The sequence below is a fragment of the Triticum urartu genome, chromosome 5A (genome assembly GCF_056163025.1).
Source record: "Triticum urartu cultivar PI428250 chromosome 5A, HENAU_Tu73, whole genome shotgun sequence".
Classification (NCBI taxonomy): Eukaryota; Viridiplantae; Streptophyta; class Magnoliopsida; order Poales; family Poaceae; genus Triticum; species Triticum urartu.
In genome coordinates this window covers 527997856-528274213 of record NC_141877.1, presented here as the reverse complement: position 1 = coordinate 528274213, position 276358 = coordinate 527997856, and the positions used below count along the sequence as shown (strand labels likewise).

Below are 276358 nucleotides of genomic sequence, written 5' to 3'. Positions count from 1 at the left end.
CATATGGGCCAAGGAGGACACGAAACGCAAAAGTCTGGGCATCCCAGACCCCTTGGCAGAGTTCACCGTCCCGCGGGAGCATGACGTCCTCAGGGCCCGGTACGATTGGGACCCAGTCAATAAGGTTTTTGAGACGGACCCGGTCACGACGGAGTTCATGAGACTGCTGGTAATTTTAGTTTCTGATCAATTCGACTACACGTTTAGTCATATTTGTAAGGGATAATTATATTTATGCCCCTAGTTGTGTCCCACTCGTCTGTTTTACCCCTAATTCCCAAAAGTCACCGGTTCTATCCAAATCACTTTGCTCCTTTATGCTTTTGCCCTTTGACCGTTTGACCGTCAGTTTGAAAACTTCATAACTAATTCATACTAAATCAGAAAAATTCAAATAAGATACCAAAATGTTCAGAAAAACATCACCTATATGTCAGTGTCATTTGCATCCATGAAAAAAGTGTTGGAAAGTGCCCATCCGAGTTTTAGCTCTTATGCTACCACCATGAATTGTAAAATCTTAAAAAGTTCAAAAAATTCAAAAATAATTTCATGGCAAAGAATGACAAATGTTTTAAGTGTCTGCCAAGTTTCATCAGGGAATAACGTTCATGGGTGCCGCAGCAAAAAAAACAATCAGCACTCCAAAATAGATTTTTTTGCCACGACTTCCACGAATGTCGTTCCCTAATGAAACTTGGCAAGCACTTAGAACACTTGTCGTTCTTTGCCACCATATTTTTTTGAATTTTTTTGAATTTTTTTAGAGTTACTATTCATGGTGGTATCAAAAGAGCTAAAACTCGGATGTGCACTTTCCAACACTTTTTTCATGAATGCAAATGACACTGACATATAGGTGATGTTTTTCTGAACATTTTGGTATCTTATTTGCATTTTTTTGATTTTGTATGAATTAGTTATGAAGTTTTCAAACTGACGGTCAAATGGTCAAAGGGCAAAAGCATAAGAGGATCAAAGTGACTTGGACAGAACTGGTGACTTTTGGGAATTAGGGGTAAAACAGACGAGTGGGACACAACTAGGGGCATAAATCTAATTATCCCTATTTGCAAACGATCCTTGTTCCTTTTGTAGAGAGAGAGCAACACAGTATTGCGGCCGAAAGCGACTCGCCGTCTGAGGCGTTGGCGTGGCCCAAGTGGGACACCCCATTCAACTGGGCCTTGAACATATTGAAACGACTCCCAGTGGACACTCGGCCATCGTATGGACACGTGCACGGTGTTGGAGACGGCACCACGTGGAAGAAGTACTACCGTGAGACCACGGAGGAGAGAAAGGAAAGACAGAGGTTAACTGAAGAAAAATTGACAAGAAGGTTGAGATTGCGGTTGAGAAGAAATCAGCTGAGACAGTCGCAACAGCGGTAGCTACCGCAAAACAGGCGATTGCAGATTCATGTGGTGTCTTGGTTCCGATCGTCGTCAGTTGGAGCAGGCAAAATCCAAATAAAAATGCAGTGGACTTTCCCCTTGCCGACTTCTTCGGGAGTAGCTCGACTAGCATTGCACCAGCACCTGCTCCAGCACCTGATCATGCATCGGCTCTCGTACCAGCTCCTGCACCGGCTCTCGCACCTGCTCATAACAACCTGTCCTCCATCTTGAATGTGCTCGGCAGTGCTTCTTCTCTGGCTGAGCTTGACACCCTCACGGTACCTGTCACACCGGCCCTTTTCAATAAATATATAATCTCCCGTTTCCGTTGCCTTTCAGGTGACTCATGTCGCAGACATGTCTTTGTAGGCCGACGTAACCTCGTGCACCATTTTGTACACCATCAGCGACCAGAAGGTGGACGTGGGAAAGGCGACGATAATGAAGCCGAAGGAACAATTATTCCACAGCCGGCCGATCCCCCCTGACGTCTTCAAGGTTTCCGTGGCCAGTGTCAAACCGGGCCACGAGAATTTGGCTCCTCCAGTACTAGGGGGGATGACGACGAGACCCCGCGGTGGCTTGACGATTGCAAGGGGTGGTCCTGTTGTGGCCAAAGAGTCTGCTTCGTCTGGAGGCGGCCAGGAGCACACCCACGACCATGCAGCCTCAGCAAGGTATGAACATCAACACCCCACCTACCCAATTAGCGTCGCCTGTCATGCTGGGTGATAGCAGACTGGGTGAGGAAGAGGCTCCATTAGTCACGGGTGACGTCACCATAGATGAGGATGAGGATGACAATGACACTCAACAATATCTCAATACTGGCGCCTACGATGACGGAGGATTGATGGCTCAGCAGTATGAGTACTCAGCGTTTGAGCATCATGAGTCGGTGCCTGAATTGCCGCCTCCGGAGGCTGAACATATTATAGACGACCTTCCACCAAAGAAGCATATGAAGAGAGCAAGGAAAGGCAACAATAAAGCTGCTGCTATGATCCAGCCGCCTCCGCAGCCTCGAGTTCAAGACCATATACCTGTCCCCGGTGCGGCGAAATACCATATCCCGGTGAACCAATCCTACCTAAGGCATCGGTAGAGGCCATACACGACAATCTAAGGAGACTTCATGATGATGTGCTGCGGAGAGAGAAAAGTCTCATCGCCTCGGAAAATCCAGGATACCCACTCTACGTGGTTAACATGTCGCGGCAAAGGTTGTACGTCGACACATTCCCCGCGGAGAAGTTCTTCCTTCGATTCGATTACATCTTCGACATGTCTCACTTGAAGAAGTTGGATTTTATGTTTGTCCGCCTTTATGCCTTGTACATGAACTACATCATCAAGATTGAGAAGATACCTTATATCTGTGTCGCTGACCCATACTTCATGCACGAGGGCTTCTTGGTAGTCTGCGCAAAGCACCGTGAATAGGCGAGGGATTACATCATCGATTTCATGGTCGCCAATAAGGACAAGGAGACGATTCTCGTGCCTTATCATCCCCTGTAAGTCACCCACGCGGATATCCTTCCTTCGGTTTCAATCATTCATTTGCATGGTGGAGGCTAATTAATTTGAGGTGTACTTATTTTGTGGAGCGGCGGGCGCGCGGTCCTCATCATCCTTTACCCCCGATACTCCCATTCTCTTTACTTGGACTCATCGAAGAACATGAACAAAAAGGATTACACCCACATCAAGTCTGTTCTTGACAATGCTATCTTTTTCTACGGCGTACGAGGTGGAGAGATCAAGACCAAGAAGGAAAGTAAAGGCAGGCCCGCCTTCGGCCATAAGACCGACTTCTGCTGCATCCAGCAACCGAGTGATACTCTTAGTGATGGATTCTATGTCCTACACCACATGCTGGAGTACATACGGGATCAACAGAACCTTCGCATGTCACCTACATCCGGCGATGCACATATTCTGCAATGGGCAAAGAACATAGGAGATATCCTAGATCATCGACTTCGAGTTGAGTTCTATCACATCCAGGGTGAACTTGCCCAAGTCATCATGAAGGAGGACCTCGAAAAAACAGGGACATTCTACGAGGAAGGGCAAATGTCGCGGGAAGACGTCCGAACACGCGTAGCCGCTCAGTGTCTCGACCTGAAGCCTTTCACTAAGCTCGGGGACTATCTCCCTGACTTGGATGGCTGGCACTACATGTTGGAGTGATTGTCGATATATGACAATGTGTCCATTTAGTCCATACTTTCTGAATGAAGAAACTTTGAGTTATGCACGACAAAACTTTATTTGTGATGTAATTAAACCGTCCACCTCAACTAGCGAAGATCACTCTAGTTAGGGCATTTTGGTACGATGAACTTTGTTATTTACGCTTATGATATGTTGCTTCTATTTTGCCAAGTCTTTCTCTTTCTGTTGCTCAACTATATATGTTGCATATCATTGACTCATGTGATGATGCAGGTGCATAGATCATCGATGACGAAGAAGTGCTACACTAGGAGTATACGACGAGTGGCCGGAGTGTCAGTCCCAGGTGTACCGGTTTCCGGTTTCTGAGTGACAACCAGTAGTTAGTTTAGGTTCACGCTAGTGCGAGAGAGGGATACGAACCGACGCCTTAAGAAGTACTACATTATGTATGATGAGACATGTCATGTAACTTGTATAGCTATATCGTGATTATGATGTGATGACATGATTTGTGTTGGATGATATGATGAGACTATTATGTGTATGATAAGACGAGCATATTGCATGTTTATGATATGATTATAATACTGTTAAAACATATACAAAAACATCACAAATATGCGGAAAAAAGATATGAGAAAATATAGTAGCAGCACTCTTTAGCGCCGGACAGGAAAACGCTACTGCTAAAGCACTTAGCAGTAGCGCTGGTAAGGGGAGCGTTGCTGCTAATTAGGTATAGCGGTAGCGCGTTTCAACTCGCGCTACTGCTACATGTTAGCTGTAGAGCCTTATCAGTAGCGCGGGTACCCGCGCTACTGCTAGGCTTTTCCCTAGTAGTGTATTCTTCAAAACCCTCGACCATTTTCTCAAATCCAAATATGTCCTATCGGCCCCATCGATTTGATTCATCCGGCGCCACCGAGTTCACTTGGCATAGCCATAGCCAGAAACCCTAATCAGTTCGGTCTCATCGATAGGGATCTCGGTCTCATCGAGATGGGATTGCAAACTCTCTGTTTCCCTTCGTAACATTTCCGTCTCACCGAAATGAGCAATTGGTCCCACTAAGTTCATAGTGCAAACTCTCTGTTTCCCTTTTGTAACGTTTCGGTATCACCGAAAGGAGCAATCGGTCCACCGAGTTTGCCAGACCAACTCTCTATTTGCTTATTACTGAAATCGGTCTCACCGAGTTGAAGTAATAGAGATCAAGTTTTGCCCTAACCCTAACTCATCGGTCCCACCGAGTTGATCATGTCGGTCTCACCGAAAAGCCTAACATTCACATTTTGAACTGAATCAGTCTCACCGAGTTCATACATTCGGTTAGACTGAGTTGGCTCTTATGTGTGTAGCGGTTAGATTTTGTGTGGAGGCTATATATACCCCTCCACCCTCCTCTCCATCAGTGAGAGAGCCATCAGAACGTGCCTACACTTCCAGCATTCATTTTCTGAGAGAGAACCACCTACTCATGTGTTGAGACCAAGACATTCCAATCCAACCACAAGAATTTTGATCTCTAGCCTTCCCCAAGTTGCTTTCCACTCAAATCATCTTTCCACCATAGCCAAATCTGTGAGAGAGAGTTGAGTGTTGGGGAGACTATCATTTGAAGCACAAGAGCAAGGAGTTCATCATCAACACACCATCTATTACCTTTTGGAGAGTGGTGTCTCCTAGATTGGCTAGGTGTCACTTGGGAGCCTCCGTCAAGATTGTGGAGTTGAACCAGGGAGTTTGTAAGGGCAAGGAGATCTCCTACTTCGTGAAGATCTACCCAAGTGAGGCAAGTACTTCATGGGCGATGGCCATGATGGGATAGACAAGGTTGCTTCTTCGTTGACCCTTCGTGGGTGGAGCCCTCCGTGGACTCGCACAACCGTTACCCTTTCTGGGTTGAAGTCTCCATCAACGTGGATGTACTATAGCACCACCTATCGGAACCACGCCAAAAATCTTCGTGTCTACATTGCGTTTGCCTTTCCAAACCCCTCCCTTTACCTTCATATGCAATGTTTTACATTCCGCTGCTATAATCTTAGAATTGCATGTGTAGGTTGATTGCTTGACTTGTGCTAAGTTGTTAAAATCTGCCAAGACTTAAAATTGGGAAAAAGCTAGATTTTTATTTGGTCAAGTAGTCTAATCACCCCCCTCTAGACCTACTTTCGATCCTACAGTAGTGTACTGCCGGACCCCTCCCCCCACCCCCACCCCACACACAGACACACACATCCCGCACCACCACAGCCGCTCTGAGGTATGTCAAACTTTTTCTGCAGTGAACATGTGACCAAAGGCGGAGTGTCGTGTTAAAATTAAAAAATAGACATCATTCCACCATTTTTATACATTGATTGATCTCCTAGGGATTTAATGTGTAAAAAACAAATTTGAGCTACATGTGCACCAAAATGGATTGCAAAATCATATGTGTCCTTGGGAGCTTGTTTCCTTGTGTAAGATATTTCAAAATATTGAGAATATATATTTTAAAATTCAGTAAATCCAAAACTTAGTTGAAATTCATGAAACTTATCGTGGTGTCATATATGGACACCAGTAGACTGTGATCTTGTATTTTTTCATCAATGAGACCCATTTTGATATAATCTTCTTAGAAACGGGAGATTATTAAAAACTGGCAACCAATATCTCATACGGATTATTTATTCAGACCATGTACGTTAGACTGTGCCATGCTTCAGTTAAGTAGTAAAGCGGTAGAATGAATCATCAATAAAGCAAAAAATATACGTGCTACCACACTCCTCGTGTGCCGTGCGAGCAGGCGTGAGTTGACGGGACACATGCGAGTGATGTCTACTACACAACCTTCTTCTTGTAGACGTTGTTGAGCCTCCAGGTGCAGAGATTTGTAGGACAGTAGCAAATTTCCCTCAAGTGGATGACCTAAGGTTTATCAATCCGTAGGAGGCGTAGGATGAAGATGGTCTCTCTCAAGCAACCCTGCAACCAAATAACAAAGAGTCTCTTGTGTCCCCAACACACCTAATACAATAGTAGATTGTATAGGTGCACTAGTTCGGCGAAGAGATGGTGATACAAGTGCAATATGGATGATAGATATAGGTTTTTGTAATCTGAAAATATAAAAACAGCAAGGTAGCAAGTGATAAAAGTGAGCGTAAACGGTATTGCAATGGTAGGAAACAAGGCCTAGGGTTCATACTTTCGCTAGTGTAAGTTCCCTCAACAATAATATCATAATTGGATCACATAACTATACCTCAACATGCAACAAAGAGTCACTCCAAAGTCACTAATAGCGGAGAACAAACGAAGAGATTATGGTAGGGTACAAAACCACCTCAAAGTTATTCTTTCCAATCAATCCGTTGGGCTATTCCTATAAGTGTCACAAACAGCCCTAGAGTTCGTACTTGAATAACACCTTAAGACACAAATCAACCAAAACCCTAATGTCACCTAGATACTCCAATGTCACCTCAAGTATCCATGGGTATGATTATACGATATGCATGACACAATCCTAGATTCATCTATTCAACCAACACATAGAACCTCAAAGAGTGCCCCAAAGTTCCTACCGGAGAATCATGACGAAAATGTGTGCCAACCCCTATGCATAGGTTCATGGGCGGAACCCGCAAGTTGATCACCAAAACATACATCAAGCGAATCACGTGGTATCCCATTGTCACCACAGATACGCACGACAAGACATACATCAAGTGTTCTCAAATCTATAAAGACTCAATCCGATAAGATAACTTCAAAGGGGAAACTCAATTCATTACAAGAGAGTAGAGGGGGAAGAAAACATCATAGGATCCAACTATAATAGCAAAGCTCGCGATACATCAAGATCGTATCACCTCAAGAACACGAGAGAGAGAGATCAAACACATAGCTACTGGTACATACCCTCAGCCCCGAGGGAGAACTACTCCCTCCTCGTCATGGAGAGCACCGGGATGATGAAGATGGCAACCGGAGAGGGATTGCCCCCTCCAGCAGGGTGCCGGAACGGGTCTAGATTGGCTTTCGATGGCTACGGAAGCTTCTGGCGGCGGAACTCCCGATCTATTGTGTGTTCTGGAAGTTTTAGGATACGTAGGTATATATGGGCGAAAGAAGCATGTGGTGGACCGAAGGGGGGCCACGAGGCAGGGGGCGCGCCCCCACCCTCGTGGGCACCTCCCTTCTTTCCTGATGTGCACTCCAAGCTTTTCCGGTAGCTTTCCTTCCAAAAATAACATCTCCAGTTGATTTCGTTCCGTTCCGACTCCGTTTGATATTCCTTTTCTTCGAAACACTGAAATAGGCAAAAAAATAGTAAATCTGGGTTGGGCCTCCGGTTAATAGGTTAGTCCCAAAAATAATATAAAAGTGGATAATAAAGCCCAATATTGCCCAAAACAGTAGATAACATAGCATGGAGCAATCAAAAATTATAGATACGTTGGAGACGTATCAAGCATCCCCAAGCTTAATTCCCGCTCGTCCTCGAGTAGGTAAATGATAAAAACAGAATTTTTGATGCGGAGTGCTACTTGGCATAATTTCAATGCAATTCTTCTTAATTGTGGTATGAATATTCAGATTTGAAAGATTCAAGACAAAAGTTCATATTGACATAAAAATGATAATACTTCAAGCATACTAACTAAGCAATTATATCTTCTCAAAATAACACGGCCAAAGAAAGTTCATCCCTACAAAATCATATAGTTTAGTCATGCTCCATTTTCGTCACACAAGAATGCTCTCATCATGCACAACCCCGATGACAAGCCAAGCAATTGTTTCATACTTTAGTAATCTCAAACTCATAAACCTTCACGCAATACATGAGTGCGAGCCATGGACATAGCACTATGGGTGGAATAGAATATGATGATGGGGGTTATGTGGAGAAGACAAAAAGGATAAAGTCTCACATCAACGAGGCTAATCAATGGGCTATGGAGATGCCCACGGATTAATGTTAATGCAAGGAGTAGGGATTGCCATGCAACAGATGCACTAGAGCTATAAATGTATGAAAGCTCAACAAAAGAAACTAAGTGGGTGTGCATCCAACTTGCTTGCTCACGAAGACCTAGGGCACTTGAGGAGGCCCATTGTTGGAATATACAAGCCAAGTTCTATAATGAAAAATTCCCACTAGTATATGAAAGTGACAAAACAAGAGACTCTCTACTATGAAGATCATGGTGCTACTTTGAAGCACAAGTGTGGTAAAAGGATAGTAGCATTGCCCCTTCTCTCTTTTTCTCTCATTTTTTTGGGCCTTCTCTTTTTTATGGCCTTTCTCTTTTTTGGGCCTTTTTATGGCCTTTCTCTTTTTTTATTCATTACTTGGGACAATGCTCTAATAATGATGATCATCACACTTCTATTTATTCACAACTCAATGATTACAACTAGATACTAGAACAAGGATGACTCTATATGAATGCCTCCGGCGGTGTACCGGGATATGCAATGAACCAAGAGTGACATGTATGAAAGAATTATGAAGTGGCTTTGCCACAAATACTATGTCAACTACATGATCATGAAAAGCAATATGACAATGATAAATGTGTCATGATGAACGGAATGATGGAAAGTTGCATGGCAATATATCTCGGAATGGCTATGGAAATGCCATAATAGGTAGGTATGGTGGCTGTTTTGAGGAAGATATAAGGAGGTTTATGTGTGACAGAGCGTATCATATCACGGGGTTTGGATGCACCAGCGAAGTTTGCGCCAACTCTCAATGTGAGAAAGGGCAATGCACGGTACCGAAGAGGCTAGCAAGGATGGAAGGGTGAGAGTGCGTATAATCCATGGACTCAACATTAGTCATAAAGAACTCACATACTTATTGCAAAAATCTACAAGTCATCAAAAACCTCGGCACTACGCGCATGCTCCTAGGGGGATAGATTGGTAGGAAAATACCATCGCTCATCCCCGACCGCCACTCATAAGGAAGACAATCAAATAACACCTCATGTTTCAAATTTGTTACACAATGTTTACCATACGTGCATGCTACGGGACTTGCAGACTTAAACACAAGTATTCCTAAAATTCACAACTAATCAACTAGCACGACTTTGATATTATTACCTCCATATCTCAAAATAATCGTCAAGCATCAAACTTCTCTTAGTATTCAATACACTCATAAGAAAGTTTTATTATTAATCTTGAATACCCAGCATATTAGGACTAAGCACATTACCATGCTGTTTAAGACTCTCAAAATAATCTAAGTGAAGCATGAGAGTTCGTCTATTTCTTCAAAATAAAACTACCACCATGCTCTAAAAGATATAAGTGAAGCACTAGAGCAAACGACAAACTACTTCGAATGATGTAAGTGAAGATCAATGAGTAGTCGAATAATTATGCAACTATCTAAAGACTCTCTAACATTTAATAATTTCAGATCTTGAAATTTTATTCAAGCAGCAAGCAAAACTAAATAAAATGACATTCTAAGAATGGCAAACATCATGTGAAGAAGCAAAAACTTAGGATCAACTGATACTAACCGATAGTTGTTGAAGAAGAAAGGTGGGATGCCAACCGGGGCATCCCCAAGCTTAGACGCTTGAGACTTCTTGAAATATTATCTTGGGGTGCCTTGGGCATCCCCAATCTTGAGCTTTTGTGTCTCCTTAATTCCTCTCATATCACGGTCTCCCTAAATCTCAAAAGTTTCATCCACACAAAACTCAACAAGGACTCGTGAGATAAGTTAGTATAAACCATTGCCAAAACCTTATCATACTCTACTGTAGAAAATCACTAAAAATATTATTCAACATTGGATACTAAACGCCTTTGCATATTTAATAGTCCTATCCTCAAATAGAATCATTAAATAAGCAAACATATGCAAACAATGCAAACATAACAGCAATCTGCCTAAACAGGACAGTCTGTAAAGAATGCACCAACATCCATACTTAACTAGCTCCAAAAATAATGAAAGAAAATTCCCACTGTAGTAAATTTATCAGATCTTAATATGCAAAAGGTTTCAACATTTTATCACATTCTGACTTTTCTAGGGAATTATTGCAACAGCGGTAAACTTTCTGTTTTCAAACAGCAACATGAAGACTTGTAAAATAGGCATAGTAAAGACTATCAATGCCACTTTTATTGAAATAAAAGATGCAAAAAATTGTTCTAAATAACAGCAATAAAATCCTAACAAAATAAATTGATGCTCCAAGCAAAACACATATCATGTGGTGAATAAAAATATAGCTCCAAGTAAAGTTACCGATGAACGTAGACGAACGAGGGGATGCCTTCCGGGGCATCCCCAAGCTTAGGCTCTTGGTTGTCCTTGAATATTACCTTGGGGTGCCTTGGGAATCCCCAAGCTTAGGCTCTTTCCACTCCTTATTCCATAGTCCATCGAATCCTTACCCAAAACTTGAAAACTTCACAACACAAAACTTAACAGAAAACTCGTAAGCTCCGTTAGTATAAGAAAATAAATCACCACTTAAAGGTACTGTAATGAACTCATTATTTATTTATATTGGTGTTAAACCTACTGTATTCCAACTTCTCTATATTTTATAAACTCTTTTACTAGCCATAGATTCATCAAAATAAGTAGACAACACATGAAAAACAGAATCTGTCAAAAACAGAACAGTCTGTAGTAATCTGGATAAAAAGTATACTTATGGAACTCATAAAATTCTCAAATAACTTGATGTACCTGAGGAATTTATCTATTAATCATCTGAAAAAATAATTAACTAAATATCACTCTCCAAATAAAAATGGCAGCAATTCTCGTGAGCGCTAAAGTTTCTGTTTTTTACAGCATGATCAACAAGACTTTCCCCAAGTCTTCCCAAAGGTTCTACTTGGCACAAACACTAATTAAAACCATAAAACCACATCTAAACAGAGGCTAGATGAATTATTTATTATTAAACAGGAACAAAAATCAAGGAACAAAAATAAAATTGGGTTGCCTCCCAACAAGCGCTATCGTTTAACGCCCCTAGCTAGGCATGATGATTTCAATGATGCTCACATAAAGGATAAGAATTGAAACATAAAGAGAGCATCATGAAGAATATGACTAGAACATTTAAGCCTAACATACTTCCTATGCATAGGGATTTTGAGAGCAAACAACTTCTGGGAACAATAATCAACTAGCATAGGAAGGCAAGACAAGCATAACTTTGAAACTTTAAGCACATAGAGAGGAGACTTGATATTATTGCAATTCCTACAAGCATATATTCCTCCCTCATAATAATTTTCAGTAGCATTAGGAATGAATTCAACAATATAACCAGCACCTAAAGCATTCTTTTCATGATATACAACCATAGAATTTTTATTACTCTCCACATAAGCAAATTTCTTCTTAATCGGAATAGTGGGAGTATCATAAGAGACTTGAATACTATAAATTGTTTCCACATTAAAAGAGTAATGTTCAGAAAAAGGGTAATCATAATCATGACAAGTTTTATACATATAATCATCACTACTTTTTATAGCATATGTATCATCACAATAATTATCATAAGTAGGAGGCATGCTATCATCATTATAAATTTGCATATTAAAACTTGGGAGACTAAAAATATCATCTTCATTAAGCATAGCATCCCCAAGCTTGGGACAAACATTAATTGCAGCAAATATATTCTCAAAAACATCATCTTCATCAAACATAGCATCCCCAAGCTTGGGCCTTTTCATATCATAAGCATAATCACTCTCATCATTAATAGTATAGGTAGCACCAATAGTATAGCAATTATCATATTCGTCCAAGCAAGTGCCGAAAAGATTTCCAAGATCATAAGAAGTATCATTATCTTCCACAATTATATTTTCATGAGGCACAATATTAATAGGAGCAGCTTTATTTGGGAGAGATATCTTTTTACCTCTCTTCCTTTTTCTTTTCTTCTTCTTCACCATATCATGTGTGGGTTCAATCCTCTTTTTGGAGCCCCTTATTAATGAGATTGGTTGAATAGGAGGCTCCTCCTCATTACCTGATTCATCATAAGAAATAATAGGAGGATATTGGTAAGTCTCTTCCCTTTCATTAGTATTCTCTTCATCTTCTTTTTGTTTTGTTTTCTTTATGTAATTGGCGATATAAGGATTTTCAATGCAATTCACCGTACAATACATATAAATTTCGTCTAGGTCAAAATGAAGAACTCTATCAAGGGCAAAATTTGGAATATCCTTAGTTATACATTTCATTTCTTCATAGCCCATAAGCAAACTAAGTTCATTATAATGTGCAAGGGAAATCAAGTCATCACAATTTTTGGACATGATTAGATCATGAAACAATTTGCATCGGATAATTAAATGACCACGTTCATTACAAAGCTCACAAGTATGGCCAAGAAAATTTAAATTTTCAGCACAATCATCTAGGTCTTCTTGCAACAATTTAGTTTCTAAGTACTTATGCTTCTTGCAATATCTATCTTCTCTATTTGGTGTGTACTTACAAACCCAATGCACTACACAAAAATTGACATGTTTATAGGAGGCATTTTCATCATAACTAGTGCAATCATCATTAGTGTCATGGATATTCAAGGAATTCATATTAACAACATTGCAATCATGCTCATCATTCAAATATTTAGTGCCAAACATTTTATAGATTTCTTCTTCTAGCACTTGAGCACAATTATCCTTTCCATCATACTCATGAAAGATTTTAAAAAGGTGAAGCGTATGAGACAAACTCAATTCCATTTTTTTATATAGTTTTCTTTTATAAACTAAACTAGTGATAAAACAAGAAACTAAAAGACTCGATTGCAAGATCTAAAGATATACCTTCAAGCACTAACCTCCCCGGCAACGGCGCCAGAAAAGAGCTTGATGTCTACTACACAACCTTCTTCTTGTAGACATTGTCGGGCCTCCAAGTGCAGAGGTTTGTAGGACAGTAGCAAATTTCCCTCAAGTGGATGACCTAAGGTTTATCAATCCGTAGGAGGCGTAGTATGAAGATGGTCTCTCTCAAGCAACCCTGCAACCAAATAACAAAGAGTCTCTTGTGTCCCCAACACACCCAATACAATAGTATATTGTATAGGTGCACTAGTTTGGCGAAGAGATGGTGATACAAGTGCAATATGGATGATAGATATAGGTTTTTGTAATCTGAAAATATAAAAACAGCAATGTAGCAAGCGATAAAAGTGAGCGTAAACGTATTGCAATGGTAGGAAACAAGGCCTAGGGTTCATACTTTCGCTAGTGTAAGTTCCCTCAACAATAATATCATAATTGGATCACATAACTATACCTCAACATGCAACAAAGAGTCACTCCAAAGTCACTAATAGCGGAGAAAAAACGAAGAGATTATGGTAGAGTACGAAACCACCTCAAAGTTATTCTTTCCAATCAATCCGTTGGGTTATTCCTATAAGTGTCACAAACAGCCCTAGAGTTCGTACTAGAATAACACCTTAAGACACAAATCAACCAAAACCCTAATGTCACCTAGATACTCCAATGTCACCTCAAGTATCCGTGGGTATGATTATACAATATGCATCACACAATCTCAGATTCATCTATTCAACCAACACATAGAACCTCAAAGAGTGCCCCAAAGTTTCTACTGGAGAATCACGACGAAAACATGTGCCAACCCCTATGCATAGGTTCATGGGCAGAACCCGCAAGTTGATCACCAAAACATACATCAAGTGAATCACGTGGTATCCCATTGTCACCACAGATATGCACGGCAAGACATACATCAAGTGTTCTCAAATCTATAAAGACTCAATCCGATAAGATAACTTCAAAGGGGAAACTCAATTCATTACAAGAGAGTAGAGGGGGGAGAAAACATCATAGGATCCAACTATAATAGCAAAGCTCACGATACATCAATATCGTATCACCTCAAGAACACGAGAGAGAGAGAGAGAGATCAAACACATAGCTACTGGTACATACCCTCAGCCCCGAGGGAGAACTACTCCCTCCTCGTCATGGAGAGCACCGGGATGATGAAGATGGCCACCGGAGAGGGATTGCCCCCTCCGGCAGGGTGCCGGAACGGGTCTAGATTGGCTTTCAGTGGCTATGGAGGCTTCTGGCGGCGGAACTCCCGATCTATTGTGTGTTCTGGAAGTTTTAAGATACGTAGGTATATATGGGTGAAAGAAGCACGTCGGTGGACCGAAGGGGGGGCCACGAGGCAGGGGGGGCGCGCCCTAGGGGGTGGGCGCGCCCCCCACGCTCGTGGGCACCTCCCTTCTTTCCTGACGTGCACTCCAAGCTTTTCCGATAGCTTTCCTTCCAAAAATAACTTCTCCAGTTGATTTCGTTCCGTTTCGACTCCGTTTGATATTCCTTTTCTTCAAAACACTGAAATAGGCAAAAAACAACAAATCTGGGTTGGGCCTCCGATTAATAGGTTAGTCCCAAAAATAATATAAAAGTGGATAATAAAGCCCAATATTGCCCAAAACAGTAGATAACATAGCATGGAGCAATCAAAAAATTATAGATACGTTGGAGACGTATCAGCGAGCAGTCCACCGCGTAGGCATACCAGGAGGCGTGTGTGCAGGTGTGCGTATTGACGAGAGGCGTGCGAGTAGTTGTGTGAAATAATGGTAGGAATGGCAGAAGTACGTCGCGCAGGCTCACCGGGAGGCGAGACAGCTTTTGACCCCCGCCCGCCTCGCTCCCACTGGTCCGTATTAATTGCGCGCGCGAGCTGCCAGCTATAATAGGCGGCCGCACCCCTAGTCCATAGTGGTCTAAGTCGCCCCCTTCCTTTCTTTCAAAGGGGGAAAAGGGAAGGAGAGGGAGAGGGAGAAGGAAAGGGGGGGCCGCGCCCCCTTCCCCTTGTCCAATTTGGACAGCCCAGGGGGGTGCCTCCCCTTGTGGGCTCTCCTCTCTCTCCCCTATGGCCCATGTAGGCCCATTATTTCCCCGGGGGGTGAGGCCCCCTATTATAGCTGGCAGCTCGCGCGTGGCCCTTGGCCGGCCTCCTCCCCTCCTCCTTTATATACGGGGGCGGGGGGGCGGGGGGGCATCCCAAAGGACACCAGTTGTTTCTTAGCCGTGTGCGGTGCCCTCCTCCGCAATTTACTCCTCCGGTCATATTGTCGTAGTTCTTAGGCGAAGCCCTGCGTGGATCACATCACCATCACGGTCACCACGCCGTTGTGCTGACGAAACTCTCCCTCGACACTTTTATGGATCAAGAGTTCAAGGGACGTCATCGAGCTGAATGTGTGCAGAACTTGGAGGTGTCATACGTTCGGTGCTTGATCGGTTGGATCGCAAAGACGTTCGACTACATCAACCGCGTTAAGCTAAGGCTTCCGCTTTCGGTCTACGAGGGTACGTGTACACACTCTCCCCCTCTCGTTGCTATGCATGTCCTAGATAGATCTTGCATGATCGTAGGATTTTTTTTGAAATTGCATGCTACGTTCCCCAACAGTGGCATCCGAGCGAGGTCTATGCGTAGATGACATGCACGAGTAGAACACAAAGAGTTGTGGGCGATCATAGTCATACTGCTTACCACCAGCGTCTTATTTTCATTCAGCGGTATTGTTGGATGAAGCGGCCTGGACCAACCTTACATGACCACGTTCATGAGACCGGTTCCACCGGCAGACATGCAACTTGTTTTGCATAAAGGTGGCTGCCGGGTGTCTGTTTCTCCAACTTTAGTTGAATCGAATTTGACTAGGCCGGTCCATGTTGAAGGTTAAAATAGCACACTTGACGAAAAATCATTGTGGTTTTGATGTGTAGGTAAGAACGGTTCTTACTAGAAGCCCATAACAGCCACGTAAAACTTGCAACAACAAAGTAGAGGACGTCTAACTTGTTTTTGCAGGGCATATTGTGATGTGATATGGTCAAGACATGATGTGATATATTTTGATGTATGAGATGATCATGTTTTGTAAAAGTTATCGGCAACTGGCAGGAGCCTTATGGTTGTCGCTTTATTGTATGAAATGCAATCACCATGTAATTGCTTTAATTTATCACTATGCGTTAGCGATAGTTCTAGAAACAATAGTTGATGAGACGACAACGACTCTACGATGGAGATCAAGGTGTCCAGCCAGTGACGATGGAGATCATGACGGTGCTTTGGAGATGGATATCAAAGGCACAAGATGATGATGGCCATATCATGTCACATATTTTGATTGCATGTGATGTTTATCTTTTATGCATCTTATTTTGCTTAGTACAACGGTAGCATTATAAGATGATCCCTTACTAAATTTCAAGGTATAAGTGTTCTCCCTGAGTATGCACCGTTTCGACAGTTCGTCGTGCCGAGACACCACGTGATGATTGGGTGTGATAAGCTCTACGTTCACATACAACGGGTGCAAGACAGTTTTGCATGTGCAGAATACTCGGGTTAAACTTGACGAACCTAGCATGTACAGACATGGCCTCGGAACACTGAGACCAAAAGGTCGAATGTGAATCATATAGTAGATGTTACCAACATATAGATGTTTGATACGTCTCCAACGTATCTATAATTTTTGATTGTTCCATGCTATTATATTATCTGTTTTGGGTGTTAATGGGTTTATTTTACACTTTTATATTATTTTTGGGACTAACCTATTAACCGGAGGCCCAGCCCAAATTGCTATTTTCTTGCCTATTTCAGTGTTTCAAAGAAAAGGAATATCAAACGGAGTCCAAACAGAATGAAACCTTCGGAAGAGTTATTTTTGGAACGGAAGCAATCCATGACACTTGGAGTAGACGTCAGGGAAGCTTCGAGGTGGCCACGAGGCAGGGAGGTGTGTGTAACACCCCGGATATGATTTACCTAATATGTACTCCAACTCTTGCCGTTTCCGGCACTAAGTTATTTTATTTTCTCGGGTTCGGGTTTTTGTCTCCGTGTGTGGTTGTTGTTGTCATGCATCTCATATCATGTCATCATGTGCATTGCATTTGCATACGTGTTCGTCTCATGCATCCGAGCATTTTCCCCGTTTTCCGTTTTGCATTCCGGTGCTCCGTTCTCCTTCGGTGGTCATTTCTACCTTTCTTTCGTGTGTGGGGGTTAAACATTTCCAGATTGGACCAAGACTTGCCAAGCGGCCTTGGTTTACTACTGGTAGACCGCCTGTCAAGTTTCGTACCATTTGGACTTCGTTTGATGCTCCAACGGTTAACCGAGGGACCAAAAAGGCCTCGTGTGTGTTGCAGCCCAACACCCCTCCATTTTGGCCCAAAACCCACCAAAACCCTCTCCATCATCTAGAGCGTTCAATCATGATCGCGTGGCCGAAAACCACACCTCATTTGGACTCTCCTAGCTCCCTCTAGGCCTATATATAGCTCCTTCCCGAAAAATTCGGATCTCTTCCCCGAAACCCTAGCCCTCTTCTTCCTCCGTGCGCCGGACAACGTCCGTCGGCGTCGGACGTGTCCACTGCGCCCGCCGCCGCCACGTGGCGCCTTCCCATTCGCCGCCGCCACCGCGCCCACATCGCCGCCGCGCGGGCCCTCCTGGGCCCGGAGAGAGCCCTCCCGGCCCACGCGCGCGTCGCCGCCCCGCGCCTTCGTCCTCCCCGCGTCCGGCGACCAAGCCGCTGCACCGCGTCCGAGCCGGCCAGCCCCGCTGCCTCTCCTCCACGCCGGCGAGCTCGTCGCCCGGCCGGCCCCGGCGAGCTCCGCCGCCCCGCCGCGGTTCCTCGACACCGGCGACCCGGCCGAGCCTCGCCCCCTCATCGTCCGGCGGCCCAGCGCCCTCCGCCGTCCTCCTCCTCGACCTCCGACCTCGGCTCCGGCGATGTTGAACATCGGGAGGCGTGCCAGCTACAATAACTCCGGCGAGATCCGATCTAGATCTGGAAACCCTAGGGGTTGACTTTCTCGTTCCTAACCCTATTTATTTTGCTATGTTCATCGTGCCACACCCCTGGTCCATAGTGGTTTAAGTCGCCCCCTTCCGTTCTTTCAGAGGGGGAAAAGGGAGGGAGAGGGAGAGGGAGAAGGAAAGGGGGGGCCGCGCCCCTTCCCCTTGTCCAATTTGGATAGCCCAGGGGGGCGCCTCCCCTTGTGGGCTCGCCTCTCTCTCCCCTATGGCCCATGTAGGCCCATTATTTCCCCGGGGGGTGAGGCCGCCTATTATAGCTGGCAGCTCGCGCGTGGCCCTTGGCCGGCCTCCTCCCCTCCTCCTTTATATACGGGGGCGGGGGGGGGGGCATCCCTAATGACACCAGTTGTTTCTTAGCCGTGTGCGGTGCCCTCCTCCGCAATTTACTCCTCCGATCATATTGTCGTAGTGCTTAGGCGAAGCCCTGCGTGGATCACATCACCATCACGGTCACCACGCCGTTGTGCTGACGAAACTCTCCCTCGACACTTTTATGGATCAAGAGTTCGAGAGACGTCATCGAGCTGAATGTGTGCAGAACTTGGAGGTGTCATACGTTCGGTGCTTGATCGGTTGGATCGCGAAGATGTTCGACTACATCAACCGCGTTAAGCTAACGCTTCCGCTTTCGGTCTACGAGGGTACGTGTACACACTCTCCCCCTCTCGTTGCTATGCATGTCCTAGATAGATCTTGCGTGATCGTAGGAATTTTTTTGAAATTGCATGCTACGTTCCCCAACAGTGGCATCCGAGCGAGGTCTATGCATAGATGACATGCACGAGTAGAACACAAAGAGTTGTGGGCGATCATAGTCATACTGCTTACCACCAACGTCTTATTTTCATTCGGCGGTATTGTTGGATGAAGTGTCCTGGACCAACCTTACATGACCACGTTCATGAGACCGGTTCCACCGGCAGACATGCAACTTGTTTTGCATAAAGGTGGCTGCCGGGTGTCTGTTTCTCCAACTTTAGTTGAATCGAATTTGACTAGGCCGGTCCATGTTGAAGGTTAAAATAGCACACTTGACGAAAAATCATTGTGGTTTTGATGTGTAGGTAAGAACGGTTCTTACTAGAAGCCCATAACAGCCACGTAAAACTTGCAACAACAAAGTAGAGGACGTCTAACTTGTTTTTGCAGGGCATATTGTGATGTGATATGGTCAAGACATGATGTGATATATTTTGATGTATGAGATGATCATGTTTTGTAAAAGTTATCGGCAACTGGCAGGAGCCTTATGGTTGTCGCTTTATTGTATGAAATACAATCACCATGTAATTGCTTTAATTTATCACTATGCGTTAGCGATAGTTATAGAAACAATAGTTGATGAGACGACAACGAATCTACGATGGAGATCATGACGGTGCTTTGGAGATGGATATCAAAGGCACAAGATGATGATGGCCATATCATGTCACATATTTTGATTGCATGTGATGTTTATCTTTTATGCATCTTATTTTTCTTAGTACAACGGTAGCATTATAAGATGATCCCTTACTAAATTTCAAGGTATAAGTGTTCTCCCTGAGTATGCACCGTTTCGACAGTTCGTCGTGCCGAGACACCACGTGATGATCGGGTGTGATAAGCTCTACGTTCACATACAACGGGTGCAAGACAGTTTTGCATGTGCAGAATACTCGGGTTAAACTTGACGAACCTAGCATGTACAGACATGGCCTCGGAACACTGATACCAAAAGGTCGAATGTGAATCATATAGTAGATGTTACCAACATATAGATGTTTGATACGTCTCCAACGTATCTATAATTTTTGATTGTTCCATGCTATTATATTATCTATTTTGGGTGTTAATGGGTTTATTTTACACTTTTATATTATTTTTGGGACTAACCTATTAACCGGAGGCCCAGCCCAAATTGCTATTTTCTTGCCTATTTCAGTGTTTCGAAGAAAAGGAATATCAAACGGAGTCCAAACAGAATGAAACCTTCGGAAGAGTTATTTTTGGAACGGAAGCAATCCACGAGACTTGGAGTAGACGTCAGGGAATCTTCAAGGTGGCCACGAGGCAGGGAGGTGTGTGTAATACCCCGGATATGATTTACCTAATATGTACTCCAACTCTTGCCGTTTCCGGCGCTAAGTTATTTTATTTTCTCGGGTTCGGGTTTTTGTCTCTGTGTGTGGTTGTTGTTGTTGTCATGCATCTCATATCATGTCATCATGTGCATTGCATTTGCATACGTGTTCGTCTCATGCACCCGAGCATTTTCCCCGTTTTCCGTTTTGCATTCCGGCGCTCCGTTCTCCTCCGATGGTCATTTCTACCTTTCTTACATGTGTTTATCAATATGCCATATGTTCATGTTGTTTCCTAGTGATCCGTGCCCCTTTTGAGGGTGATCAGTAAGGATGATTTGTTAATATTGTAGTGCTCTATCCATCCATGTCTTTGTTTGCAATTATGGAGCACCCTAGCTTGAGTCAATCGAGCTCTACTTTTGCTATTTCGTGAATCTGGGCAGATTGTCTACTTGTTAGCAATTTTGCCGAGGATGTTGTAGTTGATCCGTGCATGCTATGTTAGTGTTCTTGCCATGTATAGCTTGTATAATGTGTATTCTTTGTGGGTGTATGCTTAGATTGTCTTGACATGATCTGTAGTGAGTGCATCGAGTTCGTAAACATGCCTACTTGATATCTAATTTGCATGCTCTAGTTTTTTCACTAATTCTGTGATCTGATTAGTTTTTTGTCATGTTCACATGCTTGCAATTGTATCTTTGCAGGCAAGATGATCATACCCTCGAAATCACTTCTATCTTTGCTTTGCTAGATGCTCGCTCTTTTGCTATGCCTATGCTACGATGCCTACCACTTTCTTATCTTGCCTCCCAAATTGTCATGTCAAACCTCTAACCCACCATGTCCTAGCAAACCGTTGATTGGCTATGTTACCGCTTTGCTCAGCCCCTCTTATAGCGTTGCTAGTTGCAGGTGAAGATGGGAGACCGTTCCTTGTTGGAACATTATTTTCTTGTTGGGATATCATTATATTATCTTGTTATCTTAATGCATCTATATACTTGGTAAAGGGTGGAAGGCTCGGCCTTTTGCATAGTGTTTTGTTCCACTCTTGCCGCCCTAGTTTCCGTCATATCGGTGTTATGTTACCGGATTTTTGCGTTCCTTACGCGGTTGGGTGATAATGGGAACCCCTTGACAGTTCGCCTTGAATAAAGCTTTTCCAGTAGTGCCCAACCTTGGTTTTACCATTTGCCACCTAGCCTCTTTTTCCCTTGGGTTTCCGGAGCCCGAGGGTCATCTTATTTTAATCCCCCCGGGCCAGTGCTCCTCTGAGTGTTGGTCCAACCGAGCGATGTCCGAGGCTACCAGGGGCAACTCTGGGCTGGCCTACCCGACGTCTGGCTCATCTGAGTGTGCCCTGTGAACGAGATATGTGCAGCTCCTATCGGGATTTGTCGGCACATTCGGGCGTTGTTGCTGGATTTGTTTTAACTTGTCGAAGTGTCTTGTAGAACCGGGATACCGAGCCTGATCGGAATGTCTCGGGAGAAGGTATATCCTTCATTGACCATGAGAGCTTGTCATGGGCTAAGTTGGGACTCCCCTGCAGGGATTTGAAGTTTCGAAAGCCGTGCCCGCGGTTATGGGCAGATGGGAATTTGTTAATGTCCGGTTGTAGATAACTTGAACCTTAACTTAATTAAAATGAATCAACTGTGTGAGTTACCGTGATGGTCTCTTCTCGGCGGAGTCCGGGAAGTGAACACAGTGTTGGAGTAATGCTTGCCGCAGGTTGTTCTCTAGTTATGCATTCGCGCTTTGCCTTCTCTTCTCGCTCTCATTTGCGAATAGGTTAGTCACCATATCATGCTAGTCGCTTGCTGCAGCTCCACATATTTACCTTGCCTTACCTATAAGCTTAAATAGTCTTGATCGCGAGGGTGCGAGATTGCTGAGTCCCTGTGGCTCACAGATTACTTCCAAACCATATGCAGGGCCAGACGACTCCGTTCCAGATGACGCGCTTGAGCTCAAGTGGGAGTTCGATGAGGACTCACGCTGTTACTATGTGTCTTTCCCTGATGATCAGTAGTGGTGCCCAGTTGGGGCGATCGGGACCGTGTCGCATGTTGGGTTGATCTTTTATTTTGGCACCGTAGTCGGGCCATGAGTGATTGGATGATGTAATGCTATTTATGTACTTTGTTTGACGTGGCGAGTGTAAGCCAACTATGTACCTTCCCTTTTATTATTTGTATTACACGGGATGTTGTGAAGATTGCCTAACTTGCGACATTGCTTTCAATGCAGTTATGCCTCTAAGTCGTGCTTCGACACGTAGGAGATATAGCCGCATCGAGGGCGTTACAAGTTGGTAATCAGAGCCTTCCCCGACCTTTGGAGCCCCCACTGCTTGATCGTTTTTAGCAGCTGAATTGAGTCTAGAAAAAAATGTTTTGAGTCATTTAGGAATTATATATCGGAGAGTTTAGGAATACTTTTTACTCCCCAGTCCCTTCATCGCTCTGGTAAGGCATCCTGACATAGAGTTTTTACTCTTCTCTTCTCAAATTTCACTAAATTTTTTTTAGGATCACGCGGGTATCTTGGAATCGTTCCGATGGATTTGTGACGAGAACATTGTTCTTGGTGCCTCCTGTCATTTAGGGGTTGTGGCAGTGTCCCGGGGAGTTGAGCTCCGAGGTGTTGTCATCACAATTTTATCGTTGCAGTTCTGGAATACCTGAGTTTAGTACGCCGACATTGAAAATCTCTTTTATGCAGTTGTTGGTGAGATAACCTCGACGCCACCCAGTACTGGGGCGGGAGTTCGGGAGTATTGCCATAACTTGTATAACGAATGCTTTTCGAAGGTTGAGGTAGACGGTTTCCGAAGTTTTTCTCAGTTATTTTTTGAATGATGGATACAGCTGGATGTAGGATTTGCTAGATTTGGGTGAGATATAATGCTTCCCCTGTATCCCCAACACCTGATTGCATAATCGGAAAGGTTCGGGAGTTTCATAGGTGGGAATTCTTGTAGCTCTAGTTCTTCTTCCACGGATATTTGGTTTGAGATTGGGATTTCTTACCGAGTATTCGTTCTTGTTCCGTACCTTGTTGATTTATTCCTCTACCTAAATTCTAGTGGCTTCTCAATTTATGGATATGTGACCATTTCAAGTGGAATGCATTCATTCTTATGTTCGGATGTGAAGACTATATGTTGCAATTTCAACCCGCTTGATTCAACTTCAATTTTATCTGTCAATGTGCTAACGGATGTCACCCTCTTCAGGATGGCTCCCGCTAAGAGCAGCAATCAAAATTAGAATCAGAATCAGGATCCGCCACCACCCCCTCCTCCTCCGGAGGCATGGCAAGCTGTGATGGCCGCAACCAATGCAAACACGCAGTTGATCATGCAAATTCTTCAAGAGCGCAATCAAGCGAACCAAGGCAACCAAGGCAACAATCAGAATCACTTTGCTACACTCAACCAGTTCCTTGCTAACGGGCCAAAGAATTTCAGCAATTGTGTTGAGGCAACTGATGCTGACGATTGGCTCGTGGACTTATGCAAGCATTTCGAGTGCAGTAACGTCAAGCCTGAGGGCTTTGTCAAGTTCTCTTCCTTCCAACTCAAAGACCAAGCTGCAGAATGGTTCCAGCAGTACAAGGATTCCAGAGGTGGCCGTGTGATTACCTGGGATGAATTCCGTCAAGACTTCAAAGCTCATCATATTCCGCAGAGCGTGGTTGAAAGCAAGCGTGAGGAATTCCGCAACCTGAAGCAAGGCTCTTTGTCTGTCTATGACTACAACAAGTTGTTTCAGAAGCTCGCCCGCTTTGCTAAGCAGGACGTCCCTGACGAGAAGAGCATGATATACCAGTTCAGGGGTGGTCTCAGAGAAGAAATCCAGCTAGCTCTTGTTCTCTTTGAGCCCTTGAGGTACGATGAGTTCTACAACATGGCATTGAAGTAAGAGGCTGCCCAGCTGAGGTGTGATGCTTCCAAGAAGCGAGTCAGAGATACTACTCCTTCTTCCTCTACTCAAGTGGCCAAGCAGCAAAAGTATTGGCTTCCTCCTCCTCCGTTCCGTCAGCCGTATCAGAAAAGCAAAGGTGGCAGTGGATCTTCCCACCCACCCAACCTTGGCTTTCAGAATAAGACTTCGTCTCAAGCTCCAAGATCGAGGGCTCCGTATCACCGTCCGCTTTCAGAGGTCGCGTGCAACAAGTGCCAACAAAAGGGTCACTATGCCAACAAATGCTTCAATCAGAGGCGTCTCCCTCCTCCTCCTATGAGATCGGCAAGTACAGCTGTGGTCAAGCATAACCCCAAGTCTACCAAGGTCAACTTGATGAATGCAGCTCAGGCAGAGGACTCATCAGATGTCATCATGGGTAACCTTCCTGTTAACGATATTCCTGCAAAAGTTCTTTTTGACACTGGTGCATCGCATTGTTTCATCTCAAGACCATTTGTTTCTAAGCATGAGTTGCCTTTACAAGATTTGCCTAGTCAGTTATCTGCTGTTTCTCCAGGTAAATTCATGAATGCAAGCGCTATGGCCCCGAATGTTACTATCATGTTGGGCGACTACAAGTTCCTTTCTTCTCCGGTGGTTCTTGGCAACTCGGATATTGATCTTATTCTCGGAATGGATTGGCTTTCTAAGCACAAGGCGCATCTTGATTGTGCTGCCAGGCAGATTCAATTGACTCATTCGTCTGAGGATGTAATTGTCTTTGCCGCTCGTGATGATACAATCCGTCTGTTTTCTCTCAATGAGAAGGGTGAACTGGATGCCATCTCGCAAATTCCAGTCGTTTGCGAATATCAAGACATCTTTCCAGAAGAGCTTCCAGGAATGCCTCCGCACCGGCCAGTTGAATTCGTCATCGATCTTGAGCCTGGCATGGAACCGGTTTGCAAACGTCCCTACAAGCTCGGACCTGAAGAGTTGAAGGAGCTGAAGAAGCAACTCGATATTCAAGAGCGAATGGGTCTCATCCGACCTAGTTCTTCTCCGTGGGGTTGTGGAGTTCTTTTTGTGAAGAAGAAGGATGGAACGGACCGACTTTGTGTTGACTACCGTCCATTGAACAAGAAGACTATCAAGAACAAGTACCCACTTTCCAACATCAACGAGCTGTTCGAACAACTCAAGGGTGCCCAAGTATTCTCCAAGCTTGATCTCCGTATGGGCTATCACCAGATTCGAATCCGTGAGCAAGATATTCCCAAGACGGCTTTCAGGACAAGCTATGGTTCATATGAATACACTGTCATGTCTTTTGGCCTCATCAACGCTCCTCCGACTTTCTCTCGCATGATGAACTTCATCTTCAACGCCTACACCAATGACTTCGTTTTGGTCTATCTCGACGACATTCTGGTCTTTTCGAAGAACAAGGAAGATCATGCCAAGCACTTGCGTTTGGTGCTCGATAAGCTCAGGGAACATCAGTTCTACACCAAGTTCTCTAAGTGCGAATTTTGGCTCGATGAGGTTCTATATCTTGGGCATATCATCTCTGCCAAGGGCATTGCGGTGAATCCTGAGAAGGTGTCTACAATTATGAATTGGGAACCACCTCAGAACGTGAAGCAACTCCGTAGCTTCCTCGGTCTCGCAAGCTACTGTCGAAGGTTCGTGGAGAACTTTTCAAAGATCGCGAAGCCTCTCTCAAATCTTCTCCAGAAGCACGTCAAGTACGTTTGGTCTCCGGAGTGTGACATTGCTTTCAACACTTTGAAAGAGAAATTGGTCGCTGCTCCAGTTCTGACTCCTCCTGATGAATCCAAACCGTTCGAGGTCTTCTGCGATGCCTCTCTCCAAGGTCTCGGTGCAGTGTTGATGCAAGAGAAGAAAGTTGTGGCTTATACCTCTTGCCAGTTGAAGCCCAACGAGAAGAACTACCCCACTCATGACCTCGAGTTGGCTGCAGTTGTGCATGCTCTTTTGACTTGGAGACATCTCTTATTGGGAAGAAAAGTGGACATTTTCACTGACCACAAGAGTCTCAAGTATATCTTCACTCAGCCTAATCTCAACCTCAGGCAGACTCGCTGGGTCGAAATGATTCAAGAGTATAATCCGAGTATCGAGTATACTCCAGGCAAGGCCAATGTGATTGCTGATGCATTGAGCAGGAAGGCTTATTGCAACAGTCTTATTCTGAAGCCTTATCAACCCGAGCTTTGTGAAGCTTTCCGCAAACTTAATCTGCAAGTTTTTCCTCAAGGTTTCCTCACCAACCTTCAAGTCTCTCCTACCTTGGAAGACCAGATTCGCCAAGCTCAGCTTCTTGATGCTATGGTGAAGAAGGTGAAGATTGGATTGCCAAGAGTCAACCCAAGTACAAGTGCTACCGCCTTGATGACAAGGACACTCTCTTCTTCGAGGATCGTATTGTTGTGCCCAAAGGTGATCTTCATAAGGTTATCATGAACGAGGCTCACAATTCACTCCTCTCCATCCACTCTAGGAGCACGAAGATGTATCAGGACCTCAAGCAGGCTTATTGGTGGACTCGAGTGAAGCGCGAGATTGCTCAGTTCGTGAACGAGTGTGATGTCTGCAGAAGAGGGAAGGCAGAACACCAAAGGCCAGCTAGTCTCCTCCAACCTCTTGCCATTCCAGAATGGAAGTTTGACCACATTGAGATGGACTTCGTGACTGGGTTTCCAAAGTACAAGCGTGGCAATGATGCTATATTCGTTGTCATCGACAAACTCACTAAAGTGGCTCACTTTCTGCCTATCAAAGAGTTAATCACTGCGGCTCAATTGGCGGAGCTCTATACCTCTCGGAATGTCTCTCTACACGGTATTCCACAGGTGATCTCTTCAGACCGTGGCGGCATCTTTACCTCCAAGTTTTGGGATTCTTTTCGGAAGGCCATGGGCTCCAACATCCGCTTCAGCACAACTTTCCATCCTCAAACTAGCAGTCAAGTCGAGCATGTCAATCAGATTCTTGAAGATATTCTCAGGGCTTATGTGATCTCCTTCGGCATGAAGTGGGAAGATTGTCTTCCATATGCTGAATTCTCCTACAACAACAGTTTTCAAGCAAGTTCGGGCAAGGCCCCATTCGAAATCCTGTATGGCAGGAAGTGCCATACCCCTCTCAACTGGTCTGAAACCGGCAAACATCAACTTCTGGGAAATGACTTAATCACAGAGGCAGAGGAGATGTGCAAAGTCATTCGAGACAACCTCAAAGCAGCACAATCGCACCAGAAGAGCTACTATGATAGTGGAGGGTACTCGTCGCTTCGGTATCAAAGGGAAGCTTGCCCTAGATACGTGGGACCTTTCAAGATCGTCAGTAAGAGAGGCGATCTCGCCTATCAACTCGAGCTTCCTTCAAACTTTGCAAATGTGCATGACGTGTTCCATGTCTCTCAGCTCCGCAAGTGCTTCAAGACTCCTGACCGCACCGTCTACTTTGAAGACATTGATCTCCAAGAAGATCTCTCTTATCGTGAGCACCCCGTTGCTATTCTTGAAGAGACTGTACGCAAGACTCGCAATAAGTCAATCAAATTCCTCAAAGTCAAGTGGTCACACCATTCCGACCGTGAAGCCACTTGGGAACACGAGGATCACCTCTGTTCTGAGTACCCGGCGTTCTTCCAGTCCTAAATCTCGGGACGAGATCCTTTCGTAGTGGTGGAGTGTTGTAACACCCCGGATATGATTTACCTAATATGTACTCCAACTCTTGCCGTTTCCGGCGCTAAGTTATTTTATTTTCTCGGGTTCGGGTTTTTGTCTCCGTATGTGGTTGTTGTTGTCATGCATCTCATATCATGTCATCATGTGCATTGCATTTGCATACGTGTTCGTCTCATGCATCCGAGCATTTTCCCCGTTTTCCGTTTTGCATTCCGGCGCTCCGTTCTCCTCCGATGGTCATTTCTACCTTTCTTACATGTGTGGGGGTTAAACATTTCCGGATTGGACCGAGACTTGCCAAGCGGCCTGGGTTTACTACCAGTAGACCGCCTGCCAAGTTTCGTACCATTTGGACTTCGTTTGATGCTCCAACGATTAACCGAGGGACCGAAAATGCCTCGTGTGTGTTGCAGCCCAACACCCCTCCATTTTGGCCCCAAACCCACCAAAACCCTCTCCATCATCTAGAGCGTTCGATCACGATCGCGTGGCTGAAAACCGCACCTCATTTGGACTCTCCTAGCTCCCTCTAGGCCTATATATAGCTCCTTCCCGAAAAATTCGGATCTCTTCCCCGAAACCCTAGCCCTCTTCTTCCTCCGTGCGCCGGACGTGTCCACTGCGCCCGCCGCCGCCACGTGGCGCCTTCCCATTCGCCGCCGCCACCGCGCCCACATCGCCGCCGCGTGGGCCCGCCTGGGCCCGGAGAGAGCCCTCCCGGCCCACGCGCGCGTCGCCGCCCCGCGCCTTCGTCCTCCCCGCGTCCGGCGACCAAGCCGCCGCGCCGCGTCCGAGCCGGCCAGCCCCGCCGCTTCTCCTCCATGCCGGCGAGCTCGTCGCCCGGCCGGCCCCGGCGACCTCCGCCGCCCCGCCGCGGTTCCTCGACGCCGGCGACCCGGCCGCGCCTCGCCCCCTCGTCGTCCGGCGGCCCGCCGCCCTCCGCCGTCCTCCTCCTTGACCTCCGACCTCGGCTCCGGCGACGTTGAACATCGGGAGGCGCGCCAGCTATAGTAACTCCGGCGAGATCCGATCTGGATCTGGAAACCCTAGGGGTTGACTTTCTCGTTCCTAACCCTATTTATTTTGCTATGTTCATCGTGCCATAACTTTGCATCCGTAGATCCGTTTTGGGCGTGTAGCATATCAGGATGTTCGTCTTAGAGAGTACATCATTTCATCTCATTGCGTCATTTTCATCTGAGTTCATATTGATGCCCGGAATGCTGTTGGAAGAGTGCTATTTGAGATAATTGCCAGATCTGCTGCTCCAAATAGCTATTTGTCATTTTTGCCATGATTATTGTGTGCATGATATGCCCATGAGCTCTACATATGTTTTGTTATATGCTTTGTCATCTTTCCAGAGGTGCAATCCATGTATTTTTGTGATGTGTTTGGTGACTAGCACAAGCTTGCAAAGTGGTGCATTTGTTAATGCTGATTTCAGGGACTTAGCAATTCCACCAAGTCCTTGATCTGTTTTTATCAATATGCCATATGTTCATGTTGTTTCCTAGTGATCCGTGCCCCTTTTGAGGGTGATCAGTAAGGATGATTTGTTAATCTTGTAGTGCTCTATCCATCCATGTCTTTGTTTGTAATTATGGAGCACCCTAGCTTGAGTCAATCGAGCTCTACTTTTGCTATTTCGTGAATCTGGGCAGATTGTCTACTTGTTAGCGATTTTGCCGAGGATGTTGTAGTTGATCCGTGCATGCTATGTTAGTGTTCTTGCCATGTCTAGCTTGTATAATGTGTATTCTTGATGGGTGTATGCTTATATTGTCTTGACATGCTCTGTAGTGAGTGTATCGAGTTCGTAAACATGCCTACTTGATATCTGATTTGCATGCTCCAGTTTTTTCACTAAGTCTGTGATCTGATTATGTTTTTGCCATGTTCACATGCTTGCAATTGTAGTTTCTGATCCCTTTTGGCTCAAGGTCACTAAGGGACTTTTGTTAAGCTCTTTGAGTAGCTCCATGCCATGCTTTACTTTGCCATGTTAAGTTCCTGTAGCTTATAGTTTTCTTGCTCCAAATTGTACTACCTGATCTGAAATTCCAGACAAGTGTTACTTTCACTAAGTCTGAAATTTGTTTACCAATTGCACTTTTGCCATGCTTGTTTGAACCTGTTAATGGATCATTTGGCCGTAGCTCAGTGTTCATCTTTTGTTAAACTTTATGAGTGGATCCCTGCCATGTATTTTGTTGCCTTGTTTGAGTGATGTAGCATGTTCATCTTGTTTCCTTTAGATGGCTACTTGCTGTATATCACAGACCGGTGCCATATTTGAATTGCTTGCCATTTCCAAACCGTGTCTCCGATTCCGGCGTTCTTTATATCGTTTTCAAGCGAAATCATGTCACCTTTCCAGTGGAACACTTTGATTTCCAAGTTGAGGCCATGTTCATTCATTCCTTGTCAAATCTTGCATATGCATCACATATCGCATCCCGCATAGCATACCATGTTTGCATCATGTTGTTTGAGCTTTGCACGTGGTTGATTGTGTCCTTTTGCTTGTTTGTCTTGTTTGGGTAGAGCCGGGAGACGAGTTCGCTAACGAGGAGCCCGTTGAGTTTGCTTTCGAGGATCCAGTCAACTCTGACAACTTTGCAGGCAAGATGATCATACCCTCGAAATCACTTCTATCTTTGCTTTGCTAGATGCTCGCTCTTTTGCTATGCCTATGCTATGATGCCTACCACTTGCTTATCTTTCCTACCAAATTGCCATGTCAAACCTCTAACCCACCATGTCCTAGCAAACCGTTGATTGGCTATGTTACCGCTTTGCTCAGCCCCTCTTATAGCGTTGCTAGTTGCAGGTGAAGATGGGAGACCGTTCCTTGTTGGAACATTATTTTCTTGTTGGGATATCATTATATTATCTTGTTATCTTAATGCATCTATATACTTGGTAAAGGGTGGAAGGCTCGGCCTTTTGCCTAGTGTTTTGTTCCACTCTTGCCGCCCTAGTTTTCGTCATATCGGTGTTATGTTCCCGGATTTTTGTGTTCCTTACGCAGTTGGGTGATAATGGGAACCCCTTGACAGTTCGGCTTGAATAAAGCTTTTCCAGCAATGCCCAACCTTGGTTTTACCATTTGCCACCTAGCCTCTTTTTCCCTTGGGTTTCCGGAGCCCGAGGGTCATCTTATTTTAACCCCCCCGGGCCAGTGCTCCTCTGAGTGTTGGTCCAACCGAGCGATGTCCGGGGCTACCAGGGGCAACTCTGGGCTGGACTAACCGACGTCTGGCTCATCTGAGTGTGCCCTGAGAACGAGATATGTGCAGCTCCTATCGGGATTTGTCGGCACATTCGGGCGGTGTTGCTGGATTTGTTTTAACTTGTCGAAGTGTCTTGTAGAACCGGGATACCGAGCCTGATCGGAATGTCTCGGGAGAAGGTATATCCTTCGTTGACCGTGAGAGCTTGTCATGGGCTAAGTTGGGACTCCCCTGCAGGGATTTGAACTTCCGAAAGCCGTGCCCGCGGTTATGGGCAGATGAGAATTTGTTAATGTCCGGTTGTAGATAACTTGAACCTTAACTTAATTAAAATGAATCAACTGTGTGAGTTACCGTGATGGTCTCTTCTCGGCGGAGTCCGGGAAGTGAACACGGTGTTGGAGTAATGCTTGCCGCAGGTTGTTCTCTAGTTATGCGTTCGCGCTTTGCCTTCTCTTCTCGCTCTCATTTGCGAATAGGTTAGTCACCATATCATGCTAGTCGCTTGCTGCAGCTCCACATATTTACCTTGCCTTACCTATAAGCTTAAATAGTCTTGATCGCGAGGGTGCGAGATTGCTGAGTCCATGTGGCTCACAGATTACTTCCAAACCAGATGCAGGGCCAGACGACTCCGTTCCAGATGACGCGCTTGAGCTCAAGTGGGAGTTCGACGAGGACTCACGCCATTACTATGTGTCTTTCCCTGATGATCAGTAGTGGTGCCCAGTTGGGGCGATCGGGACCGTGTCGCATGTTGGGTTGATCTTTTATTTTGGCACCGTAGTCGGGCCATGAGTGATTGGATGATGTAATGCTATTTATGTACTTTGTTTGACGTGGCGAGTGTAAGCCAACTATGTACCTTCCCTTTTATTATTTGTATTACATGAGATGTTGTGAAGATTGGCTAACTTGCAACATTGCTTTCAATGCGGTTATGCCTCTAAGTCGTGCTTCGACACGTAGGAGATATAGCCGCATCGAGGGCGTTACAGTGTGCCTGCCCCCTGGGCGCGCCCCACCCTCGTGGGCCCCTCGTGGCTCCCCTAACCGACTTCTTTTGCCTATATATGTCCATATACCCTAAAAACACCGGGGAGCAGAATAAATTGGGAGTTCTGCCGCCAGAAGCCTCCATAGCCACCAAAAACCAATCTAGACCCCTTCCAGCACCCTGCCGGAGGGGGGAATCCCTCTCTGGTGCCAATCTTCATCATCCCGGTGCTCTCCATGACGAGGAGGGAGTAGTTCACCCTCAGGGATGAGGGTATGTACCAGTAGCTATGTGTTTGATCTCTCTCTCCCGTTTTCTTGAGGTGGTACGATCTTGAGTATCGCGAGCTTTGCTAATATAGTTGGATCTTAAGATGTTTCTCCCCCTCTACTCTCTTGTGATGAATTGAGTTTTCCTTTTGAAGTTATCTTATCGGATTGAGTCTTTAAGGATTTGAGAACACTTGATGTATGTCTTGCATGTGCTTATCTGTGGTGACATTGGGATATCATGTGATCCACTTGATGTATGTCTTTGTGATCAACTTGCGAGTTCCGTGACCTCGTGAACTTATGCATAGGGGTTGGCACACGTTTTCATCTTGACTCTCCGGTAGAAACTTTGGGGCACTCTTTGAAGTTCTTTGTGTTGGTTGAATAGATGAATCTGAGATTGTGTGATGCATATCGTATAATCATACCCACGGATACTTGAGGTGACATTGGAGTATCTAGGTGACATTAGGGTTTTTTGTTGATTTGTGTCTTAAGGTGTTATTCTAGTACAAACTCTATGATAGATTGAACGAAAAGAATAGCTTCGTGTTATTTTACTATGGACTCTTGAATAGATCGATCAGAAAGAATAACTTTGAGGTGGTTTCGTACCCTACCATAATCTCTTCATTTGCTCTCCGCTATTAGTAACTTTGGAGTGACTCTTTGTTGCATGTTGAGGGATAGTTATATGATCCAATTATGTTATTATTGTTGAGAGGACTTGCACTAGTGAAAGTATGAACCCTAGGCCCTATTTCAACACATTGCAATACCGTTTGTGCTTACTTTTATCATTAGCTACCTTGCTGTTTTTATATTTTCAGATTACAAAAACCTATATCTACTATCCATATTGCACTTGTATCACCATCTCTTCGCCGAACTAGTGCACCTATACAATTTACCGTTGTATTGGGTGTGTTGGGGACACAAGAGACTCTTTGTTATTTGGTTGCAGGGTTTCTTGAGAGAGACCATCTTCATCCTACGCCTCCCACGGATTGATAAACCTTAGGTCATGCACTTGAGGGGAATTTGCTACTGTCCTACAAACCTCTGCACTTGGAGGCCCAACAACGTCTACAAGAAGAAGGTTGTGTAGTAGACATCAAGCTCTTTTCTGGCGCCGTTGCAGATGAGGTTAGCGCTTGAAGGTATATCTTTAGAACTTGCAATCGAATCTTTTTGTTTCTTGTTTTAGCACTAGTTTAGTTTATAAAATAAAACTACAAAAAATGGAATTGAGTTTGCCTCATATGCTTCACCTTTTTAATATCTTTCGTGAGAATGATGGAAAGGAAAATTGTGCTCAAGTGCTAGAAGAAGAAGTCTATAAAGTGTTTGGCACTAAATCTTTGAATGATGAGCATGATTGCAATGTTGTTAGTTGAAGGAAATATGCCCTAGAGGCAATAATAAAGTTATTATTTATTTCCTTATTTCATGATAAATGTTTATTATTCATGCTAGAATTGTATTAACCGGAAACATAATACATGTGTGAATACATAGACAACCAGAGTGTCACTAGTATGCCTCTACTTGACTAGCTCGTTAATCAAAGATGGTTATGTTTCCTAACCATGAACGAAGTGTTGTTATTTGATTAACGAGGTCACATCATTAGTTGAATGATCTGATTGACATGACCCATTCCATTAGCTTAGCACCTGATCGTTTAGTATATTGCTATTGCTTTCTTCATGACTTATACATGTTCCTATGACTATGAGATTATGCAACTCCCGTTTGCCGGAGGAACACTTTGGGTGCTACCAAACGTCACAACGTAACTGGGTGATTATAAAGGAGCATTACAGGTGTCTCCAAAGGTAGATGTTGGGTTGGCGTATTTCGAGATTAGGATTTGTCACTCCGATTGTCGGAGAGGTATCTCTGGGCCCTCTCGGTAATGCACATCACATAAGCCTTGCAAGCATTACAACTAATATGTTAGTTGTGAGATGATGTATTACGGAACGAGTAAAGAGACTTGCCGGTAACGAGATTGAACTAGGTATTGGATACCGACGATCGAATCTCGGGCAAGTAACATACCGATGACAAAGGGAACAACGTATGTTGTTATGCGGTCTGACCGATAAAGATCTTCGTAGAATATGTAGGAGCCAATATGGGCATCCAGGTCCCGCTATTGGTTATTGACCGGAGACGTGTCTCGGTCATGTCTACATTGTTCTCGAACCCGTAGGGTCCGCACGCTTAAGGTTACGATGACAGTTATATTATGAGTTTATGCATTTTGATGTACCGAAGGTTGTTCGGAGTCCAGGATGTGATCACGGACATGACGAGGAGTCTCGAAATGGTCGAGACGTAAAGATTGATATATTGGAAGCCTATGTTTGGATATCGGAAGTGTTCCGGGTGAAATCGGGATTTTACCGGAGTACCGGGAGGTTACCGGAACCCCCCGGGAGCCATATGGGCCTTAATGGGCTTTAGTGGAAAGGAGAAAGGGGCAGCCCAAGGTGGCTGCGCACCTCCCCCCTCCCCTAGTCCTATTAGGACTAGGAGAAGGTGGCCGGCCCCCCTCTCCCTCTTTCCCCCTCGGGGAATCCTAGTCCAACTAGGATTGGGGGGGGGAGTCCTACTCCCGGAAGGAGTAGGACTCCTCCTGCGCCCTCCTCCTGGCCGGCGCCCCCTCCCCCTTGGCTCCTTTATATACTGAGGCAGAGGCACCCCAGAGACACACAAGTTGATCCACGTGATCTATTCCTTAGCCGTGTGCGGTGCCCCCAGCCACCATATTCCTCGATAATACTGTAGCGGAGTTTAGGCGAAGCCCTGCTGCTGTAGTACATCAAGATCGTCACCACGCCGTCGTGCTGACGGAACTCTTCCCCGACACTTTGCTGGATCGGAGTCCGGGGATCGTCATCGAGCTGAAAGTGTGCTCGAACTCGGAGGCGCCGTAGTTTCGGTGCTTGATCGGTTGGATCGTGAAGACGTACAACTACTTCCTCTACGCTGCGTCAATGCTTCCGCAGTCGGTCTGCGTGGGTACGTAGACAACACTCTCCCCTCTCGTTGCTATGCATCACATGATCTTGCGTGTGCGTATAATTTTTTTTGAAATTACTACGAAACCCAACAGTGGTATCAGAGCCTAGGTTATTTATGTTGATGTTATATGCACGAGTAGAACACAAGAGAGTTGTGGGCGATATAAGTCATACTGCCTACCAACATGTCATACTTTGGTTCAGTGGCATTGTTGGACGAGACGACCCGGACCAACATTACGCGTACGCTTACGCGAGACCGGTTCCCCCGACGTGCTTTGCACACAGGTGGCTTGCGGGCGACTGTCTCTCCAACTTTAGTTGAACCAAGTGTGGCTACGCCCGGTCCTTGCGAAGGTTAAAACGGAGTCTATTTGACGAACTATCATTGTGGTTTTGATGCGTAGGTGAGATTGGTTCTTACTTAAGCCCGTAGCAGCCACGTAAAACTTGCAACAACAAAGTAGAGGACGTCTAACTTGTTTTTGCAGGGCATGTTGTGATGTGATATGGTCAAGGCATGATGCTGAATTTTATTGTATGAGATGATCATGTTTTGTAACCGAGTTATCGGCAACTGGCAGGAGCCATATGGTTGTCGCTTTATTGTATGCAATGAAATCGCGATGTAATGCTTTACTTTATTACTAAGCGGTAGTGATAGTCGTGGAAGCATAAGATTGGCGAGACGACAACGATGCTACGATGGACATCAAGGTGTCGCGCTGGTGACGATGGTGATCATAACGGTGCTTCGGAGATGGAGATCACAAGCACAAGATGATGATGGCCATATCGTATCACTTATATTGATTGCATGTGATGTTTATCCTTTTATGCATCTTATCTTGCTTTGATTGACGGTAGCATTATAAGATGATCTCTCACTAAATTATCAAGATGTGTTCTCCCTGAGTATGCACCGTTGCCAAAGTTCGTCGTGCCCAGACACCACGTGATGATCGGGTGTGATAAGCTCTACGTCCATCTACAACGGGTGCAAGCCAGTTTTGCACACGCAGAATACTCAGGTTAAACTTGACGAGCCTAGCATATGCAGATATGGCCTCGGAACACGGAGACCGAAAGGTCGAGCGTGAATCATATAGTAGATACGATCAACATAACGATGTTCACCATTGAAAACTACTCCATCTCACGTGATGATCGGTTATGGTTTAGTTGATTTGGATCACGTAATCACTTAGAAGATTAGAGGGATGTCTATCTAAGTGGGAGTTCTTAAGTAATTTGATTAATTGAACTTAAATTTATCATGAACTTAGTCCTGATAGTATTTTGCAAATTATGTTGTAGATCAATAGCTTGCGTTGTTGCTTTCATATGTTTATTTTGATATGTTCCTAGAGAAAAATTGTGTTGAAAGATGTTAGTAGCAATGATGCGGATTGGATCCGTGATCTGAGGTTTATCCTCATTGCTGCACAGAAGAATTATGTCCTTGATGCACCGCTAGGTGACAGACCTATTGCAGGAGCAGATGCAGACGTTATGAACGTTTGGCTAGCTCAATATGATGACTACTTGATAGTTTAGTGCACCATGCTTAACGGCCTAGAATCGGGACTTCAAAGACGTTTTGAACGTCATGGACCATATGAGATGTTCCAGGAATTGAAGTTAATACTTCAAGCAAATACCCGAGTTGAGAGATATGAAATATCCAACAAGTTCTATAGCTAAAAGATGGAGGAGAATCGCTCAACTAGTGAGCATGTGCTCAGATTGTCTGGGTACTACAATCGCTTGAATCAAGTGGGAGTTAATCTTCCAGATAAAATAGTGATTGACAAAATTCTCTAGTCACCATCACCAAGTTAGTAGAACTTCGTGATGAACTATAATATGCAAGGGATGACTAAAGTGATTCCCAAGCTCTTCGTGATGTTGAAATCGACGAAGGTAGAAATCAAGAAAGAGCATCAAGTGTTGATGGTAGATAAGACCACTAGTTTCAATAAAAGGGCAAAGGGAAGAAGGGGAACTTCAAGAAGAACGACAAGCAAGTTGCTGCTCAAGTGAAGAAGCCCAAGTCTGGTCCTAAGCCTGAGACTAAGTGTTTCTACTGCAAAGGGACTGGTCACTAGAAGCGGAACTACCCCAAGTGATTGGCAGATAAGAAGGATGGCAAAGTGAACATAAGTATATTTGATATACATGTTATTGATGTGTACTTTACTAGTGTTTATAGCAACCCCTCAGTATTTGATACTAGTTCAGTTGCTAAGATTAGTAACTCGAAACGGGAGTTTCAGAATAAACAGAGACTAGTTAAGGGTGAAGTGACGATGTGTGTTGGAAGTGGTTCCAAGATTGATATGATCATCATCACACACTCCCCTATACTTTCGGGATTAGTGTTGAACCTAAATAAGTGTTATTTGGTTTTTGCGTTGAGCATGAATATGATTTGATCATGTTTATTGCAATACGGTTATTCATTAAAGTCAGAGAATAATTGTTGTTCTGTTTACATGAATAAAACCTTCGATGGTCATACACCCAATGAAACAAGTTCATTGGATCTCGATCGTAGTGATACACATATTCATAATATTGAAACCAAAAGATGCGAAGTTAATAATGATAGTGCAACTTATTTGTAGCACTGCCGTTTAGGTCATATTGGTGTAAAGCGCATGAAGAAACTCCATGCTGATGGGATTTTGGAACCACTTGATTATGAATCACTTGGTACTTGCGAACCGTGCCTCATGGGCAAGATGACTAAAACACCATTCTCCGGTACTATGGAGAGAGCAACAGATTTGTTGCAAATCATACATACCGATGTATGTGGTCCGATGAATATTGAGGCTCGTGGCGGATATCATTATTTTCTCACCTTCACAGATGATTTAAGCAGATATGGGTATATCTACTTAATGAAACATAAGTCTGAAACGTTTGAAAAGTTCAAAGAATTTCAGAGTGAAGTGGAAAATCATCGTGACAAGAAAATAAAGTTTCTACGATCTGATCGCGGAGACAAATATTTGAGTTACGAGTTTGGTCTTCAAGTAAAACAATGTGGAATAGTTTCACAAACTCATGCCACATGGAACACCACAGCATAATGGTGTGTCCGAACGTCATAACCGTACTTTATTGGATATAGTGCAATCTATGATGTCTCTTACCGATCTACCACTATCGTTTTGGGGTTATGCATTAGAGACAGCTGCATTCACGTTAAATAGGGCACCATCTAAATCCTTTGAGACGACACCGTGTGAACTATGGTTTGGCAAGAAACCTAAGCTGTCGTTTCTTAAAGTTTGGGGTTGCGATGCTTATATGAAAAAGTTTCATCCTGATAAGCTCAAACTCAAATCGGAGAAGTGCGTCTTCATAGGATATCCAAAGGAAACTATTGGATACACCTTCTATCACAGATCCGAAGGCAAGACTTTTGTTGCTAAATTCAGAAACTTTCTGGAGAAGGAGTTTCTCTCGAAAGAAGTGAGTGGGAGGAAAGTAGAACTTGACGAGATAACTGTACCTGCTCCCTTATTGGAAAGTAGTACATCACAGAAAACTGTTTCTGTGACACCTACACCAGTTAGTGAGGAAGCTAATGATGATGATCATGAAACTTCAGAACAAGATACTACTGAACCTCGTAGATCAACCAGAGTAAGATCCGCGCCAGAGTGGTACGGTAATCCTGTTCTGGAAGTCATGCTACTAGATCATGATGAACCTACGAACTATGAAGAAGCGAAGGTGAGCCCAGATTCCGCAAAGTGGCTTGAAGCCATGAAATCTGAGATATGATCCATCACTACTGGAATCAGCTAATTTGCCATCTGCCAGCTCTTTGCCGTCTGCTAGCTGACGGCAAAGAAGCTCTTTGCCATCAGCTACCAAAAAGCAGACGACAAAGATCAGGTTGACGGCAAAGAAGCTCTTTGCCGTCCGCCAGCAGACGGCAAAGAATCTTTGCCGTCAGCTAGCAGACGGCAAAGAGAGAGGTGGCCCCCACCCCCCGCCCGTTTGGGAAGAACTTAACGGCCCACCTCTTTGCCGTCTGCCAGCAGACGGCAAAGAGGCAAAAGGGCGAACGGCAAAGAGGGGCGGACGGCAAAGAGGGCAGTATCTAACGGCCCGTACCCCCTGCCCCTCTCTGTTCTCTCCTCGCCCCGCCACCACTTCCCACCCCACCGCCGCCCGCCGCGCGCCGCCGCCTCTCGCCCCCGCCCCGTCGCCGCCGCCGCCCCGCCCCCCGTCGCCCCGTCGGCCCCCCGCCCCGCCCCCCGCCGCCCCGGCCCCCCGCCGCCCCGGCGCCCCGCCGCCCCGCCGCCCCGCGCCCCACCGCCCCGGGCCCGGCCCCCCGCCGCCCCAGGCCGCCCCGGCCAGCTCCTCCACCGCCCCGCCCCCCTCCTCCACCGGCCCTGCCCCAGGTGAGCCCCCCTCCTTTTTTCTGTTTTTTTCTTTTTTAGTTTTAGTTTTAGTTTAGATTTAGTTTTAGTTTTAGTTTTAGGTTTAGTTTTAGTTTAGTTTTAGGTTTAGATTTAGTTTTTTCCTTTTTTTCTGTTTTATTAGTTTTAGGTTTATGTTTAGTTCAGATTTAGTTTTAGTTTTAGTTTTAGGTTTAGTTTAGTTTGAGGAAAGAAGAAGAAGAAGAGAAAAAGAGGAGAGGAGGAGAAGAAGAAGAGGAAAAAGGAAAGGAAGAAGAAGAAGAGGAGGAGGAGAAGAAAAAAGAAGAAGAGGAAGAAGAAGAAGAAGAAAAAAGAGGAGAGGAGGAGAAGAAGAAGAGGAAAAAGGAAAGAAGAAGAAGAAGAAGAAGAAGAAGAAGAAGAAGAAGAAGAAGGAAGAAAAGGAAGAAAAGGAAGAATATGTAGAAGAAGAAAAGGAAAAAAAGAGGAAAAAACCCCGACCCGACACGGCACCCCGACCCCGACCCGGCACCCCGACACGACACCCCGACCCCGACCCCGACACCCCGACCCCGACCCCGACACCCTGACCCCGAGCCTGACCCGACACCCCGACCCCGACACCGACACGGCACCTCGACCCCGACCCGGCACCCCGACCTGACACCCCGACACCGACACGACACCCCGACCCCGACACCGACACGACACCCCGACACCGACACCCTCGACCCGGCACCCCGACCAGACACCCCGACCCTGAGACCCCGACCCCGAGCCTGACCCGACACCCCGACCCCGAGACCCCGACCCCGACCCGGCACCCAACCCGACACCCCGACCCCGGGCCTGACCCGACACCCCGACCCCGACACTGACACGGCACCCCGACCCCGAGACCCCGACCCCGAGCCGGACCCGACACCCCGACCCCGACACCGACACGGCACCCCGACCCCGACCCGGCACCCCGACCCGACACCCCGACCCCGAGACCCCGACACGGCACCCCGACACCGACAGGACACCCCGACCACCGACACCTCCCGAAAAGGTGTTCTTTGGCCTTCCAGAGGCCGACGGGGTCATATATTTGTGAATTATTAGTTAGGTCATATATTTTTCGATTTTGTTATGAAAAACATCATATATAATTGTGTTGATCGTGTAGTTTTAAATGTGCAGTTGTTTCATCGCTGCGAGGTTTGGTGTTCGACGACCTCGCCGTGCGTTTGACGAGCTCTGCCCCTTCGTTCGTGGGTGAGCACAAATGACAAGTCCTCCTCCCCCATTAATTATTTGATCTATTCCGATGAAACTTGATAGCTAGCTATATATGTGTCTTGAATCATCAATATGCGTAACCAATATGTGTCTCCCGTTCGAAAGCGTCATAGTTATAAATATGCATGCATTTGCATATTTATAACCTTGATTCTTTCGAATTGTCCAACGCTATCCATGGACAGCCCGAGTATGTGTAGATTGGGTTCGTTTTCCCATATGCTTTGCTCCGGATCCGACGCATATATTTCGTCAGTGCCTCCCCTGTTGTTCTCCGGGTACACATCCTCTCTGTTTATTGCAGAGACGTGTATCAGGAGAACAGCGGGGAGGTGCTGCCGAAATTTTGCGTCGGATCCGGAGCATAGCATGGGAAAATAAACCCAATCTACACATACACGGGTGGGATTAGGACCTATCATTACCTATTAGAGTGTAGGTTGCATGGACGTAATAAAATTGACAAAGTAGATCAACTGATGAATATATACATGGTGAATTACATATATAATTGTTGTGTGTCCAGTAGCTCTGAAAGTCAAGATGAGTGACCGTGCTTGGATGTATACCGGTCACACTGGTCAGAACAAATGGAGCGCTGAATGGTTCACAAAAACTAAGGGGTTTGTGCAAGCCGCATTTGCAAATGGCCAAAAGAAAACCTGGTGCCCCTGTTTCCGGTGCGGCAATTGGGAAAAGAAGACAGAGGCTGAAATGGGCAAACACCTGCAGAAGAGTGGTTTTACGCCCGATTATACGGTGTGGACATTTCATGGTGAGTCTGCCCAACGTGACCGAGCTGAGGTGGATCATCGTCGCACCGACGAGCATGGTACCGGGATGGAAAACATGGTGCAAGGCTATGATGATGCTCGGGATTCGGACGAGGAGATGGAGGAATCTGCAAAGGCCTTCAATGAAATGTTGGAGTCTTCAAAACGTCCGCTCCACGAGCACACTGAGCTTTGTCAGTTGGATGCCATCTCACAAGTAATGGCTCTGAAGGCTCAGTTCAACTTGGGCAGAGAATGCTATGACGCAATTATGACAGTATTTGGACGCTTTCTACCCAAAGGCCATGTAATGCCTGCAAACCTGTACCAGTCGGACAAAATCCTCCGTGCACTGAAGATGCCCTATGAGAAGATACATGCCTGTGAGAAAGGATGTGCCTTATTTAGGCTTGACTATGCGGACTTGAACTATTGTCCCATTTGCAAGTCTTCCAGGTATATTGTGGTAGACAACGGTATGGGTGAGAAGACACAGACCAAAATCCCCGTTAGTGTTCTTCGGTATATGCCAATCGTAGCAAGACTTCAACGTCTTTTCATGGTTGAAGAGACGGCCAGACAGATGACATGGCACAAAACAGGCAAAAGAACCGAACTAGATGCAGATGGGAATCTGATGATGGTACACACATCGGATGGTGTTGCGTGGAAAAAGTTTGATGAATTACATGCTGACAAAGCGGCAGATCCGAGGCATCCTTGAGTCGGCATCAACACGGATGGGTTCAGTGTGTTTGGTATGACGGCAACCCAATACAGTTGTTGGCCCGTATTTGTCTTTCCACTCAATCTCCCCCCGGACAGATTATGCAAAGAAAGAACATTTTCCCGACGTTGATAATTCCAGGACCCAACTATCCGGGCAAAAATATGAATGTGTACATGCAGCCACTTAAGGACGAATTGCAAGAAGCCTGGGATAATGGGTTCAAGACATACGACGCCTTTAGCAAACGAAACTTCATAATGCGTGTCTGGTACATGTACTCGACGCATGACTTGCCGGCGTATGCGCTATTCGTTGGCTGGTGTGTGCATGGAAGGTTCCCGTGCCCCACATGCAAGGGAGCTCTTGAGTTTCGTTGGCTTCAGGCCGGTCGCAAGTTTTCTTGCTTCGACATGCATAGACAGTTCCTGGATCCTCGCCATAAGTTCAGGAAAGACAAGAAGAACTTCATCAGGGGTAGAGTTGTCAAAAACTCTGCACCACCTGCATTGACAGGCCAATAGACCCTGGATCAGTTAAACGCTCTCGAGCCAGATCCACAACGTCCAGGGTACTTCAAGGGGTATAATACTAAGCACGCGTGGACTCACAAAACATGCTTATGGGATCTGCCTTACTTCAAAGACCTCCTTTGCCCACACAACATCGACGTGATGCACACTGAGAAGAATATCGCCGAGGCACTTTTTGGTACATTGTTCGGCATAGATGGGAAGTCAAAGGATAATACTAAGGCTAGAGTCGATCTGGAGGCGCTATGTGATAGGCCGTTACAAAACATGAAAGAACCGAAAGGAAAGCAGAACTGGATGAAGCCAAAGGCATGGTTCAATCTTGGAAGGCCAGCTATGAGGGAAATTCTCTTGTGGATGCAACAGCAGTTGATGTTCCCCGATGGGTATGCAGCGAATCTAAAGAGGGGAGCGAATCTTGATAAACTGAAGATATTTGGTCTCAAGAGTCATGATTGGCACATATGAATTGAGCGGGTAATGCCGGTGATGTTGCGTGGCTTCATCCCTGAGGATGAATGGCTAGTACTGGCAGAACTCAGCTATTTCTTCCGTGTTCTTTGTGCGAAAGAACTATCGCCTGGCGTGCTAGAAGAAATGGAAGAGTTGGCGCCGGAGTTGATCTGCAAGTTAGAGAAGATCTTTCCACCGGGCTTCTTTAATCCAATGCAGCATTTGATTTTGCATCTCCCGACCGAGGCAAGATTGGGGGGGCCCGTGCAAAATCGTTGGTGCTACCCAACTGAGAGGATGCAGAAGACGCTTCGAGAAAAATGTAAAAATAAACGTAGAATTGAAGCATCGATGGCTGAGGCATTCATCACAGAGGAGGCGGCAAACTTCGTAACAGCGCACTACGAAGCCAAAAATCGTCATTTGCATAATCCGAAGCCTCGGTACAATGCTGGCGAGCCTAAAAAGGGTGGATCCAACCTCAGCCTATTCAAAGGGAATCTCGCACCAGCTAGTGTTTCACATCCAGTATCTTTGGATAACGAAGAATGGCGGACCATTTCGTTGTATATCTTCAACAACCTGATAGAAGTGCGGCCGTACATCGAGTAAGTTCTCGGTACATTGTTTCGCAACTTCTATTTCCTTTGAACTACTCTTATTCCTGGATATGTCATACAGTCGATACATCACCATATTCTCGTATGGAGCGGAGATCCAAAAGGATTCCGTCGAAGAGTATGAGCTTCTCGCAAAGCAAGGAGGTGGCTATCCCGGTTTCATCTCTTGGTTCAAACAAACGGTAATTTCTATTAGACAATTTCATATCATTCGCTAATTTGTGCATAATGCAACAATCCTTTCATATTAAACTTGTAGGCTAATTCAGAGTCTATGGACACCGAATTGAGACAAGACGCTAATGGTTTTGACTATAAGGTCCGTTCATTTGACAAGTACGACATCAACGGGTATCGCTTTCGTACCTATGGCAAAGAGCTATCTATGGCCGACCGAAAGTCAACAAATTGTTGTTTATCTGCTATCGGCGAAGGAGGTACCGAGTATTATGGGAGAGTTGAAGCAATTTATGAACTTCTGTTCTATGGTGAAAATCCACCGAATGTCGTAGTCTTCAAATGTTATTGGTTTCAGCCGAAGGAGACTAGAAGGACTCATGAACATGTAGGGCTAGTTGAAATCAACCAAAGCACTCATTTAGATGTTCCTGATGTCTATATTATGGCTCAACAGGCGACCCAAGTATTCTATCTACCGTGGGCCTGCCAAACTAATCCAAATCTGAAAGGTTGGGATGTCGTTTATGAAGTGCCGCCACGTGCTAGACTTTCTCCCCCAAAGGAAGAGGATTATGAACCTCACATTAACCCAGACACATATGAAGGAGAATTCTTCCAAGAGACACGTCTTTCCAAAAAGCGTTTCAAGAACCGCTATACTTCACCCCAAAACATTGAAGTAGACAGCGACAATGAATCCGACATCACCCCAGAGGAGGAACAAGAAGAGCCGGAACAAGAAGAGGTTACTGCTGCGGATGACCTGTCAATGCTTGACCGATTACGTCAAGGTGGCCTTGCACATGTTGATGCCAATGAACCCTATGAGCCCGTCATTGATTATAGTGATGATGATGATTATGCATTTATCGATGATACTGATCGAGATTATTAGTAGTGTCAGGTATTACATTTTTTTATGTTGTACTTGATGATGATACACTTAAGTGATACACATATTATTATTCATGTCGGTCTTTTTTTATGTTGTACTAATTTCGTTTACTGTTTGTCATGGCAGGTGTTGAAAGATGGTGGGCGCTGGTCGGGAGCGTGGTCTGAGGTCTTCCATTTCAGACGCACCTCTCCGCCGAGCGTTGCTGGACAGTATGGCCACACCGCCAGGCCCTTCTTCGTCGACCGTGGTGCCCAGCAGGGGACGAGGTAGGAAGAGAGGAGGTGGGGCACGTGGTCGTGGGAGAGGAGGTAGGGTGACTGCTACGGCGCCTTCCTCGCCGCCACCCCCAGCCGTTTCACCCGAGCACGTGACTGCTAGGGTGGACTCGTCCGAGGAGGAGGCTACACGGACTCCGGTCCACGAGCCTCCGGTCCACGGGTCTTGGGCCCACGAGCCTCGGGTCGACTGGCCTTCGGCCCACGAGAGTTCGGCCCACGTGACCCCGGAGGAGCACACGTCCGGATGGGGTACCTGGCCGGATCAGCCCGAGGAGCCGAGTGGCCATGCTGATGATGGCGGGGAGCCGACTGATCTTGAGGAGGAGGGGGGCACCGTCTACCAGCGTGGTGCTACACGGCTCCCGTCCGTGCCGGTGACCCGCGAGCAGAGGTGGTTGATTTTCCCTGATGGGGAGAGGTACGTAAGTGCATTTAATATTTTTGTACCTTGTGCATTCACGTTTTTTCAAATAACTAATGCGTTGGCCTTGTCATGCTGCAGGGGTTGGGACCACCATCATAGTGTCCGCCGGCCCAACTCCGTCCTTGGAGTTCTTTGCCGGCAAAACTTCCCGGGGTTTGTCACGTTGCCTGGTGAGGGTCGGCTTCCAGAGCTTGGATTGAGCTGGGAGCACTACATGGCTGCCCCGGCCCCGCCGGATGAGATTATCGACGGTGTCGTGTGCAACACGAGGGCAGACATGGTGATCAGAAAGTTCTGGGTAATTTCTCCTTTACACATTTAAAAATCTTCAACTAGCTAGTTATTAATTGTACTAATCAATATTGTCTCATTTGATTGCAGACATTCTACAGGTGTGAGGAGGGATACGAGGAGGACGCGGCACATGTTATCGAGAATGTCTGCAAGCGCCTACTCCAGAACTTACGGCACGAGGCTCGGGTGCAGGCTGTTCGAGACTACTACGCCTTGCGTGGTATCAAGAAGACCAAGCCGGCGTGCCACGATAAGTTCCTGAGTAAGGAGCAGTACATGAAGGTAATTCTTAAGGCCTTCTCTACTTAAGTTCCTTCATTTAGTAATTCTTAGCCGTAGCGCTCAAGTTTCTATTTGCTAACTTAGGCGCCTCCGAGATGGTGTGCGGATCGGATGGATTGTTGGGAGGTGTTGGTCGATGAGTGGTGCTCACAACGATGGCTAGCCCTCCACAATGAGGCCAAGGACAAACGTGCCCAAATGGAAGGTGTGCCACACCATCAAGGCAGCTCCAACTTATATCAGTTCGGGCGCAACTGGGTATGTGGTTTGCTTCATGATTCATGCAATTCATTCATCATGCTAGCTTGAGCCCTTTAATTACTAATTTTCATTGTTTCTCTCTTTCAGCCACGCTACAATAAGGCGGATAAGGTGCCAGAGGTGTACGACCTGTATGCCATGGCCCACACTGCCTCTTTCAAGAAAGTCAGTGGCAGACGGCAAAGAACCTGCCATGTAGTGACGTGTAGATGACATCATACGGCGGACGGCAAAGACACTAGAAAGTTTGCCGTCAGCGGCGGACGGCAAAGGCCTGCCGTTAGCCACTTAACGGACTGACAGCGCAATTATTGCCGTCCGCCTTCTTTGCCGTCTGCCGCGCTCTCTTTGCCGTCTGCGGCGGACGGCAAAGACTTTGCCATCAGTAGCAGACGGCAAAGTAGCTGTTTACCGAAGCCTACTTTGCCGGAGCCTTTTGCCGTCCGCGGCTGACGGCAAAGGCCTTTGCCGTCCGCCGTTCATGCCTTTGCCGTCCGCCGTGGCAGACGGCAAAGTAGCTGATTCCTGTAGTGCATGTATGAGAACAAAGTATGGGCTTTGGTTGACTTGCCCGATGATCGGCAAGCCATAGAAAATAAATGGATCTTCAAGAGGAAGACGGACGGTGATAGTAGTGTTACTATCTACAAAGCTAGAATTGTCGCAAAAGGTTTTCAACAAGTTCAAGGTGTTGACTACGATGAGATTTTCTCACTCGTATCTATGCTTAAGTCTGTCCGAATCATGTTAGCAATTGCCGCATTTTATGAAATCTGGCAAATGGATAAACAAAACTGCATTCCTTAATGGATTTACTAAAGAAGAGTTGTATATGATGCAACTAGAAGGTTTTGTCGATCCTAAAGGTGTTAACTAAATATGCAAGCTCCAGCGATCCATCTATGGACTGGTGCAAGAATCTCGGAGTTGGAATGTACGCTTTGATAAGTTGATCAAAGCATATAGTTTTATAAAGACTTGCAGTGAAGGCTGTATTTACAAGAAAGTGAGTGGGAGCACTACAACATTTCTGATAAGTATATGTGAATGACATATTATTGATCGGAAATAATGTAGAATTATTCTGCAAAGCATAAAGGAGTGTTTGAAAGGAGTTTTTCAAAGAAAGACCTCGGTGAAGCTGCTTACATATTGAGTATCAAGATCTATAGAGATAGATCAAGACACTTGATAAGTTTTTTCAATGAGTACATACCTTGACAAGATTTTGAAGTAGTTCAAAATGGAACAGTCAAAGAAAAGGTTTCTTGCCTGTGTTACAAGGTGTGAAGTTGAGTAAGACTCAAAGCCCGACCACGGCAGAAGATAGAAAGAGAATGAAAGTCATTCCCTATGCCTCAGTCATAGGTTCTATAAAGTATGCCATGCTGTATACCAGATCTATTGTATGCCCTACCACTGAGTTTGGCAAGGGAGTACGATAGTGATCTAGGAGTAGATCACTGGACAACGGTCAAAATTATCCTTAGTGGAATAAGGATATGTTTCTTGATTATGGAAGTGAAAAAAAAGGTTCGTCGTAAAGGGTTACGCCGATGCAAGTTTTGACACTAATCTAGATGACTCTAAGTCTCGGTCTAGATACATATTGAAAGTGGGAGCAATTAGCTAGAGTAGCTCCATGCAGAGCATTGTTGACATAGAAATTTGCAAAATACATGCGGATCTGAATGTGGCAGACCCGTTGACTAAGATTCTCTCACAAGCAAAACATGATCACACCTTAGTACTCCTTGGGTGTTAATCACATAGCGATGTGAACTAGATTACTGAATCTAGTAAACCCTTTGGGTGTTGGTCACATGGCGATGTGAACTATGGGTGTTAATCACATGATGATGTGAACTATCGATGTTAATCACATGGTGATGTGATCTAGATTATTGACTCTAGTGCAAGTGGGAGACTGAAGGAAATATGCCCTAGAGGCAATAATAAAGTTATTATTTATTTCCTTATTTCATGATAAATGTTTATTATTCATGCTAGAATTGTATTAACCGGAAACATAATACATGTGTGAATACATAGACAACCAGAGTGTCACTAGTATGCCTCTACTTGACTAGCTCGTTAATCAAAGATGGTTATGTTTCCTAACCATGAACAAAGTGTTGTTATTTGATTAACGAGGTCACATCATTAGTTGAATGATCTGATTGACATGACCCATTCCATTAGCTTAGCACCCGATCGTTTAGTATATTGCTATTGCTTTCTTCATGACTTATACATGTTCCTATGACTATGAGATTATGCAACTCCCGTTTTCCGGAGGAACACTTTGGGTGCTACCAAACGTCACAACGTAACTGGGTGATTATAAAGGAGCATTACAGGTGTCTCCAAAGGTAGATGTTGGGTTGGCGTATTTCAAGATTAGGATTTGTCACTCCGATTGTCGGAGAGGTATCTCTAGGCCCTCTCGGTAATGCACATCACATAAGCCTTGCAAGCATTACAACTAATATGTTAGTTGTGAGATGATGTATTACGGAACGAGTAAAGAGACTTACCGGTAACGAGATTGAACTAGGTATTGGATACCGACGATCGAATCTCGGGCAAGTAACATACCGATGACAAAGGGAACAACGTATGTTGTTATGCGGTCTGACCGATAAAGATCTTCGTAGAATATGTAGGAGCCAATATGGGCATCCAGGTCCCGCTATTGGTTATTGACCGGAGATGTGTCTCGGTCATGTCTACATTGTTCTCGAACCCGTAGGGTCCGCACGCTTAAGGTTACGATGACAATTATATTATGAGTTTATGCATTTTGATGTACCGAAGGTTGTTCGAGTCCCGGATGTGATCACGGACATGACGAGGAGTCTCGAAATGGTCGAGACGTAAAGATTGATATATTGGAAGCCTATGTTTGCATATCGGAAGTGTTCTGGGTGAAATCGGGATTTTACCGGAGTACCGGGAGGTTACCGGAACCCCCCGGGAGCCATATGGGCCTTAATGGGCTTTAGTGGAAAGGAGAAAGGGGCAGCCCAAGGTGGCTGCGCACCTCCCCCTCCCCTAGTCCTATTAGGACTAGGAGAAGGTGGCTGGCCCCCCTCTCCCTCTTTCCCCCTCGGGGAATCCTAGTCTAACTAGGATTGGGGGGGAGTCCTACTCCCGGAAGGAGTAGGACTCCTCCTGCGCCCTCCTCCTGGCCGGCGCCCCCCTCCCCCTTGGCTCCTTTATATACTGAGGCAGAGGCACCCCAGAGACACACAAGTTGATCCACGTGATCTATTCCTTAGCCGTGTGCGGTGCCCCCAGCCACCATATTCCTCGATAATACTGTAGCGGAGTTTAGGCGAAGCCCTGCTGCTGTAGTACATCAAGATCATCACCACGCCGTCGTGCTGACGGAACTCTTCCCCGACACTTTGCTGGATCGGAGTCCGGGGATCGTCATCGAGCTGAACGTGTGCTCGAACTCGGAGGCGCCGTAGTTTCGGTGCTTGATCGGTTGAATCGTGAAGACGTACAACTACTTCCTCTACGTTGCGTCAACGCTTCCGCAGTCGGTCTGCATGGGTACGTAGACAACACTCTCCCCTCTCGTTGCTATGCATCACATGATCTTGCGTGTGCGTAGAATTTTTTTTGAAATTACGACGAAACCCAACATTAGTATGAACTCCTTGAGTATCCATAGTACTAATGATGATTGCACTAGTCATGATGAAAATGTCTCTTATAAGCATGTCAACTTTTGTGGAATATATAGAGCCTGCAAGTACACACCAATTAGGGAAAATAGATTTTGCAAGAGGCATAAGTATTTGGAAACTAAATGGTTGCAAGAGAGGCTAGATGTTTGTGCTAAAAATTTAAAATTTCTTCACCATACTTGTGAACTTTGCAATGAACATGGTCATTTAAATCTCAAATGCAAATTGTTTCATGATCGTATCGTGTCCAAAAATTGTGATGATTTGATTTCCCTTGCACATCATAATGAACTTAGTTTGCTTTTGGGTTATGAAGAAATGAAACGTATAACTAAGCATATTCCAGAATATAACCTTGAGAAATTCCTGGATATTGATCTAGAAGAAATATTTATGTATTGTGCGGTGAATTGCATTGAAAATCCTTATATTGCCAATTACATAAAGAAATTAAAACAAATAGAAGATGAAGAGAATACTAATGAAAGGTAAGAGGCTTCCCAATATCCTCCTATTATTTCTTATGATGAGCCAGGTAACGAGGAGGAGCCTTCTATTCAACCAATCTCATTAATAAGGAGCTCCAAAAAGAGGATTAAACCCACACATGATGTGAAGAAGAAAAAGAAAAGACGGAGAACCAAGGGTAAAAATGTATCCCTCCCAAATGATGTTGCTCCTATTACTCATTGTGATGATGATAATTGTTATACTATTGGTGCTATCCATACTATTAATGATGAGAGTGATTATGCTTATGATATGAAAAGGCCCAAGCTTGGGGATGCTATGTTTGATGAGAATGACATGTTTGAGAATATATTTGCTGCAATTAGTGTTTTTCCCAAGCTTGGGGATGCTATGTTTAATGAATATGATATTTCTAGCCTCCCAAGTTTTGATGAGCAAATTTATTATGACGATACCATGCCTCCTATGTATGATGGTTATATTGATGAAAGTGGGTTTGGAAGAGTGTCAACTTTAGGAAGTAATCATCCCACTATTTTGGAGGATGTTGAATCTTATTTTGACAATTATGAAAGTGGATTTGGAGAGGTCATGACTTTATTTAGTAATGATTCCACTATCTTGGAAGAGGTTTCAATCGATTATGATGAGAACAAAGTTGCTACTTATGATAATTATTGTGATGATATGTCTGCTATAAAAAGTAGTGATGATTATATTAAAACTTGTCATGATTATGATTACCCTTTTCTGAACATTACTCTTTTAATGTGGAAACAATTTATAGTATTCGAGTCTCTTATGATACTCCCACTATTACGAATGAGAAGAATTTTGCTTGTGTGGAGAGTAATAAAATTTCTATGCTTGTAGATCATGAAAAGAATGCTGTATGTGATGGTTATATTGTTGAATTCATTCATGATGCTACTGAAATTTATTACGAGGGAGGAATATATGCTTGTAGGAGTTGCAATAATATCAAGTTTCCTCTATATGTGCTTAAAGTTTTGAAGTTATGCTTGTTTTACCTTCCTATGCAAGTTGATTCTTGTTCCCACAAGTTGTTTGCACACAAAATCCATATGCATAGGAAGTGGGTTAGACTTAAATGTGCTAGTAATATTCTTCATGATGCTCTCTTTACGTTACAATTCTTATCTTTTATGTGAGCATCATTGAAATCATCATGCCTAGCTAGGGGCGTTAAACGATAGCGCTTGTTGGGAGGCAACCCAATTTTTATTTTGTTCCTTGCTTTTTGATTCTGTTTAGTAATAAATAATTGATCTAGCCTCTGTTTAGATGTGGTTTTATGCTTTTAATTAGTGTTTTTCCCAAGTATAACCGTTGGGAAGACTTGGGGAAAGTCTTTTTGATCTTGCTGTAAAAACAGAAACTTTAGCGGTCATGATATTTGCTGCCATTTTTTACTGGAGAGTGCTATTTAGTTAATTATTTTCGAAGATGATTAATAGATAAATTCCTCACGTCAAGAAATTTATTTTAGAATTTTTGGGTTTCCAGAAGTGGTCGAAACCTACAGATTACTACAGACTGTTCTGTTTTTTACAGATTCTGTTTTTCGTGTGTTGTTTGCTTATTTTGATGAATCTATGGCTAGTATAAGAGTTTATAAACCATAGAGAAGTTGGAATAAATTAGGTTTAACACCAATATAAATAAATAATGAGTTCATTACAGTACCTTGAAGTGGTGGTTTGTTTTCTTTTTACTAACGGAGCTCATGAAGATTTTCTTTTAAGTTTTGTGTTGTGAAGTTTTCAAGTTTTGGGTAAGGATTTGATGGATTATGGAACAAGGAGTGGAAAGAGCCTAATCTTGGGGATTCCTAAGGCACCCCAAGGTAAAATCCAAGGACACCAAAAAGCCTAAGCTTGGGGATGCCCCGGAAGGCATCCCCTCTTTCGTCTTCGTCTATCGGTAACTTTACTTGGAGCTATATTTTTATTCGCCACATGATATGTGTTTTGCTTGGAGCGTCTTGTATGATTTGAGTCTTTGATTTTTAGTTTACCACAATCATCCTTGCTGTACACACCTTTTGGTAGAGACACACATGAATTGGAATTTATTAGAATACTCTATGTGCTTGACTTATATCTTTTGAGCTATACAATTTTTTCTCTAGTGCTTCGCTTATATCTTTTAGAGCATGGCGGTGGTTTTATTTTATAGAAATAATTGATCTCTCATGCTTCACTTATATCATTTTGAGAGACCTTTAGAACAGCATGGTAATTCACTTTGGCTATAAATTTTAAATGCTAAGAGAAGTTGGATGCTTGATAGATGGTTTTGAGATATAAAGGTGGTAATATTAGAAGTGTGCTAGTTGAGTAAATCTGAAATTGATGAATACTTGTGTTGAAGTTGGCAAGTCCCATAGCATGCACGTATGGTGAATGTTATGTGACAAATTCGAAGCATGGGGTGTTATTTGATTGCTTTCCTTATGAGTGGCGGTCGGGGACGAGCGATGGTCTTTTCCTACCAATCTATCCCCCTAGGAGGATGCGCGTAGTGCTTGGTTTTGATGACTTGTAGATTTTTGCAATAAGTATGTGAGTTCTTTATGACTAATGTTGAGTCCATGGATTATACGCACTCTCACCCTTCCATCATTGCTAGCCTCTTCGGTACCGTGCATTGCCCTTTCCCACCTTGAGAGTTGGTGCAAACTTCGCCGGTGCATCCAAACCCCGTGATATGATACACTCTATCACACATAAGCCTCCTTATATCTTCCTCAAAATAGCCACCATACCTACCTATTATGGCATTTCCATAGCCATTCCGAGATATATTGCCATGCAACTTTCCAGCGTTCCATTTATTATGACACGCATCATCATTGTCATATTGCTTTGCATGATCATGTAGTTGACATCGTATTTGTGGCAAAGCCACTGTTCATAATTTTTTCATACATGTCACTCTTGATTCATCGCAATCCCGGTACACCGCCGGAGGCATTCACATAGAGTCATATTTTGTTCTAAGTATCGAGTTGTAATTCTTGAGTTGTAAGAAAATAAAAGTGTGATGATCATTATTAGAGCATTGTCCCATGTGAGGAAAGGATGATGGAGACTATGATTCCCCCCACAAGTCGGGATGAGACTCCGGACGAAAGATAAAAAATAAAAATGGAGAAAGAAAAGAGGCCAAAAAAAGAAGGCCCAAAAAAAGGAAAAAAATGAAAATAAATGAGAGAAAAAGAGAGAAGGGACAATGTTACTATCCCTTTTCCACACTTGTGCTTCAAAGTAGCACCATGATCTTCATGATAGAGAGTCTCTTATTTTGTCACTTTCATATACTAGTGGGAATTTTTCATTATAGAACTTGGCTTGTATATTCCAAAGATGGGCTTCCTCAAATGCCCTAGGTTTTCGTGAGCAAGCGAGTTGGATGCACACCCACTTAGTTTCATTGATGAGCTTTCATATATTTATAACTCTAGTGCATCCGTTGCATGGCAATCCCTACTCCTTGCATTGACATCAATCGGTGGGCATCTCCATAGCCCATTGATTAGCCGCGTCAATGTGAGACTTTCTCCCTTTTTGTCTTCTCACACAACCTCAATCATCATATTCTATTCCACCCATAGTCTATGTCCATGGCTCGCGCTCATATATTGCGTGAAAGTTGAAAGAGTTTGAAAAGGCTAAGTATGAAACAATTGCTTGGCTTGTCATCGGGGTTGTGCATGACAAGAGCATTTCGTGTGACGAAAATGAAGCATGGACAAACTATATGACTTTGTAGGGATAAGTTTTCTTTGGCTATGGTATTTTGATAAGACATAATTGCTTGATTAGCATACTTGGAGTATTACTATTTTTATATCAACAATAAACTTTTATCTTGAATCTTTCGGATCTAAACATTCTTGCCACAATAGCGAAAAATACATTGAAGAATATTCTAGAAAGCATTCCACATCAAAAATTCTGTTTTTATCATTTACCTACTCGAGGACGAGCATTCCACATCAAAAAGAGGTAGCAAAGCAACCGTGAGTACTCATCCAAAGTACTCGCAAGACTTACATTAGATCTAAACTAAGTATGCATCTGTATCAAACGAATGGGTTGTACCTGTGGACTAAACTACATAATGCCAGAAGAGAAGGGGAAAGCCTAGCCTATCAAAGACTAGCATCTTCAAGCATCTTGCAGCATATATAAGAGTACATATCAACATAATGTAAAGTAGTAGTAGTGTTATCAACCTCGGCCAGAGATCCTTTCTCGCCTCCCTGCAAGAAAGCAATCCCAGAGCCATACTATCCATTTCTCATATCCAGCTCTCATCTCAAGTATCTAGTTCTAGCTGTATCGATCGGGATATGATGTCTACTACACAACCTTCTTCTTGTAGATGTTGTTGGGCCTCCAAGTGCAGAGGTTTGTAGGACAGTAGCAAATTTCCCTCAAGTAGATGACATAAGGTTTATCAATCCGTAGGAGGCGTAGGATGAAGATGGTCTCTCTCAAGCAACCCTGCAACCAAATAACAAAGAGTCTCTTGTGTCCCCAACACACCCAATACAATGGTAAATTGTATAGGTGCACTAGTTCGGCGAAGTGATAGTGATACAAGTGGTATATGGATGGTAGATAAAGATTTTTGTAATATGAAAATATAAAAACAGCAAGGTAACTAATGATAAAAGTGAGAACAAACGGTATTGCAATGCTAGGAAACAAGGCCTAGGGTTCATACTTTCACTAGTGAAAGTCCTCTCAACAATAATAACATAATTGGATCATATAACTATCCCTCAACATGCAACAAAGAGTCACTCCAAAGTCACTAATAGCAGAGAACAAACGAAGAGATTATGGTAGGGTACGAAACCACCTCAAAGTTATCCTTTCTGATCGATCTACTCAAGAGTCCATAGTAAAATAACACAAAGCTATTCTTTCCGTACAATCTATCACAGAGTTTGTACTAGAATAACACCTTAAGACACAAATCAACCAAAACCCTAATGTCACCTAGATACTCCAATGTCACCTCAAGTATCCGTGGGTATGATTATACGATATGCATCACACAATCTTAGATTCATCTATTCAACCAACACAAAGAACTTCAAAGAGTGCCCCAAAGTTCCTACCGGAGAGTCAAGACGAAAACGTGTGCCAACCCCTATGCATAGGTTCATGGGAGGAACTTGCAAGTTGATCACCAAAACATACATCAAGTGGATCAATAGAATACCCCATTGTCACCATGGGTATCCCACGCAAGACATACATCAAGTGTTCTCAAATCCTTAAAGACTCAATCCGATAAGATAACTTCAAAGGGAAAACTCAATCCATTACAAGAGAGTAGAGGGGGATAAACATCATAAGATCCAACTATAATAGTAAAGCTCGCGATACATCAAGATTGTACCACCTCAAGAACACGAGAGAGAGAGAGAGAGATCAAACACATAGCTACTGGTACATACCCTCACCCCCGAGGGAGAACTACTCCCTCCTCGTCATGGAGAGCACCGGGATGATGAAGATGGCCACCGGAGAGGGATTCCCCCTCCGGCAGGGTGCCGGAACGGGTCTAGATTGGTTTTCGATGGCTACGAAGGCTTCTGGCGGCGGAACTCCCGATCTATTCTGCTCCCAAAGTTTTTAGGGTATATGGGTATATATAGGAGGAAGAAGTATGTTGGTGGATCTCCGGGCTGTCCACGACGCAGGGGGCATGCCCAAGGGGCCCCCATCCTCGTGGGCAGCCCGGGACTCTCCTGGTCCATCTCCAATACTCCGTGGGCTTCTTCTAGTCCAAAAATATGTTCTGTGAAGTTTCAGGTCAATTGGACTCCGTTTGGTTTTCCTTTTCTGCGATACTCTAAAACAAGGAAAAAACAGAAACTGGCACTGGGCTCTGGGTTAATAGGTTAGTCCCAAAAATAATATAAAAGTGTATAATAAAGCCCATAAACATTCAAAACAGATAATATAATAGCATGGAACAATCAAAAATTATAGATACGTTGGAGATGTATGAACACCCCCAAGCTTAATTCATGCTCGTCCTCGAGTAGGTAAATGATAAAAACAGAATTTTTGATTTGGAATGCTACCTAACATATTTATCCATACAATTCTCTTTATTGTGGCAAGAATATTCAGATTCATAAGATTCAAGACAAAAGTATAATATTGACATGAAAATAATAATACTTCAAGCATACTAACAAAGCAATTATGTCTTCTCAAAATATCATGGCCAAAGAAAGCTATCCCTACAAAATCATATAGTCTGGCTATGCTCCATCTTCACCACACAACGTATTTAAATCATGCACAACCCCGATGACAAGCCAAGCAATTGTTTCATACTTTTGATGTTCTCAAACCTTTTCAATCTTCACACAATACATGAGCGTGAGCCATGGATATAGCACTATATGTGGAATAGAATGGTGGTTGTGGAGAAGACAAAAAGGAAGAAGATAGTCTCACATCAACTAGGCGTATCAACGAGCTATGGAGATGCCCATTAATAGATATCAATGTGAGTGAGTAGGGATTGCCATGCAACGGATGCACTAGAGCTATAAGTATATGAAAGCTCAACAAAAGGAACTAAGTGGGTGTGCATCCAACTTTCTTGCTCACGAAGACCTTGGGGCACTTGAGGAGGCCCATTGTTGGAATATACAAGCCAAGTTCTATAATGAATATTTCCCACTAGTATATGAAAGTGACAAAACAAGAGACTCTCTATCATGAATATCATGGTGCTACTTTGAAGCACAAGTGTGGTAAAAGGATAGTAGCATTGTCCCTTTTATTTTTTATTTGGCCTTTCTTTTTTTGGGGCCTTTCTCTTTTTTTGGGACAATACTCTATGAATGATGATCATCACACTTCTATTTATTTACAACTCGATACTAGAACAAAGTATGACTCTATATGAATGCCTCCGGTGGTATACCGGGATAGCAATGATGCATGAGTGACATGTATGAAAGAATTATGAACGGTGGCTTTGCCACAAATACAATGTCAACTACATGAACGGTGGCTTTGCGACAAATACAATGTCAACTACATGATCATGGAAAGCAATATGACAATGATGGAGCGTGTCATAGTAAACTGAACGGTGGAAAGTTGCATGGCAATATATCTCAGAATGGCTATGGAAATGTCATGATAGATAGGTATGGTGGCTGTTTTGAGGAAGGTATATGGTGGTTGTATGATACCGGTGAAAGGTGCGCGGTATTAGAGAGCCTAGCAATGGTGGAAGGGTGAGAGTGCGTATAATCCATGGACTCAACATTAGTCATAAAGAACTCACATACTTATTGCAAAAATCTATTAGTTATCGAAACAAAGTACCATGCGCATTCTCCTAGGGGGATATATTGGTAGGAAAAGACCATCGCTCGTCCCCGACCGCCACTCATAAGGAGGACAATCAATAAACAAATCATGCTCCGACTTCGTCACATAACGGTTCACCATACGTGCATGCTACGGGAATCACAAACTTCAACACAAGTATTTCTCAAATTCACAACTACTCAACTAGCATCACTCTAATATCACCATCTCCATATCTCAAAACAATTATCAAGTATCAAACTTCTCATAGTAATCAATGCACTCTATATGAAAGTTTTTATTATATCCCTCTTGGATGCCCATCATATTAGGTCTAAATTCATAACCAAAGAAAATTACCATGCTGTTTAGGACTCTCAAAATAATATAAGTGAAGCATGAGAGTTCATATATTTCTTCAAAATAAAACCACCGCCGTGCTCTAAAAGGGATATAAGTGAAGCACTAGAGCAAACGACAAACTACTCTGAAAGATATAAGTGAAGATCAATGAGTAGTTTAATAATTATGCAACTATGTGAAGACTCTCTAACATTTAATAATTTCAGATCTTGATATTTTGTTCAAACAGCAAGCAAAACAAAATAAAATAAAATGGCGCTCCAAGCAAAACACATATCATGTGGTGAATAAAAATATAGCTCCAAGTAAAGTTACCGATGAATGAAGACGAAAGAGGGGATGCCATCCGGGGCATCCCCAAGATTAGGCTCTTGGTTGTCCTTGAATATTACCTTGGGGTGCCTTGGGAATCCCCAAGCTTCGGCTCTTTCCACTTCTTATTCCATAGTCCATCAAAACTTAACCCAAAACTTGAAAACTTCACAACACAAAACTCAAAATAGAAAATCCTGTGAGCTCCGTTAGCGAAAGAAAAGAAAACACCACATCAAGGTACTGTAATGAACTCATTCTTGATTTATATTGGTGTTAAACCTACTGTATTCCAACTTCTCTATGGTTCATACCCTCCGATACTACTCATAGATTCATCAAAATATGCAAACAACACACGAAAAACAGAATCTGTCAAAAACCGAATAGTCTGTAGTAATCTGTAACTAACGCAAAGTTATGGAACCCCCAAAATTCTAAAATAAATTTCTGGAAGTTAGGAATTTATCTATTAATCATCTTCAAAAATAATTAACTAATTATCACTCTCCAACTAAAAATGGCAGCAATTCTCGTGAGCGCTAAAGTTTCTGTTTTTTACAGCAAGATCAACAAGACTTTCCCCAAGTCTTCCCAACGGTTCTACTTGGCACAAACACTAATTAATACATAAAAACTCAATAATAAAAGAGGCTAGATAAATTATTTATTTCTAAACAGGAGCAAAAAGCAAGGAACAAAAATAAAGTTGGGTTGCTTCCCAACAAGCGCTATCGTTTAACGCCCCTAGCTAGGCATGATGATTTCAATGATGCTCACATAAAGGATAAGAATTGAAACATAAAGAGAGCATCATGAAGAATATGACTAGCACATTTAAGACTAACACACTTTATATGCATAGGGATTTTGTGAGCAAACAACTTATAGGAACAATAATCAACTTGCATAGGAAGGTAAAACAAGCATAACTTCAAAACTTTAAGCACATAGAGAGGAAACTTGATATTATTGCAATTCCCAGAAGCATATGTTACTCCCTCATAATAATTTTCAGTAGAATCATGAATGAATTCAACAATATAACTATCACATAAATCATTCTTTTCATGATCTACAAGCATAGAAAATTTACTACTCTCTACATAAGCAAAATTCTTCTCAATCGGAATAGTGGGAGTATCATAAGAGACTCGAATACTATAAATTGTTTCCACATTAAAAGAGTAATGTTCAGAAAAGGGGTAACCATAATCATGACAAGTTTTATAAATATAATCATCACTACTTTTTATAGCATACGTGTCATCACAATAATCATCATAAGTAGCAACTTTGTTCTCATCATAATCGATTGAAACCTCTTCCAAGATAGTGGAATCATCACTAAATAAAGTCATGACCTCTCCAAATCCAATTTCATAATTATCATAATAAGATTCAACATCCTCCAAAATAGTGGGATCATTACTTCCTAAAGTTTACACTCTTCCAAACCCACTTTCATCAATATAATCATCATAAGTAGGAGGCATGCTAGCATCATTATAAATTTGCCTATCAATTCTTGGGAGATAAAAATATCATCTTCATTAAACGTAGCATCCCCAAGCTTGGGACAAACATTAATTGCAGCAAATATATTCTCAAAAACACCATCTTCATCAAACATAGCATCCCCAAGCTTGAGCCTTTTCATATCATAAGCATAGTCTCTCTCATCATCAATAGTATGGATAGTACCAATGGTATAGCAATTATCATATTCTTCCAAGCAAGTGCCAAAAAGATTTTCAAGATCATAAGAAGTATCATTATCTTCCCAATCATAATCATCACAACAAGCAATAGGCATAATGAGATCATCATCAAGTGCATCATATTCCACAACTATATTTTCATGAGGCACAACCGTAATAGGAGCAGCATTATTTGGGAGAGATATCTTTTTACCTCTCCTACTTTTTCTTTTCTTCTTCTTCACCACATCATGCGTGGGTTCAATCCTATTTTTGGAGCTCCTTATTAATGAGATTGGTTGAATAGAAGGCTCCTCCTCTTTACCTAATTCATCATAAGAAATAATAGGAGGATATGGGGAAGTCTCTTCCCTTTCATTAGTATTCTCTTCATCTTCTATTTGTTTTATTTTCTTTATGTAATTGGCAATATAAGTATTTTCAATACAATTCACATCACAATACATATAAATTTCTTCTAGATCAATATCGAGGAATTTCTCGAGGTTATATTCTGGAATAATCTTAGTTTAACGTTTCATTTCTTCATAACCCAAAGGCAAACTAAGTTCATTATAATGTGCAAGGGAAATCAAGTCATCACAATTTTTGGACACGATTCGATCATGAAACAATTTGCATTTGATATTTAAATGACCATGTTCATTGCAAAGTTCACAAGTATGACTAAGAAATTTTAAATTTTCAGCAATAACATTTAGCCTTTCTTGCAACCATTTAGTTTCTAAATGCTTATGCCTCTTGCAATATATATCTTCCCTATTTGGTGTGTTCTTGCAAACCCAATGCACTCCACAAAAATTGACATGTTTATAGGAAGCATTTTCATCATAACTAGTGCAATCATCATTAGTACTATGGATATTCAAGGAGTTCATACTAACAACATTGCAATCATGCTCATTATTCAAACATTTAGTGCCAAAAATTTTAATGCATTCTTCTTCTAACACTTTGGCACAATTTCCCTTTCCATCATACTCACGAAAGATATTAAAAAGATGAAGCGTATGAGGCAAACTCAATTCCATTTTTTTGTAATTTTCTTTTATAAACTAAACTAGTGGTAAAACAAGAAACAAAAAGATTCGATTGCAAGATCTAAAGATATACCTTCAAGCGCTAACCTCCCTGGCAACAGCGCCAGAAAAGAGCTTGATGTCTACTACACAACCTTCTTCTTGTAGACGTTGTTGGGCCTCCAAGTGCAGAGGTTTGTCGGATAGTAGCAAATTTCCCTCAAGTAGATGACCTAAGGTATATCAATCCGTAGGAGGCGTAGGATGAAGATGGTCTCTCTCAAGCAACCCTGCAACCAAATAACAAAGAGTATCTTGTGTCCCCAACACACCCAATACAATGGTAAATTGTATAGGTGCACTAGTTCGATGAAGAGATAGTGATACAAGTGGTATACGAATGGTAGATAAAGGTTTTTGTAATCTGAAAATATAAAAACAGCAAGGTAACTAATGATAAAAGTGAGCACAAACGGTATTGCAATGCTAGGAAACAAGGCCTAGGGTTCATACTTTCACTAGTGCAAGTCCTCTCAACAATAATAACATAATTGGATCATATAACTATCCCTCAACATGCAACAAAGAGTCACTCCAAAGTCACTAATAGCGGAGAACAAACGAAGAGATTATGGTAGGGTAGGAAACCACCTCAAAATTATCCTTTCTGATCGATCTATTCAAGAGTCCATAGTAAAACAACACGAAGCTATTCTTTCCGTTTAATCTATCATAGAGTTCGTACTAGAATAACACCTTAAGACACAAATCAACCAAAACCCTAATGTCACCTAGATACTCCAATGTCACCTCAAGTATCCGTGGGTATGATTATACGATATGCATCACACAATCTCAGATTCATCTATTCAACCAACACAAAGAACTTCAAAGAGTGCCCCAAAGTTCCTACCAGAGAGTCAAGATGAAAACGTGTGCCAACCCCTATGCATAGGTTCATGGGAGGAACCAACCCGCAAATTGATCACCAAAACATACATCAAGTGGATCAATAGAATACCCCATTATCACCACGGGTATCCCACACAAGACATACATCAAGTGTTCTCAAATCCTTAAAGACTCAATCCGATAAGATAACTTCAAAGGGAAAACTCAATCCATTACAAGAGAGTAGAGGGGGAGAAACATCATAAGATCCAACTATAATAGCAAAGCTCACGATACATCAAGATCGTACCACCTCAAGAACACGAGAGAGAGAGAGATCAAACACATAGCTACTGGTACATACCCTCACCCCCAAGGGAGAACTACTCCCTCCTCGTCATGGAGAGCACCGGGATGATGAAGATGGCCACCGGAGAGGGATTCCCCCTCCGGCAGGGTGCCGGAACGGGTCTAGATTGGTTTTCGGTGGCTACGGAGGCTTCTGGCGGCGGAACTCGAGATCTATTCTGCTCCCCGAAGTTATTAGGGTATATGGGTATATATAGGAGGAAGAAGTACGTCGGTGGATCTCTGGGCTGTCCACGAGGCAGGGGGCGCGCCCAGGGGGGTGGGCGTGCCCCCACCCTCGTGGGCAGCCCGGGACTCTCCTGGTCCATCTCTGATACTCCGTGGGCTTCTTCTGGTCCAAAAATAAGTTCCGTGAAGTTTCAGGTCAATTGGACTCCGTTTGATTTTCCTTTTCCGCGGTACTCTAAAACAAGGGAAAAACAGAAACTGGCACGGGGCTCTGGGTTAATAGGTTAGTCCCCAAAATAATATAATAGTGTATAATAAAGCCCATAAACATCCAAAACAGATAATATAATAGCATGGAACAATAAAAAATTATAGATATGTTGGAGACGTATCAGGATACAACTCCAAGTGTCCGTTACCGTAGGACAGGCTATCGATAGATGTTTTCTTCCCTGCAGGGGTGCACCAACTTACCCACCATGCTCGATTAACTCCGGTGGGACACACTTTCCTGGGCCTTGCCCGGCCTCGGCCAAACAATACGCCGCAACCCGACCTAGGCTTAATAGAGAGGTCAAGCACGCAGGACTAAACCTATGCCCCCAGGGGTCATGGGCCATCACCCCAGGAACTCCTACACGTTGTGAATGCGGCCGGTGAGCAGACCTAACTACCTCCTTCAAAAAGGCATGTGCTTACCAGTCCAACCCGGCGCGCGCCGCTTAGTCGCTGACGTCTATTAAGCTTCGGCTGATGCATACGACGTAGAACGCCCATACTATGCCCACGTGATGGTTAGTGCTATCAGGCCAGAGGCCCCTCGGATCAAATATCCAAACCGTTAGTGTGTTGATAGTGCGGTCACGAGCAGAGACTCAGGAAAGATGTGACCCCATCGCCCCGTCTCGGGTACTTGCGGCAAGGGCTAAGAATGCCCAGCCACACCTCGTGTTCAACTCTCGGGTACCCTCCAGGTCAAACCATCTCCACATCACTCGCGACCCCTCAAGGTCGACCTGCCTTACCAAGTAACAGTTGTAAAGTCCAAGTATCCGTGTGACCAAACATCAAGGGAAAAAACCCGAGGAATCACCCCCGGTGAATTCCACTCGATGCAATCATCAAGGTGAACGTAAGAGGATCCACCCTCGAGGTTCACACTTGAGGGGTTTCAAGATAGAGCTGTATCGGAAGTGGTTAAGGAGGAAACCACCCTCGATGACTATGACCGAATAGCTACACTACATAGGTCTCATCAGGAGTGATGTAAGAGGTTCCACCCTCAGCACTCGATGGTAACTCTGCAGAGTCGTACAACTAGGGGGTGATACGTGTCCGTCGTATCTACTTTTCCAAACACTTTAGCCCTTGTTTTGGACTCTAACTTGCATGCTTTGAATGGAACTAACCCAGTCTGACGCTGTTTTCAGCAGAATTGCCATGGTGTTATTTATGTGCAGAAACAAAAGTTCTCGGAATGACCTGAAACTTCACGGAACATCTTTTCGGAAATAATAAAAAATCCTTGCAAAAGATGAAGACCAGGGGGCCCACACCCTAGCAACGAGGGTGGCGGGCGCGCCCCCTACCTCATGGGCCCCCTGGAGCTCCTCCGACCTCGACTCCCACTCTATATATTTGCTTTCGGGGAGAAAAAATAAAGGAGAAGGATTGATCGCGTTTTACGATACGGAGCCGCCGCCAAGCCCTAAAACCTCTCGGGAGGGCTGAGTTGGAGTCCGTTCGGGGCTCCGGAGAGGGGAATCCGTCGCCATCGTCATCATCAACCTTCCTCCATCACCAATTTCATGATGCTCACCGCCGTGCGTGAGTAATTCCATCGTAGGCTTGCTAGACGGTGATGGGTTGGATGAGATTTATCATGTAATCGAGTCAGCTTTGTTAGGGTTTGATCCCTAGTATCCACTATGTTCTGAGATTGATGTTGCTATGACTTTGCTATGCTTAATGCTTGTCACTAGGGCCCGAGTGCCATGATTTCAGATCTGAACCTATTATGTTTTCATCAATATATGAGAGTTCTTGATCCTATCTTGCAAGTCTATAGTCACCGATTATGTGTTATGATCCGTTAACCCTGAAGTGACAATAATCGGGATACTTACCGGTGAAGACTGTAGTTTGAGGAGTTCATGTATTCACTATGTGTTAATGCTTTGGTCCGGTACTCTATTAAAAGGAGGCCTTAATATCCCTTAGTTCCGCTAGGACCCCGCTGCCACGGGAGGGTAGGACAAAAGATGGCATGCAAGTTCTTTTCCATAAGCACGTATGAATATATTCGAAATACATGCCTACATTACATTGATGAATTGGAGCTAGTTCTGTGTCACCCTAGGTTATGACTGTTACATGATGAACCGTATCCGGCATAATTCTCCATCACTGATCCATTGCATACGAGCTTTCCATATATTGTTCTTTGCTTATTTACTTTTCCGTTGCTATTGCTATCATCATTACAAAATACCAAAAACATTACTTTTGCTACCGTTACCGTTTGCTACCATTACCACTACTATCATATTACTTTGCTACTAAATACTTTGGTGCAGATATTAAGTTTCCAGGTGTGGTTGAATTGACAACTCAGCTGCTAATACTTGAGAATATTCTTTGGCTCCCCTTGTGTCAAATCAATAAATTTGGGTTGAATACTTTACCCTCGAAAACTATTGCGATCCCCTATACTTGTGGGTTATTAGGGGGGTGATGTGCGGTGTCGGGGCCTGGACGTCGATCACGTTGATCGAGTCATCGAACATAAAGCGGGGCAACTAGGACAAGGTGGGGGTCACTGATGGATCACTAACCAACCTATACTAAGCAGTTTAGGATAAGCAGGTAAGGTATGAAAGCAGGTAACAATAACAAGCTATGCATCAGAGTAGGATCATACAGAAAGCAGTAGCAGTTCTAATGCAAGCATGAGAGGGAAAGAAATGGGCGATATCGGAATGCTCAAGGGCGGTTTGCTTGCCTGGAAGCCCTGCTGTAAAGGAAGAAGATTCGTCGGTGATGTAGTTAATCACAGGGGCATCAGCAGCGGTCTCGGGGTCTATCAGAGAAGGAGAGGGGGAAGAAACAGTAAATATAAGGCACACATATGCATGACATGACAATAAGCAGCACTAGGCGTGTTCTAACGTAGTACTACGCGATACCGGCGAAGGGGGACAACATCCGGGAATGTTTTCCCGAAGTTTGGCATATTCAGACAGACGAAACATAGGGGAAAGGTTACATGTTCGCTATGCTAGGGGCACATGGTGGATGAACGGATCGCGTATTCGAATACGTCTCGTCGTTCTAAGCAACTTTCATGTATAAAGTATTTCCATCCGAGCTACGGATTAGTTTCTATTAATTTCCAAAGTTTTAAATCATTTTCAGAACTAACAGAATCAATTTAAATAGATAAAAGCCATTACTATGTAGGCATGATATCAGCATGATGTCATCAGTCAACAGTCTGTTTGACTGGTCAAACTAGCACGTGGGTCCCGGTTGTTATTGACTAACACTAATTAACAGTTTAATTAGTTGATAAGTTAATTGGGTTAATTAATAGGATTAATTAAGTTAATTAACTAATTTTAATTATTATTATTACTTCTTTTGTTTAACCCTTTTATTTTCGTTTTTCTATACCATTACAGGGACAGACCCCACGTGCCATAGGCACAAAGGCCAAAACGGGCTAACGGGCGAAACGGGGCAGAGCCCCAGGGTGCGGTCGCGGGCGCCGGGCATCGGGCACTGGAGCACGCAGCACCGCGGGCGAGCGTAGGCAGGTGCGGAGGCTGGAGAGGAGGCCACGGTGCGGGGAGGCGGCGGACGGAGAGGAGGCCATGGTGCGGGGAGGCGGCGGACGCCGGCGAAGGCAGCCGCGCGGGGATGGGGAGCAGACCCGGCCGCAGCCAGAGTCAGGCATGGGAGGGCAACGACCTGGGAGCGTGGTGAGCGCGCACCGAGGAAGGTGGCAGTGCGCGGGCGCACACGTCGGGCATGGTCGAGGCGCAGGCGGCGCGAGCAACGGTGAGCACAACAACAGAGGGAGGAGGAGGCCGGTGGGGTTCCTCACCCTCGTTGTAGGGGAGACTCGGGGAGGCCGGCGGTGAGCAGCCCGACGACGACGACGTGCGGCGGGGGGTTTAGGGCGGCCATGGACGGAGCACAGACGGAGCTTGAGGAAGACGAACGCGGTGCGGCATGGAGAGGAAGGAGGCGAGGCGGTCCGGTGGCGTCGTGGTTCCGGCGAGGGGGCTCCGAGCGGCGGCGGCAGCATCGAGGCCGAGCCCCAGTTCCAGTTCAGGGGCGGAGGGGACGAGGCGGTGCGCGGACGGGAGTCGGGGGCGAGGTGAGGCACTACTGCGACGGGGACGGGCGCCCTGGGCGCGGGCGGGCTTCCAGATCGAGCGGGGCAGGGGGTCGTGCGAGAGAGATGGGATCGTGGGGGTGGGGAAGTGGATCAGGGGTCGAGCGTGGGGCTCTCCCCTGGCGGCACTGTAGGGAGAGGGTGGGGTTCGGGGCAGTCTAGGTTAGGTCGGGGGCTGGGGGAGTTATACGGGGCGGCTAGGCCGGTTGGCTACTGGGCCGGTTGGCCCAACGCGAGGGGAGGGGTTGTTTCTTTTTTCTTTAACAAAAAAATGCTATGCAATATTTGAGCTGCCAAAAGGAGTTCTGTAAAATGTGGGACTTGACCAAATAAATACATTACAATATTTGGCACTTGCCACAAAAAGTTTGGGAGGAGTTTGAATTGATTTGGATTTTTCACAAATGGAAAAGCATTTAAAAATGCCGATTTGGGACTGCATTAATTCCCAGAGGAAATTAGCTATCTCAAATGATGTTGAATCACTCATGACATTTAGTTAGTGAAAAATTGCAACCCAGCAAACATTTTTGTTTTACTGTTTGGAGAAATAATTTATTTGACTTTATTTTAAAATTGAATTTGAATTGGTTTTGAATCAAAGTGAGATTAGCAACGGTAACAATGATGACTTGGCATCATTAGTAGGGGATTACTATAGCTTTATTATCCGGGCGTTACAATTCTCCTCCACTACAAGAAATCTCGTCCCGGGATTTAAGAGGTGGAGTAAGGGGAAGCTATAAGGACGATTGTCTGAAAGGATCAGCATCCGGTAGTTATCTCAAGGAAGGAGATTTTTAGAAGCACCAGGACCTATCGAGAGTGCTATACGGAGATTCAACAAGTTCTAACCAGGTAGGCATCCAACTGATGCCTAAAATAGGTGATGAAGGGGTTCAGAGCAAAGAAGAAGAATGTTGCCTCTGATACCGAAATGAAACATGGTGAGGAAGTTAGCTCGTGTATTACATATGAAGCTGAGTGCCAAGAATATTTCAGAATCAATGTTGTACAGGAGAGTCAGGTTCCGATCCTGTGGAACTGTGGGTTATGAGCCCACCATGTGGTTTAAAAGCAGGAATGCGCTAAGATTTGCACAGTCAAGATAGCAAGGTATGTCAGAGGATAGCCTATCAGTTATGTTGGCAACAACGTTGGTACCAAGGGCGAGGGACGAAGAGAACCATTTTCCTGCTCGTCGAAACGAGGCGGACCAATAGGCAAAGTTCTCGTCCATCGGTGGTTACCGGAATATCGTCAACAATAGTAACAGGGTCTTACTGACCGAGTTGTACACCATGATGTTTACATAAGCAGGGAGATATTACTGCTGATGTCATATAGATCACAGAAAGGTTAAACAAAACAATGGAAAGGAAATTATGTTTATCAGATTAAACAAAACAATGGAAGGGAAAATGTGTTTAAACACATATTTCAGGGGTATATCCTTCCCAAGGACAAGCGGGCCATGATATCCATGACAGGATATAACGTACAAAACCATTTAGGTTAGGGGAGAGGAAGTTCATGACATTACCCAAACAACGGTGTTTGAATAATTGATAGAGGAAATTTAGCATGGTGCTTCAAATGTTCTTATTGATGATCAGAGAACCACACACATCCTCTGAGATAGCATTGACATGGCCATCAAGTAAGGGTCAAAATTTGGATGAACAAAGGATCCATTAGGGAAAACTTATAGAATAAGTCTTACGATTTCCTCATGGAAGATTCACTAACCTTGCTAAGAAGGGAACTATAACAATAGGTCCAACGGCCAGGTGTTCTAGGCATGACATCATCTTACCGGGTCATATAAAAGACCAATGTTATAACTCTTGGAATTTATGTTCCAACCATCATATCCGACCGAGATTCAGATCTGATTGGGGTTAGGATACCTCAGACTCAGGATGCCTGAGAAGAAAAATGTGCGACACAAATTGAGGAGAAGAAATCGTAAGATTCTCATGAAATGAACTATGGAAGCGAGTTCTGATATAAGAGTTCATTAGTAAACCATGGAGAGGATGAGGAGGTGGCTGATGGACTCAGCGGCAATTCATTGAGGTTTCCAAAAAGATGGATTTGCACAATTAAGTGAACGAGGTGATCGCATCGGACACACTTAAGTATATAACGAGGTATGTACGATGAGAACATCCACAATTAAATATTGAACGAAAATGCACCTGGAAATATGGACGAAGTAGGATGATCAAATTTAGAATGGTGATTCGATAACGAAACTATCGACCAATCTCTTAGAAACAATAGGGTTGCTAGAGATATTAAATTATCACAACAGAGTTCACTCAACACGGGGGACAAGAAAAGAATGGTGAGGGTGATAAGTATCACTTGTATCGAGAATTCTCAAGACGTGGTGAAATTTCCACGACATCCTTGCATAATAGATGGTAATACTCCAGGGTAGAACTGTGACACCCCAAAAATTTAAACATGTTTTGTTTATTAAAAGTTTGCCAGGAAATTAAATTTTTCATTTTCTGGTTTTCCTTTGATTTCAGAACCATTCTTTTCTTCGATATTGTGGAGTTTCTACCAAGTGGAAACTTTCCAAATGTGTTGATGGACTTGTGAACCCTCTCAAGGAAAACATTTCCTTTATCAGTGGATTTAATTATATAATTATTCTTCCCTAATCTTTATTTCTTGAAAATGGTTTCCTATGGTTTTAGGGTCCCATTTGAACTGCAACCCTTTGATAAATTTATTTAAAATTCCAACCAAAATTTGGTGATGTCATGTGATGTTTTAAAATCACTTTTATGCAAAAATATATTTCATTCATTTAATATTTTGAGCTCTACACCATTTTTTTAAATCTGGTCCAGTGGGCAATTTTGCACTACAACCTATTTAAATATTTCTTTAAAACTTCCACCAAAATTATGGGATGTTCATAGGAGTATATTATTCAACCTTATGCAAAAAAACCATTGATGTTCTTTGAAAAATTTGAGTGAATCAACCTCATCTTCATTCTGGCCCAGTTAGGTGTTTTCTATTGCATCCCTATTCAATTTTTGCTCTAGTGACCATGAGCTTTCTCCTGCTTGTAGTACACCATACCAAACCCTTAAGTCCAGGAGGTTGGACTCGTTGGAGCATGTTTGGTACATAAAATGATGCCCTTAACTTTCTGTCCAGAATTGGTTTTCTTAAAATCTTGCATTAACAAGTTTATAGTTTTGCCAAACTGACCTTACCATCCTCTTTATCATCCAAAGAGACCCCAACCTGGAGTCTTTGGCCACTAGAGGGGATGCCTAGAGGCTCCTGATATTCTGTCGAACACCTTGAGTTCATGAACAGAATTGACATGCTCAGGAGTTTGCATTACAGACTTGCCACAGCAGCCAAACGAGCATGTCCACAAGCATCCCAGCTACCACTAGCCTAGATCTGTTGGTCACCAGCCTCTCCTATGCCCTCTAGCACACGCTGGCATTTCGGCAAACACATAGCATGCGTGAGCTGGGTGCGCCCAGAGCGTGCGTTTTGCACATGCATGCGCCCGAGCCGCCGCGTCGCACCCCTGGCCCTTGCTCGCCTGCAGAGCCACACCACGACCTCATCCACTCACCAGAACACTCCAAGACGCCCCTGGAACCCCACCGCGCCGTCGTCAGGTCAGCCACGGTGGCTAGCGGCCGGCCACAGTGGGTTCCTGCCGTGGACGGCGCCACCCAAGCCATGCGCGCGCGCCAGCTCGCCACTGGTACAGAACCCACTCGTCAGCTAGCTTCTGCCGCCATCCCCAACCCCGCCACGCCGCCCTGGCCGCTACAGAACGGCGGTTTGCCGGCGACCTTATCCACTGTCGCAGAACCGACATGGCTGCGCTATATAAGGAGCCCCCGAGCTCGTCCAGGCCCTCAAGCAACCTCATACCACCTCTCTCACTCCCTCACTGATCCTCCCATAGCAGTAGAAAGACCAGAGATGGTCGTCTTCTTCTTCTCCGGCAACCACAGCCGCCGCCACTGTCTCGATCATTCCGGCGCCACCAGGGCCTCCCCCTCTCCACTCTCTTCACCAGAAGCCCTCTCTTCATCTTGTGAATCCATCCCCATACTTAATTTTGATCAGGAGCCGCGGGAGGCAAGAGCCCCGCCCTGCCCGACGGCCATCGTCCGCTGCGGAGCTCGCCGCCGGCGACTCCATCCACCCTAGGGACCATAGCGACCACCGAAGGGACCGCCTCGACCCCCTGAGCCCGCGGATGGCCCCGGTTTCTCAAACGGTGCCGCCGTTCGCCAGCGAGCATCGCCGGAGTGCCGCCTCTGTACGGCTGGAGGAGATGACGCGCATGACGACTAGTCAAACCTGACTAGTGGGCCAGGCAGGCCCACGGTCAGTGACCCGTAACCTCGCCATGTGGATAAGTGGAGACGGGTTCCGTCAGAGTTGCTTTTCTGCGTGTAAAGCGCTTTCCACTAAATACGCTTTCGACATCATAGCCCTTCCGTGCGCCGAGCGATTGGGCTTGGCCCAGTAACACTAGGCGGCTATACTGCGCCCAGGGCGCGTTTCTGCTCAGCCCATCATAGTAAGCTCCATTTCCTTTTTCTTTTCCAGCAGATTTCAAATAATTCCGCAGAAGCCATTTCACATCCGAAGTCTATGATTCAAATTTCTGCCTACTCCTAAAATCATGCTCTATTTATCAGGATAGGGTGAACATTTTGCCTAAGCCTGGTTTTCGCTAGATCTAATAAATAGTCCAGTTCCTTGATTATTCCAGCTTAGTAAATCCATAGGAAAATCATATGAACTCCAAATGACTTGCTTCTTTTTCTGTTATTTCTCAAATTTCATCTAGTTTATTTTTGTATTTATTTTGAAATTTTCGAAAAAACTTTTATGTGCTGTTTTGGAATTGTGTGGTAATTAGAATATTTTGAAAATTGGAAATGGAGGGGAGATATAACTTTCAAAATTTTTGGAGAGCACCTCACCTCTCCACGCCTTGAAGGCAAGCATTCTGAACCCGGGAATAATATTTCTGTGTGTTGTTTAATTTGGTTACAACACCACCCTGTCTTGAAATTTCCGTTATTTATTGGGGTGATGTGATCCTACTCGTAAGTGCATGTTAATGATACCGTGCTTTTGAACATTGATATGTTGTGATAGTGGTCACCCTCATATAGCCTTCATGCCTACCGGAAGGAAACCGGGAAAGCCTCTGTCTTGGGTAGACACGATGCTTGTCTCCAGTTCCTCGTCGAGATAGTTGTGTCCGGTATGGCATGATGAGGTATGATGAGTGGTGATTCTGTCTGTTGGATTGAAATATATTTGTTATGCTAATCATGCAGGGAATGCCTAAACCTCCTGAGTCGACCATAGATCGAGTCTTGTTCCGGTAACCCCCATACTTGTATCGTACTACCACTTGTCCCTGCCATAGGTAGGGTACGGTTCAGTAAGTTGTCAACCCCTTTCCTAGAACACACCGTACAGAGAGGCCATGGTGGAAGATACCGGCTGCATCCGGTAGGCATGCCACCTGGTCCGGGGGCATGTGTGTTTCGGTTGTAGCCGAAGGGGTAGCTCCCCTAGTTTGCGCGCGGTATAAATTTTGTGATCCCATGCTAGACAAGGTTGTAGCCTCCCCACTTAGAGTTTCGCTTAACATGTGTCAAGGGTGATTCCAGACACCGGTGAGTTAGGCTGGTGTGTGCGGTCAGGTGTGTTTTCAATCAAAAGACCGTGGACGGAATTAGTCCCGGTGGACTAAAGGAATCCGTTGCTAGTGGGTAAAGAGTACACCCTCTGCAGAGATTAAATCTATTCGAATAGCCGTGTCCATGGTTAAGGACTACAGTTTGGGATGGGTCAAGTGTCGGTCTTAGTGTCGGTCTTCGGAGGAAAAACTACTAAACCAGAACATTGATCATGACCTGTGACATATGATGATTATGATTATTATTGTGGACTAATCTTTTGTATTATTTGAAATTAACGAGTATCCCTGGGACGGTTCTACCTCCTGGATATTCACTGTGATTATTCTTATATAAGCCCTTTATGTGGTGTCGCTCAGACACCCGACTGTGGCATGCTTATTATTTCAATTACTTATAAGCCCTTTATGTGGTGTCGCTCAGACGCCCGACTGTGGCATGCCTGTTATATCTTTTATATATAAGCCCTTTATGTGGTGTCGCTCATATGCCCGACTGAGGCATGCTTTATATTATTATCCCTTCGAGGCGTCGCTCCAGACACCCGATCGGTGCATTCTATTTCTATTCTCGGATTGCCTATTCATGTTTATATAACCCGCATTCGCGCATCATGAATTTTATATCGTGACTATCTTAGTGATTATGGGATGTTTCAGAGCTTGATTATCACCCACTATATTATACCTGTGTTCATAATATTTGCGAGTACATTCAAAGTAATCACTGGCTTGTCCCTGGCTATTGTCTTGGTCAGATTCCTTGCATGGAAAGGAGCGTTGCGGTGACAGCCCCGGAACCTATGCAATTGGAGACAGCAGCCTCGTGAAGATAGGAGTTACCCTGGTCAGCTGTTCCTGTGGGAAATGGAGTCCCATAGCCAATGGTGAACCACAAACCGCTTCCGCCATCAACCACTAGAAACCATTTTGTTGTACTCATAGGCCAGAATGGTCTTGTACTACATATGATGCACTTTGCTTGGAGTTTCTGTATCAAGTTGGTGCCTCATCAGCTAACAGTAATCCTGGGGCTGGAGAGCACAAGGGCCATTTTTTGGGAAATTAATGTCCCGAAAATCCGGTCCTGACAAACTTGGTATCAGAGCCAGGCTGACCATTGGCTAATCCTATCCTAGCCAGGTCGAAAAACCTAGGAAACCAACCCACCTGACCTGAACCCAACCCCGGCCAAGCTTCTCGCGTAAGATAGCCACACAGTGAACCTGACTCCTTTTTGCAGTCAGTGCCCAACCTATCAACCTAGCCTGTCGATCACGCGCGAGTGACCAACGCCTAAATAGTCCTTTTCGCAAGCGTGCGAAGGAAGACTCCGTCCCCTTTTTCTATAAAAAGGGCACGCTAGCCTCAACCCAGCACAGCACAGCCTCTGCCCCAAACCAAGCTATAATGCCTGGCCCCATTGTTCACAATAAGACCGCAGCAACCAACCTTGGAGGTTTTGTGACCGTGCTAGCAAACCTCACCCTCCGTGCCTTTGCATTAGAAGAGCCCCCAGAATATGTTGTGTACCAAGGGTCCATGAGCGGTGAGAGCCATCAATTCTGGGCCACTGTGCACGTCTATGGTAGGGGTCTATCGCCAGAATGCCCCTACAGGTTCACTGGAAGGACAACTTTCTTTGAGCCACAAGCCATCCAACTAGCTCCTCGAGAGGCTATAGTTCAACTCCGGCACTTGTCGCCTAGAGTTAACTGCCGCTCCTTCTACTACCACCCTAGCCGTGACGAGTATGGTAGACCACCCCAAGTTGCCAACGGAGACCATGAGACAGACCCTCCATTATTGCATCTGGTGCACTATGTAAGTGCACTAGAGGGACTGTTCGATCAAATCACCCTTGATCTGATCGCAACTCGTGGAGAACTGGTTCGCCGAACCCCGGCAAGAAGGGAAGGTGAGCCCGACGCCGACAACCTAGTCGTGCTGTTCGGACAATCGATCGAGCCCCTGAGATCTGCCCCAGCCATCGACCAAGGTGCTTTGATGACCCTAGAAGTGCTTCGTCGCCTTTTGGGAACACGCTCCAACGGGATTGTGGCCAACAACCCCCGTGATGGTCATCATCACTACCCCGACCCTACAGTTCCTCAGCCCCCTGCAGCTAACTCCGACGGTGAAACCCGTGGAGAAACCTCGGCGTCCACAAGGCACGCCCGCCTAGATATAAACGAGGTGGACTAACTCACTCGAGTAGTACCGAGTCTCAGTATGTCCACACCCTGTAATTGTGTGATCTTGTATCGCCACAACGTTGTTTGCTGGTGTGCCCCTATATTAAATTGTAGCCATGCATGAGTGCGTTGGTGTACGACTGCATTTTTAATACCGGGCGTAGCTACCTAAAACCAACCCTGACGACACCCACAGTAAAGCATCGCTTTTGTGAGATGTGTGTATCTATGGCATTGACCCCGACCCCATAGAGTAGAACCGACAAACCAGTTGCCCCTCACCGCGGTAAATAACCCAGCCCAATTGCTATATAAAAGGCCACCTCGTGACCTTGCCAAGTACCTCTCATCTTGTGGGCAACCCTCACAACCATTTCTTGCCATGCCGAGCCCTAGCATTTATCTGAGAACCCCAGATGCAACCCCGGGTAGCTTTGTTAAAATATTGTGGGAATTTACCTGCAGTACCATGGGTTCTACCCAGCTACCCCAGTACGAGCTGCTCAAGTCGAGGATCACCTCATCCACCTCGAAGTATTGGGCAATAGTGCACATCCCTCCCGTAAACTCAAACCAAGACCCAACGGAAGTCTCCTTCCTGGGGAAATCTATGCCGACTCCGCAAATGGCCATAGAAGCTGCTGCACATGAAGCACTTGTTCGCCTTCGATTCGCGGTGCCTTATGCCAGCGAACGAGGGTATTACTACTTCCCGAGTCGAGCAGCACCCGGAGGAGTAACATCTTTTCCCGGGGGACGAATTGAGAGAGACCCAGTACTGGCCAACCTTGTCCAGTGTGTCATCGCTCAAGAGCGTTTGACCCAGCGAGTAATGGGTTATCTCCAGAGCTTCGCTGATTTAAATCCTCAGATCGCCATCGGCAGACCACTGAGGCCCGACCAGGAGAGACGCATTCATCGGCTGGTCAATCCGCTTCCCCCGATAGAAGAAGAGTGTGTCCCAGTACCAGAGACGTTTTCTCGGGACCCCGTCCAGTTGCCGTTTTCATTATAGACGTCACTGCTATGTTTATTATTGCAACATTTATTTTTGTGTTGTAAATTATGCGTGGTACCCTGAGTTTGTGCGACGAGTCAATTATTTGGTTGCAATTATTATGAGTAGTTTTTGCTGTTGTTAATTTTGATTAACTAATTTTTTCACTCGTGAAAAATCCCAAAGTGAGATTTCTCTTCCCTGAGTTACTGCAATGCATATCTCCTCCCCACAAAGATTTTATTCACGCAGCACCATCGCAGCAGACTCGCAACCACAACCACTCGAACACATGCACCAATTGCAAACCACGTAGCCGTGTTGCATCTAACTGATCACCTCCCTACCACACCACAGTCTCTGAAGGAGAGATTAGTGGATGATCATCCGGGTACGAGTTACCTCCAGCACACCGACAACAGTTAGCACCTGACACCACACCTAATCCTCGTGATCACCGCCACCGCGGAGAGCCAACACTCGAGCGGCAACATCGGGACGATCATCGAGGATCATCGCGCACAAGAGCACGGAGAGCCCCAGCAATGCCGCCAGCCCTCTGCACACAAGGATCACGTACCAGTCCGGAACCGGCCCCGCCATTAGAGCCTCGTCTCAAGCTTCTGTAATCAGAAATGGAGAAGGAGGAAGGAGAAGCGAGGCCAGGTGTGAGGAAGAAGAGAGGAGCACCTCGACCGTTTTATAGCTCAAGCTCGGTGCACGGTGGGCGAAGTCCACCAGCGCTGCTCATTGCCCGATCGCCGGTGTTCGGAAGCGAATCCGCGAGCAGTGCCGATAGCCCGCTGGCCCGCGAGGTGAGTGCACACTGCACCGGCAGCTAGCACGCCGCGCACTACAGCAGGTACGACCTAGATGCCATACGCGCTAGACGTCGCCGGTGGAGAAAGCGCGGGAAAGCGCGCGGGAGAGAGGAAGAAGAGAGAACCAGAGGAAGAAGAAGAGGCTGACAGTGGGCCCCGGGTCCACCTGTCAGCCAGAGAGAGCACTGTGCCCTCGGGTATGACTAGCGTATTTTAGAATTTAGAATCTATTCTAAATTTACTATATCCAACATAGAAATCTCTCGTTTTTTCCCTAACCGTGGATTTTTCCATGCAGCGCCAGTGTTCCACACTGTGGTTTCACACCACTTATTGCCCTCTCACTGTAGCCACATTTTATTGCATATATTTTCTTAAAACAGCTTTTAGCAAATCTCGAGGACGAGATTTTTTCTTATGGGGGGCAGTGTTGTGACACCCCAAAAATTTAAACATGTTTTGTTTATTAGAAGTTTGCCAGGAAATTAAATTTTCCATTTTCTGGTTTTCCTTTGATTTCAGAACCATTCTTTTCTTTGATATTCTGGAGTTTCTACCAAGTGGAAACTTTCCAAATGTGTTGATGGACTTGTGAACCGTCTCAAGAAAAAAAAATTCCTTTATCAGTGGATTTAATTATATAATTATTCTTCCCTGGTCTTTATTTCTTGAAAATGGTTTCTTATGGTTTTAGGGTCCCATTTGAACTGCAACCCTTTGATAAATTTATTTCAAATTCCAACCAAAATTTGGAGATGTCATGTGATGTTTTTAAATCACTTTTATGCAAAAATATATTTCATTCATTTAATATTTTGAGCTCTACACCATTTTTTTAAAATCTGGTCCAGTGGGCAATTTTGCACTACAACCTATTTAAATATTTCTTGAAAACTTCCACCAAAATTATGGGATGTTCATAGGAGTATATTATTCAACCTTATGCAAAAAACCCATTGATGTTCTTTGAAAAATTTGAGTGAATCAACCTCATCTTCATTCTGGCACAGTTAGGTGTTTTCTACTGCATCCCTATTCAATTTTTCTCTAGTGACCATGAGCTTTCTCCTGCTTGTAGTACACCATACCAAACCCTTAAGTCCAGGAGGTTGGACTCATTGGAGCATGTTTGGTACATAAAATGATGCCCTTAACTTTCTGTCCAGAATTGGTTTTCTTAAAATCTTGCATTAACAAGTTTATAGTTTTGCCAAACTGACCTTACCATCCTCTTTATCATCCAAAGAGACCCCAACCTGGAGTCTTTGGCCACTAGAGGGGATGCCTAGAGGCTCCTGACATTCTGTCGAACACCTTGAGTTCATGAACAGAATTGACATGCTCATGAGTTTGCACTACAGACTTGCCACAGCAGCCAAACGAGCATGTCCACTAGCATCCCAGCTACCACTAGCCTAGATATGTTGGTCACCAGCCTCTCCTATGCCCTCCAGAGCGTGCCTTTTGCACGTGCGTGCGCCCGAGCTGCCGCGTCGCGCCCCTGGTCCTTGCTCGCCTGTAGAGCCACACCCCGACCTCATCCACTCACCAGAACACTCCAAGACGCCCCTGGAACCCCACCGCGCCGTCGTCAGGTCGGCCACGGCGGTTAGCGGCCGGCCACAGAGGGTTCCTGCCGTGGACGGCGCCACCCAAGCCATGCGCGCGCGCCAGCTCGCCACTGGTACAGAACCCACTCGTCAGCTAGCTTCTGCCGCCATCCCCAACCCCGCCACGTCGCCCTGGCCGCTACGGAACGGCGGTTTACTGGCGACCTTATCCACTGCCGCGGAACTGACATGGCTGTGCTATATAAGGAGCCCCCGAGCTCGTTCAGGCCCTCAAGCAACCTCATACCACCTCTCTCACTCCCTCACCGATCCTCCCGTAATAGTAGAAAGACCAGAGATGGTCGTCTTCTTCTTCTCCGGCAACCACAGCCGCCGCCACTGTCTCGATCATTCCGGCGCCACCAGGGCCTCCTCCTCTCCACTCTCTTCACCAGAAGCCCTCTCTTCATCTCGTGAATCCATCCCCATACTCGATTTTGATCAGGAGCCGTGGGAGGCAAGAGCCCTACCCTGCCCGACGGCCACCGTCCGTTGCGGAGCTCGCCGCCAGCGACTGCGTCCACCCCAGGGTCCATAGCGACCACCGAAGGGACCGCCTCGACCCCATGAGCCCGCGGATGGCCCCGGTTTCTCAAACGGTGCCGCCGTTCACCGGCGAGAATCGCTGGAGTGCCGCCTCTGTACGGCCAAAGGAGAGGGCGCGCACAGCGACCAGTCAAACCTTACTAGTGGGCCAGGCAGGCCCACGGTCAGTGACCCATAACCCCGCCAGGTGGATAAGTGGAGACGGGTTCCGTCGGAGTTGCTTTTCTGCGTGTAAAGCGCTTTCCACTTAATACGCTTTCGACATCGTAGCCCTTCCGCGCGCCGAGCGATTGGGCTTGGCCCAGTAACGCTAGGCGGCTATACTGCGCCCAGGGCGCGTTTCTGCTCAGCCCATCACAGTAAGCTCCATTTCCTTTTTCTTTTCCAGCAGATTTCAAATAATTCCACAGAAGCCATTTCACATCCGAATTCTATGATTCAAATTTCCGCCTACTCCTAAAATCATGCTCTATTTATCCGGATATGGTGAACATTTTGCCTAATCCTGGTTTTCGCTGGATCTAATAAATAGTCCAGTTCCTTGATTATTCCAGCTTAGTAAATCCATAGGAAAATCATATGAACTCCAAATGACTTGATTCTTTTTCTGTTATTTCTCAAATTTCATCTAGTTTATTTTTGTATTTATTTCGAAATTTTCCAAACAACTTTTATGTACTGTTTTGGAATTGTGTGGTAATTAGAATATTTTGAAAATAGGAAATGGAGGGGAGATATAACTTCCAAAAGTTTTGGAGAGCACCTCACCTCTCCACACCTTGAAGGCAAGCATTCTAAACCCGGGCATAATATTGCCGTGTGTTGTTTAATTTGGTTACAACACCACCCTGTCTCGAAATTTCCGTTATTTATTGGGGTGATATGATCCTACTCGTAAGTGCATGTTAATGATACCGTGCTTTTGAACATTGATATGTTGTGATAGTGGTCACCCTCATATAGCCTTCATGCCTACCGGAAGGAAACCGGGAAAGCCTCTGTCTTGGGTAGACACGATGCTTGTCTCCAGTTCCTCGTCGAGACAGTTGTGTCCGGTATGGCATGATGAGGTATGATGAGTGGTGATTCTGTCTGTTGGATTGAAATATATTTGTTATGCTAATCGTGCAGGGAATGCCTAAACCTCCTGAGTCGACCATAGATCGAGTCTTGTTTCGGTAACCCCCATACTTGTATCGTACTTCCACTTGTCCTTGCCATAGGTAGGGTACGGTTCAGTAAGTTGTCAACCCCTTTCCTAGCACACACCATATAGAGATGCCATGGTGGAAGATACCGGCTGCATCCGGTAGGCATGCCACCTGGTCCGGGGGCATGGGTGTTTCGGTTGTAGCCGAAGGGGTAGCTCCCCTAGTTTGCGCGCGGTATAAATTTTGTGATCCCATGCTAGACGAGGTTGTAGCCTCCCCACTTAGAGTTTCGCTTAACAGGTGTCAAGGGTGATTCCAGACACCGGTGAGTTAGGCTGGTGTGTGCGGTCAGGTGTGTTTTCAATCAAAAGACCGTGGACAGAATTAGTCCCGGTGGACTAAAGGAATCCGTTGCTAGTGGGTAAAGAGTACACCCTCTGCAGAGATTAAATCTATTCGAATAGTCGTGTCCATGGTTAAGGACTACAGTTTGGGATGGGTCAAGTGTCGGTCTTAGTGTCGGTCTTCGGAGGAAAAACTACTAAACCAGAACATTGATCATGACCTGTGACATATGATGATTATGATTATTATTGTGGACTAATCTATTGTATTATTTGAAATTAACGAGTATCCCTGGGACGGTTCTACCTCCTGGATATTCACTGTGATTATTCTTATATAAGCCCTTTATGTGGTGTCGCTCAGACACCCGACTGTGGCATGCTTATTATTTCAATTACTTATAAGCCCTTTATGTGGCGTCGCTCAGACGCCCGACTGTGGCATGCCTGTTATATCTTTTATATATAAGCCCTTTATGTGGTGTCGCTCATATGCCCGACTGAGGCATGCTTTATATTATTATCCCTTCGAGGCGTCGCTCCAGACACCCGATCGGTGCATTCTATTTCTATTCTCGGATTGCCTATTCATGTTTATATAACCCGCATTCGCGCATCATGAATTTTATATCGTGACTATCTTAGTGATTATGGGATGTTTCAGAGCTTGATTATCACCCACTATATTATACCTGTGTTCATAATGTTTGTGAGTACATTCAAAGTACTCACTGGCTTGTCCCTGGCTATTGTCTTGGCCAGATTCCTTGCGTGGAAAGGAGCGTTGCGGTGACAGCCCCGGAACGTACGCAATTGGAGACAGCAGCCTCGCGAAGATAGGAGTTACCCTGGTCAGCTGTTCCTGTGGGAAATGGAGTCCCATAGCCAATGGTGAACCACAAACCGCTTCCGCCATCAACCACTAGAAACCATTTTGTTGTACTCATAGGCCAGAATGGTCTTGTATTACATATGATGTACTTTGCTTGGAGTTTCTGTATCAAGTTGGTGCCTCATCAGCTAACAGTAATCCTGGGGCTGGTGAGCACAAGGGCCATTTTCTGGGAAATTAATGTCCCGAAAATCCGGTCCTGACAAGAACATAACACAAGCTGGATAGAAAGGAACTCAAGGTACAACACAAAACAAAAACAAGTTTTGTGTTGGAGGGGATGCAATAATGTTGTAGATGATAACCCAAACCATTGAGGGCAAAGAATGGTATTTCTCATCAAGAATTCGATAGATATCTTGGAAGACCTCGGAATGTTGATGATGATCACGACACATTTGTCGAGAGGTTTCAAGAAGATGTAACCGATCGGCGATGACATCAAGTCAACGTTATGATGAAGTGAAAAGTTATTGAAACGATGGGTGCGACACCAAGTCGAAATCAAGCTTGTTGCTCAAGGACAAATGATATGACGAGGAAGATCGACATAAGCTTAGCTCATCGTCAAAAATTCTATTTCGGGAAGAAGGATCAGGTAGCATAGTCAAAATTTAGCACGATAATGACATAGTCGGCCAGGCTAGGAATGACTTGAAGGCTTATTAAACTCGTAAGAAATGAAAATTACTAAGAGTTATAGGATCGGAGTGCAGAATTGATTCAACCTATTCACTTATCGATGCCCTCGAGTGATTAATAACTCAGATCATGGGGGAAATCTGAAATCGGTGAGAAGCAATACTAGATGAAGACTCATAGGGATCAACATAGTTCTTTGATATTCTCGAGGTACCGGAGGGTAATACTCGAAGGAAGATCAAAATAGAGGTTGCGGAGATGCATTGATCTGCAGAAGACAAGTGATTTAACTTGTCCGGGAAATGGAATTGAAGGGGAACAATCATGGTGAGAACCACGGTTGCAAAGGACCAAACATAGATACCATATGAACTTATAATAAGGGGGTTATTATATCACAAGAAGCTTCCATGATAAGTTCCACATTAGGTCCATGGGCATGAACACAAAGTTCAAGGTCGACTCCCACTTCTCCAATGCATAACCTATCATTCACCTCTCATTTTCGATGGAGTTGTAGTGTTAAAAATTTATCTGGTAAATCACCAGGAGAATATGACTCGTGAAAACTCTTGGGTTTGTACAGATTAGGGAAGGCATTGGTCCAACCCATCGGGTATCTTAGGAACATATACTATAAAGTTCAGAAGTAAATAACTCAAGCTCGAAAGCAGAGAATCGTTGCCCATATCAGAGAATAGGATTTACCAATGGCATTATGTATCAGGGAAAGAACTTCTCGAGGTTTTTGTATACAAAGGACACTGTCGGATGATAACTCAACAAAGGATCTGACGGTCCACAACGGAGCTGATGTGAGCATCGGCACACAATCAGAAGAAGAAAAAATGCAAGGGGATCATATTATAGAAACAACTGACTAACTCAAGGCTCAAATGCAAAGGAATTATGAATTCCAAGAAAAGGGATCATAAGCAATGCTTTGATTAGGGATGGATAAGTTGAATAGTCTTAGGGGTACAATCGATGGCAATTTGATTGGTCGAGATCCAGCTCATGTTTAAAATGACGTCAGAGCTTGATACATCTCCATCGTATCTATAATTTTTGATTGTTCCATGCCAATATTCTACAACTTTCATATACTTTTGGCAACTTTTTATACTATTTTTGGGACTAACATATTGATCCAGTGCCGAGTGCCAGTTCCTGTTTGTTGCATTTTTTTGTTTCACAGAATATCCATATCAAACGGAGTCCAAATGGGATAAAAACTGACGGAGATTTTTTTGGAATATATGTGATTTTTGGGAAGAAAAATCCACGCGAGACGGTGCCCGAGGGAGGCACAAGGCAGGGGGCGCGCCCCACCCCCTGGGCGTGCCCCTGACCCTCATGGCCACCCCGTAAGGCGGTTGATGCCCTTCTTTCACCTCAAGAAAGCTAATATCCGGATAGAGACCATGTTAAAATTTCAGCCCAATCGAAGTTACGGATCTCCGGGAATATAAGAAACGGTGAAAGGGCAGAATCTGAGAACATAGAAACAGAGAGAGACAGAGAGACAGATCCAATCTCGGAGGGGCTCTCACCCCTCCCATGCCATGGAGGCCATGGAACAGAGGGGAAAACCTTCTCCCATCGAGGGAGGAGGTCAAGGAAGAAGAAGAAGGAGGGGGGCTCTCTCCTCCTCGCTTCTGGGGGCGCTGGAGTGCCACCGGGGGCCATCATCATCACTGCAATCTTCACCAACAACTTCAGCGTCATCATCAACAACTCTTCCCCCCTCTATGCAGCAGTGTAGCCCCTCTCTTACCCGCTGTAATCTCTACTTAAACATGGTGCTCAACGCTATATATTATTTCCCAATGATGTATGGCTATCCTATGATGTTTGAGTAGGTCCGTTTTGTCCTATGGGTTATTTGATGATCGTGATTGGTTTGAGTTGCATGTTTTATTATTGGTGCTTGATACGTCTCTGTCGTATCTATAATTTTTTATTGTTCCATGCCAATATTATACAACTTTCATATACTTTTGGCAACTTTTTGTACTATTTTTGGGACTAACATATTGATCGAGTGCCCAGTCACTACAAAAAAATACACTTCCGTGATGATACGTGTTTGTCACAGTAGGTCGGGTTTTTTTCATGCATGTACATCCATGACAAATTTATGACAGAATCAAGATAGTCATACCTGTGCTATCGTAGAAGTGTTACATGACATTGCCAAAATTATCATCACAGAAGTGTCCACTTCCATGACGATAAATCGTGGTGACCGACACGTGGCATCCACCGTAACGGAACGCCGTTAAGCTATCGGGTCAGATTTTGGATCCGATAACCCGTTAACAGCCACGACCAATGCCGATTTTCCACGTGTAAAATTCTCATTGGCTGACGGATCCACGCGTCAGCTCCGTGTTGGCACAGGTGTCACTCATCCAACGGTCGAGATGGGCCTATGATATGTTGACACGTGGACCGGCCCAAAAGTGGCCCACAAAGTTTAAATGGGCCGGCCCAACCGAAGGCCCATAAGATTTAGCGGACCATAATGGGCCGACCCAGCTAAAGGCCCACAAAATTTATCGGACCATAATGGGCCGGCCCAGCTAAAGGCCCACACGATTTTGCAGACCATAATGGGCCGGCCCAGCTAAAGGCCCACAAGTTTTTGCGGACCACAATGGGCCGGCCTAGCTAAAGGCCCACAAGATTCTACTGACCATAATGGGCCGGCCCAGCTAAAGGCCCAACATTCTCTATCAAATCGGCCCGTCAACGGCCTGTCCTAAACTTTTCATCAACGCGGCCCATGGTCACTTCTGGCCCGTTAACAATCCGCTAAGTAATTGGGCCGAATTACGACCCAGTGTATTTCCAGCCTGTTAAAGGTCCGGCTTCATTTGGGCCCATTTACAGGCCATCAAAACTTTTGGCCCATAAACGACCATGAAGGATTTGGGTCATATTCGTCCATGTCTCACATTCGGCCTGTTAGAGGCCCACTATAGCTTTGAGCCACTTTCGGCCTGTTGTCATTTTCGGCCTGTTAACGCCGGACGTAAACCATGGGCCATATGTGGCCCAATGTCATATCGGGCCCATTAACGACCCATATAAAAATGACGATAATCTAGCCCGACCGAAGTTCCGGCCTATTAAAGGCCCGTGTATTAGGTCGGCGCATTTACGGCCTGTCCGAATTTTGGCCTGTCAAAGATCCGCATCATAAATGGGCCACCATTTCGGCCTGCTAAGTCCAGTGGGTTATTTGGCACAATCGGGCCCAATCTCACTTTCGGTCTATTAAAGGCCCATGTTTTTTATGGGCTCGAGATATTTACACCTATAAACGGCCTATTTTTACTGAGGGCCCAAATTATGTTTAGGCCTGTTAAAGGCCCACTATGGGCACAGGCCTACCAGAAAAATATGAAAGCTTATGCTGATTTAGGCCCGGATATTTTTAGTGGGCTACATGCCAATTTCGGCCCGTAATCGTTTTTAGCCCAATTGGAATGGGCCCGGTGAATGTTGGCATGTTGGGCTCCTACAAAGCTTTCGGCCAAATACATTACTAAGATAAACCTACACTATACAAAAATAGCATCGTAATTACTGCAGCCTAAGGTAGCATCATAAATGTTGTATCACAACAAAATAAATTCCAACCATACAACAAAAGGCTTGTTGGCATAAAGTTTACAGTCCTTCCAGATAAAAGCACCATCAGATGTATAGAAGCACAGATCATTTGACCTGAGTGCTAATGTTTCAGGCTATAGAATCTGATGGAGCAGCACGATCTCCACCTTTTTTCCGCCATTGCTCTTGAACAACGAAGCGAATGTCTGATAGTCTGGTTTCAAAACCATTCATATCTTGACGACATTTCTCAACCACTATTCTTGTTTCCGAAACAACGTCCATTAGGGATTGGACTTGTGTCTGGAGCACAGATATATCACTCTGTCTAGCAGGAAGATTTTGTTCAGTAGGTGATTTGGACGAGGTTACCTTGACAACCAACCCAGAATTATGCAGGAAGGTGCTTTTTGCACTGTTAGTGGAGAGATACTGACGCACTGCAGCAAGAGGTGACATTGTGCCTGTAGTAGCCTCGTCACCTTCAGGTGGTTGTGGTTGTTCAATCATTTGTTCCATAGCTTCCTGAAAGTTTGAACTTGTAAATTAGTGTACCAGATAAGTTACTAATGAGACAAAAACAAACAAAGTAGGTTAAATGTTTATACATAACTTATTTTGGTGAACTACCGTAATACATTAGCATGTAGTGTAGTGCCAACTACATAATAAAATCACTTTCAGAACATATGTCCATGTAGCATGCCTACTGTATTTTCTATTTCCTCACATCCGTTGACATCTAAGGATAAAGAGACATGGTTTAAAGTAGGATGAACATAGTATGACATCATTCATATCATGGGCAAACAGATATAAAACAAACATGCTATTTTATCATTGTGTGCGCACGTGAACATAACAACTAGATTACAGATCAAGACCAAAAGAATATCCTTCATCTCTTTTAAACCATGTAAGGTGAAATGATACATTAAGACAACTATGAATAAAAGTGAACAGAGTAACTGACATTGGCTGCAAACCAAGTAGTTAAATGAACACATCACAGTACCAATCAGTTCAAGGCAGGAGGAGTAAGGACTTACAACAGCGGCTTGAACTGGTGTGCTCATGCCCTTCATCTTGCTGGTGTGGAAATCCTTGAAGATTTGCACTGCATTCGGTTCAGGTTCTTTTTGGTCCGCACGGGCTTTCCTCTGTATTTGGAACAAGTCAATATAGATACGATAATATGGCACAAAAAGAAGAAGGAAGTAGCAGCTATTTATAAGAGCCTCGCGGTGTGCAATATAGCAACGAGATCCTGTTGTCTGTTGGAATTTCATTTTAGAACGGTTGGTTTTGTTCTTCAAACAGTTAGCCTAGAAGAAGATACACTTGTAAGGCACATACATAAATACAAGTTCAATATGTGGTCTGATCAAATACATATAGCCTACCTGATATTTTGGATCAGACCAGTGTTTAACGAGGGCTGTCTAGTCTTCATCTATAATATATTCCACTGGAGATGTTTGGGCGATTTCATTGTTAGCCTTGCCTTCAAAGTGAGATTTTCTAAGGTGGTACCGATACTGTCGCAGAGCAGACTGAAAAACATGAGTGCATGCTTATTTAGTTGCATCATCTTTCAGATCCAACTTGAACCTCATATGTTGAAAAAAGAATGTGAGTCTTATTAGGAGGAAGCTAGAAAGTATGGGATAGAGCAAGACAATATTACTAATTGCGATGAATAACATTACTTATGGATAAATGGTCAAGGAAGGTGTTAAACTAGGTATTGTCTTTCTCATTCCTGTACTGGATCCACGTTGGGAGGATACGTGAATGACACCTAACGGCAACGGTTGCCTCTGATACTAACTTGGCTGACTCTGTAGCATCACATGGCCTTTTTAAACCTGCCTCAAAATGGATCTCCATTCTTCCTCCTTTAGATTTTGTTAATCTGTCAAGCATTATCCCTGATGTCCGTCTCCGCTTGCGCCGTGGTGCTAGTTCAACAACGAATATGGAAAGTGTTAGTGTACATCAAACTGTGAGAGTACATATAAAGGAGCATGCAACTGCAACTTGACTCGGTCAGGTACCGTCTTGGTGTTGATGCTCATGAGGTTCATCTGATCTTGCCAAGTCCTGTTGTGTCAGCAGTGCTTCGGAAGTAGTGTTAGGTGTGAAGGCAGCTTGGGAACTGGTCAGTTTTGGAGCAAACGAACGAGTAACTGGTTGAGATGCTGGTACAGTTGAAGCGGATGCTGCAGCTGGTGGAGCAGGTGATACTGTGTTTGTAGATTTAGCCAGTGGACTTGGACCTTCTACTGCACTATAAGTACCAGCAGAATCTCGATGGCAAAACCTTTTCCGTTTCACCCGACGAGTAACAACACTCCCTACTATATTATTTTCCTTGCTCTTTTTTGACTTTGCCATGTCAAGCTATACCCACAACACAAAAGAATAAAATCACTCTTCAGAACTCATTGATGCATGATACAGACAAGCAATACTTTGATGTAAGACAACCGTATGACGATGGAATATGTAAGAAAAACTGGACGGCATGACATATTCACAGCTACGATGTGCAAACTAAGCAGAAGGATTTTCAAGAAAACAGAAGTAATGCAAGCTAGACACCATATGAGAGATGCAACCAATATTACTCCTCCAAGTTAAAAGTGTCTTGTCATAAGTGGCAATTCGAAAAATTAGAAGTAGTACAACGTAGAAATCAATGCAAGATACAACCACTATCAAACTGCCATGTTAAAAGTGTCCAATCATGAGTGACTGATGCGGGATACACAACAGCAGTACTTTGATGTAAGAACATGGTATGATAGATAGATCCAGTGTATTCTAGACGCAGAAAGCCATGTCATATGCACATGTATAACGTATAAACTCAGCAGGTGCAATTTAATCAAAATAGAAGAAATACAGGCTAGACAACATATGCAACATGAAACCAATTATCACACTGTCAACTTAGAGCAAGCACCTGCGATGGTGGAGTACGGGAGATGAACTCATCATGTAGACTTGGGACTTCAACTTCATTAGCAGTAGCAGTGGCAAATCTAGAGAGTCTCTGTTTGTGTTGGATCGGAGGACCACCAACATCCCCTAACTTACTCTTTTCCTTCCTATTTTCTGATATTGCCTTATGAAGTCAAAACCACAAGAAGATGAATAAAATTAGCTCTGCATAACTGGTTGATGCATGATATAGACAAACACTACTTTGATGTAAGGCAAGCGCAGGATAGGAGGATGGAATATATACAAAAAAAGACAGCGTTTCATATTCACACGTACGATAGGAGGATGGAATATGTATGAAAAAGCAGTAAGCGGAAGGCATTTCAACAAAATTAGAAGAAATGAAATCTAGGCACCATATGAACATGCAACCAATATCACTCTATCAGGTAAAAAGTGTCTCGTCATAAGTGCCATTTCAAGAAATTAGAAGCAGTACAAGCTAGAAGACAATGCAAGATGCAACCTACATCACAGTCCCAAGTTAAATGTGTCTTATGGGTAAGTGATCGTTGCAGGTATAAGTTGTAAGCTACGCAAATGCAATTCAACATAATCAGAAGCAATACAAACTAGAAATCATACGGAAAACGCAACCACGTATAACAGTTCCAAGTAAGAGCAAGCACCTGTGATGGTGGAGTAGGGGAGATGTGCTCATCATGTACACGTATGTTCTAGAAACAGGAACACGTGTCATATTCACAGGCATTATGTGTAAAGTAAGCAGATGCAATTCAAGTTAGAAGCAATACAAGCTAGACATCATACGCAACATGCAACCACATATAATAGTGTCAAGTTAGAGCAAGCACCTGTGATGGTGGAGTAGGGGAGATGTGCTCATCATCTGCACAGCTACGTTGACTGTCTAGCCTTGTGTTGTCTTACGAATCTTGTTGGGAGGATGGCGGAGTAGAATCTATAGAGACCCCCTGTTTGAGTTGCTCCGAAGGACCACCATCATCCACTGCCGGACTAATTTCCTTCAGCCGTAATGATTTTGCATTGTGAAGTCAAACCGATAAGAAAAAGGAATAAAATTTGCTCTTCAGAACTCATTCATGCATGATACTGACGAACACTACTCGGATGAAAGGCAAACACATGATGCGAGGATGGAATATGTATGAAAAACAGGATGGTGTGACATATTCACACCTATGATGTGGTAACTAAGCAGAAGGCATTTCAACAAATTAGAAGCACTGCAAGCTAGACACCATATGAAAGATGCAACCAATATCACTCTGGCAAGTTCAAACTGTATGGCGTTTCAAAAAATTAGAAGCAGTACATGCTAGAAATCATATGCAAGACACAACCAATATCACAGTGGCGACTTAAAGGTGCCTTATCATAAGTGACTGATGCGGGATATGCAAGAATAGTAGTCTGATGTAGAAACAGGAACACATGTCATATTCACATGCATTATGTGTAAAGTAAGCAGATGCAATTCAACAAAGTTAGAAGCAATACAAGCTAGACATCATACGCAACATGCAACCACATATAATAGTGCCAAGTTAGAGCAAGCACCTGTGATGGTGGAGTAGGGGAGATGTGCTCATCATCTACACATCTACGTTGACTGTCTAGCCTTGCGTTGTCTTGCAAATCTTGTTGGGAGGATGGCAGAGTAGAATATGTAGAGAACCTCCATTTCAGTTGCTTGGAAGGACCACCATCATCCAATGCCTTGCCAATTTCCTTCAGCTTTATTGAATTTGCATTGTGAGGTCATACTGACAAGAAAAAGGAATATCATTCGCTCTTCAGAACTCATTCATGCATGATACTGACGAACAGTACTCTGATGGAAGGCAAAGTCATGATACGAGGATGGAATATGTACGAAAAAATGGATGGCTTGACATATTCACACCTATGATGTGGTAACTAAGCAGAAGGCACTTCAACAAATTAGAAACACTGCAAGACACCATATGGAAGGTGCAATCAATATCACTCTGCCAAGTTAAAACTATCTCGTCATAGGTGGCGTTCATCAAACTAGAAGCAATACATGCTAGAAATCATATTCAAGACTCAAACCAATATCACACTGCCAACTTAAAGGTGTCCCATCATAAGTGACTGATGCAGGACACACAAGAAGAGTAGTTTCATGTAAGAACATGGTGTGATAGACAGATATAGTATGTACCAAAAACAGGAAAGCGTGTCATATTGACATGTATCATGTGTAAGCTAAGCATATGCAGTTTACACTAATTAGGAGCAATACGAGCTAGGCACCGTATGCAACATGCAACCAGATATCACACTGCCAAGTTAGAGCAAGAACCTTGGATGGTGGAGTAGGGGAGCGGAGACTTCGACCTTGTAATGCACAATCAGTACAAGGAGAATTGGTACAGATGCTCCGTTTACGTTGCTGCAGAGGACCACCATCATCGCCTTCCTTACTCTTTTCCTTCGCCTTTCTTGATTTTGCCTTGTCAAGTCAAACCCAAAAGAAAAAGGAATAAAATTTGCTCTTCAGAACTCATTGGTGCATGATACTAACGAACACTACTTTCATGTAAGGCAGCCGCATGATAGGAGGATGGAATATGTATGAAAAAAAAGACGGCGTGACATATTGACATGTATGATGTATAAAGTGTAAACTAAGCACAAGGTGCTTGAACTTGTTAGAATTGATGCAAGCTAGAAACCATATGAAAGATGAAACCAATATCACTCTGCCAAATTAAAAGGGTGCCCTAACAAATGTATTTGACCAAATTAGAAGCAATACATGACAACATGCTAGAAATAATATGCAATATGCAACGAATAAAGGTGACTCATCATAAGTGATTGATGAAGGATACAGAAGAGAGGTGGTTTCATGTAAGAACAAGGTTAACACATAGGTGTAGTGTGTACCAAAAATAGGAAGGCATGTCATATTCATAGGTATAGTGTGTAAACTAAGCAGATGCAATTTACCCTAATTAGAAGCATTACAAGCTAGACACCGTACGCAACATGCAACCACATATCACACTGCGAAGTTGGAGCAAGCACCTGTGATGGTGGTGTAGGGGAAGGGCGGTCTTCTGGTATAGAGCTACGTTCAATATCTTCATTTAGGCTTGCTGTTTCTTGAGAATCATGTGTAGAGGATGAAATTGCATTCTTTATAAGAGTATTGTGTCTCATATTAACCCACACGCGTGACTGTCTCATCATAAGCGATAGACGCAGGATACACAAGAACAGTAGTTTGATGTAAGAACATGGTGTGATAGGCAGATGTAGTATGTACCAAAAACAGGAAGGCGTGTCATATTCACATGTATAATGTGTAAGCTAAGGAGATGCAATTTAACAAATTAGGAGCATTGATGAGGGATACACAAGAAAAGTAGTTTGATGTAAGAACATGGTTAATAGAAAGACGTAGTATGTACCAAAAACAGGAAGACATGTCATATTCACAGGTATAATGTGTTAACTAAGCAGATGCAATTTACCCTAATTAGAAGCATTACAAGGTAGACACCATATGCAACATGCAACCACATATCACACTGCCAAGTAAGAGCAAGCACCTGCGATGGTGGTGTGGGGGAATTGCAGTGATCAACTAGAGAGCTACGTTGACTATCTTCATTTAGCCTGGCTGTTTCTTGAGAATCATGTGGGGAGGATGATACTGCACTCTTTAAACTAGTAGGGCATCTCACAGTAACCCACTTGGGTGACTGTCTCATCATAACTGATTGACAAGGGATACAAAAGAGCATTAGTTTGATGTACGAACATGGTTAATAGACATATGTAGTATGTATCAAAAACAGGAAGGCATGTTATTATCAAAGGTATAATGTGTAAAGTAAGCAGATGCAATTTAACCAAATTGGAAGCAATACAAGCTAGACACCATATGCAACATGCAACCACATTTGACAGTGCGAAGTTAAAGCAAGCACCTAGGATGGTTGTGTGTGGCAATTGAGATCATCAACTTCAGAGCTACATTTACTGTCTCCAACTGCTCACACTGCACCCATTAGAGCGCTGAAACGCTTAGTGCTTATCTTTGAATTACACTGGAGTGACTTCTGTCTTTTCTTTTCTGCATTCATCAAAACTGCGTCAGAGTCTGAAATACCCATGCATAAAAAAACAACAGTGTAAGTATGGGTGAAGTGTGTGCACAATTAGTATAGTCTAAAGGTAGCAGATAGCAGGTCGGTGAGAAATAAATGACGGGAGACATATGATAGCTCTACAACATGCATGGCACACTAAATTACTACAGGATTCTATGAAAATAACAGTCGACTGAAAGCAAATAGGTCAGTCCATTTTTCCTGCACCGTCCGATGTACAAAGAACGGGCAGATTGCCTTCATCTACCTCCAGCCAGTCAGTGTTGACGATCTTCCTCGAAACGCCAGCGACCACCAGCCCAGTATTCCTCCCCTGCCGGCGCCCTCCCCTCAACCTCACCGCACCGCCGTGCTTGGCACCGCCCCCCGGCCATCCATTCAAGCCCTGCCGACCTCCAGATCGGGCGCAAGCAGCTCCTACGCACCACACCCCTATGATAGACACTGATGCACCACTTCCCCGAGGAACAGGCGGACTAGGTGCTCCGCGTGCCTAAGCGGGTGCTGCTTCTTTTAATTGTGGTTCGACTGACCCTAAATTGAAATCCAGGCGGGCTACTGACCTCTAGCAAAGGTGAAATAGTAAAAGGGAGGAAACCTTGTGCATTTAGTATCACGAAGAATATGCAATAAGAAGCGCTCAACTAGTTTCTTTCGTGGGATGAATACGGTGTGAGTGGAGACGTAAGATTTGCATGAATAAGGGAAGATGAGTACCTATTTTTGCTGGCAGTGTTGTGTCCTCCTTCTGTTTTTCCGACAATCTTCTTGTTGTTCGTCGGAAACCAGAAGTTGTGGAAGACGGTGCAGCCTTGGACAAACCCATGGCCAAGTTGTTGAGTGTGGTGCGGTGGCCGTCTGTCGGCGGCGGGGAAGCAGATCCGAGGCGGCGAACGACGGCGTAGCGGGAACAGCTCCGGTGCGGTGGACGGTTGCGACAGTGGAGCCGCAGCACTGAGGCACAGGACGGCGTGGTCGGAGTGGTTCTGGTACGGCGCACGTCGGCGTCGGCGTCGTGGAGGCAGCTCTGCCTCGGCTTCAGCTGCTAAGTCCTTGAGGGCGTTGCGGTTGCGGTTGTGGTTGCGTTTGACGACGACGTCGGGGTACCGGCTCCGGCGTGATGGAGGAGGGCGGCGGTGGATTGGCCGCTATGGGGTGGAGGACGGAGGAGGTTGGGGTTTCGCGGCTGGTGGGGAGAGCGTTTTCGCGCCCACGAAGTATGAATGGGGAAACGGAGGGAGGCGGGGAACTAAGGGGGAGCAATGTTTCGGTTTGAGACGCGCTTGTTTGAAATTTGGGGAAAGTTACAAACTTCGCCCCCATCTTAAATTTCGGACATATTGCGGGTTGGGGGTAGGACAGTCATGTCAGGTGTCCCAAATGTGGGCAGGATAGATTTTGGCCGAGCGCATGGGTAGGCGCCCACGGCATATGAATGCTTCTCGGAGGCAGTTGGGACTGGCGTCTTGGTGAAGTTACAAACCTACCCCGGTTTAGACCTTTGGACATCGGGCCGATAGGCTACACGGGACAGAGTCAGGAGAGTAATTTCCTACCACCAAAACATTAGTCTCGTGCGGTTTCGGGTGACCAGAGGCCTATTTGGCGCTTCGTTCAATATTTGGGAGCAGAAGCATTAACATTTTCGGTTCTCTTGAATTGAACTTTCAGGATTTGTCAAACTTCACAAATCTTTACTCTTGAAAATCCTAAATATATGATTATTTTGGAATGGAGGGGGTACATTTGAATATACATTGTACACGAGTATATATTAAAAAATATGCAACTTACCTCAGTTCATGCATGGTTCCAGATATAATCTCCTTGGTTGCAAAAAAAGTTAGATATGCGTATGAATATATATAGCATGTTCAAACTCACAACAATGATTGATGCCCCCTTTTACATCTTATTTACAAATGCCATTATCTCGGGTTCAAATAGATGAATGCACTTCCTATGAATTCGAATCTTCGAAACCCCCTTTATGTTGAAATCGACATGTATTCTATTTTGTAGCTAGTAATTTGGAATGTATCCATGCAAGTGACAAATGTATAAAGTGCTTCACACTAACAACATGGAGTGCACTAATTAATGTTTATATATGAATTGCAACAGCATCCATTGCCTGTATTTCAAACCGCTCTCACTCTATGGATCGATAATATGAAATAAACACATGCACATGCTAGAATTCAATAGAGTATGGGTGTCTGATAGACCGATTTTCGTCCATACGCAATTTCCAAAATTCATGATCTCATCCAAAAATAATAATGCCATTTATATTTTAATTTAATGCGTAGAACCGCCTTTTACACGTAGATGCACTATGCCTCGCCCCGTTCTCACAAACGCGTTATATATCTCTCTATCTAACGCATAAGTGCACACACTTTATATGCATCGGCATTTCTCTTTCACACATGCTCAGAATCTCTCTCATGGTGTCGGGGTGTCTCACGCACATGCTCTCTCTGTTTCTCTCTCTCTCTTTCTGACTACTATGTACCACTCTTTTCACTAATCTCAGTTGGAAAACACTATTTCTCTCACATGCATATATACACATGCACAATCTCTACTAGCCTTCTATACGCACATATATGTGCCTACGTGTCTCCCGCACGCACATTATCTTTAGGCCTCTCTCGCACACATTGCCCCCCCGACACACCTCTCTCTTAGTAGTTGGCAGATATGATTTCATCATATCATTCGGTAGGATATCCCTGGCTGTTAGGCTGGATGGTAATACGAGGCAAAGTTTTGCCCTAGTTCGGATCGGACACTTGCAGTTGAAGAAAGAGCCTACTCCTGGTACTGTATATTAGTGATAGGGGTGTGTACAAAGTACACGTGACTACCAGACATTGTGCGTGTGTGTATACTATCGACGAACTAGCCCCCAAGCTTGTATAACATACTAAGGGCCTAGGATTACAAATCATATATAGTCGGCTTATCACCAGTGGGGATAGAGTCCTCCGTGACTCTGATAGCTTCGTGTTGTACGCCGAGTCCTCCACATGGGTCTTCGTATAACACGTCTCGGTCCAACCTATACGTGGCGCAGGATGGAACCGACCCATGAGTCTTCATGTTGACCCACCACAACTAGAAATGATGTGCCCACCACACCACACACGCAATTGACCACTAAGAAAATAAGCATATACAATAGTACAACGGTATCTAGCTCATGATACATCTCCATATTTTGTTGATGACACTGACGGACTTTGCATTTGATGCGTGCTCCGTATTTTGTTGACGACACTTACAGTCATTGTATTTGAAGCGAAAGCACGATATGGTCACTGGACTTCAGAATAAGCTCATCATGGTCACCACATACATTTTGTCGTGCTAACCAACATGTGGTTGGATGGTTAGAGGACAATGGTTTCTCGAGCCCACCAAGGTTAAAGTCCTGGTGCTTGCATGTATCTTGTGTTAATTTCAGTATTTTCCGGCGATGTACGTTCAGTGGGAGGAGACGTTCCACTCGACTACGAGGCACCTATGGTGACTTCGCAAAATCTCAAGATCATATATGTTGGCCCACTCTCTCGAAGGTGCTCATAGGGGTAGGGTTCGCGTGTGTGCGCTTATAGCGGTGAGTGCTTGCGCGTATATATGAGACCTTGTGTCTGTACCGTGTTAAAAAAATACATATCATGATTATATGGTCACTGGCTCACCCGTACAACTTCGTATTTTGTTGATGACACAATCAATTGACCAGTCAAACGTTCCACGCGGCGCAACTAGTGTTGCACCATTGGGGCGCGTAACCATGGGGCCCATATGTCAGCCCGTATATGAAAGAAAGAAATGGTAGTTTGAGTATGTACCGTGTTAATAAAATAGGAGTACATTTTAGGGTGATCATACGGTCACTAGCTCACCATACAGCTCCGTAATTTGTTGATAACACGATCAATTGACCAGTCAAATGGTCCACATTCAGGAGCGCACATTACCATAGGGCCCACCCGTCAGCGCGTATATGAAGGACAGAAATGGTAGTAAATTAGTGGTCGGTGGGTATTTGAAGTCGTGAGACCTCTGGTTGGCAGTCACCGGCGGTTGGGGGGCGTTCATTGGGTGGTGGGGTGGGGATCCCCGGAGAAAAAGCTCAGCGGGAGGGGGGGCTAGAGGGATGGCCGGTGCGGCGGTGGACCGGCGGTGGGGAGTGGTTTCGGGGAGGGCGGGCCGGCCGCAGGCGGCGGGGGCTGGCGGTTCGGCCGGTGGTGACTGGCGGCTCAGGGGGGGTGGAGTTTGATGATAAACTGAAGGCCCTTGATTTCGTATCCAACGGCTGGAAAATCTAATGACCAGAGATGAAAAAGTCAATCGACTGACATGTAGCCTCACCCTACACGTACACATGCACGCACGCAAGACACGCACGCATGTAGGCGTGCAACACTCACACGTACACACGCACGCATGATGCCGTGCAACACCGACATGTACACATGCACTCACGAACACACGCACGTACGCACCCATGCATGCAACACTGAAACGTACCCTTGCACGCACGCAACACTCGCACGCCTGCATGCACACAACACATGAGGCAAGACACACGCTCAACCTATACGTGCATGCACCCTTTGTTAAGCACATGGATTGTTACAGGTATTAATCAATCTTATTTGTGATAAGCAGAACATTGATGTTTGCAGCGGTCTTTATGAATCACAACGTATTGAACGAGCTATCAGCATAGTAGGCTTATCTACATGAAAAAGACGATGTCACACTCAATGGACAATCATCGATTTATGAAATGCCCGCTTCTGACCGCCCTGGCCCACGAAAGGTTCCTCTGTTGTGCGCTGCCTGCGTTGGGTCACTAACATGCAGGCCATGCACCCAAAGAGCCCACACGTCAGTGGAAGAACAGCATGGTGTCCTAGGTCAGAGTCGAGGGCGCCACCCGCGGCACGCCCGGCTGAACACGCCTCCGTGCCGCATTCAAACGCCTCCATGAAACCCGCCCGTGTGGAAGCCGAGAAACCCACTCTGGACACACATCCGTTCATGACCGGGCCGGTGTTAAACGCAACACCGGCCGAGCTCCTCCCGCCCGCCGCCTATTTAATCTCCTATTTAAACGAGGCAAAACGCTGGCCAAGAATCGCACACCTCCGCCGCTCCCCTATCTCCTCCACCATTTTTCCACTCTTACAATGGCTTACGAAGAGTAGTTATTCCGCATCCAAGCCGGCTGGGTAGCCCGCCGGATACGAGCTATGCAGCTCGCTGATCCACCTCCCTCCCCTCGCCCGACGGAGCTAGTTTCCGCCCCAAGCCGGCGCGTGGTTCAACAACTCTCCTCTCCAGGGCAGCTCAACGAGGAGCGGCGCACGGGCGTCGTTGCTGCCGTCCACGCCGCTGCCTCGTACCGCGTCTCCCGTTTATGTGGCCGAGACTCCCATGCCGGCGGCCGCTCCATGCAAGCGACAGAAGCCGGGTGTGCGGAGAGCGACGAGTCGGTGGCCAGCGCCTCCGCGTCCGCCGCCATCATCGAGGAGAAGTAGAACACGGGAGGCCATCGCCGCTTGGGTCCCATGAAGGCCACCGCGGAGGCGACGCCAGCGTACACAACAGGTGTCTTGCCGGATCCTTTTGTTGCGAGGACCTTCTTCGACCCCGCATGAGCTCCACGGAAGAGGGGAATGTTAGGATGAACTCGAGCCGGTGCCGGCCATGGCGAAGTAGTAGCCGGTTATGAACTCGAACCGGCGCCGGCCACCATCATCTTCGGCACCAGCCAATGATATCAGTCAGGCATTGGGGAAGCGAGCCGTCCTTTGCTCTGAAGCATATACCTCCGGGGCTCCCGGCAGTCCGAAGATCGTGCTGCCGGACATGAGGAACACAAATCGATCGGCGGGCGACCATTTAGGACAGGTATTATATACATGTGCTGTCTAGAACTAGCACCGCGTAGTTCATTTGAATGTAATGAAATCCATCATGTTTGTATGAAAATCCGGTATTTTATATGATTTTCGTCGTTGTTTATATGAAATATTAGTTTGTCTACGTGTTTGCGTGAATTTCGTCCGGTTGGTTGAGTTGCTGTCATAATGTGTGCGGCTACGGTTGGATGGCGTAATTTGCGGGTCGTCGGTCGGTCTGCGGGCGGCTCGGGCGGCGTTGTGGGACAAAAAACACACCCCGTGCGAGCTCGTCTCCAACATGCGCGCTGGAGTATGCATGACAACATGAGCACCCGAGCCATTGCTCGTTCATCGGTAGCAAAGGCACCGGTGGACAAAAGGGTCGCTAATATTTTGGCTACCCCGGGCAAGATCCAAACAGCCCCTCCCAACAGATTCAAATCCCTCGTTCGCCGTGGAATTTCGCCATGTGTTGTTTTCATGGGCTAGCAAGATGCCCGTGCATTGCACGGAACATCAAGATGCATTTTTTTACAAACTCCCGCATGCATGCAAGGGATAATTAATGTCCTCCTTTGCTAGTACCACGAGGCAAACACCATTAATATTGCATCGATTAGTGTTAGTGGCCTTGTATATCTAAAAATTGTAATTTTTATAGTGGCCCCTTGTATATAAAAATGGAGGGAGAAAGATGAGAGATAAGGTGAGGAGGAGTGGGGCGTGGTGGTGACTGGTGGTCGGACTGGGCGGAGGCATGGGGATGGACGGCGCATTATGTCTAGGTTTGTATCTCTCTCACACACCCACGTAGGTGGGGGACGTGCACGAAGAGAAGAGGTACACGCACGGCGCACGTACTCCCGTCTCTTTCCCAACCACACCCGCGCGGGTACACGGTGGAGCTCATTTCTGTACAAAAAAGGCAGCCCACATGGTAATTTGGCACGTGTACTGCTTGTCCACTTGGTGGAGGGAGGATCGTCTACCACGGGTGAACAAACAAATTGTGACTTGATGCGTTATGTTAAATTAAAAAAAAAGAGGCAAACCATGTGGGGCCTACCTTAGAGGCAAGGCTCTATACACTGGAGTACTTTTGATGTGTCCCATCAACTCGTAGAACGAGGAGAAGCTTGCTTAGTACGCCCTCTCCCCCGCCCACGGGCGCGGTGGCTCGCAGGATGAGGTGAAGCTTGCTTACGAGTAGTAGTAGTAGTAGTAGTAGTAGTAGTACTGTACATCTTTACGCCCGCTCCCTCGCCCACGCGCGCGATGGCTCGCAGCACGAGGAGAAAATTTTACTACCCCCTCCATTTACTCCTCGTCCCTACTACGTACTTTGGTTAGTACTCCCTCCATTTACTTATACAAGGCCACTATAAAAAATACATTTTGCATCTATACAAGGCCACAAATAGTAATCGAGACAAAAGTTACTACTCCCTCCTTTCCAGTTTATGGCTCAATTTCAAAATCTCTCCAACCAAGGTAGACGGTGAGTGGTCGAATTAATTTCGTAGTTTGCACAAATAATTAGTTTGCTCATTTTTCTCAAGAAGTTATGTTTACCGAGGCATTAATTAGAACAAATGCATGAATGACCACTAAATTTCCATGAACTTGTACATGCATTGGTTAGTTTCCTCTTGACACTGCTTGCGTCGGGTGATCTAACGCACCTCGAAATCCAACATGTAATGGTACTACTACTAGTATAGTAGAATTGAGACTTATCAAACGGAAAAACGAATGTTTTTTAGATGAGCCCTATAAACCCTAGTGGGTACGTACTCCACAAAAACAGATTTTTCCAAAACTAAGTCGCTCCCTTTCATGAATTCTGTAGTATACTCCTCCGTCGACGCTCCCTTTCATGAATTCTGTACTTCCTGTCGCTGACATGTGGGACATATAGCAACCGGGTCGACGTGTCAAGCACCAAATAACAGTGCAGAACAGCAGGGGGACGCACCCCACTCGTACCGACCCAGTAGTAGTAATGAGCAATGAGACGTCAAATCACAATGCCGCACCTTCCCAGACGGACGAAGCAACCATTATTTCACACTTCGGTTCGCCATCATCTCAAACCATGTAGTGTTGCTTCTGCCTCAAGAGGGACACGCGCATCGCCTTGGTACATCATGACACGTGCGACCGCATGACAGGCCATGCTCCCTCGCCGATCGCTCGGTAAAATCACCTCATTTTTACTATACTTCCTCCGTATCGGTTTACTACATGGCATGCACGTCATTCTAGGTTGAGAATTTAACTGGCTATATATGTGATGAACAGTACTCTAGCCTTTTAAAAATGTATACTTTTGTACAGTAGTACTATCGATGGATTGTGTAACGCCCTCGATGCGGCTATATCTCCTACGCGTCGAAGCACGACTTAGAGGCATAACCGCAACGAGGGCGTTACAAGTTGGTATTAGAGCCGACCCTAGCGGTTGCACGAATGTTTGCGGACATGTGCTCGGTCATGTTGTTCATGACGTTTGTGACCCATCATGGCACACGGCATGGTACATGTACCGGACTGGATGCACAGACGTATGTGCCAAGAGGGAACGTTCCTGTGGCCCGACGAGGACGTCAGTTCCTCTGAGTGGGGGTGTATGTGATAGCCTGGCTTATTAGGGATGATAGACTACTCATATCAATAAGGAATTCCTTCTTTTCCGGGAGCCCATTCGGACAGAACTCCAAAGTTAAGCGTGCTCAGCTTGGAGTAGTGTCAGGATGGGTGACCGACCGGGAAGTTGCTCCCGGGTGCGCACGAGTGAGGACAAAGTGCGCAGAAAAGACTACTATTGATCTGTGGGGCCAGTCTAGATCCCGCCAGGAGTAATGACCACCGGCGGGTGTGTCCGGGGCGTTACAGATTGCGCCATGGAGCAAAAATTGAAATTAAAAAAAGGTGGTACATATAGAGAGCGCTCGTCGCCAAATTATGCATATAGTACTATTAAAAAAGCTACTACGTGCTTAATTGGGGTGCTAAATTCTATTAAAGAAATACTAGTAGTATGTACATACTGAAGAGTTAAAGTAACGAGAAGAAACATAACATAGTTCTGCTGGGGGCTCAGCACAACACACCCCTCAAATTAAAGTAAGCACACCTGAAATTAAACTATGCAACTAATCCAGTAGACACTACATTAGAAGTTTAGAACCACCATGAGCAACGACACTGCCACCTTACTTGAAGTCCTCGTCCACGTCCTCGACTTTGTCCTTGTCCCTCTCCCTCTTGGCCGATACTTCTTTGCTTGAACCGCACACTTGGTTGTTGCTCTTCATCCAACCCTTGTAGATATTGAAACAAAGGTAGCCATCCATTGCAGCGTAGTGGATGTGGTCTATATCTAGTACATTCCGCTGCCATGCATGAAGATGAAACATGTAATGAGGTTTCTCCAGTTTATGGTACGAAGGATGAACCATGGCTCCTGCCAGGGTCAGCATTGAAGGCTGACGAGAGGGCACCAGCCGATTCTTCTGGAGGTCGAAGGGGTTTCCTACAACGAGGCCTATCCGACCCAGGACTTCTTTGTCGTTCTTAAAGTCTACAGTAACGAATTTCACTGTTTTGTCCCTGAGGAAGTTCTTAAAATCCTGGCACTCAATGTTGGCATGGCATATGTGGTAGACCAAGCAAACGTTATGTACGCAAACCTGGATCATGGCGGGCTTCTTCCTCTCTTCATCCTTTAGATCCTTCTCTGGTCCCAGGACTGTGGTGTACTCAACATCTAGCCCAGCGACCCACTCATCATCTGAGTTTTTGAACATGCGTCTGAAGCGAGAAAGGCATCCTTTCACCGTTGCGAAAGAACGGGTGTAGATGACGTCGAACTCATCGCCAGTGATGGTTCTAACCTTGTACTCACTGCCGATCATGGAGATTTGGGACGCCATGGATTTGGGAGGAGGGTTAGGATTAGTGGAACTGCCGTAATGTGAATGGACAGGATGACTAGGAGCGAACCGCCGTAGTATTGAAGGACGTGCGGGGACGAGTAGGAGCGAACTGCCTACGTGCGAATGGCAGGGTAGTGGCTTTCCATTCTCCCATGACACAGGCTTCCGAGAGCCCTTGGATCTGAGCTCAAACGGTTGCATGGTGTGATTCTAGAGGGTTATTCTGCAAATTTTCAGCCACTTAGCATGCGACCGTTTGATCTCAGATCCAAGGGCTGCCAGCAGCCCGTATCATGGTCGCGCCTACCACGACCGTCGTGTCGCTCGTGCGGTCGCGCCCTTGGAAATTTAACACGGTGCGTTAGGCTGTCTGATGTTGGCATGTCATACATAGTCATCACTTAGTCACTCATACTACAACAAGGTTGGCTATACGTGTATTTTTTTACCCCTCTCTATCTCTTTCTTCGTACTCCCTCCGTCCCATAATATAAGAACGTTTTTGACACTAGTGTAGTGCCAAAAACGTTCTTATATTATGGGACACATGGAGTACTAGTATTTATTGCATTTGCCAAGGAGTGACCTCTTCCAATGAAATGGTGTTGCTAAGTTTGCTTCATTTAATTTGCTATAGACTCAAAATTGTCTTTTCACCTAGGTACACACACTTAGCACCGTTTCTTCCTTGGGTCACCAAACTAGTGTCTCTCTTCTTTATTAACTTGCCACATCAGACTTTATGCCTATGTGGCAAGCTTAAGCACCTGTAGGAGCAAGTAAAAGTAAGTACAATAGTGCGCTTTACATGGCATTTTTGCATATGTGGAGGAAAGAGAGGCAAGGAAAAAGTGGAGAAGTGGGCTCTCATGCAAGAGCCAGCCTCTACTACATGGTGGAGCATTGGGAGAGGCACCTGTATGGAGGTGGTCAGGAATCGGGAGACTCACGCCGGTCGTAGCGCCGCAGTTAAAATGATAATGGCAAGTCAAATCACGGGGCCCCACCTGTCCAGCAGTAACTCACTGTCAAATCACACATCCCTACGTTTGCAGCAGCGTACTCCCTCGTCTTCTCGCTTCTCTATCGAACCGACTTGGTGGAACTGCCCCGCCTACCGCGCAGGAAAAGCCCCGCCCTCGACTTTTAAATACAACTACATCCGCTTAAGAATCCAATGATACACTTTTTGTGAAATAGTAACTCATATTTAGTTAGTCAAATGGATGAACTAGAACTACGTGCAGGCCCTATAAAGCGAGACGCCTAAAAAAACCGAGATGGAGAGGGTAGTTCAGCACGTATCTTTTTAGATCAATATAGTCGAGATTCACCAAGGAGCAAAACCAAGTGGTAGGCCGCTCCTGTCGTGTTGGCGTAGCAACTCAAGTAGGGTCAGTCCGCACACGAAATGACGACACACTTAACAGGACCCCTTTGGCCAACATGTGGCTCATCCACCGTCTTGTTCCACTTGCGATGCACCAAATTACAGTTCCGAGCAGCGGTTGGAATTGGAGGCACCTCGATCATAGCACTGCAATAGTAGAAAATGAGCGATGAGGGGTCAAATCACAAAGCCCCACCTTTCTTGCATTTAAGCTGGACGGGTGAAGCAACCATCATTTCACTCTAGGGCGCAAGAGCATAAAGAAAAGAGAAAACAATGATGCGTGCGGCAGCTACCTAGGGCACCCTAGGTTAGGGGTCTCCACTACAGCTCCTTTTTTTGAAAGCGCCTCCACTGCAAATCGGCTTCTCCCTCGTCCTCTTGAAGAAAACCGATGATGAGTGCGGTGGTAGGGTTTGTAGGAGTACTACGGCATGCGGGGCCACATCGTAGTAAATGGGTTTGACTCGACGCCTTAAATATGTGTGGGCCGCTTGGTTTTACGGGAACGAGGCAGCATTTTGGGTTCGGGGACCAGTAGAGATATAGTACGTACAAAAAATTGTGGACGTAGGTTCGACCGAAAGGCAATGATGCATGGGCCCTGCATTTTGATATACCCGGAGCCGCGTGAAATTTTCTACTCTACTCAAAACTAGTAAGATACACATGTATTGAACGCATGAGATTTCGAAACCAAATTATGAATAAATACACACTATAGCATGTAAAGCTTTGAGTCATATATGCATGATGTAGATGTTCGTTTAGTTCTTATACTTCATCTCATTCAAAATCAATTAGTTTTATAAAAATGTTAAGATTCATGGGGTTGTGCATTGTAAATCATAAAGTAAAAAACAAATAATTGCAATTCATTTAGAAAAAAATAATCAATTATGATACAGAAGATTCTAGAACAAAGGAGAAGTGCTTGTGTTTTGAGGTTTGTGCATTATGCTTAAGTTCAACCATGGAGTCTTCTAAATTTTACATGTGGCAGATCTGGTGGAATGTTGATGATATCCAACGGACAGTAGTGCTTAGATTTGCCTATCTCTGCACTGTCGGGTTAGCTTCATCCAGCGACCATCTTTCAAAGTTATTGGCACACTATATAGTTCTTGTGCCATAGTTGCATGGTTTGGAAAAAAGCTACTAGTGGGTTGTACTATCTATTTAGGAATAGAAGATGTATACATGGAAGTTGTAGGGAAAGAGATGACATGGAGCATCTCAATTCCTATGAGTAGGGATTGGAAAAGAGATGTCATTTGGTTCACATCATAAGAACTTTTCCATTGAATATAGAGATGACATGTATCTCAATTCCTGAGGAGGGATTAGAAAAGAGATGTAATTTGGTTCATATCATAGGAACTTCTCAATTGAATATACGCTAATGCTTATTTTCCTTTGAAATTAAGGGAGTATAGGAATCCATTCATATGAACCAAGTGGCTCTAAAGCTATAGAAATGATATCATGTTTATTTCCTTTGAAATGTGGAGTATATGAATCTATTCCTATGAACCAATTGGCTCTAAAGGAAAAAACCCTATAAAGATCGTATCATATAGAGTTCCTATGATATTCCTCGACACTAAATGATGCTTGAAATTGCTGCGGGTGATACAATGGTCTTTCTTTATAGACTCCTCACCCATCTTTATAGTTACTTCTCGAAGATGAATGAAATGATATATACATGGTATTCTACGTGTGCAATTTGGTACACGAAAACTCGGTAAAAGTTTGCGAGGTTCGAATTTTCAATAAAGCTATATGCACTGCATTTCGGAACGGAGGGAGCATACGGCAGTTGCTAACACTCACGTGGAAGATTTGTGTGTAGGAGGAGTGGCTGTTCTGTTAAATGACATGGCAAAACTGACACTGTTGGATGCCGATCTAACGGTTCTTACGGCATTCGTCAGGAAAAGGCTTGTGGCGAACGTTTGTTGGATAATGATTTACGGACACATGCATTGCAGTGATACATGCCCCCCTCTCTCTCACGCACACACACCCTCACGAGTCACGACTCTCCCGAGTCCTCTCGCAGACTCGCACGTCACACACACCGTCTATCTGCAGGTAGACGTCACGCACATATTGCTCTTCACACCCTACCCTCAGAACTTCCAAAAAACAAAAGACGGCGTGCACATTTTATTTTAGCTCACATGTCACACACTTATACTATTACTCTTGCGGCGAACGTTCTTTGGGCATAGTATATTGTACTCTCACGAAGAGAAGTGGTGCACGCACGCACTATTTCTCTCACACCCACTCGCGGGTACATGTAGGAGCGCATTTTTTTGAAGCTGGTAAGACAAAATCATTCCACTATATATAAAAGCAGGAGCCTTAGCGCTTGCTTTACTAGGGTTCCTCTCGTTCACTCTCTCATGCTCTCCAGATCTAAGCAACACATAGGTGGCCACACTCTCTCTCAGCTCACGGATGGTCACAAATCCGGCTGGACAACCTCGACCGGGGCAGGGGTGTAGGTGCACCGTTCACGCTGTCATCGGCGGCGAGGGAGGAGACCAATGACTGCCCGCGCGTCCCGATCGGCGGCCGTGCCGTTCTCTCCAAGAGAGCGCCGACTCGGGATGGCCTCCGACCCCTTCTTCCTCCCTGCGGTATTGTGGCCAAGATGCAGCCTCCCGACACCGTCTTGGCCACATGCCGACGACCCTCAGGTATATATTCCTTCGAAACCTGCCTTGCTCTACTGCCCCAGCTCCGTTCGTGTGGATCCTTTTCTACTTCCGTCTGTTGTTCCAAAGCCACCTAGACTTCTACTATTATTAGAAGTAAAGCTAGTTCATACAGTCGACTCAAAGCGTTGGTTCAAATAGGGAAGAAAGTGGGAAAGTTGTAGCATGAATCTAGGGCTTGGTTCTAAGAGGAAATGGGGGAAAGTAGTAATATCTGTCACTGCTTAAATAACTGTATTTCGTATTTGCGCAAACAGGGATGTTTGTCTACATATCGTTTCGGGATGTCTGTCTCCGTATCATTTCTATCCGCGCAATCAAAAGCACACACCTCAGTTTTAGTACAACTGTGCAAAATGAGATGGCTATCCCTCGTTGCCGTCGTCTAACCTCCCGTCTTCAAGGTATCCCTACATTGGTAGTAACTAAGGTAGAATGACCAACGCAATCTAAAAGAAGTTGATTCGTACATTTTACTTCCTGATTGCAGTGCAGGGACGAGCGAAAACAACTGCATCCTAGTCCGGAATGCACTTTCTACCAGTTCATCCATGGACCGAGGACTAGCTGGCACGACTGCACGGCGGTTTTCTGGACAGGTGCGCGGACAAGAGGCATTGTGGTCTGCTTATTTCTGCAAATAGCGGTGCTTTAATTTAGTGGAATGCACAAGCATTTCAGCTGGTCAGTACACTGCATGGTTCAGTTCATCATTCCAGCTGAGACCACAATTATAATTGGTTATTCTGGAATGAGAGAACCTAACCCTGGATGGTGGCAACAAGAAAAAACCAGAGTGACCTCCAGGAAATTTAAGCCTGTCGGGAGGCCCTTTGCTCAGAGAAGCCTTGCTTGTTTTTTCCTGATTTGTAAACCTTCTCACAACTTTGTCTTTTGTTGTGAACTAATATATGTTTGTTATGTTCTATGGATCATTGAGATGTATAAAATTGCTTAACTTATGCTTTTCAAGTTTTTTATGAAGACGAGTTTAATGTGAGTGTTCCACATGAGTGCTCGACTAGCGTGTGAACATTTGGAATTTATTACATTGTGGCCTAAATTAACTGCATGAACCACTGTAACAAGATACATAGTTGCTTATACGTCAGACATCAGATTGTTGATTGTTAGCTGGTCGATAGCCTAGTGTTGAAGCGAGATGAGCCAATGTGTCGTGTTTTGCGCAACTGCTTACAAGTGGGGTGGCACCAACAGTGTTTACAAGTACTTATGTATACGTCGGTGCACGGTTCTCAAATGAGTGCTCTATTTCATCAAAACACACATTGCTTGTATGATAAACCGTGACAACTTATGTCTTACCATGCCATATTCATGAAAAAACTAGTGAGGACGCATCTATTTCGGCAACAATTACGATGGTTCTCACATGATTCACGGGCACACAAAAGTAGCAGCAGTTCCCATAGATGGATTCAAACAGAGTACTAGCCCCAGAGAGGTCGATAACAGGCAAGGTTCGGATAATTAGACACAATCCAAACTACTATTAAACACTAGCTGGGGCAACTATTTCATGCCTCGATCTAATTTGGGCTGGACACAAGACGGACCTTGCCATGAACATCATCAAGGACGTCCCGCAGCAGCTCAATCCTGTGAACCTTTATGAAGACAGCCTTGTGGCCTTTCCACTGATAAACTTGTTTGTGGAGGCATGCCACGTCATCTTCCTGCGTAAGCTTGACAAGAATAGTATGCCTCACAAACGAAGGAGTAGCTTTGAACTTCTTGTGCTTCAGTACACCCTGGACAACACGCCTGATAGTGATGCTGGAATACAACTCTTCATTGGTATAACCGCAAATGGCTTCCAGGATCCAACAGCCTAAGAACTCTGTTTTCCCAGTGCGTATATTCAGGTCGTCCGCCTCATAGCGAGTGACATGTACAACCACACAATCCTTGTCTGCATCAGGGCTCTAATTGAAACAGAAACAAATTCTGAATTACTTTTCAGTATAAGAAACACAAGTTATTTAAACCACTATGTATAGCATGGCATCAAAGCTAATAAATTTTTGCATTATTAATCACCACATCCTTCCTTTTCTAAAAAAATCAGCACATACTTAGATGAAAAACCACAATCGAGATCAAAAAAGAAGGAAATCACCTTGGGCAGCTCAGCAGGGGGGCCACATCCTCGACGGGGGGAAACTGCTCCTGCAGTGCCACGGGGGCTGTAACCTCAAACGGGGCGTTGACCATCTCAGTAGTGGCGGTGAGCGTATCTAGGGTCGGCTCGGTGGTTGCCTCCATCTTCTTGGAGCTCTCTGTCTTGTGGGGATCAGCCTCCCGCGTCTGCTCCAGTATCGTCAGATCTTTGCCTGGTTCTCCTTGGTCCATCATGAAACTGATGAATACTAGGAGACCACTGAAAGGAAAACACAATCGCAATGACAATGAAACAAAAAAGAGAGTGAGGATCGGTTATTGCTTTGCAAAAGTTCTTTTTTTCTCTGAACGAAAATATACCAACATCACGGATCCGCTTACCTTCCCTTCGTTCAGAGAGAAGAACGGTGGCAGATGCGAGTGTTGCCTTTCTTGAAGATGGTGAGGGAGAAGGGGATTCAGCGAAGGGTGAAATGATGGTTGCTTCATCCATCAAACTTAGACTGCGGGGAGGTGGGGTTTTGTGATACGATGGCTCGTTACTGCCGCGCTATGACCGGGGTGACTCTCCGCCTGCATACTGCCTTCTAATTTGGTGGATGGCATTTGGGCCCGCGCGCTGCATGGCCCGCATGTCGGTGAACAAAAGTATAACAACATTCAATAGAGGGATACGTTTCAATGATCTAGGAGGAGCCAGAAGTGGTAGAGTGTCTCCACTGTAGTAGTAGTAATTGTTTTTCTGGGTAGCTGTAGAGTGTCTCCACTATACTAGTAGTAATTGTTTCTCTGGGCCCAAGACAAAACAGCCCATCCACACTAGTAAATAGTAAAATCAATTCAAAAGCCCATATATTTACTGAATTGACGGATGGGTATGTCGAAGAGCAAAAAAAAGGAGTTTCAGGTGGGCAAAAGAGCTTCTGAACGTGCCGGGTTTCTGTTTACAACATATTGTGGACATAATCCAGTAAATTTTACGACCCAGGATGTTCATTCTATGGACCTAACCGATCCATTTGACTATGACTGCCGAAAACAGTGCTGGAGTTAGATGTTGTTGCCCTTTTCAATCTGGTTTTTTTGTAAACCTGATGAACAATTAACCCTCGTGCTTTTGTACAGTTTGTAAGCTGGAGTTAGATGTTCCTACCCTTTTCAACTCGGCCGTGACTGTCATATTTTCTTTGAAACAAGGCAAATGGCTTGCCATTAGTTTAATTTAGAGTGAAATATTGTAACAAATCCCAACCAAGGGAAATAACATCACTCTCGCCGGTTGCTTGAGCTCACTGTGCATTACAGAAGCCAAGTGATTAGCCCCCACCAGCACCCACAAACTTATTTCGAACTAGCACATCAAATGGGCTGTAAATTTTCATAGGAAAGGCTACATGACCGTGACGGATTTGGATTCTGACATTTGGGACCCACGAGGAAATAGCCTATCCAAGGTGGTGTCGACTTACTAGCCAGTCAACATACGATTCTGCCTACCAGCCGTTGGATTGACATCCAACATCTATCGTGTATCTTCTATCTCTTGTCTTCTTCTTCCTCCAGCCGCCCAAACCAAACCACCCCGTCGGCTCCGCCTGCTCCCGCCTCCCATGGCTGGTTGCGCCTCCGCCGACCTACTTTACGTACCCTCCAACTTTGGTCAGTCCCTCCCTCTATTCCCCCACGCGTCCTGTTATTCTCCGGCGACGTCAGCCCCAACAGGCACCCGCGCCTGAACCAGTCAACCATCGTACTCCCCTCCGCCTGTGACTGGACCGGTGCATCTTCAATGGCTCCTGTTCGTTTCGTGCGAGGCCTCGCCGTCGTCCTCCGCCTTGCGGCCTTGGTTCGCTCGCCGTGCGCGGTGAGCTGCCCTCTTGCATTGTCAACGTCATCAACAACCGAGAGGAACAAGGAGATGACTGTACATGGAGAGTATGACATTAGGGACCCACCAGCGTCATGGCAGTACGCAAGCAAGTGCCTCTATAGTACAAGCCCAAAAATATGGTTCCTCCTAATGGTTGGACATCTGGGGCTCACGCCATTGTCAACGTAGTCAATAAATGAGAGAATTACACTACGAGCGGCTGACACAAGGGACCCAGCAAGTCGCGCAGTTTTTTTTGAGGAACAAGCAGCTGTTATTTATACTAGTTTTAGTGACGGATCAGGGTAACAACGGGGCTGTGCGGGGCTATGGCCCGTCTAGCCAGAGTTTTATTTATGTTTACCACAACATGAGCCCAGTTGTGTTTTCTTCTTGCTGAAAATGGCTAGCCCAGTTCTATTTTTTTAAGAAATACCCAAACAAGGCCTACTTGCTTTATCGGCCCTGCTGGGCTGCAAATCTTTCAAGACGAGGGGAGTTTCATTCGGTTTGCCCAGAAATGGGCTGTACATTTTTAAAACACATCAAACCGGGAATTAGTTTCAATTTTTTATCATTACAAGATCTTAAATTCCACTGATTTTTATGCATGGACAATTATTTGGATTTTATATTTATATAACTTATTTTTCAAAATAGTTTGAATGTGAATCGATATTTATGGATTAAAAATAGTTGACCGCACCGAAATATGCAAAATTTCGTATACTTTTTAACCGTGGCCACAATATGGGGTGTAATGCTAACAAAAAGAAGATGGGCTCCAAAAAATTCTTAAGAATTAGCAAACGGGTTGTGCATTATTAGAAATAATGGCAGATGGGCTGTATGCTATTTTCCATAGATTTAAGGCTGACTTGTGCGCCTACTACAGGTTGACGCGTATGCTTTCATAAAAAAAAGGTTGACGCACACGCAACGCCTTGTCAACTTAGTGAACACACGAGAGCAGTGACTGTTGGATGTCCATCCAACGGCTGTCGTGCTTCTTCAATCTCTGCTCTTCATGCTCGAGCCGCTCAAACAAGCGCCGGCGGGACTGCCTGGTCCCTCCTCCCGCGGCCGGCTATGCTACTGCGCAGGCCTCACGGCCCCACCGTACTCCCATCACTGGCCTAGCCATCCCTCTACTCACCCACACATGTTGTTCTTCTCCGGTGACGGCAGACGAACCAGTAAACCCTCGTACTCCTCCGCGTGGGAAACAACTGCCGAGTATTCCCTGGCTCCGTGTCGTTCCCTTCTGTCGGTGTCAAAACCGGCGGATCTCGGGTAGGGGGTCCCAAACTGTGCATCTAGGCCGGATGGTAACAGGAGGCAGGGGACACGATGTTTTACCCAGGTTCGGGCCCTCTTGATGGAGGTAAAACCCTACGTCCTGCTTGATTAATATTGATGATATGGGTAGTACAAGAGTAGATCTACCATGATATCAAGGAGGATAAACCCTAGAAGCTAGCCTATGGTATGATTGTTTTTTCGTCCTACGGACTAAAACTCTCCGGTTTATAGACACCGGAGAGGGCTAGGGTTACACAGAGTCGGTTACAATGGTAGGAAATCTACATATCCGTATCGCCAAGCTTGCCTTCCATGCCAAGGAAAGTCCCTTCCGGACACGGGACGAAGTCTTCAATCTTGTATCTTCATAGTCCAGGAGTCCAGCCGAAGGTATAGGCCGTCTATCCGGACAAACCCTAATCCAGGACTCCCTCACCCTCCTAGGCCTCACCGTAGTCCACTGCCCTGGTGCTCTCGGCGCGGCCTGGTCAACGTGGTCAATGAACGACATCCATCGGAAGTGAATTGTACGTGGAGAGGCTGACAGCTGGGTCCACGGCCGCACGCAAGGAAATGCCTCCTTATTACGCGCAAAATAATGATTCCTCCACCTGACAGCTAGGACCCACAGGAAGGGCCTCTGTATTTCGTGAAAAAAACATTCCCCCCGCTGACAGGTCGGACCCTCCAGCTATATCTTCGCACGCAAGGAAGTGCCTCCTTATTACGCCCAAAAAAATGAATACCCCCTGCTAGCTGGGACCCACAATATTATTGGGCTGACTTGTGGGCCTACTAAGTTGATGGGGACGGAGGGCTTTGTCAACTTAGTCAATACTCCAGTGACCGTATGATGTCCATCCAACGACCATAGTGCTTCTTCAACCTCTGGTCTTCTTACTCCAGCCGCCCAAAGCAGCGCCGGTCGTGCCGCCTGCTCCTGCCTCCCGTGGCCGGCTGTGCTACCGCGGACGCCTCACCGCCCCCATACTACTCCCACCACTGGCCAGGCCATCCCTCCACTCACCCACACCCCCTGTTATTCTGCGGCGACGGCAACCTCACACCGCAGCCGAACCAGTGAACGCTCGTACTCCTCTCCGCGTCGGCATCCACTGCCGCATCTTGCCCGGCTCCGCATCATCCCCTTCTTAGGCCTCGCCGTCGTCCACCGCCGTGGTGCTCTCGGCGCGGCGTGGTCAATGTGGTCAATGACCGACTTCCATCGGAAGAGTACTGTACATGGAGAGGCTGACAGCTGGGTCCACGGCAGCCGCAAGGAAGTGCCTCCTTATTACACGGAAAATAATTATTCCTCCACCTGACAGCAGGGACCCACTGGACGGGCCACCAGTATTTTGCGAAAAATTCATTCCCCCCTGACTGCTGGGACCCACCGGACGGAAAACCGTATTTCGCAAAAAAAACGTTCCCCCCGCTGTCAGCTCGGACCCATCGAAAGTGCCTCCTTATTACACACAAAAAAATGAATACTCCCCCGGCTATCTGGGACCCACCTTGGTGGGAGGCTGACTTGTGGGCCTACCAAGTTGACGGGGACGAAGGGCTTTTTCAACTTAGTCAATATGAACGATTCTAGCTCCAGTGACCGTACGATGTCCATCCAACGGTTGTAGTGCTTCTTCAACCTCTAGTCTTCTTGCTCCAGCCGCCCAAATCAGCGCCGGTCGTGCCGCATGCTCTTGCCTCCCGTGGCCGGATTGTGCTGCCGCAGAGGCCTTACCGGCCCCTACTATTCCGACCGCTGGCCAGGCCCTGCGGCGATGGCAGCCTCACACCGCAGTCGAACCAGTGAACCCTCGTACTCCTCTCCACACGGGCTTCCACTGCCGCGTCTTCCCCGGCTCTGCGTCGTCCCCTTCCTAGGCCTCGCCGTCGTCCACCGCCGTGGTGCTCTCCGCACGGCGTGGTCAACATGGTCAAGGAACGACTTCCATCGGAAGAGTACTGTACGTGGAGAGGCTGACAGCTGGGTCCACGGCCCCAGCCCAGTTTTTTGTGATTTGCCAAGTAAGTCGCTTTGTCAGTCCTGTTGGGCTGCAAATCTTCCAAGACGAGGAGAGCTTTCATTCGGCTGGCCGAGAAAATGGCCCACCGATACTGAGAAATGGGATGTACATTTTTAAAACACATCAAACTGGCAATTAGTTTTAAATATCTTTTTTTCCATTTCAGGATTTTAAATTACATTAATTTTTATGCGTGGAGAATTTGTTGGATTTTATATTGATATACATTTATTTTTAAAATCAGTTTGAATGTGGGTCGAAATTTCGGGATTAAAAACAGTTCGGACCGCACCGAAATATGCAAAATTTCATATAATTTTTTAACCGTGGCCACAATATGGGCTGTAATACTAAAAAAAATATGGGCTCCAGAAAAAAACCTTAAGAATTAGCAAATGGGCTGTAAATTATTAGAAATAATGGCAGATGGGTTGTATGCTGTTTTCGACAGATTTGAGGCTTTCCTAAAAAAAAGGTTGACGCACAAGCACTGACTGTTGGATGTCCTTCCAACGGCCGTCGTGCTTCTTCAATCTCTGCTCTTCCTGCTCCAGCCGCTCAAACAAGCGCCGCCGGGACTGCCTGCTCCCTCCTCCCCGCGGCCGGCTGTGCTGCCGCGCAGGCCTCACCGCCCCACCGTACTCCCATCACTGGCCTAGCCATCCCTCTACTCACCCACACCTGCTGTTATTCTCTGGCGACGGGAGAAGAACCAGTAAACCCTCGTACAGTCGTACTCCCCTCCGCATGGGAAACAACTGCCGAGTCTTTCCTGCCTCTGTGTCGTCCCCTTCCTAGGCCTCGCCGTCGTCCACCGCCGTGGTGCTCTCGGCGTGGCATGGTCAATGTGGTCAACGACCGACTTACATCGGATGAGTACTGTGTGTGGAGACGCTGACAGCTGGGTCCACGGCCGTAGCAAGGAAGTGCCTCCTTATTACGCGCAAAATAATTATTCCTCCACCTGACAGCGGGGACCCACCGGACGGGCCACCATATTTCGCGAAAAAATGTTTCCCCCCTGACTGTTGGGACCCACCAGCTACACCTTCGCACGCAAGGAAGTGCGTCCGGGCAAAAAAAACGATTCGCCCCCTGACTGCTGGGACCCACCAGCGACATCTTCGCACGCAGGAAGTTCCTGACAGTCGGGACCCACCAGCTACATCTTCGCACGCAGGAAGTTCCTAACAGTCGGGACCCACCTGGTCGAAGCGTACGTAGCGTTGTCATTCTGGTCGCGAACATGTACGTACATATATACTGGTGGATGTAGAGGCGCGCACGTGTCGTAGTAGAGGCGCGTACGTGTCATAGTAGAGGCGCGCACGTAGCATGTACACGTACGTACAGCGGCGAGGGTGCAAGAAAGAAAATACGGCCACGTATGTGTACATACGGGCGGGGTCTCGAATGCCTACTCACGCATACGTACGGCCAGGGCTCGTGTACATGGCTGGGTCAGAACGGAGAAACAACGTCGTCGTCGTGTTCATGGGGAGGCAACGGAATGCGTCATGTTCATGGGGAGGCAACGGAATGCGTCGTGTTCATCGGGAGGCAACGGAACGCGTGGGAGCCAACCGGCTGGGTCGGAACAGAATGCGTGGTCGTGTTCATCGGGAGGGCTTGGACGGAGCAGACGATGGAAACGAGGCCTGGCGTACCTCACAACGGAGGAAACGGACCTCCTACGTTTGGAATGGGGTCCTGTTGATCGGGAGGGTTCTGGCGTACCGCAAAACGGAGGAAACGGACCTCCTACGGTCGAAACAGGGGTCCTGTTGATCGGGAGGGGTGTGGCATACCGCAAAACTGACGAAACGGACCTCCTACGTTTGAAATGAGGGTCCTGTTGATCGGGAGGGGTGTGGCGTACCGCAAAACGGACGAAACGGACCTCCCACGGTCGAAACAGGGGTCCAGTTCATCGGGAGGGGTGTGGCGTACCGCAAAACGGGACTCCACGGGATACTGTTCATCTCCACCGTCGACCTCCTCCAGCCTCCATGGGCTCCTGTTCATCCAGCCTCCACCGCGTGCTACTCCACCGGCTACTGTTCAACCACCCCTCCACGGGCACCCCTCCATCGTCTACTGTTCATCCAGCCCTCCACACCACGGGGTCCTGTTCAACCACCCCTCCACGGGCACCCCTCCACCATCTATTGTTCATCCAGCCCTCCACCACACCACGGGGTCCTGTTCATCCAGAGGCAACGCCAGCGCTCACTGTTCATCCACCCCCCCCCCTCGAGCAACGCTCACTGTTCATCCAATCGATCAGCTTCAGTTAGTAGCAGTAGCGAAGGAATCGCTCGATCGGGTTCAGTTAACAGCCATCAATCGATCGCTCGGGTTCAGTAATGCGTAGCCTGAAGTGCAATCGCTCGGGTTCAGTTAGAGCCCAATGCCTCGCTCGGGTTCAGTTAGAGCCAACACCTCGCACACACGCGCGTACGTGTACGAGAGAAATGCGCATCGCTCGGCCCCCGACCTCCCACCGTTACCGGGAACTCCCCGAAATTTTCCTCGCCCACGCTTCTACCATGGTTTTTTCCGTCATGGACGGCCCAAAGAATGTCATGCAGCTGCGTCTCCGGCCCGCCGAGGACGAAAAGCCCATTTTCTGTCATGATTTTTTGCCATAGAAGTAGGAGCCCACCACATCTATGATGATACCGGGTTTTCTCACAATTATCGTCATAGAAGTGTCATATGTATGATAGAAAAAAAATCGTTGGACCCAAAATGTCACGGATGTGTCTTTTTTGTAGTGAGTGCCAGTTCCTGTTTGTTGCATGTTTTATGTTTCGCAGAATATCCATATCAAACGGAATCCAAACGGGATAAAAATGGATGGAGCTTATTTTTGGAATATTTGGAAAATTCCGGAAGAAAAATCCACGCGAGACGGTGCCCGAGGTGGCCACGAGGCAGGGGGCACGCCCCTGACCCTCGTGGGCCACCCGTAAGGCGGTTTATGCCCTTCTTCGGCCGCAAGAAAGCTATTTTTTGGTAAAAACTCATGGTGGAGGTTTCGGTCCAATCAGAGTTACGGATCTCCTATTGGTGGTTGATGAATTGCTATGATTGATTTAATTTGCTTGTGGTTATGTTGCTGTCCTTTGGTGCCCATCATATGAGAGCGCGCGTGGATCACACCATAGGGTTAGTTGTATGTTGATAGGACTATGTATTGGAGGGCAAGAGTGACAGAAGCTTCAACCTAGCATAGAAATTGATGCATACGGGATTGAAGGGGGGCCAATATATCTTAATGCTATGTTTGGGTTTTACCTTAATGAACGTTAGTAGTTGCAGATGCTTGCTAATAGTTCCAATCATAAGTGCATAGAATTCCAAGTCAGGGATGACATGTTAGCAGTGGCCTCTCCCACATAATACTTGCTATCGGTCTAGTAAAGTAGTCAATTGCTTAGGGGCAATTTCGCAACTCCTACCACCACTTTTCCACACTCGCTATATTTACTTTATTGTTACTTAATCTAAATAGCCCCTACCTTTTATTTACTTGCTCTTTATTATCTTGCAAACCTATCCAACAACACCTACAAAGTACTTATAGTTTCATACTTGTTCTAGGTAAAGTGAACATCAAGCATGCGTAGAGTTGTATCGGTGGTCGATAGAACTTGAGGGAATATTTGTTCTGCCTTTAGCTCTTCGTTGGGTTCGATACTCTTACTTATCGAAAACTGTTGCGATCCCCTATACTTGTGGGTTATCAGTGCTGTCCTATGGTGCTCTCCGTGTCACGCAAGCGTGAGGGATCCCCGCTGTAGGGTGTTGCAATATGTTCATGATTCGCTTATAGTGGGTTGCATGAGTGACTGAAACACAAACCTGAGTAAGGGGGTTGTTGTGTATGGGATAAAGAGGACTTGTTGCTTTAATGCTATGGTTGGTTTTTACCTTAATGATCTTTAGTAGTTGCGGATGCTTGCTAGAGTTCCAAGCATAAGTGCATATGATCCAAGTAGAGAAAGTATGTTAGCTTATGCCTCTCCCTCATATAAAATTGCAATAATGATTACCGGTCTAGTTATTAATTGCCTTGGGACAAATAACTTTCTCGTAACAAAAAGCTCTTTACTAAAACTAACTTAGTTGTGTCTTTACCTAAACAGCCCCTAATTTTTATTTACGTCATCTTTATTATCTTGCAAACCTATCCAAAAACACCTACAAAGTACTTCTAGTTTCATACTTGTTCTAGGTAAAGCGAACGTCAAGCGTGCGTAGAGTTGTATCGGTGGTCGATAGAACTTGAGGGAATAGTTGTTCTACCTTTAGCTCATCATTGGGTTCGACACTCTTACTTATCGAAAACTGTTGCGATCCCCTATACTTGTGGGTTATCAAGACCTTTTTCTGGCGCCGTTGACGGGGAGTCATAGTGTGGGGTGAATACTCTTGTGTGTGCTTGTTTGCTTTATCACTAAGTAATTTTTATTTGTTGTTCTTAGTTGTTTTCTATCTTTAGTTATGGTTAGGAAACACAAAATACCAAAAAAAATAGTTGTACCTACTGAACCAATGGTTGAAGAACCACTCAAAATCTATCACACTCCTGAAGCTTATTACTTGGATCATCTTTGATCCCTATGTGCTCGTGCTGAAACCCCAACTAGCTTAGTTGAGGGCAAATCTTTAGATGAGCATGCTTGTTATGTGCGACACCGTATAAAAAGGGAAACTTTTACTAGGTCAAATTCATCGTTTGCAATGCTATGCTTGGAATTTATGTGAAATATATGATTTTACTTGTTGTTCTGAAAACCCTAAGAAACACCTTCCCTATCAATGTGATTTTAGTGATAATGGAATCGTATCTTCGTATGCTAAGGGTGTTTATAATTACTATGATGTTCAACAAATTGAAGAATTTGTTGCTTTTAAGGGTGCTTATGAATTGCTTCTTTGATTGAAAAGTATGATGCTACTCTTTACAAATATGAAAATTTTGCCATACTTAAATATTGCTATGATAATTATGCTTCTAATGCCTATGTTGAACCATATATTGAGGACTACTCCATTGTCCAAGAAGAGACTAATATTTTGCAGGAGTCTATGGAAGAAGAAATTGATGAAACTATGAGCTCATTGGATGAAAAAGATGAGGAGGAGAGCGAAGAACAAAAGGAGGAAGAGAGGATTAGCTACATGTGCCCACCTTCTAATGAGAGTAACTCTTCAACTCATACATTGCTTAATTTCCCTTCATGCTTACCGAAGGATGAATGCTATGATAATTTCTATGATCACGTTGATTCTTTTGAAATATCCCTTTTTGATGATGCTTGCTATGCTTGTGGCCAAGATGCCAACATGAATTATGCTTATGGAGATGAACTTGCTATAGTTCCTTATGTTAAACATGAAATTGTTGCTATTGCACCCACACATGATAATCCTATTATCTTTTTGAATTCTCCAAATTACACTATATCGGAGAAGTTTGTGCTTATTAAGGATTATATTGATGGGGTGCCTTTTACTACTACACATGATGATTTTGATGAGTATAATATGCATGTGCTTGATGCTCCTACTTGCAATTATTATGAGAGAGGAACTATATCTCCACCTCTCTATGTTTCCAATACGATAAAATTGCAAGAAACTGTTTATACTATGCATTAGCCCTTACTCTGTGTGCATGAATTGTTCTTTTATGACATGCCGATGAATAGGAAGAGAGTTAGACTTCGTCATTGCTTGATATATGTTACTTTGTGCTCACTACTAAATTACAAATCATTGCTAATTAAAATTGGCTTTGATATACCTTGGGATCCGGGTAGATTCACTACTTAAGCACCTTATGCCTAGCTTAATGGCTTTAAAGAAAGCGCTGCCAGGGAGACAACCCAGAAGTTTTAGAGAGTCATTTATTTCTGTTGAGTGCTTTTATATAGTTTAAAAACAAAAAAATAAAGAGGGGAACCCAAAACTTTTCAAAAAGGAAAGTGAAAGTAAGAGAGACAAGCATTGTTGAAGTGGGGGAGCTCCTTGAACTTTGTTCATGCTCATGGAAAGTTTGTGAATCTTGATTACAGAAACTTTTCAAAAAAATAATTATCCCCTTGTACAATTCCATTGTATTATAAAAATAATGTGCCAATATTTGCCTTTAGGATGTTTACATTGCTTGTTGGTTTGTGCGGTGCAGAACAGAAACTTTGGCTGTAGTGTGCGATTTTACATTTTTTAATAGAACGTCAAATGGTTTTGATTCTTTTTGCACTGTCTTTACATACAATTTTTTATTTTTCCTAATTTTGGCAGAATTGTTCAAGTATCATAAGTATGGTGAATGCTCAGATTATTACAGACTGTTCTGTTTCAGACAGATTCTGTTTTGGATGCATAGTTTGCTTGTTTTGATGAAACTATCGAATTATATTAGTGGATTAGGCAATGAAAAAGTTGTATTACAGTAGACAAAATGCAAAAACAAAATATGAATTGGTTTCCAACAGTACTTAGAGTAGTGATTTGCTTTATTATACTAACGGATCTTATCGAGTTTTCTGTTGAAGTTTTGTGTGGATGAAGTGTTCGATGATCGAGAAGGTCTCGATGTGAGAAGAAGGAAGAGAGGCAAGAGCTCAAGCTTGGGGATGCCCGAGGAACCCCAAGTAAATATTCAAGGAGACTCAAGCATCTAAGCTTGGGGATGCCCCGGAAGGCATCCCCTCTTTCTTCAACAAGTATCGGTATGTTTTCGGATTCGTTTCGTTCATGCGATATGTGCAATCTTGGAGCGTCTTTTGCATTTAGTTTTCATTTTTATTTTATGCACCATGCTAGTACGAGATAGTCCTTGGTTGATTTATAGAATGCTCATTGCACTTCACTTGTATCTTTTGAGTATGGCTTTATAGAATGCTTCATGTGCTTCACTTATATCATTTGAAGTTTGGATTGCCTGTTTCTCTTTACATAGAAAACTGCCATTTGTAGAATGCTCTTTTGCTTCACTTATATTTGTTAGAGCGTGGGCATATCTTTTGTAGAAAGAATTAAACTCTCTTGCTTCGCTTATATCTATTTAACGAGATGACAGGAACTGGTCATTCACATGGTTAGTCATAAAATCCTACATAAAACTTGTAGATCACTGAATATGATATGTTTGATTCCTTGCAATAGTTTTGCGATATAAAGATAGTGATATTAGAGTCATGCTAGTGGTAGTTGTGGATTGTAGAAATACTTGTGTTGAGGTTTGTGATTCCCGTAGCATGCACGTATGGTGAACCATTATGTGATGAAGTCGGAGCATGATTTATTTATTGATTGTCTTCCTTATGAGTGGCGGTCGGGGACGAGCGATGGTCTTTTCCTACCAATCTATACCCCTAGGAGCATGCACATAGTACTTTGTTTCGATAGCTAATAGACTTTTGCAATAAGTATGTGAGTTCTTTATGACTAATGTTGAGTCCATGGATTATACGCACTCTCACCCTTCCACCATTGCTAGCCTCTCTAGTACCGCGCAACATCCGCCGATACCATAAACCCACCATATACCTTCCTCAAAACAGCCACCATACCTACCTATCATGGCATTTCCGTAGCCATTCTGAGATATATTGTCATGCAACTTCCATCATCATCATATACATGACTTGAGCATTCATTGTCATATTGCTTTGCATGATCATAAGATAGCTAGCATGATATTTTTATGGCTTGTCCTTTTTTGATATCTTTGCTACGCTATATCATTGCACATCCCGGTACACCGCCGGAGGCATCCATATAGAGTCATACTTTGTTCTAGACATTGAGTTGTAAGTAAATAAAAGTGTGATGATCATCATTATTAGAGCATTGCCCCAGTGAGGAAAGGATGATGGAGACTATGATTCCCCCACAAGTCGAGATGAGACTCCGGACGAAAAAAATAAAAATAAAAAGAGAAAGGACAAAAAAAGAGAAGGCCCAAAAAGAGAGAAGGGGCAATGTTACTATCCTTTTACCACACTTGTGCTTCAGAGTAGCACCATGTTCTTCATATAGATAGTCTCTTGAGTTATCACTTTCCTATACTAGTGGGAATTTTCATTATAGAACTTGGCTTGTATATTCCGATGATGGGCTTCCTCAAATGCCCGAGGTCTTCATGAGCAAGCAAGTTGGATGCACACCCACTTAGTTTCAGTAGGAGCTTTCATACACTTATAGCTCTAGCTAGTGCATCCGTTGCATGGCAATCCCTACTCACTCACATTGATATCTGTTGATTGGCATCTCCATATCCCGTTGATATGCCTAGTTGATGTGAGACTATCTTCTCCTTTTTGTCTACTCCACAACCACCATTCTATCCCCACCTATAGTGCTATGTCCATGGCTCACGCTCATGTATTGCGTGAAAGTTGAAAAGTTTTGAGAACGTCAAAATTATGAAACAATTGCTTGGCTTCTCATCGGGGTTGTGCATGATGTGAATATTTTGTGTGGTGAAGATGGAGCATAGCCAGACTATATGATTATGTAGTGATAACTTTCTTTGGCCATGTTATTTTGAAAAGACATGATTGCTTTATTAGTAGGCTTGAAGTATTATTGTTTTTATGTCAAATGATAGACTATTGCTTTGAATCACTCGTGTCTTAATATTCATGCCATGATTAGATATGTGATCAAGATTATGCTAGGTAGCATTCCACATCAAAAATTATCTTTTTTATCATTTACCTACTCGAGGACGAGCAGGAATTAAGCTTGGGGATGCTAATACATCTCCGTCGTATCTATAATTTTTTATTGTTCCATGCCAATATTCTACAACTTTCATATACTTTTGGCAACTTTTTATACTATTTTTGGGACTAACATATTGATCCAGTGCCTAGTGCCAGTTCCTGTTTGTTGCATGTTTTTTGTTTCTCAGAATATCCATATCAAACGGAGTCCAAACGGGATAAAAACTGACGGAGATTTTTTTTGGAATATATATGATTTTTGGGAAGCAAGATCCACGCGAGACGGTGCCCGAGGGAGGCACGAGGCAGAGGGGCGCGACCCTGACCCTCGTGGCCACCCCGTAAGGCGGTTGATGCCCTTCTTTCGCCGCAAGAAAGCTAATATCCCGATAGAGATCGTGTTAAAATTTCAGCCCAATCGGAGTTACGGTTCTCTGGGAATATAAGAAACGGTGAAAGGGCAGAATCTGAGAACGCAGAAACAGAGAGAGACAGAGAGACAAATCCAATCTTGGAGGGGCTCTCGCCACTACCACGCCATGGAGGCCATGGAACAGAGGAGAAAACCTTCTCCCATCGAGGGAGGAGGTCGAGGAAGAAGAAGAAGGAGGGGGCTCTCTCCTCCTCGCTTACGGGGGTGCCGGAGTGCCACCGGGGGCCATCATCATCACCGCAATCTTCACCAACAACTTCACAGCCATCATCACCAACTCTCCCCCCTCTATGCAGCGGTGTATCCCCTCTCTTACCCGCTGTAATCTCTACTTAAACATGGTGCTCAACGCTATATATTATTTCCCAATGATGTATGGCTATCCTATGATGTTTGAGTAGATCCGTTTTGTCCTATGGGTTATTTGATGATCGTGATTGGTTGAGTTGCATGTTTTATTATTGGTGTTGTCCTATAGTGCTCTCCGTGTCGCGCAAGCGTGACGGATCCCCGCTGTAGGGTGTTGCAATACGTTCATGATTCGCTTATAGTGGGTTGCGTGAATGACTGAAACACAAACCCGAGTAAGGGGGTTGTTGCGTATGCGATAAAGAGGACTTGATGCTTTAATGCTATGGTTGGGTTTTACCTTAATGATCTTTAGTAGTTCTGGATGCTTGGTAGTGTTCCAATCATAAGTGCATATGATCCAAGTAGAGAAAGTATGTTAGCTTATGCCTCTCCCTCATATAAAATTGCAATAGTGATTACCGGTCTAGTTATCGATTGCGTAGGGACAAATACCTTTCTCGTAACAAAAAGCTCTTTACTAAAACTAACTTAGTTGTGTCTTTACCTAAACAGCCCCTACTTTTTATTTACGTAATCTTTATTATCTTGCAAACCTATCCAAAAACACCTACAAAGTACTTCTAGTTTCATACTTGTTCTAGGTAAAGCGAACGTCAAGCGTGCGTAGAGTTGTATCGGTGGTCGATAGAACTTGAGGGAATATTTGTTCTACCTTTAGCTCCTCGTTGGGTTCGACACTCTTACTTATCAAAAGCTGTTGCGATCCCCTATACTTGTGGGTTATCAGAGCTGGAAGGATGAATTCTAGGATCTGATTGAGGATTGCGAGCATTCGCAACATATTGAATCAACAAACTCAAAATGAAAATGACAAGGGGTGCCAGTAAGATTACGAGATCTATGGCATTAACCATAACGCAGGCAAGCAAGAATTTCAGGAGCACTAGGCTGCTCAGGATTTTTGGAAGACCGAATGGTATTTCGAAGACTTTTGTGAAATACATGAATCATCTGGGAATGAGCGGATACTCAATAAATACGAGAAATTATCCGTAGGGGTATTCAGGTGTCAAAGAACTGCAAGGCAGTAGGCACAAAGGATTCTCGGAACAAAAGAGAGAAATTCTGGGTATCTTGTAATACAAGATCAACGGGGAATGATTGTATGAATGGCAAGTGTACGTGGTAATCCATAGGGTTTTACCCTTGGAAGGGAATTGCAATAGAGATGGCACAAAGTCTCGAGAGAACATCAGAGGGTATCTTCGGAATCCTTCGATGCACCAAGCAATCATCTGGAGTGATGGTCTCTCTGCGAGGAAGTGGGTACGAGAACCTAATCTCAGAGTTAGTAAAATGTTTAACCCGAATAGACGAGATATCAGAGTCCTAGAGTATAGATGAGGAATAAAAGATCCTAATACCACCCAATGGCGACGTGGGACCGTAAGCCACATAGCCAAGTTAGTAAAACAGTTTTCGGTTTCTAGACTCAACTTCGTCCAAGGAGTTGGAAAGGGGGGGTCCTACAGGCAGTCGGCTCTAATACCAACTTGTGACGCCCCCGATTCAATCGTACACTAATCATACACGCAACTGTGTACGATCAAGATCAAGGACTCATGGGAAGATATCACAACACAACTCTAGACACAAATTAAAAATAATACAGGCTTTATATTATAAGCCAGGGGCCTTGAGGGCTCGAAAACACAAGAGTCAGCGGAAGCAACAATATCTGAGTACAGACATAAGTTAAACAAGTCTGCCTTAAGAAGGCTAGCACAAAAGCAACAACGGTCGAAAAGGCAAGGCCTCCCGCCTGGGAGCCTCCTAACTACTCCAGGTCGTCAGCGGCCGTCATGTAGTAGTAGGCACCCTCAGGGTAGTAGTAATCATCAGTGGTGTCGTCTGGCTCCAGGGATCCGTCATCTGGTCGCAACAAACGAGTATGGGGGAAAAAGACGTAGCAAAGCAACCGTGAGTACTCATCCAAAGTACTCGCAAGACTTACATCAGATCTAAACTAAGTATGCGTCTGTATCAAACGAATGGGTTGTATCTGTGGACTAAACTGCAGAATGCCAGAAGAGAAGGGGAAAGCATAGCCTATCGAAGACTAGCATCTTCAAGCATCTTCAAGCATCTTGCAGCATATAGAAGAGTACGGATAAACATAATGTAAAGTAGTAGTAGTGTTATCAACCTTGGCCAGAGATCCTTTCTCGACTCCCTGCGAGAAAGCAATCCTAGAGCCATACTATCCATTTCTTGTATCAAGCTCTCATCTCAAGTATCCAGTTCTAGTTGTATCGATCGGGATACAACTCCAAGTGTCCGTTACCGTAGGACAGGCTATCGATAGATGTTTTCTTCCCTGCAGGGGTGCACCAACTTACCCACCACGCTCGATTAACTCTGGCCGGACACACTTTCCTGGGTCATGCCCGGCCTTGGCCAAACAATACGCCGCAACCCGACCTAGGCTTAATAGAGAGGTCAAGCACGCCGGACTAAACCTATGCCCCCAGGGGTCATGGGCCATCGCCCCGGGAACTCATGCACGTTGCGAACGCAGCCGGTGAGCAGACCTAGCTACCTCCTTCAAAAAGGCAGGTGCTTACCAGTCCAACCCGGCGCGCACCGCTCAGTCGCTAACGTCTATTAAGCTTCGGCTGATGCATACGACGCAGAACGCCCATACTATCCCCACGTGATGGTTAGTGCTATCAGGCCAGAGGCCCCTCGGATTAAATATCCAAACCGTTAATGTGTTGGTAGTGCGGTCACGAGCAGAGACTCACGAAAGATGTGACCCCGTCGCCCTGTCTCGAGTACTTGCGGCAAGGGCTAAGAATGCCCGGCCACGCCTCGTGTTCAACTCTCGGGTACCCTCCAGGTCAACCCGTCCCCACATCACTCGCGGGTACCCCTCAAGGTCGACCCACCTTACCAAGTAACAGTTGTAAAGTCCAAGTATCCGCGTGTCCAAACATCAAGGGAAAAAACCATGAGGAATCACCCCCGGTGAATTCCACTTGATGCAATCATCAAGGTGAACATAAGAGGATCCACCCTCGAGGTTCACACTTGAGGCATTTCATGGCAGAGCCATATCGGAAGTGGTTAAGGAGGAAGCCACCCTCGATGACCATGACCAAATAGCTACACTACAGAGGTCTCGTCAGGAGTGATGTAAGAGGTTCCACCCTCGGCACTCGATGGTAACTCTGCAGAGTCATACAACTAGGGGGGTGATGTGCGGTGTCTGGACCTGGACGTCGATCACGTTGATCGAGTCATCGAACATAAAGCGGGGCAACTGGGACTAGGTGGGGGTCACTGATGGATCAGTAACCAACCTATACTAAGCAGTTTAGGATAAGCAGGTAAGGTATGAAAGCAGGTAACAAAAACAGGCTATGCATCAGAGTGGATCATACAAAAAGCAGTAGCAGTTCTAATGCAAGCGTGACAGGGAAAGAAATGGGCGATATCGGAATGCTGAAGGGGGGTTTGCTTGCTTGGAAGCCCTGCTGTAAAGGAAGAAGATTCATCGGTGACGTAGTCGATCACAGGGGCATCAGCAGCGGTCTCGGGGTCTATCGAAGAAAGAGAGGGGGAAGAAACAGTAAATATAAGGCACACAAATGCATGACATGACAATAAGCAGCACTAGGCGTGTTCTAACGTAGTACTACGCGATACCGACGAAGGGGGACAACATCCGGGAATGTTTTCTCGAAGTTTGGCATATTCGGACAGACGAAACGGAGGGGAAAGGTTGCATTTTTTTCTATGCTAGGGGCACGTGGTGGATGAACGGACCGTGTATTCGGATACATCTCGTCATTCTGAGCAACTTTCATGTATAAAGTATTTCCATCCGAGCTACGGATTAGTTTCTATTAATTTCCAAAGTTTTAAATCATTTTTGGAATTAACAGAATTAATTTAAATAGATAAAAGCCATTACTGTGTAGGCATGACATCAGCATGATGTCATCAGTCAACAGTCTGTTTGACTGGTCAAACTAGCACGTGGGTCCCAGTTGTCATTGACTAACACTAATTAACAGTTTAATTGGTTAATAAGTTAATTGGGTTAATTAACATGATTAATTAAGTTAATTAACTAATTTTAATTATTATTATTATTTCTTTTGTTTAACCCTTTTATTTTCGTTTTTCTATACCATTACAGGGACGGACCCCACGTGCCATAGGCACAGAGGCCAAAACGGGCTAACGGGCGAAACGGGGCAGAGCCCCAGGGTGCGGTCGTGGGCGCCGAGCGTCGGGCACTGGAGCGCGCGGCAGCGCGGGCGGGCGCGGCGACCGGAGAGGAGGCTACGGAGCGGGGAGGCGGCGGATGGAGAGGAGGCCACGGTGCGGGGAGGCGGCGGACGCCGGCGAAGGTAGCCGCGCGGGTATGGGGAGCAGGGCCGGCCATAGCCAGAGTCAGGCGCGAGCGGGGCAGGACCTGGGAGTGTGGTGAGTGATACGTCTCCAACGTATCTATAATTTTTAATTGCTCCATGCTATTATATTATCTATTTTGGATGTTAATGGGCTTTATTTTACACTTTTATATCATTTTTGGGACTAACCTACTAATCAGAGGCTCAGCCCAAATTGCTGTTTTTTCCTATTTTAGGGTTTCTAAGAAAAGGAATATCAAACGGAGTCCAAACGGAATGAAACCTTTGGGAACGTGATTTTCTCGACAAACGTGATCCAGGAGACTTGGAGTGGCCGTCAAGAAACAAGGAAGGAAGGCACGAGGCAGGGGGCGCGCCTACCCCCGTGGGCGCTCCCTCCACCCTCGTGGGCCCTCCGTTGCTCCACCGATGTACTTCTTCCTCCTATATATATATCCACGTACCCCCCCCAAACATCCAAGAGCACCACGAAAACCTAATTCCACCGCCGCAACCTTCTGTACTTGAGAGATCCCATCTCGGGGCCTTTTCCGGAGCTCCGCCGGAGGGGGCATTGATCACGGAGGGCCTCTACATCAACTCCATGGCCTCTCCGGTGATGTGTGAGTAGTTTACTTCAGACCTACGGGTCCATAGTTATTAGCTAGATGGCTTCTTCTCTCTCTTTGGATCTCAATACAAAGTTTTCCTCGATCTTCTTGGAGATCTATTCGATGTAATCTTTGTTTGCGGTGTGTTTGTCGAGATCCGGTGAATTGTGGGTTTATGATCCAGATTATCTATGAACAATATTTGATTCTCCTTTGAAATCATTATTATTGGTATTGGTGAAGTCACACAATTTGGTAGTATCTTGAGCCATCGCGACAAACAAGCAATCTAACACACGAGCAAACAAAAAGCAAGCGGGCAAAAGAGGCAAATAGAGAGGGAGGATAGAGAGAGAGGGCGAATAAAACGGCAAGGGTGAATTGGGGGAGAGGAAAATGAGAGGCAAATGGCAAATAATTTAATGCGAGAGATAGGGATTGTGATGGGTACTTGGTATGTTGACTTTTTGCGTAGACTCCCCGGCAACGGCGCCAGAAGTCCTTCTTGCTACGTCTTGAGCTTGCGTTGGTTTTCCCCGAAGAGGAAGGGATGATGCAGCAGAGTAGCGTAAGTATTTCCCTCAGTTTTTGAGAACCAAGGTATCAATACAGTAGGAGGCCATGCTCAAGTCCCTCGTACCTACACAAAGCGATAGCTACTCGCAACCAACGCGATTAGGGGTTGTCAATCCCTTCACGGTCACTTACGGGAGTGAGATCTGATAGATATAATATTTTTTGGTATTTTTGGTATAAAGATGCAAAGTAAAAAGTAAAAGCAAAGTAAAAAAGCAAAGCAAGATTAAAGTGATGGAGATTGATATGATGAGAATAGACCCGGGGGCCATAGGTTTCACTAGTGGCTTCTCTCAAGAGCATAAGTATTCTATGGTGGGTGAACAAATTACTGTTGAGCAATTGACAGAATTGAGCATAGTTATGAGAATATCTAGGCATGATCATGTATATAGGCATCATGTCCGTGACAAGTAGATCGAAACGATTCTGCATCTACTACTATTACTCCACACATCGACCGCTATCCAGCATGCATCTAGAGTATTAAGTTAAAAACAGAGTAATGCCTTAAGCAAGATGACATGATGTAGAGAGATAAATTCATGCAATATGAAATAAACCCCATCTTGTTATCCTCGATGGCAACGATACAATACGTGCCTTGCTGCCCCTTCTGTCACTGGGTAAGGACACCGCAAGATCAAACCCAAAGCTAAGCACTTCTCCCATGGCAAGAACTACCAATCTAGTTGGCCAAACCAAACGGATAATTCGAAGAGACATGCAAAGATAACCAATCATACATAATAGAATTCAGAGAAGATTCAAATATTATTCATAGATAGACTTGATCATAAACCCACAATTCATCGGTCTCAACAAACACACCGCAAAAAGAAGATTACATCGAATAGATCTCCACAAGAAAGGGGGAGAACTTTGTATTGAGATTCAAAGAGAGAGAAGAAGCCATCTAGCTACTAACTATGGACCCGAAGGTCTAAGGTAAACTACTCACACTTCATCGGGGAGGTTATGATGATGTAGAAGCCCTCCGTGATGACGGCCCTCTTCTGGCGGAGCTCCGGAACAGGCCCCAAGATGGGATCTCGTGGATACAGAAAGTTACAGCGGTGGAATTAGGTTTTTGGCTCCTGTTCTGATCGTTTGGGGTTACGTGTGTATATATAGGAGGAAGAAGTACGTCGGTGGAGCACGGAGGGGCCCATGAGGCAGGGGGCGCGCCCCCCACCTTCGTGAACTCCTCTTTGACCCCCCTCGAGTAGGGTCCAAGTCTCCTGGATCACGTTCGGTGAGAAAATCACGTTCCCGAAGATTTTATTCTGTTTGGACTCCGTTTGATATTTTGTTTATCCGAAACACTGAAATAGGCAAAAAACAGCAATTCTAGGTTGGGCCTCCGGTTAATAGGTTAGTCCCAAAAATAATATAAAAGTGGAAAATAAAGCCCAATATAGTCCAAAACAGTAGATAATATAGCATGGAGCAATCAAAAATTATAGATACGTTGGAGACGTATCAGGCATCCCCAAGCTTAATTCCTGCTCGTCCTCGAGTAGGTAAATGATAAAAAGAGAATTTTTGATGTGGAGTGCTACTTGGCATAATTTCAATGCAAATCTTCTTAATTGTGGTATGAATATTCAGATTAGAAAGATTCAAGACAAAAGTTTATATTGACATAAAAAATAATAATACTTCAAGCATACTAACAAAGCAATCATGTCTTCTCAAAATAACATGGCCAAAGAAAGTTATCCCTACAAAATCATATAGTCTGTCTATGCTCCATCTTCACCACACAAAGTATTTAAATCATGCACAACCCCGATGACAAGCCAAGCAATTGTTTCATACTCTAACTTTTTCAAAACTTTTTCAATCTTCACGCAATACATGAGCGTGAGCCATGGATATAGCACTATAGGTGGAATAGAAGGGTGGTTGTGGAGAAGACAAAAAGGAGGAGAAGATAGTCTCACATTAACTAGGCATATCAACGGGCTATGGAGATGCCCATCAATAGATATCAATGTGAGTGAGTAGGGATTGCCATGCAACGGATGCACTAGAGCTATAAATGTATGAAAGCTCAACAAAAGAAACTAAGTGGGTGTGCATCCAACTTGCTTTCTCATGAAGACCTAGGGCAATTTTGAGGAAGCCATCATTGGAATATACAAGCCAAGTTCTATAATGAAAAATTCCCACTAGTATATGAAAGTGACAACATATGAGACTCTCTATATGAAGAACATGGTGCTACTTTGAAGCACAATATATGAGACTCGCTATATCATGGTGCTACTTTGAAGCACAAGTGTGGAAAAAAGGATAGTAGCATTGTCCCTTTTTATTTATTTTCTTTTTTGGGGGCCTTTTTTTCTTTGGACTTTCTCTTTTTTATTTGGGACAATGCTCTATTGAATGATGATCATCACACTTTTATTTATTTACAACTCAATGATTACAACTCGATTCTAAAACAAAGTACGACTCTATATGGATGCCTCCGGCAGTGTACCGGGATATGCAATGAATCAAGAGTGACAAGTATGAAGAAATTATGAACGGTGGCTTTGCCACAAATACTATGTCAACTACATGATCATGCTAAGCAATATGACAATGATGAATGTGTCATGATGAACTAGATGGTGGAAAGTTGCATGGCAATATATCTCGGAATGGCTATGGAAATGCCATAATAGGTAGGTATGGTGGCTGTTTTGAGGAAGGTATATGGTAGGTGTATGATACCGGCGAAAGGTGCGCGGTATTAGAGAGGCTAGCAAAGGTGGAAGGGTGAGAGTGCGTATAATCCATGGACTCAACATTAGTCATAAAGAACTCATATACTTATTGCTAGAAGTTATCAAAGCAAAGTATTACGCGCATGCTCCTAGGGGGATAGATTGGTAGGAAAATACCATCGCTCGTCCCCGACCGCCACTCATAAGGAAGACAATCAATAAATAAATCATGCTCCGACTTCATCACATAACGGTTCACCATACGTGCATGCTACGGGAATCACAAACTTTAACACAAGTATTCTTTAAATTCACAACTACTCAACTAGCATGACTTTAATAGTATCACCTCCATATCTAAAAACAATTATCATGTTTCAATCTTTTCTTAGTATTCAACACACTCAAAAGAAAGTTTCACAAATCTTGAATACCAAGCATATTATTATTAAGCAAATTACCATGCTATTAAGAGACTCTCAAAATAATTTAAGTGAAGCATGAGACATCAATAGTTTCTTTAAAACAAATCCACCACCGTGCTCTAAAAGATCTAAGTGAAGCACATAGAGCAAAATTATAACACTCAAAAGATGTAAGTGAAGCACATAGAGCAAAATTATAACGCTCAAAAGATATAAGTGAAGCACATAGAGCAAAACTACTTAGCTCAAAAGATATAAGTGAAGCACATAGAGTATTCTATCAAATTTTAATTCATGTATGGATCTCTCAAAAGGTGTGTACAGCAAGGATGATTGTGGCATAATAAGATACAAAGACACAAATAATACAAGCCGCTCCAAGCAAAACACATATCATGTTGGTGAATAAAAATATAGCTCCAAGTAAATTACCGATGGAAGTGAAGAAAGAGGGGATGCCTTCCGGGGCACCCCCAAGCTTTGACTTTTTGGTGTCCTTGGATTATCTTGGGGGCGCCAAGGGCATCCCCAAGCTTAGGCTCTTGCCACTCCTTTTTCCATGATCCATCAAAAGAATTTACCTAAAACTTGAAAACTTCACAACACAAAACTCAAAATAGAAAACTCATGAGCTCCGTTAGCAAAAGAAAACAAACTATTTTACTAGCCATAGATTCATCAAAATAAGCAAACAACACACGAAAAACAGAATCTGTCAAAAACAGAACAGTCTGTAGTAATATGTAGCTAGCGCAAGATCTGGAACCCAAAAAATTCTAAAATAAATTGCTGGACGTGAGAAATTTATCTATTAATCATCTTCACAAAGAATTAACTAAATATTACTCTTCAAATAAAAATGACAGCAGTTCTCGTGAGCGCTAAAGTTTCTGTTTTTTACAGCAAGTTCAACAAGACTTTCCCCAAGTCTTCCCAACGGTTCTACTTGGCACAAACACTAATTAAACACAAAAAACACAACTAAAACAGAGGCTAAATAATTTATTTATTACTAAACAGGAGCAAAAAGCAAGGAATAAAAATAAAATTGGGTTGCCTCCCAACAAGCGCTATCGTTTAACGCCCCTAGCTAGGCATAAAGCGAGGATAGATCTAGGTATTGCCATCTTTGGTAGGCAATACATAAGTGGCTCTCATGATAGTTTCATATGGAAATTTTATTTTATTTCAAGGAAAGTGTTCCATGCCCTTTTTTAATGGAAATTGGAATCTAATATTCCCTTCCTTCATATCAATAATAGCACCAACCGTTCTAAGGAAAGGTCTACCAAGAATAATAGGGCAAGAAGGATTGCAATCTATATCAAGAACAATGAAATCTATGGGCACATAATTCCTATTTGCAAGAATAAGAACATCATTAATCCTTCCCATAGGTTTCTTAATAGTGGAATCCGCAAGATTCAAGTTTAGAGAGCAATCATCAAAATTACGGAAATCTAGTAAATCACACAAAGTCTTGGGAATAGTAGAGACACTAGCACCCAAATCACACAAAGCATAAAACTCATGATCTTTAATTTTAATTTTAATAGTTGGTTCCCACTCATCATAGAGTTTTCTAGGGATAGAAACTTTCAACTCAAGTTTTTCTTCATAAGATTGCATCAAGGCATCAACAATATGTTCGATGAAGGCTTTATTTTGACTATAAGCATGTGGAGAATTTAGCACGGATTGCAACAAGGAAATACAATCAATTAAAGAACAACTTTCATAATTAAATTCCTTGAAATCCAATATAGTGGGTTTAGCAACATCTAGATTTTTATTTCTTTCAGTCCCACTTTCATCAATTTCATCATTAAGATCTAAATACTCTGAATTTTTAGAACGCCTTCTAGGTAAAGGAAGATCATATTCAGTTTCATCAAGATTTATATTGCAAAATAAAGATTTAATAGGGGACACATCAATAACTTTTCGATCTTCATCTTGATTTTCATAGGAATTGGAGGAACACGCTTTAATAAAGGCATCTTTGGAAGCACGCATCCTAGTGGTTCTTTCCTTGCACTCATCAATGGAAATTCTCATGGGTTTGAGAGACTCATTAATATCATGCTTAGGAGGAATAGATCTAAGCTTTAAAGAATCAATCTCAAGAGAAATTCTATCAACGTTCCTAGCCAAATCATCAACTTTAAGCAATTTCTCCTCAAGCAAAGCATTAAAATTCTTTTGTGAATTCATAAATTATTTAACACTATTCTCAAATTCAGAGGGCATCTTATTATAATTTCCATAAGAGTTGTTGTAGGAATTCCCATAATTATTAGAAGGATTATCAGGATATGGCCTAGGATTAAAATTCCCTCTATAAACGTTGTTACCAAAATTATTCCTACCAATAAAATTCACATCCATAGATTCATTGTTATTCTCAATCAAAGTAGGCAAAGGCATATCATTAGGATCAGAAGAAACACTCTCAGTAGCAAATAATTTCATAAGTTCATCCATCTTTCCACTCAACACATTAATTTCTTCTATCGCATGCACTTTTTTATTAGAAGATCTTTCAGTATGCCATTGAGAATAATTAACCATAATATTATCTAGGAGTTTAGTAGCATCTCCTAAAGTGATTTCCATAAAAGTGCCTCCCGCGGCCAAATCTAAAAGATTTCTAGAAGCAAAATTCAATCCGGCATAAAAAAATTGTATGATCATCCACAAATTCAAACCATGAGTAGGGCAATTACGTATCATTAATTTCATTCTCTCCCAAGCTTGTGCAACATGTTCATGATCAAGTTGCTTAAAATTCATAATATCATTTCTAAGTGAGATGATCTTAGCGGGAGGAAAATACTTAGAGATAAAAGCATCTTTGCACTCATTCCAAGAATCAATACTATTTTTAGGAAAAGATGAAAACCAAGCTTTAGCACGATCTCTAAGCGAAAAAGGAAATAGCTTCAATTTAACGACATCATTATTGACATCTTTTTTCTTTTGCATATCACATAAATCAACGAAGCTATTCAGATGAGTAGCGGCATCTTCACTAGGAAGGTCGGTGAATTGATCTTTCATAACAAGATTCAACAAAGCAGTATTAATTTCACAAGATTCGGCATCAGTAAGAGGAGCAATCAGAGTGCTAAGGAAATCATTATTATTGGTATTGGTGAAGTCACACAATTTGGTAGTATCTTGAGCCATCGCGACAAACAAGCAATCTAACACATGAGCAAACAAAAAGCAAGCGGGCAAAAGAGGCAAATAGAGAGGGAGGATAGAGAGAGAGAGAGGGCGAATAAAACGGCAAGGGTGAATTGGGGGGAGAGGAAAACGAGAGGCAAATGGCAAATAATGTAATGCGAGAGATAGGGATTGTGATGGGTACTTGGTATGTTAACTTTTTGCGTAGACTCCCCAGCAACGGCGCCAGAAGTCCTTCTTGCTACGTCTTGAGCTTCCGTTGGTTTTCCCCGAAGAGGAAGGGATGATGCAGCAGAGTAGCGTAAGTATTTCCCTCAGTTTTTGAGAACCAAGGTATCAATCCAGTAGGAGGGCACGCTCAAGTCCCTCGTACTTGCACAAAGCGATAGCTACTCACAACCAACGCGATTAGGGGTTGTCAATCCCTTCACGGTCACTTACGAGAGTGAGATCTGATATATATAATATTTTTGGTGTAAAGATGCAAAGTAAAAAGTAAAAGCAAAGTAAAAAAGCAAAGAAAGATTAAAGTGATGGAGATTGATATGATGAGAATAGACTCAGGGGCCATAGGTTTCACTAGTGGCTTCTCTCAAGAGCATAAGTATTCTACGGTTGGTGAACAAATTACTGTTGAGCAATTGACAGAATTGAGCTTAGTTATGAGAATATCTAGGCATGATCATGTATATAGGCATCACATCCGTGACAAGTAGATCGAAACGATTCTGCATCTACTACTATTACTCCACTCATCGACCGCTATCCAGCATGCATCTAGAGTATTAAGTTAAAGATAGAGTAATGCCTTAAGCAAGATGACATGATGTAGAGAGATAAATTCATGCAATATGAAATAAACCCCATCTTGTTATCCTCGATGGCAACGATACAATACGTGCCTTCCTGCCCCTTCTGTCACTGGGTAAGGACACCAGAAGATCGAACCCAAAGCTAAGCACTTCTCCCATGGCAAGAACTACCAATCTAGTTGGCCAAACGAAATGGATAATTCGAAGAGACTCGCAAATATAACCAATCATACATAAAAGAATTCAGAGAAGATTCAAATATTATTCATAGATAGACTTGATCATAAACCCACAATTCATCGGTCTCAACAAACACACCATAAAAAGAAGATTACATCGAATAGATCTCCACAAGAGAGGGGGAGAACTTTGTATTGAGATTCAAAGAGAGAGAAGAAGCCATCTAGCTACTAACTATGGACCCGAAGGTCTGAGGTAAACTACTCACACTTCATCGGAGAGGCTATGATGATGTAGAAGCCCTCCATGATGATGGCCCTCTTCCGGCGGAGCTCCGAAACAGGCCCCAAGATGGGATCTCATGGATGTAGAAAGTTGCGGCGGTGGAATTAGGTTTTTGGCTCCTGTTCTAATCGTTTGGGGGTACATGTGTATATATAGGAGGAAGAAGTGCGTCGGTGGAGCACCGAGGGGCCCACGAGGCAGGGGGCGCGCCCCCCACCCTCGTGACCTCCTCTTTGACCCCCTGGAGTAGGGTCCAAGTCTCCTGGATCACGTTCGGTGAGAAAATCACGTTCCCGAATATTTTATTCCGTTTGGACTCCGTTTGATATTCTGTTTATCCGAAACACTGAAATAGGCAAAAAAACAGCAATTCTGGGCTGGGCCTCCGGTTAATAGGTTAGTCCCAAAAATAATATAAAAGTGGAAAATAAAACCCAATATAGTCCAAAACAGTAGATAATATAGCATGGAGCAATCAAAAATTATAGATACGTTGGAGACGTATCAGTGGGGAAGTGGATCAGGGGTCGAGCGTGGGGCTCTCCCCTAGCGGCGTTGTAGGGAGAGGGTGGGGTTTGGGCGGTCTAGGTTAGATCAGGGGCTGGGGGAGTTATACGGGGCGGCTGGGCCGGTTGGCCCAGCGCGAGGGGAGGGGTTGTTTCTTTTTTTTACAAAAAAATTCTATGCAATATTTGAGCTGCCAAAAGGAGTTCTGTAAAATGTGGGACTTGAACAAATAAATACATTACAATATTTTGCACCTGCCACAAAAAGTTTGGGAGGAGTTTGAATTGATTTGGATTTTTCACAAATGGAAAAGCATTTAAAAATGTTGATTTGGAACTGCATTAATTCGCAGAGGAAATTAGCTATCTCAAATGATGTTGAATCACTCATGACATTTAGTTAGTGAAAATTTGCAACCCAGCGAACATTTTTGTTTTACTGTTTGGAGAAATAATTTATTTGACTTTATTTTAAAATTGAATTTGAATTGGTTTTGAATCAAAGTGAGATTAGCAACAGTAACAATGATGACTTGGCATCATTAGTAGGGGATTACTGTAGCTTGATTATCCGGGCGTTACAGCGGTCCGATGAGTGTTGAGGCTCGCGGCGGGCATCATTATTTTCTGACCTTCACAGATGATTTGAGCAGATATGGGTATATATCTACTTGATGAAACATAAGTCTGAAACATTTGAAAAGTTCAAAGAATTTCAGAGTGAAGTGGAAAATCATCGTAACAAGAAAATAAAGTTTCTATGATCTGATCGCAGAGGCGAATATCTGAGTTATGAGTTTGGTCTTCATTTAAAACAATGTGGAATAGTTTCACAACTCACGCCACCTGGAACACCATAGCGTACGTAATGGTGTGTCCGAACATCATAACCGTACTTCATTAGACATGGTGTGATCTATTATGTCTCTTACTGATTTACCACTATCGTTTTGGGGTTATGCATTAGAGACAGCTGCATTCACGTTAAATAGGGCACCATCTAAATCTGTTGAGACGACATCGTATGAACTATGGTTTGGCAAGAAACCTAAGTTGTTGTTTCTTAAAGTTTGGGGTTGCGATGCTTATGTGAAAAAGCTTCAGCCTGATAAGCTCGAACCCAAATCGGAGAAGTGCATCTTCACAGGATACCCAAAAGAAATTGTTTGGTATACCTTCTATCATAGATCCAAAGGCAAGATATTTGTTGCTAAGAATGGATCCTTTCTAGAGAAGGAGTTTCTCTCGAAAGAAGTGAGTGGGAGGAAAATAGAACTTGATGACGTAGTTGTACGTTCTCTCGAATTGTAAAGTAGTTCATCACAGAAATCAGTTCCAGTGATGCCTACACCAATTAGTGAGGAAGCTAATGATGATGATCATGAAACTTCAAATCAAGTTACTACTGAACTTCGTAGGTCAACCAGAGTACGTTCCGCACCAGAGTGGTACGGTAATCCTGTTCTGGAAGTCATGTTACTAGACCATGATGAACCTACGAACTATGAGGAAGCGATGATGAGCCCATATTCCACGAAATGGCTTGAGGCCATGAAATCTGAGATGGGATCCATGTATGAGAACAAAGTATGGACTTTGGTTGACTTGCCCGATGACTGGAAAGCCATAGAAAATAAATGGATCTTCAAGAAGAAGACCGACGCTGATGGTAATGTTACTGTCTATAATGCTCGACTTGTTGCGAAAGGTTTTTGACAAGTTCAAGGAGTTGACTACGATGAGACCTCACCCGTAGTGATGCTTAAGTCTGTCCGAATCATTTTAGAAATTGCCGCATTTTATGATTATGAAATTTGGCAAATGGATGTCAAAACTGCATTCCTTAATGGAGATCTTAAAGAAGAGTTGTATATGATGCAACCAGAAGGTTTTGTCGATCCAAAAGGTGCTAACAAAGTGTGCAAGCTCCAGCGATCCATTTATGGACTGGTGCAATCCTCTTGGAGTTGGAATATACGCTTTGATAGTGTGATCAAAGCATATGGTTTTATACAGTCTTTTGGAGAAGCCTATATTTACAAGAAAGTGAGCGGGAGCTCTGTAGCTGTAACATCCCAAATTTTCAATTTGGAATGTTATACATTAGATCATCATTGCATATCATATTTTATTGCTGTTGGGCCTGATCCAGAAATTCTACGCAACTCAAGGACCCACGGAGAGAGTTGTGGATTTCGTTATTTTCATATTTGAGTTTTCTCAAATTTTGAAATATGATCATTTGATTTTATTTATTTTATCTTCAATTATTTCAATTATAAAAATAAGTGAGAGGGAATAAAATGACTTTCCCAAAATAAAGAAATGTTGAGGATTTAATAAAAATCAAATAAGATTTTTATTTTGGAGTTTTTCGCTGTTTTATTTGAATTTAGGAAAAATGCGCGTTTTTCAAAATTGCACTTAGGCCCCAAATAAATGTTCACTTTGTTCGGCTTGATTTTAAAAGTCAGGGAAAATTTATTGCGGGATTTTCAGAGTCCGTTTAGTATTACTTTTCTTTCTTTTTCTGCACGTCAAATTATTTCAAAAAAACGGACCGACCTAACCGGGCCGTGTCCGACTAGGACACTTGGCTCGGCCGGCCTTTAAAGCCGCGAGGGCCCGAGCCAGCCGCATTCACCCCCAGCCCCCGAAAACCTAGCCGCTACTCGCCTAGATCCGTGCATCGCCGTCGCGCGAGCTCGCCGCCGCCCCTCGCCTCGCCGCCACCCATCGCACCGGAGCCGCGCTGCCGCCGCCGCCGTCTCGCTGGAGCCACCCGAGGTAGCCGCCGTTGCCTCGGTTTTCGCAAATAAAACCGATCAGGTTTAAAAAAAACCTAGATCCGTTTTTTAGATCTGGTTCAGTTTATTTTCGCTGGTTTAATTATTTAGCGAACAGCCGCTTTTTTGTTTGTTTTTACGAACGGTATTCGTCGTTTAGCCGTAGACAGCGAACGTTCGTTCGTTAGCCTGTTCGTCGTTTTTCTTTTTCTCGGATTTTCTGCGATTATTTCTGATCGCGATTTCTGATCCGATTTTCGTTTTGGTTTAACTTTTTGCTCGTTTATCGGAGTCAGGCGATTCAAGCGCTTGGAGTTTTGTCTCGAAACCTTCCGTTTTAACCAACTCAAACAAGTTTTTGCTTCTGTAAAATTTGAATTAGATCCAGATTAGTAAATGAAGTTTGTTTCTTTTGTCGTTTGCTTTTCGTTGCTTCGTTTGATTTGATTCTTTTTGCAAACCGGAGTTCTTAAGTTGAACTTTCTGGTTAGATTTCTTATTTGAGTTTTACCCGCATTAGATGAGTGCTTATTGTGTGCTTGTTTGTTTGCGATAGAGTACCCGGAGTGCGCTGCTTGCTACTTTGAATCTCTAGGTTTCACGGATCATCAGCAAGGCAAGTAACACTTTGATCATACCTCTTACTACCCAGTTTTGTTGCATTAGATCAATCCTCAAACATTGCATGATTAGGATCTAATTAAATTGTGGGTTTTGGGAAATAGATGAGTGTAACGCCCACGATGCGGCTATATCTCCCACGTGTCGAAGCACGACTTAGAGGCATAAACGCATTGTAAGCAATGTCGCAAGTGAGGTAATCTTCACACAACCCATGTAATACATAAGGGAAAGAGATACATAGTTGGCTTACAATTGCCACTTCACACAATTACATGAATAAAGCATTACAACATCCAAAAACAATCAAGGTCCGGCTACGGAACCAGAATAAAAGAAGAACCCCAAATGCGACAAGGTCCCCGATCGACCCCAACTGGGCTCCACTACTGATCAACTAGAACGAAACAACACCAAAGGACAAGATCTTCATCGAGCTCCTCCTTGAGCTTGGTTGCGTCATATGCACGGTTCAACGGCACCTGCAAGCTGGTTTTGGAAGTATCTGTGAGTCACGGGGACTCAGCAATCTCACACCCTCGCGATCAAGACTGTTTAAGCTTATGGGTAAGGTAAAGGTATGATGTGGAGCTGCAGCAAGCGACTAGCATATTTGGTGGCTAACATATACGCAAAAGAGAGCGAGAAGAGAAGGCAAAGCACGTTCGAGAAATCTATGATCAAGAAGTGATCCTAGAACAACCTACGTCAAGCATAACTCCAACACCGTGTTCACTTCTCGGACTCCGCCGAGAAGAGACCATCACGGTTACACACGCGGTTGATGCATTTTAATTAAGGTCAACTTCAGGTTTTCTACAACCGGACATTAAAAAATTCCCATCTGCCCATAACCGCGGGCACGGCTTTCGAAAGTTCAATCCCTGCAGGGGTGTCCCAACTTAGCCCATCACAAGCTCTCACGGTCAACGAACGATATTCCTTCTCCCAAGACATTCCGATCAGACTCGGCATCCAGGTTACAAGGCATTTCGACAATGGTAAAACAAGTCCAGCAACACCGCCCGAATGTGCCGACAAATCCCGATAGGAGCTGCACATATCTCGTTCTCAGGGCACACTCAGATGAGCAGTCCGTACAACTAAAACAAGCCCTCGAGTTTCCCCGAGGTGGCGCTGCAAGGAGCTCTAGTTTGGACCAACACTCAGAGGAGCACTGGCCCGGGGGGGTTAAAATAATGATGACCCTCAGGTGCGCGACTCCCAAGGCAAAAGAAAAGGCTAGGTGGCGAATGGTAAAACCAATGTTGGGCATTGCTGGAGGAGTTTTATTCAAGGCGAACTGTCAAGGGGTTCCCATTATAGCCCAACTGCGTAAGGAACGCAAAATCCGGGAACATAACACCGATATGACGGAAACTAGGGTGGCAAGAGTGGAACAAAACACCAGGCATAAGGCCGAGCCTTCCACCCTTTACCAAGTATATAGATGCATTAATTAAATAAGAGAAATTGTGATATCCCAACAAGTAAGCGATGTTCCAACAAGGAACGATCTCCATGTTCCAACAAGGAACAAACTTCAATCTTCACCTGCAACTAACAACGCTATAAGAGGGGCTGAGCAAAGCTGTAACATAGCCAAACAATGGTTTGCTAGGACAAGGTGGGTTAGAGGCTTGGTTCAACAATATGGGAGGCATGATAAGCAAGTGGTAGGTATCGCAGCATAGGCATAGCAAAAGAGCGAGCAACTAAGCAAGCAAAGATAGAAGTGATTTCGAGGGTATGGTCATCTTGCCTGAAATCCCGCAAGGAAGAAGAACGAGTCCATGAAGAAGACAAACGGAAGTAGCCAACGGATCCTCACACGCACGACGTTATCGGAACCAACCCGAAGAAGCAACACCGGAAAGAAGCAAACAACATAGTAAACAACCAACACATAAACATTACATGATGCACAACCAAGTATGATGCATGTCCGGTTTAATTAGGCATGGCGTGGCAAAGTGCACAAGCAATCCTACAAATTAAGTGGAGCTCAATATGCAACGAGTTGCATATTGACGAAACACCACATGACTTATTTAGTTCTCTCTCGTTTAGGTACTCAAAAATATTCAATGTTGTTTAGCATGGCAAGGGGTGAAGCAAAACAAAACTACCTATCTAGGCAAGTTTAAATGAGGCCGGAAACAACGAACAACAATTCTGGTAAATCCCCATATGCATATTTTAGATTTGGTGTTGTTCTGACCTAAACCATATTTTAGAGTTGTTAAACATGCAAAGCAATGTCACCATGTTAAACTAGGAATTTTTATACCTCATTTACATATAAAGTTTATTAGGTTTGGAGCTACGATTATTTAGTTATGAATTAAAGCATTTTAGCAAGTTATAGGAGCAAATTTAATGAAACAGCATTTTAAATATTTTAAACATGATTGAAAGTTGGATATAATTAACCTACACATAAATCTAAGCATTTTTCATATATAAGTTATTTACATGTAATGCACGGTTTGAGAGTTACAATATGCATGGAGCTTAGGGGTTAATCTGTAAAACTGCCAACTCTGGAATAAATAGGAAAATCGTCTTGTGGAAAAAAAGGTGATACGGGCCAAAACAGCTAGCCTAGCCCAAATGGAGGGGGGATAAGAAGGGGCGCAGGGCAACCCACCATGGGCCAAGGCCCAGTTGATGAAGCAGCAAGCCGCAGCAAGGAAGCTGGGCCGGCTTGAGTCAGTGCGCTGGCCCAGGCGAGAGGAGGCAGGGCGCGGAGGAGAATGGGACTCTCCAGATCGAGGCGAGGCACTGGCGGATCGAGCAGTCGGTCGCGCTCAACACATGCGGCTGGACCAGGCGAGCTCCTCTGCTCGTCTCTGAAGAAAGACGGCAACAACAGGTACCGAGCGACAGAATTGGCGGCGGGAACGACGGGGAGCAGAGCTCCGGCGAGCGCGCGAAGGGGCGGCGAGGTACATGGCGTTCGGATCTGGCTGGAAACGGGCCTGGACGGCACCAGGCTTGAGGAGCTCAGAATCCATGGCGGCATCAATGACCGGGCGGCGCTGTTCGGAGCTCAATTACCTGCGAGGACGGCCACGGCGGGAATTAGAGAGAGAGAGGGAGGAGATGACGACAGGGAGAAGGAAGAAGGAGAGGGGCGCAAGGGGCTGGCCTGTCGACGGCTTGCTTCGGTGGCCTCGGTCATGGCCACGTCGGCCGGTGGGGTTGAGGAGAAGCTCGGTAAGCTCCTCTTCCTCTGGAGCAAGAGGGTGCAGGCCCCAGGAGCGTGAGGCCCTTGCTCAGGAGGAGCCAGAGGCGCGGCGGATGAGTGCTGCTGGCGAGGTGGATCGAGGAGGGGATGGATTCGAAGGAAGCCATGGGAGGCTCTGGTTGGTGGGGATCTATGGATTGGGCAGGGGAGAATGAGAGGATCCCGAGGTAGCTTGTGAGTTGGTGGCAGCGGCGGACACTGAATGGATGGGACATCCCCTAGGTTTTAGGGTTTTGTCTCAAATTAGACTAGAGGTCCTACATATATATGGAAAGAGGGGAGTTTGGATCATCCGATCGAAATCGGACGGTTCAGAAAGAATAGGCTAGGGAGTCCAAATAAGAAAACGGTGACGTTTTGTAGACGTTTGGGGATGATCTGGATCCAACGGTGACGACTGTCCGGGTCATGTCCGGGACAGCTTTTCGGACGCGCGCGCGAGGGGTTCAATGCACTGCGCAGAGAGGGGTAGGCATGGGCCTAGGTGGACTATGGAGAGCGGGTTGGTCTGAGAGAAGAGGGGAGAGATGCAGCCCGGTACAATTTTCGGAGACCGAAAACGTCCGACATTAGACCGGCTATATTGCTGCTATAGTTATCCATTGGGGCGTCAAACGAACTCCGAATGCGACGAAAATTGATAGGCAGCCTACCTACAACATAAAAACACCGCACGCCAACTTTCATCCCATTCCGAGAACATTTTCCGGCCACTTATAAAATAATATTTTGGACATGCCGCGGGCGCGTGCAAGTGTGTCTGGGCTCAGAACGGACAACGGAGAGAACGAGGAGGCCGGGACGGATGCAAGTTTTGAAAACATGAAGATGCAATGCACATGATGACATGACAAGATGCAACACGCAAGCGAATGACATGGCAAAGACAGTGAATAACTGGAAGACACCTGGCACATCGGTCTCAGGGCGTTACAACACTCCACCACTACGAGAGGATCTCGTCCCGAGATCTAGAATGGCACCGGAGGGAAAACAGAAGAGAAAGAGAAGAGGTAAAACTAAGTTGCTTCTTTGACAAACGAGCGAAACCAAAGAACCTTGAAAAGTTTGAGCACATTGAAAGAAAGAAAGCAACGGAGAAGAACAAAGTTGAAAGCACTCCGATTGAAAAAAGATGCAAGACTTTATAAGATGAAAAGAACTAGAAGAGAATACACAACACTCCGGTTAGATGGATAAGCACAGGAAAGAACATGATCTTTGATGAAACGAGATGATGGTTGAAGGAAGCAATAGCACAATGCCTCTGGAATGAAAGAATAGAAGTTGGATCGTCGGAACACAAGAACGGAGAAGAAAATGGCAACTCCTGCCACAAAAGAGCTAGAAAAGGCATACTTAGGAGAATGGTCGAACGGAGTAGTTGGAAGACCAACAACGAAAAGAGTAAGCTTGTAGTGGGCTTATGAAGAACATCTCAAAACTACGAGGTGAAATTCTGCCACTAACGAAAATGATAAATTGGATTGACACGAACAAGGAGACGAGAAGATTCTTTCACCGGGAGGATAAATGAAGAACTTGGATCATTTATAATCACCATAGATAGCAACAATCCTTAGGGAAGGCTTTAGGTGAAATATAACCCAAGATAATTCCAACGAAGAGGTTGATGGATTTAAAATATCTCATTCTTAACAACATTCGAATCATGAAACATGAACTCAGATTATCAAGAATGACAAAATACCATCTCCAATGATACGGAAGAAAGAATTGCACTCCGGATTACAATATGAAGAAAGCTTGAGCTTCTTAGAAAAGAATCTCGATGAAAAAGTTGGAGAAGGAATTAAATCCTTGATGAACCATCATGTAGAACCTCCATGAAGAACTCCGGTAACAAAAGGATAACGAGAAAAAGAGAAGTTGAAAAACACAAGGTGAAGCCTTGCGATGATTTAAATGGTGCTTCGCGACAAGACAAAGTGGAAACTTGGTACCCCGGAAAAGAAAGATGAGCAAAAGAAACTAAGAATTTTTCAATGAACCTCCGGAATAAGAAATTCAATCACTTGTAAGAAACAAGAATAATAATTACATTATGCTTATCCTTCACCAATTCAAATAGATGACAAGCAATGGAATTGGCATACTACTTATTCTCGTAGAAAGGATTAAGATAGATATAGCGCAAACTTGAGAAGGTCTTCAACGAACCACCGGTAGGATCGAAACAACGAATGAATTGGTATGATAAAGAAGGAAGAGAAATCTTAAACAAACCACCGTAAGGATTGAAAAAGAACGAATAAAAGATAACGAATCACCGGGAAGAATTAGCAAATAAACGAAGATGCCTGAGAGAAATTAGATCCATGATAACAAAGAGATCACGAGCTGATTTGAGGATATTTGAATGATGCACCGGTAAGATTTAGAGAAAAAGAGCTGAAAGCTGAGAATGAATAATTCTTCTGAAATGATGGGCTCCAGAGGAAAGAAATTAAAACAACTCATGAAATGCTCTGGATGGATGAAAAGAATTTTCACAATCAAAACAATTATGAGAGGATGGCAACAAGCTATTATCACGAATCTTGAAGAGAATGGAGCAAGATTAAAACAAACTCTTCTTCGGTCTTCAAAACCCGAGAATGATGATGAGAAACGCCACCATGAATTATTTAGACACTCCGGAAGAATCAAAAACGAAGAAGTTGATCCAACGATGAAAAGAATTTGACCGATCTTGGAGAAATACATATGACTGATGGTAATTCATTCTTACGTCAAACTTGGAAAAGGATTTGAGATTTGACTCCGGGAAAAATTAGAAGAGTCAGGTAAGATCCTGGGAAAAGACCTGTGGGTTAGGGACCACTCAAAAGAAACACCATTGAAATGATTTAAAAGATAAGTTGCACCGGTTGAATTAAATGACTTGAATGAGGGAACATCCTCGAAAGAGCTTGAACGAATGTAGAGTGGAAACACGAATCTTTGAGATATCTTCAGCACTCCGGAACAATTGAGTTGCAAGCGAGGAATGATAATGAGGTGCACCTGCATAAGAAAACATTTAAAACGAGAAAAGGATATGATCAACAAAGCTTGACTTGAAACCACTGGAGATGAAAAGAATGAAGAATGGCGAACTAGTAGAACATCTTCTTGAGAACCACCGGGTAAGAATATTGACGGAAACGAATGGAGAGACTTCACATGAATAAAAGGATACTTGAATAAGAAATATGGTTCCTCAAAGAAACAAGGGTGGGAGGGAGGGGAAAACAAAGGCAGCTTGGGACGAATGAAACAAACACCGTTGAGAAGAAGTGATAATTGATCTTGCGGGAGTTGAAATGATCGGATCCACTTGAAGAGAAATACGCCGGTTGAAAATGATTGTCATGATAATCTCGATTATGAAGAAGGATTAGTATTCACATAGAAATATGAGAACACCATTTAGAGAAGGTATGGAATCAACATTTGACTTCGAAGCAACTCGAATACCACAACTCAAAACAAACAAAGGATTGGCTTGCCGAGTAAGCCGGAACAAACATATGATAGAGATTTCGTCCGAAGTTTTCGTGGTGGGGCCTACACGGGCTCGATCGTACAGCACCATCATGTACAAGGCAGTGCACATGACATACGAAGCGTCCCCGAGTCGGCATAGGCAAGGACTCTTTAAGACACAACGAGACCTCTGTAAAACCAACCGTAGATAGGCGGACCACTAGACGTCGAACCCCAATTTCATATCGTACATCTGTCGGAAAGATATCCTAAGAGCTACTTGAATTCCCACTTATAAACTCCCGAATTTTTCCCGGTTATGCAATCAGGTGTTGGGGATACAGGGGAAGCATAATATCTCACCCAAAACTAGCAAATCCTACATCCAGCTGTATCCATCCTTCAACACATAACCAAGAAACCTTCGGAAATCATCTACCTCAACCTTCAAAAAGCATCCGTTATACGAGTTATGGCAATACTCCCGAACTCCCGCCCCAGTACTGGGTGGCGTCGAGTTTATCTCACCAACAACTACATAAAAGAGATTTTCGATGTCGGCGAACTAAACTCAGGTATTCCAGAACTGCAACGATAAAATTGTGACGACAACACCTCAGAGCTCAACTCCTCGGGACACTGCCACAACCTCTAAATGTCAGGAGGCACCGAGAACAATGTTCTCGTCACAAAACCATCGGAACGATTCCAAGATACCCGCGTGATCCTAAAAAAATTTAACTGAAATTTGAGAAGAGAAGAGTCAAAACTCTACGTCAGGATGCCTTACCAGAGCGCTGAAGGGACTGGGGAGTAGAAAGAATTCCTAAACTCTCTAATATATAATTCCTAAAAGACTCAAAACATTTTTCTAGACTCAACTCGTCAGCTAATTCGATCAAACAGGGGGGCTCCTAAGGTCGGGGAAGGCTCTGATACCAACTTGTAACGCCCACAATGCGGCTATATCTCCCACGTGTCAAAGCACGACTTAGAGGCATAACCGCATTGTAAGCAATGTCGCAAGTGAGGTAATCTTCACACAACCCATGTAATACATAAGGGAAAGAGATACATAGTTGGCTTACAATCGCCACTTCACACAATTACATGAATAAAGAATTACAACATCCAAAAACAATCAAGGTCCGGCTACGGAACCAGAATAAAAGAAGAACCCCAAATGTGACAAGGTCCCCGATCGACCCCAACTAGGCTCCACTACTGATCAACTAGAACGAAACAACACCAAAGGACAAGATCTTCATCGAGCTCCTCCTTGAGCTTGGTTGCGTCATATGCACAGTTCAACGACACCTGCAAGCTGGTTTTGGAAGTATCTGTGAGTCACGGGGACTCAGCAATCTCACACCCTCGCGATCAAGACTATTTAAGCTTATGGGTAAGGTAAAGGTATGATGTGGAGCTGCAGCAAGCGACTAGCATATTTGGTGGCTAACATATACGCAAAAGAGAGCGAGAAGAGAAGGCAAAGCACGTTTGAGAAATCTATGATCAAGAAGTGATCCTAGAACAACCTACGTCAAGCATAACTCCAACACCGTGTTCACTTCCCGGACTCCGCCGAGAAGAGACCATCATGGTTACACACGCGGTTGATGCATTTTAATTAAGGTCAACTTCAGGTTTTCTACAACCGGACATTAACAAATTCCCATCTGCCCATAACCGCGGGCACGGCTTTCGAAAGTTCAATCCCTGCAGGGGTGTCCCAACTTAGCCCATCACAAGCTCTCACGGTCAACGAAGGATATTCCTTCTCCCAAGACATTCCGATCAGACTCGGCATCCAGGTTACAGGACATTTCGACAATGGTAAGACAAGTCCAGCAACACCGCCCGAATGTGCCGACAAATCCTGATAGGAGCTGCACATATCTCGTTCTCAGGGCACACTCAGATGAGCAGTCCGTACAACTAAAACCAGCCCTCGAGTTTCCCCGAGGTGGCGCTGCAAGGGGCTCTAGTTTGGACCAACACTCATAGGAGCACTGGCCCGGGGGGGTTAAAATAATGATGACCCTCAGGTGCGCGACTCCCAAGGCAAAAGAAAATGCTAGGTGGCGAATGGTAAAACCAATGTTGGGCATTACTGGAGGAGTTTTATTCAAGGCGAACTGTCAAGGGGTTCCCATTATAGCCCAACCGCGTAAGGAACGCAAAATCCGGGAACATAACACCGATGTGACGGAAACTAGGGCGACAAGAGTGGAACAAAACACCAGGCATAAGGCCGAGCCTTCCACCCTTTACCAAGTATATAGATGCATTAATTAAATAAGAGATATTGTGATATCCCAACAAGTAAGCAATGTTCCAACAAGGAACGATCTCCATGTTCCAACAAGGAACAAACTTCAATCTTCACCTGCAACTAACAACGCTATAAGAGGGGCTGAGCAAAGCGGTAACATAGCCAAACAACGGTTTGCTAGGACAAGGTGGGTTAGAGGCTTGGTTCACCAATATGGGAGGCATGATAAGCAAGTGGTAGGTATCGCAACATAGGCATAGAAAAAGAGCGAGCAACTAAGCAAGCAAAGATAGAAGTGATTTCGAGGGTATGGTCATCTTGCCTAAAATCCCGCAAGGAAGAAGAACGAGTCCATGAAGAAGACAAACGGACATAGCCAACGGATCCTCACACACACGACGTTATCGGAACCAACCCGAAGAAGCAACACCGGAAAAAAGCAAACAACGTAGTAAACAACCAACACATAAACATGACATGATGCACAACCAAGTATGATGCATGTCCGGTTTAATTAGGCATGGCATGGCAAAGTGCACAAGCAATCCTACAAATTAAGTGGAGCCCAATATGCAACGAGTTGCATATTGACGAAACACCACATGACTTATTTAGTTCTCTCTCGTTTAGGTACTCAAAAATATTCAATGTTGTTTAGCATGGCAAGGGGTGAAGCAAAACAAAACTACCTATCTAGGCAAGTTTAAATGAGGCCGGAAACAACGAACAACAATTCCGGTAAATCCCCATATGCATATTTTAGATTTGGTGCTGTTCTGACCTAAACCATATTTTAGAGTTGTTAAACATGCAAAGCAATGTCACCATGTTAAACTAGGCATTTTTATACCTCATTTACATATAAAGTTTATTAGGTTTGGAACTACGGTTATTTAGATATGAATTAAAGCATTTTAGCAAGTTATAGGAGCAAATTTAATCAAACAGCATTTTAAATATTTTAAACATGATTGAAAGTTGGATATAATTAACCTACACATAAATCTAAGCATTTTTCATATATAAGTTATTTACATGTAATGCACGGTTTGAGAGTTACAATATGCATGGAGCTTAGGGGTTAATCTGTAAAACTGCCAACTCTGGAATAAATAGGAAAATCATCCTGTGGAAAAAAAGGTGATACGGGCCAAAATAGCTAGCCTAGCCCAAATGGAGGGGGGAAAGAAGGGGCGCAGGGCAACCCACCATGGGCCAAGGCCCAGTTGATGAAGCAGCAAGCCGCAGCAAGGAAGCTGGGCCGGCTTGAGTCAGTGCGCTGGCCCAGGCGAGAGGAGGCAGGGCACGGAGGAGACTAGGCCTCTCTAGATCGAGGCGAGGCACTGGCGGATCGAGCAGTCGGTCGCGGTCAACGCATGCGGCTGGACTGGGCAAGCTCCTCTGCTCGTCTCTGAAGAAAGACGGCAGCGACAGGTACCGAGCAACAGAATTGGCGGCGGGAACAGCGGGGAGCAGAGCTCCGGCGAGCGGGCGAAGGGGCGGCGAGGTACATGGCGTTCGGATCTGGCTGGAAACGGGCCTGGACGGCACCGGGCTTGAGGAGCTCAGCATCCATGGCGGCATCCATGACCGGGCGGCGCTGTTCGGAGCTCAGTTACCTGCGAGGACGGCCACGGCGGGAATTAGAGAGAGAGAGGGAGGAGATGACGACAGGGAGAAGGAAGAAGGAGAGGGGCACGAGGGGCTGGCCTATCGACGGCTTGCTCCGGTGGCCTCGGTCATGGCCACGTCGGCCGGTGGGGTTGAGGAGAAGCTCGGTAAGCTCATCTTCTTCTGGAGCGAGAGGATGCAGGCCCCAGGAGCGCGAGGCCCTTGCTCAGGAGGAGCCAGAGGCGCAGCGGATGAGTGCTGCTGGCGAGGTGGATCGAGGAGGGGATGGATTCGAAGGAAGCCATGGGAGACTCTGGTTGGTGAGGATCTATGGATTGGGCAGGGGAGAATGAGAGGATCCCGAGGTAGCTTGTGAGTTGGTGGCGGCGGCGGACACGGAATGGATGGGACATCCCCTAGGTTTTAGGGTTTTGTCTCAAATTAGACTAGAGGTCCTATATATATATGGAAAGAGGGGAGTTTGGATCATCCGATCGAAATCGGACGGTTCAGAAAGAATAGGCTAGGGAGTCCAAATAAGAAAACGGTGACGTTTTGTAGACGTTTGGGGATGATCCGGATCCAACGGTGACGACTGTCTGGGTCATGTCCGGGACAGCATTTCGGACGCGCGCGCGAGGGGTTCAATGCACTGCGCAGAGAGGGGTAGGCATGGGCCTAGGTGGACTGTGGAGAGCGGGTTGGTCTGAGAGAAGAGGGGAGAGATGCAGCCCGGCACGATTTCTGGAGACCGAAAACGTCCGACGTTAGACCGGCTATATTGCCGCTATAGTTATCCGTTGGGGCGTCAGACGAACTCCGAATGCGACGATAATTGATAGGCGGCCTACCTACAACATAAAAACACTGCACGCCAACTTTCATCCCATTCCGAGAACATTTTCCGACCACTTATAAAATAATATTTCGGACATGCCGCGGGCGCGTGCAAGTGTGTCTAGGCTCAGAACGGACAACGGAGAGAACGAGGAGGCCGGGACGGATGCAAGTTTTGAAAACATGAAGATGCAATGCACATGATGACATCACAAGATGCAACACGCAAGCGAATGACATGGCAAAGACAGCGAATAACTGGAAGACACCTGGCACATCGGTCTCGGGGCGTTACTATGAGGTAGTACCTATTACCTGTTTTATCACACCCTGGGAGTTACTTCTACGTTTGCTTATGCAATTCTTTGCTTGTAGATGTGGATTGGGTGAGTGTATCCATGACAGATTGTTAATTAATGGTTTATTTAAGGTGGCAACTTTAATACACATCTGAGTTGATTGAGGCACCTGGGTATTCCAGCGATTGCCTATGTTTTTATTTATGGACCGCCACCCAGGCTCGAAGGGATCATGAGATTATTCATTCTAGAAACTTCCGTGTGCAGCCACAAGCTACTATGGGCTCTAGCATAGTTGATTAAGTCGTGAGAACTCTTACATTGGTAGACTAGCAGATGTAGGGGAAAGTAGGTGTAACAGTCTACCCGATCGTAAGGTGCTAGCACTTCTGAAAGACTATGTCTCGGTCATCCGTTTCTCAAACACCATGTAGTGCGAGAATCCCAACGGAGGAGATCGAGTCTTGTGGGGAAAAGTGTGCAAACCTCTACAGAGTGTATAAACTAGTCATGGTTAGCCGTGTCCCCGGTTATGGACATCTTGAGTATCTAGTACTTGGATTATCATGTGAATCTCATCATGTGACTTTAATTAATTTTGTTGGGTTTTAATTATGATTGTTTAATTGGGATTGAGAGGGTGTCTACACTCTCAATGTTTAACAACCACCATGATAGTTAAATAATATTTATTCCTTTGCAGTAGGGAAAAACTGGCTTTACGCAAAACTGTAACCATAGAGCTTTCCACCAGCCATATATGCATGTAGTATAGCCTATTCTGTTCACTATTCTCTATGTGTTACATTGCCAGCATATTCCATGTGCTGACCCGTTTTCGGGCTGCAACGTTCATGTTGCAGACTTTTTAGACGACGAGTAAGGTGCCTTTAGGTCGTGGTTCTATACTCAGTGATGCCTCTAGAGTTGATGGACTCACTTATCTTCCAAGCCTTCCGCTGTTATCGTTATTAGATGGCCTTAAACCATATTTATTGTAATAAGTTCTCTTTTGAGACTTTCGATGTAATAAGTGTGTGATTGCTACTCTGTTATAAATCCTTCAAGTACTGTGCGTGTCAGCATTACTGATCCAGGGATGACACTAAAGCACAGAGATCAGACTGTTTGAGGTCTGGTCGCTACAAGATGGTATCAGAGCTCCCGCTGACTGTAGGACACGAGCACTAAGCTAAAAGCCCTAGATCAATACTCTCTCTTCTCATTTATGACTCCTCATATTTTCTACTCTTTTAGGATGGCGGATGCAAGGAACAAGTTCACGCAACCGGATGAAGATACACCCTTTGGACGTCACTTGAAGGAAGTCACTAGATACCTGAACATCGGAGTACCAAGCTTCACCGGGACCTACAACGCCACTTTACCCGAGGAGGAGCGCTGGATGATTCAAGTTCAAGTTCCGGGAAGGACGTTCGCACCAGTCACCGAGCCCATAGAGTTTTCCTTTGATGCACCAACCTGGAGTCTAGGAAAGAGCATGGCAGCCCACATCACCATGGGACGTATTGGAGAATTTTACCGCAATGATCTCAAGGATACTATCTACCAGATTTGTGGGCGCCGAGATGAGCACTGGGAGATGATCAGCACCAAGAAGGATAGATCAATCACAGCTTTTATCCAGGAGTTAAACCAGCACATTCGACATCAGGAGAACCAGATGTGCGCAGACATGATAGATCTGAAGAAGGCGATGACAAGAATCACGGAACTGGAGGAAGAACTCAAGGCTACACGTGAATATTATGAGGAGGAAATCGTCGTACTAGTGGAGAAGAATGACGACTTGATTAAGAAGATCGGAATATTCATGGGAGACCCCACACCAGTAGAAGAAGACGAAGAACCCAAGGAGATTCGCCCGGAAGACTACATCATCATCGACGACACCGACTCTGACCTGAGCGATGATGACTTTGAAGACGAAGCTGGAGCAGATATCATGGATTCTGCAACCGAGGAATATTTCTAATAGACCACCATATCAGTAGCAGTATTCTCCCATGTATCTAGTATAGCCCGAGCACTTTTGTAACAATAGATAGACCGTTGTATGCCCTTGTTTGATTGAATGAAGTGATTTTGTTTGCATTTGCCTCATGTGCATATGGGTAGTGTTTTCTCTCTAGACCTCATTCTATCTTATTCTCATCTTTTCTAAACCCATCAGATGCCTCTGAGACGTGATAATGGATTTGCATTTCCACCAGAATTCACTCAGTTGATCCAGCAGCAGAATACGTTGATGCAGTTGCTAGTCCAGAATCAGAATCAGGGGAACAACAACAACAACAACAACAACAACAACAACAACCCACCACCACCACCTGTTGATCACTTAACCCGTTTCCTTAGACTGGATCCGCCGATGTTCTCTAGTAGCACCGAGCCTATAGTAGCAGATGATTGGCTCCACAAGATTGGAAGGGAGTTAACCACTACATGATGTACTGATGCTGAGAAGGTGCGATTTGCCGCACATCTGTTGGATGGACCAGCAGCATCATGGTGAGAGAATTACACTGTCACCTACCCTATAGCCATGGTGACATGGGACCAATTTCAGCAGGCTTTCCGTACTGCCCATGTTTCAGCAGGAGCTATGGCCATGAAGAAGCATGAGTTTCGCAACTTGCGTGTAACATCCCAAATTTGCAATTTGGAATGTTATACACTAGATCACCATGCATAGCATATTTTCTTGCATTTTGGTCTATCCTAGAAATTTCACGCAACTCAAGGACCTTCGGAGAGAGTTGGAGATTTCGTTATTTTCATATTTGGGAGTTTTCTCAAATTTGAAAAGAGGATCATTTGATTTATTTATTTCATCTTCAATTATTTTTCCAATATCAAAAATATGAGAGAGGGAATAATATGACTTTCCCAAATTTAGGAAAAATGAAGATTTAATGAATAAATCAAATTTTGGTTTGCCGGAGTTTTGTTTGCTTTTATTTGGATAGGGAAAAATGCGCATTTTCAAAAATTGCATCTAGGTCCGGAGGAAAGTTCATTTTGTTCGACTCATTTTTAGGAGTCGGGGAAAATTTACTTTAGATTTTTTGGTGTTCGTTTAGATTTTCTTTCTTTTGTTTTTCTGCGCGCGTAACCGATTTAAAAAAAAGGGACACAGGCCCAGCCGCCTGGGCCAAGGCCGGCCCAGCCGCGCGCGCTAGCCGCCAGCCCCGCCGCCAGGCCGAGTCCCAGCGGGACTCCAAGCCGTCGCCGCCTCCCCTTGCCCCTTCCCCAAGCAAGAGACCCCCCCCCATCCGATATAAATACCAACACCCCCCTTCTCCACCCCAAGCCGCAGCCACCGCCGCCTCCCGCCCCGAGCCGCGCGCCAGCCCCGCCGCCCCTAGCTGCTGCCGCCGCCGCCTAAGCCGCCGCCCGGAGCCCCGCCTCCCGAGGTAGCCGCGCCGCCTTTTCTTTTCCTCGGTTCGGTTTTTCTTCTATACAACCGTTCCGGTTCTTCTCTTTTTCTTCCGGTTTTTCTTCCGGCTTTGTTTCGGTTTTCTTTCGAAACCCTAGATCGGTTTTCTTTCTTCTTTCGGACCGTCCGTCTCAACGAACGTGATCACCGATTTTTCCTGGTTAACGACGCCCGTTCGTTTAACCGTTCATCTCTTTCTTTTCGTCGGATTTATTCCGCGATCGCGATCTCAGATCCGATCTTCGTTCTAGTCTTTCTTCCCGCTCGTTTATCGGAATCAGGTGATTCAAGCGCCTGGAGTTTTGTCTCGAAACCGCCATTCCGTCTAATCAACTTGAACAAGCCTTTGCTACAGTAAAATTTGACCTAGTTTCAACTTGCTAGAACCGAGTTGCTTTCTTTCGCCGTTTGTTTTTCCGTCGTCTGTTCGGTTCTTTCTTTCTTTGCAACCGGAGTTCTTAAGTTGAACTTTCTGGTTCGTTCTCTTGTCTGAGTTTTACTTGTGCATTAGATGAGTACTTATTGTGTGCTTGTTGTTTGTCTGCGATAGATCACCCGGATTGCACCGCTTGTTACTTCGAAACCCTAGGTCTCGCGGATCATCAGCAAGGCAAGTAACACTTTGATCATACCTTTTCTACAACCCATGTTTTATTGCATTAGATCAATCCTCTCACCTTGCATGATTAGGATCTAATTAAATTGTGGGATGGGAAGTAGATGAGGTAGTACCTATTACCTGTATTATTATGAAACCATTGGGAGTTACTTCTACGTTTGCTTATTATGCCATGCTATGCTAGTAGACGTGGATTGGGTGAGTGATATCCATGACAGATGTGAGTTTATTAATTTTAATGGTTTATCTAAGGTGGCAACTTAAACACACATCTGGGTGGATTGAGGCACCTGATGTCTATCAGGACTTGCCTGTTTTTTTTTCGGACCGCCACCCAGGCTCAAAGGGATCATAAGATCATTCATGCTAGTAACTTCCGTGTGCAGCCACAAGCCATTATGGGCTCTGGCATAGTTGACTAAGTTGTGCGAACTCTTACGGGTAGACTAGCAGATGTAGGGGAAAGTAGGTGTACCGGTCTACCCACATGTAAGGTGCTAGCGCTTCTGAAAGACTGTGTCTCGGTCATCTGTTTCTCAAACACCATGTAGTGCGAGAAATCCAACGGAGGCGATCGAGTCTTGTGGGGAAAAGTGCGCAAACCTCTGCAGAGTGTACAAACTAATCATGATTAGCCGTGTCCCCGGTTATGGACAACTTGAGTATCTAGTACTTGAATATCATGTGAATCTCATCACGTTACTTCTAATTAATGTTGTTTGGGTTTTAATTACTTAATTGGGATCGGAATGCTGTCAACCATTCTCGATGTTTAACAACCACCATGATAGTTAAATAAATTTATTCCTTTGCAGTAGGGAAAAACTGGCTTTATGCAAAACTGTAACCATAGAGCTTTCCACCAGCCATACATGCATGTAGTATAGCTGTTTCATTCCATTACTCTCTATGTGTTACATTGCCAGCATATTCCATGTGCTGACCCGTTTTCGGGCTAAAACTTCTCATGTTGCAGACTTTTCAGACGACGAGTAAGGTGCTTTTAGGTCGTGGTTCTATACTCAGTGATGCCGTTGGAGTTGATGGACCCATTTATCTTCCGAGTCTTCCGCTGTTATCGTTATTAGATGGCCTTAAGCCATATTTATTGTAATAAGTTCTCTTTTGAGATATCGATGTAATAAGTGTGTGATTGCCACTCTGCTATAAATCCTTCGATGTACTGTGTGGTGTCAGCGTTACTGATCCAGGGATGACACCGGAGCACAGTAGACTTGATCCATTCGGGTCGGGTCGCCACATTGCGCCAAGGAGGACGGACCGTTGGCCAGTATGTGGATGACTTTAGTAAGCTAGCACGTTATGCCCCAGACGACGTTGCTACGGATGCAGCTAAGCAGGAAAAGTTTCTGGAAGGACTGAATGATGAGTTGAGCATGCAGTTGATGGTAGCAACTTTCAACAACTACCAGGAGTTGGTAGATAGAGCTCTCATGATTGAAGGGAAGCAGCAGCAGATTGAGAACCGCAAGAGGAAGTATGGACAAGGGAAGTACAACTCTGGAGCTCAGCAAAAGCCACGTTTTACCCCGAAATCGGGAGGACATTTCCAGCATACCCATGGAGGAGGTAGCTCGCACAATCATAATGGCCCCAAGAATGGTAATGGGAATGGAGGAAGCAACGGCCAGAACCGTACCAACCCATCAACACCAGCCAAGAGAGACTTGAGCCAAGTCACTTGTTATAAGTGCCAGAAGACCGGACATTATGCCAATGAATGTCCTAAAGCCCACAATGGAAATGGCAATGGAAGCTCAGGAAAGAAGCCGAACCCTTTCAACAGGGGACAAGTGAATCACGTTAACATGGAGGAGGTTGAAGCCCAGCCAGATGCAGTAATAGGTAAGTTTTTGGTTAAGTCATTTACTGCAATCGTTCTTTTCGATACTAGTGCATCGCATTCATACATATCACGGGGATTTATGGATAAGTATAAACTGCCCACCAAAGTTCTTAGAACACCTATGTTAGTAAGCTCACCAGGAGCGGAGTATATGGCCAGTCGAGGATGTTTTCAGGTGCCATTGAGTATAGGTAGGCATGGTTTCCCCTCGGATTTAATCATTCTGGAATCACAAGGTTTGGATGTAATTCTGGGTATGGATTAGCTATCGATGTATGGTGGAAACATCGATTGCGCTAGTAAGTCGATTTTGCTTACCACCCTAGAAGGAGGAAGGATCAAGTATGTATCACGGCATGTGCCGAATAGGACTCAAGTAAATTCCCTAACATGAGTTGTACAGGAGGAAGTACCGGTGGTAAAGGATTTTCCGGGCGTATTTCCAGAAGAGTTGCCAGGCATGCCACCGGATAGGGACATTGAGTTTTTGATTGAGCTTTTGCCAGGCAGAGGACCAATATCTAAGAGACCGTATAGAATGCCTGCAAAGGATTTGGAGGAGATTAAGGAGATACTGGATAAGGGATATATTCGCCCAAGTTCTTCACCTTGGGGATCGCCAGTACTTCTAGTGGAAAAGAAGGATGGATCGTTAAGGATAGTTGTTGATTATCGAGGATTGAATGAAGTGACAATCAAGAATAAGTACCCACTGCCCATGATCAATGACCTGTTTGACCAATTGCAAGGAGCAAAGGTATTTTCCAAGATCGATTTGCGATTAGGATACCACCAGTTGAAGATTCGAGAGCAGGATATACCTAAGACAGCTTTTACCACCAGGTATGGGCTGTATGAGTATACCGTTATGTCCTTTGGTCTGACTAACGCACCTGCATATTTCATGAACATGATGAACATAGTGTTTATGGAGTTTTTGGATAAGTTCGTCGTAGTGTTCATTGATGATATACTAGTTTACTCGAAGAATGAAGAAGAACATAAAGAACATTTGTGTTTGGTACTTGGTAAGCTCAGAGAACATCAGTTATACGCCAAGTTCAGCAAATGTGAGTTTGGGTTGAAGGAAGTTGGATTCCTCGGACATGTTATATCCGGAGAAGGAATAGCAGTAGATCCCACCAAGGTTGTCACCGTGAAAAATTGGGAAGCCCCAACAACAGTTGGAGAGATCCGGAGTTTCTTGGACTTGCAGGATACTACCAGAGATTCATAGAGAATTTCTCAAAAATTGCAAAACCTATGACGGAGTTGTTGAAGAAGGATACCAAGTTCATATGGACTGAGGAATGTGAGGCCAGTTTCTAGGAGTTGAAGAAACGTTTGGTTACCTCGCCAGTGTTGATTCTGCCAGATCAGCGCAAGGATTACAAGGTGTATTGTGACGCTTCACGTCGAGGACTTGGAGCAGTGCTTATGCAGGAGGGAAGAGTTGTTTCGTATGCTTCACGACAGCTTAAGCCCCATGAGTTGAATTATGCTACACATGATTTGGAGTTACCAGCCGTAGTGCATGCATTGAAGACTTGGAGACATTTTCTCATTGGAAACCATTGTGAGGTGTACACGGATCACAAGAGTTTGAAGTACATTTTCACGCAGAAGGAGCTGAATCACAGGCAAAGGAGATGGTTGGAGCTCATCAAGGATTATGATATGAGATTGCATTGTCACCCCGGAAAGGCTAACATAGCAGGCGATGTGTTGAGCCGTAAGAGCCATGTCAACACACTAATGACGGGAGATTTACCAAAGGAGTTAGTCAAGGATCTTCGTGAGTTATGTTTGGAGATAGTTCTGAGAGGCTACGTTGCAGCATTAGAGATTCAGTCTATTTTGATGGATAAGATCAGAGAAGTTCAGAAGACCAACAAGGAGATTGCCTCTATAAAGGAGAAGTTGAGCAAAGGAACAGCTAAAGGATTTCGTGAGGATGAGCACAATACCTTATGGTTTGAGGACCGCGTTTATGTGCCTAATGATCTGGAGAACAGGAAGTTGATTCTGCAAGAGGCCCATGATTCACCATACTTGATTCACCCAGGAAATACCAAGATGTATTTGGATTTGAAGGATACTTTCTGGTGGACAGGAATGAAGAAGGATATTGCAGAGTATGTAGCAGTTTGTGATGTATGTAAGAGAGTAAAGGCAGAGCATCAGAAACCAGCAGGATTGCTACAACCATTGCCGATACCCGAATGGAAGTGAGATAAGCTAGGCATGGATTTTATCACGGGATTACCCAGGACCCGTTTAGGCTATGACTCGATATGGGCTGTAGTCGATCGCTTGACGAAGGTAGCTCATTTCATCCCAGTAAAGACCACTTACACCAGTGCTAAGTTGGCAAAGATATACATGACCAGGATTGTATGTCTGCATGGAGTTTCGAGGAGCATTGTATCCGATAGAGGAACCCAGTTTACCTCAAAGTTCTGGAATCAATTGCATGAGACTTTGGGTACCAGGCTAGAGTTCAGTACAACTTTTCACCTGCAGACAGATGGACAGACCAAGAGAGTCAATCAGATTTTGGAGGATATGCTGAGAGCTTGTGCGCTAGATTATGGATCTAGTTGGGACGACAATTTGCCATATGCAGAGTTCTCTTACATCAACAGTTATCAATCCAGTTTGAAGATGGCCCCTTTCAAAGCCTTGTACAGAAGGAGGTGCAGGACCCCATTGTCGTGGGATGAAGTTGGAGACCGCCAGTTGTTTGGACCGGATTTGATTAAGGAGTCTGAACAAAAAGTGAAATTGATTCGCGATAGGCTCAAGGTAGCCCAGTCCAGGCAGAAGAGCTACGCAGATTCTAAACGCAAGGAGACAGTTTACGAAGTCGGAGACCGAGTGTATCTTCGATTATCTCCACTTCGGGGAATTAAGCGCTTTGGAGTAAGGGAAAGCTAGCGCCACGTTTTGTGGGACCATACAAAGTTTTGGAACATATGGGAGAAGTCGCCTACAAGTTGGAGTTGCCCGAAGGATTGTCAGGAGTTCACGATGTGTTCCACATTTCCCAGTTGAAGAAGTGCCACGCAGAGATGGCTGATAAACCGCTGAGGGATACAGTGCCGCTGGAAGCCATTCAGTTGGATAGTGATTTGACCTATGAGGAGAAACCAGTCAAGATTCTCGAGTATGCCAGTCGAGTCACCCACAGCAAGGTTATCAAGTTTTGCAAAGTTCAGTGGAGCCACCACACCGAGGATGAAGCCACCTGGGAGCGAGAGGAAGATTTGCTGAAGGACCACCCTCACCTATTTTCTAGCCAACCCGAATCTCGAGGGCGAGATTCATCTTAAGGGGGGTAGGTTTGTAACATCCCAAATTTTCAATTTGGAATGTTATACATTAGATCATCATTGCATATCATATTTTATTGTTGTTGGGCCTGATCCAGAAATTCTACGCAACTCAAGGACCCACAGAGAGAGCTGGGGATTTCGTTATTTTCATATTTGAGTTTTCTCAAATTTTGAAAATAGGATCATTTTATTTTATTTATTTTATCTTCAATTATTTCAATTATAAAAATAAGTGAGAGGGAATAAAATGACTTTTCCAAAATAAATAAATATTGAGGATTTAATAAAAAATCAACTAACATTTTTATTTTGGAGTTTTTCGCTGTTTTATTTGAATTTAGGAAAAATGCACGTTTTCCAAAATTGCATTTAGGCCCCAAATAAATGTTCACTTTGTCCGGTTTGATTTTAGAAGTCGGGGAAAATTTATTTCGGGATTTTTGGAGTCTGTTTAGTACATTTTTCTTTCTTTTTCTGCACGTCAAATTATTAAAAAAACGGACCGACCTAACCGGGTCGTGTCCGACTAGGACACTTGGCCCGGCCGGCCTTTAAAGTCGCGAGGGCCCGAGCCAGCCGCAGCCGCCCCAGCGCCCGAAACCCTAGCCGCCGCTCGCCTCGACCGCAGCCGCCCCAGCCCCCGAAACCCTAGCCGCCGCTCGCCACGATCCGCGCGCCGCCGCCACCACCGCCGCTGCCCCTCGCCTCGCCGCCCGCCGCCGCCACCCTCCGCCCTGCCCGCCGCACCGGACCGCGCCGCCACCGCCGCCGTCTCGCCGGAGCCGCCCGAGGTACCCGCCGTTGCCTCGGTTTTCGCAAAGAAAACCGATCGGTTTTTAAAAAAAAACTAGATCCGTTTTTTTAGATCCGGTTCGGTTTATTTTCGCCGTTTTAGTTATTTAGCGAACGGCCGCTTTTTCGTTCGTTTTTACGAACGGTATTCATCGTTTAGCCGTAGACAACGAACGTTCGTTCGTTAGCCTGTTCGTCGTTTTCTTTTTCTCGGATTTTCCGCGATTATTTCTTATCGCGATTCCTGATCCGATTTTCGTTTTACTTTAACTTTTCGCTCGTTTATCGGAATCAGGCGATTCAAGTGCCTGGAGTTTCGTCTCGAAACCCTCTTTCCGTTTAACCAACTCAAACAAGTTTTTTCTTCTATAAAATTTGACTTAGAGCCAGATTAGTAAACGAAGTTTGTTTCTTTTGTCGTTTGCTTTTCGTTGCTTCGTTTGATTTGATTCTTTTTGCAAACCGGAGTTCTTAAGTTGAACTTTCTGGTTAGATTTCTTATTTGAGTTTTAACCATGCATTAGATGAGTGCTTATTGTGTGCTTGTTTGTTTGCGATAGAGTACCCGAAGTGCGTCATTTGCTACTTTGAATCTCTAGGTTTCACGAATCATCAGCAAGGCAAGTAACACTTTGATCATACCTCTTACTACCCAGTTTTTTTGCATGATTAGGATCTAATTAAATTGTGGGTTTTGGGAAGTAGATGAGGTAGTACCTATTAGCTGTTTTATCACACCCTGGGAGTTACTTCTACGTTTGCTTATGCCATGCTTTGCTTGTAGACGTGGATTGGGTGAGTGTATCCATGACAGATGTGAGATTGTTAATTAATGGTTTATTTAAGGTGGCAACTTTAATACACATCTGGGTGGATTAAGGCTCAAAGGGATCATGAGATTATTCATGCTAGAAACTTCTGTGTGCAGCCACAAGCTACTATGGGCTCTAGCATAGTTGATTAAGTTGTGAGAACTCTTACAGTGGTAGACTAGCAAATGTAGGGGAAAGTAGGTGTAACAGTCTACCCGATCGTAAAGTGCTAGCACTTCTGAAAGACTATGTCTCGGTCATCTGTTTCTCAAACACCATGTAGTGCGAGAATCCCAACGGAGGAGATCGAGTCTTATGGGGAAAAGTGCGCAAACCTCTGCAGAGTGTATAAACTAATCATGGTTAGTCGTGTCCCCGGTTATGGACATCTTGAGTATCTAGTACTTGGATTATCATGTGAATCTCATCATGTGACTTTAATTAATTTTGTTGGTTTTTAGTGATGATTGTTTAATTGGGATTGAGAGGGTGTCTACACTCTCAATGTTTAACAACCACCATGATAGTTAAATAAAATTTATTCCTTTGCAGTAGGGAAAAACTGGCTTTACGCAAAACTATAACCATAGAGCTTTCCACCAGCCATATATGCATGTAGTATAACCTATTCTGTTCATTATTCTCTATGTGTTACATTGCCAGCATATTCCATGTGCCGGCCCATTTTCGGGCTGCAACATTCATGTTGCAGACTTTTCAGACGACGAGTAAGGTGCCTTTAGGTCGTGGTTCTATACTCAGTGATGCCGCTGGAGTTGATGGACTCACTTATCTTCCAAGCCTTCCCCTGTTATCGTTATTAGATGGCCTTAAGCCATATTTATTGTAATAAGTTCTCTTTTGAGACTTTCGATGTAATAAGTGTGTGATTGCTACTCTGTTATAAATCCTTCAAGTACTGTGCATGTCAGCATTACTGATCCAGGGATGACACTAAAGCACAGAGATCAGACTGTTTGAGGTCTGGTTGCTACAGTAGCATTTCTAATATTATATGTGGATGACATATTGTTGATTGGAAATGATATAGAATTTCTGGATAGCATAAAAGGATACTTGAATAAGAATTTTTCAATGAAAGACCTCGGTGAAGCTGCTTGTATATTGGGCACCAAGATCTATAGAGATAGATCAAGATGCTTAAATGGATTTTCACAAAGCACATACCTTGATAAAGTTTTGAAGAAGTTCAAAATGGATCAGTCAAAGAAAGGGTTATTGCCTGTGTTACAAGGTGTGAAGTTGAGCAGACTCAATGCCCGACCACTGCAGAAGATAGAGAGAAAATGAAAGTCATTCCCTATGCTTCAGCCATAGGTTCTATCATGTATGAAATGCTGTGTATGAGACCTGATGTGTGCCTTGCTATAAGTTTAGCAGGGAGGTACCAAAGTAATCCAGGAGTGGATCACCGGACAGCAGTCAAGAACATCCTGAAATACCTAAAAAGGACTAAGGATATGTTTCTCATTTATGGAGGTGAAAAAGAGCTTGTCGTAAATGGTTACGTCAATGCTAGCTTTCACACTGATCCGTATGACTCTAAGTTACAAACCAGATACATATTTATATTGAATGGTGGAGCTGTCAGTTGGTGCAGTTCCTAGTAGAGCGTCGTGGCGGGATCTACGTGTGAAGTGGAGTACATATTTGCTTCGGAAGCAGCAAATGAAGGAGTCTGGATGAAGGAGTTAATATCCGATCTAGGTGTAATACCTAGTGCATCGGGTCCAATGAAAATCTTTTGTGACAATACTGGAGCAATTGCCTTAGCGAAGGAATCCATATTTCATAAGAGAACCAAACACATCAAGAGACGCTTCAACTCTATCTGCGATCAAGTCAAGGAGGGAGACATAGAGATTTGCAAAATACATAGATCTGAATGTTGCAGACCCTTGACTAAGCCTCTTCCACGAGCAAAACATGATTAGCACCAAGACTCCATGGGTGTTAGAATCATTACATTGTAATCTAGATTATTGACTCTGGTGCAAGTGGGTGACTGAAGGAAATATGCCCTAGAGGAAACAATAAAGTTGTTACTTATATTTCCTTATATCATGATAATTTTTTATTATTCATGCTAGAATTGTATTAACCGGAAACTTGATACATGTGTGAATGCATAGACAAAATAGAGTGTCCCTAGTATGCCTCTACTTGACTAGCTCGTTAATCAAAGATGGTTAAGTTTCCTGACCATATACATGTGTTATCATTTGATGAACGAGATCACATCATTAGAGAATGATGTTATGGACAAGACCCATCTGTTAGCTTAGCATAATGATCGTTAATTTTTATTGCTATTGCTTTCTTCATGACTTATACATATTCCTTTGACTATGAGATTATGCAACTCCCGAATACCGGAGGAACACCTTGTGTGCTATCAAACAACACAACGTAACTGGGTGATTATAAAGATGCTCTACATGTGTCTCTGAAGGTGTTTTTGCTGGGTTGGCATAGATCGAGATTAGGATTTGTCACTCCGAGTATCGGAGAGGTTTCTCTGGGCCCTCTCGGTAATGCACATCACGATAAGCCTTGCAAGCAATGTGACTAATGAGTTAGTTGCGGGATGATGCATTACGAAACGAGTAAAGAGACTTGCCGGTAACGAGATTGAACTAGGTATGAATATACCGACGATCGAATCTTGGGAAAGTAACATACCGATGACAAAGGGAATAACATATGTTGTCATTACGGTTTGACCGATAAAGATCTTTGTAGAATATGTAGGAACCAATATGAGCATCCAGGTTCCGCTATTGGCTATTGACCGGAGATGTGCTCGGTCATGTCTACATAGTTCTAGAACCCGTAGGGTCCGCACGCTTAATGTTCGATGACGATTTGTATTATGAGTTAGGTGTTTTGGTGACCGAAGATTTCTTGGAGTCCCGGATGAGATCACGGACATGACGAGGAGTCTCGAAATGGTCGAGAGGTAAATATTGATATATTGGATGATGGTATTTGGACACCGGAATGGTTTTGAGACGTTTCGGATATTTATCGGAGTACCGAGGGGTTACCGGGACCCCCTAGGGAAATAATGGGCCTACATGGTCCATAGGGGAGAGAGAGGAGAGCCCACAAGGGGAGGCGCGCCCCATGGGCTATCCGAATTGGACAAGGGGAAGGGGGCATGGCCTCCCCTTTCCTTCTCCCTCTCCCTCTCCCTCTCCTTCCCTTTTCCCCCTCCGAAAGAAAGGAAGGGGGCGATTTGGACTAGGAGTCCTAGTTGGTCCCCCCCCTATGGTGAGCCCCTTGGCCAGCCTCCTCCCCTCCTCCTTTATATACGGGGGTAGGGGGCACCCCAAAGGACAATAGTTGTTTCTTAGCCGTGTGCGGTGCCCCCCTCCACAGTTTACTCCTCCGGTCATATTGTCATAGTGCTTAGGCGAAGCCCTGCACGGATCACATCACCATCACCGTCACCATGCCGTCGTGCCGACGAAACTCTCCCTCGACACTTTGATGGATCAAGAGTTGAAGGGACGTCATCGAGCTGAATGTGTGCAGAACTCAAAGGTGCCGTACGTTCGGTGCTTGATCGGTTGGATCGCGAAGACGTTCGACTACATCAACCGCGTTAAGCTAACACTTCCACTTTCTGTCTACGAGGGTACATGGACACACTCTCCCCCTCTCGTTGCTATGCATCTCCAAGATAGATCTTGCGTGATCGTAGGAATTTTTTTGAAATTGCATGTGATACGTCTCCAACGTATCTATAATTTTTTATTGTTCCATGCTATTATATTATCAACCTTGGATGTTTTGTATGCATTTATATGGTATTTTATATGATTTTTGGGACTAACCTATTAACCTAGAGCCCAGTGCCAATTTCTGTTTTTTCCTTGTTTTTGAGTATCGCGGAAAAGGAAAATCAAACGGAGTCCAATTGACCTGAAACTTCACGGAACTTATTTTTGGACCAGAAGAAGGCCATGGAGTAAAAGAGTTGGGGCAGAAGAGTCCCGGGCTGCCCACGAGGGTGGGGGCGCGCCCACCCCCCTGGGCGTGCCTCCCTACCTCGTGGACAGCCCGGAGACCCCCCTGACTTCTTCTCAACGCCAAAACCTCTTATATATAGTGAAACTTCCAGAAAGAAACCTAGATCAGGAGTTCCGCCGCCAGAAGCCTCCGTAGCCACCGAAAACCAATCTAGACCCGTTCCGGCACCCTGCCGGAGGGGGAATCCCTCTCCGGTGGCCATCTTCATCATCCCGACACTCTCCATGGCGAGGAGGGAGTAGTTCTCCCTCAGGGCTGAGGGTATGTACCAGTAGCTATGCATTTGATCTCTCTCTCTCGTGTTCTTGATTTGGCACGATCTTGATGTACCACGAGCTTTGCTATTATAGTTGGATCTTATGATGTTTCTCCCCCTCTACTCTCTTGTAATGGATTGAGTTTTCCCTTTGAATTTATCTTATCGGATTGAGTCTTTAAGGATTTGAGAACACTTGATGTATGTCTTGCATGTGCTTATCTGTGGTGACAATGGGATATCACGTGATCCACTTGATGTATGTTTTGGTGATCAACTTGCGAGTTCCGTGACCTCGTGAACTTATGCATAGGGGTTGGCACACATTTTCGTCTTGACTCTCCGGTAGAAACTTTGGGGCACTCTTTGAAGTTCTTTGTGTTGGTTGAATAGATGAATCTGAGATTGTGTGATGCATACCGTATAATCATACCCACGGATACTTGAGGTGACATTGGAGTATCTAGGTGACATTAGGGTTTTGGCTGATTTGTGTCTTAAGGTGTTATTCTAGTACGAACTCTAGGATAGATTGAACGGAAAGAATAGCTTCATGTTATTTTACTACAGACTCTTGAATAAATCGATCAGAAAGGATAACTTTGAGGTGGTTTCGTACCCTACCATAATCTCTCCGTTTGTTCTTCGCTATTAGTGATTTTGGAGTGACTCTTTGTTGCATGTTGAGGGATAGTTATATGATCCAATTATGTTATTATTGTTGAGATAACTTGCACTAGTGAAAGTATGAACCCTAGGCCTTGTTTCAACGCATTGCAATACCGTTTGTGCTCACTTTTATCATTAGTTACCTTGCTGTTTTCATATTTTCAGATTACAAAAACCTATATCTACCATCCATATTGCACTTGTATCACCATCTCTTCGCCGAACTAGTGCACCTATACAATTTACCATTGTATTGGGTGTGTTCGGGACACAAATGACTCTTTGTTATTTGGTTGCAGGGTTGTTTGAGGGATACCATCTTCATCCTACACCTCCCATAGATTGATCAACCTTAGGTCATTCACTTGAGGGAAATTTGCTATTGTCCTACAAACCTCTGCACTTGGAGGCCCAACGTCGTCTACAAGAAGAAGGTTGTGTAGTAGACATCAAGCTCTTTCCGGGCGCCGTTGTCGGGTAGGTTAGCGCTTGAAGGTATATCTTTAGATCTTGCAATCGAATCTTTTAGTTTCTTGTTTTATCACTAGTTTAGTCTATAAAAGAAAATTACAAAAAATGGAATTGAGGGTACCTGCTACCTCTTGAGCACTGCGTTGGATTTCCCCGAAGAGCAAGGGATGATGCAGCAAAGTAGCGTAAGTATTTCCCTTAGTTTTTGAGAACCAAGGTATCAATCAAGTAGGAGGCTACGCTCGAGTCCCTCGTACCTACACAAAAATAATAGCTCAACGCAACCAACGTGCTTAGGGGTTGTCAATCCCTTCACGGTCACTTACTGTCAGTGTACAAAAAGAGGGGTGCGCTTTTTGTACCCCTATAACTGTGCACGGGCAGTCAGAGCCGCGGGCACCACCACACCAAGCAAGGCAAGGGAGGTGAGCCAGGGTAAGACCGAAGCTCAAGGGAACTAGGACGACGCCAAGGCCAAAACCATGAAGAACAAAGGAGACGAAGCGGACTCCCCCAGCAAGATCCTTGCCGGGAGACAGTTTTAGCAACCCGGCAAGACCCTTGCCGCAGCAACTCGCCCCATGCCTACGGAGCAAATCACCCTTGAGTCCACTGCCCCCATGGGGCAAGGATTCGGGAGACATCCCCGTGGTGGCATGCAGATCTTTGTGAAGACATTCAAGATCAGATACGTACAATAGAATATGACGACCCTTGGCGGGATCCCAGCCGAGGAAGACCACAAGGCCCCCGGCAAGCGCCTTGCCGGAGATGACAGCAGGCGCCCCGACAAGGCCCTTGCCAAGAACATCCGCAGGGCCACCATCAGGCCCACGCTGACTAAACCTCCACCACCGTACGCATGCAGCTGCCGACCCAACCAGCTGGGCAGGCACCTGCGTGGCGGCATGCAGATCTTCGTGAAGACCCACCACTGCACCACCTCAGCTGCCTTCCTACCTACATGGCATCACAGGCATCGCTGGCCAGGGCGCGTGTCGACACAAGAAGGAGCGGCGACGGACGAGGCAGGTTTCTCCCCCGTCCCCGATAAAGCAAGGACACCTAAGCAAGACGCATTAAATGCGCCTTGTCATGTAATGCGAGGGATAACCTCGCATCACTGTACCCTTTCCACCTCCTGCGTGCCACTGTGGTGACCCCTTTTTCTATAAAAGGAGGCCCGAGGCGACCAGGAGAAGGATTCGGCTTTTTAGAGCTCCTAATGCCCCAGAGCTAGCTCAAGAACAGGAATATACATCCACCAAAGCAGGAGTAGGGTTTTACGCATCCTCGCGGCCCGAACCTGGATAAACAAACTGTGTACTATCTGTTTGATCCGCTCTTCTCACGACCCCGCGCCCCGCTAACCGTAGTAGGGATTCTTGTGATCCCATAGGTGTCGTTCCCACCGACACTTACGAAAGTGAGATCTGATAGAGATGATAAATAATATTTTTTTGGTATTTTTGGTATAGAGATGCAAAATAAATAAAGTAAAAGCAAAGCAATAGTAATGTGATGGAGATTGATATGATGAGAAAGAGACCCGGGGGCCATAGGTTTCACTAGTGGCTTCTCTCAAAAGCATAAGTATTCTACGGCGGGTGAACAAATTACTGTTGAGCAATTGACAGAATTGAGCATAGTTATGAGAATATCTAGGTATGATCATGTATATAGGCATCACATCCGAGACAAGTAGACCGAAACGATTCTGCATCTACTGCTATTACTCCACTCATCGATCGATATCCAGCATGCATCTAGAGTATTAAGTTAAAAACAGAGTAACGCCCTAAGCAAGATGACATGATGTAGAGGGATAATTTCATGCAATATGATAAAAACCCATCTTGTTATCCTCGATGGCAACAATACAATACATGCCTTGCTGCCCCTTCTGTCACTGGGAAAGGACACCAGAAGATTGAACCCAAAGCTAAGCACTTCTCCCATGGCAAGAACAACCAATCTAGTAGGCCAAACCAAACTGATAATTCGAAGAGACTTGCAAAGATAACCAATCATACATAAAAGAATTCAGAGAAGATTCAAATATTATTCATAGATAGACTTGATCATAAACCCACAATTCAGCGGTCTCAACAAACACACCGCAAAAAGAAGATTACATCGAATAGATCTCCACGAGAGAGGGGGAGAACATTGAATTGAGATCCAAAAAGAGAGAAGAAGCCATCTAGCTACTAGCTATGGACCCGTAGGTCTGAAGTAAACTACTCACACTTCATCGGAGGGGCTTGGATGATGATGTAGAAGCCCTCCGTGATCGATGCCCCCTCCGGCGGAGCTCCGGAACAGGCCCAAAGATGGGATCTCATGGATAAAGAAAGTTGCGGTGATGGAATTAGGTTTTTGGCTCCGTCCCCGATCGTTTGGGGGTACGTTGATATATATAGGAGGAAGAAGTATGTCAGTGGAGCTTCGAGGGGCCCACGAGGCAGGGGGCGCGCCCCCTACCCTCGTGAGCACCTCGTGGCTTTCTTGACAGAGGGTCCAAGTCTCCTCGATCTTATCTGATGAGAAAATCACGTTTCCGAAGGTTTCATTCTGTTTGGACTCCGTTTGATATTCCTTTTCTTCGAAACCCTAACACAGGCAAAAAACAGCAATTCTGGGCTAGGCCTCCGGTTAATAGGTTAGTCCCAAAAATAATATAAAAGTGAAATAAAGCCCAATAATGTCTAAAACAATAGATAATATAGCATCAAGCAATCAAAAATTATAGATACATTGGAGACGTATCAAGCATCCCCAAGCTTAATTCCTGCTCGTCCTCGAGTAGGTAAATGATAAAAACAGAATTTTTGATGCGGAGTGCTACTTGGCATAATTTTAATGTAATTTTTCTTAATTGTGGTATGAATATTCAGATCTGAAAGATTCAAGACAAAAGTTCATATTGACATAAAAATGATAATACTTCAAGCGTACTAACTAAGCAATTATGTCTTCTCAAAATAACATGGCCAAAGAAAGTTCATCCCTACAAAATCATATAGTTTAGTCATGTTTCATTTTCGTCACACAAGAATGCTATCATCATGCACAACCCCGATGACAAGCCAAGAAATTGTTTCATACTTTAGTAATCTCAAACCTATAAACTTTCACACAATATATGAGCGTGAGCCATGGACATAGCACTATGGGTGGAATAGAATATAATGAAGGGGGGTTATGTGGAGAAGACAAAAAAGGAGAAAGTCTCACATCAATGAGGCTAATCAATGGGCTATGGAGATGCCCACCGATTGATGTTAATGAAAGGAGTAGGGATTGCCATGCAACGGATGCACTAGAGCTATAAATGTATGAAAGCTCAACAAAAGAAACTAGTGGGTGTGCATCCAACTTGCTTGCTCACGAAGACCTAGGGCACTTGAGGAGGCCCATTGCTGGAATATACAAGCCAAGTTCTATAATGAAAAATTCCCACTAGTATATGAAAGTGATAACATGAGAGACTCTCTACTATGAAGATCATGGTGCTACTTTGAAGCACAAGTGTGGTAAAAGGATAGTAACATTGTCCCTTCTCTCTTTTTCTCTCATTTTTTTGGGCCTTCTCTTTTTTATGGCCTTTCTCTTTTTTAGGGACTTCTCTTTTTTATGGCATTTTTTTTATTTATTCCTCACTTGGGACAATGCTCTAATAATGATGATCATCACACTTCTATTTATTTATATCTCAATGATTACAACTCGATACTAGAACAAAGATGACTCTATGTGAATGCCTCCGGCGGTGTACCAGGATATGCAATGAACCAAGAGTGACATGTATGAAAGAATTATGAATGGTGGCTTTGCCACAAATACTATGTCAACTACATGATCATGCTAAGCAATATTACAATGATGAATGTGTCATCATGAACAAAATGATGGAAAGTTACATGGCAATATATCTCGGAATGGCTATGGAAATGCCATAATAGGTAGGTATGGTGGCCGTTTTGAGGAAGATATAAGGAGGTTTATGTGTGAAAGAGTGTATCGTATCACGGGGTTTGGATGCACCGGCGAATTTTGCACCAACTCTCAATGTGAGAAAGGGCAATGCACGGTACCGAAGAGGCTAGCAAGGGTGGAAGGGTGAGAGTGTGTATAATCCATGGACTCAACATTAGTCATAAAGAACTCACATACTTATTGCAAAAATCTACAAGTCATCAAAAACTTTGGCACTACGCGCATGCTCCTAGGGTGATAGATTGGTAGGAAAAGACCATCGTTCGTCCCCGATCGCCACTCATAAGGAAGACAATCAAATAACACCTCATGTTTCAAATTTGTTGCATAACGTTTACCATACGTGCATGCTACGGGACTTGCAAACCTCAACACAAGTATTTCTCAATTTCACAACTACTCAACTAGCATGACTTTGATATTATTGCCTCCATATCTCAAAACAATCATCAAGCATCAAACTTTTCTTAGTATTCAACACACTCATAAGGAAGTTTTATTATTAATCTTGCATACCAAGCATATTAGGATTTTAAGCAAATTACCATGATATTAAGACTCTCAAAATAATCTAAGTGAAGCATGAGAGAAAAATAGTTTCTATAAAACAAATCCACCACCGTGCTCTAAAATATATAAGTGAAGCACTAGAGCAAAATTATAAAGCTCAAAAGATATAAGTGAAGCACATAGAGTATTCTATCAAATTCCAAATCATGTATGGCTCTCTCAAAAGGTGTGTACAGAAAGGATGATTGTGGTAAACTAATAAGCAAAGACTCAAATCATAAAAGACGCTCCAAGCAAAACACACATCATTTGGTGAATAAAAATATAGCTCCAAGTAAAGTTACCGATAGAAGTAGACGAAAAAGGGGATGCCTTCCGGGGCATCCCCAAGCTTTGGCTTTTAGGTGTCCTTATATTATCTTGGGGGTGCCATGGGCATCCCCAAGCTTAGGCTCTTGCCACTCCTTGTTCCATAATCCATCAAATCTTTACCCAAAACTTGAAAACTTCACAACACAAAACTTAAAGTAGAAAACAAGTGAGCTCCGTTAGCGAAAGAAAACAAAAGAACACTTCAAGGTACTGTAATGAACTCATTCTTTATTTATATTGGTGTTATACCTACTGTATTCTAACTTCTCTATGGATTATAAACTTTTTTACTAGCCATAGATTCATCAAAATAAGCAAACAACACACGGAAAACAGAACAGTCTGTAGTAATCTGTGGCTAGCGCAAGATATGGAACCCAAAAAATTCTAAAATAAATTGATGGACGTGAGTAATTTATCTATTAATCATCTTCAAAAAGAATTAACTAAATATCACTTTCCAATTAAAAATGACAGCAGTTCTCGTGAGCGCTAAAGTTTCTGTTTTTTACAGCAAGTTCAATCAAGACTTTCCCCAAGTCTTCCCAACGGTTCTACTTGGCACAAACACTAATTAAACACAAAAAACACAAAAAAACAGAGGCTGGATAATTTATTTATTACTAAACAGGAGCAAAAATCAAGGAATAAAAATAAAATTGGGTTGCCTCCCAACAAGCGCTATTGTTTAACGCCCCTAGCTAGGCACAACAAGCAAGAATAGATCTACGTATTGCCATCTTTGGTAGGCAATTCTTCAATGAGGCATGTATTTCCCTTAGGAATTTCTTTCTTTCTAGTGATTATCAAACTCTTAGGCACAAGATCGAAAAATTCATTTGTAGCAATTGGTTCCTTAATGATAGCAAAAAGATTGGGATGAATACTTATAGATTTAAGATTCGCAGTTTCATTACTAGATGATTCACCCTTATGTTTAGGAACATACATAAGCTTGGCAATTTTAGTAGGAGGACTTGGAGTATTCTTTACGGAAGAAAAAGTGGTTCCCAAGTTTGTAATGATACCCTCAAGTTTATCAATTCTAGTAGAATCTAAGTTTATCTTCTCATTAACTATGGGTTCCTTTTCCTTAATATTTTTCAAAGTCATTCCTACCTTAGATCCATATTGAGTAATTTGATTGTGGATCTTTTTATCTAGATTTTAAATTAATTAAATAGTAGCAACTTTATTTTCAATAATTTCAAGTCTTTGCATAACATGCTCCAAACTTAACATAGTTCCATTAACCAAAAGAGGTGGTGAGCCAAATAAATCTAACATAGCATTATAAGAATCAAAAGTATGGGTACCCAAGAAATTCCCTCCGGTAATGGTATCAAGGATATATCTATACCAAGGATTAACACCTACATAAAAATTGCGGAGAAGAACTGAAGTAGATTGCTTCCTGGTAGATCTATTATGAGCATTGCAAATTCTATACCAAGCATCTTTTAGATTTTCTCCCTCCCTTTGTTTAAAATTTAGAACTTCATTCTTGGGAGACAACGGAGAAGATATGAGACTAGCCATGACGACAAGCAAACAAACTAACACACGAGCAAACAAAAAGCAAACGGGCAAAAGAGGCAAACGGAGAAAGAGAGGGAGGATAGAGAGAGAGAGAGGGCGAATAAAATGGCAAGGGTGAATTGGGGGGAGAGGAAAACGAGAGGCAAATGGCAAATAATGTAATGCGGGAGATAGGGATTGTGATGGGTACTTGGTATGTTGACTTTTGCGCAGACTCCCCAGCAACGGCGCCAGAAATGGCTCGTTGTCGGGAGTCAAATCTTGACTTGCGCGAACCTCCCCGGCAACGGCGCCAGAAATTCTTCTTGCTACCTCTTGAGCACTGCGGTGGATTTCCCCGAAGAGGAAGGGATGATGCAGCAAAGTAGCGTAAGTATTAGCCTCAGTTTTTGAGAACCAAGGGATCAATCCAGTAGGAGGCTACGCTCGAGTCCCTCGTACCTACACAAAAACAATAGCTCAACGCAACCAACGCGCTTAGGGGTTGTCAATCCCTTCATGGTCACTTACAAAAGTGAGATCTGATAGAGATGATAAATAATATTTTTTTGGTATTTTTGGTATAGAGATGCAAAATAAATAAAGTAAAAGCAAAGCAATAGTAAAGTGATGGAGATTGATATGATGAGAAAGAGACCCGGGGCCATAGGTTTCACTAGTGGCTTCTCTCAAGAGCATAAGTATTCTACGGTGGGTGAACAAATTACTGTTGAGCAATTGACAGAATTGAGCATAGTTATGAGAATATCTAGGTATGATCATGTATATAGGCATCACGTCCGAGACAAGTAGACCGAAACGATTCTACATCTACTACTATTACTCCACTCATCGACCGCTATCCAGCATGCATCTAGAGTATTAAGCTAAAAACAGAGTAATGCCTTAAGCAAGATGACATGATGTAGAGGGATAATTTCATGCAATATGATAAAAAAACCCATCTTGTTAACCTCGATGGCAACAATACAATACGTGCCTTGCTGCCCCTTCTGTCACTGGGAAAGGACATCGCAAGATTGAACCCAAAGCTAAGCACTTCTCCCATGGCAAGAACAACCAATCTAGTAGGCCAAACCAAACTGATAATTCGAAGAGACTTGCAAAGATAACCAATCATACATAAAAGAATTCAGAGAAGATTCAAATATTATTCATAGATAGACTTGATCATAAACCCACAATTCATCAGTCTCAACAAACGCACCGCAAAAAGAAGATTACATCGAATAGATCTCCATGAGAGAGGGGGAGAACATTGAATTGAGATCCAAAAAGAGAGAAGAAGCCATCTAGCTGCTAGCTATGGACCCGTAGGTCTGAAGTAAACTACTCACACTTCATCGGAGGGGCTTGGATGATGATGTAGAAGCCATCCATGATCGATGCGCCTCCGGCGGAGCTCCGGAACAGGCCCCAAGATGGGATCTCGTGGATACAGAAAGTTGCGGCGGTGGAATTAGGTTTTTGGCTCCGTCCCCGATCGTTTGGGGGTACGTGGATATATATAGGAGGAAGAAGTACGTCGGTGGAGCTTCGAGGGGCCCACGAGGCAGGGGGCACGCCCTAGGGGGGCGCCCCCTACCCTCGTGAGCACCTCGTGGCTTTCTTGACGGAGGGTCCAAGTCTCCTAGATCTTATCTGATGAGAAAATCATGTTTCCGAAGGTTTCATTCCGTTTGGACTCCGTTTGATATTCCTTTTCTTCGAAACCCTAAAACAGGCAAAAAACAGCAATTCTGGGCTGGACCTCCGGTTAATAGGTTAGTCCCGAAAATAATATAAATGTGGAAAATAAAGCCCAATAATGTCTAAAACAGTAGATAATATAGCATGGAGCAATCAAAAATTATAGATATGTTGGAGACGTATCAGTACCTCATATGCTTCATCTTTTTAATGTCTTTCATGAAAATAAGGATTCCGATAATTGTGCGAAAGTGTTAGAAGAAGAATGCATTAGAATGTTTGGCACTAAATATTTGAATGATGAGCATGATTCCAATGTTGTTAGTATGAATTCCTTGAATATCCATGGTACTAATGATGATTGCACTAGTCATGATGAAAATGTCTCTTACAAGCATGTCAATTTTTGTGGAGTGCATAGAGTTTGCAAGTACACACCAAATAGGGAAGATAGATTTTGCAAGAGGCATAAGTATTTAGAAACTAAGTGGTTGCAAGAAAGGCTAGATGCTTGTGCTGAAGATTTAAAATTTCTTTGCCATCCTTGTGAACTTTGCAATGAACGTGACCATTTAAATATCCAATGCAAATTGTTTCATGATCGAATCATGTCCAAAAATTGTGATGACTTTATTTCCCTTGCACATCATAATGAACTTAGTTTGCTTCTGGGTTATGAAGAAATGAAATGTATAACTAAGGATATTCCAGAATTTGCCCTTGATAAAGTTCTTGATTTTGATCTAGAGGAAATTTATATGTATTGTGCAGTGAATTGCATTGAAAATCCTTATATTGTCAATTACATAAAGACAAGAAAACAAATAGAAGATGAAGAGAATACTAATGAAAGCGAAGAGACTTCCCAATATCCTCTTATTATTTATTATGATGAATCAGGTAACGAGGAGGAGACTTCTATTCAACCAATCTCATTAATAAGGAGCTCCAAAAGGAGGATTGAACCCACACATGATGTGAAGAAGAGAAAGAAAAGACGGAGAAGCAAAGGTAAAAAGGTATCTCTCCCAAATGATGTTGCTCCTATTACTCATTGTGATGATGATAATTGCTATACTATTGGTGCTATCCATACTATTAATGATGAGAGTGATTATGCTTATGATATGAAAAGGCCCAAGCTTGGGGATGCTATGTTTGATGAGAATGACATGTTTGAGAATTTATTTGCTGCAATTAATGTTTGTCCCAAGCTTAGGGATGCTACGTTTCATGAACATGATATATTTAACCACCCAAGTTTTGATATGCAAATTTATTATGATGATAGCATGCATCCTATTTATGATGATTATATTGATGAAAGTGGGTTTGGAAGAGTGTCAACTTTAGGAAGTGATGATTCCACTATTTTGGAGGATGTTGAATCATATTGTGATAATTGTGAAAGTGGATTTGGAGAGGTCATGACTTTATTTAGTAATGATTCCACTATCTTGGAAGAGGTTTCAATTGATTATGATGAGAACAAAGTTGCTACTTATGATGATTATTGTGATGAAACTTATGCTATAAAAAGTAGTGATGATTATATTTATAAAACTTGTCATTATTATGATTACCATCTTTCTGAACATTACTCTTTTAATGTGGAAACAATTTATAGTATTCGAGTTTCTTATGATACTCCCACTATTCCGAATGAGAAGAATTTTGCTTATGAGGAGAATAGTAAATTTTCTAAGCTTGTAGGTCATGAAAAGAATGCTTTATGTGATGGTTATATTATTGAATTCATTCATGATTCTACTGAAAATTATTATGAGGGAGGAATATATGCTTGTAGGGATTGCAATAATATCAAGTTTCCTCTCTATGTGCATAAAGTTTTAAAGTTATGCTTGTTTTGCCTTCCTATGCTAGTTGATTATTGTTCCCATAAGTTGTTTGTTCACAAAATCCATATGCATAGGAAGTAGTGGGTTAGACATAAATGTGCTAGTCATACTCTTTATGATGCTCTCTTTATGTTTCAATTATTATCTTTTATGTGAGCATCATTGAAATCACCATGCCTAGCTAGGGGCGTTAAACGATAGCGCTTGTTGGGAGGCAACCCAACTTCATTTTTGTTCTTTGCTTTTTGTTCCTTCTTACTAATAAATAATTCATCTAGCCTCTGTTTAGATGTGGTTTTATGTTTTAACTAGTGTCTGTGCCAAATAGAACCTTTGGGAAGACTTGGGTGAAGTCTTTGCGATCTTGCTGTAAAAAACAGAAACTTTAGCGCTCACGAGTTTTGCTGCCATTTTTAACTGGAGAGTACGATTAGGTTGATTATTTTTGCATATGATTAATAGATAAATTACTCACGTCCAGAAATTTATTTTAGAATTTTTGGGGTTACAGAAGTATTCGAAACATACAGATTACTACAGACTGTTCTGTTTTTGACAGATTCTGTTTTTCGCGTGTTGTTTGCTTATTTTGATGAATCTATGGCAAGTATCGTAGGTTATGAACCATAGAGAAGTTGGAATACAGTAGTTTTAACACCAAAATAAATAAATAAATAATTAGTTAATTACAGTACCTTAAGTGGTGGTTTGTTTTCTTATACTAACGGAGCTCATGAGATTTTCTGTTTGAGTTTTGTGTTGTGAAGTTTTCAAGTTTTAGGTAAAGATTTGATGGACTATGGAATAAGGAGTGGCAAGAGCCTAAGCTTGGGGATGCCCAAGGCACCCCGAGGTAAAATTCAAGGACAACCAAAAGCCTAAGCTTGGGGATATCCCAGAAGGCATCCCCTCTTTCGTCTTCTTCTATCGGTAACTTTACTTGAGGCTATATTTTTATTCACCACATGATATGTGTTTTGCTTGGAGCGTCTTGTATGATTCGAGTCTTCGCTTTTTAGTTTACCACAATGTAACATTCCAAATTTTCAATTTGGAATGTTATACATAATCTCATCATTGCATATTATAATTTATTTGCCTTTGGCTTTGATCCTAGAAATTCTACGCAACTCAAGGACCCACGGAGAGAGTTGGGGATTTCATTATTTTCATATTTGAGTTTTCTCGAATTTTGAGAATAGGATCATTTGATTTTAATTATTTTATCATCAATTATTTCTATTACAAAAATATGAGAGAGGGAATAAAATGACTTTCCCAAAATAAAGAACTATTGAGGATTTAATAATAAAATCAAATAAGATTTTATTTCGGAGTTTTTCGGTATTTTATTTGAATTTAGGAAAAATGTGTGTTTTTCCAAATTGCATTTAGGCCCCAAATAAATGTTCACCTTGTGCGGCTTGATTTTAGAAGCCCGGGAAAATTTATTTTGGGATTTTTGGAGTCCGTTTAGTATTTCTTTTATTTGTTTTTTCCGCGCGTAATTATTAAAAAAATGCGAACCGACTCTGGACCGTACCCGAGCGGGACTCCGCCCGGGGGGAGCCTTTAAATAGCCGCCACCCGAGCCGCCCCAGCCCACCAGAGCCGCCGCCAGCCCAAGCCCGCCGCGCCGCCAACCCTAACCCTAGCCGTGCCTCGATCCGCGCGCCGCCGCCGCCACCCGCCGCCGCCGGAGCCGCCGCCGCCGCCGACCCGCCACCCGAGGTTGCCTCGATCCACGCGTCGTTTTTATTTTTTTAGAAAAAAACCCGTCGGTTTTTTTATTATTATTTCCATTTTTTAGATCGTTTTTTTTATTTATTTAATTAGCGAGCGTTCGTCCGTTCGTTCGTTCTAGCGAACGTTCGTCGTTTTCCTTTTTCTCGGATTTAATCCGCGATTTTTCTGATCGCGATTCCTGATCTGATTTTCGTTTTAGTATAACTTTTCGCTCGTTTATCGGATTCAGGCGATTCAAGTGCCTGGAGTTTCGTCTCGAAACCCTCTATCCGTTTAACCAACTTAAACAAGTTTTTGCCGCTGTAAAAAAAATTGCCCTAGATCCATAATAGTAAACGAAGTCTGTTTCTTTTGCCGTTTGACTTTCGTTGCTTCGTTTGATTTGATTCTTTTTGCAAACCAGAGTTCTTAAGTTGAACCTTCTGGTTAGATATCTTGATTGAGTTTTACCTGTGCATTAGATGAATACTTATTGTATGCTTGTCTGTTTGTCTGCGATAGAATACCCGGAGTGCGCCGCCTGTTACTTCGAATCTCTAAGTTTCCCGGATCATCAGCAAGGCAAGTAACACTTTGATCATACCTCCTACTACCCAGTTTTATTGCATTAGATAAATCCTCAAACATTGCACGATTAGGATCTAATTAAATTGTGGGATGGGAAGTAGTTGAGGTAGTACCTATTACCTGTTATATTATCAAACCTTTGGGAGTTACTTCTACGTTTGCTTACTATTGCCATGCTATGCTAGTAGACGTGGAATTGGGTGAGTGATATCCATGACAGATGTGAGTTTGTTAATTAATGGTTTATCTAAGGTGGCAACTTAAACACACATCTGGGTGGATTGAGGTACCTGGGCATTCCAGGATTGCCTGTTTTTCTTTATGGACCACCACCCAGGCCCAAAGGGATCATGAGATTTTTCATACTAGAAACTTCCGTGTGCAGCCACAAGCTATTATGGGCTCTAGCATAGTTGATTAAGTCGTGCGAACTATTACGGGGTAGACTAGCAGATGTAGGGGAAAGTAGGTGTAACGGTCTATCCATCGTAAGGTGCTAGCGCTTCTGAAAGACTATGTCTCGGTCATCCGTCTTCTCAAACACCATGTAGTGCAAGAAACCAAACGGAGGCGATCGATTCTTGTGGGGAAAAGTGCGCAAACCTCTGCAGAGTGTATAAACTAATGATGGTTAGCCGTGTCCCCAGTTATGGACAACTTGAGTATCTAGTACTTGGATTATCATGTGAATCTCAACATGTTACTCTAAATTAATTTTGTTGGGTTTTGTTTAATGATGATGCCTAATGGGGATTGAGAATGTTGTCAACCATTCTCAATGTTTAACAACCACCATGATAGTTAAATAAAATTTATGCCTTTGCAGTAGGGAAAAATTGGCTTTACGCAAAACTGTAACCATAGAGCTTTCCACCAGCCAAATATGCATATAGTATAGTTGTTTCATTCCATTACTCTCTATGTGTTACCTTGCCAGCATATTCCATGTGCTGACCCGTTTCGGGCTGCAACGTTAATGTTGCAGACTTTTCAGACGACGATTAAGGAGTTTTTAGGTCGTGGTTCTATACTCAGTGATGCCGTTGGAGTTGATGGACTCACTTATCTTCCAAGCCTTCCGCTGTTATCGTTATTAGATGGCCTTAAGCCATATTTATTGTAATAAGTTCTCTATGGAGACACTCGATGTAATAAGTGTGTGTTTGCTACTTTGTTATAAATCCTCCAAGTACTGTGTGGTGTCAGCATTACTGATCCAGGGATGACACCTAAGCACAGAGATCAGACCATTTGAGGTCTGGTCACTATAGAGATGGTATCAGAGCACACGCTGACTGTAGGACACGACCACTAAGCTAAAGACCTAGAACACTATTCACTCTCTTCTCTTCTGGCCTCTCCTCTTTTCTATTCTTTAGGATGGCGGATGCAAGGAACAAGTTCACGCAACCGGATGAAGATACACCTTTTGGACGCTACTTGAAGGAAGTCACTAGATACCTGAACATAGGAGTACCAAGCTTCACCGGAACCTACAACGCCACTTTACCTGAAGAAGAGCGCTGGATGATTCAAGTTCAAGTTCCAGGAAGGACATTCATGCCAGTCACTGAGCCCATAGAGTTTTCTTTTGATGCACCAACTTGGAGTCTAGGAAAGAGCATGGCAGCTCACATCACCATGGGACGCATTGGAGAGGTCTACCACAATGATCTCAAGGATACTATCTACCAGATTTGTGGGCGCCGAGATGAGCACTGGGAGATGATCAGCACCAGAAAAGATAGATCAATTGCAGCTTTTATCCAGGAACTAAACCAGCACATTCGACGACAGGAGAACCAGATGTGCGCCGACATGATAGACCTGAAGAAGGCTAAGACAAGAATCAAGGAACTAGAGGAAGAACTCAAGGCTACACGAGAAGATTATGAAGAAGAAATTGAAGTATTGGTGTAGAAGAATGACGATCTGAACAAGAAGATTGGGATATTTATGGGAGGCCCTACACCAGTAGATGAAGATGAAGAACCCAAGGAGATTCGCCCGGAAGACTACATCATCATCGACGACACCGACTCGGACCCAGATGACAGCGATGATGACTATGTTGATGAAGCCGGAGCAGATATCATGGAGTCTGCAACCGAAGAATATTTCTAGTAGACCACCTCACCAGCAGTAGTAGTCCACCATGTAAATACAGTAGTCAGAGCACTTTTGCGATAGTTAGATCGATTGTATGCCCTTGTTTGATTGAATGAAGTGAATTGTTTGTTTTGCCTCATGTGCATATGGGTAGTGTTTTCTCTTTAGACCCCCTCTATTCTTAAATCTCATCTTTTTCTAAACCCTCAGATGCCTCCGAGACGTGACCCCGGATTTACCTTTCCACCGGAGCTCACCCAGTTGATCCAGCAGCAGAACACATTGATGCAGTTGCTAGTCCAAAATCAGAATCAGGGGAACAACAACAACCCACCACCACCACCACCTGTTGATCACTTAGCCCGTTTTCTTAGGCTGAACCCGCCGGTGTTTTCCAGTAGCACCGAGCCGATAGTAGCAGATGATTGGCTCCGCAAGACAGCTAGAGATTTGACCACAGCAGGATGCATAGATGCGGAGAAGGTGAAGTTTGCCGCACATCAGCTTGAAGGACCCGCAGCATCATGTTGGGAGAATTTCACAGCCACTTTCCCTGTCGACACTGTCACATGGGACCAGTTTCAGCAGGCTTTTCGTACTGCCCATGTTTCAGCAGGAGCTATGGCCATGAAGAAGTGAGAGTTTCGCAACTTGCGCCAAGGAGGACGGACAGTTGGCCAGTATGTGGAGGACTTTAGTAAATTAGCACGTTATGCCCCAGATGACGTTGCTATAGATGCAGCTAAGCAGGAGAAGTTTCTGGAAGGACTGAATGATGAGTTGAGCATGCAGTTGATGGTAGCAACCTTCAACAACTACCAGGAGTTGGTAGACCATGCTCTTATGATTAAAGGCAAGCAGCAGCAAATTGAGAACCGCAAGAGGAAGTATGGACAAGGGAAGTACAATTCTGGAGCTCAGCAGAAGCCACGTTTTACCCCTAGATCGGGAGGACATTTTCAGCATATCCATGGAGGAGGTAGCTCGCACAATCACAACGGCACCAAGAATGGTAATGGGAATGGAGGAAGCAATGGCCAGAATCGCACCAACCCATCAACCCCAGCCAAGGACCTGAGCCAAGTCACTTGCTTTAAGTGCCAGAAGACCGGACATTATGCCAATGAATGTCCTGAAGGCCAGAATGGTAATGGAAGCTCTGGGAAGAAGCCGAACCCTTTCAACAGGGGACAGGTGAACCACGTTAACGTGGAGGAGGTTGAAGAGCAGCCGGATGTCATAATTGGTAAGTTTTTGGTTAAGTCATTTACTGCACTCGTTCTTTTTTATACTGGTGCATCGCATTCATACATATCAAGGGGATTTGTGGATAAGTATAACCTGCCCACTAAGGTTCTTAGAACACCTATGCTAGTAAGCTCACCAGGAGCGGAGTATATGGCCAGTCAAGGATGTTTTCAAGTGCCATTGAGTATAGGTAGGCATGTGTTTCCCTCAGACCTAATAGTATTGGAATCTCAAGGATTGGATGTAATTCTTGGTATGGATTGGTTGTCGATGTACGGAGGAAACATCGATTGCGCCAGTAAGACAATTTTGCTTACCACCCCAGAAGGGAGAAGGATCAAGTATGTATCCCGACATGTGTCAAAAGGGACTCAAGTAAATTGTTTAACAGGAGTTGTGCAGGAGGAAGTACCAGTGGTAAGGGATTTCCCTGAAGTATTTCCAGAAGAGTTGCCAGGCATGCCACCGGATAGAGATATTGAGTTTTTGATTGAGCTATTGCCAGGCACAGGGCCAATATCAAAGAGACCATACAGGATGCCTGCAAAGGATTTGGTGGAGATTAAGAAGCAGATTAAGGAGTTGTTGGATAAGGGATATATTCGCCCAAGTTCTTCGCCTTGGGGATCGCCAGTACTTCTAGTGGAGAAGAAGGATGGATCGTTAAGGATGGTTGTTGATTATCGAGGATTGAATGAAGTAACCATCAAGAACAAGTACCCACTACCAATGATCAATGATCTGTTTGATCGATTGCAAGGAGCTAAGGTATTTTCCAAGATCGATCTGCAATCAGGATACCACCAGTTGAAGATTCGAGAACAGGATATACCTAAGACAGCTTTTACCACCAGGTATGGGCTGTACGAGTATACCGTTATGTCATTTGGTCTGACTAACGCACCTGCATATTTTATGAACATGATGAACAAAGTGTTTATGGAGTTCTTGGATAAGTTCGTCGTGGTGTTCATTGATGATATCCTGGTTTACTCGAAGAATGAAGAGGAGCACAAGGAACATTTGCGATTGGTACTTGAGAAGCTCAGAGAACATCAGTTGTATGCCAAGTTCAGCAAATGTGAGTTTTGGTTGAAGGAAGTAGGATTCCTCGGACACGTTATATCCGGAGAAGGTATAGCAGTAGATCCCACTAAGGTTGACACTGTGACAAATTGGGAAGTGCCAACAACAGTTGGAGAGATCCGGAGTTTTCTTGGACTCGCAGGATACTACCGGAGATTTATTGAGAATTTCTCAAAGATTGCGAAGCCTATGACGGAGTTATTAAAGAAGGATACCAAGTTCAAATGGACTAAGGAATGTGAGGCTAGTTTCCAGGAGTTAAAGAAATGCTTGGTTACTTTACCAGTGTTGATTTTGCCAGACCAGACCAAGGACTATGAGGTGTATTGCGACGCTTCACGTCAAGGACTTGGAGCAGTGCTTATGCAGGAAGGGAGAGTTGTTTCATGTGCCTCAAGACAGCTTAAGCCTCATGAGTTGAATTATGCTACGCATGATTTAGAGTTAGCAGTCGTAGTGCATGCATTAAAAACATGGACACATTTCCTCATTGGAAATCATTGTGAGGTGTACACGGATCACAAGAGTTTGAAATACATTTTCACACAGAAGGAGTTAAACCTCAGACAAAGGAGATGGTTGGAGCTCATCAAGGATTATGATATGAGATTGCATTACCATCCCGGAAAGGCTAATGTAGTAGCTAATGCATTGAGCCGTAAGAGCCATGTCAATACACGAAAGACGGGAGAAATTCCAAAGGAGTTAGCCGAGGATCCTCGTGAGCTATGTTTGGAAATAGTTCCGAGAGGCTATGTAGCAGCATTGGAGATTCAGTCAACTTTGATGGATAGAATCAGAGAAGCTCAGAAGACTGACAAGGAGATTGCCTCTATAAAGGAGAAAATGAGCGAAGGAAAGGCTAAAGGATTTCGTGAGGATGAGCACGACACCCTATGGTTTGAAGACCGTGTTTATGTGCCCAATGACCCGAAGATCAGGAGGTTGATTCTGCAAGAGGCACATGATTCACCGTATTCGATTCACCCAGGAAATACCAAGATGTATTTGGATTTGAAGGATATTTTGTGGTGGACAGGAATGAAGAAAGATATTGCGGAGTATGTAGCAGTTTGTGATGTGTGTCAGAGAGTAAAGGCAGAGCATCAGAAGCCAGCAGGATTGCTACAACCATTGCCGATACCCGAATGGAAGTGGGATAAGTTAGGCATGGACTTTATCACGGGATTACCCAGGACTCGTTCAGGCTATGACTCGATTTGGGTTGTAGTCAATCGGTTGACGGAAGTAGCTCATTTCATCCCAGTAAAGACCACTTACACCAGTGCTAAGTTGGCAAAGATATACATGACCAGGATTGTATGCTTACATGGAGTTCCGAGGAGTATAGTATTAGATAGAGGAACCCAGTTTACCTCAAAGTTCTGGAATCAGTTGCACGAAACTTTGGGTACCAGGCTAGAGTTCAGCACAGCTTTTCATCCACAGACAGATGGACAGACCGAGAGAGTCAATCAGATTTTGGAGGACATGCTGAGAGCTTGTGCGCTAGATTATGGATCTAGTTGGGACGAGAATTTGCCGTATGCAGAGTTCTCTTACAACAATAGCTATCAATCCCGTTTAAAGATGGCCCCTTTCGAAGCCTTGTACGGAAGGAGGTGCAGAACACCATTGTCGTGGGATGAAGTTGGAGACCGCCAGTTGTTTGGACCTGATTTGATTAAGGAGTCTGAACAGAAGGTGAAATTGATTCGCGATAGGCTCAAGGTAGTTCAATCCCGGAAGAAAAGTTTTGTAGATTCTAAACGCAAGGAGACAGTTTACGAAGTCGGAGACAGAGTTTATCTTCGAGTATCCCCACTTCGGGGAACAAAGCGCTTTGGTGTTAAGGGAAAGTTAGCGCCACGATTTGTAGGACCATACCGAGTATTGGAACGTATGGGAGAAGTGGCCTACAAGTTGGAATTACCTGAAGGATTGTCAGGAGTTCATGATGTGTTCCACGTTTCTCAGTTAAAGAAGTGCCACGCGGAGATGGCTGACATACCGCTGAGAGATACGGTACCACTGGAAGCAATTCGGTTGGACAGTGATTTGACCTATGAGGAGAAACCGGTTAAGATTCTAGAGTATGCCAGTCGAGTCACCCGCAACAAGGTTATCAAGTTTTGCAAGGTTCAGTGGAGCCACCACACAGAGGATGAAGCCACCTGGGAGCGAGAGGAAGATTTTCTCAAGGACCACCCTCACCTATTTTCTAGCCAACCCGAATCTCGAGGGCGAGATTCATATTAAGGGGGGTAGGTTTGTAACATCCCAAATTTTCAATTTGGAATGTTATACATTAGCTCATCATTGCATATCATAATTTATTTGCCTTTGGCTTTGATCCTAGAAATTATACGCAACTCAAGGACCCACGGAGAGAGTTGGGGATTTCATTATTTTCATATTTGAGTTTTCTCGAATTTTGAGAATAGCATCATTTGATTTTAATTATTTTATCATCAATTATTTCTATTACAAAAATATGAGAGAGGGAATAAAATGACTTTCCCAAAATAAAGAAATATTGAGGATTTCATAATAAAATCAAATAAGATTTTATTTCGGAGTTTTTCGGTATTTTATTTGAATTTAGGAAAAATGTGTGTTTTTCAAAATTGCATTTAGGCCCCAAATAAATGTTCACCTTGTGCGGCTTGATTTTAGAAGCCCGGGGAAATTTATTTCGGAATTTTTGGAGTCTGTTTAGTATTTCTTTTATTTGTTTTTCTGCGCGTAATTATTTAAAAAAACGCGAACCGACTGCGGGCCGTACCCGAGCGGGACTCCGCCCGAGGCAGCCTTTAAATAGCCGTCGCCCCAGCCCACCAGAGCCGCCGCCAGCCCAAGCCCGCAGCGCCGCCAACCCTAACCCTAGCCGCGCCACGATCCGCGCGCCGCCGCCGCCCGCCACCCGAGGTTGCCTCGATTCGCGTGCTTTTTTTTTATTTTTTTAGAAAAAAACCCGTCAGTTTTCATCAGTTTTTTTATTATTATTTCCGTTTTTTTAAATAGATCGGTTTTTTCGATTTATTTAATTAGCGAGCGTTCGTCCGTTCGTTCGTTCTAGCGAACGTTCGTCATTTTCCTTTTTCTCGGATTTAATCCGCGATTTTTCTGATCGCGATTCCTGATCCGATTTTCGTTTTAGTGTAACTTTTCGCTCGTTTATCGGATTCAGGCAATTCAAGCGCCTGGAGTTTCGTCCCGAAACCCTCTATCCGTTTAACCAACTTAAACAAGTTTTTGCCACTATAAAAAAATTGCCCTAGATCCAGAATAGTAAACGAAGCCTATTTCTTTTGTCGTTTGACTTTCGTTGCTTCGTTTGATTTGATTCTTTTTGCAAACCAGAGTTCTTAAGTTGAACCTTCTGGTTAGATCTCCTATTTGAGTTTTACCTGTGCATTAGATGAATACTTATTGTATGCTTGTTTGTTTGTCTGCGATAGAATACCCAGAGTGCGCCGCCTGTTACTTCGAATCTCTATGTTTCCCGGATCATCAGCAAGGCAAGTAACACTTTGATCATACCTCCTACTACCCAGTTTTATTGCATTAGATAAATCCTCAAACATTGCACGATTAGGATCTAATTAAATTGTGGGATGGGAAGTAGTTGAGGTAGTACCTATTACCTGTTATATTATCAAACCTTTGGGAGTTACTTCTACGTTTGCTTACTATTGCCATGCTATGCTAGTAGACGTGGAATTGGGTGAGTGATATCCATGACAGATGTGAGTTTGTTAATTAATGGTTTATCTAAGGTGGCAACTTAAACACACATCTGGGTGGATTGAGGTACCTGGGCATTCCAGGATTGCCTGTTTTTCTTTATGGACCGCCACCCAGGCCCAAAGGGATCATGAGATTTTTCATACTAGAAACTTCCGTGTGCAGCCACAAGCTATTATGGGCTCTAGCATAGTTGATTAAGTCATGCGAACTCTTACAGGGTAGACTAGCAGATGTAGGGGAAAGTAGGTGTAACGGTCTATCCATCGTAAGGTGCTAGCGCTTCTGAAAGACTATGTCTCGGTCATCCGTCTTCTCAAACACCATGTAGTGCGAGAAACCAAACGGAGGCGATCAAGTCTTGTGGGGAAAAGTGCGCAAACCTCTGCAGAGTGTATAAACAAATCATGGTTAGCCATGTCCCCGGTTATGGACAACTTGAGTATCTAGTACTTGGATTATCATGTGAATCTCAACATGTTACTCTAAATTAATTTTGTTGGGTTTTGTTTAATGATGATGCCTAATGGGGATTGAGAATGCTGTCAACCATTCTCAATGTTTAACAACCACCATGATAGTTAAATAAAATGTATTCCTTTGAAGTAGGGAAAAATTGGCTTTACGCAAAACTGTAACCATAGAGCTTTCCACCAGCCAAATATGCATATAGTATAGCTGTTTCATTCCATTACTCTCTATGTGTTACCTTGCCAGCATATCCCATGTGCTGGCCTGTTTCGGGCTGCAACGTTAATGTTGCAGACTTTTCAGACGACAATTAAGGAGTTTTTAGGTCGTGGTTCTATACTAAGTGATGCTGTTGGAGTTGATGGACTCACTTATCTTCCAAGCCTTCTGCTGTTATCGTTATTAGATGGCCTTAAGCCATATTTATTGTAATAAGTTCTCTATGGAGACACTCGATGTAATAAGTGTGTGATTGCTACTGTGTTATGAATCCTCCAAGTACTGTGTGGTGTCAGCATTACTGATCCAGGGATGACACCTGAGCACAGAGATCAGACCATTTGAGGTCTGGTCGCTACACACAATCATCCTTGATGTACACACCTTTTGGAAGAGACACACATGAATTGGAATTTATTAGAATACTCTATGTGCTTCAGTTATATCTTTTGAGCTAGATAATTTTGCTCTAGTACTTCACTTAAATCTTTTAGAGCATGGTGGTGGTTTTATTTTATAGAAATTATTGATCTCTCATCCTTCACTTATATTATTTTGAGAGTCCTTTAGAACAGCATGGTAATTTGCTTTGGTTATGAAATTAGTCCTAATATGATAGGCATCCAAGATGGGTATAATAAAAACTATCATAGAAAGTGCATTGAATTCTATGAGAAGTTGGATACTTGATAATTGTTTTGAGATATAAAGGTGGTGATATTATAGTGTGCTAGTTGAGTAGTTGTGAATTTGAGAAGTACTTGTGTTGAAGTTTGCAAGTCCCATAGTATGCACGTATGGTAACAGTTGTGTAACAAATTTGAAACATGAGGTGTTCTTTGATTGTCTTCCTTATGAGTGGAGGTCGGGGGCGAGCGATGGTCTTTTCCTACCAATCTATCCCCCTAGGAGCATGCGTGTAATGCTTGGTTTTTGATGACTTGTAGTTTTTTGCAATAAGTATGTGAGTTCTTTATGACTAATGTTGAGTCCATGGATTATACGCACTCTCACCCTTCCATCATTGCTAGCCTCTTCAGTACCGTGCATTGCCCTATCTCACCTTGAGAGTTGGTGCAAACTTCGCGGTGCATCCAAACCCCGTGATATGATATGCTCTATCACACATAAACCTCCTTATATCTTCCTCAAAACAGCCACCATACCTACCTATTATGGCATTTCCATAACCACTCCGAGATATATTTCCATGCAACTTTCCACCGTTCCGTTCATCATGACACACATCATCATTGTCATATTGCCTTGCATGATCATGTAGTTGATTGTATTTCTGGCAAGGCCACCATGCATAATTTATCATACATGTCACTCTTGATTCATTGCCCATCCCGATACACCGTCAGAGGCATGCATATAGAGTCATATTTTGTTCTAGTGTCGAGTTGTAATCTTTGAGTTGTAAATAAATAGAAGTGTGATGATCATCATTAATAGAACATTGTCCCAAAAAAGGGAAAAAGGCCAAATAAAAAAATAAAAAAAGGAGAAAGGCAAAATAAAAAATAAAAAATAAGAAGGGACAATGCTACTATCCTTTTTCCACACTTGTGCTTCAAAGTAGCACCATGATCTTCATGATAGAGAGTCTCTTGTTTTGTCACTTTCATATACTAGTGGTAATTTTTCATTATAGAACTTGGCTTGTATATTCCAACAATGGGCTTCCTCAAATGACCTAGGTCTTCGTGAGCAAGCAAGTTGGATGCACACCCACTTAGTTTCTTTTTGTTGAGCTTTCATACATTTATAGCTCTAGTGCGTCCGTTGCATGGCAATCCCTACTCCTCGCATTAACATCAATTGATGGGCATCTCCATAGCCCATTGATTAGCCGCGTCAATGTGAGACTTTCCCCTTTTTTGTCTTCTCCACACAACCCCCATCATTATATTCTATTCCACTCATAGTGCTATGTCCATGGCTCACGCTCATGTATTGCGTGAAAGTTGAAAAAAGTTTGAGATTACTAAAGTATGAAACAATTACTTGGCTTGTCATTGGGGTTGTGCATGATGAGAGCATTTTTGTGTGACAAAAATGAAGCATAGCCAAACTATATGATTTTGTAGGGATAAGCTTTCTGTGGCCATGATATTTTGAGAAGACATAATTGCTTACTTAGTATGCTTGAAGTATTATTATTTTTATGTCAATATTAAACTTTTGTCTTGAATCTTATGGATCTGAATATTCTTGCCACAATAAATATAATTACATGGATAAATATGTTAGGTAGCATTCCACATCAAAAATTCTGTTTTTATCATTTACCTACTCGAGGACGAGCAGGAATTAAGCTTGGGGATGCTTGCTACGTCTCCAACGTATCTATAATTTTTGATTGTTCCATGCTAATATATTATCAACCTTGGATGTTTTATATGCATTTATATGGTATTTTATATGATTTTTGGGACCAACCTATTAACCTAGAGCCCAGTGCCAGTTTCTGTTTTTCCTTGTTTTTGAGTATCGCGGAAAAGGAAAATCAAACGGAGTCTAATTGACCAGAAACTTCACGGAACTTATTTTTGGACCAGAAGAAGGCCATGGAGTAAAAGAGTTGGGTCATAAGAGTCCCGGGCTGCCCACGAGGGTGGGGGCGCGCCCACCCCCCTGGGCGCGCCTCCCTACCTCGTGGACAGCCCGAAGACCCCTCCTGACTTGTTCTCGACGCCAAAACATCTTATATATACTGAAACTTCCAGAAAGAAACCTAGATCGGGATTTCCGTCGCCAGAAGCCTCCGTAGCCACCGAAAACCAATCTAGACCCGTTCCGGCACCCTGTCGGAGGGGGGAATCCCTCTCCGGTGGCCATCTTCATCATCCCGACGCTCTCCATGACGAGGAGGGAGTAGTTCTCCCCCAGGGCTGAGGGTATGTACCAGTAGCTATCTGTTTGATCTCTCTCTCTCTCTCGTGTTCTTGATTTGGCACGATCTTGATGTACCGCGAGCTTTGCTATTATAGTTGGATCTTATGATGTTTCTCCCCCTCCACTCTCTTGTAATGGATTGAGTTTTCCCTTTGAACTTATCTTATCAGATTGAGTCTTTAAGGATTTGAGAACACTTGATGTATGTCTTGCATGTGCTTATCTGTGGTTACAATGGGATATCACGTGATCCACTTGATGTATGTTTTGGTGATCAACTTGCGAGTTCCGTGAATGAACTTATGCATAGGGGTTGCCACACGTTTTCGTCTTGACTCTCCGGTATAAACTTTGGGGCACTCTTTGAAGTTCTTTGTGTTGGTTGAATAGATGTATCTGAGATTGTGTGATGCATATCATATAATCATACCCACGGATACTTGAGGTGACATTGGAGTATCTAGGTGACATTAGGGTTTTGGTTGATTTGTGTCTTAAGGTGTTATTCTGGTACGAACTCTAGGATAGATTGAACGGAAAGAATAGCTTCGTGTTATTTTACTACGGACTCTTGAATAGAACGATCAGAAAGGATAACTTTGAGGTGGTTTCGTACCCTACCATAATCTCTTCGTTTGTTCTCGCTATTAGTGACTTTGGAGTGACTATTTGTTGCATGTTGAGGGATAGTTATATGATCCAATTATGTTATTATTGTTGAGAGAACTTGCACTAGTGAAAGTATGAACCCTAGGCCTTGTTTCAACGCATTGCAATACCGTTTGTGCTCACTTTTATCATTAGTTACCTTGCTGTTTTTATATTTTCAGATTACAAAAACCTATATCTACCATCCATATTGCACTCGTATCACTATCTCTTCGCCGAACTAGTGCACCTATACAATTTACCATTGTATTGGGTGTGTTGGGGACACAAGAGACTCTTTGTTATTTGGTTGCGGGGTTGTTTGAGGGAGACCATCTTCATCCTATGCCTCCCACGGATTGATAAACCTTAGGTCATCCACTTGAGGGAAATTTGCTATTGTCCTACAAACCTCTGCACTTGGGGGCCCAACAACGTCTACAAGAAGAAGGTTGTGTAGTAGACATCAGCATGCTACGTTCCCCAACACTAGATACCCATTTGTGCAGCAAACATATCATGTGTTTTCTCTGGTTACTCCCCCCCTCTATAATTTTTTGGAATACAAATCCTATGGTTATGTTCTCTCAGTCCATGAAATCAGAGTAATTAAGATCCGTTAGATACACAGAGTGTATTGATTGTTATCCGTATAGAGTTAGTGATTAATTGTTTGTTCTATACAAATGATTTTTGCTAATAATCCGACTAGGGTTACCTTGTGTGCTAATAATTCGTGGCCAGATCTTGTGAATTGATTTTGAATGTCCTACGTATATGTTTGTGCCTTTTTTTCTTCTAGATCTTGAGAATTGATTTTGAATGTCCTACATGTATGTTTCTGCTATTTTTTTCTTTCATGTTGGTATGTACACAGATGAGGCTCTGACTAGCGCCGCCGCCAGATGTAGATCTTGGAGCCGGCTGCACGCCCAGAAGCGGCCACGCCCCCTGGACCTGAGGAACCAGTAGAATCTCCGGAGGACTACATCAGCGATCTCCCGGACGACATCCTTGGGGAGATCATCACCCTTCTCCACACCAAGGATGGTTGCCACACACAAGTCCTCGCATATCGGTGGCGCACTCTATGGTGCGCCGTTCCTCTTAATCTCGATTGTTGTCAGCTATCTGTCAATGATGATTCTGAACTCCCCGGAGCCATCATCTCCTCCCACCAGGGCTCCGTTCAACGCATCTGCATCCCGGCATGCTACCTGCTAGACATACCCTGCACGGTGGCCGCCTGGCTGACATCCCGTCAATTCGGTAAACTCCAGCAGCTTGAGTTCTACCATTACTACAGCGATAGGTTACCACCAATAGCTGCATATGTGCCCTCACCACCGATGCCCATCTCTTGGTTTTCCTCCTCTCTCCACACCGCCACCTTGACCCGGTGCCATCTAGCAAACAATCTGGTACAAATGCTTCGACTGCCATTGTTGAAAAAACTTGCGCTTGTGTTGGTTCATCTGTCGGAGGCCTCACTGCACAACATCATCCACTCCAGCTGCCCTGCACTGGAGCATTTGGTGCTTGTTTTTGGAGCTGGAATTGATATCCCTTGTCTCAAAATAAAGTTGCCTCACCTTGTAAGCACTAGAATTAGTTTTGAAGGACAGGAGCTCATCATCGAAGATGCCCCTTCACTTCAAAGGTTGTCCCTTGATTGTTGTTATAAACCTTCGCAAATAACTATGGTGTCTGCGCCTAAACTGGAGACCTTGGGTGCAATTCATGATCCATTTAAATGGTTCGAGATGGTGTTTGCCTCCACACCTATTGAGGTACTGTATATTATTCACTACACTTTTGTAATTTGCATTTTTCATTTGTGCGCATGAATTAAGTATCATCTTGGAGTACACTTACAGTGCTAATATTATGTTCTATGCTCAATGAAGCGCTTGTCCATCCTATCAGTGGTGGTGGATTCTGTCAAGACCTTATATATCAGTATGTGGTGTTTTGATCTCAACATCATTATTGCCTTGCTGCAATGCTTTCCATGTCTGGAGAATTTGTATATAAAGGTGATGATTTCACGCACATTGAAAGCCCATATATAAGGCACTATAATTAATCGTTCAGCTATCACTCTTTCAACATAATCTTTTTTAGACATTAACTGTTTTCAATCTTCATCTCTATTTAGGCAACAACACATGGAGAAAAAGGTATAACCAATCGATCGTTGATGAAGCACGGGGATTTTCTCGGATCTCATGACATTCGTTTGAAGACAGTAATGCTGGAACGATATTCATCCAATAGTGCAAACACTAGCTTTGTCACATTCTTCATGATGAATGTGAGGGCACTATTGTTCGTGAGGATTAAGTTTTTCTACAAGAAATTACTCACGGCTGCAAGTGTTGAACATCATAAAAAGAAGTTTCAGGTGGACCTAAGGGCTTCTGATCGTGTTCGGCTTCTATTTACAACAGCTTGTGGTCATCATGGAGCGGTAGAATTATTGTACCGGGATCTTGATTTTATGGATCAGACTGGTCCATTTGATTGTAACTACCGAAAACTTTGGTTGAGTTAGATGTCATTGTCCTGTTCAATCCGAGTTATGTGTAAACCTGATGAACAATTAATCCTCGTGCTTTTGTACCTTTTGTAAGCTGGAGTTAGACATTGTTGCCCTTTTCAACTAGGGTTTGACCCACATTTTCTTTCATACTGGGCGTCTATGTTCCTATAGGTACTACCTTTGTCGTGGTTTATTCATTATTGGCCCCCTTGATATGGCTGCCCGTTTTTGTTGTTCTGTCTAATCGCAAACATTTTGTATGGATCAACCGTATGCCCCTCATCGCACACATAACTAAAATCTGCACCGTTGATGTCTCCGCCATCACAAACGTTTTTCACCTTTTTTGACAGTTTTTTCTACCTCTTGAGCACTGCATTGGTTTTCCCTTGAAGAGGACAGGGTGATGCAGCAAAGTAGTGTAAGTATTTCCCTCAGTTTTCGAGAACCAAGGTATCAATCCAGTAGGAGACTACACGCAAGTCACCTCGCACCTACACAAACAAATAAGAACCTCGCAACCAACGCGATAAAGGGGTTGTCAATCCCTTCACGGTCACTTACGAGAGTGAGATCTGATAGAGATAATAAGATAAATATTTTTGGTATTTTTATGATATAGATTGAAAGTAAATATTGCAAAGTAAAATAGATTGGAAACTTATATGATGGAAAATAGATCCGGGGGCCATAGGTTTCACTAGTGGCTTCTCTCAAAATAGCATAAGTATTATGGTGGGTAAACAAATTACTGTCGAGCAATTGATAGAAAAGTGCATAATTATGAGAATATCTAGGCATGATCATGTATATAGGCATCACGTCCGTGACAAGTAGACCGAAATGATTCTGCATCTACTACTATTACTCCACACATCGACCGCTATCCAGCATGCATCTAGAGTATTAAGTTCATAAGAACAGAGTAACACATTAAGCAAGATGACATGATGTAGAGGGATAAACTCAAGCAATATGATATAAACCCCATCTTTTTATCCTCGATGGCAACAATACAATACGTGCCTTGCTGCCCCTGCTGTCACTGGGAAAGGACACCGCAAGATTGAACCCAAATCTAAGCACTTCTCCCATTGCAAGAAAGATCAATCTAGTAGGCCAAACCAAACTAATAATTCGAAGAGACTTGCAAAGATAACAAATCACACATAAAAGATTTCAGAGAAGAATCAAATATTGTTCATAGATAATCTTGATCATAAACCCACAATTCATCGGATCTCGACAAACACACCGCAAAAAGAATTACTGTCGGTGTCAAAACTGGCGGATCTAGGGTAGGGGGTCCCGAACTGTGCGTCTAAGGCGGATGGTAACAGGAGGCAGGGGACACGATGTTTTACCCAGGTTCGGGCCCTCTTGATGGAGGTAAAACCCTACGTCCTGCTTGATTTATTCTTGATGATATGAGTATTACAAGAGTTGATCTACCACGAGATCGGAGAGGCTAAACCCTAGAAGCAAGCCTATGGTATGATTGTATGTTGTCCTATGGACTAAAACCCTCCGGTTTATATAGACACCGGAAAGGGCTAGGGTTACACAAGGTCGGTTACAAAGGAGGAGATATACAACTCTGTATTGTCTAGCTTGCCTTCCACGCCAAGTAGAGTCCTATCCGGACACGAGACGAAGTCTTCAATCTTGTATCTTCATAGTCCAACAGTCCGGCCAAAGGATATAGTCCGGCTGTCCGGAGACCCCCTAATCCAGGACTCCCTCAGTAGCCCCTGAACTAGGCTTCAATGATGATGAGTCCGGCGCGCAGTATTGTCTTCGGCATTGCAAGGCGGGTTCCTCCTCTGAATACACCACGGAAGAATTTGAATACAAGGATAGTGTCCGACCCTGCAAAATAAGTTCCACATACCACCGTAGAGAGAATAATATTTCCACAAATCTAATCTGCTGACTTGTTTTGGCAACATGACATTATGCCATGGCCCGGTGATTATTCAAACCGTTTCCTTTAACTAGCCCTGCACATAACGCGAGGCAGTTTTTTGACACGTCTTGTCAAAGTAGAGATCGTGCCCCCCTTATTATGGGATTCTCATCAATACGGGCGTGGGTAACCCAACTGCACCATCGATTACAGCGCTTGGGGGATAAGCGAGTTTTACCAGGCTAGTGGGGGCGCATAGTTTTGGCCGCCCTTATAAAGGGACAAGGTTTAACCTTTTCCTACCCACGCCTTCTTCATCCTTGCTCATCCATTCTTGCGCACTCGAGCTCCAACGCCCAAGTCCACATCCTTCCCCTCAACCTTCTCCAATCATGTCCGGAGCGGGAGGCAAATGGATGGCTTCCTCCGTTACGGAGGGCATATCAAGAAGTTGCGCGGAGCCGGATACTTAGCTGTGAATATCGCGCATCGGCTGCCCGCTGCGGGGCAGATCGTTCCTACCCCTGAACCTCACGAGAGGGTAGTTTTCCTTCACCACTTCCTCCGCGGACTGGGGTTTCCCCTCCATCCATTCGTCTATGGTCTCATGTTCTACTACAGGCTGGACTTCCACGATCTGGCCCCGAACTTCATCCTCAACATTTCGGCGTTCATAGTCGTGTGTGAGGCTTTCCTCCGCATCCGGTCCCACTTCGGCCTGTGGTTAAAGACCTTCAATATCAAGCCAAAGGTGGTGGGAGGCCAACAAGCAGAATGCGGCGGAGCCATGGTGGGCAAGATGTCCAATGTTATATGGCTCGAAGGCTCCTTCGTGGAGACCATAAAGGGGTGGCAATCGGCGTGGTTCTACATCACCGAGCCGCGCGACACCAACTGGGTGGCTGCCCCCGAGTTTCGATCCGGAATCCCCACGCGGCACACCTCCTAGAAAGAGAAGGGCCTGTCCTAGGGTCCATCGGTGGAGCTGGACGGACTCCAGAAATGTATCCGGAATATGGCAGGCAAGAAACTCAAGCTTTTCAACATAGTCCAGGTCATGCTCATCCGCCAGATCCTCCCGTGCCAACAACGGGATTTCAACTTGTGGGAGTTCGACCCGGCCCAGCACCAGACTCTGAGCGAGCTCTTCGACACGACGCACAAGGACGTCTGGAGGGTGTTGTTCAAGGGCACCGAGATCCCTCCCTCTCTCACCGAGGACCGTGGGCTAAGCGCGAAGCACCGGGCGCCGGGCGCATTCGGTGAGTTCTATACATTCGGTAGGATATTTATTTCCCCTAGCTTAATCATGTGCGGGGTCTGAGCTCCACGCCTTTGACAAGACTGGGTGGAGACGTCGGGGCAGATTAACTATCCGGCCCCTCTGCCCGAAGATACTGCGGACGCTCTTCTGACGAAGATGCTGACTCCAGCTCCTTACAAGGTGTCGGAGAAGACCAAGAAGGCCAAGGGAATCCGAAAGAGTTCCCGACGCTGGGTGTTATCGGACTCATCGTCCGATAACTCCGCGACGCACTCCTCCCCCGAAGATGAGGAGGAGGATGAAGATGCTCCCCCTCCAGTCGGGGGAGACAAGAAAAGGAAGGCCGTCCCAAGCGGGGGGCCCGAAGGGTCCAAGAAGGGAAGGACTCTCCTTCCGGACTACTCCACCACTGCCGCCGAAGGCGAAGACGAGTGGCTGCTCAGGGCCAAGCCCCTGGCGAAGTCGTAAGTATTCGGATGCCAGCGTAACTCATAGCATACCTTTGTTGCACTGCCTCTCCTAACGCCGAATTATGACTATGCAGACCGCCACGAGCCCGTATCGACGTATCGTCGGACGGCTCCCTGGGCTCGTCGGATATGGATAGCGATCCACTTCCGACCACCACCTCCCCTTGCCCTACGGACAACGCCAAGGTATTGTCTCAAGAGGCACCGGGTTGAGGGGAGACAGTCCTGGAGGCGTCTCAAGGCGACCTTCCGGACTCCGAGAGCAAAGGGAGCAAGGCTCCCGAGGGCTCCGAGTTCGGCCCTCAGCCGAACACCGCGCCGGAACCCCCAGTGGTTCCGGACTCGGGCAGGCGGCCTCCTTCCAAAAGGGGCAAGACGCCTGTGCCGGTGACCTCTGTCCATCCAAAGGCACCGGACAATCTACTGGGAGCCCTTCGCAGCGCTTCCATCGACGAAGAGCACCGCACTATTATGAGTGCGGTGGTCCAGAAGGTTCAGTCCGCCAAGAGTGGACTGACTGAAGCCTGTGCCAGCCTTCTAACAGGCTTTGAGGTAAGTTTTTGGAATATGGGGGAAAATATTACCGCATAGACAGTAGCCCCTGATGCTCTGTTCGGTGTTCACAAAGAAAAGCCGAACAGAGGATCAAACAATATCGCAGGAGTCTAATATAAGTATGTCAATATGCGTATGCAGGCTTCGCTGCTGGCATCTGCCGCACTGACTGTGGAGGTCGCTGCACTGAAGCAGGACCTTAAAGGGTCCAAGGACGAGCTCGACCTTGCCAAGAGGCAGCTCGAGGAGAACAAAGGTAAGTAGTACCTAGTCTATGGATATGTATAAAAAGAATGTGATTGCAAAATGACAGGATCATCGTAAATTTGCCAGGGGCCACGACCGAGGTGGAGACCCTGAAGCAAGTGCTATCCGAGGCCGAAAACAAAGCGGCCAAGGAGCGCACCGAGCGGGAAAGGCATGAGGCTTGGGTGGGCGAGGTGCAGCAAGAGCTCCATGCTCTCGTGATGAAGCACGAGGCGTTGGAGCTTGACTTGAAGACGCGAGAGTCCGAGCTTGTCACGGCCCTCGAGAGCGCAAAGAGTGCCAAGGCCGAAGCCCAAAAGGCCCTCCAGGAGATTGATGCGATGAAGAAGATAGCGGCGGGTAAGGCATTCTATATGCAAAGAAAGCATGTGAAAGTAAATTACCTGTTACTTACCAGAATCCGGAGCTCTCCAAGAGCATTCGCAGATTTGCCCCGCGGCGTGTCGGATGTCGCACAGTTTTACCAGGTCGAGGAGGGAAGCTCAACGGAGAAGCTGTTCTGGTCTCAGTATACTGGGACCGAACACCCGATGCCTCTGAGCGACCAGCTGAAGCAACTGGTCGAGCTGCACAAGGCGGCCGAACAAGCCATGAAGGGCTTTATAGTCCGGATGTGGCATGGTGACGCCCTTCCAGCTACTTCGGCCTGGTGAGGCGGCTTGTGGATGCCTGCCCACGGCTGGAAGTCATCAAGCGCTCCGTCTGCATCGAAGGTGCATGCCGGGCTTTCGCCCGTGTGAAGGTGCAATGGGCCAAGCTGGACGCCGTGAAGCTAATTAAGGAAGGGCCGCCGGAGGGCAAGGAGCATCGCCACCCCGAGATGTACTATGAGGGTGTCCTGAAGGTTGCTCGTGTCGTAGCGGACGAGTGTACGAAAGATATAATATTCGAGTAAACTCGCTCGTGTAATCATGTATTTATGAAAACTTGTTCATATGCCCTATGCAACGCTTGTTTGAATTTAAAATATTACCTTCTGTTCGGCTGTTTATCAAATCTGAGAGATGGCTAGTCGTCAGCTTCTGCCCCCACGCCACGAGTGCTGGGGTGTTTGGGATAAACCTGAGCACTCTTGTTCCCATTGTTGGGTCCTTCGAGGGAGGTTCCCAGCACAACGAACAAGGTAATCGGACTATAATGCGTTATCACTCTCACCTAGCCATAGAATTCTATAATTTTAAATTTCGACGAAGCCCCTAGTATTCGGAAGGCCGAATTCGTGGCGCGATACACGCCTTAAACCGGACAGGGCCGACTCCTCGCTCTAAGCGGCATAAGCCTTTAGGGACTCGAAACCTCTCGAACAGCGACCAGTCTCTCGCCTAATCATGACAGTCAGTTTTAGCTTTCTCTACTGAGGTGCTTAGCCCGGCAGAACCGGGGCACAATCTTAGTAGTTCTCCTAGTGCTACCATAGCCGATATAGCGGAACGTAAGGTACCAAAACATGGGAGCCGGGCAAACCCAACTATTGACCCAAGACATGATTCGGAGCTGATGCATATAATGCTATAAGTTCGGGGTGCCGCACTGTCGAAAGTGTTCGGACTTCTCACGCCGTATTATGGGGTATGCTTAAGCCCCTAGCGTATTGGCCGTACCTGAGTGTACGGGTGCTGGATGTCATGAATGAACATATATATAAAAAAAGAATGCAATAATAGTCTTAATGCTATGCATTTTTTATTCAAAATGGTGTGTTAAAGCAGAATGATACAAGTAGTGCAATAAGCAAAAAGTAGGACTGTTTGACATGTCCCTTCCAAGGGCAAGCTGAGGAATAGTATTAAAGCAAATATTTCACTCGTTATCATAATCCACCTGGGAGTTCCGTGGTGTGACGTAGCTTTATGTCTCCTTGGATGTTGCATCATGTGTTCGACAATCACGCTGCCGGACAGGGTTTCCAGAGATTGAAGTCCTGAAAGAGAAAAATAACAAAGCGGGAAGCCCCTAGTGCGGTTTAATCTGCGTATTGGGGTGTGCCGTAGTTGTGCCCTCCTCCCCGCCTGTGCCCATGGTATTTCTAATGCGTAATTATGTACGCGTGGCACGAATATCGTCGTTTGGCTGGGGTCGGGGGCGCATTTCTATGCGAGCTCGGTACGTTCCAGGCGGTCCAGTTGCCGATTACTCCAGGCGCGCTTGAAGCTGTCCGGGTCCTTAATCGCCGAACTAGTGGATTGCCTTAAGAGGCTGCTTTGCGCTTCTGCTGCGAGGGCCGCAGTGTGCTCCTCCATGCGGAGAGAGCGCTCTGTGTTTCCATTGACTATGATAACCCCTCGAGGTCCTGGCATCTTGAGCTTGAGATATGCATAATGCGGTACCGCATTGAATCTTGCAAATGCGGTTCGCCCGAGCAGTGCATGGTAGCCACTGCGGAACGGGACTATGTCAAAGATTAATTCTTTGCTTCGAAAGTTATCCGGAGATCCGAAGACCACTTCTAGTGTTACTGAGCCTGTGCAATGGGCCTCTACACCTGGTATGACGCCTTTAAAGGTCGTTTTAGTGGGTTTGATCCTTGAGGGGTCTATACCCATTTTGCACACGGTGTCCTGATAAAGCAGGTTCAGGCTGCTGCCACCGTCCATTAGGACTCGAGTGAGGTGAAATCCGTCAATGATTGGGTCTAGGACCAGTGCGGCAAATCCGCCATGACGAATGCTGGGGTGGTCCGTGCGATCGAAGGTGATCGGACAGGAGGACCATGGGTTGAACTTAGGGGTGACTGGCTCCAACGCATATACGTCCCTGAGCGCACGCTTCCGCTCCCTCTTGGGGATGTGGGTTGCGTATATCATGTTCATCGTCCGCACTTGTGGGTGGAACCTATTTTGTCCTCCGGTGTTCGGCTGCCGGGGCTCCTCCTCGTCATCACTATGTGACCCCTTATCTTTGTTTTCGGCATTTAACTTGTCGGCCTGCTTGAACACCCAACAGTCCCTATTGGTGTGGTTGGCTGGCTTGTCGGGGGCGCCGTGTATTTGACACGAGCGATCGAGTATACGGTCCAAACTGGACGGGCCCGGAGTGCTTCTTTTGAATGGCTTTTTCCGCTGACCGGGTTTAGAGCCTTTGAATCCGGCATTGACTGTCGTATCCTCGGTATTGTCGTTGTTAATGCGGCGCTTATGCTTGTTGCGACGTGACCTGCCATTGCCGTCCTTGGTATCCGAAGTACCATGGTTCTTTGATATGTTATTACTACGAGCCAGCCAGCTGTCTTCTCCCGCGCAAAAGCGGGTCATGAGAGTCGTGAGGGCTGCCATAGATTTTGGCTTTTCCTGACCAAGGTGCCGGGCTAGCCACTCGTCGCGGATGTTGTGTTTGAAAGCTGCTAGGGCCTCTGCATCCGGATAGTCGACGATTTGATTTTTCTTTGTTAGGAACTGTGTCCAGAATTGTCTGGCCAATTCCTCTGGCTGCTGAATTATGTGGCTCAAGTCATCGGCATCTGGTGGTCGCACATAAGTGCCCTGAAAGTTGTCGAGGAATGCGGCTTCCAGATCTTCCCAACAGCCAATGGACTCTGCAGGCAAGCTGTTGAGCCAATGTCGAGCTGGTCCTTTGAGTTTGAGTGGGAGGTATTTGATGGCGTGTAGGTCATCACTGCGGGCCATGTGAATGTGCAGGAGGAAATCCTCGATCCATACCGCAGGATCTGTTGTGCCGTCGTATGATTCTATATTTACGGGTTTGAAACCCTCTGGGATTTGATGATCCATTACTCCGTCTGTGAAGCATAAGGGGTGTGGGGCGCCTCTGTACTGGGCTATATCGCGACGCAGCTCGAATGAGTCCTGCCCGCTGTGTTCGGCCCGGCCAGACTTACTTTTACTGTATCTGGCGTGACGATTATCATCTCGCATAGTGGCGCGCCCTCGTGATCCGTAGATCGATCTTGCATTTTTTCTTTGTCCTCCAATACGTCTCGCAGGTCTGGCGTATTTCCCCATGCCTTTTTATTTGAATGACGTCGGGGTACGGGCTAAGCTTTTGGCTGGAATGTCTCTCTGTCACGGTGTGACGCCCCCGATTTGACTGTACACTAATCATACACGCAAACATGTACGATCAAGATCAGGGACTCACGGGAAGATATCACAACACAACTCTACAAATAAAATAAGTCATACAAGCATCCTATTACAAGCCAGGGGCCTCGAGGGCTCGAATACCAGAGCTCGATCATAGACGAGTCAGCGGAAGCAACAATATCTGAGTACAGACATAAGTTAAACAAGTTTGCCTTAAGAAGGCTAGCACAAACTGGGATACAGATCGAAAGAGGCGCAGGCCTCCTGCTTGGGATCCTCCTAAACTACTCCTGGTCATTCTCAGCGGGCTGCACGTAGTAGTAGGCACCTCCAATGTAGTAGTAGTCATCTTCAACGGTGGCGTCTGGATCCTAGGCTCCAACATCTGGTTGCGACAACCAGGTAGAATGGAAAGGGCGGAAAGAGGGAGAAAAGCAACCGTGAGTACTCATCCAAAGTACTCGCAAGCAAGGATCTATACTACATATGCATGGGTATATGTCTAAAGGGCCATATCAGTGGACTGAACTGCAGAATGCCAGAATAAGAGGGGGATAACTAATCCTGTCAAAGTCTACACTTCTGGCAGCCTCCGTCTTGCAGCATGTAGAAGAGGGTAGACTGAAGTCCTCCAAGTAGCATCGCATAGCATAAACCTAACCGTTGATCCTCCCCTCGCCGCCTTGTGAGAAAGCGATCACCGGTTGTATCTGGCACTTGGAAGGGTGTGTTTTATTAAGTATCTGGTTCTAGTTGTCATAAGGTCAAGGTACAACTCCAAGTCGTCCTGTTACCGAAGTTCACGGCTATTCGAATAGATTAACTTCCCTGCATGGGTGCACCACATAACCCAACACGCTCGATCCCATTTGGCCGGACACACTTTCCTGGGTCATGCCCGGCCTTGGAAGATCAACACGTCGCAGCCCTACCTAGGAACAACAGAGAGGTCAGCACGCCGGTCTAAATCCTATGGCGCAGGGGTCTGGGCCCATCGCCCATTGCACACCTGCACGTTGCGAGGGCGGCCGGAAGCAGAACTAGCCCCTTAATACAAGAGCAGGCTTACGTTCCAATCCGGCGCGCGCCGCTCAGTCGCTGATGTCACGAAGGCTTCGACTGATACCACGACGTCGACTGCCCATAATTGTCCCCGCATAGATGGTTAGTGCGTATAGGCCAGTGGCCAGACTCAGATCAAATATCAAGATCTCGTTAAACATGTTAAGTATCTGCGAACACCGACCAGGGCCAGGCCCACCTCTCTCCTAGGTGGTCTCAACCTGCCCTGTCGTTCCGCCACAAAGTAACCGTCGGGGGCCGTCGGGAACCCAGGCCCACCTCTACCGGGATGGAGCCACCTGCCCCTTCAGCCCCCAACTCCGAATAGTACCACAGGTAATGTAACAGTGTAAAGTATATAGTATAGACCTGTGATCACCTCCCAAAGTAATCACGGCCCAGTAGTATAGCATGGCAGACGGACAAGAGTGTAGGGCCACTGATGAAACACTAGCATCCTATACTAAACATTAGGATAGCAGGTAAAGGTATCAACAACTGTAGCAACAATGACAGGCTATGCATCAGGATAGGATTAACGAAAGCAGTAACATGTTACACTACTCTAATGCAAGCAGTATAGAGAAGAATAGGCGATATCTGGTGATCAAGGGGGGGCTTGCCTGGTTGCACTGGCAAGAGAGAGGGGTCGTCAACAGCGTAGTCGATCGGGGCACCAGCAGCGGTGTCAGCCTCATAGTCTACCGAAGAGAAGAGGGGGAAGAAACAATGAATATAATGCAAACAGATGCATAGCAATGCATGACAAGACAAGTAGCGGTACTAGGGGTGCCCTAACGTGGTACAAGGTGATACCGGTGAATGGGGGGAAACATCCGGGAAAATATCCCCGGTGTTTCGCGTTTTCAGACAGATGAGTCGGAGGGGGAAAGTTGCATGTTCGCTATGCTAGGGATTTGTGGCGGACGAACGGGCTACGTATCCGGATTCGTCTCGTCGTTCTGAGCAACTTTCATGTACAAAGTATTTTCATCCGAACTACGGATTATTTGATATTAATTTATAAAGATTTAATAATTATTGGAATTATCTTATTAATTTAATTAGAAAAGGCTATTATGATGTCAGCATCATGTCATCATGAAGTTAGCAGGGTCAAAGGTGGACTAGGTCAAATTGACGTGTGGGTCCCATTCGTCATAGGCTCACACTAACTAATCAGTGTTAATTAGCTTGATTACTAGATTAGGTTAACCCATTTAATTAGTTTAGTTAAATAGGATTAATTAACTTAATCAAATTAGTTAATTAAATAAATAATTAACTAAATTTATTTCTATTATTATTATTATTTTTAATTCTTTTAATTCTATTTTTTATTTTAAAAAAACGTTCTAGGGCGCGGGGCCCTACTGTCATAGGTCCCTGTGGCCTTTAGCGGGTCTGGCGGGCGTGGCCCGAACGGGCGCTGGTCAATGGGGGAGCACCCGGTTGGGCGATGCAGTCGGCCGAAAGCGGGCTGGGACGGCGGCCTGCGAGGAGGCCGCGGGTGAGCGACGCGAGGGGGAGCGGGACGAGCGGGTGAACGCAGGGGGAATGGCTGGGCGCGGGCAGCACGCAGGCGGGCGAGGCTATGGGCGGCGGCGACAGAAACAGCAGCAGTACAGGCAGGCACGCGGCGCCGGCAGCGAGCGGCGAGCGGAGCGCAGACGCAGGGGCGGCAGGGTCGCGTGGAGGAGTGGACAGGCGCGGTGAGTAGAAGCGCTGAGCAGCCGAAGGAGGAGAAGGCAAGCCGGCTCGGTGGGGCAGTGGTGAGTGCACGCCGAGGAGGCAATGGTAGCGGGGGAACGTAGCGGGCGCATGACGAGCACGCACGGGTCAAGCGGGGGTAGAGAGAAGGAGGAGGCCGGGGCCTCACCGGCGATGGAGGGAAGCGAGGGCGGCGAGGTTCGTTGACGGCCGTTGAGGAGGAAGACGAGGACGGTCCGGCGAGGGAGGGGCCGTGGAGCGGCGCCGACGTTGTGGCCGAGCACGGCGGCGACGGGTGGCGCGGGATTGAGCCCCTCCCCGATCCAGAACCAGCCGAGTGGGAGGGGTCCGGGGAGGAGGAGGAGTCGTTGGGCGAGGGGGTTCTCCGGCGAGGTGGGTCACGGGGCGCCGTCGTTGGGGATCAGCGGTGGGGTCGGCGATGGCGGTCGACGCGGGCGCCGGGGTCGAGGGGGAAGCGTCCCCGATCCAGAACGAGGGGAGAGAGTGGGGAAACGAGAGGGAGAGTGGGGATCATGGGATGGGGGCGACGGGATCGGGGTCGAGCCCGATCCAGATCGTGGGGGCAGCGGGGAGGAGTGGGAGTGGTGCTAGGGTTGACTGGGAGGGGAGTCGGGTTAAGGTGCCATGGGGGTGGGCCGGCCTGGCCGGGACTTGGCCCAGTTGGGTCGGGGGCTGCTAGGCCGGAGCCCTAGGGGGGTTCTTTCCTCTTTTTTGTGTGTTAGTTCTGTTTTTGTTTTGATTCTTTTTCTTATTTTCTTTTCTGTTTTATTTCTAGTTTCTTTTAATTTTTAGTTTTTACAAAAATCACCACTAGTACCTAATTTAGATTTATAAACAAACTGCTGTCACATCAATTCTTAACCCACAATAAAATATTTTTAATATTTTTTTAAAAAATCCAAAAGGTATTTGTTCAATTGTTTTCACTACGGTTTTTATTAGTTTAGAGCCCTTAAACAATTTATCAAGGTTTGGTTTCTCCATCGCATTTACACATGATTTATCTGACCCACCTTGAACATTTTGGTTTCATGGTTTGAAAACTTTTGTTGTTTGCCTATATTTTAAATTTGAATTTGAATCATTTTGAACTAGAGTGATTTTATCAATAGCAACCGAGGTGACGTGGCATCATTAGCAAAGGTTTACTGTAGCTTAATTATCCGGACGTCACAATTCTCCTCCACTACAAGAAATCTCGTCCCAAGATTTAAGAGGGGAGTAAGGGGGAAGGGATTTGGATACGAAATTCTAACGAGTCTTCTCGGTCTTAGTTGCTCTTCTCGAAGAGGTAGATCCATAACGCTGATGTCTTCATACTTCAGCTTGAGGTCATCATGATGACGCCGTCATCCTTTTTTCGGGAACTCCATCGTACTTACGAAAAGGATAAGGAGGTAGCTCTACAACGATAGAATGTTATAAAGGAAAATCAACTAGGGGGGTATCCCAAGAATGAACACAGGAGTATCTCTCGAGTCAAACAAATGAAACACCTTGAGAGCAAATAAAGAAGGTACCATAAAAAGTTTCAAGCGGATAGACAATCGTCGTTGCCTGAAACATCGCATAAAAGGGGTTCAGAGCAACAAGAATTAGTTTTGAGTCTGATACCAGAATTGACAATTTCTCGGAAGGTGGCTCGTGTATTACCTACGAGGACACGCGCGAGGAGTATCTTTGGGAACAAGGGGTGTACAGGAGAGTCAGGTTTCGATCCTGTGGAGTTGTGGGTTATGGGCCCACCATGTGGGTTAAAAGTAGCAAGAACGGTGACATCTTGCACGGTTATGATAGCAAGGCACATCAGATAATAACCTGTCAGTTATGTCGGCAACAACATCGGTACCAAGGGCGAGGGATGAAGAGAACGATTTTCCTGCTCGTTGAAACGAGGCGGACCAATAGGCAAAGTTCTCGTCCATCGGTGGCAACCGAAATGTCATCAACAATAGTAACAGGGTCTTGCTGACATAATTGTACAACGAGGTGTTTATATAAGCAGGAGAATATTACTGCTTAGATCATATAGATCACAAGAAAGGTTAAAACAAACAATGGAGAGAAAAATATGGTTATCCGATTAAACAGAACAATGGAAAGGAAAATGTGTTTAAACACATATTTCAAGGGTATGTCCTTCCCAAGGACAAGCAAAGCACGATATCCATGACAGGATATATTGTAGAAAACTCTTTAGGTAAGGGGAGAGAAATTTCAGGACATTCCCCATACAGCGGTGTTTGGATCATTGAGCAGGAAACATTTAACATTAGGCTTTAAATGTTCTTGTTGAAAATTGGAGTAACATATATATGCTTCGAGATAGAATTGACATGGTCTTCAGGCAAGGTCAGACTCTGGATACACGAAGGGATTCATCATTAAGCCAAGGAGAGGATGAGGAGGTGGCTGATGGACTCAGCGATAATAGAACGAGGTATCCAAAAAGATGGATTTCCACAGTTATGTGAACAAGGAGATAAGATTTGTCGGATCAAATGATATAATGATGTATGCTCAAGGAAAACCATACACAATTAAACATTAGTGGAAAAGGGTGCCCAAAGTAGGGCCTTAGGTAGCATGATCAAATGTTAGAATGGTGATTCAGTGATCAATAGTCTAAGAATGAACGTTCGACCATTAACTTCAAAGTAATAGGGTTGCTAGAAGGGCAGAATCCAATCAGCACCATTCACCTGTTGGTATCCCAGTTAGATCCAACACGGGGACCAAGAAAGAAAGGTGATGGTGATAATTATTACATGTATCAAGAATTCTTAGGAGGTGGTGAAATTCTCACGACATTCTTGACATAAAAGATGGTAATACTCCAAGGTATCGAAGAATAATTGCTGGATAGCACGGGTCTCCAGGTATAACACCCAACACGAACAAGTTTGTGTTGGAGGGAAAGCAATAATGTTGTCGATGATAACACAAATCATCGAGGGACAAGGATGGTTACTTGTCATCATCCATTTGGTTGATATTCTGGAAGGAATCAAAATGTTGTTTGACGACCACGACAAATTTTGTCGAGAGGCTCCATGAAGATGTAATCGATCGGCGATGACATCAAGTCAAAGGAATGATGAAGCGAAAGGTTATTGGAACCATGGGTATGACACAAACTCGAAATCAAGTTTGCTGTTCAGGGAGAAATGATATGACGAGGAAGACCGACGTAAGATTAGCTCACCGTCGAAATTTGTGCTCCGGGAAAAAGGACCAGGTAGCACAGTTAAAATTTTAGCACAATAATGATATAACCGGTCAGGCTAGGAATGACTTGAAGGATTATTAAACTTGTAAGCAACAAAATTTACTTAGAGTTATTGAATCGGAGTGTGGACTCGGTTCAGTTATCGATGTCCTTGAGTGTTTAATAACTCAGAGCCCATGAAAAATTGTAATCAGTGAGAATGTAGTACTTGATGAAGAACTCATAGGTAGTTATGCAGTTCCAAGATAATCTCGAGATACCAGGGGGTAATACTCGAAGACAGATCAAAGTAGAGGTTGGACTGGGGTATTGCTTTGCAGAAGACAAGTACTTCAACTTGTCCGAGAAATGGGATCCAAGAAGAACATATGGTCGGAACCACGATTGCAAAGGATAAATTCACCGATACCAAAGGATATTATATCAAGGAATTAGTTATTATTACAAGAAGCTACCATGATAGGATCTACATTGTGTCCATGGGCATGAACACAGAGTTCAAGGTCGACTCCCACTTCTCCAATGCATAACCTTTCATTCACTTCTCGCGTTCGATGAAGTAGTAGTGTTGAAATTTTATCTGGCAAAATACCAAGAGTATGACTCATGAAAACTTTCGAGTTCACACATATTAAGGAAGGCATAGGTTCAACCCATCGAGGCTTCTTAGAACATATACCATGAACTTTAGGAGTAAATAACACAAACTCAAAAGCAGAGCATGGTTGTCAAAAATAGAGGATACAATTTACCAAAGACATTATGTATCAGGTAAAGAATCGCAAGAATTTAGGTCGTCAAGGATACTGTTGGATAATAACCCGGCAATGGGTATGGCGGTCCACAACGGGGCTGATGTGAGTATCAGAACTCAATCAGAGGAAGAAGGAATGCCAAGGCATCAGATTATAGAAACAACTGACTAATTCAAAACTTAATGCACAGATTTTTTTTGATTTCCAAATCAAGGGATCAGAAGCAATCGGTCTGATCGAAAATGAATAAGTTCAATAAACTTAAAAGCACAACCGATCAAGGCATTGATCGGTCGAGAACCAGCTCCTATCCAAATGACGTATGAGCCGAAAGGATAATCCTAGGATTCGACTGATGATTGTGTACATTCACAACTTATTGAATCAATGGACTCAAGAATGATAGTGACAAGGGATACTAATGAATATTGCTAGACATATGGAACGCAACCATAATGCAAGCAGACAAGTATTTGCACATCAACAGCTGGCAGAGAATTACCGAAAGACTGGATAGTATATCAATGTACCTTGTGGATCATATGATCAACTAGTAATGAACAGTTCCTCGATAAGGGTGAAGAATTGTTCGTAGGGATATTCATGCGGCAAGGAACTGCGGGGTAGTAAGCATAAAGGATGCTTGGAACATCGGAGAGTATTTGAGGGCACCTTGTAATAACAAGGGCAACTGGGGAGGAAGGTATGAACGACAAAAGTATATAGTCATCCATAAAGATTTATCGTTGGTAGGGATCGCAACGGCGATGGGCACAAGGGTCTCGGGAAAGCATCAGAGAGTGTCTTCCGAATCTTCTAGTGCAGCAGGCGATCATCTGGCCTGAAAGGCTCTCCGGGAGGAAGTATTTTCGAGAACCTAAAGTTAGATTTTAGCAAAATCATTTAACCCGAATAGAAGAGAGATCAGAGTCCCAGAGTATAGACAAGAAGTAAAAGATCCTAATATCACCCAATGGCGACATGTGCCCGTAATACACACAGCCATGTTAGTAAAAGTTTTGCAATGTCTAGACTCGACTTCGACCAAGGAGTGTGGAAGGGGGATTCCTACAGGCAGTCGACGATACCAACTTGTGACGCCCCCGATTTGACCGTACACTAATCATACACGCAAACGTGTACGATCAAGGTCAGGGACTCACGGGAAGATATCACAACACAACTCTACAAATAAAATAAGTCATATAAGCATCATATTACAAGCCAGGGGCCTCGAGGGCTCGAATACCAGAGCTCGGTCATAGACGAGTCAGCGGAAGCAACAATATCTGAGTACAGACATAAGTTAAACAAGTTTGCCTCAAGAAGGCTAGCACAAACTGGGATATAGATCGAAAGAGGCGCAGGCCTCCTGACTGGGATCCTCCTAAACTACTCCTGGTCGTTGTCAGCAGGCTGCACATAGTAGTAGGCACCTCCAGTGTAGTAGTAGCCGTCTTCAATGGTGGCGTCTGGATCCTGGGCTCCAACATCTGGTTGCGACAACCAAGTAGAATGGAAAGGGGGAAAAGAGGGAGAAAAGCAACCGTGAGTACTCATCCAAAGTACTCGCAAGCAAGGATCTATACTACATATGCATGGGTATATGTGTAAAGGGCCATATCAGTGGACTGAACTACAGAATGCCAGAATAAGAGGGGGATAACTAATCCTGTCGAAGTCTACGCTTCTGGCAGCCTCCGTCTTGCAGCATGTAGAAGAGGGTAGACTGAAGTCCTCCAAGTAGCATCGCATAGCATAAACCTAACCGGTGATCCTCCCCTCGTCGCCCTGTGAGAGAGAGATCACCGGTTGTATCTGGCACTTGGAAGGGTGTGCTTTATTAAGTATCAGGTTCTAGTTGTCATAAGGTCAAGGTACAACTCCAAGTCGTCATGTTACCGAAGATCATAGCTATTCGAATAGATTAACTTCCCTGCAGGGGTGCACCACATAACCCAACACGCTCGATCCCATTTGGCCGGACACACTTTCCTGGGTCATGCCCGGCCTCGGAAGATCAACACGTCGCAGCCCTACCTAGGCACAATAGAGAGGTCAGCACGCCGGTCTAAATCCTATGGCGCAGGGGTCTGGGCCCATCGCCCATTGCACACCTGCACGTTGCGAGGGCGGCCGGAAGTAGAACTAGCCCCCTTAATACAAGAGCAGGCTTACGTTCCAATTCGGCGCGCGCCGCTCAGTTGCTGACGTCATGAAGGCTTCGGCTGATACCACGACGTCGGGTGCCCATAACTGTCCCCGCGTAGATGGTTAGTGCATATAGGCCAGTGGCCATACTCAGATCAAGTACCAAGATCTCGTTAAACGTGTTAAGTATCCGCGAACGCCGACCAGGGCCAGGCCCACCTCTCTCCTAGGTGGTCTCAACCTGCCTTGTCGTTCTACCACAAAGTAACCGTCGGGGGCCATCGGGAACCCAGGCCCACCTCTACCGGGATGGAGCCACCTGCCCCTTCAGCCCCCAACTCCGAACAGTACCACAGGTAATGTAACAGTGTAAAGTATATAGTATATACCCGTGATCACCTCCCGAAGTGATCTCGGCCTAGTAGTATAGCATGGCAGATGGACAAGAGTGTAGGGCCACTGATGGAACACTAGCATCCTATACTAAACATTAGGATAGCAGGTAAAGGTATCAACAACTTTAGCAATAATGATAGGCTATGCATCAGGATAGGATTAACGAAAGCAGTAACATGCTACACTACTCTAATGCAAGTAGTATAGAGAAGAATAGGCGATATCTGGTGATCAAGGGGGGCTTGCCTGGTTGCACTGGCAAGAGAGAGGGGTCGTCAACAGCGTAGTCAATCGGGGCACCAGCAGCGGCGTCAGCCTCGTAGTCTACCGGAGAAAAGAGGGGGAAGAAACAATGAATATAATGCAAACAGATGCATAGCAATGCATGACAAGACAAGTTGCGGTGATAGGGGTGCCCTAACGTGGTACGAGGTGATACCGGTGAATGGGGAGAAACATCCGGGAAAATATCCCCGGTGTTTCACGTTTTCGGACAAATGAATCGGAGGGGGAAAGTTGCGTGTTCGCTATGCTAGGGATGTGTGGCGGACGAACGGGCTGCGTATCCGGATTCGTCTCGTCGTTCTGAGCAACTTTCATGTACAAAGTATTTTCATCTGAACTACGGATTATTTTATATTAATTTATAAAGATTTAATCATTATTGGAATTATCTTATTAATTTAATTAGAAAAAGCTATTATTATGTCAGCATGATGTCATCATGAAGTCAGCAGGGTCAAAGGTGGACTAGGTCAAATTGACGTGTGGGTCCCATTCGTCATAGGCTCACACTAACTAATCAGTGTTAATTAGCTTGATTACTAGATTAGGTTAACCCATTTAATTAGTTTAGTTAAACAGGATTAATTAACTTAATCAAATTAGTTAATTAAATAAATAATTAACTAAATTTATTTCTATTATTATTATTTTTTTAATTTTTTTAATTCTATTTTTTTATTTTTTAAAAACGTTCTGGGGCGCGGGGCCCAGCTGTCATAGGTCCCTGTGGCCTTTAGCGGGTCTGGCGGGCGCGGCCCGAACGGGCGCTGGTCAATGGGGGAGCACCCGGTTGGGCGATGCGGGTGCCGGTGGCCACGGCGGTGCGGCCACAGTCGGCCGAAAGCGGGCTGGGACGGCGGCCTGCGAGGAGGCCGCGGGCGAGCGACGCGAGGGGGAGCGGGACGAGCGGGTGAACGCAGGGGGGAATGGCTGGGCGCGGGCAGCACGCAGGCGGGCGAGGCTATGGGCGGCGGCGACAGAAACAGCAGCAGTATAGGCGGGCACGCAGCGCCGGCAGCGAGCGGCGAGCGGAGCGCAGACGCAGGGGCGGCAGGGTCGCGTGGAGGAGTGGACGGGCGCGGTGAGTAGCAGCGCTGAGCAGCCGAAGGAGGAGAAGGAAGCCGGCTCGATGGGGCAATGGTGAGCGCGCGCCGAGGAGGCAACGGTAGCGGGGGAACGCAGCGGGCGCATGACGAGCACGCACGGGTCAAGCGGGGGTAGAGAGAAGGAGGAGGAGGCCGGGGCCTCACCGGCGATGGAGGGAAGCGAGGGTGACGAGGTTCGTTGACGGCCGTTGAGGAGGAAGACGAGGACGGTCCGGCGAGGGAGGGGCGGTGGAGCGGCGCCGACGTTGTGGCCGAGCACGGCGGCGACGGGTGGTGCGGGATTGAGCCCCTCCCCGATCCAGAACCAGCCGAGTGGGAGGGGTCCGGGGAGGAGGACGAGTCGTCGGGCGAGGGGGTTCTCCGGCGAGGTGGGTCGTGAGGCGCCGTCGTCGGGGATCAGCGATGGGGTCGGCGATGGCGGTCGACGCGGGCGCCGGGGTCGAGGGGGAAGCGCCCCCGATCCAGAATGAGGGGAGAGAGTGGGGAAACGAGAGGGAGAGTGGGGATCGTGGGATGGGGGCGACGGGATCGGGGTCGAGCCCGATCCAGATCGTGGGGGCGGCGGGGAGGAGTGGGAGTGGTGCTAGGGTTGACTCTGAGGGGAGTCGGGTTAAGGAGCCATGGGGGGTGGGCCGGCCTGGCCAGGACTTGTCCCAGTTGAGTCGGGGGCTGTTGGGCCGGAGCCGGGGGGGGTTCTTTCCTCTTCTTTTTTGTGTGTGTTAGTTCTGTTTTTGTTTTGATTCTTTTTCTTATTTTCTTTTCTGTTTTATTTCTAGTTTCTTTTAATTTTTAGTTTTTACAAAAATCACCACTAGTACCTAATTTAGTATTTATAAACAAACTGCTGTCACATCAATTCTTAACCCACAATAAAATATTTTTAATATTTTTTTAAAAATCCAAAAGGTATTTGTTCAATTGTTTTCACTATGGTTTTAATTAGTTTAGAGCCCTTAAACAATTTATCAAGGTTTGGTTTCTTCATCGCATTTACACATGATTTATCTGACCCACCTTGAACATTTTGGTTTCATGGTTTGAAAACTTTTGTTGTTTGCCTATATTTTAAATTTGAATTTGAATCGTTTTGAACTAGAGTGATTTTATCAACAGCAACCGAGGTGACGTGGCATCATTAGCAAAGGTTTACTGTAGCTTAATTATCCGGGCGTCACACGCGGCCACGAGGTGGCCGATCAGCCACGTCATACGCCGGGGATGTAGGTTTTAGTACTTCCTCCTCCAGTCGGGGTAGCAACCTGCATTTTGGGTAACTCTTGGAGGGGCGTTCGAGTTTATACTCTTCGGCCGCCAGGACTTCAGTCCATCTATCAGCTAGCAAATCTTGATCAGCTTTGAAGCTGCTGCTGCTTTTTCTTAAGGCTATTTGCCGTGGCTATAAGCCGGCGCTTGAAGCGCTCTTGTTCGACGGGATCCTCTGGCACGGCGAATTCGTCATCGCCGAGGCTTGCCTCGTCTTCGGAGGGGGCATGTAATTATCATCCTCCGCCTCTCCATCTACCGCTCTCTCAGGAGGGCTGGCTCCTCCATCCTCCTGCTCTAAATCTTGCTAGAGGGGTTTGTTGTTGTCTTCGGCACTGTCCGGAGTGCTATTATCTCCTGTGCCGGTATCACCACATTTGCCTTGGCGGGACTTAGAGCGGCGCCGCTGACGCCGGCGCTTGGGTTGCTTCTTGGAGGGGTCATCCTCCGTCGTCTCGTCGCCATTGCCTTCTTTAGGTGTGTCCACCATGTATATATCGTATGGTGAGGTGGTTGTCCAGTGCCCTGTGGGCAGTGGTTCCTCTTCGCCTACTGCATCGTCGTCCATACCGTCGATGTCTTCGGAGTCGAAGTCGAGCATGTCGGTTAAGTCATCTGCATCCCAATCCTGCCGGATGTAGTTCGGCCAGGCCTCTCCTGACAAGGAGAGAGACCTTAATGAGTTCAGTATGTCGCCAAAGGGCGAGTGCTGAAAAATATCCGCGGAGGTAAACTCCATGATCAGCGCCCAATCAGATTCGACACGAACGGGCGCAGGCGGTTCGGAGTCCGTGGCCGGAGAAGGATCCGGCAATTTGGCAACACGGCTCTCGTGAAGGGTAAGGTCGATATTCGGCTCGATCACCGCAGAGGGTACGGCCTCCGTGATGGGGTCTATCCACCCGTCCTCGGATGGCGAAACTGGCTCCGAATTGAGGGTCGGAGCGGCTGCCGGTGCGATCTCCTGAATACGGTCCGGTGGTAGAGCTAAATCGTACTCATCGTGACCGCGTGGCGCACAAGGCAGGGGCTCGAATCCGTCGAAGATCAAGTCTCCGCGGATATCGGCCATGTAGTTTAAGCTTCCAAACCTGACCTGGTGGCCAGGGGCGTAACTTTCGATCTGCTCCAGATGGCCAAGCGAGTTGGCCCGCAGTGCGAAGCCACCGAACACAAAGATCTGTCCGGGGAGAAAAGTCTCACCCTGGACTGCATCGCTATCGATGATCGTAGGAGCCATCAAGCCTAACAGCGACGACACAGAGGAACTCTCAATGAAAGCACCAATGTCGGTGTCAAAACCGGCGGATCTCGGGTAGGGGGTCCCGAACTATGTGTCTAAGGCAGATGGTAACAGGAGGCAGGGGACACGATGTTTTACCCAGGTTCGGGCCCTCTTGATGGAGGTAAAACCCTACGTTCTGCTTGATTTATTCTTGATGATATGAGTATTACAAGAGTTGATCTACCACGAGATCAGAGAGGCTAAACCCTAGAAGCTAGCCTATGGTATGATTGTATGTTGTCCTACAGACTAAAACCCTCCGGTTTATATAGACACCGGAAAGGGCTAGGGTTACACAAGGTCGGTTACAAGGAGATATACATATCCGTATTGCCTAGCTTGCCTTCCACGCCAAGTAGAGTCCTATCCGGACACGAGACGAAGTCTTCAATCTTGTATCTTCATAGTCCAACAGTCCGGCCAAAGGATATAGTTCGGCTGTCCGGAGACCCCCTAATCCAGGACTCCCTCAGTTACATTGAATAGATCTCCAAGAAGATCGAGGAGAACTTTGTATTGAGATCCAAAGAGAGAAAAGAAGCCATCTAGCTAATAACTATGGACCCGAAGGTCTGTGGTAAACAACCCACACATCATCAGAGAGGCTATGGTGTTGATGTAGAAGCCCTCCGTGATCGATTCCCCCTATGGCGAAGCTTCGGAAAAGGCCCCAAGATGGGATCTCTTGGGTACAGAAGGTTGCGGTGGTGGAAATAGGGTTTCGTGGTGCTCGTCGATATTTTTGGGGTATATGGATATATATAGGAGGAAGAAGTAGGTCGGTGGAGCTATGAGGGGCCCACGAGGGTGGGGGCGCACCTCCCTACCTCGTGGCCTCCTCGCTCCTTTCTTGATGTCTACTCCAAGTTTACTGGATCGCATTTGTTTCAAAAATAACTCTCCCGAAGGTTTCATTCCGTTTGGATTCCGTTTGATATTCCTTTTCTGCAAAACACTGAAATAGGCAAAAAAAACAGCAATTTGCACTGGGCCTTCGATTAGTAGGTTAGTCCCAAAAATAATATAAAAGTATACAATAAAGCCCATTAAACATCACTACACCACAACACTGATGCAATGGCACACAATCTGCCGGGAGAAAGTCATTAAGTCATTAAGGTGGCAGAAAAACTGCCGGGGATTACTTCTCCCGGCAGATAAACTATTCCCGGCAGTTTCTCTGCCCTGGCGCTTGCATTTCTCGGCAGTTAGTTTTCACCTGGCAGATTGGTGGTGACACGTGAAATACTGTTACTGGCTGTGGACTGCCGGCACAAACATGTCTACCCGGCAGTTAATATGCCATCACGTTGTTCACTTGCAAACTGTTCAACATATCTCTAGTTTAGTATCCATTATCTATGTCAGCTGATTTGGACAAATGTCACAACTTGTATATACACTTAAATCAAAGTTACATACAGCCTCGTCCAAAACCTTAAAAGTTTAGAAACATTCATAGACTAATAATTCAGTACTTCATCGTCCATACATGTGTTCAGTAGCATTCAGCTACAAGGGTACACAAATTTTACATAAGAAAATAATATTTTATATCTTCAAACTGAGCTACACAAATGGTTAAGCACATCGCATGGCTGCAACCATGTCCAGGAAGACAAATTACATGTTCACTCTTTTGTACACTAGATTCCACCCTTTGCGCCGCTGGCGCAAGAACGAAACAAAGGCGAAGTAAGTAGAACAGAAGCAATGTGGAGTTCAATTATCATTGGCCCATAATAACTGCGTGTCAGGTACTTTAAGGCCTATAGAAGGAGCTGCAGGCGCACAATCATAAGACTTATCATCTGCAAATAGACTTTATATTCCCAGAAAGATAACACATGTTAAATTAGTCTAAAGATAAATAAAAATGGTCTAAAGGGGTACTTCAGCACGTGATCCACAAGGAAGCAATCACTCTTCATTACACACAAAAAATACTGCAATATTCATGATCATGAGAATAAAAATAAATTTGTATAATGTAAATTGGATCATTGTATTGCTTCAACTTAACACAAGGAGAGTGTTACAAATCTGGAATCACTCTGCCTATTTACACACTAGCACCCAACCTCATTTTTCATAGCAGGCAAACACAAGAATAAAAACAGATTTGATTTGATTCAATAGTTATAGGAGTAATTGAAAATTTAGCATTATATAGTTCTTCCCTTTATCTTAACATAAAGAGAGTTTCGCAAATCAGAAATCGCTTCACCTAAGCTATATGCACAATTGTACATACGAACCCCCATTGTTTCTGTAGACGTGCTAAGGAGTGATGCTCCATTCCTGTGAACCTTCTTCTGTAATGTGATTCCCTTCTAAATTTCTGCTTCTACAGTGCCTAACAACATTTACAGGAAGCCATGAAACAAACATTTTTTCAATTGCAAACAACCAACCCAGATTAAATTTAAAACTAAACCAGAGAAGCAAAAGGAGAACAAATATAGTTTTCACGTCCAACCGTCGAGCCTTTCTCAAGGATGGCTAAACAGATTAGTGGTGTAGAACGAACAACAAGAAGGTTTCCTTTTTAATTCCAAGAACAATCAAGACAAAATGCTAACTTGTATTACTGGACTGAGTTTACAAACAAATAAGAATAGGTCCGGTGTTTTGACCTAAGCATCAGAAATGTCTCCAGTCCTATTAAACAAAGCGTATTTCATCAGCCATAAACACCACACGAGTACCCAAAAGTATTATTGAGCAAGTTGATGATTTAGTTAATAAATGAATGCGTATCACAAAAGTTATTAATCTCTCGCAATCATATAACCTTGTCAATGATGGGACAAGTAGATGACGCTAATCAAAGTACACCTAGAGCAACTATGAAGCAGTATCTAACCAGTATATAGGAAATGAACCTGGATGAGGTGTATGCTGATGGGCAACAAAAGCTTCAATATTGGACAATGGAGAAAAGAAGATCATCTGCCTTAATAGCCTTATAGGACATCTTGCAACATTGTAAAAAACATAGACATGTCACTGGTCAGGTTAAAACCTCAAAACAATGAAAAAAGAACTAAAATTTGTACATTTTCCACTTCAGGCATCAGGCATATGGATCTCTCACCAGTAAGTGTGCCATAATTTGCAAGTGTTTTGGCAAACATATCATGTACACCCATAGCCGAGAAAAATATACCCGATGTGAAGATGATTTATAAGCATATTGTCTCTTCGATCACCTCCACCTCGTTCACCAAGACCTAATTCAGTCAGGAAAACAGAGGGAGATTGAACCAAATGAGCTTGCAATGTTCTCTCTGGCCTCCAACAACTTTTGCGTGAATAATTAGAAAATGGACAAAAGAAGATCACCTGCCCTACTCAGGTCTTGGTGAGTATACGAAATACAGTAAGTAATTGCAGGAATCACTTACCCATAAAAGGCATAAATACTGATGGCATATTGTTTAGTTAACAAAAAAACTACCAATCCATCTTCATAGGTCAGAGTGGCTAGCACGCGAAACTTAAATCCTCTTACTCGAACAACACATTCTGCAACACATATAGAAATCAACTCTTGTGAAACAGCATTACAAACTCTTACCAATCCATCTTCTCCGAGGGCATAACCCAAGGCATCTCCGATTTACACACACAATCTACACATTTTCTCATCATACAAATTAGGAGGCAGGTCAACTGTGGGCTTCAAGGTTGCTAGACGCCAGTACTGAAACAGTAGCAGGCAATTGTGAGTGATATTAACAAGAAAACAATGCTTTGGCACTAAGGAACAGTGCTATCTAATAAAAAGATGACAGCGGTACCTTAACTGCTAGTACTATTGTCTAATAAGAGTGAGGCATAGGCTAAAGAAAATGTCGCAAAACTTATTATATGTTTAATCCTACATTTGAGAAATTAGTATAGAAGTATTTTGTTACCAACTACCAGCAGGAAAAAAATGTGTTACCTCAACACTGAACTGCTATGAAACATTTAGCTAGATGATAAATCAGGGCAGGAAAAGTAGCTACTTTTCTAGAGCAAATTTTAATATCAAATCCACATTCATGTCTACAAATTTAGCTCTTCTAGATGCAGGCACCAAAAACTTTATAGAGCGCTGTATTTATATAGTATTCAGTTGTGCAATGTCTGAACCTTAATAAATAAAGACCGATCCATGTACCTAAAAAGGGTGGATACAAGCAAATGAAATTTTACAAATCATAGCACATATACTTGCATATTAAGATAACAAAATGAAATATGACATTACACGTACACTAACCTGGCTGAAACCCTTTGCAAATCATGGGCACTAGAAATTCATCAAACAAACCACAACTACTAGAACTAGTCTCCAATCCTTTCACTGATAGAACCTGCATCAATTTGGTAGCAAGAAAAAAAAATAAGGAAGACTTGAGCCTAGTATAACTCGGTGGAAGGGGAAATCTGGCTTCCTACGGACAACTGGACAACTCCCACCGTGAGTTCTCAATCGAACACGGGAGGAGAGGTTCACAACCTTGGTAAGGAAAATCTCACCTGCATCGAGTTTCCACTGGGACGGATCTACGGAGCGTGAGCATAGCATGGAGAGGAGGCACCGCGCTCGCCATTGGCGGCAAGGAAGCCATGGTGGGGAACCCGCCCATGCTCGTCACCGCGGAGGAGGGACGCGACCGGCGGCGTCGACCAGTTCTGGTAGTGGTGTCGAAGGGAGGGAGGCGACTTCCATCTCGCACACCACAAGCGTCTGGAGGGAGGCGACGCCGAGATCCAAGCACTACCGCCATAGATCCCCATGGGGTTGCACAGATCAGCCCGGGGGGTGGGGGCGTTTGGAGGGCGTGGTCAACGGCAGAGGTGGTGGCGGCGGCGCTGGCGGCGGCGGTCGAGGAGGAGGAGGAGGAAAGGTTCGATTTGTGGCTGAACAGGTCGGGTGGCGGCCCATGGCTGTAATTCCTTTTTCTTTTGGTGAAAAAATTTGGTCTGTCGCGCGCTCTCCCACGCCAACGCGCGCGTTTTGGGCCAAATTATGTGGGCTCGCGCCACGGACAGGCCCGGCAGATACTGAGCCGTAGTTCAGTCTCCCGGCATATTTAATGACCTACTATGTAGACATCATTGCTGGCAGTGCACGTGCCCTTATTGCTTAACCTCTGCCGGCAGTTTTTCCGCCATTATGTGCTTCTAGCGGCAGTAACAAGATCCCCGGTAAATGATTTGCCCTTATTCTCTTATTTCTCCTGGCAGTTAATTGCCCCAAATTTAGTGTTGTGGTGTAGTGCATCCAAAACAGATAATATAATAGCATGGAACAATAAAAAATTATAGATACGTTGGAGACGTATCAAGCATCCTCAAGCTTAATTCTTGCTCGTCCTCGAGTAGGTAAATGATAAAAACAAAATTTTTAATGTGAAATGCTACCTAGCATAATTCTCAATGTAATTTTCTTTATTGTGCCATGAATATTCAGATCCGAGAAACTCAAGACAAAAGTTTAATATTGACATAAAAATAGTAATACTTCAAGCATACTAACTAAGCAATCATGTCTTTTCAAAATAGCATGGCCAAAGAAAGTTCATCCCTATAAAATCATATAGTTTGGTCATGCTCCATTTTCGTCACACAAGAATGCTCTCATCATGCACAATCCCGATGACAAGCCAAGCAATTGTTTCATACTTTAGTAATCTTAAACTTTTTTCAATTTTTACGCAATACATGAGCGTGAGTCATGGATATGGCACTATGGGTGGAATAGAATATAATGATGGGGGTTATGTGGAGAAGACAAAAAAAGGAGAGGAAGTCTCACATCGACGCGGCTAATCAACAGGCTAGGGAGATGCCCATCAATTGATGTTAATGCAAGGAGTAGGGATTGTCATGCAATGGATGCACTAAAGCTATAAATGTATGAAAGCTCAACAAAAGAAACTAAGTGGGTGTGCATCCAACTTGCTTGCTCACGAAGACCTGGGGCATTCGAGGAAGCCCATTGTTGGAATATACAAGCCAAGTTCTATAATGAAAAATTCCCACTAGTATATGAAAGTGACAAAACAAGAGACTCTCTATCATAAAGATACTTTGAAGCACAAGTGTGGAAAAAAGAATAGTATCATTGTCCTTTTTTATTTCTCTCTTTTTTGGGCCTTTTTTGGCCTTTCACTTTTTTGGGACAATGCTCTATTAATGATGATCATCACACTTATATTTATTTACAACTCAATGATTACAACTTGGTACTAGAACAAAATATGACTCTGTATGAATGCCTCCGGTGGTGTACCGGGAAGGGCAATGAATCAAGAGTGACATCTATGATAAATTATGCATGGTGGCTTTGCCACAAATACGATGTCAACTACATGATCATGCAAGGCAATATGACATTGATGAAGCGTGTCATAAATGAAACGGTGCAAAGTTGCATGGCAATATATCTCGGAATGGCTATGGAAATGCCATAATAGGTAGGTATGGTGCCTGTTTTGAGCAAGATATAAGGAGGTTTATCTGTTATAGAGCGTATCATATCACGGGGTTTGGATGCACCGGCAAATTTTGCACCAACTCTCAAGGTGAGAAAGGGAAATGCACGGTACCGAAGAGGCTAGCAATGATGGAAAGGTGAGAGTGTGTATAATCCATGGAATCAACATTAGTCATAAAGAACTCACATACTTATTGCAAAAATCTACAAGTCATCAAAAACCAAGCATTACGCGCATGCTCCTAGGGGGTAGATTGGTAGGAAAAGACCATCGCTCGTCCCCGACCGCCACTCGTAAGGAAGACAATCAAAGAACACCTAATGTTTCAAATTTGTTACACAACGGTTACCATACGTGCATGCTACGGGACTAGCAATCTTCAACACAAGTATCTCTCAAATTCAAAACTACTCAACTAGCACAACTCTAATATCACCATATTTATATCTCAAAACAGTTATCAACTATCAAACTTCTCATAGTATTCAATGCACCTTTTTATGAAAGTTTTTATTATACCAATCTTGGATGCCTATCATATTAGGACCAATTTTATAGACAAAGCAAATTACCATGTTGTTCTAAAGGACTCTCAAAATAATATAAGTGAAGCATGAGAGATCAATAATTTCTATAAAATAAAACCACCACCGTGCTCTAAAAGATATAAGTGAAGCACTAGAGCAAAATTATCTAGCTCAAAAGATATAAGTGAAGCACATAGAGTATTCTTATAAATTCCGATTCATGTGTGTCTCTCCCAAAAGGTGTGTACAGCAAGTATGATTGTGGTAAACTAAAAAGCAAAGACTCAAATCATATAAGACGCTCCAAGCAAAACACATGTCATGTGGTGAATAAAAATATAGCCTCAAGTAAAGTTACCGATGGACGAAGACGAAAGAGGGGATGCCTTCCGGGGCATCCCCAAGCTTAGGCTTTTGGTTGTCCTTGAATTTTACCTTGGAGTGCCTTGGGAATCGCCAAGCTTAGTCTCTTGCCACTCCTTATTCCATAATCCATCAAATCTTTACCCAAAACTTGAAAACTTCACAACACAAAACTCAACATAAAATCTCATGAGCTCCGTTAGTATAAGAAAACAAACCACCACTTAAGGTACTGTAATGAACTCATTCTTTATTTATATTGGTTTTAAACCTACTTTATTCCAACTTCTCTATGGTTCATACCCTCCGATACTAGCCATAGATTCATCAAAATAAGCAAACAACACACGAAAAACAGAATCTGTCAAAAACAGAACAGTCTGTAGTTATCTGTAGGTTTGGAATACTTATGTAACCCCAAAAATTCTTAAATAAATTGGTGGACGTGAGGAATTTGTCTATTAATCATCTGCAAAAAGAATCAACCTAATCGCACTCTGCAGTAAAAATGGCAGCAAATCTCGTGAGCGCTAAAGTTTCTGTTTTTTTACAGCAAGATCGCAAAAACTTCCCCCAAGTCTTCCCAAAGGTTCTACTTGGCACAAACACTAATTAAAAGCATAAAACCACATCCAAACAGAGGCTAGATGAATTATTTATTACTAAACATAACCAAAAATCAAGAAACAAAAATAAAATTGGGTTGCCTCCCAACAAGCGCTATCGTTTAACGCCCCTAGCTAGGCATAAAAGCAATAATAGATCTAGGTATTATCATCTTTGGTAGGCAATTCTTCAATAGAACACTTTATAACCCTTGGGAGTTTCCTTCTTTTTATTAATGATCGAACTCCTAGTCAAGAAATCGAGAAATGCATTTGTAGCAAAAGGTTCCTTAATGATATTGAAGAAGTTGGGGTGAACACTTATTGATTTGAGATCCACATTTTCCTTACTACAAGATTCACCCTTATTTTTAGGAACATACATTAATTTGGTAATCTTGGTAGTAGGAGGATTTGGAATATTTTTAACGGATGAAAAGGTAGACCCTAAATTAGTAATAATATCCTCAAGTTTACCAATTCTTGTGGAATCTTGATCTATTCTTTCATTAGCTATAGGTTCTTTTTCTTTAAAAAAATTAAGAGTAACCCCTACCTTAGATCCATATTGGGTGATTTGGTTGTGGATCTTTTTATCCAAATTTTCAATCAACTCCACAGAGGCAACTTTATTTTCAATAATTTCAAGCCTTTGCATCACATGTTCCAAAGTTAAAATAGTTCCATTAACCAAAAGAGGTGGTGGGCCAAACAAATCTATCATAGCATTATAAGAATCAAAAGTATGGCTACCCAAGAAATTCCCTCCGGTAATGGTATCAAGAATATATCTGTTCCAAGGAGTGATGCCTACATAAAAATTGCGAAGAAGAAAGGAAGTGGATTGCTTCCTACTAGATCTATTCTGAGCATTGCAAATTCTATGTCAAGCATCTTTTAGATTTTATCCCTCCCTTTGTTTACAATTAAGAACTTCATGATCGGGAGTACTAACAATGATAGAAGGATTAGCCATGACGACACACGGCGACACAAGAAGCAAGAGGAAAAAGAGGCGAACGGAAAACGCCAAGGGTGAAGTGGGGGAGAGGAAAACGAGAGGCAAATGGCAAATAAAATGTGAGGTATAAGAGTTTGTGATGGGTACTTGGTATGTCTTGACTTGTGCGTAGATCTCCCCGGCAACGGCGCCAAATCCTTCTTGCTACCTCTTGAGCACTACATTGGTTTTCCCTTGAAGAGGAAAGGGTGATGCAGCAAAGTAGCGTAAGTATTTCCCTCGGTTTTTGAGAACCAAGGTATCAATCCAGTAGGAGACTACACGCAAGTCACCTCGCACCTACACAAACAAATAGAACCTCACAACCAACATGATAAAGGGGTTGTCAATCCCTTGACGGTCAGTTACGAGAGTGAGATCTGATAGAGATAATAAGATAAATATTTTTGGTATTTTTATGATATAGATTGAAAGTAAAGATTGCAAAGTAAAATAGATTGGAAACTTATATGATGGAAAATAGACCCGGGGGCCATAGGTCTCACTAGTGGCTTCTCTCAAAATAGCATAAGTATTACGGTGGGTAAACAAATTACTGTCGAGCAATTGATAGAAAAGTGCATAATTATGAGAATATCTAGGCATGATCATGTATATAGGCATCACATCCGTGACAAGTAGACTGAGGGAGTCCTGGATTAGGGGGTGTTCGGGTAGCCGGACTATACCTTCATCCGGACTCCTGGACTATGAAGATACAAGATTGAAGACTTTGTCCCATGTCCGGATGGGACTTTCCTTGGCGTGGAAGGCAAGCTTGGCGATGCGGATATTCAAGATCTCCTACCATTGTAACCGACTCTGTGTAACCCTAACCCTATCTGGTGTCTATATAAACCGGAGGGTTGTAGTCCGTAGGCAATCAACTCCATACACAACAATCATACCATAGGCTAGCTTCTAGGGTTTAGCCTCCTTGATCTCGTGGTAGATCTACTCTTGTACTACCCATATCATCAATATTAATCAAGCAGGAGTAGGGTATTACCTCCATCGAGAGGGCCCGAACCTGGGTAAAAAACATCGTGTCCCTTGTCTCCTGTTACCATCCGGCCTTGACGCACAGTTCGGGACCCCCTACCCGAGATCCGCCGGTTTTGACACCGACATTGGTGCTTTCATTGAGAGTTCCTCTGTGTCGTCGCCTTTAGGCCCGATGGCTCCTTTGATCATCAACAACGATACGGTCCAGGGTGAGACTTTTCTCCCCGGACAGATCTTCATCTTCGGCGGCTTCGCTCTGCGGGCCAATCCACTCGGCCACCTGGAGCAGATCGAAAGCTACGCCCCTGGCCATCAAGTCAGGTTTGGAAGCTTAAACTACACGGCTGACATCCGCGGAGACTTGATCTTCGACGGGCTCGAGCCACGGCCAAGTGCGCCGCACTATCTCGAGGGGCATGATCTAGCTCTTCCCCCGGACAGTGTCCTGGAGGCCGCACACGCATCGGTTCCGACCCCTAACTCGGAGCCTATTGCACCAATTGAGGATGAGCGGTTGGACGTCACCTCGGGGGCTGCGATCCCGAAAGCGATCGAGCCGAACGCCAGCCCCGCACTTTGCACGACCCGTGACTCCGAGGATCCGGGCTCTTCCCCGGACTCCGAACCCCCCGCGCCCCTGCCAATCGAATCCGATGGGGCGCCGATAATGGAGTTCACCACCGCAGACATCTTTCAGCATTTGCCTTGTGGCGATATCTTGAACTCTCTCAAGTCTCTCTCCTTATCAGGAGAGCCCTGGCCGAACTACAGTCAGCGAGGATGGGATACGGACGATGAAGAAATTCAAAGCCCACCCACCACCCACTTGGTAGCCACTATCGACAATTTAAACGACGTGCTCAACTTCGACTCCGGAGACATCGACAGCATGGATGACGATGCAGGAGATACCGACGAACCAACGCCCATAGGGCATTGGACAGCCACCTCATCTCACGATGTGTACATGGTGGATACCCCTAAAGGAAGCGACAACGAGGAAAAAGGGGATGGGACGGGAGATCGACCCCCCGAAAAGCAATCAAAGCGTCGGCGTAAACGCCGACCCAAGCCCCGCCTCGACAAAAACCCAGCCATAGAGCAGGACGAGCCGGTAGACGACGAGCAGGCCTTAGAGCAACCGTCCGAACAGGGCAACACGGATAGAGAAACCGAACATCCCTCCCCTGGTGAAAACGGCATTCCGGACGACCTCACGCCGAATAAACCTATGGAGCAGAAGAATCTCCACGAAAGGCTCGTTGCAACTGCATGCAGCCTAAAGAAGCAGAAGCGGAAGCTAAAAACAGCGGAAGACGCACTCCAGATTAGATGGAGCAAAGTAATCAATACCACAAATAAGTATGGCGACAGTCGCCGCACTAAAAGCTATCCGAAAAGAAAGCTACTGCCTGAATTCGACGAAGAGGCCCTAGAGCCCTCGCATTCAAAAAATGAAAAAGCCACACGGTCGGATAGACGACCCCATAAAGCGGCAAGCAGCGCCGCACCTAAATCGGCATGCGACCCACTTAAGGATTCGCATCATGGCCCAGTCAGGTCCATTTATGGGCCAAGAAAGCAAGCTCTCGTAAGCAACGCTATGAAGCCTCATCAGAATCCAGCACACCCAAATACAGGGGCGCCGCACACCCCCTATGTTTCACCGATGAGGTCCTGGACTATGAATTCCCAGAGGGATTCAAACCCGTAAACATAGAGGCATATGATGGAACAACAGACCCTGGAGTCTGGATCGAGGATTATATCCTCCACATACACATGGCTAGAGGAGATGATCTCCACGCCATAAAATATCTACCCCTTAAGCTTAAAGGGCCAGCCCGGCATTGGCTTAAAAACCTTCCCGAAAACACAATTGGAAGCTGGGAAGAGCTCGAGGATGCTTTCCGAGCAAACTTTCAAGGGACCTATGTCCGCCCTCCGTATGCAGACGATCTTAGTCACATAACTCAACAACCCGGAGAATCAGCTCGGCAGTTCTGGAATAGATTCCTCACTAAAAAGAATCAGATAGTCGACTGTCCGGATGCCGAAGCCTTAGCAGCTTTCAGGCATAACGTCCGAGGCGAATGGCTCGCCAGACACCTCGGCCAAGAAAAGCCAAGAACAATGGCCGCACTAACAAGCCTCATGACCCGCTTTTGTGCAGGGGAGGACAGCTGGTTGGCAAGGTGCAGCCCCAGCGACCCAAGTACATCCGAAACTAGGGATGGAAACGGAAAACCGCGACGCAACAAGGACCGTCGCCGGACTAAGGACAACAGTCCGAAGAGCACGGCAGTCAATGCCGGATTCAAAGGCTCACGACAAAATCAGGAAAAATCGCCCCCTCATGATAACAGGGACGATCCATCCAACCTAAATAAAATCCTGGACAGGATATGTCAGATACATAGTACTCCCGGGAAGCCTGCTAACCATACCCACAGAGACTATTGGGTTTTCAAACAATCCGGCAGACTCAATGCCGAACACAAGGGGCTCGACACACCAAGCGAAGACGAGGACGAACCCCAAAAGCAGAGCACCAGGAAACAAAAGAACTTCCCACAAGAAGTAAAAATAGTGAACTCACTTCACATAACAAAACGTGCGGTGCCCGTAAAGGTACGCACCACACGGCCCATCCCCAAAGGGTCCTGCCACTGGTTGTCAAAACCGATCATCTTCGATCAGCTAGATTATTCTAGGAATATCAAGAATGTAGTCTGGACTACCTTGATACTCGATCCAATAATTGGCGGACTTCAGTTTTCAAATGTCCTTATGGACGGTGGCAGCGGACTAAACCTGATATATCAGGACACAATCCAGCACATGGGGATAAACCCAGCAAGAATCCGCCGCAGCAAAACCTCCTTTCAAGGGGTAACACCTGGTCCGGACACCCATTGTACGGGTTTTCTCTGGCTCGAAGTTATATTCGGCTCTGCCGATAACTTCCGCCGCGAAAAGCTGACCTTCCATATCGTCCCGTTCTCAAGTCGCTATCAAGCACTACTGGGACGCGAAGCTTTCGCCCGCTTTAACGCAATACCGCATTATGCATCTCTCACGCTTAAGATACCCGGTCCACGAGGCATCATCTCTTTGAAGGGGAAGCACTAAAGTGCGCCTCCCCAAGCGGGGGACTGTGCGGCCGCTTTGACAGCCCCATAGTAAAATGGCCTCACCGGCCAAAAAACTTCGAAATAGGTCATTAAAGACCACGAACGCGGATAGACGAGTTCGGTACAAAATCATCATTGATACAGGCTTAGTGGCCATATACCCCCGCACAAGGGGCTCCATGCATATACAATAAGAGACAATAAAGCTCAATTTTATATATTTTACTTACACTTTGTTTATTTTAAACTTTTGTTCGACAAGGCCCGTTTTCAACTCAGTTCCTCTCTTTTACAGATGAACGTCGTGCGGCGCCCGTCCAGGATACGGCACAACGGAGACACAGGCGCAGACGTGCAGTAGGGACCCGTCCTAAAGGATTCTTTTTAGATTAAGACCCTGCGTAAACCTTTTTTACTGTCTCTTGTTGCTACACATCCCCTGGTTTTTTCTGATATAACCAAGGAGGAGGCTGGCGTCTTGGCATGTGGCCACGTCAGAAATTTTTGCACGTACCTAGACACTAGGGGCTTTTTTAATAAAGAGTGTTGTTTCGCCCACACTCATAAAGACCGAACACCTTAGGGAGTGTTCGGCGTCGCGAGTTTTGGCATTATATGCATCAGCTCCGAATCATGTCTTTGGTCAAATGTTGGGTTGCCCGGCTCCTGAGTTCGGCTACCTTACGTTCCGCTTTATCGGCTAAGGTAGCACCAGGAGAAATACTGCGATTGTGCCCCCGGTTCGGCCAGGCGAGCACCTCAGTAGAGAAAGCCGAAAACTGACTATCATGATGTAGCGTGAGACTGGTCAGCCACTCGATGACCTATCGGAATCTATCGAATTCCTCCGCTTTAACAAAGGGCTGCTTCCCGGTCAGGCACATACGCGCCCCGAATTCGGACGAGCGCAGTTGCCACCAAGGAGCTACCTAAAGAGTCTCATTGTCAAACTCCTATGGCTAAGTGAAAGTGTTAAAGCATTATAGTCCGGTTGCCTGGCCCGCTGCGCTATCACCTCCTTTGTAGGACCAAGACATTGGGTTAAGTGTGAAAATGCGTCTTCTGCGAGCACCCCCGCACTATGTGCGTGGGGGCTGAAGCCAACGACTGCCATCTTTCAGATTCTATATATATATATATATATATATATATATATATATATATATATCTTAAACGGCCACACAGGAGGTGTTCCCAATACTTGGAGGCACAAGTATAAAAAAAGGCCACTACAGTTTATCAAAATATTACTTTATAATTACATATGCTATCATAACATAGCATCTTTCGGGCACTGCGTCTCTATTACACGAGCGCCTTCAAGAACTTCCTGAAAATAGTGCTCGGAGGGTACTCGGCTTTTGTCCGAATCTCGGGACGCAACAACGGTGGTCTCCATCTCTGCCCAGTATGTCTTAACACGGGCAATAGCCATCCTAGCGCCCTCTATGCATGCTGACCTCTTCATTGCATTTATACGTGGCACTGCGTCAAGGAATTGCTGCACCAAGATGAAATAACTCTTCGGCTCCGATCTCCCCGGCCACAGGTGACCCATGACGTACTTCATGGTGAAGGAAATATGCCCTAGAGGCAATAATAATGTTATTATTTATTTCCTTATATCATGATAAATGTTTATTATTCATGCTAGAATTGTATTAACCGGAAACATAATACATGTGTGAATACATAGACAAACAGAGTGTCACTAGTATGCCTCTACTTGACTAGCTCGTTAATCAAAGATGGTTATGTTTCCTAACCATGAACAAAGAGTTGTTATTTGATTAACGAGGTCACATCATTAGTTGAATGATCTGATTGACATGACCCATTCCATTAGCTTAGCACCCGATCGTTTAGTATGTTGTTATTGCTTTCTTCATGACTTATACATGTTCCTATAACTATGAGACTATGCAACTCCCGTTTGCCGGAGGAACACTTTGGGTACTACCAAACGTCACAACGTAACTGGGTGATTATAAAGGAGTACTACAGGTGTCTCCAAAGGTACATGTTGGGTTGGCGTATTTCGAGATTAGGTTTTGTCACTCCGATTGTCGGAGAGGTATCTCTGGGCCCTCTCGGTAATGCACATCACATAAGCCTTGCAAGCATTACAACTAATATGTTAGTTGTGAGATGATGTATTATGGAACGAGTAAAGAGACTTGCCGGTAACGAGATTGAACTAGGTATTGGATACCGACGATCGAATCTCGGGCAAGTAACATACCGATGACAAAGGGAACAACGTATGTTGTTATGCGTCTGACCGATAAAGATCTTCATAGAATATGTAGGAGCCAATATGGGCATCCAGGTCCCGCTATTGGTTATTGACCGGAGACGTGTCTCAGTCATGTCTACATTGTTCTCGAACCCGTAGGGTCCGCACGCTTAAGGTTACGATGACAGTTATATTATGAGTTTATGCATTTTGATGTACCGAAGGTTATTCGGAGTCCCGGATGTGATCACGGACATGACGAGGAGTCTCGAAATGGTCGAGACATAAAGATTGATATATTGGAAGCCTATGTTTGGATATCGGAAGTGTTCCGGGTGAAATCGGGATTTTACCGGAGTACCGGGAGGTTACCGGAACCCCCCGGGAGCCATATGGGCCTTAATGGGCTTTAGTGGAAAGGAGAAAGGGGCAGCCCATGGTGGCCGCACGCCTCCCCCCTTCCCCTAGTCCTATTAGGACTAGGAGAGGTGGCCGCCCCCCCTCTCCCTCTTTCCCCCTTGGGGAATCCTAGTCCAACTAGGATTGGGGGGGGGGAGTCCTACTCCCGGAAGGAGTAGGACTCCTCCTGCGCCCTCCTCCTGGCCGGCACCCCTCTCCCCCTTGGCTCCTTTATATACTGAGGCAGAGGCACCCCAGAAACACGCAAGTTGATCCACGTGATCTATTCCTTAGCTGTGTGCGGTGCCCCCAGCCACCATATTCCTCGATAATACTGTAGCGGAGTTTAGGCGAAGCCCTGCTGCTGTAGTACATCAAGATCGTCACCACGCCGTCGTGCTGACGGAACTCTTCCCCAACACTTTACTGGATCGGAGTCCGGGGATCGTCATCGAGCTGAACGTGTGCTCGAACTCGGAGGTGTCGTAGTTTCGGTGCTTGATCGGTTGGATCGTGAAGACGTACGACTACTTCCTCTACGTCGTGTCAGCGCTTCCGCAGTCGGTCTGCGTTGGGTACGTAGACAACACTCTCCCCTCTCGTTGCTATGCATCACATGATCTTGCGTGTGCGTGGGAAATTTTTTGAAATTACTACGAAACCCAACAGTGGCATCCGAGCCTAGGTTATTTATGTTGATGTTATATGCACGAGTAGAACACAAGTGAGTTGTGGGCGATATAAGTCATACTGCCTACCAGCATGTCATACTTTGGTTCGGCGGTATTGTTGGACGAGACGACCCGGACCAACCTTACGCGTACGCTTACGCGAGACCGGTTCCCCCGACGTGCTTTGCACACAGGTGGCTTGCGGGCGACTGTCTCTCCAACTTTACTTGAACCAAGTATGGCTACGCCCGGTCCTTGCGAAGGTTAAAACGGAGTCTATTTGACAAACTATCGTTGTGGTTTTGATGCATAGGTGAGATTGGTTCTTACTTAAGCCCGTAGCAGCCACGTAAAACTTGCAACAACAAAGTAGAGGATGTCTAACTTGTTTTTGCAGGGCATGTTGTGATGTGATATGGTCAAGGCATGATGCTGAATTTTATTGTATGAGATGATCATGTTTTGTAACCGAGTTATCGGCAACTGGCAGGAGCCATATGGTTGTCGCTTTATTGTATGCAATGAAATCGCGATGTATTGCTTTACTTTATTACTAAGCGGTAGTGATAGTCGTGGAAGCATAAGATTGGCGAGATGACAATGATGCTACGATGGAGATCAAGGTGTCGCACCGGTGACGATGGTGATCATAACAGTGCTTCGGAGATGGAGATCACAAGCACAAGATGATGATGGCCATATCATATCACTTATATTGATTGCATGTGATGTTTATCCTTTTATGCATCTTATCTTGCTTTGATTGACGGTAGCATTATAAGATGATCTCTCACTAAATTATCAAGATGTGTTCTCCCTGAGTATGCACCGTTGCGAAAGTTCGTCGTGCCCAGACACCACGTGATGATCGGGTGTGATAAGCTCTATGTCCATCTACAACGGGTGCAAGCCAGTTTTGCACACGCAGAATACTCAAGTTAAACTTGACGAGCCTAGCATATGCAGATATGGCCTCGGAACACGGAGACCGAAAGGTCGAGCGTGAATCATATAGTAGATATGATCAACATAACGATGTTCACCATTGAAAACTACTCCATCTCACGTGATGATCGGTTATGGTTTAGTTGATTTGGATCACGTAATCACTTAGAAGATTAGAGGGATGTCTATCTAAGTGGGAGTTCTTAAGTAATTTGATTAATTGAACTTAAACTTATCATGAACTTAGTACCAGATAGTATCTTGCTTGTTTATGTTGATTGTAGATAGATGGCTCGTGCTATTGTTCCGTTGAATTTTAATGCGTTCCTTGAGAAAGCAAAGTTGAAAGATGATGGTAGCAATTACACGGACTGGGTCCGTAACTTGAGGATTATCCTCATTGCTGCACAGAAGAATTACGTCCTGGAAGCACCGCTAGGTGCCAGGCCTACTGGTGGAGCAACACCAGATGTTATGAACGTCTGGCAGAGCAAAGCTGATGACTACTCGATAGTTCAGTGTGCCATGCTTTACGGCTTAGAATCGGGACTTCAACGACGTTTTGAACGTCATGGAGCATATGAGATGTTCCAGGAGTTGAAGTTAATATTTCAAGCAAATGCCCGGATTGAGAGATATGAAGTCTCCAATAAGTTCTATAGCTGCAAGATGGAGGAGAACAATTCTGTCAGTGAGCATATACTCAAAATGTCTGGGTATAATAATCACTTGATTTAGATGGGAGTTAATCTTCCAGATGATTGCGTCATTGACAGAATTCTCCAATCACTGCCACCAAGCTACAAGAGCTTCGTGATGAACTATAATATGCAAGGGATGAACAAGACTATTCCCGAGCTCTTCGCGATGCTGAAAGCTGCGGAGGTAGAAATCAAGAAGGAGCATCAAGTGTTGATGGTTAACAAGACCACTAGTTTCAAGAAAAAGGGCAAAGGGAAGAAGAAGGGGAACTTCAAGAAGAACGGCAAGCAAGTTGCTTCTCAGGAGTAGAAACCCAAGTCTGGACCTAAGCCTGAAACTGAGTGCTTCTACTGCAAGCAGACTGGTCACTGGAAGCGGAACTGCCCCAAGTATTTGGCGGATAAGAAGGATGGCAAGGTGAACAAAGGTATATGTGATATACATGTTATTGATGTGTACCTTACTAGAGCTCGCAGTAGCACCTGGGTATTTGATACTGGTTCTGTTGCTAAAATCTGCAACTCGAAACAGGGACTACGGAATAAGCGGGCACTGGCAAAGGACGAGGTGACGATGCGCGTGGGAAACGGTTCCAAAGTCGATGTGATCGCGATCGGCACGCTACCTCTACATCTACCTTCGGGATTAATATTAGACCTAAATAATTGTTATTTGGTGCCAGCGTTGAGCATGAACATTATATCTGGATCTTGTTTGATGCGAGACGGTTATTCATTTAAATCAGAGAATAATGGTTGTTCTATTTATATGAGTAATATCTTTTATGGTCATGCACCCTTGAAGAGTGGTCTATTCTTATTGAATCTCGATAGTAGTAATACACATATTCATAATGTTGAAGCCAAAAGATGAAGAGTTGATAATGAAAGTGCAACTTATTGGTGGCACTGTCGTTTAGGTCATATCGGTGTAAAGCGCATGAAGAAACTCCATACTGATGGACTTTTGGAACCACTTGATTATGAATCACTTGGTACTTGCGAACCGTGCCTCATGGGCAAGATGACTAAAACACCGTTCTCCGGTACTATGGAGAGAGCAACAGATTTGTTGGAAATCATACATACCGATGTATGTGGTCTGATGAATATTGAGGCTCGTGGCGGATATCGTTATTTTCTCACCTTCACAGATGATTTAAGCAGATATGGGTATATCTACTTAATGAAACATAAGTCTGAAACGTTTGAAAAGTTCAAAGAATTCCAGAGTGAAGTTGAAAATCATCGTAACAAGAAAATAAAGTTTCTACGATCTGATCGTGGAGGAGAATATTTGAGTTACGAGTTTGGTGTACATTTGAAAAACTGTGGAATAGTTTCGCAACTCACGCCACCCGGAACACCACAGCGTAATGGTGTGTCCGAACGTCGTAATCGTACTTTACTAGATATGGTGCGATCTATGATGTCTCTTACAGATTTACCACTATCGTTTTGGGGTTATGCTTTAGAGACGGCCGCATTCATGTTAAATAGGGCACCATCAAAATCCGTTGAGACGACACCTTATGAACTATGGTTTGGCAAGAAACCAAAGTTGTCGTTTCTTAAAGTTTGGGGCTGCGATGCTTATGTGAAAAAGCTTCAACCTGATAAGCTCGAACCCAAATCGGAGAAATGTGTCTTCATAGGATACCCAAAGGAGACTGTTGGGTACACCTTCTATCACATATCCGAAGGCAAGACATTCGTTGCTAAGAATGGATCCTTTCTAGAGAAGGAGTTTCTCTCGAAAGAAGTGAGTGGGAGGAAAGTAGAACTTGACGAGGTAACTGTACCTGCTCCCTTACTGGAAAGTAGTACATCACAGAAAACTGTTTCAGTGACACCTACACCAGTTAGTGAGGAAGCTAATGATGATGATCATGAAACTTCATATCAAGATACTACTGAACCTCGTAGATCAACCAGAGTAAGATCCACACCAGAGTGGTACGGTAATCCTGTTCTGGAAGTCATGCTACTAGATCATGATGAACCTACAAACTATGAAGAAGCGATGGTGAGCCCAGATTCCGCAAAGTGGCTTGAAGCCATGAAATCTGAGATGGGATCCATGTATCAGAACAAAGTATGGACTTTGGTTGACTTGCCCGATGATATGCAAGCAATTGAGAATAAATGGATCTTCAAGAAGAAGACTGACGCTGATGGTAATATTACTGTCTACAAAGCTCGACTTGTCGTGAAAGGTTTTCGACAAGTTCAAGGGGTTGACTACGATGAGACTTTCTCACCTGTAGCGATGCTTAAGTCTGTCCGATTCATGTTAGCGATTGCCGCATTTTATGATTATGAAATTTGGCAGATGGATGTCAAAACTGCATTCCTGAATGGATTTCTGGAAGAAGAGTTGTATATGATGCAATCGAAAGGTTTTGTCGATCCAAAGGGAGCTAACAAAGTGTGCAAGCTCCAGCGATCCATTTATGGACTGGTGCAAGCCTCTCGGAGTTGGAATAAACATTTTGATAGTGTGATCAAAGCATTGGGTTTTATACAGACTTTCGGAGAAGCCTGTATTTACAAGAAAGTGAGTGGGAGCTCTGTAGCATTTCTGATATTATATGTGGATGACATATTGCTGATTGGAAATGATATAGAATTTCTGGATAGCATAAAGGGATACTTGAATAAGAGTTTTTCAATGAAAGACCTCGGTGAAGCTGCTTACATATTAGGCATAAAGATCTATAGAGATAGATCAAGACGCTTAATTGGACTTTCACAAAGCACATACCTTGACAAGATTTTGAAGAAGTTAAAAATGGATCAAGCAAAGAAAGGGTTCTTGCCTGTGTTACAAGGTGTGAATTTGAGTAAGACTCAATGCCCGACCACTGCAGAAGATAGAGAGAAAATGAAAGATGTTCCCTATGCTTCAGCCATAGGCTCTATCATGTATGCAATGCTGTGTACCAGACCTGATGTGTGCCTTGCTATAAGTTTAGCAGGGAGGTACCAAAGTAATCCAGGAGTGGATCACTGGACAACAGTCAAGAACATCCTGAAATATCTGAAAAGGACTAAGGATATGTTTCTCATATATGGAGGTGACAAAGAGCTCACCGTAAAAGGTTACATTGATGCAAGCTTTGACACTGATCCGGACGATTCTAAATCGCAAACCGGATACGTGTTTACATTAAACGGTGGAGCTGTCAGTTGGTGCAGTTCTAAACAAAGCGTCGTAGCAGGATCTACATGTGAAGCAGAGTACATAGCTGCTTCGGAAGCAGCAAACGAAGGAGTTTGGATGAAGGAGTTCATATCCGATCTAGGTGTCATACCTAGTGCATCGGGTCCAATGAAAATCTTTTGTGACAATACTGGTGCAATTGCCTTGGCAAAGGAATCCATATTTCACAAAAGGACCAAGCACATCAAGAGACGCTTCAATTCCATCCGGGATCTAGTCCAGGTGGGAGACATAGAGATTTGCAAGATACATACGGATCTGAATGTTGCAGACCCGTTGACTAAGCCTCTTCCATGAGCAAAACATGATCAGCACCAAAGCTCCATGGGTGTTAGAATCATTACAGTGTAATCTAGATTATTGACTCTAGTGCAAGTGGGAGACTGAAGGAAATATGCCCTAGAGGCAATAATAATGTTATTATTTATTTCCTTATATCATGATAAATGTTTATTATTCATGCTAGAATTGTATTAACCGGAAACATAATACATGTGTGAATACATAGACAAACAGAGTGTCACTAGTATGCCTCTACTTGACTAGCTCGTTAATCAAAGATGGTTATGTTTCCTAACCATGAACAAAGAGTTGTTATTTGATTAACGAGGTCACATCATTAGTTGAATGATCTGATTGACATGACCCATTCCATTAGCTTAGCACCCGATCGTTTAGTATGTTGCTATTGCTTTCTTCATGACTTATACATGTTCCTATAACTATGAGACTATGCAACTCCCGTTTGCCGGAGGAACACTTTGGGTACTACCAAACGTCACAACGTAACTGGGTGATTATAAAGGAGTACTACAGGTGTCTCCAAAGGTACATGTTGGGTTGGCGTATTTCGAGATTAGGTTTTGTCACTCCGATTGTCGGAGAGGTATCTCTGGGCCCTCTCGGTAATGCACATCACATAAGCCTTGCAAGCATTACAACTAATATGTTAGTTGTGAGATGATGTATTATGGAACGAGTAAAGAGACTTGCCGGTAACGAGATTGAACTAGGTATTGGATACCGACGATCGAATCTCGGGCAAGTAACATACCGATGACAAAGGGAACAACGTATGTTGTTATGCGGTCTGACCGATAAAGATCTTCATAGAATATGTAGGAGCCAATATGGGCATCCAGGTCCCGCTATTGGTTATTGACCGGAGACGTGTCTCAGTCATGTCTACATTGTTCTCGAACCCGTAGGGTCTGCACGCTTAAGGTTACGATGACAGTTATATTATGAGTTTATGCATTTTGATGTACCGAAGGTTATTCGGAGTCCCGGATGTGATCACGGACATGACGAGGAGTCTCGAAATGGTCGAGACATAAAGATTGATATATTGGAAGCCTATGTTTGGATATCGGAAGTGTTCCGGGTGAAATCGGGATTTTACCGGAGTACCGGGAGGTTACCGGAACCCCCCGGGAGCCATATGGGCCTTAATGGGCTTTAGTGGAAAGGAGAAAGGGGCAGCCCATGGTGGCCGCACGCCTCCCCCCTTCCCCTAGTCCTATTAGGACTAGGAGAGGTGTTCGGCCCCCCTCTCCCTCTTTCCCCCTTGGGGAATCCTAGTCCAACTAGGATTGGGGGGGAGTCCTACTCCCGGAAGGAGTAGGACTCCTCCTGCGCCCTCCTCCTGGCCGGCGCCCCTCTCCCCCTTGGCTCCTTTATATACTGAGGCAGAGGCACCCCAGAAACACACAAGTTGATCCACGTGATCTATTCCTTAGCCGTGTGCGGTGCCCCCAGCCACCATATTCCTCGATAATACTGTAGCGGAGTTTAGGCGAAGCCCTGCTGCTGTAGTACATCAAGATCGTCACCACGCTGTCGTGCTGACCGAACTCTTCCCCGACACTTTGCTGGATCGGAGTCCGGGGATCGTCATCGATCTGAACGTGTGCTCGAACTCGGAGGTGCCGTAGTTTCGGTGCTTGATCGGTTGGATCGTGAAGACGTACGACTACTTCCTCTACGTCGTGTCAGCGCTTCCGCAGTCGGTCTGCGTTGGGTACGTAGACAACACTCTCCCCGCTCGTTGCTATGCATCACATGATCTTGCGTGTGCGTAGGAATTTTTTTGAAATTACTACGAAACCCAACACATGGCGGGTCCAGACAACCTATTCAGTTCGGCCCATTGAGCCAAACGATCATCCACTGCCAGTGGACGCTCTGGATTGTGAAACTGCGACCAGAAAAGCTTTTCCACTTCGTGATCTTTATAATCTCGAAAGGGTTCGGTCGCATCAGCAGCACTCGCTGCCAAGTCCAGATAGGTATCCTCCACACTCCACATCCGGTCCAACGGAGCAAACTTCGGATCACAAAATTTCCTTCGCAGCATAAAGGGCTTTCCAGCCGCAATCTGTTCGGCCTGACGCAGCTCCTCCTTCGCAGCTCTCATCGCAGAGCGAGCGTCCTTGGCATCGGCAACGGCCTTCTCTAAGTCCGTCTGTCTCGCCCGGTCTTCTTTCTCAAGAAGTTTGCAACAGTCTGCAGCGCTCTTTAACTTCTCGGCCATCTCGGCCATCTCTTCTTTGCTTCGGCAGTGAGCAGCCTGTTCGGCTCTCAGCTCTTCAAGGGCCTTCTCGGCAGCCGCATCGCTTTTTCTGGCTTGCTCCTTAGCTCGGGCAAGTTCTGCCCTAAGATTCTCCACGGCGGCCGTACCATCTGCGTCAAGCACACACATTGTAAGACACTGGCATGAAGCTCCTCTTACCCGATGCCGCCCGAAGAATTACATACCTTGAGCCTCATCAAGCCGCTTGCTGACAAGCGCGATGTCGGCATCTGCCACGTCCAGTTGCTGCTTTAGTTCGGCTACATCATCAGTTCAGCTAGATTCCGGACACCTCGCCACCTACATTCAAAGGCGACATCTTAGACCTGGGATTATGATCCTCTGCGTGCCATCATTTCTTGACAATGCACAGAGTCTCAGGGGCTACTATCTACACAGGGCGCATCTTACTTATGCGCAACTGACAAAAGTGTACACTATCTAACGTACCTCAAAACCCTTCAGTAAACTTTTGATGGCCTCATGCAATCCGCTTTCTGCGGATGAAATCCTTTCAATCACCGTGCCCATCAACGCACGGTGCTCCTCTGAGATAGAAGCTCGCCCCAGCAGAATCTTTAGCTCCTCCGGCCGAGCACCAGACGGTGCCGGACTTGTCCTATGGCCTCTTTCGAAGGCCGCACGCGGAGAGCCTTGGGGGGCCACATAGCTATCTTCCGCCCCTGCCGGATTCAGAGAAACCCTCCGCGACGACACCTCAGGGTCGCCCGCCTCACTAGGCGGTACGGCAGGGGGAGGCGTCCCGCTCTCCATCATCTCCGGAAGAAGATCCCCCAAAGACGAGCTCTGCTGAGAAGGGCTGAGGTTCGAGCTACAAGGTAAAATTTCGGTTAATCTTCTCAGATATAAATCAAGGATTTCTTTCATCCCTCAAAAGGAAAACCTCTCTCTACTTACGGCTCGCTGGAGGGCTGATCCCTTTAAGGGCGTAGTTCGACCGAGGAACTCCCCGGCGTCGGACCCTCTGACGAGGATTTTCTCCCCCGCTTCAGGGCCATGGTCTCCGGGTCGTCAGAGGCGGCCCTCTTCTTCCCCTTGGGAGAGGAATTGTCGGTTCCTCCCTTCGGAGCAGCCTCCTTCGAGGAGGCCATAGTTCCCTTGTCCTTCCCCTTACTTCCCTCCAAAGGCATTATCTTCAACATCCTTGTAGGATCGAAAGTATGTCTAGAGGGGGGTGATTAGACTACTTGACCAAATAAAAAACTTAACCTTTCCCAATTTTAGTTCTTGGCAGATTTTAGCTAATTTGGGACAAGTTAAGCAATCATCACATAATTCAAGCAAGCATGCAAAGAGTATATAGGCAGTGGAAAGTAAAGCATGCAACTTGCAAGAATGTAAAGGGAACGGTTTGGAGAATTCAAATGCTATTGGAGACACGGATGTTTTTCCCGTGGTTCATATAGGTGGTGCTATCCTACATCCACGTTGATGGAGACTTCAACCCACGAAGGGTAACGGTTGCGCGAGTCCACACAGGGCTCCACCCAAGGGTAACGGTTGCGTGAGTCCACACAGGGCTCCACCCACGAAGGGTCCACGAAGAAGCAACCACCCACAAAGGGTCCACGAAGAAGCAACCTTGCCTATCCCACCATGGCCAACGCCCACACAGGACTTGCCTCACTAGCGGTAGATCTTCACGAAGTAGGCGATCTCCTTGCCCTTACAAACTCCTTGTTCAACTCCACAATCTTGTCGGAGGCTCCCAAGTGACACCTAGCCAATCTAGGAGACACCACTCTCCAAGAAGTAACAAATGGTGTGTAGGTAATGAACTCCTTGATCTTGTGCTTCAAATGATAGTCTCCCCAACACTCAACTCTCTCTCATAGGATTTGGATTTGGTGGAAAGAGGGTTTGAGTGGAAAGCAACTTGGGAAGGCTAGAGATCAAGATTCATATGGTAGGAATGGAATGTCTTGGTCTCAACACATGAGTAGGTGGTTCTCTCTTAGAACATATGAGTTGGAATGGTGTGTGTGTTCTGATGGCTCTCGCCTCGAATGAGAAGAAGGTGGAGGGGTATATATAGCCTCCACACAAAATCCAACCGTTACACAGTTTTCCAATCTCGGTGGGACCGAATCAATAAGCTCGGTCGGACCGAAAATGTAAACCTAGTGACCGTTAGTGATTTTCGGTGGGACTGATATGCAACTCGGTAGGACCGATACGGTTAGGGTTTGGGCATAACGTAATCTCGGTGAGACCGATTACACAAACTCGGTGAGACCGAATTTGGTAATTAGCTAACCAGAGAGTTGGTCAGGCAAACTCGGTGGGACCGATTTGCTCTTTCGGTGAGACCGAGTGGAACTCGGTGAGACCGAAAAGTTACAAAGGGGAAACACTGAGTTTACATTGCAATCTCGGTGGGACCGATTCGCTCTTTCGGTGGGACCGAAAAGTTACGAAAGGGAAATAGAGAGTTTGCAACCCCATCTCGGTGAGACCGAGATCCCTATCGGTAGGACCGAATTGCTAGGGTTTGGCAGTGGCTAATGACAAGTGAAACTCGGTGGCGCCGGATAGGAAGAATCGGTAGGACCGAGTTTGGCTTAGGGTTTAGGTCATATGTGGATATGGGAAAGTAGTTGAGGGTTTTGGAGCATATCACTAAGCACATGAAGCAAGAGGCTCATTAAGCAACACCTCATCCCTCCTTGATAGTATTGGCTTATCCTAAAGACTCAATGTGATCTTGGATCACTAAAATATAAAATGAAGAGTCTTGAGCTTTTGAGCTTGAGCCAATCCTTTGTCCTTAGCATTTTGAGGGTTCCACTTTCACATCCATGCCATGCCAATCATTGAGCTTTCCTGAAATAATCATCTTGGAATAGTATTAGCTCAATGAGCTATATGTTGTTATGAATTACCAAAACCACCTAGGGATAGTTGCACTTTCAATCTCCCCCTTTTTGGTAATTGATGACAACATATAGATCAAAGCTTAGACAAATGATAATAAGCATGAAATATATCGTCGCTTTGAGAAGTATGTGATAAGTAAGAGCTCCCCCTAAATTTGTGCATATTTAAAATTTGCTTTGGACTGCAAATGCACAAAGAGTTAGAGTCATGGGTTACTCTTCCATGTCACATACATCTTGGTGGAGCGTTTAAAATGATAAGAATGAAATACATGCACTCATCACCAAGAAAAGTGAATGATCACACAAGATAGATAAGATGATAATATTAAGCAAACATTAAGTGTAGCTTATGATCAAACACATGATCATCAATGTCTCACAAATAATGACGTAGTATCTCAGGCACTCAAAAGCAAACAAGTTCCACCAAATAAAGCAAGAGAGAAAAGCAACACTCTCTCTCTCGAAGCCTATGATCTATACATATTCTCTCCCTTTGGCAACAAGTTACCAAAAAGTTCCTAGAAAATGCATAGCACTAGATCGACGCTCAGGCTTGATCTTCAGGTGGTGGTGGAGTCCGGATCACTCCAAGGACGAAGGCTTCTGTAGATGTTGAAGTAGTCGCTGGAGTTGGAGCTGAAGTAGATGCTGGAGCTGGTGGAACTGAGGCTGTAGCTGGTGCTGAAGTGGTGGCTCTGGTGTCAGCAACTGGCACGGCAGATGACCTCGGGCCTCGTGGCACTCTGGCAAAGGTATGAGTGGTAGTCCTACCTCTCCTCTCCTGCATGTCCTCCTGAAGCTGCTCCACTGCAGACTGAACTTCCGTTACCTTGACATCCAAGTCATAGAACTTCTGTTCCATGATCCTCTCTAGGCTCTGCTGATTCTTAGTGAGAGTGACCAGACTTTGCTCAATCCTCAGCGTGGATGCAATCAAGTAACCAAGCTGCTCTTGTTTAGTCTTCAAGAAGTATTCAGATGCCTCCTCTTGGGTAGGCATCTTGGCAGCTTTCTCCTTCCTTGCCTTCTCCTTCTTTGCAAATGCTTGAGCAGATGATGGCTCATTCTCAGTCATGACAACTTCATTGTCCTCGAAATCTGGACGGATGGGCAGGTGTTCCTTGTCCAACAGATATATGCCCGTGCCCATCTTGGAGTTGATGAGCTCCTGAATTTGAGGGGCATATCCACAGCTCCTCTTCTGATCTGCTGCAGTCCCCTTAATTGTTTCCACTATGAGGCTCATCACCTTGAACTTCTGAGGCACATCAAACACATGTAGCAAGTTGATAGCATGACCTCTGATCATCTTGTAATCTCCAGACTTAGGCAATAGGGTGTGCCTTAGTATCCAATTGATCGTCGGGAGCCCTGACAGAAGGTAATGCACAGAGCCAAACTTGAAGGTGTCAAGAGCTTCATTGGGAATTTCCTTGTACATATTGGACATGGAGTTATGGTCCATCTTCTTCTTGGCATAGATATCCAAGTCATCATCTTGCTCCTCTGGGGCATTAATGATCTGTGCCCACTCAGCCACTATGGATTGGTACCTTGTACCCTCAGACATCCATGTGATCCTCCCATCTGGATAAAAGTGTGCCGTGGAGTAGAACTGCATGATAAGTTCCTCATTCCACTTTGTGAGCTTCTACCCAACAAAGTCAGCTACTCCACAAGCATGAAAGCTGTCATATACTCCTGGGTAGTGTTCCTCCTTCTCCCTTATGTAGGTCCAGTCAACCCATCTCATGTCACAGACAATTGGCTTCTTATCTAGCAAAACAGTCTCATAGAAATCCTGCTGCTCCTTGGTGTGAAACCTGTAGTCCACGGTAGTCCTTCTCCTTGAAGCATACGGGTCTGCTTCTCTCCATTTCCTCAGCCCTGAATCTCTCCTGAGCTTCATATCCTCGGCCACAGGATGAGCATCGTTGTGGTCTGGGATCTTGGGCTTTAGCTTTCTCAGGACATTCTCCTCCTCATCCTCAGCAACAGTCTCAGGCACTGGGGCCTTGTTCTTCTCAGCTGCAGGAATGCTCCTTGTATTTCTCTTAGGTTTTGGCTTGGAGGCAGCTTTGGGCTTAGATGCAGTAGCCCCTGACCTTATGGCATCACCCATCAGCTTGGGTGCCTTGGGTGCTGGTGCAGCTACCTCTTCTTCCTCTTCTTCTTCCATGATGGAAGCTTTTCCAAGCACTCTAGCCACAGTCTTCTTCACCCTCTCCTTCCGTTTCTTGCCCTCAGCTGCAACTGGCTCTTGGGGAGTGGGCTTCTCAGTTGAGGCTCTTGCCTTTGACATGGGCTGCCTGCCTGCTGGCCTTTTGATTTTCAGACCTGGCTTAGTGCCTTGAGCTGGCTCAATTCTCTTGGAAGTGGTCTCTTCCTCTGCCACATAGTCCTCATCTTCGGAATCTGAAGTCCTCTTCTTCCTTTGTCTCGTGGCAGCCTTTGGCAAATTGCTAGGAGTGCTCCTGCTGCCTTCATCAGATGAACTGGAGGGACTAGTGCCCTCACTCATCACCACTTGCTGCTCTGACATATTTTGGCTATCACTTTGATCAGACATGCTGCAAACTGACTGCTGACCCTGTGAATAGATTATAGATGAGATAGAAAAGATGAGCATCACAAAATGCAGAGTATTTTTGCAAAAGAATGATCCAAAAACTTAGTTTTAGTTTCCCACTGAAATCATCTCGGATCTACCGATTTTCAAACTCGGTGATACCAAAGCAGTTTTGGAACCTAAACTAGTGAACTCGGTAGGACCGAGTCACAGTTCGGTGGCACCGAGACTGCTAGGGTTTCACTGAGTTGAAAAATCGGTCGCACCGATAAGTAATTCTCGGTCAGACCGAGTCTTACTTGTGCAATGGCAAGAGCCAAATCGGTGGGACCGAGTTTTTCAACTCGGTGGGTCCGAGATGGTTTCGGCGGAAACCTAAACCTAGAATTTTCGAATCAAACCTAATCTACGGGCGTTTTGACTGGATAGAAGTTTCTCAAACGTGGCAAGAATCAATATGATCACAATGTGCTAGGAATCAGATTGAGGAATAGCACAAAGATCAAGTCCATACCCTAGTTTGGCGGGGACTTGCTACGGCGGCAACGGCGTGGCAGAATTCCCGTTGACAGCGACGGAGACCAGCGACTGGAGGCTGCTGGCGGCGAGAAGACGATCCGGAGACCACGAGGGCAGAGCGGGCTATCGCGCGGGCGAAGGGGTTCAGAGAAATTTCCAAATTTTGCCCGTGACTATATATAGCCCGACCCTATCGGTGTGACCGAGTGGAACGACTCGGTGGCACCGAGATTCATAACTGCGTGCAGTTACTGAAACTCGGTGTGACCGAAAAGTTCAAATCGGTTGCACCGAGATCGAAAACCTAGATCAACTTAATGATCTCGGTAGGACCGAAAGTGGAGTATCGGTCAGACCAAGAATCATAAAGAGGTTTTGGAAGTTTAAGTCTATGACGAATCGGGGACTCCGAGCGCTCCTCACACAGAGTGGTTCGAATCTGACTTGATCAAATTTTGTGATGCAGCATGAATAGAGTTTGAGACGAGAAGAGCATAGATAGCTAGAGGAGGTTCTTAGGCATTCTTGTCCATCCACTTGGCAAAAGAAGATAAAACCAAACACTCAAAACAACAAGTGGATGTCCTCGAATGAGTAAAATGTGCAACCAGCATGCTCACACAATAAGATGGCAAATGAAATATGTGACAAGGCATGCACAACCAATTCTAGCATATATCAAGCAATTTGCGATGACTAGATATATGAGTATATTGACTTAGGAGTCAAGTGAGAGCACTTGATCATAGGTCATACTCATCGTTTAAGCTCAAGTGGGGTTACCAATTTTACATAAAGCATTGTTTTGTTCACATCTTTAGAGTTGCTTTAGCTCAAGTCTTAGAGTAAAGCTCCCCCTAGATGTGATATCCCCCCTAAGAGGGATGAACTAACCTTGGGTTTTGTCGATGATGACTTCATGTAGATATTGAAGATGTGGATGCTCACTGTTGATGTAGATCTCTTGGAGCTATCCATTTGAGTGAATTGCACTTTCAATACCTACATGGGTTAGTACCACAAGGAACAAGCAAGGATATCCATAGACATAGAGTGATGCACACAAAGGATGATGTCCATGAAAACTTTTAGGTCACCTTGTCCCTTGTCTTACCAACAAGAGGGTTTGTGACTCCTTGAACTAGTGCAAGATGTGGAAGTTGATTGCACTTGTTCTTGCCAAAATGATAAGAGTGAAGTATGTTGGCGGAGTCACCCTCAAGAACTCTCTAGTTCTTCTTCTTTTGGATCCACACCATCTTGATGGGAATCCTTGGAGTTGTAGTCGTACTTGATGAAGTGGAACTTGAAGTAGTCTTGGGAATCCACTTGACTAAGGTCTTTGGAGCTTCTTCAAATGCATCGATTTCCTCTTGAAGCTTGTCCTTGCCTTTTTGCTTGTAGTCTTGTGGTGGAAGATCATCTTGAGCTTGTGTCCCCTTGAAATAAGTATACTTCTCTTGTTGAGGGACAAACTTTGTCTTGGGGTGTTGATCTTCTTCCCACTCAACTCCATTGGCATTGAACTTTTGTTCAAAACCAACACCTTGATTCTTCCGGTGCATTCCTTGCTTGCGCACAATTTCCTCGAATTGCTTACTCCCGGCAAGGATTTTGTACACTCCTTTCTCTATAATTCCCTTCAATAAGCTATTTTCTTGCTCAAGTGTAACTTGGCTAAGAGAATCATTAGTGGAATCAAGAGAACTACTAGAAGCAACAATATTGGATTTAACATGATCATTGTTACTGCTAGAGGAAGAATCTTTCTTGTTAGACTTGACTTGAGGCATGTAAGTGGATAAGAGTAAACGCTTGGCAATGTAAGAAGAACTTTTCTTGCGGAGAACATCATTGATTGCTTTTAAGAACTCATGCTCTTGCTCAAGATTGAGCTTTTCAAAGCGTAATTTCTCATGAGCTCTTAAAAGTTCTCGATGATCTTCGAAGATAGTGTCATGAGCTAACTTAAGAGTTTTTAGTTCTTTAGTTAGAGACTCAATCTTCTCCTTATCATTGTCATTCGTTTTATCTTGATTAGCATGATTAATTTGTCTTTCATCATAGTATTCATCACTAGAGTTGTCAACAAGCAAATCATCACCTAGCAAGTCATCTTCATCACTATTGAAATCAACATACTCGGGGTGTGTTACCTTAGGACCTTTGGCCATGAGGCATCTTCCAATTCCCTCATTTGGTGAGTCAAATATGCCGTAGGAGTTGGTTGACACAAGTGCTAGACCGGCAACACCTTCATCTTGAGTATCTTCGGAGCCGGATTAATAACTTCTCTCGGAGTGGCTGTCGGAGTCGGAGCCGGATACCCATTCACCAACATGAGCTTGATGTCTTCGTCTTGTATAGCTCCTTGATGATTTTTCCTTCCTTTCCGAATCCTTGCTTCTCCGTGAGTATCTTCGTTCATAACGATCATCTCTACTCCTTCTCTCTCTTGGTGGTGATTCTTTGCTTCTTCTTTTTGGAGAATCTTCTCTTCTCTTGTAGGGAGCCGTACACTCATTGGAATAGTGTCCGGGTCTTCCACAAGTGTAGCAGTTTCGCTCTCGACTAGAAGATCTTTTGTCATTGTAGGACCTTGACTTGAAGCTTCTATCTTTGCTTCTACTCTTGTAGAACTTGTTGAAGTTCTTCACCATTAAGCTCAATTCTTCATTGAAGTCTTGTTTCTCACTTGATGATGTAGGGGCTTCACATGAGGCTTTATAGGCACCACTTGATTTGTTGTGAAGTTCCTCTTTATCCTTAAGTGACATCTCATGAGCAACAATTCTTCCAATCACTTCCGTTGGCTTGAGATCTTTGTAATTGGGCATCATTTGGATCAATGTGCACACGGTATCATATTTTCCATCCAAGGCTCTTAGAATCTTCTTGATGATGAATCTATCGGTCATCTCTTCACTTCCTAAGCTGGCAATCTCATTTGTGATGAGAGCAAGCCTAGAGTACATTTCGGCGACACCTTCACCATCCTTCATCTTGAACTTGTCAAGTTGGCTTTGAAGCACATCCAATTTGGATTCCTTGACAGAGTCGGTACCTTCATGCATATCAATCAAAGTGTCCCAAATTTCCTTTGCATTCTCAAGGCGGCTGATTTTGTTGAATTCTTCGGGGCACAATCCGTTGAAGAGAATATCACAAGCTTGAGCATTGTATTGCAACATCTTCAACTCATCCGCGGTAGCTTCACGGTTCGGTTCTCTCCCATCAAAGAAGTCACCTTGCAAACCAACACACACAATAGCCCAAACGGGGTTATGTCCAAGAATATGCATTTTCATTTTATGCTTCCAACTAGCAAAATTAGTACCATCAAAGTAAGGACCTCTACGGTGATAATTTCCCTCGCTGGACGCCATACTCTCCTAGGTTGTGAAACCAAGGCTATGACCACCAAAAGCTATGGAGATCAAGCAAATGGAGACCAAAGCTCTGATACCACTTGTAGGATCGAAAGTATGTCTAGAGGGGGGTGATTAGACTACTTGACCAAATAAAAAACTTAACCTTTTCCCAATTTTAATTCTTGGCAGATTTTAGCTAATTTGGGACAAGTCAAGCAATCATCACATAATTCAAGCAAGCATGCAAAGAGTATATAGGCAGCGGAAAGTAAAGCATGCAACTTGCAAGAATGTAAAGGGAAGGGTTTGGAGAATTCAAACGCTATTGGAGACACGGATGTTTTTCCCGTGGTTCGGATAGGTGGTGCTATCCTACATCCACATTGATGGAGACTTCAACCCACGAAGGGTAACGGTTGCGCGAGTCCACACAGGGCTCCACCCAAGGGTAATGGTTGTGCGAGTCCACACAGGGCTCCACCCACGAAGGGTCCACGAAGAAGCAACCACCCACAAAGGGTCCATGAACAAGCAACCTTGCCTATCCCACCATGGCCAACGCCCACACAAGACTTGCCTCACTAGCGGTAGATCTTCACGAAGTAGGCGATCTCCTTGCCCTTACAAACTCCTTGGTTCAACTCCACAATCTTGTCGGAGGCTCCCAAGTGACACCTAGCCAATCTAGGAGACACCACTCTCCAAGAAGTAACAAATGGTGTGTAGGTAATGAACTCCTTGCTCTTGTGCTTCAAATGATAGTCTCCCCAACACTCAACTCTCTCTCATAGGATTTGGATTTGGTGGAAAGAGGGTTTGAGTGGAAAGCAACTTGGGAAGGCTAGAGATCAAGATTCATATGGTAGGAATGGAATGTCTTGGTCTCAACACATGAGTAGGTGGTTCTCTCTCAAAACATATGAGTTGGAATGGTGTGTGTGTTCTGATGGCTCTCTCCTCGAATGAGAAGAAGGTGGAGGGGTATATATAGCCTCCACACAAAATCCAACCGTTACACAGTTTTCCAATCTTGGTGGGACCGAATCAATAAGCTCGGTCGGACCGAAAATGTAAACCTAGTGACCGTTAGTGATTTTCGATGGGACTGATATGCAACTCGGTAGGACCGATACGGTTAGGGTTTGGGCATAAAAGTAATCTCGGTGAGACCGATTACACAAACTCGGTGAGACCGAATTTGGTAATTAGCTAACCAGAGAGTTGGTCAGGCAAACTCGGCGGGACCGATTTGCTCTTTCGGTGAGACCGAGTGGAACTCGGTGAGACCGAAAAGTTACAAAGGGGAAACACTGAGTTTACATTGCAATCTCGGTGGGACCGATTCGCTCTTTCGGTGGGACCGAAAATTACGAAAGGGAAACAGAGAGTTTGCAACCCCATCTTGGTGAGACCGAGATCCCTATCGGTAGGACCGAATTGCTAGGGTTTGGCAGTGGCTAATGACAAGTGAAACTCGGTGGCGCCGGATAGGAAGAATCGGTAGGACCGAGTTTGGCTTAGGGTTTAGGTCATATGTGGATATGGGAAAGTAGTTGAGGGTTTTGGAGCATATCACTAAGCACATGAAGCAAGAGGCTCATTAAGCAACACCTCGTCCCTCCTTGATAGTATTGGCTTATCCTAAAGACTCAATGTGATCTTGGATCACTAAAATATAAAATGAAGAGTCTTGAGCTTTTGAGCTTGAGCCAATCCTTTGTCCTTAGCATTTTGAGGGTTCCACTTTCACATCCATGCCATGCCAATCATTGAGCTTTCCTGAAATAATCATCTTGGAATAGTATTAGCTCAATGAGCTATATGTTGTTATGAATTACCAAAACCACCTAGGGATAGTTGAACTTTCAATCCTGACAAGCACGGGATCCGGCCTGGTTTCGGGAAGGGGAGCCGGACACCTGATCAGATTTGCCTTCGCTATCCACTCCTGTTTAAAAGGACAACTCTTTTAGGGCAATTTTATGACGATTATATGGATAGTAGGTCCGGGCACAAGGTTACTTACTTCGGTATCCGGGCGATTGCAGCTTAGGCCTGCGTCCTCGGTCAAACCCGGACACATCATTTGTGATCCGAAGAAAAGTTTATACATCTCCACGGGCGTTGCGCCCATAAAATGATGGAGAGCTCGTGGTCCCTCCGGATTAAACTCCCACAGATGAAGGGAGCGGCGTTTGCCGGGCAGTGTTCGGCGAATCAGCATGACCTGCGTCACCTTGACCAGGTTGAGGTCTCTTTCTAAGAGATCCCTGATGCGGCCCTGCAACAAGGGCACGTCTTTTGATAACCCCCAATCTAATCCTTTGTTGACCCATGACGCTAGCCGTGATGGGGGACCCCGAGCGAAAGGCAGGAGGCGCCGCCCACTTGGCGCTCCTGGGAGCGGTGATATAGAACCATTCTCGTTGCCACAAGCCGAGCTCCTCTTGAAAGGAGCCCTCGGGCCATGGAGCATCAACATTCTTACTTATGACAGCGCCTCCGCACTCTGCGTGCCGTCCCTCGATCATCTTCGGCTCCACTCCAAAAGTCTTGAGCCATAATCCGAAGTGAGGAGTGACACGGAGGAATGCTTCACACACAACGATGAATGAGGAAATGTGGAGGATGGACTCCGGAGCTAAGTCATGAAATTCCAGCCCGTAATAAAACAGCAGCCCCCTCATGAAGGGATCCATCGGGAAGCCTAATCCCCGAAGGAAGTGAGACATGAACACTACGCTCTCACCGGGCTGGGGACTGGGAATAGCCTGCCTTTGAGCAGGCAACCTATGCGAAATTTCGGCGGTCAAGAACTTAGCCTCTCTCAACTTTAGCACGTCCTCCTCCGTGACAGAGGAGGGGCATCCATCGGCCTTGAAGGTCGGAACCGGACATTGTCGAAGGTCCGAAGCGCCTGGAATCTGGAGCCTAGGGTGTTGGAACTCGAGGCGACGGGCGAACTCGTTTGAGATTGGAAAAAGGATCAAGGCCTTGGTCTCTTTATAAGAGGTTGAATACCAGGAGCCCTCCCCGTAACCGTTTAGGACTTGCTTTTAATCGAGAAAACATGCTAACGGGCACGATTGGGTTACCCATGTCCATATTGATGAGAATCCCGTAAAAGGGGGGCACACGATCTCTGCTTTGACAAGACGTGCCAAGGAAACCGCCTCGCAAAACACGCTGAGGTGGAAAAGTGAAAACGATTCGAGTAAAGGACTTGGCTGTAGTGTGATGATGCACTGCGGAATACGTCAGCAGATTTGATTTGTGTTAATATTATTCTCTCTATGGCAATATGTGGAAGCTTATTTTGCAGAGCCTGACACTACTCTTGGTGTCTACAATCTTCTATGAAGGACTTGGAGGAGGAACCCACCTTGCAATGCCGAAGACAATTTGCGCGCTGGACTCGTCGTCATTGAAGCCTGGTTCAGGGGCTACTGAGGGAGTCCTGGATTAGGGGGTGTTCGGGTAGCCGGACTATACCTTCAGCCGGACTCCTGGACTATGAAGATACAAGATTGAAGACTTCGTCCTGTGTCCGGATGGGACTTTCCTTGGCGTGGAAGGCAAGCTTGGCGATGCGGATATTCAAGATCTCCTACCATTGTAACCGACTCTGTGTAACCCTAACCCTAACCGGTGTCTATATAAACCGGAGGGTTGTAGTCCGTAGGCAATCAACTCCATACACAACAATCATACCATAGGCTAGCTTCTAGGGTTTAGCCTCCTTGATCTCGTGGTAGATCTACTCTTGTACTACCCATATCATCAATATTAATCAAGCAGGAGTAGGGTATTACCTCCATCGAGAGGGCCCAAACCTGGGTAAAATACATTGTGTCCCTTGTCTCCTGTTACCATCCGGCCTTGACGCACAGTTTGGGACCCCCTACCCGAGATCCGCCGGTTTTGACACCGACATAGACCGAAACGATTCTTCATCTACTACTATTACTCAACACATCGACCGCTATCTAGCATGCATCTAGAGTATTAAGTTCATAAGAATGGAGTAACGCATTAGGCAAGATGACATGATGTAGAGGGATAAACTCAAGCAATATGATATAAACTCCATCTTTTTATCCTTGATGGCAACAATACAATGCGTGCCTTGCTGCCCCTGCTGTCACTGGGAAAGGACACCACAAGATTGAACCCAAAGCTAAGCACTTCTCCCATTGCAAGAAAGATCAATCTAGTAGGCCAACCCAAACTTATAATTCGAATATACTTGCAAAGATAACAAATCATACATAAAAGATTTCAGAGAAAAATCAAATATTGTTCATAGATAATCTTGATCATAAACCCACAATTCACCGGATCTGGACAAACACACCGCAAAAAGAATTACATCGAATAGATCTCCAAGAAGATCGAGGAGAACTTTGTATTGAGAGCCAAAGAGAGAGAAGAAGCCATCTAGCTAATAACTATGGACCCGAAGGTCTGTGGTAAACTACTCACACATCATCGGAGAGGCTATGGTGTTGATGTAGAAGCCCTCCGTGATCGGTTCCCCCTCCGGCGAAGCTCCGAAAAAGGCCCCAAGATGGGATCTCTTGGTTACAGAAGGTTGCGGTGGTGGAAATAGGGTTTCGCGGTGCTCCTGGAAGTTTTTGGGGTATATGGATATATATATAGGAGGAAGAAGTAGGTCAGTGGAGCTGTGAGGGGCCCACGAGGGTGGGGGCGCGCCCAGGGGGGCAGGCGCGCCTCCCTGCCTCGTGGCCTCCTCGCTCCTTTCTTGACGTCTACTCCAAGTCCCCTGGATCATGTTTGTTCCAAAAATAACTCTCCCGAAGGTTTCATTCCGTTTGGATTCCGTTTGATATTCCTTTTCTGCGAAACACTGAAATAGGCAAAAAAAATAGCAATTTGCACTGGGCCTTGGGTTAGTAGGTTAGTCCCAAAAATAATAAAAAAGTGTATAATAAAGCCCATTAAACATCCAAAATGGATAATATAATAGCATGGAACAATCAAAAATTATAGATACGTTGGAGATGTATCAATTTTTTACATCCCCGTTTGCGATTAATGCATTGCACACAGTTTCGTCGAAGGGTCTCTGATCGTAGTGTCATGTTAGTAGCATCCTGCAGTAGTGTGAGTTTGTCCTATGATCAACTGTTCTCGCTTGACTTCTAAATCAATGTACTCTAACATAGGTGACCTAGTCGTCGACCCTCTCTAGATGAAGTTTTCTAAGTGTTTTCTAGTCTTGCTTTTTCTCTTTGCATTTTAGTTGCTTTGCCCCTTTCAAAAAAACTTCATCTAGTTGTTCCTTTTCTTGCATATTTCCTTTCTTAGTTAGATTTCTTTCGGCTATTAATTCATTGCAAATCCTTGTGCAATTTTATTGCAAAGTGAGCTGAGCTTGACAAAATTTTCCTTTCTGTCATGAACACGATCCCTCTGATCCGAAACGCACTGGTGCCACCGAACTGCAATTAACATTGCTTACATGTTCATCGGACCAACCGACGTGAATTGTCTCGGATACACCCATGTGATCTACCTGTGACATTCCATTTCTCAGACGCACCGATTGATCCTACTCGGAGACACCTATTTCATCACAAAAAACTTTTGCCATATTTCCTTCAGATTTCTTCCAACTCAACTCTATGATCTGACCCCTCTAATGCATTCAATATCATCTCGGCTAGATGTGTTACTCAAGGACCCTACCTATTGGACCTATGACCATAAGCTAAACCCTTCCTAGAAACTGATGTCAAATGGGGGGAGAGTGTGCACATCAAAGCTTATCTAAACTCTCTTTTAAAGATAGAAGTGCACTTCATAAGGGGAGAGAAACCTATATGTTTCCAAGTGGGAAGAAACATATATTGTTAGATCATTCTGTATGATCTTTTGTGCTCTGTTTTTTTTTCTTTTGCTCTGATTTTGTCTCACGCTACCTACTCCCAATATCTTATTCGGGGGGAGGAAGTTTAAAGTATAGGGGAGAAAAATCTCTGGAATTCTATTGCAAATCTTTTTGTGACCTCTTTGGGACATGCCTTCTCTTAAGGAAGTATTCACCTAGTGATACTAATCCCTTCACATGTCATCCCAATCTTGGTATTTGATAACCCACAAGTATAGGGGATCGCAACAGTTTTCAAGGGTAGAGTATTCGACCTAAATTTATAGGTTTGACACAAGGGGAGCCAAAGAATATTTGAAGGTATTAGCAGCTGAGTTGTCAATTCAACCACACCTGGAGATTAATTATCTGCAACAATGTGACCAGTAGCAAAGTAATATGACAATTTTGATAGTAGTGACAGTAGCAATGGTAAAGGTAACAGTGATAGCAGTAGTTTTATAGCAAGTGCAATAGTAACAGCAGTAGTAATAACTTAGCAAGAACACTATAGGATAAATTCGTAGGCATTGGATCAGTGAATTGTTGGATGATATTCATCATGAGACAGTTATAACCTAGGGCGATACGGCACTAGCTCCAATTCATCAATATAATGTAGGCATGTGTTCCGTAAATAGTCATACGTGCTTATGGAAAGAACTTGCATGACATCTTTTGTCCTACCCTCCCGTGGCAGCGGGGTCCTATTGGAAACTAAGGGATATTAAGGCCTCCTTTTAATACAGAACCAGATCAAAGCATTAACACATGGTGAATACATGAACTCCTCAAACTACGGTCATCACCGGGAGTGGTCCCGACTATTGTCACTCCAGGGTTGCCGGATCATAACACGTAGTAGGTGACTATAACTTGCAAGATCGGATTTAGAACATGGATATAATGGTGATAACATAAACGGTTCATATCTGAAATCATGGCACCCGGACCCAAAGTGACAAGCATTAAGCATGGCAAAGTCATAGCAACATTAATCTTAGAACATAGTGGATACTAGGGATCAAGCCCTAACAAAACTAACTCGATTACATGATGAATCTCATCCAACTCCTCACCGACCAGTGAGCCTACAAAGGAATTACTCACTCCCGGTGGGGAGCATCATGGAATTGGCGATGGAGAAGGGTTGGTGATGACGAAGAACGAAGACCCCCTCTTCGGAGCCCCAAAACGGGCTCCAGATCTGGCCTCCCAATGAAGAACAGGAGGAGATGGTGCCTCCGTCTCCTAGATCACGATAATTCTTTCTCCCTGATTTTTTCTAGGAAAATAGGATTTTATAGCGCCGGCTTCAGGGTCTGCGGGGCCACCAGGTGGGGACAACCCACCTAGGCACGCCAGGAGGGGGGCGCGCCTTGGTGGGTTGTGCCCACCCAGGTGCCCCCTCCGGTGGGTCTTGGCTCCAAAAATTCTTGTTTATTGTATAAAATTCCTTGCAAAGTTTCGTTCCATTTCAAGAACTTTTAATTCTGCACAAAAACAACACCATGGTAGTTCTACTGAAAACAACATCAGTCCGGGGTTAGTTTCATTCAAATCATGCAAATTAGAGTCCAAAACAAGAGGAAAAGTTTTAGGAAAAGTAGATACGTTGGAGACGTATCAACTCCCCCAAGCTTAAACCTTTGCTTGTCCTCAAGCAATTCAGTTGATGAATTGAAAGTGAAAAAGAAAATCTTTTACGAACTCTTTTGCTCTTGTTTGCATAAATAAGCTTAAACAGCACCCAGGTTTTCAGCCAACATTATAACTAACCATGCCAACAATAACTCTTAAAGATTATATTAACTCATATCAATGACATAATCAGCTAGCGAGCAATAATAAGATATCTCAAACGGCAACACGTTGTCAAAACAACCATGATATAATATGACAATAGTGGTATCTCGCTAGCCCTTTCTGAGACCGCAAAACATAAATGCAGAGCACCTCCAAAGTCCAAGCAGCGACTAAACATTGTAATTCATGGTAGAAAAGATCCAGTCATGATGCACCCAACATTAGCTACACACAATGCATAAGTCATGACAACAGTGCTCTCAGATTCTGGCGCTTGTTGTAGAAGGTGATGACACAGCATAAATGTAAATAGATAGTCCCTTCACAGAGGGAAGCAGTGATCTGCAGAGGTGCCAGAGCTCAAGTTTTGAAACAGAGGTAAATGATATTTTGAGACATGCACCTTTCTCATTTACTTCACGACTATCAGTTATCAATATCTTCCATGCTAAGCACGCTAGTGCCGATTCCCGAGTGATAAAAGTAAAGGTTTACCCCCCTCCACCAACAATCACACTCCACGGCTTGTCCGAAACAACGAGTGTCATCCAAACCAACAACAGTCTCGAGGGAGTTTTGTTTAATTAATTGCATTTTTGAGTTCGGGACTGGGAATCCCTATTACCGCCCTTTTCTCGTGCGATGGCGAGTGAATAAACACTCGACCTGAGAATAACCCACTTAGCATGGAAGATACCGACCACCTCCTATCGTTCCATGAACGATCCAGGCACACAAAAATGATATTTTTTAGAATTTTTTAGAGGTGGCACATGCAAATTTACTTAGGATAGCAGGGTAATACCGCATATAGGTAGGTATGGTGGACTCATCTGGAATAACTTTGGGTTCAAAAAATTTGATGTACAAGCAGAATTCCCACTTAGTACAGGCAAAGGCTAGCAATTAGATTGATAAGCGGCCAGCTAGAGAGCAACAACGGTCATGAACATGCATTATGCATAAGTAACATTGGACACTAGCATGAGTAGGATATGAACACCATGAACATAAATATCATAGAGGCTATGTTGGTTTTTATTCAACTACATGAATGAACATGTGCCAAGTCAAGCCACTCGAACATTCAGTGGAGGATACCATATCATCATACTACATCCCAATCATTTTAACGCAATGTTGATATCCAAGATAAATCATTATCCACTCCTAGCTACTTATGCATGGCATGAGAAACTATAATCTCTAATTGTCATTGCAAACATGTTTAATCATAATGGGTTGAATCATGGATACTAGGTTAAACATATTTACACAAACAGAACAAGTCGAGTTCATACCCGTTTCTCTCTGCCACGGCCAGTTCATCGAATATCGTCATTATAGCCTTTCACTTGCACGACCGAACGATATGAAAATAATAACAGTGCAAGAATGCCATGGACTAAGCTGGAATCTGCAAGCATTTTATTCAACAGGAGAAGACAAGGTAAAATGGGCTCTTTATTGGATCAACAATTATTCAAATGTGAGCCACTCAACATTTTCATCGTGGTCTTCTCCTCGGTAAGAGTCGAATAAAAGAAAGAAGAAGTTCACAGAAACACACTGAAATATTTTTGGAGTTTTTGGTTTTCTTGAACAAGCAAATAAAAAAGAGAAAGCAAAAAACGAGAAAAACTATTTACACAGGAAAGCTCCCAACAAGCAAAAGAAGAAGAAGGAAATCTTTTAGGGTTTTCTTTTCAATGCTACAGTTAAGCATGCATAGAAAGTAAACTAACTACAACTATTTTTTTTGGTTTTTTCTAAGGTTTTTCAAACACACAAGAAGAAAGCAAGAAAAATAAATTAAGCATGGATGATTCAATGAAAAATTGTGAGCACCAACAAATGGAATGAAATGTGTGAACATGAATATAATGTCGTTGAGAAACACATACTCACCCAAGCTTAGGATTTTGGCCTAACTTGGTAATCAATCAGAAGGTCGGCGTGGTAGCTCACGAAGTCTCTCGGTGCCGATGCCTCGGCCTGTCGTGCTACCTCCACTGTCGCGTTGTGAGCTCGGGCCTTGCTCTCAAGAACAAAACGTCTTCCTTTGCTGTGATAGTCAAAAAGAGCAGGTGCAGGCAAATATGTGTGCACGGCAGATGTTTGGTTAAACAACATATTGTAAGTGAAGTTATGAATTTTTCCTTTGAGGATCTTATCACTTTTTAAAGCATCAAAGTCTAAATACTGCGTGGGTAGGATAGGGTCAAAGGGTAGAGGTGAAACACCAAGCCCTCGTGCTAAACGCGTGGCATAAATTCCACCATAGAAACAGCCACTATTAGCGTTATGCTGCAATCTGCGTGTAACAATCTCTGCAAGGTTATAACTCCTTTCACCGGTAAGAGCGGTGCGTATGAGGCTCAAGTCTGGAGCACAGAGCGTGCTACAGTCTTGCTTGCCAACTATACATTTCCCTTTAAATAATGCAAAGTACTGAATTGCGGGAAAATGAATGCTCTTTAGTCTACCTTGTGTCACTCCCCTCGTCTCACTGTAGCAAAGACCAGTCAAGAATGATTGGTACTCAGCCCTTGGTGGTTCGTCAAGTGAACCCCAGAATGGGAGTTTGCAATGGTGAGCAAAACTCTCTAGTGAGATGGTAAATGAATTTTCATAAAGCTTAAATGACACGCTAGACTCACGGGGATGGAATTTAAATCCTTTGATAAATGATTCGGTGAGAGTGTGGCGTTGCTCGCACTTATCTAAAATGTAGGGACCGATAAGCATTATGAACATATTGCTTAAATTCCTCATTAATGCCCACACGCATCATATGATCATCACAAGGCCATAAGCATGTTTTGGTGGCTGCATCTCAGATGGAACTTTCACTTGGTTCGACATAAGACGGACGAGTGGAGCTGTCACTAGAAGATGCACCCGAGGATCTCCTCGAAGAACTCCTTCCAAATATGTTCATCATGTTCGCGTACAATTTTCTGAAGAAAAAAAATTGAGTGAAAAAAATTTATCAACAAAACTTTATAAGATTGATAGCAACTACTCATAGGGATACCTAGAAGCCATAGCAAGCATTCAAACTAGTTCAAACTCTAAGAATTCAACATGCAAGCTCATCTACAGCAGCACCAAGAGTAGCTAATTATTCAAAATATAAACCACTAAAACAAAAACTAATTGGACAAACGGTGGAGTCACATACTGAAAGGATCGATATAGTTGACTAGAGGGGGCTGAATAGGCAACTAACAATTTTAGCTTTCCTTTACCAAATTAAATTTTGCATAAAAGTAGGTTTTCTACATGTGCAACTAGGTGAGCAACCTATATGATGCAACAACAACAAGCACACAAGCAAGCAAGGGAAGTAACACAAATAAGCTTGCACAAGTAAAGGTACGAGATAACCAAGAGTGGAGCCGGTGAAGACGAGGATGTGTTACCGAAGTTTCTTCCTTTTGAGGGGAAGTACGTCTCCGTTGGAGCGGTGTGGAGGCACAATGCTCCCCAAGAAGCCACTAGGGCCACTGTATTCTCCTCACGCCCTCACACAATGCGAGATGCCATGATTCCACTATTGGTGCCCTTGGAGGCGGCGACCGAACCTTTACAAACAAGGTTGGGGCAATCTCTACAACTTAATCAGAGGCTCCCAACAACACCATGAAGCTTCACCACAATGGACTATGGCTCCGTGGTGACCTCAATCGTCTAGGGCGCTCAAACACCCAAGAGTAACAAGATCCACTAGGGATTAGTGGGGGAATCAAATTTCTCTTGGTGGAAGTGTAGATCGGGGCCTTCTCAACCAATCCCGAGCAAATCAACAAGTTTGATTGGCTAGGGAGAGAGATCGGGCGAAAATGGAGCTTGAAGCATTAATGGAGCTTTGGGGGAAGAGGTAAGTCAACTTTGGGGAAGAAGACCCTCTTATATAGTGGGGGAAACAATCCAACCATTACCCCCGTGAACAGCCCTGCAGAGGGCGGTACTACCGCTGAGGGCAGCGGTACTACCGCTGGGACTGTGGTACTACCCACGCGGTACTGCCATTCGAACCCCTGCACGGTACTACCGCGGTGGTAGGGCGGTACTACCGCTCTCGAGCAGCACTACCGCATCTACTGCCGCTGCTTAGTGCCGCACAATCCGACACGAGAGGCGACCCCCTCGAATCGACGCGGTAGGAGCCCGGTGCCGCAGCGGTACTACGGCGATGACCCACAGGTGGTACTACCGCTGCCGAGCGGTACTGCCGCCTGTGGCTCTTGAGCGGTACTACCGCTGGGAACCACGGTACTACCGCTGGGACCCAAAACAAGCACAAAGGAAGGGGAATGAGCTCTCCATTGAAGCAGAAAGGCTCAGAGGGTGTGAAAAGGATGTGTACGTGTTGATTCCACCCTAGCCTTACCAAAGCGGACACCCTCTTGATAGTATGGTGCCTTCTACGAAACTAGTCCACCAAAATAGAAACGAAAGAGCTACACCGTCTTGAATAACACTCTGAGGGGAAAGAAAACGTCTCGTGCCAAAGGATGAAACTCTGAAATGCACAAAGCACACGATTAGTCTGCAAACATGTTGTCATCAATCACCAAAACTACATCGAGAGAGATATGCCTTAACACATACCAAGCAACAATCCCATGAAATACTTTCGGAAGCGGAGCTTCGAGCAAAGAGATCGAAATCCGCAGGTTTGAGAGCAAGAACACGGGAGAGAGAGCAATGGAGAATTTTTTCTGGAGGTAGGTGATGATGTGGTGTAAAGAGATAAGTGAGGGGCCCACGAGGGGCCCATAACCCACCAGGGCGCGCCTGGGGGTCCTGGCGTGCCCAGGTGGGTTGTGCCCACTTGTTGCACCTCCCTCTGATACTATTTGCACCAGAAATTCAGAAATATTCAGAAAAAAATCATATTAAATTTTCAGAGCATTCTGAGAACTTTTATTTTTGGGTCATTTTCTTTTGCACGGGAAATTCAAAAAACAGACAAAGCATGGCATTTTATTTTATTTAACTAATAAAAACAGAAAACAAAAAGTAGGGACAGAAGGTAGTGCTTACTAAATTCATCAACTTCATACCTCTCAGAAATGATCCATTAATAAGGTTGATCAAGTCTTATTAACAACCACTTTCAATTGGCATGAAACTGAAGAACTTTCGTAAATCACTAAGTTATCTCAATGGGGATATGAATGTCCCCAACAATAAGCATTTCATATTTCCTTTTGACAGTAGGTAGAGGTATTTAAAAACTTCCAATAGTGATTGTCGGAGATTTTTTAATAATATTAATACCATTCACTTGGAATTGTTTCTTCAGAAAGTGCACCGTATGCTCATTACCATTGATATGAAATGTGACCTTGCTTTTATTGCAATCAATAACAGCCCCTGCAGTATTTAAGAAGGGTCTACCAAGGATAATCGACATGTTGTCATCCTCGGGCATCTCAAGTATAACAAAATCAGTCAAAATAGTAACATTAATAACAACAATGGGCACATCCTCACAGATACCGATATGTATGGCGGTTGATTTATCAGCCATTTGCAAAGATATTTCAGTAGGTGTGAGTTTGTTCAAATCAAGTCTTCTATATAGAGAGAAAGGCATAACACTAACACCAGCTCCTAAATCACACAAAGCAGTTTTCACATAATTCTTTTTGATGGAGCAAGGTATAGTTGGTATTCCTGGATCTCCAAGTTTTTTAGGTACTCCATCCTTAAAAGTACTAGCAGAATGCCCGTGCGTTGCTACAGGCTATCCACAATATCTGTAACGCCCGGGTTCAACACAAAAACCCCTATCCAATGATGCACCTTCCCTTTTTCCGTCGGAACCTCACAGTCCCGACCGGTTTCCCGTCGTAGTGGGACATTTCTCATTTTTCGTGCTGGAGCCACCTCCTTTAAAAGCAGATGACGTCACCTCATCTTCGTCGTGCATTGCAATAAGGATGAAATTTTGCATGTTTACAATATAATAGAGTGGGTTAAACTAACACATACTATTGACACAAAACAAAAAATAACTACAGAGATCATTCTCAAAGGTCCATTCAACTTTGCAAATGCAAATTGACAGTGGAGGAGAGTGGCAACTTGAACGTACTCCTAGTCACCAATAAGCTCCACCTCCATCCCACATATGCTAGAAGGGATAATTGTCATTCTTCTCTTCCTCGTCTTTCCCTACATCTTCTACTCCTCGCCTCCTGTCCAACCCGCCTCATTGGTGCCAACCAGCACCACGTCAACATTAGTGTATTCATCATCGATGCCTCATCTTCTTCTTTCTTCTTCCTCGCCAACTTTAGTTCTTCCTACTTATTTCCTAGCATACTCTTTCTTTCTTTTTTTCTCTTATTATTTGGAACACTCTTTCTTTCTCCAACACCATGCACCACTTGGTGGCCTTAGTTCTTTTTCCTTCTTGTTCTTGGAACACTCTTCCTTTTTATTATAGCATGAACCACCTGGCCAGTGTTGTGTCATGTTGTCATCACCCACGAACATTTTGGAAACCGTCGGCGTGTGGACATCCTGCGGAGCACAGACTTCATCCGTCTTGGTGAACGGTAGGTCGCCCATGTCGCGAGCGCGTGGTGGCCATTGTCCATGTTGGCAAGCGGTGCTCGTTGATCATTCTTTCCCACGAGCGCTTTCAAAATGACTAATTGGGAAAAATCCCTACTTCTAATTATCTGTAGGCATAAATAATTGTCTAACAAATTAATTAATTGCATTTATGACTCAATTTTTAAATTGGTTCGGTGTGAAAAAATTCCTATTCAAATGCACCTAATTAATTGCATACGTAATTAACCGTCTAGCTGATTAATTGCGTCAATGGTTTGATTTCCAGATTGATTTGATGATCGATTTCTAAATTATTTTCGCATGAATGGCTTCTACAAACAACTATGACGACGACTACTGAGTAATGTAGGACACATTCCCTTAACGAATTTATTGACATTTAAACAAACATACTTGATTTGAGAATGTAGTTGTTTGGCTCTCTATTTGACTAACAGGAAATGTAATATGACCGCGTCCACATGGCGGTCTGATGACCCATCTCCCGCCACAACCGTCTTCGATGTCGTGATCCACGCCCTATCATTCTCGAGCATCGCGCCAGGGTTAGGCCCGGCCACGACATCTTCCATGGTGTCATGCACGACGCCCCTCAGAAGGAGCGCGCAGATGCGTATGCTCATAGGAAACTTGTGACTGTCAATTAATAGTAGAGATAATGATAATAATAAATGACATAGCATGGGGATTAACAATTTGTTATGAAGCAATATCTTATTTTATTATGAAAGGTTATCGAGAAAAATCTTATGTCTGTCTTTAGGGAAGTGATCTCATATATGGTGCAATTTTGAATTCTTAATTACATAATGTTTACGTGATAGAACTAAATTAGCAGCTACCAAAGAAGCACGAAACAAGATCCCCTTAATAGGATTTAGTTTTTTAATGAGAGGGGGGAAACCAGTGGGAGGGGGTGGTGGGACAAAGAAAAATCATATGAAAATAAACCGTACCAGGCTACCAAGTGCATTAATGACTAGATTTCCAAATTGATTTGGTGCGAAAAAAATTCATTTAAATGGACATAATTAATTGCATACGTAATTAACTGTCTAGCTAAATAATTGCATCAATGGTTTGATTTCCAAATTGATTTAGTGCTCGATTTCTAAATTATTTTCCCATGAATGACTGCTACAAAGGATGATGACGACGACTACCGAGTAATGTAGGACACATTCTGTCGGTGTCCTGGGAACGGGGGTACCCAGACTTGCCTGCCTACGGCCTACGGCGTGGCTCCACCAGTGGCCTGGTACGGCCCATCAGCTGCAGCGACAACTCAAGACCTTCGCGAGGGGCCAAGCCTCGCGAGGCGGACGACGCCAAGACCTCCTAGGGGGCAGCCTCACTAGGCTGGCTCCTGTGGATCGGAGATATCTATGCTAGGGGCACCTCGCGAGATTCACGTGACGTGGGCCATGACAACCAAGGCCAGGCAGGCGCCAGCGGGCGCAGTTTACCAGTTTCCTCTTTGGTGCTAAAGAGGCAGGAGCAGGCAAGGAGTCCCGAGGCATCAGGCAAATGTTTCCTTATCGGTGCAATTAGACCAAGGCCAGCAGGACGAAGGTCACGGCGGAGCCCACAGCGGCGTCACCACCAAAGTCTTTGGCAGGCAAAGACCACCTTTTGTCAGGATAGCTTGTACTGGTTGTCCCCCTTCAAACTTGGCCGTTGTTGGATCCCTTCCCGCCTAACATTTGGGAAGAGGGCCAGGGCCTCTATAAATAGGGCTAGCCACCACCATAGCAAGGGGGGGTCATTTCGGACCGTCCGCACACACAACAGCTCATCGACCTCAAGAACTCCTCTCCTCAGGAGGCAGTTCATCCATTGTACTAATTCATCCCAAGCCCTCGAGGCAATCCACCACCACCACACTGGAGTAGTGTATTACACCACAACGGTGGCGTGAACCAGTGTAAACCTTTGTGTCATGTGTTCCTTGGGTTCGTTGAGCTTGTCCTTGAGATTGTTGTGCGAGCGGGCTAGAGAGAGAGGAGGAACACTTCGTCCGCACCCCTGTGTTCGAACCTCCAGGGTTAGCCGAAACCCAGAATCTGACATTTGGCGCGCCAGGTAGGGGTGCACCGAAGCCCCTCTCCCGCCGACGCTCATGGCTCCGATTTCTGACGACCAGAGGACTCAGGTCGTCCGCCCAAGAAGACCTCAACTCTACACTCCAGGCGGCCCGCATACCGCCGAACGCCGCCTGACGCGGACGGCGCGGACCGGCGCCCCCCGCCCTTGCACCACAGCACGCACGAGCCACCGCGAGATCCTTAGGCTACGCTGTGGCAACGACACCACATACCCGACGGGAACAGGCAAACATGCGAGCTGTGCTTGTCGTGGCGCGGGAGCAGCGGCGGTGCCGGCTGGCGGAGAGCGGTCGCGATGCGCTGCTGGAGCGTGTAGCAGAGCTGTTGGACGCTGCATCCAGGGGTGCGCCGCCTTTCTGCTCCCCGCCTACACCTCAAGTTGTGGCCAGATCGCATGGCGGGCCCCGTCGCGCTCGCGTGCTACCCGACGCACCAGAAGGGTTCAACGACGTCAGCACGGCCGACGGCGCCGTTCATCCGGCCGCGCCTGCGCTTCCCCCGGGTGGCGCGGGTCTGGGCGACCCCTTCGTGGCCATACTAGGGCGCCACCCTACAACCATCAGGGGGGGCGCAAGGCCCGGCGGCGCAAGGTGCAAGGCACCTAGGCGAGGGTTCCGGAGCGGCGACTTCGGAAGGCTATGTGCCCCGCATGGTGGACCAGGAGTACACACCAGAGGATGGCCCCTGCTCGTTTCTCGAACTGGGAAGATGAGATGCTGGAAGTTGAGGCCTTCCACGATCTGCCCAGGAGCCTCACCGATCCCACCAACGACAACAGTCGCAGGGTACCACTGATATCTCAGGAGTAGGCTTACGCTAACCATGGGTCGCAGGTGGACCAGCCCACAATGGCAGACGGGGACCCCAGGGCGGCAACCCCGCTCCAACCGAGGGTAGTACACTGGGGGCTGCGCGGGAGGGGTCTGGAGCTAGGCCCTTCCCCGTGCCGCACGGAGCAAGGCGCTGCCCGGAGGTAGGTCCTCTGCCGGGGAGGCACCGGCGAGCCCTTCCCCCCAGCAGAGGGCCCGTGGTCGCCGAGGGCGCCGCTAGCGTCCCCCTTGCCCCTTGGCATCATCCTGGTTTCCGGACGCCCCAACGGTGGTCGGGGGTGGCCCAGGGCGGGGCCCTCGTCTGGCGATATGAAGCAAGGCTCGCGCCTGTGAAGGTCTCCGCCTGTGACACTCTCATGTAATAATGAGTGGGGATATAAACGCCCCGGAGTCTCCGGAGAGCTGCCCTTGGGCCTCGGGGGCTCCCGCCCACGTCCTAGTGGAAGCACCATGCTCCGCACTGGCCTTCGACACTGTCCCCCAATGATTATGCTCACAGCCAGTGAAAATACTTAGCTCCTCGCTGGTGAGAAGACAAGAAGACTAGCTAGGTGTCGGACGTGGCCATTTGCTTTTATTTCCCCTATTTTCTGTAGCTCGATTCATCGCTACCCTTTTTTGGATTGAACTCAGAGTCTTTTCTGCCTTCAAGCATGGGGGGTTCTTCTCTTATTGCGTCGATTTCTTGCCTTTCGGTTGCGTGCTTTGTTTCGAGGCTCGCGCCTACCAGTCCTCCCCCTTCGAGAGCCTCGCGGTCGGGGGCTGGGTGTGGTGTGAGCACAACAGTCGCGCTCGGGCAAACCTGGGTGGTCACACGCGCCGCCGCATGCACGCCTTGCCATAGTCTGGCATCCGCTCCTCGCGAGGCTCTCGCGGGCGAGACGGCGGGCCCCTCGGGAGGTTGAAACCTCGCAAGCCCAGAAGGAGCTCCTCTCGGGAGAAGGGTGCATCAGCAACCCCGAGGACCACATAAGGCCTGCCAGGACCAAGGTAAATCACAACAACAACTCAGTCAAGGGTTCGCAAAAACATGTTCAAAGCCCAGCCTAAAGGAAAATGAAAAATATCAATTTACATGCACAAGGGGCTCCCCCTCCAAAATGCTCTCACGTCCTGCGGGGGCGTGCCGAAGTCTCTGTGTGCAGGTTCAAGCGAAGGAACACGGGCTCAGTCAGACATCTCGCTTGCAACGTCGACTTGGTCACTCTCGTGCGCGCTGCTGGCACTGTCGCTGGAGTCGTCTTCGCCGTCATCGACTGCACTGTCTTTATCTGTCATGACCACCACTACGTCATCTTCGGTGGCGAATGTCCTGACTAGGGCGTCCACGTGAATATCCACCCAATGCGCCAGGTTGTCAAGAATAACCCCGGACATTGGGGCAATGACAACGTCGAAGTCAAAATGGGGGTCACGGTCCTGGAGGTGGCTGAAGACATGGGAGAACGCGCGCCCAAGGAGGCCCCCGCTCCTCTCTTTGACAAGCTCGTGAGCCCTTGCGGCCTGGTCCTCTAGGTGGGTCACGATATTGGTGAAGAAGCGGAGATGGTTGGCGTAGTCCTCCACGCGGGGATGAGGGACATTCTCCTTGCAGATAGAGCCCAATGCTCGGTTGGCCCTCACTCGGAGATCCTAGAGCATGGGGGCATGCTCACGCTGCAGCGTCTGGTAGCATCACGCCTCCTCCCTGTTCTGTTGTGCGAGGGACGCGACGTCGCCCATCCACTGCTGGAGCGAGAGCAGATCCGCGCCAGCTTCGGCCAGGTCGGCCTGGGCAGAGGTCGGGACCTCCGAGGCAGCCTTCTCGCGCTATTCCGCCTCGTCCAACCTTGCCCCGAGGGCGGCGGTCCTGCCATCAGCTTCGCCCTCCGAAAACTTCGACTTCAAATCATACTTGTTGACAAGGTCCGTGCGAGCTTTCGCTACTCTCTGATCAACCTCCTCCTGGATCTTGGCTTCGCGCGCGGTGGCGGCGTCTTTGGCCATGGCCACCTGGAGCTCCCTCGTTTCCAGCCGCTCGAGCTTGAGGCTACACTTCAAGGCTTCCAGCGCCAGCGCTTCCCCATGCTTCAGGATCTCCTTCTCTTCGAGGGGCTTTCCCCTCATTGAGGCCAAGACGGTCCGGCGCGCCTCGATCTGCTCCTCCATAGCGGCGCTCAAGGCCTGGAGCTCGCGCTCCTGCTTCTCGGTGTTCTCTCGGTGGTGGTCGGCCTCCTTCGCTTGCTCCTGGGCCTGAGCGCTGGTGAGGGAGTCCTGGATAAGGGGGTCTCCGGACAGCCGGACTATATCCTTTGGCCGGACTATTGGACTATGAAGATACAAGATTGAAGACTTCGTCCCGTGTCCGGATGGGACTCTACCTGGCGTGGAAGGCAAGCTAGGCAATACGGATATGTATATCTCCTCCTTTGCAACCGACCTTGTGTAACCCTAGCCCCTCCGGTGTCTATATAAACCGGAGGGTTTTAGTCCGTAGGACAACATACAATCATACCATAGGCTTGCTTCTAGGGTTTAGCCTCTCCGATCTCGTGGTAGATCAACTCTTGTACTACTCATATTATCAAGAATAATCAAGCAGGACGTAGGGTTTTACCTCCATTAAGAGGGCCCGAACCTGGGTAAAACATCATGTCCCCTGCCTCCTATTACCATCCGCCTTAGACACACAGTTCGGGACCCCCTACCCGAGATCCGCCGGTTTTGACACCGACATTGGTGCTTTCATTGAGAGTTCCTCTGTGTCGTCGCCGTTAGGCTTGATGGCTCCTTCGATCATCGATAGCGATGCAGTCCAGGGTGAGACTTTTCTCCCCGGACAGATCTTTGTATTCGGCGGCTTCGCACTGCGGGCCAACTCGCTTGGCCATCTGGAGTAGATCGAGAGTTACGCCCCTGGCCACCAGGTCAGGTTTGGAAGCTTAAACTACACGGCCGATATCCGCGGAGACTTGATCTTCGACGGATTCGAGCCCCTGCTTAGTGTGCCACACGGTCACGATGAGCTTGATTTGGCTCTGCCATCGGACAGTGTCCAGGAGATCGCGCCAGCAACCGCTCCGACCCTCAATTCGGAGCCAGTTGCGCCATCCATGGACGGGTGGATAGACCCCGCCACGGACGCCGCACTCTCATCGGCGATTGAGCCGAGTATTGACCTTACCCTTCACGGGAGCCGTGACGCCGAACTACCGGATTCCTCCCCGGCCACGGACTCCGAACCGCCTGCGCTCGTGCCTATCGAATCCGATTGGGCGCCGATCATGGAGTTTACCTCCGCGGATATTTTTCAGCACTCGCCCTTCGGCGACATACTAAACTCATTAAGGTCTCTCTCCTTGTCAGGAGAATCCTGTCCGAACTATGTCCGGCAGGATTGGGATGCGGATGACGAAGAAATTTGCCGCCCACCCACCACCCACTTAGTAGCCACTGTCGACGACTTAACCGACATGCTCGACTTCGACTCCGAAGACATCGACAGTATGGACGACGATGCGGGAGACGAAGAGGTACCACTGCCCACAGGACACTGGACAGCCACCTCATCATATGATATATACATGGTGGACACACCCAAAGAAGGCAATGGCGACGAGACAGCGGAGGATGACCCCTCCAGGAAGCAACCCAAGCGCCGACGTCAGCGGCGCCACTCAAAGTCTCACCAAAGCAAAAGCGGTGACACCGGCACAGGAGATAATAGCACTCCGGACAGTGCCGAAGATGACAACAATCCCCTCCAGCAAGATTTAGAGCAGGAGGATGGAGAAGCCAGCCCTCCCGAGAGAGCGGCAGATGGAGAGGCGGAGGATGATAATTACATGCCTCCCTCCGAAGACGAGGCAAGCCTCAACGATGACGAATTCGTCGTGCCTGTGGATCCCGTCGAACAAGAGCGCTTCAAGCGCCGGCTTATAGCCATGGCAAATAGCCTTAAGAAAAAGCAACAGCAGCTTCAAGTTGATCAAGACTTGCTAGTCGACAGATGGACCGAAGTCCTTGCGGCCGAGGAATATAAACTCGAACGCCCCTCCAAGAGTTACCCAAAGCGTAGGTTGATACCCCGACTAGAGGAGGAAGCACTCAAACCTACATCTCCAGCATATGATGCAGCTGACCGGCCACCTCGTGGCCACGACAGAGAGGCATTTCAGCCAAAAACGCAGCCCGCACCCCGACACCACTCAAATAAAATGACAAGGCACGGGGAAACACGCTAGACCTGCGAGTCGTATTGGAGGACAAAGCAAAACATGCAAGATCGATCTACGGATCACGAGGGCGCGCCACTATGCGAGAAGATAACTGTCACGCCGGATATAGTAAAAGTAAATCCGGCCGGTCCGAACACAGCGGACAAGACTCATTCGAGCTGCATCGCGATATAGCCCAGTATAGAGGCGCTGCACACCCCCTATGCTTCACAGACGAAGTAATGGATCACCAAATCCCAGAGGGTTTCAAACCCGTAAATATCGAATCATACGACGGCACAACAGATCCTGCGGTATGGATCGAGGACTTCCTCTTGCACATCCACATGGCCCGCGGTGATGATCTACACGCCATCAAATACCTCCTACTCAAGCTCAAAGGACCAGCTCGGCATTGGCTCAACAACTTGCGAGCAGAATCCATTGGCTGTTGGGAAGATCTGGAAGCCGCATTCCTCGACAACTTCAAGGGCACTTATGTGCGACCACCGGCTGCCGATGACTTGAGCCACATAATCCAGCAGCCAGAGGAATCGGCCAGGCAATTCTGGACACGATTCCTAACAAAGAAAAATCAAATCGTCGACTGTCCGGATGCAGAGCCCCTAGCAGCTTTTAAGCACAACATCCGCGACGAATGGCTCGCCCGGCACCTCGGCCAGGAAAAGCCGAAATCTATGGCAGCCCTCACGACACTCATGACCCGCTTTTGCGCGGGAGAAGATAGCTGGCTGGCTCGCAGCAATAACATATCAAAGAACCATGGTACTTCGGATACCAAGGATGGCAATGGCAGGTCACGTCGCAACAAACACAAGCGCCGCATCAACAATGACAATACCGAGGATACGGCAGTCAATGCCGGATTCAAAGGCTCTAAACCCGGTCAGCAGAAAAAACCATTCAAAAGAAGCACTCTGGGCCCGTCCAGTTTGGACCGTATACTCAACCGCTCGTGTCAAATACACGGCACCCCCGACAAGCCAGCCAACCACACCAACAGGGATTGTTGGGTGTTCAAGCAGGCCGACAAAGTAAACATCGAAAACAAAGATAAGGGGTCACATAGCGATGACGAGGAGGAGCCCTGGAAGCCGAACACCGGAGGACAGAAGAGGTTCCCCCCACAAGTGCGGACGGTGAACATGATATACGCAACCCACATCCCCAAGAGGGAGCAGAAGCGTGCGCTAAGGGACGTATACGCGTTGGAGCCAGTCGCCCCAAAGTTCAACCCATGGTCCTCTTGTCCGATCACCTTCGATCGCAGGGACCACCCCACTAGTATCCGTCATGGCTGATTTGCCGCACTGGTCCTAGACCCAATCATTGACGGATTTCACCTCACTCGAGTCCTTATGGATGGCGGCAGCAGCCTGAACCTGCTTTATCAGGACACATTGTGCAAAATCGGTATAGACCCCTCAAGGATCAAACCCACAAAAACGACCTTCAAAGGCGTCATACCAGGTGTAGAGGCCCATTGCACAGGCTCAGTCACACTGGAAGTGGTCTTCGGATCCCCGGATAACTTCCGAAGCGAGGAGTTAATCTTCGATATAGTCCCGTTCCGCAGTGGCTATCATGCACTGCTCGGGCGAACTACATTTGCGAGATTCAATGCGGTACCGCATTATGCATACCTCAAGCTCAAGATGCCAGGACCTCGGGGGGTCATCACAGTCAATGGAAACACAGAGCGCTCTCTCCGCACGGAGGAGCACACTGCGGCCCTCGCAGCAGAAGCGCAAAGCAGCCTCTTAAGGCAATCCACCAGTTCGGCGATTAAAGACCCGGACACCTTCAAGTGCACCCGGAGTAATCGGCAACAAGACCGCCTGGCACGTTCCGAGCTCGCATAGCAATGCGCCCCCGCCCCAGCCCCAGCCAAACGGTGAAATCCGTACCACGCGTACACAATTACGCATTGGAAATACCATGGGCACAGGTGGGGAGGGGGGCACGACTACGGCACGCCCCAAGACGCGGCTCAACCGCACTAGGGGCTTCCCGCTTTGTTATTTTTCTCTCTTTCAGGACTTTAATCTCTGGAAACCCTATCCGGCAGTATGATTGCCGGACACACGATGCAACAACCAAGGAGGCAGAAAGCTACGTCGCACCATGGAACTCCCAGGTGGTCTCTGACAACGGGTGAAATACCTGCTTTAAATACCATTCCTCAGCTTGCCCTTGGAGGGGACATGTCAAATAGTCCTACTTTTTTCTTATCTCACTACTTGTATCAATCTGCTTTAACGCACCTTTTTGAATAAACAATACATAACACTAGACTATTATCGCATTCTCTATTCTTCTTATATATATATGTATGTGTGTGTGTGTGTTCATTCATGACATCCAGCACCCGTACACTCTGGTACGACCAATACGCTAGGGGCTTAAGCATACCCCATAATACGGCGTGAGAAGTCCGAACACTTTCAACAGTGCGGCACCCCGAACTTATAGCATTATATGCATCAGCTCCGAATCATGTCTTGGGTCAATAGTTGGGTTTGCCCGGCTCCCATGTTTTGGTATCTTACGTTCCGCTATATCGGCTAAGGTAGCACTGGGAGAACTACTGCGATTGTGCCCCGGTTCAGCTGGGCTAAGCACCTCAGTAGAGAAAGCTAAAACTGACTGTCATGATAAGGCGTGAGACTGGTCGTTGTTCGAGAGGTTTCGAGTCCCTGAAGACTTATGCCGCTTAGAGCGAGGAGTCGGCTTTGTCCGGCTTAAGGCGTGTATAGCGCCCTGAATTCGGCCTTCCGAATACTAGGGCCTTCGCCAAAATTTAAAATTATAGAATTCTATGGCTAAGTGAGAGTGATAAAGCATTATAGTATGATTGCCTTGTTCGTTGTGCTGAGCACCTCCCTCGAAGGACCCAACAATGGGAAAAAGAGTGCTCAGGTTTATCCCGAACACCCTAGCACTCGTGGCATGGGGACAGAAGCCGATGACTGGCCAT

At 45.0% G+C, this 276358-nt stretch overlaps 1 protein-coding gene and 1 pseudogene across 15 annotated transcripts; one reads left to right on the top strand and one right to left on the bottom strand.

Moving 5' to 3' along the window:
* The first annotated feature begins 79133 nt into the window (after positions 1-79133).
* LOC147972488 (uncharacterized) lies at positions 79134-196297 on the top strand (annotated as a pseudogene).
* Positions 196298-220118: 23821 nt separating this feature from the next.
* On the bottom strand, positions 220119-223683 carry LOC125531686 (uncharacterized). Of its 15 annotated transcripts, none has more exons than XR_015602564.1 (5): positions 223230-223683; positions 222970-223063; positions 221759-222405; positions 221585-221676; positions 220119-221055 (listed from the first exon to the last, which is right to left on the bottom strand). XR_015602564.1 is itself a non-coding variant. In XM_087521473.1 (4 exons), the coding sequence occupies exons 1-4, from the start codon at positions 223067-223069 to the stop codon at positions 220422-220424; spliced, it is 324 nt and encodes a 107-aa protein (XP_087377599.1). In that variant the 3' UTR covers positions 220119-220421. The 15 variants fall into 15 exon arrangements, 1 of the variants encoding a protein (XP_087377599.1); XR_015602569.1 differs by having other exon boundaries at positions 220119-220521; XR_015602570.1 differs by having other exon boundaries at positions 220119-220480.
* Positions 223684-276358: the final 52675 nt, after the last annotated feature.

Coding starts and splice junctions, on each gene's coding strand:
- LOC125531686 (XM_087521473.1), bottom strand. CDS start 223,069: ATGCAGGTTCTATCAGTGAAAGGATTGGAGACTAGTTCTAGTAGTTGT. Junction 221,686..221,868: donor ATAAATCATCTTCACATCGG/GTATATTTTTCT, acceptor TGTTTTTTACAA/TGTTGCAAGATGTCCTATAA. Junction 220,481..221,584: donor TCAGCATACACCTCATCCAG/GTTCATTTCCTA, acceptor GTGCGCCTGCAG/CTCCTTCTATAGGCCTTAAA.